The sequence below is a fragment of the Peromyscus californicus genome, unplaced genomic scaffold (genome assembly GCF_007827085.1).
Source record: "Peromyscus californicus insignis strain IS unplaced genomic scaffold, ASM782708v3 Scaffold_9__1_contigs__length_137607984, whole genome shotgun sequence".
Lineage (NCBI taxonomy): Eukaryota > Metazoa > Chordata > Mammalia > Rodentia > Cricetidae > Peromyscus > Peromyscus californicus.
This window is the reverse complement of record NW_026294617.1, coordinates 108,396,169-108,684,526: the sequence shown is the minus strand read 5'-3', so window position 1 is coordinate 108,684,526 and position 288,358 is coordinate 108,396,169. Positions and strand designations below refer to the sequence as shown.

Genomic DNA, 288,358 nt, shown 5'->3' with positions numbered 1-288,358 from the left:
CTCCTGAGTGCTGGGATTATAACCATTCGCCACTGTATACGGCTAGCCTCACCTTTTTTCAAAGGTTTATGTGTCCCAATATACTCTTAAGTATCTTGAGTCTGAGAAGGTCTGTGATTTGCTGCCTGGGGAGGAGGTGACCACAGCATGTCACAAGCTTCTATTTGGAAAGCCCCCTGTTTTTATTTTCTCTTTTGGGTGTTACTTTTCTCACCACTGATGTGTGGTATATTTGTTTTGTTTTTTGTTTTTTTCCTTTCTGCCCAATCACCTTGTTTTTCTCTTCATTATCCTCCTTTGCAGCACCCCAATTATACTAGTTGCTATGGAGACAGTAAATGTACTCTAAGTGGATATTCCTTTAGGTAGAGAGATGGGGCAGGGAGGGGGGAACCTTGTTTTTCTGCAAATGTTTCCTAGTAACAGAAACAATTAACTTTACTTCAGACTAAGATATAGAAACAGCTGTGTGAGATTTACTTACTTTTTATAAAAGATTGGCTTTTTTGTTGTTGTTTTGTTTTGTTTTTTGAGACAGAGTTTCTCTGTGTTAGCCTTGGCTGTCCTGGAACTCACTGTAGACCAGGCTAGCCTCAAACTCACAGAGACCCGTCTGCCTTTGCTTACAGAGTGCTGAGATTAAAGGCGTGCGCCAGGATGCCAGACTTGAATTTTATTTTTCAAATGATACACTTGAGAACCACCATGGACTACTGTCCTCTCCCATACCCCACCCATCTCCATTTGCATGCTTTAATTTTTATTAAAGCCTGTTCTTAGTAACCTCCAATTTTCCTCCATAAACGAAAGGACCTTGCTTTCACTAAAGTGTTGCTTGTGGATGGATGGTCTAAGGGTTGAGCACATACTCGTGGTTATAGCCGTGTTTGTGTCCTAAGACACGTTTAATCGTTTCAACGTGGAGTTTAAAAGGAAGAAATTCCCTTTAAAAGTCATTTGTCCCCCCAAAATTTTTAATTTAAGAGTATCCGCAAAGAGAGCCCAGCCCAGTCCTTTATTACGTCCAGGATTTAGCACACAGAGCCGTGGGGTGTGCCTTCCCCATTCGTACAAGCTCTTCAGTGTTGCCCATCATCGCTCAGCCCTGGATTTGGAAGCAGAAGTGGAAAGTGTGGTGTCGGTTTCGAGTTGCCATAGACACACTTGTCAACAGGAGCTGTTAGCCCAGGATGTCATGGCAACAGGAGATTGGACGTGCAGCCCTGAGACCAGTCCTCAGGTTAGCCTCCCTCTGAGGTTGCCTTGTGCCTGAGAAGGCTCCATGGTCTCCCGTCCTGTGGGCTAGGATTGAAGAGTAAATTCACTGTGCCCCGAATGCTGCTTTCTAAAGGGCATTCAGGATAGCCGACTACATTCCGTGTGTAATTTGTTGCTGTGAATGTGGTTCCTAGAAGCCACAAGAAAGGTCTTTCAAGATGAATTGTTTGTATTTGAAATTATAGTGTAGGGCTTGCATGGAATTTTGAAAACTGCTGAGAAATAGCTTCGGGTACATAGCTGTAGCTGTCATTTCTGTAGATACGTTTCTGTCTGATAGTTGAGTACAAGATGTGGACTATTGTCAGGAGGTGGTGGCGCATGCCTTTAATCCCAGCACTCGGGAGGCAGAGCCAGGTGGATCTCCAGGGGTTCGAGGCCAGCTTGGGCTACAGAGTGGGTTCCAGGAAAGGCGCAAAGCTACACAGAGAAACCCTGTCTCGGAAAAAAACAAACAAACAAACAAACAAACAAACAAACCAAAAAAAAAACCCAAAACAAAACAAAAAAAAACCCATGATTCTTCAATACCAAAAAGAGCAAAAACAAAAAAACAAAATGCAGTCTGTCATTTGAAATAGCACATGTTTAAATGGAATCTAGCTGTCTCAGATGCAGATTAAGTACTCATACTTACTTTGGCTGATTTGTATACGATTGGTCTGCTTTGTTACCTGAGTTGTTGTTATGGTCGGAGTTTAAGCCCTTGTGCCCTGACTTACTGGGCTCTGCCAGGCATTCTCCCTCAGTATGCCGGTCAGACAGACAAGTAATGGTGAAGAGCCGAGGAAGGGGTATTCTGTGTTGCCACCTTGCGGAGAAGAACAAATTAAGAGGTCCAGTGGCTACCTCGCCTCCCCCGGACTCCTTGCTCTGGGCCTTGACTTGAAGCTGAGATTGAAATAGAAGACAGGGAGTGTCCATAACTAAGCTGTCCAGCTGCAGCCCAGCCCTGGTCACCCTTGTCCCAGAGTCGGTCTCTCCTGCAAGGTCCTCAGGCCACTGGTCAGAACTCTTTCCAGGAGGCAGGTTCCTGCTCTGGCTGGCACCAGCCTTCAGCCTTTTCTTCCTCTCAGCATGAGATTCCCGAGGAAATTCCAGTTTCTGGGAGACCATTGTGTCAATAGTCTGACAGCCGATGGGAGGGGCACAGTGTCTCTTGACCCTCCTTACCCCTGCCAGGGTCACCGCCGCCGTCTGATTTCTGATGGAGGCGGGTATCTGTAAGGATCAATGGCGGGTCGTCAGCCTTGGTGGCAAGCACCTTCACCCGATGAGCCATATCGCCAGCCTTACAAGAACGTTCTTACTAGAGGCTGGGGGAATGTAGCCCAGCAACAGAGTACTCGCCTCACGTGCACAAGGCGCTGGGTTCAGTACCCGGCGCGCCCCACACAAACACATACCCACACACACCCAAGCAACCCGACAAAAAACTAAAATGAGCAAACAGAAACAATGTTCTTTCCAGATAGCCTAAGGTGCTGTTTTGGAAGCAAAGCGAGTCTTCTGAGGGTTGGTTTCATCCAGTTATTGTTAGGGCCCCCTTATAGGTTCATTGCTAAACCCCCACCCCACCCCTACCCCCGTACCCCACCCCACCCCACCCCTGTCCACTTACGTTGTTTACTGACTGAAGCTGCTCACTTCAGCAGGACTGACACAGACCGACCCTGCCACTGGGACCCGAAGCATCCTGCATGGGTAGGTGTGTGTTGAATATGAAAACCTGCAGAAGGCAGCATTGACGATACAGATATAAAGTTGTCACGTCACAAGCTATAACTTGGCCTTGACCACGGTGGCGATTTTATTAATGTTGGGCTATATTTAGAAAGTGTGGATAGAAGCTTTGGATTAGAGTGCTTTGGATTATAAGGGAAACTTGCATCTGGTAGTACTTGAGTGAATTGCCATTGTTCTTCAAGGATGTAACTGGGGGCTGTTTTCCTTACTATTAAAGTATTGCTTTAATTCAGCTTAAGTCAGTATTTATACTGTTTTGGTTTTGTAAAAAATTACAGTCATAAGTATTTGCTGAGTTTATGGTCAATTCTGAATACATTAAGCGTGTTTATGGACTTTAATTTTAGGAGCAGTGTGGTTCCTTCTCTAGGTGCTGTGATAAACTGCCTTTCAGATAGAACTTAAGGAAGGAAGGGAGGAAGAAAGGAAGCAAAGAAGGAAGGAAGGAAGCAAGGCTGGTTTTATTCAGGCTCATGGTTTAATGGTAGCTGGTTATTGTAGCTACAGTCAGGAGGCATCTAGAGCTGAACTCTAATGCCAAGGAGTTCTCTGGGTTTGTCCAATATGACAAGTGTATGTAGCTTTGTAAGAATTTGTCCAAAATGTCACCTAATGAGGATATATGGTTTTGTATGTTCAGCATCATTGTGTGAGAGAGCCAGGAACTTCTCATCCTCCCCAGAGTTTGGTGATGTTGGTTTTAGATGTTGGCTGGTCTGTTTCGTTGTTTTAAATGGCAGCCCCCAATGACATACAGTTATTGAACATCGTTTACACTGCTTGGGTGCTATCTGGGTGTGTTCTCTGATGAAATATCTGTTCCGATGTTGTTTGGTGGTTGGTTTTGGTTCTTCAGACATAGCCTTGCTCCATAGCCCAGGCTGAGCTCAAACTTGCATGCATCCTTGAGTTTCAGCTTCCTGCGTGCTTAGATAACAGATTTGTACCACCACACCCAGTGATGTTCAGATCTTCTACACTTTTTTTTTTTTTTTTTTTTTGGTTTTTCAAGACAGGGTTTCTCTGTGTAGCTTTGCGCCTTTCCTGGAACTCACTTGGTAGTCCAGGCTGGCCTTGAACTCACAGAGATCCACCTGCCTCTGCCTCCCGAGTGCTGGGATTAAAGGTGTGCGCCACCACCGCCCGGCAAGATCTTCTGTACTTTTTAACTGGGCTCTTTGTTTTCTTAAGTTGTAAGAATTCTGTGAGTATTGCTAATTTTTTTTATTAGATTTATTTATTTTATATGTGAATGTTTTGGCTGCATGTATGTATATATCCCATGTGTGTGCTTGGTGCCAGTGGAGGTCAGAAGAAGGCATTGGGTGCCAGTGGAGGTCAGAAGAAGGCATTGGGTCCCCCAAAGCTAGAGTTACTGATGGTTGTAAACCACCATGTGGGTGCTGGGAATCGAATCTGGATCCTCTGCAATAGCAACACGTGCTCTTAATCATTGAGCTGTCTTTCCAGCATCTGTATTGGAGGTTTAAGTCCTCTGCTAGTTATGTCTTGAAAGGAAGAATTCCCCTCGCCTGTGAATTGTCCTAATTCTCTTAACTATCTTTCTGCAGACAGAAGTTAATTAAATCCAGCTTACCACCATTTTCTTTAATTGTTTATGCTTTTGAAGTTGTATCTAAAATCTACAATGTATCCCATCGCCAGATACACGGTCACATAAATCTTCTCCGTCAGCACCTATATGCTTCTGCAACGTGATGCCCAGCGGCTGAAGCGGTTGGTTGGAGACTCTGCAGAATAAGAAATAAGGCTTTCACGATAGACTCATTCTCAGAGGGAGTGCTTCATTTCTGCAGATTTCCTTGAGTTCCCCCGACAGATGTTTCTAGACTACCGGGCTGTGTTTTCATGGGCACAGTGTGCTGCCGTCACTCTCCGATGTGCCCAGATGTGCCCAGAACTTTGCGGTGATGAGGGTTCCATTGTCCTGCACCATCCATCACAGCAGCCATAGTGACCAGGGCACTTGAAACATGGCCAGTGGGACCAAGGACATGAAGTAAGTTTCCGTTAATTCAGCAGCCTCGTGCAGCTTATGGTGTCGCAGAAAGCAGCATGGCAGCAGAAAGTTAGGACAGGTTACAAAGGCTGGCTTTCTGAAGGTGACAGAGAACAGCGTCAGAGTCTAGGTCTTCTGATGGTAATAAAATATTCTCTGCCCATACTGTTTCCCTTAGGAACCCCCTTTGGTCCTACCCCAACCCTCAGCATTCACCATTAGAACATGGCTCACCAATTAGTATGTTATTCCACGTCACCAAAGTGTGATGACAGAAAATAAAGACCGGGAGGCCAGAGGTAGAGAGTTTGCATGTGTGAGCTTCTCGTCCCATCCTTAGCACCACAGAAAGAGAGATGGGGAGGGGGGTGTGAACAAATGGTCTACCTTTGCTGGAAAGAGCGCACATGCACACATTTCTTTGCTCATTTGGAACTATGATCGTTTACTGTCTGCAAACTTTAAACAAAGATGAATACAGATCTTCTTTACTTTGTCCTAAGTCGAGTGTTAGACACTTTAGAGAGGCGAGATGAAGCCGCCCGCGGGGCATTTTCCATGGGCAAAATCTCATGCCTGTCCTAATGGAGTCTTTATTATCAGATAAAGATTGTTGGAAATTAATATTCTTGAGGATTGTTGGAAAATGATATTCTTGGCATCACACAAAGAAACACCGAACTAAAGCAAAAGTAACCCAGCAAGGCAATTTCATTTTGTAAAAAGGGTACACCACAGCCCTGTTTGGGTTAGCGAGCACATGGGAGTTGGCAGAGGGGAATTCACTTAATTCTAATGTAGGTGGAGGCTGCATCTCTGATGCTGAGGGCCCATTCATAATTATGCAAAGGAGGTGAAGGAGGGGGGAAGGGTCAGGCTGCTCTGGGGCATCAAGTTCCTGGGAATAAAGCAGAGGGCCTTTATGCAAATGCAGGTTTAACCAGGTGGGTGGGGGGTGAAAGATACACACACACACACACACACACACACAGCAAGGTGGGGAAGATGTATGGAGTATTGATCTTTGGTGGATTCGCCATATTTGATTAGCTCTTTCTCATAAGATAGCATCCAAGATGACTGAAGTCCATTCACTGATCATGACAGTCGTTTAATGGGTCTGGCAGGAATGAAGTCAAGAGACCACGTATCTCAAACTGACAACCAGACTACTGAAACAATGGACCCAAAGAAATGGGATTTCTCCAGGAAGCTCAGTGCTGGGAGAAGGAAAAGGCCCAGCCAAAGGGGAACGCTATCCCCCTGAAAGACATTTCCCCCAGCCCTACCGACTTCTCAGACCGCATTATAGAACGAGCCTGCAGTTCAAACAATGAGAGGTCATGAGTAGGTGGGAGCACACCTTGACTGGGACATCTTAGATTTGCAAGTCCTCTGTTTAAACTGCAACCTCACTTCAGGAGTCTAAAGACAAAATTGGGGGGTGGGGGGAGATGGTTCACTGGTTCTCTTTGTCCCTCCTCCCAATGTGGCCTTATTGAGGAAATCTCCTTTTTCTGCTTTCTACTGTTTTGTAGATGATGATTTTTTTAAAAACTAATCTATTATCTGTGTGCACGTGTGTGTGCCTGCATGAGTTTATGTGCACCATGTGCGTGCAGGATCCCCCAGAGGGTGGTGCAGCTTTCCTGGCACTGGAGTTGCTGTCAGTTGTGAGCTGCCTGATGGAGATGCTGGGAACAGCCCAGGTACTCTACAAGAGCAGTAAGCTTTAACAGCTGAGCCGTCGCTCCAGCCCCTCTCTGCTTTCCTGATTATTTTAATTGGCTTCCTGAGGGCAGATTACAAGTTGTAACCCCCAGTTAAATCACAGTCTCAACCTTACCTCCTTTCACTGGCCCTTCTCAGATCTAAGGGGTAGGGCCTGGCTGTGTGTGAATGACTTGGGGGCTCAGGGCAAAAGCAGCGGTCTGATTTATGCCATCTTTGTGACAGCTAAGTTATGTCCAGTCACCATTGGGACAGCCCGTTGGAACTTGAGGGTACCTCATCTCCACCAGCGGGTCTTCTTCACATCCTGATGAGCCTGCCCACCCCTAAGCATTCATAGCGCCAGGCTGCTGAGTGCATTACGCTGTCTTCCTTTTTTATCTTACTCAAGATTCCGTTGCAAGAACTTCAGCTACCCCTAACTCAACTTCTGTTTTTCTTCTTCCCTTTTCCCCCAGTTATTCCTGGTATTCGAATTCTTATTTCCTGGTGGACAGCAAATAACTCTGAGGTCCGTCCGGGGAGCTCAATTTCTTGACTTGCATTTTGTTCTCTGACACACATCCTTCCTTCAGAACTTAGGATGTGGAAGAGTTTTCTGGGTGAAGTAAGTTTGTATAAATCTGCCATGACGCAGTTTGTTCTGGGATGCCTCTGAAGGAATGTTGGAGCCTTGCAGGGCATAGATGTCTGAGATGGATGTTGCTAAAGCTCTGTTAACGCTGTCATTTACAAGACAGGCTACAAGAACAAAGACCAAACTAAAGCAGTTTCTCCAGAAGCAGCAAACTGCTGTAAAGTACCGAGAAGGCCAGAGCAGGGAACACCTCAGAAACCCCGCAAGCCTAAACAACAGGACAGGGCTGGGACTCTGATGAGGGTGTGAGTAACTACAGGAAATGGATTGCTCACGAGTCACTGCTGCAGATACAGTTGGGGAGCGGGACTCCAGCTCGTATCTTCCTGAAGGACTGGATTCAGTCAAGAGGCAGTTTGACAGAAGTTTGTGTAGCGAAGGAGAGGTTAAGAAGAGAAGCAGAGCACTCCAAAGAGAGCGAGCTGTGGACTACCCAAGAGAGCAACCCAGTGGGTTCTTCCTGAGGGTCTGAAGGTTTTATGAATGTGCATGAGGTGAGTGTTAGAGCATCCAGGCCCTTTAGGCCCTAAGCACACAAGCTACTGGGAAGTCCTGCCAAGTCCTGCTGTCACGCACGGGTCAAGGCCACTTGAATTATAGCCACACGTTAGTCTTTCCTCTTATCTGCTCAGCTCAGCTATCGTACCCAGCTGCTAGCCCTTTTATTTACCTTCCTCTGTTTTAACATTTAATACCCTCCCCGTTTTAACATTTGTTTTTACTGTAGTTTGATTACCAGGGAGAGAGACAGACCTCCATAATGAGTGGGAATCTAGAGCCCTCTTTCCTGGCGAGGACAGTGTTAACCCTGCTGAGATACTTAGCAGCTGTGCACCACGCGTGATCATCCCGTGATCCTCCATTCCAGATTCACTGGCATCACTCCGTCCCCCACCAAAGGTCTCCTCTACCTGAGCAGAGGGGACCTTCACACAGCTCCACCCACAGACTGAATTTGTTTCTCTCTTCATAGTTAGTAATTCTTTCTTGATTCATTTTTACTCTGAGCTTCATTTCTCTTTTCTGTTTTGATTTTAAAAGGCAGGATTATGTAGCCCAGGCTAGCCTTAAGTTTACTGTGTAGCAGAGGTTGGCCTTTTAACTTTGAACTCCTGGTCCTTCCGCCTTTACCTTCCAAGTGCTAAGATGACAGGCGTGTGCCACTGTGCCCAGTTTCACCTCTGTTTTCAAAGATGGGATTTATTTTTATTCAAGTAAGAGTAGTAATCGTTGTAAATATGTGAGTTGTACTTTCAATCTATCAACTATATAATTAAGCTATATTTAATCAGAGATGTAGGCCACCTTGATACTTGGTGGTATGACCACAAGTGGCATCTTGCTTTAAAGTAAACTTTTAATAAACTATGACTGAATAATTTTATTTCTTCAACACCCATCCCCTAATATATGACGAACACAAGGAAAAATGAGGCTTACTGTTTCTGTCCTCAGTGTATGATGATAATTAGGTAGGCTTATCATAATATACTTCTTGTTATAGAAACTGATATTTGGAAATCTGGGAAAATTTTGGCCAATCTTCTTTTTTTTTGGTTTTCAAGACAAGGAGCCTTTCCTGGAACTTACTCTATAGACCAGGCTGGGTTTGAACTCACAGAGATCCACCTGTCTCTGCTTCCCATGTGCTGGGATTAAAGGCATGCGCCACCACTGCCTGGCCCATCTTTCTTATTCTTTTTTTTTTCTTATTTTTCTTCTTCTGTGGATGTGTTGAGTATTTTTTCTTTGTTTTCTTTTTTTTTTAATTATGTATTTTTATTTTATGTGCATCAGTGTTTAGCCTGCATGTGTGTCTGTGTGAAGGTGTCAGATCTTGGAGTTGGAGACAGTGGTGAGCTGCCATGTGGTTAAAAAGCACTTGTTGCTCTTACAGAGGACCCAGGTTCAGTTTCCAGCATCCACATCATGGCTCATAACCATCCAGTTCATAATAATCCCAGTTCCAGGGACTCTGAAGTCCGCTTCTGATCAGCACATGCATGCATGCAGGCAGAACACTCAAATCCACAAAATAATAAAATAACTAAATCTAAAACCAGGAAAGGGAGCAGGGTGAGGGAAACACCTACCACTGTTCTGTGGCCATGAATATGCCATGAACCTCTTACACCTTGCAGTGATACATGGTAAAGGAGTATTTAATTATTCCATTCTACTTACCACACAGCAGTGTCTTAACTATTACACACTGAAGTTTTTGGATTTTCATTGTTTTTAACAATGTCCTGGTTAATATGTTCAAGTATATTTTGTTCATATTTGTAAAATCTGAGACTTGTTTTATTTTGCAGCTGTATAGCAGTTTGATAAGTTTGGTTGGTTTTTTTTTTTTAGGCTAATTAATAAGTGAAAAAATAGTAATTTTTAAAATTTGAATTTCTTGGCTCACTAGTCAGGTTAAATACTTTTTTCAGTTCCAGTGTTGAAATGTGAAGGTTTTTTTTTCCTGTCTTTTATGAACACTTACAGGCATTTGTTAAAATTAAAAGTGGTTTAATTTTCACTGTTATACTGTGGGACATTTTTGCGGCTTCATTTTAGAAGTTTGGATGTAGCAACAGTGAGACAACTCTGTGTCGCGGAGGGGAGAGCCAGATTGAGCAGGGAAGAGGCACAGACACTGAATACAGGGGTTGTAAGGCATGGGCTTGCAGTCCCTCCGAAAACCTCTCCCTGGGCTTTAAAAATGAAGAGATGAGCCGCCTCCTGTTCCTGGGATGGTCCAGATGCAGTCTGAAGGGGGGGAGTACGGGGTGGCCTTTCAAGATATTTTAAATTCCAGAGTCTGTAAGTAGGAAACACTCTGAGTTCTTTATACAGTTTTGCCCCGATCACACCTGTCTCTATTAGTGGCTCATCCTTCCTCTTCTTTCCTTTTTTCTTATCTTTTCTTAACAACAACAAAAAAAAAAAAAAAAGAAAAAAAAGAAAGAAATCCAGGTCTCATTATGGAGCCCTGCCTACAATTCACTATGTAGACCAGGCTGGCCTTGCACTCAGGAGGCAGAGGCAGGCGGATCTCTGAGTTCAAGGCCAACCTGGTCTACAGAGTGAGTTCCAGGACAAAAAAAGTGTGCGCCACCGTGCCCAGCTCTGCCCTTCTTCGACGTCTACCTATAGGCACATCCCTATACTCTGCCCTGGAGGTGCGCAGTGTCGCTCTTACCCTGTCACACTTCTCAACAGTAAAATGCTGTCACCTCTCCTTTTCTACTCTTTTTTTTCCTTTTGGTTTTTCGAGACAGGGTTTCCATGTGTAGTTTTGGTGCCTGTTCTGGAGCTTGATCTGTAGACCAGGCTGGCCTCGAACTCACAGAGATCCGCCTGGCTCTGCCTCCCGAGTGCTGGGATTAAAGAAGGCGTGCGCCACCGCTGCCTGGCTTCCTTTCCTACTCTTACCTCAGTGACTTCTGATCTCTTTTGCAAGGAACTGACATTATTTCTTCGTTTTACTGAGACAGGGTCTCCCTTTGTGGCCAACTCTTGCGAGTGACACCCTTGCCTCGTGTCTCAAGTGCTGGGGTTACAAGCATTTGCCACCAAGCCCGTGTTTAAACATGTGACACCTAGCATGAGTTAGTGAACAAATATTTAGATATAACCATCAACTCAACCAGGCCTTGCATCTAAAAGGCAGTTAAAAAACCTAACGGTGGCTCTTCCCTCATGGCGCTTACAGCCTCACAGAAAGGAATTAAGTCAATCTCGTCTACCAGTTGACTAAATAATTGCTATTCGAGAACTACGCCGATGGAGAAGAAAATGCAGGGTAGGGTAGAGCCAGTGCAAGGGGCTCCCAGAAGGCCGCTTTAAGGAAGGCGATTTGTCCAGGGATGTGCAGGGTTAATTTTGAATGTCATCCCCAGTGCAGACTGCCATACATTGTACTTGCGAACTGCAAGTAAAATACTCTGTCTGCTTTCTATAGCAATGTACAACATGGACTCAAATGAAGTGAGCTGTCCATTGACACCCTCAGCAGTGTTTACCATCAACACTTTCAATATAACTAGGAGAGAGTTGGGATGTTTCTGAAAACACACAGGGGGGGGGGGGGGAGGGAGAGAAAGGGAGAAGGGGACAGGGATCCTGGCTAACCTGATTTGATCATTACACACTATCCACGTATCATGTTAAAAAGAAATCATTTTACCTTAAGAAAAAAAATCTTAAATAGCCTCCAGAGCTGAGATACCTAAACTGGGAAAGGTTGACAGACTGGGAGGTGGGCTTACTCCCAACTCTGTGAAGTAGTCATGGGGTTTTGTTATGTCCTTATCTCAGGGACCCCCAAAAGACCACCACAGAGACTGAATCCCATATGTGAAAGCAAAGAGCCTTTATTATCTTCAAGCTCCGAGTTTGGTCTCTCTGTCTGTCCAATGCAGAGAGCTCAGGTGGGATAGAGTTTTTATCATAGCAGAGGTTGGGGTGAGGGAATTTCCAGGGTTCAGGACCTTGATTGGCTGACATTTGTCTAGGGGTATCTGTAAAACAGAAATAGGTGTGTGCTAGACTCAAGGATATCTAGCCATCTTATCTAACCTTATCTAATGATTGGAATGTTTGGGATGTCAGGTACTTCCCCTTAAATGTAGGGCCTTACCTGGGTGGGGTCAGCTTATGGCTTTTCCTGGGTCTGGGTGTTAACCTGCCAGTAAGAAGCTGTCTGGGCCTCTAAGCCTGTCATGGCAGCTGTGTGGTCAAGCTGTTTTGGGCCCCCCACAGTTTCAACATGTCATGGTGTCCATACACATACAGTTTGGGGGTGTCTGAGGGAAGACATTCCCTGTCTTAGTTAGGGTTCTGTTGCTGAAAGGATTTATTTCGTTTATAACTCTTAGGTCACTCTCCATTGCTGAGGGAAGTCAGGGCAGGAACTTGGAGACAGGAACTGATGCAGAGGCCATGGAGGAGTGCTGCTTACTGGCTTGCTCCCCATGGCCTGCTTTCTTATAGAACCCAGGACCACCACCCCAGATGTGGCACTGCCCACATCAATCATCACTTTTAAAATACGTACCCCAGACCTGCCCACAGGCCAGCCTGGTGGACACATTTCCTCATACCAAAATAACTACTCTAGCTTGTATCAAATTGATGTAAAATTAGCCAGCACAGATCCCTTTTTAAAGGCTGAGATTTTTTTTCTCTAAGGATTACAGGAAGACATTTACAAAAAACTCACCTGTTGTCTGATTTACATTAAAGTATGTTTTAACCATAAGAGCTTAGAGCCCAAGTGACCATGACAAGTAGGAATATGCTTCTGAGTCCTTCGATCCCGAGATGCTTCTTTCCCAGAGGGTGCCTCTCCAGTCCATTAGATGTGGATCTAGAGCACTCCACTGCATCGAGGCCCGGAGTGTTTTCCCACGGCTGTGCTTCCACCATCTCCCTGTCTTCGGGGACTTGTCTCTCTAATGTAGTACCGTCTGCTTCTGCTCTGGCTGTGCAGGAACACAGCTGTGGGAATGGAGGTGCGGCTGGGCCGGATTCCCTGTGTAGTGCCGAGTATGACGTGCCCTTGGCTTCTCCTTCATCAAAATGAAAACTACAATGGTGTCTTAACAATGGCCACGTGGTCTTCACTGTTGCTTGTACCTCTTGTGTTGAGATCTGCAGGAACGTGTTCAACCCAAGTGTAGACAGGGCTCCTCTGAAGTGTATAGAGATAGTCACACAGCTCAACTGGATCTGTCTGTCTCTATCTGTGTTTGAAAAACTGTTTTGGTTTGGGGTTTTGCCAATAGAAACAGAAGAGCAAGAGTCCAAATTGTAGCCATTTTGTAAGGCTTTAGGAGTAAACTGTCTTGGGACTCTTTATATTTGATTTTATCCATTTGCCGGATACATATGATCCTTACAACATGCTCAATGCTATCCCCTTAATATGAGTTTCTCCCCTTAAAAGAAATCATTTAAGGACCTTGTCAAGTGTTGATGGAGGAGGACACTAAAATCCAGGGAGGCCCATGGCCGTGGCTTTGCCTTCTTCAGACCCTGTTCCCCCTGCACTGCCTGTGTGAGCCACACTCCTGTTCTCTGTCCGACCAGCTCAGTTTCTACATTCCTACTGGGTAAAAGTTCTTTACTGATTTAAGGTCTAGAACCTACCTTACTCCTATGTGAAGTTGACCGTGGCACATCGTCTTCAAAAGAAAATAAGTCTCCAAGTTCTGTGACACTGTGTCTTTTCTCACTGTGACAGTGTACATTGGGATGGACAAAATTTTGGTCCGGATACACACACCCAGTGTGACTAGACAGTGTTGTGCTTAGCTATGTTGTTGAACAGAATCTGATAATAATCTGTTGAACTAGCTGATAATGTTACTAGTAGCAAATACTGTATTATACACACTTTTAATTTTGGACTGACTGTTTTGTCCACAGCACAAAAACAATCACTCACTTTTGTTTGACTTACCTTTGCTGTCTAAGAAATAAAATGCACCATGTATTATATCGGCACCCTAGAAATCTCTGTGAAGTGTGAGGAACCTCTGAAGGGTTGAAAGTGGAAACCTGAATTTTTAGAAAGATCAGTGTGGACTTGGGAGTCAAGAAGGCCCAGTGTAACTGTGGTGATATCCTGGTGTAACTGTGTGGAAGTCCTGGCGTAGCTCTGCTGAGGGTCTGGTATAAGTGTGGTGATGGCCTGGTGTAGCTATGTAGGTACCCGAACTCTGTAAGGTCTTACTTTACCCTCAAGTGAATCTTGACTCTTCAGCTCTTTCAGGTAAGTGGCCGATCCCTGACTCACTGATGTTTCAAATGACAGAAAGGGACAGAGCAGCTAACACCTGAACTTCTTTGTGTTACTTCTCCAGTGGAGCACCAGGTTGTCTGCCCCAGCTGAGCCTTAGGAACAGCTTGTGGCTAAGACCCTCTGGTCTCAGCCAGCTCTGCACACAAGGCCCTGCAAGGCCTCGAAGCTCAGCTCCCTGCCTGGACATCTTTGAAATTAGGGGTAATTCTATTCTTGAAAGTAAAAATTGGTACAGAAATCTTTCTGTTTGCTGTCTGGAACTTTGGGCACAGATCCCCCAGCCTCTGCCTCTGCCTCTGCCTCTGCCTCTGCCTCCTCAGGGCTGGGATGAAAGGCATGTACCACCTGTGTGGTTTTTATTGCTACAAATATGTAGTGTTGACCTGGGGGGGCGGGTGGTGGGAATTCAGCCCTCACTGGGCCATGTAATCAGAAGGTAATGTAACACTATTTTCTTGGGGCTAGAGCGATGTCTCAGTGGTTAAGAGCACTGGCTGCTCTTCCAGAGGACCTGGGTTGGATTCCCAGCACCCACCTTGTGGCTCACAACCTTCTATAACTCTAGTTCCAGAGGACTAGTCCTCTTCTGGCCTCCACAGTCACTACCTACACACAGTGCACAGACATACAAACAGGCCAAACACCCACACATTAAAAACAAATAAATTAGCAACAAGAAAAGTCATTAAAGGTTTTTTTTTTCCTCATCAGTTAAGGTTCCCTGTCCTACACAACATTCTGTAGGCTGGTTTGTCTTCTGTAAAATTCAGAATCATTCTAGGAATGTTGCTAGGGTTAGACTACCCATACTGCTCTGAGATTAGGAATGTAAGTATTTCTGAATACTGGCTGCAGTGCTGCTTCTCCATCTGAATGCTAGCGTCTGTCCCATGGAAGCTGGGTAAAGAAAAGAATCCATCTATTCTACAGACCCTTCCTGAGCAGCGTCTGTTTGCCAGGCGGTGAATAAGGCAGGGAACAAACCAAAAGCTGCCGTGTTGCCTCCACCCCCAGCTGGGAGCAGGGAGGCACAGAGAGTTGGTGCTGCCTCAGGTGTCCTGGGAACAGTCCCTTCAATATGGCAGATGAGCCGGATGGAGAAGGAAGGGGTCGGCATCCATCCGCTTTGGAAAATAATGCATTCCTGTGCTCTCAACACTGCAAGATTTCAGAAGTTCATTAAACAACAGGCAGAAAGACGGGGCTGCACCGAAACAACCCGGGCTGAAAAAAGAAAGGTTACTTTTCAAGTACACTCTTTTCATTCCTTTTTTTTTTCTTTTTTTGGATCCACAGAATTTGCCTAAAGTTTGCCTCTACCTCGGCCTCTGTTGTCAGTGTCAATAACATCCTTTCTAGAATGCCTGAACAAGCAAATGAATTTAAATTTACCTCCTTCATAACATAAAAAAATGTGTAGTAGAGCTTACTATACTGTAACTTTCTCCTAACTCTATGTGGAGGGAGTTTGACAAATTCTGATGGAACTTCCTAAAAGCAGCCACAGAATCATCGTTGTACAGATGTACCACAATGTAGTGACCTTTTGATGGACATGTAGGTTGTGACCAGTTGGCTTTAAACAGTGCTGGAATAAATAACTGTACATAAGTTACTTTTCATATGTGCAATTATATCTATATAAACTTACAAAGGTATGTGTGTGCAGTGTGACTAGGTCTCTTTAACCTGACCCTGGGGTGTGTGTATATGTGTTTTACCTTATCTCTACTAGGGATTTGTGAGAGTATCTGGTAGTACAATCAATTAGTGATTTCTCAAACTTACTTCCATTTAGGAGTACTGTTTATTCAGTTTCCAGTGGCATTTTTTTTTTTGGTTTTTCGAGACAGGGTTTCTCTGTGTAGCTTTGCGCCTTTCCTGGGACTCACTTGGTAGCCCAGGCTGGCCTCGAACTCACAGAGATCCGCCTGGCTCTGCCTCCCGAGTGCTGGGATTAAAGGCGTGCGCCACCACCGCCCAGCTCCAGTGGCATTTTAAAAAGAAAATGCTTGGATAAGGAAGCAAGACTAGAACTGTGCTTTTAAAACCATGCATGCTGCCGGAGGGTAATTTTTAAAAAGAGAAGAGTAATATATACAGACTGAGTAGGTTGTGTTTATATATTTAATTGTGTGTGTGTGTGTGTGTGTGTGTGTGTGTGTGTGTGTGTGTGTGTGTGTACATGAGTGCCATATGGGTGTGGGTACCTTTGGTGTCAGATCCCTTGGAGTGGAGGTATAGGGAGTTGTGGTCTATCTGTCATGGATGCTGGGAACCCAACTTGGCTCCTCTCCAGCCCATTGGGGGGTTTGGTTTTTTTGTTTGCTTCTTTGTGTTTTAGATTTTTAAATTTTATTTTATATATATATATATGAGTGTTAGGAGTGTTTTGCACCATATGTGGGCCTAGTACCCATGGAGGTCAGAAAAGGACATTGGCGTCCCTGGAACTATAGTTACAAATGGTTATGAGCAGCTACATGGGTGCTGGGAACCGAATCTTGGTATTCTACAGGAACAGCAAGTGCTTTTAACAGCTGAACCATCTCTCCCTCCCATTCCCACCCTCGCCCCCATTGCGGTTTTTTGATGAAGGCTCTCACTGTTGATCCCATGCTGATGTTAAACTCCCTGTGTTACACAGACTGACATGGACTCTTCTCTCCTTGGCCTCTTGAGTGCTCAGATTGTTGCACCACAGCCCAGCCTTTCAAAGTGCTATATTTCTTTGTTGTTTTGGGGTTTTGATTTTATTGCTCTTGTTGTTGCAGCTAACTGAAATAAGTCAGTGTACGAACCTGAGTTAACACAAAGGGCCTGAGACTCCTCCTATCCTTAGACAGTCCGTTGGCTGGTGTACTAGTTACTTTTCTGTTGCTGTGATAGAACGCCATGCCCGGCATGCTCCCATGCCGGGCACAATCACAAGGAAGAGTTACAGAAGGAAGAGTTTCTTTGACTTACGGTTCCAGAGAGATGAGTCCATTGTGATAGAGGCATGGCAGCAGGAAGCTGAGGCTTCCACTGACAGGACAAAGCAGAGACAGCAGACTGGGAATTGAGGAAGGCTTTAAACATTCCAAGCACACCTCTGTGATGTACTTCCGTAGCAAGACTGCACCTCATAAACCCCCAAACAGCACCACCAACTGATGCCCAAGTGTTTCAATGCCCGAGCCTATGGGGCATTTAGCATCCAAACAACCACAGCTGTTAGCAGTGTAGAACTTGGACTTGGGGGAGGTTTCCACCACACCCTGACAAGTGTGGTTCTCTGTGTCTACACTGTCTGCTCCAAGAAAAAGGTTGATATTGGACACCTGCTTTCCTGATAGGAGTGTGGGACTCGCGTTTGTGCCTGGAGAAAGTGTGTAACTGACCAGCTGGGTCTCCCCTGGCTGATAGCATCTCTCATCTGTGGCTCAAGGATTGACATGTGTGCTTGATGAGGCCACTTGGAGAGGCCCCCTCTGTCTTAGCCTTTGCTGATTTTCCTTCATATCCTTACTGCTGTAGTCAATCAAAGGTGTGAATATTACTGATGACTGAGTTCCGCCAGGCCTCCCTGTGAGTCAGTGGACTGAGGCTGCTTGTGAAGGCTCAGGACGGTCAACGTTGCTAAGATAATCTATCTGCCCACTGTGTTACTGGCAAGTGACACACATGTTTTATCATAAGCTATTGACTTTAGCACCATGTCTTGACTTGCAGTCTGGTTTATTATAGAGTATGTCCCTTTGCAGATTCTTGAATGGTGGTTTAGCCTTTACACCTGAGAAATGGAGAGAAGAGTCTGCCCAGGTGTTGGATGGTTTTAGTTCGGCGACATCCACAGCTGGGTGTTTGGCCATCAGTGTTTGCACTGGGGCTTATAACTTGCCTTAGTTTTCTATAATTTTATTGCTAAGCAAATGGATTTACATAATTCCTTTTGTACCCCTTGCCTTGGAATTTAGTTAAATAATCTGATTTTTCTAGTTATGCTTTGATTCTGAAGCTTATCTGCAATGCATAGTTCTAGAAACTTCACATCTTGGTCCTCTGCGCTCTGTGCAGACCCATTTTCAAGGCAGCCGAGTTTTGCCTTGATTGTAAGGCCCAAAGCCTGACATAAGATTATTGTGTAGTCCATGTTGTGTTAGCATCCTATTTAACACGTTTAAATTATGAACTAGGAAGTCAATAAACGCGTTAAGCATCTATTTCTTTAAGCTGCTTCTCCTATAGGAATTGAGATAGTTCTAAAGAGTTTGAGGACTGGAGAGATGGCTCAGTGATTAAGAACACTGGCTGCCGTCCCAGAGGGTTTAGGTTTGATTCCTACCACCCCCAGGGTGGCTTATAACCATCTGTAATTACAGTTCCATCCAGTATCCTCTTCTGGCCTCCACAGACACTACATGCACCTAATGCACAGACATATATGCAGGCAGAATACCCATAAACAACAACAAAAAAATAAAGATTAAAAACCACAACAAAAAGTTATCTTTTTTAAAGTTTATTTTTATTTATGTATCCTGAGGATTGAACATCAGGCCCCACACATGCTAAACATTACTTTACCACTAAACTGCATTCGTAATCCCAAGAATTTATATGTTTTATCATTTCTCAGCCTTTTGGCTAAGATCAAACAAAGAATTTATGTTTCCTGTAGTCAAGAGCAATGGTTTTGAATGCTCGGCATTCATTATCATGTTTTTGCAGATGATTGGCTGCTTTTCTTGTTGCTGAGAGCAAATGCCAGACAAGAAGCTCATTAACGAAAGGGTTGATTTTAGTTTGAGAAGATCTAGCCCAGGGAAGGCGCAGGTGCAGGAGGTGACTGGTCATATTGTGTCTGCAGTCAGAAGGCAGAGAGAGAGAGAGAGGGAGAGAGAGAGAGAGAACTTTTGATGCCCAACTGACTTTTTCCTTTTTCTTCAGTCTGGGGACCCCAGTTCTTGTGGTGGCGTCCTCAGAGTGGGCCTTCCCTCCCCAGTTCTGGAAATAATTGTCATAGACACCCTCAGAGTCTTGTTTCCAATGCCATTCAAAATGCAGTCAAGCTGACCGTGGAGATTAATCACAGCAGCTGACATCAAATGGTATTCGGCTATCGCTCATTCCGAGGATGAACCTGAACACTGCGTAGCATGGCTGGCAGCCACCGTTCCCAGTGTCTCTCTCACACGTGTCTCCCCATAGTGTTCATGCCAGCCTTGTTGTGAAGCCATTCTACTATTGGTTCCACTTCAGAGCTAGAGGCCTATATTACTTTACCTAATATTAAGTGATTTGCTTGAATATGACAGGATAGAATTTAAATTCAACTCTTCCTTATTTACCAGCTGAACCATTAGCCAGCAGCCTCCCCTGAGCTACACATGGTAGCATCTCCCTGGTATCTCAGGAAACTGGTTAAACATAAACATACGTGTTCATTCTTTCATTTGGCAACGATCTAATTACTTGCCACTGAGTGTCCAGAATCATATATGGGATTTTTGAAAAATACAAAATGGAGAACATCACTCCCAGATCCCATTATTCTTTGGGCAAAATCCACATGTGTTAGTGTGGCCTGACTGGGTTACCTAAAGTCCAGACTTACTCATTACAGCCAAGCTAACTTGTCTACTGCTTGTAGACATAATAACCTCTCCTTATACATACCATCCCTTCTCTCACGACCCCACTCTAGCTAACATGACTCCTCTTTATCCTTCAGCTCTGAGTTGAGAAAGCCTTTCTTCCCAGAAGCCTTCCCTGAACTTTCCAGACAAGGTTGTGTCCTTGGCTTTGTGGTGCTATAGCTTTGAACTTTTGATTACCCAAACATTTATCTCACTGTGTGATAGGGAATTGTTTAGTTTCTCAACTATTCTGCAGGCTCTCTGAAACCGGGAGCAAAGGCTATCTTGTTCACCTGGCCATAAATGAAGGTTAAATACCTTTTCAAAATATGAGACAGTCAGTGGTCATTTAGATCCCAAGGTGCACACACAATAAACTGCTTACTGTCTTAGATCACTGTGTACAAGTGATGATCAGGGATCCTCAGTCAATCAGAGGAATGAAATCCTTTTAGAGATTTTATGAAACAGGTACCAACACATTCTTGAGTTTAAATTCTCAGGCAGACTCATTTCTCAAGGTCTCAGACAATCTGAAGACCTGATCTTTCAATAATACATGAGCCTAAACATTATTTTTAGGGTGGCAAGGAATCCACCTATCAACTGTGAACCTTATTTAAAGAAAATTTGCTTTATACGTGATTAAGGACTTTAAAATATTTGGGAAGTAATTCACACCCTTGCCAGTAATTATAAACATAGCCAGTTTGGGATCATGGCGCTACCTTTTTCTTAAATATTCTATGAAATTTTTGATTTTTTTTCTTTTAAATAGTCTTTTGAAGGAACACTGTTTCGGAGACGATGAAGATTGCATATGATGTTTAAGATGGTCAGGCCTAAAAACATATGCTTACAAGCCATGCTAAACAAACTTAGCAGTCTGTATTTACATACCTATTGATAGACAGGTTTATGTGTAACAATAATAATTCAAAAGAGACCATGATTAGAGGGGGAGGGGGCATGGGGGGTGTTAGAGGGGGAATTTATGTGATTAATATTTTAATTAAAAATAAATTAAGAAAAATTACAAAGTAAGCCTACAGTGTCAAAAATAAAAAAATTCCCATTCTCCTTAGATTGTCTGTTAGTACCCATGGGTATAAGGCATACTGAAAACATAGTATCGGGATGACTGTTATGTGGCAAGAAGAAAGAAGAAACGTTTCTAAAATGAGTTTTTCATTCTTCAATCTAAAAATGTTAAATAAATGCAGGAGAGGTCCTTCCCACATAGATGGAGCTCATGGCTGCTCTGTTGTTATCTGTAGTTGATATGTTCACTGAAATGAAACAAAACCCAGAATACTCAACAGCAGCTTTAAAATAGAGAGAACAAACAAACCCCATCCATGTATCTGATACATTTGTATGTTTTCAGCCAAGAAAAAAATTACCTTTTTTTCCTTTGAATATTTTTTTTTTTTTTTTTTTTTTTGGTTTTTCGAGACAGGGTTTCTCTGTGTAGCTTTGCGCCTTTCCTGGAACTTGCTTTGGAGACCAGGCTGGCCTCGAACTCACAGAGATCCACCTGCCTCTGCCTCCCGAGTGCTGGGATTAAAGGCGTGCGCCACCACCGCCCGGCTGAATATTTAATATATAGAAATAACCCAGAAAATGGAGAATCCAGGGGGAAAAAAAAGAGGCAGAATGGATGTGGTATTTATGTATTATCATATTTCATGGTATTTATGTATGGAATTCTCAAAGAATAAAGAAAAAGAAATTTACAGAAAAAGGCTAATATTGCTGGAGCCTTATGGGATTCCAGCTCAGAGTGTTTGGGGGACGGGGAGCTGAAGATTCATCCCAGGACTTTGTGTGCTAGGCAAGCATTCTGCTCTGTCCGCAGCTAACATCGTTCACTTTTGATGTTTAGCTTCTGCAGGAACCCAAGTGTATACACTATCCTGAATTTGAAGGGAAAAAATAGTAAAATGCCATTGGCCAGCTGTGCCTTCTAAACAGTATTTGCAGGTGAATTCTCTCTATTCTGAAGCTGCTTCTTTTTGTAGCCCACAATTCTTTGATATAAGAAAAAAAAAAGTGAAGTAGTTTTTCTGCTCTGGAATATATTCCGCCAAATGAGTCAATCTTCTTGCAAACAAACAAACAAAAAGCTCTTTTGATTATGAGGTCAGACTCAATGACTCAGTGCTGTTTGGGAGTGTGTTACATTAACTGAGTTCAGAGGAGAAACTCACTGGTAAGGGATGACACATAAGTAACTTCCTGACTTCATAGCATTCCACCGCCCTTGGATGAGCGAGAGTCCAGTAGTGGCCTTCCAGTCTTGCCTTCCCTCCAGCTACAGAGGAATGGGTGTGTGGTCTGTACGCCATATACCCTTTGGATTCTCTTGACTTCAGAAAGTGCCAGGGTTAAGCATTAAACCAACAGTGAGTGTGGAGCCGGGAGAAGGTCACACTGAGTAAATAATCAGCCCACGTTCAACTGTACCTGGCCTGAGCTGCCTTTTCCACTGCCAAACACAAACCAGTAACTAGGCAACATCAGTGACTCGCACACTCTGAATGCTTCACTACAATGAAATGTCCAACCCCCACATTTCCAGGAAATGCCCTTCTTTTAAGTCACCGGGGACCGGGGTGAACACTCACACTGCACTCGGGGCTGTCAGGTGACCCGTAGCTTGTCGATGGTCAGTGTTTGAGAGATGTAACCTTAGGACAAACACAGATGTGGTAACCATGAGAAGGAAGAGTTGAGGTGTGGAAAGGTGTGCAGTGAACCAGTCTTTCCACAGAATGACTCACAGGGAACGAAATCCATTGCCTTGAGGGAGGGAAAAATAACACATTCCTAATTACTAAAATAGCCTGAGTAAGACCCCAGAAACTCACACCGTAACTTAGTGGCTGAGAGAGGTTCTGGATCCAGATTGCCTGTTACTCTGCTTGATTTCTGGCTTTAGCTTGTTGTTCCTCTGATGTGGAATAATGGTGCCTCCCACGCGACGTGTCTGTGCATGTTGGCATCACTATTTAGGAAGTGCTGGGACAATCAAGCAGCTTTTATTGTGCTTGCTCTGGGGAAGGGGCAGCTGGCCCCCAGGGAGGCCCGACTGAATTAGGAAGAAAGACAGGGAAAGAAGACACAAGGTATGTTGAGCTTCTGAGAACTCTGATGACAGAAATTGTAACTAAATCACGTCAAACTTTCTAAGGCTCTCCAGAATTCCATACTTTGGAAATTGGATGTTGAAAAGCTACATGCGTGTTGCACCATGAGAAGTCACGTGTTTTGTGACTCCTAAGATTGCCTTAACATGCTGAAGGAAGAAATTGGCTTTTGTTCTTACTGGGGTTTTTTTTGTTTTTTTTTTTTTTTTTTTTTGGTTTTTTTTTTTGGTTTTTCGAGACAGGGTTTCTCTGTGTAGCTTTGCGCCTTTCCTGGGACTCACTTGGTAGCCCAGGCTGGCCTCGAACTCACAGAGATCCGCCTGGCTCTGCCTCCCGAGTGCTGGGATTAAAGGCGTGCGCCACCATCGCCCGGCAGTTCTTACTGTTTTTATACCTTATGCTCTGTCACACTTTTTTTTCTAGAATTTATGATGAAAAATGTAATGGCACAAAGTAGCCACAGTAAATCATGTGAAGTTCCGGGAGCTTCTATCTGACAGAGATACGCAAATATAAACACAGGTGACTGACTGAAGGTACTTCAGGGTTTTGGCAAAATGTAGCAGCCATTGTAGGTCCAGAATGGAGGTGTTTGGCTTGAGGCCAGTGACAGCATGGTGATATAATGTGGGCTTTACCCTCTCAGCTTGGACCTGGTAGAAGAGAGAACCCTGAGTAAGTAGTGAACTGAAACATTTTGTGTGACTATGGACAGGTCTGTAGGATCATGGATAAGGCTAGGAAGCCAGTGGCTGTACAGTCCCACCTGACCTCTTTAGAAGTTGATCCGACTTCCTGAATTTCGCTTTTAGAGGGAGGTCAGATGTTAGGAAATCCTGTGGGGACAGTGACTCACCTTGGGCCAGGAGTTCAACTGGACTAGAGGGTGTTGTGTGTCTGCAGACCCGTGGGAGCTGTGACATTTAAACGCAGAATGAGGAAGGAGCTTTCTTCCCACTGAACTTGCAGTCAGGTTCTATTAGGTCTGGGCAGGGATGATAAGTTTCTTAAGGTAAAAGTTTCTTAAGGAAGTGGTAGGACCCAAAAGTCCATCAAGGAACCAGCTTCTGGGAGCTGCCCCAAGCCAGTCTTTATTAGTCAGATTAACCAAAAACCTTGTTCAACTGTACAAACAGAAGCACATACCTTTCCGTTCAGTAACTATGCAGACATTTTCTTTCTGTTTTGTTTTGAGACAGGATCTCATCTAGCCCGGGATAGCCCTGAGCACCTCATTTTCCTACCACCATTTCCTGAGTGCTGGGATTACAGACAAATGAATGAAGAGACAAATTAGCCAGAATCAGACAATATCACACGTTTTCTCTCATGTGGATTCTAGATTTTATACACATGCATACATAGATGGATGTTATTTTGCTGATAAATCTTTATATTATGCTGCATATGTAGGTGTGTGTTCATGTATATAATATATAATACACATTGTATTTACATTAACTGCTGCACTATGTAGCTCAGGTGTGTGTGTGTATACACATGCACATGCATGCACACATGGATGTGATGTCTAGGTTGACACTGGAATGGTGTGCTATCCATAGGGGGTAAAATCAAATACAGGATTGAAAGTTCATTACCAGAGAGTTCTATTCTAGTTTGGTAAAGCAGCTACCACTAAACATTAGTGCTAGTGGATGGACTCTGTATATCAAGGCTCACAGTGTCAGCAGCCAGGATTTAGCAGTAGTGCAGCACACGTCTGCTGTGTGCAGGCCCCGACTTGGCTCCCCAATGTAAAAGGTACTTGACAGATTTCATTATCCAATTTTAAATACTTCGTGTTACATTTTATACGTTCATACGCTACATATGCGGTGGTCCGAGAACACATAGCGGGAGGCTGCTCTCTGTGTCGTGGGATGAAACTCAGGTCGCTGACTGAACCTGGCAGCAGGTGTCTCCCCTGTGGAGCCATCTTGCTTGCCTTCATTTGTTAGTATTTTAAAAATCTGATTTTCGGGCCGGGAGGTGGTGGCGCACGCCTTTAATCCCAGCACTCGGGAGGCAGAGCCAGGCGGATCTCTGTGAGTTTGAGGCCAGCCTGGTCTACAGAGCAGATTCCAAGACAGGCTCCAAAGCTCCACAGAGAAACCCTGTCTCGGGAAAAAAAAAGAAAAGAGAAAGAAAAAAAAATCTTATTTTCCTTTGATGTATATGTGTGTCTTGTCTGCATGTATGTGTATGTGTTCAGTGTGTGCTGGTGCCTGGAGAAGAGGGTGCCAGATCCTCTGGAACTCAAATTAATGACAGTTGTAAACTGCCTTATAGGCGCTATGAACTGAACGTGAAGCCTGTGCTCTAAACCACTGAGCTGTTTCTCCAACCTCGATTTTCAGTACTTTAGGAAAGGCTTCTTAACTATCAACTGCGTTAAACTTATGCTAATTAGCACTGTTTACTGGGACTGTGGCTGCAGCCATATGATGCTCACTTGGCAGCACAATGCTTACTTTGCTTCCTTGGGGCTGGCCTCTGAGCTCACCCATTAACTCCGCACTGTTGAACTTGCTTGTTAACCCTGCCTTGTTTGGGAAAATATTCAGCCGTTAGCTTCCACTTAAAGTAACGTTGTTTGGTATTAATGATTAACTCTTTTCACTGACGAGCCTGAATCAAGAAGTCTTTATTAAAATCTTAATTAGAAGCAGGTGTGGGAGAACATGCTCTAGAAGGGGGAGGGATTTTTGGGGCTAGCCTGGGCAACCACAACTGATAATAATATCTGATTTAATCAGATCATTCCCAGTATGATAGGATATTCCACATCAGGTCTCCCACAAAGCTTCCACCCCCCACCCCACCCCACCCCACCCCTCGCCCCCGGTCTTGTTCCATTCAGATACCTAAGTAGTAATAAATGGAACTCAGTGGGTGATTTTTTTTTCATAGTTCTGTGGCTTATTCTGTGTGATTACCTGAAGAATACGGATAAAAGGCAAATTGTGTTTTAAATCGAGAGGAATTTATCACTTAACATCATCCACTCTTTAGAGTAGGGCAGAAGAAATTCAAGATCTAGGGAGATGGTTTAGTTCTATCAAAGGGCAAAGTCTGGGCTGGAAACCAGATAATAGAGTTCTAATGTGCTACCATGCAAATAGGCTTGTTTTCTGTACTTCTGAGTGTAATAAACCCATTTGAACCTGTTGTCCATATATGCTGATAGCAAGCTAAATAATTCCACCATTAAAAAACTCTTTGGGGGCTCTCAATGTCTCCTATCACACCAAGACCCTACCTGGAGCATCTAATTGTTAGCTGACCTTATTGCCCTATCCTGCTTCTTTTCTCTCCATGAGAAATGAGGTTTTCATTGCCCTCTTTAGCTGTCTTTATGTGATCATTACCATACCTTTCCTTTTAGAGTGGAACTTTACACATTCGCTAATCTGTGAGCATGGCTTGGAGTCCAGGAAAACTGTTAAGTCATGAAGCAGTGCTGAATGAGAAAACTGAAACCCAAAGCGTTTAGATGACCTAGCCTGACTTGGTCATGGTTTGCCCCTGTCAACTGAGATCAGGATGCTGGTGTGTATCTTCTGATCCTTCAGTGACACTGTTAGTTCTTAAATATCTTTAGCCACAAAAGGCCTATGTCAGATGAGATTTCGGATACCTCTTCCGAAACGGAAATGACAGACTTACCTACAAGTTCTTGCAGGATGGGAGCTGAAGGCATACCAATGTGGTCCCCCTAAGACAGTTTTGTCCCATTAACTTCTTAACACCCGGCACAAGATCCCTGTCTGGCCTATCCCTCCTGCCTTCCTTCACCTCCTTAGCACGGCGACCTCAACATTGTCTAGTTCTGCTTTTGTGGAACACGTCTGCTTTGTCATTGGAAAACGGAAGTGGAGAAGTTAGGGGAGGTAAATTGCCCCAGCCTGGGGACTCCTGTCATCAGGGGAATGCCACAAACCTGTTCCCCACTGAGTCGGGGACAAGTGGCCCTGCAATCCTACTCACTGATTCTTCCAGCATAGCTAGGACAAGGTACCTCTTTTCCTTATCTTTACTGTGGAACTCAGCCCGATTTGCACGTACGCATTTGTAGGTACTTTTGTCAGAATTGTAGCAGTAGGAACTCTATGCAAAACTCAGGGAGTAAGAAAATACATACCAGGCCAGGAAGCTGGCTCAGTATGTAAAGTGTGTGTCACCAAGTCTGACGACCCGAGTTGGATCCATGGCAGCACAAGTTGTTCTCAGACACCCACACGTGTACTGTAGTGCACGCACACCCAAACATTCATACACACAGATGCACATAAATGTAATTGAAAAATTAAAAAACAATACGTATTTCAGGTTTGTGGTAAAGATCAAACCAGTAATTGCATTTGGAAGAGTCTTTGAAAGGTTGTAAGCACCACGAATGTGTTAGTAGTGATTAGGAAGTTGTGTTATATAAATCGTTAATAAGTTACGAAGTTGAAAATTAGAAATAAATATATTCCAATGTAGCCAGGTAATCTGAGCACTTGGAGGTAGAGGCAAGGAGATCCGGAGCTCAAGGTCACTCTCCAGCTATGTAGCAAGTTCAAGGCCAGGGCTCCCTGAGCCCTGGTCTCAAAAAGACACAAGACACCCCAAGACCAAATTCTCAGCACAAAGGAGACTGATTTGCCCCAGAGGGACAGAGGGCAGGGATAAGGGACAAAGACGGAGCTAGAGGGAGAAGGAGAAAGGAACAGGGCGAGGGGGGAGGGATATTTGCCCTGGAGAGACAAAGGACGGTCTCTGGATACCAGAGAGGAGGCAGATGTGGCCCATAGGCAAATGACAGTTTATAAAGGAAGAAGGGAACCCCATGTTAGGATGAGATGTTTAATTTTGATTGGGCAGGTTAATTAGGGTAGTCAAAAGGGGCTTTTGATTGATAGATTTCAATACTTTGATAGCTGGACCTTGGTGGTCAGCCTTAGGGGAAGTGGCCGAATAAGGGAATGGAGCTTGGTGGCTAGCTTCAGGAATGCAATGTAACGATTTAGTATGGCAGAGGGCATGGGGAAGGGCACGGCCTGCCAGAGCCATTTTGCCGTGCTTGGGCTGGCTAGAGCCCTTTGCACACATATTCCAGCCTAGTTTTGTTAAACTAAAAGTAGTTTAAGCTTGGTGCAGTGACTTATACCTATAGGTTCAACTACTTGGGAGACTGAGGTAGGAGAATTGCTTGAGGCCAGGAATGTGAGCTCATCTTGGCAATCTAGTGAGATTTCCCAATTTAAAAAAAAAAAAAAAAAAAAAAAGGTTTGGTGGAGAGAATAGAACATATGATTTAGAAATTTCAGGAGCTAGAGAGATACCTCAGTGGGTTAGAACACATGCTGTGCAACCGTAAGGACCTGAGCAAATGCAGCACCAGGTAACAAGCTGGGCCTTGTCTTGTGCACAGCTCTAACCCCAGCACTGTAGGAGACAGATGTGAGGTTTGCAGAGGCATGCTGGCTGCTAGCCTAGCAGAAAAATGTGCATTCCAGGTTTGGGGAGAGATCCTGCCTCAAAGAAATAAGATAGAGTGCTAAAAAAGGAGACAACACTTTCCTCAGGCTTCTATTAATCCACACACAGGTATATGCAACACACACACACACACACACACACACACACACACACACACAAGCGTGTGCACACTTAAAAGATCCATTATTTTAAAAAACAAAATATTTATAAAAAGTAATAAATTCCAGGTGGTTTTGCATGACCACAATGGTGATAAAAATCATCTACTGTACAAGTAGCATGGTTTTACAACCTAAATTAGACTTGTTGGCGTAGGGAATTCTTTTTCTTCCACCTAGTGAGTAATGCCTGCACTTGTTGTAAAGGAGGGAGCCTTCAGAGTGTTCCACCAGCATTTCCTCTAAAGCTTTCTCACAGTCAATCTGCAAATACAGGTTCAGACTGTGTGTCAGGGAGAGACATACAGAGACAGCCCATGTGGGAGGCCACCTCCTGGAAAGTTCGGGTGCCCTTGAATGCAGTTTGGTTTGCTGTGTTTTTTTGTTTTGTTTTGCAAGGTGATGCCTCTTTCAGATCAACACTTTTTTTTTTTTTTTTTTTTTTAGGATATTTTATGAATTCCCTGCAGTTAGGAATGGCGTGCATGAAACAAATGAATTTGTGCTTAGGTTTGGGTCTCATCTTTAAGATACCACTTTGTATATATGAAAATGTTCCAAAAATTTCAAAAGAACAATAGAAATTTGAAGTACTTCTGGCCATTTCCTAAGCCTTTCAGATAGTGTGTATTTAACCATGTTGACAAATAATCTTTGAACCTTCTTTCCACCCACAGAACACCTGGGGTTTTGTTTGTTTGTTGTGGTATCTTTGAGACAGGGCTTCCTGTGTAGCCCAGGCTGCCCTCCAGCTCCCCATCTTCCTACCTCATCCTCCTGAGTACCGGGATTATACATGTATACACCCCATCACACCCTGCTGGGACTTTTCTAACACAGCCGTGGGGCAGTTACACATACACACATGAGCAGGAGTCATGCTGAGGAATGGTAACCCCATCACTAAAACTTGAACACTGTGCCCAAGAGGGGAGGCCAGTTTCTAACAGGAAGAAAGCTGTAAACCAGTGCTTGTTTTCAAGCTGGAACACTAAGGAGGGGTGGACCTTCTTGAAGCCCGCCGAGATACCTGTGCTGTGTTTCGGGGTCTCAGAACATTCCTCATGGGGTGTGATGGAGGTGTTCCTTGGAGGTTGTGGCCTGTATCTGCTGAGACCTGAGGCAGGACAGGCCATGTGTAAGAAAGAAGGCCTGGGAAGAGGGGACCGTGCTGGTGAGGTGAACAAAAATACCAAGGAAACAGGGCAGGGAGAATAGAATTTAGGGAAAAGGAAGAATTAAATCTTAAAATCAAAGACTGGAAAGGAAGGTAGAGGTCAGATCATGAAGAGCCTTGTGCACAATTCTAGGAAATGATGGAAGTCAGACAAAACACTATCCTCCAAAGAAGCAAGCTTGAGAAAAATGATTACCTGGCTGGGGCTTATTATTAAGGACATGATGTCCACTGTGGTGAGATTAACATAGATAAAAGCTTCCAGCTGGTGTAAGAGATTGCTTTAAAAGAAACGAGGGTAGAGACTAAGTGAAGACTTTCCATAATTTTCATAGCTAATGGAGCATAAGATGTTGAACTCTGTTTTCTGTATGTTTACATTATTTTTTATTTTTTCCTGTAGTCAAAATAAGCAATGAACTCTTGGGCCATAGGAAGCCATTAGAGGGATTTAGAGAGGGCCAGAAAGCAGGAGATGGGCTGTGAGCTCCAGAGCAAGCTGCCTTTGACGTCTTGCTCAAGGGCATCTGTGTTTTCTGTCGCCATGAACTGCTCTCTGTTGTCTGTCCCCTATCAATACTTTGACTGTACAAAGAACCCATGGTGCCAGTGCCCGGTGCTCAAGGACCATAGCAGCTTGTTCCAAGTGTCCTTTCAGTATGTGCTATGTGTGCACCTCTGGCCCTCTGGGAGCGGGAAACTGTTTCTGAACTCAACCCAGCTTGAGAGAGAAGCAGTGCCTGGATAGTGGGGAGATGAAAATGCAGAGGTTCAGAGGGAGTGTCGGGGAGCAAGGGAGAGGCATGAAGCTGAGGCAGTAGCCACGGTTTTACTGACTCTGAGTAGTTAGGTAGATGGTGGTAAATTTTACTGTGAAGTAAAACGAGGAAGATACTTTTCTGTTGGGCAGAAATGGCAGTGTGGTTTGGGGCAGAAGTTGTAAGCATTTGCCTTCTCCATTCTCAGTGCTCTGAGCTATTGAATGGGCTTCACATTTCTCAGCCCTCTAAGCATGATATCCAACGTTAGAGAAAATGCTTTTTAGCCATGCTATGCATCCTCAAACCTGCTGTATGCCTACAGCCGTGTCCGGTGCTTAGTCAGTGCTCACTAAATACGAATTGAACTGATTTCATCAGTTTAGGTAGTGATTTAAAACATGCTTGTAGACAGATGTTTCTTTCCCATGCACCAATTCCCAAATAACCAACACAGAGACTTAATATGATTTATAAATGCTCAGCCAATAGCTCAGGCTTGTTACTAGCTAACTCTTACATTTAAATTAACCCATATTTCTTATCTATGCTTTGCTATGTGACTTGCTACCTTTTCTCAGTATGGCATGCCCATCTTGCTTCTCTGTGTCTGCTGGGGACTTTTCAGATTCCACCCTTCTTCCCCCCTCACCCCGGCATTCTCAGTTTGGCTCTCCTGCCTAAACTTATTCTGTTCAGCTGTTGGCCAGTCAGCTTCTTTCTTAAACCAATCACAGTGACATATTCACACAGTGTAAAGGAATATTTCACACATGCTGTTTATTTCTTCAGTGCAAAAAGATTCAAAAGTAGATGTTCCATATTGTGTCACTTTAGTCCCTTTTGCCGTTGCTAAGATGCCCTGAAATATGCATACACACAATCTGAATGTCCTCCCTTTGTCTGGGGCATAAGCTCGGGCAGTGGACTTCTAGTATCTGGAGCAAGCTTTCTTATAGGACTATGATTGGATCACCAGCCCCCAAATGTCGGCTGACTTATTATTAATTATGAAAGCTTGGCTTCAGCTTAGGCTTGTTCCTAACTAGCTCTTATTACTTAAATTAACCTGCTTCTATTTAATCCATGTTTTACCATGTGGCTTTTTATCTTTCGTTCATTCTGTGTGTACAATTTCCTTTGTGTCTCATTGGTGTCTCCCAAGCTTAGATTCCTTCTCCTCCTCCTCCTCTCTGTCCCTGGAAGTCCTGCCTCTCCTCTCCTGCCTAGCTATTGGCCATTCAGCTTGTTATTAAACCAATCACAGCAACACATCTTCACACTGTGTACAAATATCCCACAGGTATCTGATAAGGTGCTTGTTACAAATGTTTCTTAAACATTTCATGTGTTTTAAGAGATGTTTTCAGAACAAATGCATAAAAACCAAAAGCTCATTTTTCTGGGCTCTTAGTTCCACAGAGAGGAATGAGGCAGAGTTTCATTGAAACATCTTCAAGTGGTTATTTATAGTCAAGCACTTTTATTTATGTAGCATCATCAATGAAAATTAGATTTCATGGAAATAAGATTAAATATGAAATTACATCTTTTAGCTTCCTGATGTTAATTGAGCATTAGCTCTGTATTATCTCTTGGCCCCCTCTGAGCATTATGTCCAGGTGAGAGATGCTGCTTTTAGCCATCCTGTGCATTCCCGAACTTGCTGTATGCCCACAACAGTACTGAGCACTTGGTGTCTTTTATATTGTATGATTTTTCTAGTAACCATATACTTACTTATACATAACATAATCATTTCTGCCTATACATACATCACTTTGTAAGATAATAGTCCTGTCTTTGTGCTTTTGTTTTTATCAGGACGCACTGTGTAGCACAGGTTGACCTCACGGAGGAGCCCCCTAATTGGTTATCCAATACACAGTGGTCAGCCCTGGAATCATATATGTGCAATAATAAACGAACTAAAAAAATCTATTAAAAGGGAGAATATTAAAATATCCACAGTCATTTCCATAGTAAAAAAAAAAATCATTTGGTAAGGTTGTCTAATCTGTGGCTGTAGGAGAAACATTTTTTATGCTTGTGTGAGTACCTTTAAGATAAAGTCCTAGAATGATCTGAAGTCAAATATGGCTTTGAATTATGGAAAAATATTTTTAAACAACATAAATATTAAACCATAATTGTCTTAGTTAAGGTTACTATTGCTGTGATGAAACACCATGACCAGAAGCAACTTGAAGAGGAATGGGCTTGTTTGGCTTACATTTCCACATCACTGTTTAGCACTCAAGGAAGTCAGGACAGGAACTCAAACAGGACAGGAACCCTGGAGGCAGGAGCTGATGCAGGGGCCATAGAGGGGTGCTGCTTACTGGCTTGTTCCCCATGGTTTGCTTAGCTTGCTTTCTTAGAGAACCCAGGACCACCAGCCTAGGGATGGCAAGACCCACAATGGGCTGGGCCCTCCCTTATCAATCACTAATTAAGAAAATAACTTACAGGCTTGCCTGCAGCTTGACCTTATGGAGGCAGTTTCTTAATTGAGGTTCCCTCCTCTCCGATGACTCTAGCTTGTGTCAAGTTGACATAAGACTATCCAGTACAATAATATATACAAAAAGCAAAATTCACCAAATAGAGAAAGGCTTTCCAAAATACTTAATATTGAACAGAGTGGGATGGTACATGCTTTTAATAATCCCAGTGAGTTTGAAGCCAGCCAATCTACTACATAGCAAGTTTCAGGCCAAGTAGGTCAGCATAGTGAAAGCTTGTCTTAAAAACAAACAAAAATTTCATAAAATTGGGCCTGACCACCTTGAGTGAGCCTGAGTGAGTTCCATCCCTGGAATATACATGGTATGAAGGACAGAAGCCATTCCTGAAAATTATCCTTTGCTCTCCACAAGCACACGTCATACATGCATCTACATCATAATAAATAAACACATGTAAAATGCTTATTTATAATCTTATGGAAAACTCACATGCGGTATCTCAAAAGTTACATACACACAAGAGGGCTGGGAAGTTCTGGTTTGGGCATATCTGTCTGCTCCATCACACTGCGTTCTGCCCAGCTCTGTGCTGTCTGGCTCGTACATCCTGACATCGAATCAGCACTTTTTCCAGACTTTCTCAAGCAGCAGGGGAACTGTAGACTTTCCTCTAATGTTACATTCTGAATGTACTTTTGGTTCCCATTGGAACTGTGAGAAGACATGAGGTAAATAAATGAAGATTCAGTCAGATGATCCCATATAAGCAGCAGCAGCAACTGTACATTACTCAGAATACATTTCAATATAATAGGCTTATAAATGAAAAAATGTTTATTATATATAATATGTGTATATTTGTATTTCATGTGTTTTGATCATATTCATGTTCCTTCCCCCAACTCTTCCCAGATCCACCCTCCCTTCCATTCCCACTCAACTTTGTGTACACCTCCGCCACCCTACCCCCCACCCCTGGTGTCAAGACCAATCTGTGCTGCCCTTGGATGTATAGCCTTACACTAGAGTGTGCTCAGCATCCCAGGCCTGACACTCTTAGAGAAAACTCACCCTTCCTCTCCCAGCAGCTAAGACTTGGCAGTAGCTGCAAGGCTAGGGGTAGAATTCTCCTGTCCGTGCTGGGATTTGATCTGGCTTGGGCTTGAACTGGCCGTGTGCACTCTGTCACAACTGCTGTTGAGTGCCTATGTGCTGCCGCCCAGCTGTGTCCAGAGGCATGCCTTTCTGTAGTCTCCCACCACCTCTGGCTCTTCCATACTCTTTATGCCTGCCTCCCTTTCCCAGCCCGCCCCCCCTTCCCAATGATCCCTGAGCCTTGGGAGGAAGGGGTGCAAATGAAACTAATTTTTCAAGATAGACTAGTCAAAACTGTTGGAACAAAAACATCTCATACTCCTATCACTTAAACAACTGTTCTTAAACTTTTAGAGATTTTATCTTCTTTTTGTACATTTTTACATATTTAAAATGTACAGAGTGCCTTTTAAAAGCAGAAACATTTTATATTTCTTGACTTTTTCTGTATACATGCAGTGTAAATTCTTTACATTATTAAAATTTCCTCATCATTAGCATCTTTGAATACTTTTGTATTTAGATATACTTTTTAAAAATGAGACTATGGTCCTATTTTGAAGCAAAATGCGTCTCATAGATGCTTTTCTCCATAGCTGTAAACATGAGTTCCTTTGCGTTATTTCACAAAATTTCTCTTGTGGTTCTTGTTTCTGGAATTTGCTGTGAGATAAATTCTCAGCAGTGGAGTTGCTATTTCGAGAGATACAAGCATTTTCAGTATTTGTTAAATGAATAGAGAGAGATATTTTTAAAGGAGTTGTACCAGTTTCTGTTGCTACTAAAATTCACTGGTGTCTTTTCCTGTTACGTTCTTTAGTGATTGTTTGGTTTAGTTGAGGTTTTTGTTGCTGTTGAGTTGGCTGGCTGGCTGGTTAATTGGTTGCTAGTTAGCTGGCTGGCTGGTTGGTTAGTTGGTTGGCTGGTTGGTTAGTTGGTTGCTGGTTAGCTGGCTGGTTGGAGGGTTAGTTAGTTGATTGACTAGTTGATTGGATGGCTGAGTGGGTGAGTGAGTGAGTGAGTGAGTGGGTGGTTTTGAGACAGTCTCCCTGTATAGCTGGCCTGGGATTCTCCATATTCTTCCTTCTGTATCCAGACTCCCAAGATTAAAGGCACAAACAACCATGCCTGGTTCAAGGTGGTTTATATGCTCCTTTTGAGTTACAGCTTAATTGCACTGATGTATGGCTATCACCTTATCCTATCTTCTACCACCCTTTCTCAATGGCAGTTAGGGGTGGACTTCTAAGGTTAATAGCCCCAGAAGACAATGAAAAGCCACCTTAATGGGCAAAGATAAATGGGGGGGGAGGAGCCCCGAAGTGAAAACCTCCATCAAGCAAATGTTCACAGTTGTATTTTATAGGCTATTTATAGGGAGTGTCTGTGTTGATGGCTAAAGATGTTTATTTACATATATAATAACATCCCTGCTCATTAAAGCACCTAGCATTTCCCATGTACATCTGTGGTTCTGTTTCCTTTTGCTACAGCAGAAAGAAAGACCTCAATTTAGATAGTCTCTAGACTGTCTGTTGTTATGATAGATGGTCTCTACACTTTCTGCTTCATGTGGCTGTTTGACATCTCCCCACAATCCCTAGTATGGCTTGATTTCCCGTTCACCTTCCATAGCAGCCTCAGCTGTAAGGTGTATGCAGTATCCCTGTCTTGTTTGGGCCCCTAGAGCTATTTCATCACAGCCCCAATGCTTGTCTGTACTTTTCCGTATTAGCAAACTCCTAAGCTTCCATTGCCCAACCGTTTATTCTCATTCTGTTCCCTGGTTTCCTTCACAAATTCATTTCCCTTTTTTTTTTTTTAATGTCTAATTACCCCATAAAGGGACCTCTTGAGTATATTAGAACTGAAAGTCTCATGTTGTGATATTTCTAAAAGAAATACCAAATAAGGGCCATGTTTTCTGTTCTAGGTTTAGAAAAGATTTAGTTCATTATTCTGTTTGTGTATGTGCCTGAACATGTGTATGTGCTCCACATGTGTGCATGAGCCCTTGGAATTCAGATCGGATTCCCTTGGAACTGGAGTTACAAAGGGTTGTGAGTTGCCAAGTGGGTGCTGAGAACTGAAACCCAGTCCTCTCTCTGCAAGATCAGTAAGTGCCCTTAACTGCCAAGCCGTCTCTTCAGCCCATAAAGGCTCTGTTTTGGTGAACATCTTCCCCTAAGGGACATATGTCTGTTGGCAGTGATTCGGAATACTGTACTTAACCACTAAAACAACATTTAGATTCTGAGTTTTCTTCATTTAGCAAAAAAAATCAGTAGAAAAGTATTTTGTGACTACATTTCAAATACCAATGTAACTAACACTTGTATTCGTTAAAATTGTTTAAATAGCATTCTGCTAGACTTGAGATTTAATCTCTTGACTAAAATTTATTTCTAATGTTATTTTCTGTTCTTTTCCTTTTATGTGCCATTCCTTTAGGGACCCAAATTTGAGGAACACAGATAAATTAGTCATTATTAGGTCACTCAAAGAAACCAATGTCTGAACCAAGATTGGTCAAAGTAGTGTTTCTGAGAGAGAACTATTTATTGCGGTGGGATAATTGAAATTCTAGGGGAAACTAGGGCTTAGAGAAGCTGGTCCTTTTTAGAACCCAGACAGACCATTGCAAAGGCAGAGCTCACCTAACCAGCCATGCAAACACGTCTCTAGATAATCACAGTCCTGCATCTTCTAGAGGACATTGAAACTAGCACAGACTGTGTGAGTGGTCTGCATTTGTTACTGATTCATTTGTGGAAGATGTTTTTAGTTGACACACATGAAAACGGAAGCTCTCCCATCCTTCCTGAGTCTCCCGTGGTCTCTTTTGTTTCCAAAGTATTCTTTCCCTTGTCATGAAAACCATTCCTTACTGTTGTGTGACTTTTCCTGGGGAAACATAAGCAGACATCCGTTTTTACTCCATATTTACACCCATGTTTACTCCAGACCAGGCACCAATGACAGCCTGAAGAAACCTTTCCCTCCAAGTCTTGGGGAACCAATGGGTTTCTTGGTTCCTTATGGCAGCATGGCTGACTCAAAGGCAGCCGTGTCACCACAGAGCCCACCCTAGTGTGGTGATACATCAAGAAAGCTGCATCTCTGGGCTCCACCATCTTCTCTCCCAAGCATCAGTTGCTGTTTGTATCACCTTGAGGAAGGCCTCATGAATCGTTTAACTTTATGAGGTAACCAAGCCTTATAATTTATATTAGCTTCCTAAGTCTGAGTTTCCTTTTTCCCATTAGGAGGGAATGTTTCAATTTATAGAAAGTAGCTAGAGGTCTCTTCGCTGAGGAGCCCAGGTGGGCAGAGGCATAGACCTTACCATGTGCAGAGCTGTTGAGCCTATGTATTTCTTACTGGATGTGGCCTATATCCTCTCCTAATAAGGCCCAGACAACATCACAAATAAATCACAAAGTGATAGGACTAACCTGATGATGAGAGCAGATTCTGGGACCTTCCATCACCATAACATTCCAGTGTTTAGTTAATCCTTGCCACTATGGAGGACATCCCTATAGCTATAAAGCTGTATGTTAAACTATCCCTTGAACCCATTTTGTTGGCCATAGTGTTAAGCACAAATATAGCCACCAGTAGCCCATTGCATTTTCGATGAGCATCCATCCATATGTCTAATTCTGGGCTTTAGGCCTCCACGAAGAAATGATGCTAGGGTGTGTCCATGTAGCCCCTCTGCGTCAGTGTGATGGGTGATCAGTTCCCTGTGGCTAAGCATGTGCCTCCTGCTGGCTCCAGACATCCTAACGATGGGCCTGGTTCAGTGTGCTTGCTCCTCAGATCTCAGCCTTCAGCCCCAGGAGTGTGCGATTGTCAAACTCCTTTCTGTAGATTCTTGCTTAAAGGTAATTTTTGCCTCCCTTGTAAAAGAAGCACAGTAGTAGTACAACACAAGGCTTCAGGAAGTTATTTTAACACTCACTTCACTAGCATTCGTAAACTCTCCTGTGCAGACATTTTGTACACTACCATTTTGCAGCAGTTTGACAAATACACACTGTTTGATCACCGTGTGGTGGAGAGAGAAATCGGTAATGGGCTTTTTTTTTTTTTTTTTTTTTTTTTTTTTTTTTTTTTTTTTGGTTTTTTCGAGACAGGGTTTCTCTATGTAGCTTTGCGCCTTTCCTGGGACTCACTTGGTAGCCCAGGCTGGCCTTGAACTCGCAGAGATCCGCCTGGCTCTGCCTCCCGAGTGCTGGGATTAAAGGCGTGCGCCACCACCGCCCGGCAAATAATTGCATTTTTTTTTTTTTTTTTTTTTTTTTGGTTTTTCGAGACAGGGTTTCTCTGTGTAGCTTTGCACCTTTCCTGGAACTCACTTGGTAGCCCAGGCTGGCCTCGAACTCACAGAGATCTGCTTGCCTCTGCCTCCCGAGTGCTGGGATTAAAGGCGTGCGCCACCACCGCCCGGCCGGTAATGGGCTTCTAAAGTGCTCTGAAGGGCATAAGATAAAGGGGTTGTATTAGAGAATTATAAAGGTAGTTGAAAGGCACTGATCCTTTTGCCTCTCTCTCTCATTTTCTTCTGCTAATTTTCTTGCAATAAGATGATGTTTCCAATTGTAACAGTTTGTGTTGTTGCCCAGGAAATGTTCCTTTGATTGTGACCCTGACTCCCCTCGACTGTCACGCAGAAAGAACGGTTTGCATCACAGCATGTTTCAGCATCTGCTTCACTTTCTCTCTCGGACCAGCCACTTTCTTAGGAAAAAACATTAGCCCTAATATTTGATTTAAATAAGATTTTAAAACATACTTTGCATGTACCTCCCACTTTAACAGGTAGATTTTCATAGCCTCTTCTTACAGAGTATTAAATATTAAAGCCCGAAGGAATCAATTCCTAGGTATGTAAATTCTGGTGTATAAGAGAACTTGGATCGTATGAGCAGATAACTATCACTGTTGTTCAGTTAGACTGTCGGAACTAACCTTTCTGGGATGGCCCCACCCCTACCCCAGTATTTCTAACTAATGTGCTGAGTACTAGTTTGACCATTGCATGTGAAGCAAGAAACACTAGCCAAAGGGGGTGAATCTATTGAACAAATATCTGTACCATATAGTATTTTATACATTGACAAAATTATACTTTAAATTACTGGAACACCACAGCAGTCTCATGCACAATTATAACTCAGGTTATTGAAAATACAAACACATTTTTTATTGTAGAAAGGCTGCTTCCTTGGGCTAAAGCAGGAAAGTACCTTAGCCTAAAGACACACCGTCAACCCTGTTTATCGCCTGCCTCGGTGGGTGTGTAGTTCTTCTCTTGCTGTAGAGGCAGAGAAGGTAGACAGTAGCCAATTAGGCAGTTCTTCATAGTACTGCTAAAACCATGTTGATGTTGGATGAAAATACCATCTGCAGTCTTCCCATCTCACCCTCCAAAATTCTACTGATGTGGGAGAATGGGAAAAAGTGTTTAAGCCAAACAGAAGCCAGGATTTCCCACCATTTTCAAAAAGTTCCTTGAATGTGTTATATTCCTCCTTTAAGAACTTTAAGAGCCTCTGATTTAGACTGAATGGAAACTTAAAGGAGTGTTTGGACTATTCTGTTCCATCTATCCATCACTCACTTCTTTATTCACCTTACTCCCTGCTGTACCAGGGCTTGTTAAATTGTCCTTCTCTGTGTCTTCCCTTCCCTTCAAGAGTCTTCTCCTAGGGCTGAAGAGCTTGGTTCTCTTCTCACAACTTCCTGTAACTCCAGCTCCAGGAGATTTGGCCACATACCCACATGTTGTTTTTCCATCAGCTTTGCGGCTGACCTGAATCTACTGATATTTTAACTACCATCGGCCCTCAGTCAAGCAGCAGCATGGTGGGATTTTTGGTCCCATAGGCACTGACTCTGCCACTGCCACCAAATGTAGTTGTTAACTAAGGCTCTATTGTTCTATTTACCAATAAAGACTTGGGAGTCAGATGTTGAGGTGGAAACCTGCTAGCTCAGAGAGGCTGAGAAGCATCCAGCTGACCTTCCTTTTTGGCCAGAGACCCAGCAAGAGAGCATCTCTCCAGCCTCCCAAACCAAAAAAGACCATGAAACTCCAAGTCCTTTCCTACTTCTTCCTGTGAGTCTCTCATCTGTCTTCCTGGCTTCTCTATACTGTCTATGGCTAATGCTTGTCAACTAGTTGCTGGCGCCTCCCCCTGATTCAAGGTTGATTTTATTAACACAGTTTTGGAGTTTCACAGTGCAATCAAATAACCTACAACACACATACACACACACAAACTCACTCTCTCTCTCTCTTTCTCTCTCTCTCTCTCTCTCTCTCTCTCTCTCTCTCTCTCTCTCTCTCTATCTCTATCTCACTCTCACTCTCTCTCACTAATTTCTTCTCTTGCTACAGTGTCACCCTCACAATTCCAAGTACAGTTAGTCTCTTTACACCACAGAATGGAACCAGAGCCAGTAGGCAGAATTCTCGAGTTACCAGTAGCAATATAAAGCCAGGAAATAGTCTACAAAAAGACATCAAACTTTAAACTATCCCATGGAATGCTCTGCAAGTGAGCATTTCCTAAGTGCAATGCTCTGCCAGTGAGCATTGCAAGTGTCGTTTCCTAAGCAGAGAACAGTTGCTGCCAGTCTCCTTCACAGCACCCTGAACTGTAGATGATCCCGTCCTATGAAACACTCCTCCTAACTAGGATTTATTGTTTTCAAATCTGCACAGCAAATATTTGCTCTGGGTAAGTACTCATTTCAGCCACTAAAGTGACCAGTTTTCAGTGGGAACAGCCTTTACTTGTCCCTAATCTTACTGGTGGTGCTTGGGGTGTGCCTCGGTGGTAGAGTGCTCTGCCGGTGTAGAAAGGTTCCCCCTTGATTACTGCAGAAATTTTTAAAAAGCTCAGTTACACAGAGTGACTTTTGGTCAATTCTGTTGGGAAGCTCATCTTTCCTGAATCACTTCATATTGTTTAGTTACACTTTGTGGGGGGTGAGGGAGCATAGACTACATAATTTTAGTTAAAAGGTTTGTTTATCATTGGCTAGTTTTTTGCTTTGGTCTGTGGAAAACTTAGAAATGTGTGACAGTTCCGAATCACTGCTAACAAAATTCCCAGCTGCACGGTCCAGCACTGTAAAAGGATGCAGCAACCTAGAAGGTAGAGTGTGGAATATTCCTGATTTTCTAGTTATTTAGAAAACGTTTAGTTGGGGGAGAGGGGGATGTGTTAGAACAGGTTTTTTTTGTTTTTGTTTTTTTTTTTGTTGTTTTTTTTTTTGGTTTTTTGAGACAGGGTTTCTCTGTGTAGCTTTGCGCCTTTCCTGGGACTCACTTGGTAGTCCAGGCTGGCCTCGAACTCACAGAGATCCGCCTGGCTCTGCCTCCCGAGTGCTGGGATTAAAGGCGTGCGCCACCACCGCCCGGCAGTTTTGTTTTTTTTTTAAGATTTATTTATTTATTATGTATACAGCATGTATGACTGCAGGCCAGAAGAGGGCACCAGATCTCATTACAGATGGTTGTGAGCCACCATGTGGTTGCTGGGAATTGAACTCAGGACCTCTGGAAGAGTAGTCAGTGCTCTTAACCTCTGAGCCATCTCTCCAGCCCGTTAGATCAGTTTTTAACAGGTAAATTGTGTTGTAGCTTAATACCACAAGATTCATTTAAGCATAAGTTAAATGATTTTTAGCAAATTAGCAAATTGTTAGTCTGGTGGGTTAGATCAGTTTTTGACAGGTGAATTTTGTTGTTGCTCAATACCATAGAATCCATTGTTTTAAGTATAAGTTAAAAGATTTTTAGCAAATGAACAAATTGTGTGAACATCATCAATATCTAGTTTTAGAACATGTCAACTGCCCGGAGAGAAGCACCAGCCTATTTGCAGCCTTTCTCCAGGCTTGCCTGTGGCCCTAGATAAACAGATTACCTCCTGTCCCCGCTGAATGCCTTTCTCTTTCTCTCGTACAACTAGATCCAGAAATGAAACAGCCCATTTACCTTAAGATGTATGTACTAAAAAGTAAAAACTTTAATCTCTGCCAAGAATTTTACCTCAAGTTAATATGGACAGATAGAATTGATTGAAGTTGGCTTTTCAGTAATTTTTTATATTAAAAACTTTTTGCAAATCACCAAGATACTTTATGAACCTACTTCCCTAATTGGAACTCTGTTCTATTGAAAAAATGTGGGACCTTGTGGCTGTCCAAAATTTATGATCCAAGCTGGAAGTGGTGGTACAGGCCTGTAATTCCAGCACTCAGGAGTCTAAGCCAAGAAGACCACTACTTCAAGGCCAGCTTGGACTACATATGGAGTTCCAGGCTAGTGTGGGAAATATGGGGAGACTGTGTTTCAAAACACAAAAAAAAACTAAGATAATCTTAGATCTGGCAGGGATATTCACCAGGTTATTTTTGTTGGTAAAGCATTCTAATACATGGTAGTTTTTGATAAGCAATTGGTTGGTCATCTTTAGAATTTTCAAGAACTTGTTGATAAAATACCAAACTTTTATTTTGAGATAGTGTCTCATGCATCCCAGGCTGGCTTTGAACTTGCTGTGTAGTTGGGGGTGACCTTGAACTCCCAATTCTCCTGTCTCCATCTCCCAAGTTCTGGGATTATAGGTATGTGTCACTAAATCCAGGCTGTGAAGTGCTGGAGAATCCAACCCATGGCATCATGCATACAAGACAAGCACTCTAGTAACTGAGCCACACACAGACCACACAGCCTTAAAACCACAAAACTTAGTGGTTGCTTCTGAAGTGGAATACACCCTCACAAGGCACCCTTGCATCTGTGAGCATTGAAGAAGTTGTTATGTTTGAAGAAGGAAGAGTTTTACAGGAAAATGAAGTTCAAGGTCAAGATGTCCTAGTCTTTAAGAAAAGCTTCAAGGCAGACGATCGTCTGTCTAGCTGAATCCTGTTAACATAGAGTAATAGACCCGTGTTACAAATTTAACATGATGATTTAGTAGTGATTCTAACTTTAATTAATATGATGAATGTAGATGATAGATAAGTTGTTAGCTGGCTCCTTTTGTTCTGTCAAGATGAAGGACAATTTATATACTAAAATTTACCTTCTTCGGTATATCGTGTGTGTGTGTGTGTGTGTGTGTGTGTGTGTGTGTGTGTGTGTGTATGTGTGTGTGTGTGTGTGTGTGTGTGTGTGTACACACCAGATTGCCTGTGAGTGTATGTGTGTTTTGTTTGTTTTGTTTTTCTGATGCTGAAGTTGATCCCAGGGTCTCCCACATTCTGGCAAGAGTTCTAGTTTTACGCCTCAGTTCCATGCCCAGCCCTCTAAGTGTATATTGCTATTTGCTATATAAAAGACTTCCTTATGTATTTATGTCTCTTTCTATTTAAAAGAAACTGCTAATTTTCTCTTGGTCTTTGCATCGACTGTATTGTTCACCTATCAAAATGTCATATCCTGGAGTCAGCAGTGTGTCATTTAAAAACAGAAACCTCTTGAGGTCAGAGTCCTGATTTAAATGTAAGCTTTGCTGTTTCCTATCTGACGACCTTGGGCAGCTTGCTTTACCTTGGTGTTTCTTATCTGACCTTGGACAACTAACTAGCTGTGTCTTTTTTTTTTTAATTGAGCTGACAATATTTTCTAGGGTTGTCATGAGTGGTTAAATCAGGCACTAATGAAGTACCTGATGGGTAAGTGACATTTACTGCAAACCATTGCATTTTGTTGCCATTTTATTCTACTTGCTTTTTTCATGGCTTTATGGTGCATGATTGGTTTTCAGGTTTGACAAACCGTTGGGATCTGTTAACAAACTCATCAGGTTTTTCTTTCAGCTCCCTAACAGTCTGTCTTACAACCTAATGTTAAGCTGCATCTTTTCCTGAATCATAAAAGCTCAGTGTGCAGGCCAGGCAGCAGTGGCACATGCCTTTAATCCCAGCACTCAGAGGCTGGCAGATCTCTGAGTTCAAGGCTAGCCTGGTCTACAGAGCAAGACCCAGGACAGGCACCAAAACTATACAGAAAAACCCTGTCTCAAAAAAAACAAACAAAAATAAAACAAACAAACAAACAAACAAAAAACCCCAACAACGAAAACCACCTCAGTGTGCACATCTCCTTGGTTTCTAATCCCAATTTGTACAAGTAGGATAATATTTTCTTTGATTAGGGTTTAGCTTCTATCTTGAATAGATTAAATTCTTCTAAACATTAAAACTCACACATAAACTTAAGTAAGTTCTTTTCTTTTTTAAGCTGTATTTACACACTTATTGTATCTTATCATAGTCAAGGAGTCACATGCGTAGCAGGGCAGACTTGAAGGTCTAATAAAGCTTTTCTGAGCCTTGGACTTTATACCCCATCGCCTCTGTAAAGGTGTTTATCTAGCTTCCCATCAGCCCTGCAGAGGGAGGCTTCTTGGGAGTGAGTGGCCCTTCAAACTCCTACCTTAGCTTGTAACCTTTTGACTCCGGATCCTATGACCCTTTTTCCATTTTGTTTACTGTAACCTCTGCTAGGCATTGTTGATGCTCTACGGCCTGTCCAGGTTGAATTGCCCTTAGCTGTAGACTGTATTGTTTAGTAGTTATGTATCTCTTTTGTAGCCTTACAGTTATGAAACACGTTTGATATCCTTTATCCTAAGTGCCTGGAGTCAGGAAGGTTTCTTATGGGGGTAAGGGGTAGAGGGACAGATGGTTCAGCCCTTAAGAATGCTTGCTGCCCTTGAGGACGATTCATACTGTGTTACTCACAACTGCTTCTAACTCCAGCTGCAGGGGATCTGATGCCCTCTTCTGGCCTTTACAGGCACCTACACACATGTGGCATACACATACACAGTAATCAAAACAAATCAAAAAAATGTTTTGGATTTGGGAACTTCTTTTATTTTGGAATATTAGCGTATACATGATGATATTTCTCAGGGATAGAATCCCAGCCTAACTAAAATTTATTTACCTTTCATATATACCTTATATATGCAACTGGGGGTAATTTCATACAGTATTTTAAACATGAACCAAATTTGCGTGTATTGAACCATGAGAATTATGGAATCCTGTGAATGCTGAAAAAAATTTAGATTTTTCAGCATTTCAGATTAGGAACAGGCAGCCCATCTACATCACTACACAGAATTTCTTAACAGTGAGGGATCCACAGTTCTCTGAATCAGTGCCCTATATTGGACATTGAGGGTTTTTTTTTTTTTTTACAAATTTTTCTTAGAAGTAGAAATTGAAAACATGCTTAAATATTTTGTATGCTTCTTATTTCACTGGGGAGTACACCTACAAAATGGGAATCCAGGTGAAAGCGCCATCATGATGGCAACAGCGTCATGTGGTGTGATGGCACAGATCCATTGCCACTTCCATTGTTCAATTCCTGTGTTAAAGCCCTTGTCAGATTACAGGAGAAGTCCTACTGGGCTTGTTAAAATTCAGCGACAAATTATATATGGGTATGATAGTGTCAAACCCTTGGTGACATATGGTCTCACCCTTCTTCCTAGGAGGGTGTGTATCTTTGTGTTTTCTTTTCTCCCCATCAATGTTGTTGTTGTTGTTGTTGTTTCATAGTTTTCTTCACACAAATCCCAACTAGTCTCCTTTAATTAATTATTAGAATTTGAGGACATTTTGTCCTTTGTTACGGGGAGTACATTAATCCAGTAGCTTGTGGTCGGGTAGGAAGCATAGATTAGGTTCTGTCATACAGATGCATGTGTGTTTAATTTGTAAGTAGACCGTCCAATGGTATGCATGAGAAAGCTGGTTTATTTGACTGTTCACTCATCTTGGAGTGCTGGCTAATTTTATGTCAACTTGATACAAGCTAAAGTCATCTAAGAGGAGGGAACCTCAACTGAGAAAATGCCTCCAAAAGATCAGGCTGTAGCCAAGCCTGTAGGTCATTTTTTAAATTAGTGATTAATGTGCAGGTCCAGCCTATGGTGGGCAATGCCATCCCTGGGCTGGTGGTCCTGGGTTCTGTAAGAAAGCAGACTGAGCAAGCCATGGGAAGCAAGCCAGTAAGCAGCACCCCTCCATGGCCTCTGCATCAGCTCCTGCCTCCAGGCTCCTGTCCTGCTTGAGTTCCTCCTGTCTTGACTCCCTTCAATGATGAACAGTGCTATGGACGTGTAAGCTAAAGAAACCCTTACCTCTCCAGCGTGCTTTTTGGTCATGGTATTTTATCACAGCGATAGAAACCGTATTGAAGACAGTTGGTTTACTGAGTAGAAGACTCAGGAGTAAAGATGAGAGACATAAAATGCAGGAACACAATACACGATCTCCTGTAGTTCAACAAAGGACTCTAAACTTAAGAGTGCAAAGGGACGCACGCAGCAGTGGGAATGTTTCACACAAGACATCAGCGCACGTAATAACACAACTAAACGTGATATAGACACCCATGGAGCAAAGCAATGCTTTTCCCGTTCCTAGCCCTGGATACTTGATCTGCAAAATAGAAACTGAAATTTATCAAATGTCCCTTTTACTTCACTCAAGATAATTACTTTTTTTTAAAAAAAGTTGATATATTTTTGTTTGTGTGTATATGTGTGGAAGTGTGTGTCTGTATATGCACCATATGTGTGCAGGTGCCCAGACAAGGGTTCTGGATCTCCTGGAACTGGAGTTACATGCAAGAGGTTTTGAGTCACTCATTATGGGTGCTGGGAAACAAACCCAGGTCCTCTGCAAGAGCAGCTGATATTCTCAACTGCAGAGCTGGATCTCCAGACTAATAATCACTTCTTAAAAGTGCACTTCTGGCATATTTTCCTATTATCACTTCCTAAAATTATAAAAAGTACTTAAATTTCTGTAATATGTCCCACTTTGTAGTTAAAAAAACTAAAAGAATCATACCCGTGTACCAAAACCAAGTCTCAGTATTTTGCATTTGCTTTCACAAGGAAGGTGAGTTTGTAAAGACTTAGGCTGTCTTGATGTTCTCTAGGTTAACACATGGCAGGTACGTGGATAGCTTGGCACTGGTTTATGCTCTGGTGTGGTAACCCACACAGGTGAACTAATGGAATTGCCACCCAAAGAGGCACCGCTGTGGTTTTTGTCATTTTCTAGGCAGTGAGAGGAAGGAATAATTATAAGAATGAATATGGCATAGTCATCATCTTCACAACATTGAGGCTGGTGGTTGGATGACACAGATGAATGTATTTAACCTTAATGAAATTCCAAGGAAAATATCAGCTCTGCTAATGACAATCCGTGGGTACTGCACTCACAGAGTGGCTCCTCTGGTTCCTCCCAAGGGCTCACACTCAGCATGATCATTATTTCAGTCAAGTTCATAGTAGTCCCCTGAGGTAGGTGCCGGAGTTCTTTCTCTTGGGGGAGAAGAGTGATTGGATTTTCTTCTCCACATTCTATGTTCTAGAACTAGATGACCACCTTACAAAGGCCGCCTGTGTGTCCACTGATGAAGCTTCTTGTATGCATGAACACCAGGCTAGGATGTAGAATGTTGAATATGTTAGTCAGCTAGGCTGGAGTGGGCAGACACCAGCCGTCGCTGCTTGAGGGCCCGGATGTCTTCCTGGGAAGGAGGTGTCCATGGTGGAGAGAGCTGCTGTTGGAGTCGTCTCGCTGAGGCTCCTCTTTGAGAGAGACATTTATGCTTCCCTCAGCATTTCCACAGGCACTGCAGAGGACACTGGTCAGGCTGGAGGAACACGGGCCTGCTCACCCTCTCTAGTGCCTCAGTAGCCGGGTTGATTTTTCACAGGGACAAGAGAAGGTGAGCTGTGGGAAGTGGATGACCCCTCATGGCTACTCATCCTCCAGTGATCCTTTTTTCTACCAGGTCAACTCCCCTGATGGCTTTTCTTTCTCAAGAGTGGGCTGTGTCTGCAAGTAGATGCCACTCGCCAGAGGAGAGGGATACATAACAAATAAATCTGACGTTTTATCTTGTGGCCAGCTCATCTCGGGGCTTTCTTTCACAATATGAATATTCCCTTGCCTTGCACAGCTATGTTCTTGCTCCAGCTCTTCAACTAAACTAGGTGCTATAGGCTGAGTGTGTGTGTGTGTGTGTGTGTGTGTGTGTGTGTGTGTGTGTGTGTGTGTGTGTAGGCCAAAGGTCAACATCAGATGGCTTCCTTAGACATTCTGCACCTTATTTTTTGAGATAGGGCTGTCAATCTGCATCTTCCTAATAGTTCCTATGCTGTGTTGTCTTAAACAAACAAACAAACAAACAACCCTTTCATCTGCCCCTGCGTTCCTCAGTGTTGAGATAGTAAGTGTACAATAAACTCTTGTAGTTGATCTCTTCGCCACCTTGGTGTTGAGGAAATACCTGGATGTATTCACTGTACCACTTAACGATTTCCTCTTTTTACGTGCATTGAAGGCCTAGCTGTCACTGCACCGAATCTATATTTACCCTGAGAAGGAGGCCTTTAAAATTGGAAGAAGTGTGCTAAAGTTGTGCGGTGTCCTCAGGGTGGAGACTAATTACAGGGTTTCAGAACCCCTCAGGTGGCTGGGCTGGTGGCCTGACTGAATTGCGACTTTCCTAAATTGGGACCAGCTGGCCCATAGTGCAGCTACTATAAGAGTGGCCGCCGGCGGCGCCGGCTTTTCTCAGTGTGGTGAGAAGTCTCTGCTCCTCGGAGCCTGTGGCCCTTGAGCCAAAGGTGCCTTTCCTCAGCCACGGTAGGTGAGAGACCCAAGGAGGGCCGCTTGAATGCTGTGTCTATTGCTTGGTAGAAATTGTGAGTGTAGCAAAATATTGTTAATCAGTTTTTGTGGTACCTGCTACCCGCTTTCCAAATGAGACACAGCACAGGCTTTGTACAGCTTTCCACTTTGTTAAAGGTTGTTGACTTTGTATGTAGCGTGTGTCTCGGTTTCACACTTTAGCTCATGCTAACCTGGAACTTACTGTGTCGCCCAGGGTGACTTCAAAGTCACAGTCGTCCCCCAGCTTCAGCTCCTTGAATGCTGTCATTAGACGTGTGAGCCGCCATGCCCTGCTGTTTGATCTGTTTTTTTCTTAGAGAGGATCCGTTCTATATCTGTCTTCCATATCAGGAAGGAGTGGTGTGGTCTTTGGACAGGTTCTAGCGTATTATGACTTCATGGTTAGCAACTTGTGAAGTGTTTGAAATATTGGGTCCTGGCTTTATTGGAAGAAATTAACAGGGAATTGATTGTTAAAACATTCTTATCTATGCTGACATCAGCCCAAGGAGAGCCCAGCGTCCCAAGATTAAACAATCCAGCACTGGATAAATAAATCCAGTCTCAGTGGCACTGACTTTGTCCTGATGAGAGCTCTGTAGATCAGGTGCTTTGGTATTGGTTTCCTTGTTTTTGAGAATGTTTACATTTCGAATGGTTGGTAATTAGAAGCGCCACCTCTGACCTCCTCTTCTTTTGTTCTTAGGAGGGACAGCAACATCTTCTGTGGGAACGAGAATCAGCTTCCTTGTGTGAATACCCAGCAGATTGTTGTATGAGAGTACTAAGAACCAGAAAGCCACCACCGTCCACGTTTCATATCAGCACATACCATCAATTCTAAGAGTCCATGTGGATCTTGGAAGTAGAAGGATTTAAAAGAGTTAAGTTTCCCCAGAGAACAAGAACCTTACCATCTCCTTTAGCTCTGAAGGCTGGCAGACAATGGATATCATAGAGACAGCAAAACTTGAAGGTCATTTGGAAAATCAAACCAATAACTCCACCAACACTTACACAAGCCCTGGTGAAGCTGTAGACGACGGAAACAAAAATGGCAATGGTAAACCCAAGAGCTTATCCAATGGGCTACGAAAGGGTGCCAAAAAGTACCCGGACTACATCCAGATTTCTATGCCCACTGACTCCAGGAACAAGTTTCCCCTGGAGTGGTGGAAAACGGGCATTGCCTTCGTGTATGCCCTCTTCAACCTTGTCCTCACAACAGTCATGATCACAGTCGTGCACGAGAGGGTCCCTCCCAAGGAGCTCAGCCCTCCACTCCCAGACAAGTTCTTTGATTATGTCGACCGGGTCAAATGGGCATTTTCTGTATCAGAAATAAATGGGATCGTATTAGTTGGGTTATGGATCACCCAGTGGCTTTTTCTGAGATACAAGTAAGTATGGACTACTCATGTGTTTGGGTTTTGGTTCGGTGTGTTTTGAAAAGAGATGATGTGTGTCATTGAAATTATCTTTCTCAGGTTCTTCTAATGCATTTAGTTTTACCTAGACATTTGTAGAAAGAAGTTGTAGATAGACATACTTGAATAAATTCAGCCACTGTTCCACAAGTGTCCATTGAGTGATCACATATGAAAGTAGGAAGTTGCATTAGTCTTGTGTGTGGAGGGTGACTTAGTTTATCAGCAGTACAGTGCCTGGTTTCCAGTGGTGTGGTGCCATGTTCCTACCCTAAATTAAGATGCTTGGAAATGCCTCTAATCCCAGCACTCGGGAGGCAAAAGCAGAAGGATATGTATGAGTTTGAGGCCAACGTGGTCTACCTAGAGAGCTCAGGCCAGCCAGGACTACATAGGAAGACCCTGTCTCCAAAAAAGAAAAAAGATGCTAGGAAAGGACTAATGGGTATTTGGGCTCTCTGCAGGTGCAGTAGGGAGGAGGCCAGGGCACTTCAATTTCCTAGGGGATGATGGGTCTGCCGTCAGCAGCTTGCTTTGACTTTACATCTATTCAGAAGTTCTTAAGCGTTCCTTCCTTTCTTGTCCTTTTCCTGCCAGGCACAAAGTAACCGGTGTTTGTTTAAGAAGCTGGATTTGGAACCGGGTCTCAGTGGTTTGGGTTTTAGATTTCCAAAGTAAACTTGTCCTCCTTGCCTTTCCCTTGGCATTGTGAGGGAGGACATGGCTCGGTAGTTCAGGCCCTGCGTTCCTCACTCCATCTCAGAACTGTACCAGCCCGGAAGCAGTGAGCTAGTCTTCTCCCCTTGAAGATATGTGAAAAACTGGACATAGCTCTGACATGGTTATTTCTGCTTCTCTGTGTGAATTCTGACTTCTGGTCCACAAAATGGGAGGCTGCTCAATTCCTTGCCATTGGGATGTTTGCTTTCTACTGGATCCCAGGAATTAAGTCCCTAAAATTACAAGTTTGAGCAAAATACCCACCATCTAGGGTTTAAAAAAAAAATGTGAAGCAGGTTGAATTCTTCTAATTACAAAGCAGTAGTCAACTTGAGTCTCTGTTCTCAAAGGGATCTTGTGGCACTACCACTGAACTCTTATTTAGCATTGAACCAGGGAAAGCCAGCTCGCCCTGTTGACTGTTCCTGTTCAGTACTGAGACAACAAAGCTAGGTTGCCGAGTCTGAGGTAACTCAGCTCTTCCATCAGCTATCTTGGAAGTACTTGTTTAATCTCCCCTCACCTGAAACCCTAGAATGTTCTTGAAATAGCTATCAGTGGCAGGTGCCTAAAATAGATATTTACACATATTTTTTTAAACTAGAAGTCCCAACAGTTGCCTGAATTTGACCTTGGTCCATGTGAGAACCAGTGTCTTAGAGGAAACCTAAAATATGCCTCATCTCTGAGGCTGCCTGTTGCTCTAGAGAGTCTTTTGGTCAGTGGTGGTTTGGAAAGTTTGAGAGCTGTGAGGGTGTGAAACCCAGTGGAATGAATACACTATATGTTCTAGAGAATTTAAAACACGCACCTGGAGGCGGGTAGTGCGTCTCCACTCACTCCCAAGTTCAGAGCCAGCGCTTCCAGACATAACATCACCATGAGCTGGAACTGAGAGCGTACAGGCCCTTTCTACCCATGCTGGTGCCCACAAGATAGTCGTGCCATGGGCAAAGCCCTGGGGTCTGGAGGTCGGTGATCTCAGTCAGCTTCTAGAACAGCGAACGGGCTTAGGCTGAAGACTCCAAAGAGCTCACAGCTGCAGTCAAGACACCATCCACATAAAAGCTGAACAGGGAGGCCGGCCGGGCGGTGGTGGCGCATGCCTTTAATCCCAGCACTGGGGAGGCAGAGCCAGGCGGATCTCTGTGAGTTCGAGGCCAGCCTGGACTACCAAGTGAGTTCCAGGAAAGGCGCAAAGCTACACAGATAAAAACCCTGTCTCAAAAAACAAAACAAAACAAAACAAAAAAGCTGAACAGGGAAAAGAACTTTTTGCCTTTATTTCTTGACCCATCTCTCTCTCTCTTTTCATTTTAATTTTATTAATTTTTTTAAAATCTTTGAGATAGAGACTGTCCTTAAATTCATTATGTAGCTAGTGTTGACCTTAAACTATTGATCCCCCTGCTGCTGGCTCCCAAATGCAAGGTATTGGTTTGTGCAGTATTATAAATCGAATCAAGGACTTTGTGTGCATGGCAAATATTCTAACATCTAAGCCACATTGCCCCAGGCCTTTTAATTTTTAACTGGTACATAAAAACATACAAAATTGGATTTCATAATGAGATATTACGTATAAATTTATATGAGTGTGTACTATGTGATGTTTAAGTTAAGCATGCCTCTCTTTTAAACACTCCTTTTAAAGACATTTTTTAAATTTATTTTATTTTATGTATGTGGGTGTTTTGATGCATGTATTCTCTGCACCATGTGCAAGCCCGGGGCCCACAAAGGCCATCGGATCCTTTGGAGCTGGAGTTACACATGATTGTGAACTGCAGCGTGGGTGCTGAGAATCGAACCTGTGTTCCCAGTAAGAGCAGCCAGTACCATTAGCCACTGAGCTGCCTCTCCAGCCTACTTATGACTTCTTTATGGCAAAATATCCCAAGTCCTTCCAACTTGTTTTTGAAATGCAGGGCACATTGTTAACAGTAGCCATCTTGCTATATGGAACATCTCAGCACGTCTTGTTCCTAACTGTAACTTAGTACACATGATCAACCTTCCCACATGACCCCTCCCAAATACACAGAGTCGCCCCATTCTCTGGTAAACTCTAGTCTATGCTCAACTTCTCTGAGACCAATTTCTTTCAATTTGGCATAGGGGTGAAATTATTCTGTGTTCATTTTTTCTATGCCTGGCTCACTAAATGTGATGATCTCTAGTTCCATCCAAGTTGTCACATGGCAGGATTGAACTCTTTTTTTTTTTTTTTTTCTTTTTTTGGTTTTTCGAGACAGGGTTTCTTTGTGTAGCTTTGGACACTTTCCTGGAACTCGCTCTGTAGCCCAGACTGGCTTCGAACTCACAGAGATCCACCTGCCTCTGCCTCCCGAGTGCTGGAATTAAAGGCGTGCGCCACCATTGCCGCCCAGCTGAAGTCTTTTATTTCATGTCCGAATAGTACAATACTGTACATACACATGGCCTCTTCTCTATCTGTTCATCAGCTGGTGGGCACTTAGACTGTTTCCATTTTGTGGTTGTCGTAAATAATGCTTTAATAATGCTTCAGTAAATGATAGGGCAATCTTGTTCAGAAAAAGGCAAACAGTTCTAACCCTTGTACCCCTTTTTATTTTCTTTTGCCATTTAAAAATCAATAGTGAATAAGATCATAGCGAATCAATCCAATAGTTACTTTGGACATGCTCAAAATACAATTCTCTGAAAACCTATGCAGTCAGAGAAACCAATTCATGCCGAAATTGTCAGTCTAGCTCTGGATGGTCCCAATTAAAATCTTCCTTCCCTAACTAGGCTGTAATGAGTTGTCACATTTCCCTGAGTATCCAATTATGTAATGTCACCTGATCCATTAGATTATTCCTCTATGGCCACAGCTCACTTACATCTCTGGTGTGTTCCCTAGAGGGTTTTGTTAATCGGCGAGTTGACTGAAAACAGAGAGAGGCTTATTGAATTTCCTGGCAAAGGAAGACATTTTTTAGGAAAGGAAACTGTATAGATTTTTCGTGTTCTTAAGTTTCCCCTGTTCCCACATTTTTGGTCCCTTCAGGTTCCAAATCACTTAGATATACTTCAGTGTATAAATCTTTCTTTATGGAGATGGGATCAGTCTCACTATGGAATTATGGGATGGGTGGCTCACAGGCCTTAAAATTCTGTGAAACTGAGGTTTCTTTGTTAATTCCATTGTGTCTATTATTTTTAGTCAATTAAACATTGAATCACATTGCATTAGAAATACAGGGAGCCAGGGATTGTTGCTTGCACCTGTGATCCCCACACTCAGGAGCCTGAGGCCAGAGGATCATGAATTTGAGGCAAGACTAGGCATATAGTATGGTCCAGGCTAGCGTGGACTAGGGTGCGACCCTGCCTACCCACACCCCACCCCAATAAAATAAAAACAACAAGACGGACTACTGGTAAACCTATTTCTCCCATCCCTGTGTTCTCTTTAGGTCCATAGTGGGCCGCAGATTCTTCTTCATCATCGGAACATTGTACCTGTATCGCTGCATAACTATGTACGTCACTACGTTACCTGTGCCCGGAATGCACTTCCAGTGTGCTCCGAAGGTAAGCCTCCGGGTCCCACGGAGAGGACTCTGTAGAGCCACCCCAGAGCACTCACTCATGCTTTCCCACAGTCCTCCATGTACTTTCTTTGGTGTCAGCTGCAATCTGCTTTAGATGGGGAAACATGCTCATTAAGAACTTTCCATTTTCACATACAAAGAATCGGCTTTCTGCTAACTAAAAATTCACCAGTGTTTGACTCTGCTTTGTTCGCTTATTTCTCTATCTCAGGCATTCATTCTGTAAGGATAGTACTTAGGGTCCCAGGCACTGTAGTGTGACCAAAGCACAGGCCCTCCCCTGGAGCTTATACTCTTTCAAGGAACAATAAATGATCAATAAATTCATAATGTATCACATGATGCCAAGTCAGGTGATCATCACAGGAAAACAATAGGAACTTTTTTTTACAGCAAGGTTAGGAAAAGATGTTTTTAAAAAAAACTTGGCAGGAAGCAAGGGAGAACTAGCCACATGGGTCGGGTGAGAGCCACAGGCCAGGAGAGGAGTTTAGCTGCCTTGGGTTCAAGGAACAGCAGGCAGTGAGAGCGTCAGCAGTACTGGCGACAGACTGCAAAAGTTCTCACTGCTGTTGTGACGTCTCTTAATCCAGGACACATCTTGCCAGGAAGATTGACAGACCACACTAATGGTGTGGATACGGTTTGAGAGAGGAAAGTCAGGGACCACTCTAGATGATTAACCAGTGGAAAGACGGAGTAGGCTTCGCTGTTGTGGAAGCTGTCCGAAGGGAAGTTACAGTTTCTTCACGTAGCGTTCAGGCACAGGCTGGCTGTTCCTCGTCATAGACCCCTGTGCACTCTGGCTCGTGAAATGGAAACTTACAGAGCACGTGCTTTCTGGACAAGGGGACGAAGGCTAACATTAGCCTTCACTGAACACTAAGCAGATGTCAGGAGGGAACGGGACAGGGTTGCTCTGGAGAAGCCAGCCATCTCCCTTACCAAATATAGGTGTGGTTTGGAGAAACAGTAATTTCCTAAAGCCATCAAAGCAGAATGTGTCTGTAATTAAAACAGTGTACACATTGAATTTAAACACTGCCTGGGTTTGACTGAAACTAATTTAAGACGTGAGAGTTCAGAAGCCAAACAAGAATGTCCGAGACTTCGAGGTGGCCACCCACCGCAGAGTAAGGCAAACCCTTCCTGGGAATGGAAGGGTCACTGATTAGAAAAAGACAGATTAAAGGTCTCCCTTCATGGAAGAACTGCAGTTTTCCAAAGCCACATCAGTAAATATGCTGAGGGAGAGCCAAGCTGCAGACCCGCCTGGTGGAGGTTCCCTGGCTAATCATCCGCCACGTTCAGTGAACGTGCCCTCCTCCTGGGTAGTAGGCTGAAGTTGCCTGTGACTCAGTTCTGTAAACGGACACATGCATCTCCCCGTCCGGCTGAAGGAGATGTGGTGAATAGAGAGCAGGAGTCAAAATTGCATTCTAAATTTGGCCCAGCTGCTGCTTCCTAGCGCTGCCTCGATGCTTGTGGCCACAAGACTCTTCGATACCTACCTGTTTCCTGTGTTGGCAAGGCTGGTGAATGTCCTTCAGAGTGAGCAATGACAGATCCGCACATGCCCAAGCCTCCCTCTCTCTGTGAGAAGGCGCCTCTGTCTAGAAACCAACAGCTCACACAACTCATCACTCCCAGAGTTCTCACAGTGGCATCCCGGACTCTTCCAGTTTGACCGTCAGCTTCGGCCTCATCTATCCTGTGGCTTCTTTACGTCCTTTGCGTCCAGCTTGCTTCCTGCACCCACCCAAGCTCTGGCTTACAGCCAGAGTCTCCATTTTCTTCAGTGTGTGTCTAGGTAAAACTTGGCTTAGTTGTGAAATGTTTTCATTTTTCTAAGTCATTCTCTTTAGCGACAGTGACATGTTCCTTTCCCATGGAATCCTTTTAGGGCTAGCTTCCCCTCACCATGGCTAGAGCTGGCCAAGGGGCTTTTCTTTTTCTTTCTTTTTTTTTCTTTCCTTTTATTTTTTTTTAATCTTTTTTCCTTTTTATTATTTGAAATTTTTTTTTTTTTTTTTTTTTGGTCTTTCGAGATAGGGTTTCTCTGTGTAGCATTGCGCCTTTCCTGGAACTCACTTGGTAGCCCAGGCTCGAACTCACAGAGATCCGCCTGCCTCTGCCTCCTGAGTGCTGGAATTAAAGGCGTGCGCCACCACCGCCCGGCTATTTGAAAATTTTATACATGGATATTTTGTAAGTTTTTTCTTTTATTGAAAATAGTTTTTTTTTTCACATAACCCCCTCCTTCTCCCCTTCCCAGTCCCTCCCCATGTCCCCTCCCATCCAGATCCATGCCCTTTCCATCTCTCATTAGAAAACAAACAGGTTCCTGAGGAAATATAAGATGATAGATATAATATGATAAAACAAAAATAAATACATCAGAACGGGACAAAACAAACAGAAGGAGAAAAGCCCAAGGAAGAGCCCAAGAAACAGATATAGACACAGAGACCTGGTCTACAGAGCTAGTTCCAGGACAGCTGGGGCTACACAGAGAAACCTCGTCTTGAAAAACAAACAAACAAACAAACAAACAAACCAAAATAAAAAAAACCCAACACATTACAGTTAAAACTTAAAAACTGATTTTGGGGGGTGGGGTGAGGGGGGAGCTTTCCTCTTACTGTTTCCAGGCTGTGGTTGATTGTGAGACCTCTGAAAGCAAGCTGTCGATGGGTTGGGGGCTATCATGTACCAACACTGCTGAAGAGAAGAGAGGACACCATGTGTGGTCCAGGAGGAACTGCTTTGTTTACCCCTCAGGGCGTCTGACCCCAAGTAGAGACACAAACGACCTTAAGTGCTCCTACCCTCAGAGTATGAAAGTTGCGGGGTGAATGGAGGGCAGTGGAGGTGACGTGTCCTTGCAGTCTCGGGCTGCGGTACTTGGGCATCGTGTGTGCTCCTTTCTGTTGGAGCTCATCGTGGGTAGTTTTCCGCACCAGTCTCATGACAGGAAAAGGATGGTGGCTGCTGAGAGCACCAGTGCTGTGCTGTATCTTCCATGTCAAGGGCATGCTGCTTCACCCGATACGTTTCATCCGAATGCCTTTGAGGGGTTCCGGAAGTCAGCCGTGGGGTTTGTCAACAGCCTCTTGCCTTCCTCAAGTGCGTGCACTCCTGTCCTCTCCACAAGCCTTTGGGCCTTTGAGAAGGCAGCCTATGAGCTATTGACAGAGCACCTGCTCACACTGTGAGCCGGGAAGACGAGACGGTGGGAAAAGAGAGGGGTGGGCCCCACACCCCTAAGAGGTTCACCACCGCTAGCCTAAGACCTCCCAGAAGGTTCCATAGCTTAGCATGTGCTCCCTCCCTCCCTCCCTCCCTCCCTCCCTCCCTCCCTCCCTCCCTCCCTCCCTCTTAGTCCCCCTACCCCCAACCTGGTGGTCTCAGGCTCCCAGAGATCTGCCTGCCTCTGCCTCCAGGAGTGTGAGTACTGGGATCGAAGACATGTGCCACCCTGCCTGGCAGTTAATAGCTGTCTCCTAATAGCATCACCTTGCTACCCTGGAACTAATCCTTAAGCATGTAAGAGACTCTTACCCAGATCTTAGTAAGGACTGGCCACTGCTGGGAACTCTTTGGTTTTGCCAGCTGGACGTGCTTGTAGCAAACTTCAAGGTAAAATGTCTTAGAAGCCTCAGCCCCTGGACACACTAATTCTGCTCTGCGTCATTTCTATATAGCAGTGTATTACAAGCCGAGCAGCTGCGTGTGTTTGCCTTTTCACACAGGTTTCTTGGTAACCAGGTGACTTCCTGCAAGAGCAGTGTGCTCTAAACCAGGTCATTTTCTGGTCCCCTAAAGGCAGATGTTTTAGCCAAAGATTCTGAATGTGGTTCCTTATTGTCCTGGGCGGGGTTGTATTCCACCTGCTTTGAGGCTCTCCGCATCCATCTGTACACACTCTCCTTCACAATCCTTCACAGTGTCCACTCAGGCAAGACATGATAGTGTTTGCTCCGCCTGCCAGCCTAACCACTGGTGTGGCTGGGCTGCCGTGCTTCAGGGACCAGTGTCCAGAGGCAGAAGTACTGAGTACCAAGAAGGCAGGCATGCCACCAACCTGTCCCCAAGATCCCAAGTGACTAGTCAGTACCAGTCCTTCTGCGTTTCTCCCGCTTGCAGACTGTCATGCTCCGCTTCCTGAGTGCCGTTCTTAGATCCCCAACACTGACTCTCTCCACATTAGGCTTCCCTGCACCTGTCCACCCAGCCCCAGCCTGTCTCTTCTAAGTTGTCCTGCCTCATATTCCGATGTACTCTTTCTTGTATGCTTACGTTCTAATAGGATGTACAGTTTTCAACTACTGCTGGACGTTCCTGCCCTAGCCTGTCATTGTTTCTTTTTCTTTTTCTTTTTTTTTTTTTGGTTTTTCGAGACAGGGTTTCTCTGTGTAGCTTTGCGCCTTTCCTGGGACTCACTCGGTAGTCCAGGCTAGCCTGGAACTCACAGAGATCCGCCTGGCTCTGCCTCCCGAGTGCTGGGATTAAAGGCGTGCGCCACCACCACCCGGCCCGTCATTGTTTCTTATGACGTCATTGTGGTTTAGAGAGGCTTCTGTACCCTTGACCCCAGTAGAGAGCGTAGATTCCTTGTGATATGCTTTCCTGACCAAAGCTTTGACAGCTCGATGGTACAGTCCCTAATGTGTCCTTTAAATTGTGAGCTGGGTTTCTTGTAACCATGTTTCCAGCATACACCAATGAGGCTGTATGCCCGCTCGATGCCGCCCACTTAACACAAGGTGCCAGCAGATGCGGTGTACAGCTTAGTCGGACGGTAATGACCCCAAATCCTCACTTCTCCTGCCAAGAGGAAACAAAGGAGCTCCAATCTGCCTTTTAGCACATAGTGATGAAGTCATTGGTTATTAATATTTTTAAAAGCTTTGCCCAAGGACACAACACCACTAAAACATATTATTAGTAACATACTGAATAATTTAAAACATGTCAATAAACCCTACCAACATAACGAGGAGAACCTACTTGGAGGAGTTTCCTCTTGGAATATTTTTGACTTTTTATGTTAAAAGGAAAAATTTGAAATGAGGATAAAAACCACAACCTGATGACTTTTCTAGCTGAAACATGACTTTGAGCAGTTTGTAAACTTTCCTCTTTGTGTTTTGTGTCACTCAGCTCAATGGAGACTCTCAAGCAAAAATACAACGGATTCTCCGGTTGATTTCTGGCGGTGGGTTGTCCATAACGGGATCACACATCCTGTGTGGAGACTTCCTCTTCAGTGGTCATACGGTTGTGCTGACACTTACTTACTTGTTCATCAAAGAATGTAAGTCATAGTTCATTCCTCACTGAACGGATGGCTGTGGTGGGCGGGGTCCCAGGGCTAGGATGACCGTTGGGAGAGAGATGTCAACTCTCTGTGCACACGTGCACTTTGTCACCCCACCTAGTCATTTGTGACCCTGAAGGGTAAAGCCCTGGCTGTGGTTTCTTCTAGCATTCAGTATGCCTCTAAATATCCCCCTTCTTCCTTAGTGCGTCTCAAGGCAGGAAGTTCTTAATATCAAGACTCAGAACAGGTCGAGCATGGTAGTGCATACCTTTTATCCTAGAACTTGGGAGGCAGAGGCAGGTGGTGGATTTTATGAGCTCAAGGCCAGCTTGGTCTACATAGTGAGTTCTTGGCTAGCCAGAGCTATAAATTTTTTCCAAAAAGGGAGATGCAGTGAAAAACAAATGAAATGATAAATGTGTTGTAAGAAGACCATTCTAAAGACAAAGCCAAGTGACCTTTGACTTATTCACCAGACACTTCTGTTCTGTGTGATGCCCAATAATTCATGCGTATTTCCTCGATTTTGTCCGCATCCTTGTCCTATTTTATTCCAATGTCATCATTTATCATTTCCCAGCTGCTTCTCTGTAGTACTGGGTATTTTGTGGAACATCTTGTCCTTAAGAAATGCACAGGCAAGAAATTGAAATCTCTTTCCATATCAATACACCAGGTTCCCATTATGTAAAGCCCTAATGTTTTGTAGTAGTGTGTTGTCTTAATGTTTCTAGTAGTTTACTTTTCAACTCGATTGATTGGTATTTATTTGCTTGCTTGATGAGGTTCTGCTATACAGTCGGAGCTGGCCTAGAACTCACAGCCCTTCTGTCCTAAGTGCTTCCCAGTGGCTCTTACTGATGAGGCGGTGCTTTGCGCACTAAGGGGCTGTGACTGGTTCTCGCTGCCTAGCAGGCCCCCTTTGTGTCGCTTTATGACCGTTGCTCATTCCCTCCATCCTTCTGAATGGAATGCCTCCAGATTTGCATCGCTGTTGTGTGTTCCAGAATGCCCTATGCCCCGTGTTTCCAGAAGCTTCTCTCAGTTCTCTTGGCTTGGCATGGACAAAAGAGCTTTGGGCATTGTCTTCATTACTTTTCTGTTATTGTAAAGAGACACTATGACCAAAGTCATTTATAAAAGAAAGTTTAATTTGGGACTTGCTTACAGGTCCAGAGAGTGAGTAGAATCCATGACCATCATGGTTGGGAACATGGCAGCAGGCAGGCATGGAGCAGTAGCTGAGAGCTCACGTATTGAGACAACAGCCATGAAGGGGGGTGGGGGGGTGGGGGGTGGGAGAGCACATTAACTGGGAATGGCATAGGCTTTTGAAACCTCGGAGCCTACCCGCAGTAACTAACATACCTCCTCCCCTAATCCTTCCCAAACAGTTCCATCAACTTTGGGTCAAGCATTCAAACACATGAGCCTATGAGGGCTGTTCTGATTCAGATAACCACAGGCACGGACCTGTATTCAGGGGCTCCCCATCTCTTGCTTTCCTCTCCTCTTTTGGCCTTTCATTACCCCAGACAGGTTGAGCTACATGTGGGGTTCTTATCACCTTTGCCTTAAAAGCCCAGGCGTTTCTGTGTCTATCGCTTGTATCCATACGCAGTACGTGTTGGGGGGACGGCCTCCTTCATCTCTACACAAACCCCAGGGAATCCCCATTAAATGGAATTGCCACATTTCTAATACATAGTTATTATTTGGTTATGACAGTATGGTCTTTATGGTTTTACTTCTGGCTTTTGCCCAAGGAAGTTCCATCCATAGAAGGTCCATCATTTTCTGGTCCAGAGGTGTGCTCTCCAATCTGTGGCTCAAAGGACACTTAGAGAAGATGGGCGGGTGGTCGTGGCATGTCTCAGTAAAGGCGTGGCATGTCGCAGTAAAGGCGCTCTGCTCAAACACTTGAAGTGGTGAAAAGAAAGCACCCATGTCAGTTTATTCAATATCTAAAGAGCACGTGATATGACCCCCAGCTCACAGATAGTACTGGTTCTATGCCTAGCACTAATCTGAGCCCTTGGCACACTAACTCCGTCCTCTGCTATCCCTCCAGAGGTGCTGTTTCCCTCCACTTTACATGTGAGTGCAGGAAGTGACCTGGCTATTATATACAACTCCAGTGTTTGAGGATTGGGTGTTCAAACTCAATCTGACTCCAGAGATTGTGGTCTTAATTTCTTGGTTCTGTTAGAAATTTTAGAGATTTTTAAGCTGGGGCAATGGCTCAGACAGTAAATTATTTGTTACTGCAAAACATGGGGACCTGAGGTTGAGTCTCTGACGCTCCTGTTAAAAACCGGATATAACAGCCCATGCCTATAATCCCAGCATTGGGACTATAGAGACAGTGCGGAAGGGGCCGGGGAGGTGTCCCTGGGGCTTGCTGGCAGCTGACCTTGTTGGATCTGTGAGATTCGGGTTCAGTGAGAGACCCTGTCTCAAATTCAAACAATAAGACAAAGATCAACTGAGGAAGACATTTGACATTGACCTCTCTAGCCAGCCTACACACACACACACACACACACACACACACACACACACACAGAGCACACACACGAAGAAGGAAGAAACAAAGAAAGAGGTCAGTTCAAGTTCTCTCTCTCTCTCTCTCTCTCTCTCTCTCTCTCTCTCTCTCTTTTTTTTTTTTTTTTTTTTTTTTTTTTTTTGGTTTTTCGAGACAGGGTTTCCCTGTGTAGCTTTGCGCCTTTCTTAGAACTCACTTGATAGCCCAGGCTGGGCTCGAACTCACAGAGATCCGCCTGGCTCTGCCTCCCGAGTGCTGGGATTAAAGGCGTGCGCCACCCCCGCCTGGTCTCAAGTTGTCTGATCTCATAGGATTGTCTAAGAATATCCACTTATTGATAAACAGGGCATGGTTTTCTTTCTTCTTCCCCTTCAGAGCAAGAAGAAAGACAAATTGTGATTAATTCTGTATATGACCTATAGAGGCATAGTTCCCTATGGCAAAATAAAGTATCAGATCTACTACCTAATGTAAATTGGCCTGCGTCCCTGGCCCTCTGTGTACACAGGACAGTCTGTGTGTGTACCTGTCCTGTGGTCACTGTCTAGTCATACCTGTCTTGTTTCCCTGAGTAAGCCGTGGCTCCAGTGGTTTGGAAAGTCTCCTGCTAGCAGAGCTACTGTTTATATGTGATTACTCCTCTGCCTTTTGATCATTTCCTTGCTAGCACTCTTGTTGAGAGTGGATTAAAATTCAGTTGGGAGAGCATACTGGGTCAGGACCATTTCATTAGTTAACATGAAAGAGTTTAATTGCACCAATATGCTCGCTGGAGCCTGGATTCTTTAAAACCTGTGCCTGCAGAAGACAGTGTGGCTGTTAATACTGACTGCCTGGCCTCCTCATCAATGGATTGTCATAGTACTTGCCACCATGCTGGGTCCATTGTATCTGTTTAATGCCAACTCGGCTGGAGAACCCCCCCAGACGGCGAAGTCCATTCCTTGTCATCTTTTCACTTGATGCTATCCCTGTGGCTAGAAGGAGCTGAACAAACAGGATTCTCATTTGCCATTTTGATTTCAAAATAGCTTCTACCAGCTAGGTATGTGAGATCTCAGCACTAAGGAGGCTGAAGCTGGAGGATTGTTGGTTTAACCTGGGTTACGTAGTGAGACACTTTCTCACCACAATAAATAGCAACAAAACAAGTCATCTTATTCTTGGGGGTGTGGGGAGGAGAGCGGGTCGTGATCTCAGTGTGGTAGCATCATAGAAAATGCATTTTCATAGGACACGCGGGGTTTCCCAGAATTCCTAAAAACCCTAATTTCAATACCACCAGTAGTAAAATAGCCATTCCAGCCACATCATTACTCTTTACTCATTTCAGCTTCTGGTGATTAATGATACAGAATAGTTCTAATGTGCCCAAACATGTTAAGCTGTTAGTAAGTCCCCATGACCTATGTGAGAAAAGTGGGTCAGAAACAGAACTTCAGGAGGGCTGGAGACCAGTGGAACTGGAGAATGCATTTAATGAGACCTTCAGCATCATCAGGGTTACCTCAATTTTCAGGGTTCTAATGCAATAGCCACTGGACTGGATCTAGGCCCCCCTAAGGCCTCTCCTGGTATTTCAGTCCTAGGATTCTGTAAACTATCTTGGAGATTTTAGCATCAGGATGAAGTAATTAAATGATGAGGAAGAAATTGAAATGAGAGAATCATTTATAGGGCTATGGTTCCACTTGGGAATCCACAGAACTGTAGCTGATTTACCAAGAATCACTTTGTGTGCGAATGATAACTGATAACCATCTAGGCCATTGTCTGAAGTTTCGGGTATTGAGCCTTTTACTCTTCAACCATTCTTTTACAAAAAATTGAGCACGTGTGATGCTATGAATGTAAACAAAGTTTAACATGAAATTGATTTCAGTTTATTAGATCATTAAACTTTTATTGTGAATCAGTAAAGCTTTAAAAATAGAAAGAAAAAAAAAAGGAAGGGTACCAGATGGCCAGATAATAGGAATAGTCTGTTTCAGCCATGTCTGTCATGAGCATTTACATGAGAAGGACTTGGGGTTGTGACTGCCACAGTTCTCTCCCAGCTGGTCAGCCTCACGAACTTCTCAGTAGCCTCAGCAGGAGGTTAAAGGTCAGCACATGGAGGGCCAAGAAGCCAGAGCTTTGCACTGGAGAGCTGCCCCACTGCTTTTGGCAATGGTGATATAAAATTGCTGAGAGTCAAATCTTGCTTGCCACACTGACATTCCCCACCACAGATACACACCTGAAGAAATAAAAGTAAACTTAAGACCTCAAAATACCCCTGCTTTCTCACTTTGCCCCCCTTATTTTCATAGAGCTTTTCTTTAGGCCCTGTTTCTCTTTCAATAGGGTCATGTATGTGAGCCAGTATGAGCCAGTTCTAGCCAACATAAATAACAATTCTATTGTCTTCTGTTCTTAATAGATTGTTGAAGGTGGGCAAGGCTTGTTACCCACCAACCTCCTGAGAATGACTGCCATACCTGCTAACGTGATTCCCTCTGCCCTCTCTCTGGGTAAACTGAGGCAGTTCATAGCATCAGTCTTAATGGTCCTGCTCGAGGTTATTGGGACAATATTAAGATACAGCTTGGTGGGAGAACATTTCCTTAGCATGTATAAAACCCTGGGTTGCCTCCCCAGCCAGTCAGTCGGCCCATGAGTCCATCTCTGGGAATCTTACTGCCTCTGTTTTCCCGCGGTCCAGATTCACCTCGTCACTTCTGGTGGTATCATCTGGTCTGCTGGCTGCTGAGTGCTGCTGGGATCATCTGCATTCTTGTGGCACATGAACACTATACCGTCGATGTGATCATTGCCTACTACATCACAACACGGCTGTTTTGGTGGTACCATTCCATGGCCAATGAAAAGGTGAGAGCAGTGAAGACCTTTGGGTGGGGAGTGCCCGCCGTGTACCGGGGACCCACTTCCATAGATGGGGGTTTTAGAGCAGTGAAGACCCTTGGGTGAGGAGTGTCCGCCGTGTGCCGGGGACCCACTTCTGTAGATGGGGGTTTTAGAGCAGTGAAGACCCTTGGGTGAGGAGTGCCCGCCGTGTGCCGGGGACCCACTTCCGTAGATGGGGGTTTTAGAGCAGTGAAGACCCTTGGGTGAGGAGTGTCCGCCGTGTGCCGGGGACCCACTTCCGTAGATGGGGGTTTTAGATAACTGCATGGGAAGGACTGTTGTTATCACCCAGATACAATCAGTCTAGCTAAACTTACTGTCACAGCTGCTTATTTTAAAAAGTAACCATGAAAGAACTTCACAAATGTACATGCTATCTGAGGATTAAGAACACTGTAAAATCGTTGACAGCCTGTTTTGCCAATTCAGCTGATTTATACTAGGTTTGAAGGACTTGTTGATTATATTTTGGGGTGATCAGCACCTCTATCTTCCTTTCTTCCTGTTCCAGGATGACCCGCATTCGTTTTTTTGTTTTGTTTTGTTTGTTTGTTTTTATTTTTTTGGTTTTTCGAGACAGGGTTTCTCTGTGTAGCTTTGGAGCCATCCTGGAACTCACTCTGTAGACCAGGCGGCTGGCTTTGAACTCACGGAGATCTGCCTGCCTCTGCCTCCCAAGTGCTGGAATTAAAGGCGTGCGCCACCACTGCCTGGCATGATGACCCCCATTCTTATCCCATTCATTCTTTTAGTGCTTGCTCAAATGCCACCTCTTACCTCCATCCTGGGAAGCTTCCTATTTCTCTTGTTCTCTCCCTTTGGGCCCAAGATTGCCTCACCTCCACCACCCACCCAGGTTTTTCCAGCCTTGGTAATGTTCTTGCTGTAATACGGTTGGTCTGTGTATCATTACTGATTTATCTTGGAATAGATTACCCCATGTTGCTGTGCTGTGTGTGTGTGTGTGTGGTGTACATGTGTATAAAATCTACAAGCAACTGGCTTGTCATTACTGAAAGATCTATTCAGAGCTCTTGGTGTCCACAAATCATTGTTTTCTATGGTTCCATTTATTTGGCTCTGCTGCTCAGTCGCTAGCTACTCTGTAGTCTTCTGCTGGAGGATGTCTTTCTGCATTCTGTGAATACGTGTTGCTCTGGTTGGTTGATAAATAAAGCTGTTTGGCTTATGGCAAGGCAGCTTAGAGGCAGGCGGAAAATCCAAGAGAGAGACAGGAAAAAGAAAGAGGCGGAAGAGACGCCATCCTGTTGTCTAGGGAGCAGAATGTAATGATACATAGGTAAAGCCACAGAACACATGGCGACATGTAGATTAATAGAAATTGGCTGAGTTTAGTTATAAAAGCTAGCTAGCTAGAAAAATTGAGCCACAGGCCATGCAATTCATAATTGGTATAAAAGCCCTTGTTGTTTATTTGGGTCTGAACAGCTGCAGGACCAGACAGGACACAGGAAAACTTCCAGCTACATTTGGTGCCCAACATGGGGCACGAACCCACAACCCTGGGATTCAGAGTCCCATGCTTTACTGACTGAGCCAGTGCCGTCCTCTGCTGTCTTTACCTTCTTACATGCTGATCTAGATGTTTCCAGATACCTAATCTAGATGCTTCCAGACACCTAAACCAAAACCTCCGTTTTTCTTCTTGAGTATGTTCAGCCTTCCAAGTTTTCCTTTCACTCCTCCTTGGCCCTTTTATCTGACCACAACACATCCTGAAAATACTTCTCTTGAATGCCCTCCACATCTATTCCTGAGCCTCGTTCTTAGAGAACTGCAAGCAGAGGCCACATGGGGACCATGTCATGAGCCACAGAGGGCAGGACATGGGGACCAAGGTCAAAGCAGAGCTGGGAAAAAGGCAGGACAGCAGTTCGTGCTGTGGGTTTTCACTTCTGTTACGAAATAAATAAAGTAATGAATGCCATTTAATTGAAAAGTCTCAACTGCAGTCATAAACAGTGCCTCCTTTTATTTTCCCCACCCTTAACAGAACTTGAAGGTCTCTTCCCAGACAAATTTCTTGTCTCGGGCTTGGTGGTTCCCCATCTTCTATTTTTTTGAGAAGAACGTACAAGGCTCCATTCCCTGCTGCTTCTCCTGGCCGCTGTCCTGGCCCCCTGGCTGCTTCAAGTCATCATGCAAAAAGTACTCACGGGTCCAGAAGATCGGGGAGGATAATGAAAAGTCTACGTGAGCAGCTGACCCGGCAGTAGCTTTTCTACCAGAAGAGTCCATGCTATAACCAAAGACGCAGCTTCATGTTTATTTTCAGAGTACTGACTGGTGAATGACGTGGACCAAATTTTGTGCAAAAGATCGGAACAACGAATGAAGTATTACCTTTTGGCTTTTTTTTTTTTTTTAATTCATCCCAAGAAACGTATATTTTCCTGCAGCTCTTCACTCGTGGGTGACAGAGTCCCCCAAACTGGGATTTTAAAGAGGTGGCTAAGAACACACTGTGCCTCTCCTCATTCTTCCTCCACTTCCACATTCTTTCCAGATTTTGTTTTTCCCTTCAAGGTCAGAAGAGTTTGCTAATGTTTTGAATAAAATGTCTGGATGTGTAGAGCCACGGTGTGAATACGGGCAGTGATGGTGGGAACGGGTTTCCACCACGCAGGTCACTGAGGGCATGCCACAGGTGGGTCCGGGTCAAGTGCACTTTGTATCTGCCCCGTCTGGGGGAAGTTGGGGTGCTGTCTGGGCTTTGCTTTGCTGCTACCCCACCCCCATGCACTATGTATGACTTTTCCTTTTTTTTTTTTTTAACTTTTACCCGATAATTTTATTTTTAAAGAAGGGGTGTTCCAAGGGGCGTGAGAGTGACACACTCATGGGTTTTTCTGGCGTGTGGATTTTTCACTTTCAAGTCTCTGTGACAGATCCACAGGAAGCATGGGGCATTTCTGCTCTCCACGTTAGAGGCTGCCTGCCTGGAGCCCAGGGCTGTTAACTGCACTAGCACAGGCTGCAGACACATATGTGAAGTGATGTTCACACTCGTGGGGGACACGAGCATGCTCCCCTTCTAGCTTGGACCCTGTTGTGATGTGCTTCTAATTGGAACCTAGAGAAAGGTTTGGGCACATTCCATTTAAACAATTCCTTCTTAGTTAATACTGTGCTTTGCAGGAAATGCAAGATGGATCCCAAAGGTTTACTGTGTCCCTGCCTTTAAGCAGGGCACTCTGCTCTCTAAGTGCTCCCGAGGGCACACACCACCACTGAGCAGTTTGACTTCCACCCTGTGAACATGACACATGGTGCTGCACTTAAACATGCCGTTGGCATCCACCCTCAACTACATAGGAGCAGGGAGCTAAGCATGGGGGCCGCACGCCTTTAATGCCAGCACTCAGGAGGCAGAGGCAGGCTGATCTCTCTGAGTTCGAGTCCAGCCTGGTCTACAAAGTAAGTTCCAAGACAGCCAATGCTGTTACACAGAGAAATCCTGTCTCCAAATAACCCACCACCACCACTCCCCAAAAAAGAACAGGGGACAGCTATGTCTAATATTGAACAGATTTTAAAAATCTGGTAGGTTTAAGAATATCTGGTTTAATATGTCACTCAGTGCTAGTGCTTCTTTGCATAATCCTGCCTTGATTTCTTAACTACTGGAAGATTAGCCTGTGAAACTTACAGTTAACGGTGGAAACCGTTCTCCGGTTACACACTTGTCAGCATGGGAGCCAAGGGAGGTGAAGCAGGGTGGAAGGAGGCGGTCACATTCACAGTGATGAAATGGGTGGAGAACATCCTCGGGTTTATCCTTATAAGCTAGTTGGCCTTGAGTAGTCAGAATTAAACTTTAAATTGCTTGGGAAAAAAAGCACAATGCAGATTTGTTCAGAAGGGCCATTGCCCTCTGGTGCTAAAATTCTGTGTATGTGTCCAGAATGTCTGTCTTTCTGTGCTACTGGGGAGGTAAAGAAAAGGGCTCTGGATTCAAAGGCAAGAGAGTAAGATTCTCAAATCTGGCTATCTTCACTAGAGTGGGAACCCTAAAGATCTTCAGCAGACTTTGAAATGCAAGGGTTTTTTCAAGTATTTTTATTGAAAAAACCAATAACAAATGCATACCCAGTTTATCTTGTATTAGACACAATTCTCTACAGTTTTCACATGTCCATTTCCTCAACTCTGACCCTTAAGTTAGAACAAAATGTTTTACTTCGAAACACTAATTTAACTTCTGCATCTGATTGTGAGGGATTCATTTGGCACTGAAGCCTTTGGTCTGTGAGTCCCTCATTGAAAAAAAACACCCGAGAGCCTTCTCCAGCTGTGGCTAAGATTTCCCGTGTTTCTTCAATTGAGGAAACGCTTAAGCATTATTACATTGCATGCTGATTGTTGGGGACCCTTGAAACCGTAAACCTTGCCATTTAGTCAAATAATCCAGGCTGGAAAAAACAATACCATCACTTTCTAAAGGACTTTGAAAATACCCGTGAGTCTTGTGTGGACACTACTTTTCCCATGCTCTCTGTATATTCACTATGGCTCTCTCATAGATGCTGATGAGGAAGCATGTGGCTTGAAAATAAGAGAGGGATGCCAGGCGGTGGTGGTGCACGCCTTTAATCCCAGAACTCAGGAGGCAGAGCCAGGTGGCTGGTGTCTGAGTTCGAGGCCAGCCTGGTATACAGAGCAAGATCCAGGACAGGCACCAAAACTACACAGAGAAACCCTGTCTCGAGAAAAACAAAAAAGAAACAAAGAAAATAAGAGAGGGAGATGTCCAAGTTTCAAGATGTGAAAGATGATCAAAATTCATTTCAATGTAGGAAAGCAAATTGGAGACTCAATTTAACATGCCATTTGGGATATAAAATGTAGACAATTACGATGCTGCCTTTGAAACAGTAATTTTATGTTTGAGATGGTCTCATCTCACCGTGTAGCCCAGATGGACTTCCCATTTCAATCCTCCTGCTTCAACCTCCAGAGTGCTGGGACCATGCCTACCCAGCCAAAGTGATGAATTATCGCAGCACCTTTTCTTTGCCAATTAAGATGCAGATCTTGCCAGGTGGTGGTGGCACATGCCTTTAATCCCGGCACTCAGGAGGTAGAGGCAGGTGGATCTCTGTGAGTTCAAGGCCAGCCAAGTCTACAAAGCAAGTTCCAAGACAGGCTACAAAACTACACAGAGAAAGAAACCTTGTCTCGAAAAAACAAAAAACAAACAAACAAAAAAGATGCAGATCTTACCTATTACCTGTGTTTTTGTGAGCCCATGCTTTTGGCTTTCCTGTAACATAGCACTTCTGGAAAATGCCAATAATACATAACACACATGCAACATGCTACATGTTTTTCCTGAAGCTTACCAATGGAAAGGGAGTTCTTTGAAACTTCATTTTTTGAGCTCCTCCACTAGATCCGAAAAAGGAAGCATCCTTCCCCCAGTCCCTCCTGAGCTAATTGTGGCTGTCCTTTGAGTTACTGGCAGCTCGTGAAGCAGGCTTTACTGAGGACAGAGGGCTGGCTGAGAGTCAGCTCATGACATCTCTGGGCAGGTTTGTGGCCATGGAGTCTTCGCTGTGTTACCAGTGCCTCCTAGTGGCAATATGTCATGTCTGGAATACAAATGCTACTTTAAAAATAGTTTTTCAAGGTTTCTGCAAAGTTGCTTTGTTTTTTTGCTTTTCGTTGTTCAATATTTTTTTTGCCAAAAATTCAAAATTCTCATGGAAAAGAAGGTATTTTAAAAACATTGTAAATCCTTCTTAATGGGAAAGCACTCAGAATCTGATCAAAGAGAATTTCTGGTTGTTTTTACCTCTTATATCACAATCATTAATGTCTAGTCTATAACTACCGGACTGTGTTTACTTCAAAACCCGAAGTCAACTGTCTTTATTTATGTTGGAACTCACTTCAATTTTAATTAAAAGTTCATATCTTGTTCCATAAATATTTTAAACTTTTTTTGTATTGTTTTGGTTTTATACTATAAAACCGATTAAAAATTTAAGCTGGTCTTAACACATTCACCACTGTAGTGTAAGGAAGTGTGAGAAGGAATCTTTTAATAAATGAGTTTACATGTCTTAATCAAGTATAAGTTATATGTATTGTGTTGGAGCCTTTTCTATGTTTATGTAAGGATTTCTGATATTGTTTTTAATGCCATTGTTGCAATAATTTAGCCCCTTTGACTCATATGACAAAATGCATCTTATGAAGAAGTGCTCTTGAATTCGATATCCATATACTGAAAATCATGTCAGAGGTACCCAAAGATAAGTTTTTATACAGGTAGACGCCTCATAAGCGCTGGTTTATTACTCACTAATATTACTGTACTGTGTTCCTAGGGAATCATGAATGGCAAGGGTGGGTCACTGTAGAATTATTTTAAACTATCTTTTAAAAGAAAGAGGAGAAACTATAAGCTAATCTAGTTGCCAAGTTGGAATTCATTATTTAATTTACCTCCTATGCAATTAATGCTGCGAACTGTCTGGTTAGTGAGTTACAGTGTATCACACAAGGAATATCTTTACAAGGTTTGAGAGGCAGCCAGTTGCATTCTTTTGGATATTTACTATCCTGTTTCCATGTGTTAAGTGCCTTGTTGTAAAGTAAAATTTAAGTCTAGAATTCATTATTTTCCTGACCTCTATTTTTCATTATGATTATCTACTGTGTGCTGTTGTAATCATTTTATTAAATGCTTACATTTTAATCAAATATATGTATTTCAGTCTCTTCTATCCACTACTGTCTTTTACATTTTAAAAAGTTACTGTAATGTGAGTGAGCGTGGGGCGGGGGGGTGTATGTGTATGAGTGAGTGGGGTGGTGGTGAGTGTTTTGGGGGTGAGTGTGTGTATGAGTGAGTGGGTGGATGGGTGTGAGTGTGTGTGTATGTGGGTGGGTGAGTGTGTGTTCGAGTGAGTATGTGTGTGGGGGGGAGTGAGTGAGTGTGTGTAGGTCAGAGGACAACTTTGTGGAGTCCGCTCTGTCCTCCCACCTCTCTGTGATTCTTGGGATCAAGCCCAGGCCAGCAGGCTTGCATAACACGCACCTTTAACTGCGAAGCCGGCTCCTGGGCTCTTAATCACTCACCTGTCACGTGGGATTTAAGCTGAAGTTCTGTATTCATTGTCGGTTTATTTTAAGAGAGTTCTTTCTGTTTGGAAATATACTTTCTATGTTTGTGAAAACATTCTGGAGGGATGTAGGAATATGACTTCAGTTGATATTTACATTTTAAGTGCCTGATTGGCAGGGAAAACTAATTTTTGTTTCTGCTCAGAAGAGGAGGTGTGTACTTGGTTTCTGACCTACAGATGCCTAAAGCTGTATTTGCCTAATAAATACAGTGACATCAACAGCCTCTCAAAAGACTTAACAGTGTGCCTTTCCATTCAGAAGACTTGTTCTTCACTTTTTAAAATGAGTTACTTAAAGGAACTTAAGTAAACTAAATCTTATTATTTTTCTACCCATAGATTTTTTTTTTTTTTTTTTTTTTTTTTTTTGGTTTTTTTCGAGACAGGGTTTCTCTGTGTAGCTTTGCGCCTTTCCTGGAACTCGCTTTGGAGACCGGGCTGGCCTCGAACTCACAGAGATCCACCTGCCTCTGCCTCCCGAGTGCTGGGATTAAAGGTGTGCACCACCACCGCCTGGCCCCGTAGATATTTTTAAATTTTTTGTTTGTTTGTTTTTTCGAGACAGGGTTTCTCTGCGTAGCTTTGCGCCTTTCCTGGAATTCACTTTGTAGACCAGGCTGGCCTCGAACTCACAGAGATCCATCTGCCTCTGCCTCCCGAGTGCTGGGATTAAAGGCGTGCGCCTCCACTGCCTGGCTAAAATTTTTTTTAACTTTATATAATGTGCATCGGTGTTTTGCCTGCATGCATGTGTAAGGATGTCAGATCCCCTGGAACTGGAGTTACAGACAGTTGTGAGCTGCCATGTGGTTGCTGGAAATTGAACCTGGGTCTGGAAGGATTCAGTGCTCTTAACCCCTGAGCCATCTCTCCAGCTCCTCCTACCCATAGATTTAAAGTTAAAAAAAAAAAAAAGATCTGTAGATGTATCCAACCTTCTTATTAAATAATAAACACAGAACCAATGCAAAGAAGAAAGCCAAGAGGTCAGAGCTAAGAGCTAAAACCTTACCCTTCCTCCTGCGGTGGTCCTACCTCTCCGAACCAGAGAGAGCTACCCCTCTGTTAAAGTCTTTATATAGAGTTCCTGTCCTGCCTTCTCATTGGTTGTAAACCCAACCACATGACCGCCTCCTCACAGCCTGTCTGTATAGGCCTCCAGGTTTTCCATGATTGGTATTAAGATTAAAAGCATGTGTATCCAATAATGGCTGTATCCCTGAACACACAGAGACTTACCCAGCTCTGCCTACCAAGTGCTGGAATTACAAGCGTACGCTACCACTGCCCTGCTTTCCTATGGCTTGCTAATAGCTCTGACCCCCGGGCAACTTTATTTATTAACATACAAATAATATTTTAATACAAATAAAATATCACCATAAAGATCAGTCATGAGTGAAAAAAAAAATCAGTCATACACTCCAAGATTCACCGAAACAAACTCACTAGTCTCCAAAGACAAGGAGAGTCCTTTCTGTCCCCCGGTTCTGATGGGAATGTCACATGGGGGCTCCAGGGTAATGACCTCAACTGGACTGCCTAGCCATTTCCAAGGCAGGTTTCAGAAGGTTGTTTCTGGACTCTCTGATGAAGATGAAAGCAAAGTTAGTAAAAACAGTCCAGTGGAAGAGGTGGGGCTCGGTAAGACAATAGTCTCAGAGATGGAGTTGTTGGGTGTAGTGCAGGCTTTCTCCCTGGGCTGCCTGGAAGTGATGATGAACAACGGTCCACAGAGGTGGTGTGCCACATCTGCCAGGGTGGCTGGAAAGCTCATCCCAGTGATGACCACCCTGTTTGGAACACTGGCAAGATGCTGTGGCAGCCTCAGCTGCAGTCTGTGCTTATCTAGAATGTGTGACACGAGAAGCTGATGAGAATTTTTGTCCATTGCACTGGACGAGACAGGAGCTCCCACTTACAGGCTGATTGGTTCTTTTGTTTTCTTTGTAGGGAGCTCCTGGTGGGCTTCCTGTGGGGGCATCAAGGTCTCCCAGCGCTTTCAGAAGTGCTCATGGAAGTGAACCCACAGTTCTCTTCTTAAGCTGCCTCCGCTAAGGTGCTAAAAGGCAGTTCACATGTCAGAACTGTGTGCAAGGCTCCTGAGCAATAGCACAAACTTAAAACAAGATGAGAGTGGTCGTAGGAAAATTGGTTGTCATCCGTGCTGGGTGAGTGGCTTGTATTTCAGCTACTGATTTTAGAGTCGGGGTGTAGTATTATGCCTAATAGTCCTAGCTTTAGGACTACACCCAACCAAGAATGAAAGGCTCAGCTAGTGTCCCTGGCAGGCTGGTACAACCCAGGCCCACCACATTGGGAAATAGGGCAGTATCATCTCTGTAGTCAGGTTTCTCTGGTCCCGCCAGGCCCCACAGTCCCGTGGCATACTTACAAAATAATCACTCAGAAGCTTATATTAACTGCCTGGCCATTAGCTCAGGCTTATTACTGACTAGCTCTTACACTTAAATTAACTCAAAATTCTTACCTATGTTTAGCCACATGGCTTGGTACCTTTTCTCAGTTCTGCCTTGACATCTTGCTTCCTCTGTGTCTGGCTGGTGACTCCTGACTCAGCCCTTCCTTTTCCCAGAATTTTCTTCGTCTGATCGCCCCACCTATACTTTCTGCCTGGCTACTGGCCAATCAGCATTTTATTTATCAACCAATCAGAGCAACACATTCACAGCATACAGAACGACATCCCATAGCACATCTCTATGCCTATTTTGTTTTTTTATTTTTTTTAAAACAGTGTTTCTCTGTAGCCCTGGCCATCTTGGAACTCACTTTGTAGACCAGGCTAGCCTTGAACTCAGAGATGCACCTGCCTCTGCCTACAGAGTGCTGAGATTAAAGGCATGCGCCACCACTGCCCGGCTTTCTCTATACCTATTTTAACAATGGGCTCAGCTCCATGGTGTTCTCTTCAGAGATCATAGTCTTGCAAAGAGCCTTCATTTGCTCCAGATGATAATGCCATTCTGTTTGGAGGCGACTAAAAGTTGTGATGACATTCAACTTTGAAATTTTTATCTCTGGAGAGACATGAAAACAGCAAAGTAAGCTTTGTTCACTAGGTTCCCATGTGCCATACACCAGAGCTGCTGATAGATAAAGCTCTGCCGTCAAGGTGCACTGCCAAACTGACCCATAACTGCTCTGGTGGTTTGGATGAGATCTTGGGCATTTGAATACATGGCCCCCAGTTGGTGAGGATTAAGAGGGGTGGCCTTGTCGGAGGAAGCATGGCACTGGGGGTGGGCGTTGAGAGTTTAAAATGTACCATTTCTACTTTACTCTCTTTGCTTCACACTTGTGGTTCAAGATGAGCCCTCCGCCTCCTGTTCCTGCTACCAGGCCTTCCACTTGCTACCATATATCCCTCTAATGGCAGACTCTTACCTCTCTGGAACCAGAAACCCAAACAAATCCTTTCTTCTCTAAGCTGCCTTGGTCATGGTATTTTATCACAGCAACAGAAAAGAACTAATACAGCTGCTAAGTCATATATTGAGAAGTTCAGATCACTAACTGGGGTCCAGTTAACACTAAGTAGGGTCCAGGAAACAGGGAGGCAATCACTTCCTTGGGTAGATTGTCACTTGATTTTACTATTGCTTCCTTTTTAACATTTTAGTAGAACTACAGTTTCATCCAAATGCATCCCACCATGGGCCCTCAGCATCCCTCTTAGTTTGTGTTTACTGGGCATATCGGAGATGCAAGGCCAAAGTTCAGAGTTACTCAGTGGAGATGCACACAATGCCTATGTGGCATCCATCTTGACTTCCTCATTGTCCTCCACCATGAGGTTGGGACACCAGGGAGTCCAAAGCAGCCATGCTGTGACTTTGGCTGCTGCAGTGCTCATGTACTATAAAGCCCTTGGTCTCTGACCCGGGAGTCCACACTAGCTTGTTGGCTTTTTACACAGTCTTAGCTGCTTCACCAACATGACAGTTAGCCCTTCCTTTACTTCTAATAAAGCACATAAAAAAATAAGCATAAAACTTGCATTGCTACCTGGGAAGGATAATGGATTACACACTGTAAGACGAATGGCCAAACGGTCTTATAAATGAAATAACCGGAGCCAGGTATTGGGGTAAACGCTGAAAGATCAGAGAAGCAGAACAAGCCACAGCCAACCTCACCTTGCCAGTTCCTCAGCCGATCTCGTTTCCTCAAACTGGAAGCCTCTGAGTCCTCATCCAAATGGATCTCAGCTGAACTGCTGCTAAAAGCCTATAAGCTTAAAAAGCCTAAAAGCTTAAAAGGACTCTTTAGTTCCGGTCCTCATGCCTTATATACCTTTCTGCTTCCTGCCATCACTTCCTGAAATTAAAGGCGTGAGTCACCATGCCTGGCTGTTTCCAGTGTGGACTTGAACTCACAGAGATCCGAATGGATCTCTGCCTCCAGAATGCTAGGATTAAAGGTGTGTGCTACCACTGCCTAACCTCTATGTTTAATATAGTGGCTGTTCTGTTTTATGACCCCCAGATAAGTTTATTGGGGTACACAATATATCAACCACAACACACCACTCTGCATACCTATAAAGTGAACATTTAATACAAATGTGGCATGTAGTAAGGCATAGCACTTTATATACAGTCTTTGATATACAATCTTTAGGTTCCCCAAAACCGTGATGTAAGAAAGTCAAGGAAGAGGTGGGTAACCAAGTTTCATGAGGTGAGAAGGTTCATAAGTGTTACAGATAGTCCTGGAGTTTTGATTCCACTGACTGACCTTTGCTACCTTTCTGTCATAATTCCAAGACTTCAGTCACAGCTTGTTTATTAAAGTCACATCTGGCTCCATTTCAAAGAGAGAGACTTGGCTTCTTGTGCAAAATGACCTTAAACTCAAGAGAACCCTCACATATTCGAGCTCACAGGGCTGTTAAGAATAAAGCAGTTGTCAGCTCAGCATCAGAAATTCAAAGTGTAAAGGCTCCTCTGCCTGCTGTTTCCACATTTTTTAGACGCCAATCTGATACATGGGTTGTTTCCACTATACCTTTCCAGAAACTTTTAGAAAAGTGAGAAATTCCTAGAGTGGATTTTTTTCCTAATAAAATGAGAACTGTTCATTCAGTAAAGTAATCTGTGTTTTACCCTAGCCCCATTGCATCTGATGGTGGAAGAATGGCCATTTTATCCTGCTCTCTGGTACTTGAAGCTGTCTGGTGTTATGCTAGAAGCCGAGTTACTGTATCCTACTGCTGATCAGTGAGCTGACATGAAAGGCCTGCTTACATATATTGAGACAAACACTAGAGACTTCAACCATTCTCCACTTGTCTAGAGGTTCAATTATATCAAAGACAGTAAGCCCGAAGGTAGATGTAGATGTTAGAGGTCATACTGCACCACAACAGCTTTCCTAAATGAGGTAGTGAGAAGCCTGCTGCTGGAGCTGCTTATGTCACAACTGCCCTGGCTGGGGGCCTTGTTCAGTGTAACATGCTTGTCAATATGTTTTAGGCCCTTGGTCCCTTCCCCTGCACTTCACCCCAAAACTGCCTAAATTGAAAAGGATAAATGTAGGCACACACTTACCCAATGGAGAAAGATAAAGTCACAGGAGAAAACTGAAAATGTCTTTAGACAGACAATAATGAAAACCTGTAGGAAGCAACAAAAACAACCGAGATTCACTTTGGGGGCCAGCAAGATGGCCCAGCAGGTAAAGGGGATTACTACCAAGGCTGATGATCTGAGCTGGAGTCCTAGGACCCATGTGATGTAGAGAGAGAACTGACTCCCAGCTGGTGTCCTCTGACCTCCCATGTGTACCACACACAGCATGAACAAGCAAGCACACACACAAACTGTCAATCAGGACCCTCTGACAATCAACTGGAAAGACACCAAACAGGCTGACCATCCACATTCAAATTAATAACGTTAGACTCTTCTGCCAAATATAAAAATTAATTAAATTAAGAGTTTACATCTTGAGCCACAGGTGACAGGAAGTGAACTGTGTGCCACACTGTGTATAACTTGAGCATAGGATACCTCAAAGCTCACCCACACAGTGACACACTTCCTCCTACAAAGCCACACCTATTCCAACAAAGCCACATCTCCTAATGGTGCCACTCCCTTTGACTTTATGGGGGCCAGTTACATTCAAACTACCATATATATTTAAGCACAGTATATCTTTGGAAAAGGATTTTCTCATGACAATTATCACAATAAAGCTTTAGGCATGACTACTTTGAAACTTTTTTGCAAAGCACATCTCTTTTGCAAAGTATCTGTGACCTCTTCCATAAGAATGGTTTTAATGACTGAGAAACAATGCTCAGGATAAGGGTCTAGGGAGGAAGAGTTTGGAATAAGTATAATAGCCAACTCTTGCAAAGTATATGGGTCCTCTTTCATAAGAATGGGTGATTCAGGTGAGGCCTGGCTTTGCAGATAATAAAAGATCACCCAGGCTATTTAAACAACAGTCACTCCTGTCTTCTGGATGGAAAACAGGTGTAAATTCTTTCCCTTGAAAAGTATGGGAGTTTAATGTTCCTGGTTTCTCTAGTACTATCTGTAAACAGGTGGACCTCATGCCCTATGCATCAAATGTTTCATTTATGTGTCAACAAACATACCAGTATTGTAAACAGTAATGTTTCTAATGACAATATATATAATGTAATTAAAATCACTTCCAAGTAGAAGAATAAAAAGATGAGAAATATTTCCCACTTTACAATGTCCTGTATTTTCAATTTTTCTATAGAAACTATTTTTTTTAAATCTTTTAAAAACCCTTTTGATATCCTTGGTCCTTATTGACAGAAGTGAGCTTAATTCTTGGGCTCAGGGCACAGTACAATCACTTGAATCAAGGAAGTAACATGTTTTATTGGAGGAATAGCTTGGACTTTACCTTGTAAACATACTTTATTCTTTGGGGTTTGGTTAAGTTTGTTGTTCTGATAGGTCAGGTTCAACACTCAAAGTCCACTTGGGAAGGGCCACATAGAGCTGGAGGCATCCTGGAGTGTTTGCGTTCAGCTCACTCATGTTATCCAGTATAAAGCACTCAGTCAGGTTTGGACTGAGGGTCTGCAGTTTCCATATAATAGGAAGGAAAAAAGGTGTGGGAGACAACAGAGATTTCAACAATAAAAACCAACCACCATGAATCAGTAACAATAAAGCTGGCTAACAGGTTATTTCTTAAGGGAATTTTACTTTTTAATCGCCTTATTTTCTACCTCTGTGGGGACATCTCAGACATCAAAGTTACTGTGTCTTCTAACCTCCCTCACTGTGCCTTTTTTCCAGATACTGGTTTCTATTAAGTTTTATGTTTTTACTCACATTATGGAGATGCAACTATACTATAGTGAAATGCTTCCATTCACATTTAGTAAAATGCATATACCAAATAACTAATGAGCCTATCAAGTTCTAGAACATTCCTAATGACTCGAGAATGGTGTTCTTCCTTCCATGCCTTTTCCATTGCTTGTTTTGATCCAGATCACCTGGGTTAGTGTAGTGGGTAGCCATTCCAGCTTTGATCTGGAAGTTCCAACCCCCATTGAGGCTTCGGTAACTGTCACGCCTACAAGGCGGGGCCAAGAGAGGACCTTGAAGACCTGAGATCCAGATGCGCCGGCTCTCTTGGTTCCTGGACCCTGGACGCTGGAGGTAGACCGAGCAGAGTTCTCCAGAGAACACTGCGCCACGCTTTACCCAGACTCTGTAAACTATCCATTCACTTGTAAGTTACCCCACAAAATAAACCTCCCTTTTAACTACGTGGAGTGGCCTTAATAATTTCACCAATAGGTTAGTTCTGCCAGATCTGGAACTTCAAACACATGAAAGTCCGCAGAACACCCCACAAAACAAATACCACCACTCACAAATGTAGTCAGCAAGAGTGTTGTTTATTCCAGCATGGAGGGGTCTGCCAGCCAGACAACAAAATGGCTGTGACCCCAAATGGAGCTCTCAGGCTCCTTTTGTAAGCAGCTAGGAGGGGGATGAGTTCATCCTGAACAAGATTGGCTGGGGCTCCTCTTCCTGCTTTAACAGGGTGCTGAAACTAAATTAAAACTCAGGCCTAGTGGAGACTGGGGCCTGGAGAAGCCTAGTCCTGGTGCTGCTGTGGCCCCTCAAAAGTATGCAATATACTGTTTTGTTGAGATGGGGTTTCACTGTGTTATATAGTCCTGGCTGTCCTGGATCTCACTCTGTAGACCAGTCTGGCCTTGAACTCACAGAGATCTCCTTGCCATTGCCTCCCAAGTGCTGGGATTTAAGGGCTGTGCCACCACTGCCTGGCACAATATACTATTTTTGACTGGGCTTCTTCACTCAGCATGACAGTTTTGTTAAAATTTACCCATGCTGTGGGGTGTATCATGATTCCTTTTTTTTTTTTTTTTTTTTTTGGTTTTTCGAGACAGGGTTTCTCTGTGTAGCTTTGCACCTTTCCTGGAACTCGCTTTGGAGACCAGGCTGGCCTCGAACTCACAGAGATCCGCCTGGCTCTGCCTCCCGAGTGCTGGGATTAAAGGCGTGTGCCACCACCGCCCGGCTTTTTTTTTTTTTTTTTTTTTTTAACTGGAGAGTAGGAACATGTTCTTTCCTGACCTCACTGCCCTGGTTGTAGGGCAACTGACTTGTTTCAATTTTGAAATCAAACAAGATACTTGTCCCAATTCTGGCACAACTCTGTCTAAATAAAACTTGACTCTGTTACCTTTGAAATTCTGCTTTTATTTAGGTCTTTCAAGGGGGTGCCTCCATCACCTCAAGATAAATCATAGTACAAAACGTGCAACCAAGAAGTGTGAGATGGATAAAAGTGGTACCCAGTAGAAGATGGGCAGGTCTATTTAGCCATCATTCAAAGCAATAAAGGCTACATTCAGCAAGTAGTACCTTGGCCAGGTTTAGCATCCAACCTTGAAAGTGTTGGCAGAGTTGCCCATGGTCAATATCAGGCAGCACATTGAACTCAAGGTATTATAAGGGTATCAATAACTTAATGAGCAGCAACAAAGCAGTAGACATTTTGCTGATTGTTTGATTTAATCCTTATATTTGATGTAGGTAATATATAAATATATATATATATATATATATATATTTATATATATACTCTCAACTTCAGAGTACAGCCTAGGGAGGCATAGGATGTTATGCACCTAAAGAATTATGCAGCTGGTCATGGTGGCACACACCTTTAGTCCCAACTCTTGGGAAACAGAGGCAGGTGGAATTCTCTGAGATTAAGGCCAGCCTGATCTACACACCTCATTTCAGGTCAGCCGGAGCTACACAGGAAGACAAAAAAAAAAAAGTATGTAATTCATACAAAGTCAGTATTCTAAGGAGTGTACGCAAAGCAAAACAATAAGAACATGAAGCAGAGCAGGTGTGGAGTTAAAGTCCAGTGGCACTGTACAGCTAAGTATTAACAGTGTTTCTACTTTCTCTTTCCACTGGTATTTTACAAAACCTTCCTAATCCCTGAATCCTCTCTGTCTGTGCTTACTGACTCAGAAAGAGTGTGATGTGTGGCACATACTTCTCTGAGACCTCACAGACCAGTTCCACAATTGTGGTTTTACAAGTTGAGTAATTTAACACTGCCCTTGATAACAAGCTTATTTAGATATTTTGCCTATATGATTACCGACAGCTTCAGCCAAAATCCATGTAAAATCAGAAGGATTTCAGGAGGCAAGGGACTGGTTTAAAATTGTATTCGGAGCACCAATAAAAACAGTCATCTTCCTGAATGTTGTTGCCATTTTTCTTTCCTACCCAAAAGACCCTTCTGTGTCCTCCTCCTGTACTGCTCCTGGTTGTAACTTTATTGATTTGTTTAAAGGGAAAGATGTAGCAGTGTTGTATAACAGTTTCCTCTGTGATTAAAACATTCTATCCTGCAGGAAGCTCCTCAAGCAGGAAGATAAACAAGTCAAAGTAACTTCAGGAAGTCCCTGAAACTGACCAGACTCATTAGACCCCCCTCCCTGCCAGAGTGAGCAACAAAAGCTCCAAGTCCCCCTAAGATGCTGCAGGGTCAAGCTTCAAAGAAGACTCCTAGATCAGACCAGGTTCCTGGAAGAAGTAGAAACCAGACAAGCTGCCTGGAAGAAGTTTAGACCAACTGAGGCACTGGGAAAGGACATTTTCCAATCTGTCGAGCTGCCTCCAAGCTGTGCAGTAGGCTCCAGGTTCCCAGCTTTTGCGAGCTGTCACCCATGATGGGGTGGGCTTGGTGATGCAGGTGATCTTTTAGTCATTTCTGCTTCTGTAAGTAACCCCTCCCCCATATTGCTGAATAACCCAAATAAAACTTACTAGTTCATCAAGTTGAACTTTGGTGCTATCTATACTTTGGTCTGTCATAGGTTCTATCTGGAGTGAGAAGATAAGTGTGTTTTATCTTCCCAGGGAAAGTTTTGTCACACAACAAGCAGAACGTGTCCCTTTACCTGGCAAGAATACCCTGCATTTAATTGGGAAAGAAGCTGGATGAGTTATACTTGAGGTTTTAAATGGTACCCAGTGTTAGGAAGAACACTGTGGTCTTTTATATGAGTTTATAAGATTGCCACCAAGGGCTATAGATAGGGTAGCTCGACAGCAGGAATTTACTTACCATGGTTCTAGAGACCAGAATTCAAGATCAAAGTATTTCCAGGGCCAGCTTCTGAGGCTGATGCTGCCTTCTTGCTGGGTCAGCCCATGGCCTTTCTTCTGGGCCCTCATCCTGTCGTAGTCTCCAGTATGACTATGGAGACTATGACCACTTGACCTTAGGTCCACTCACATAGCCTCATTTTAATTTAATTATATCCGACACAATCCCTCCTAGACATGAGGGCCATATTCTGAGGAATTGGGGCATACAGTTATAACTTGGCACATAACACAGCTATTAATGGAAGTAAGAGGATATTTAGGAAATGTCATGAGTGCAGTTGTGTCTTACACAAGAAGGAGGCTGTTGGTTGTTGAATCGGGTCAGTCTTCAGTCACCCTCCAGATCTAGGCGCATGTATGCACCGTGATGGTTCTAGGGACAGTGAAGGGGAGAACTCCCTGCAGAGACTTAAATCTCTGTGGAAGGCAGAATTTCAAAAGCAAGAGGGTCCAGTTTTATGTGCACAAAGTTGTGCAAGGATTGGAGGGGTTATCTTAACTCCAAAATCAAAGCAATCCACGTGTTTGGTAGCAGGGCAGTGGCAGAAGATAAGGCAAACAAATGTGTCTAATAGATTCCCTGCTCTGCCATTAAAAATAGGACTGAACTGTGTAAAGTAATTTGTGAATTGAACTTTCCTATAAGGAAAGATGGAAGCGGCGTGTATTCGGAGAGAAAGGCATCAAGGGAGGAAATGACATGCTGAAGACAGTCCCTGCCGACCAGCAGTTGAAAAGTTAAAATGCTCTTCTAGGTGTAGTCTTGCATTCCTGCAATCCCAGCTTTTGGGAGGCCAAAATAGGAAGACTACCAAATTTAAGGCTGGATTGATTTTGAGTTACAAGTCCATCACAAAGTCCACACACACACACACACACACACACACACACACACACACACACACACACACAAATAATAATAATAATAATTAAGGTTTTAATGTCTTTAACTTAACTAAGAAATCTTTTTTTTTTTAAAGCTACAAAAAAAAAAAAAAAAAAGGAATCTTGCTTCGGCCCAGCTTGGCGAAGGACGCCGAGGTTAAACAGCACTCTAGACACCCAGTTTCAGTTGTCAGGGAAGCAGCTCTCTTTATTCGTCCCAACATGGGCTTATACACCCCTCCAACAGCAGGGGTGAAGGAATGGTTACTCTGTATCCGGAGGCAAGCCGGATACTGTTTTCCAAACAGGAAAAACCACAGGGGAACTGATCCCCAGCACCCTCCGGAACCGAACTGCACATTTTTCACACAAACAACTGGGACAGGACAAAAAAAGGGCATTTAAAATTAAGGCAGCAAACTTACTACTGCCGACAGAATCTGCTAACGGTTAATTACAGGAAATGTGAGGTGGGCTTTTTTTAGTTTGGGGAGAAGGAAGAAAGTATCTGTATACTTTACAAAATATGTCAAAAATAGTATGAGAACAGTAAGTTTGAACTTTAGCTTACCCCACTTGTTGGTAGAAAAAAAAACATGTTATAAAAAGAAGTTGCTATGTTTTGGTCATTTTATAAAGCACTGTAGTGTTCAAATTGTGTGTGGGGGGGGGTGCGGGGGGACGATCAAAATTGAATTGGTCTAACACAGGAACCAGAGACGTGGATCAGAGATGGAGCACTTCCCTAGCATGAACAAGGCCCAGGATTTGATCCCCAGCATCGCAAAATCAAGAGCTAGAAAAATTGGTTCAACTTCGGCCAGGCATGGTAGCATAAGCCTTTAATACCCCAATTCTGGAGGCAGAGGCAGGTGGATCTCTGCATTCTAGGCCAAGCTGGTTACACAGCAAGTTTTAGAGTCAAGCTAACCAAGAGAAACCACAGCATCGGGCCTGTAAAAAACAGGAAGGTAAAGGACTCAGGAGCCATCACCAGAGCAGATTCACGGGCCGTGTTGTTGGAATATCCGCAAATCACATTTTTTTTTAAATTGTAATCAGCATCTCAGGTCTGCTCCAATGCCAATGATAAAGTTGTCAGCCTTCCCAGCCTGTGTGTGTTTTGATATAATAAAGTCACACGCAGAAACCCACAGAAAGTTCTCACTCTATGGAGAAGCCTGCTACTGCTAGCGCACTACAGTGACAAAACAAAAACAAACAACAACAAACGTTCGGGACAGCTACGCTCTGTTGCCCCAGGCCTCCATCCGCCACCCTCTTCCAGCTGTCTGGTAAGACGGCCCCGCCCCTAACGTAGGAGCAGCTGATTGGAGAATGCGGAGAGGGGCACGCGGCTTAGCCAATCCGGAGAGCACAACTTGCCCTACTCCGCCCCCGACCTTCGAGCCATGCTGCCGGCGACCGGCTCCGGCGTCGGCGCCTTTGCTGCTGAGCCGGACGCCGACACCTAGAGCATGTCCTCTCCCGGGGATCCGCATCCCGCGGCTGGGGAGCAGCCGGGAGCTGGGCTGCACTGGCGGGCGGCGGGCGGCGCGCTGCTGCTTTGCGGGCTGGCGGTCCTGCTGGGCTGGGTCTGGCTGCGGTGGCAGCGCGCCTGCGGCATCCCTCCGGGGCCCGCACCCCGGCCGCTCGTGGGTAACGTGGGACACTTGCTGGTGCCGCGCTTCCTGCGGCGGCAGTTCTGGCTGGGCCCGGGCGGCCAGACAGACACCGTGGCCTTCCACTTGCGCCTGGCCAAGCTGGCCAGTGTCTACGGCAACGTCTTCAGTTTATTCATCGGCCACAGTCTGTTGGTGGTCCTCAGCGACTTCCGCAGCGTGCGCGAGGCGCTGGTGCAGCAGGCTGAAGTGTTCAGTGACCGCCCGCGGTTGCCACTCATCTCCATCATGACCAAGGAGAAGGGTGAGCACACCGCGGGCTCCCGACCAGGGATGGCTGGGGCGGGCAGGTGGCCACCTGCGTCCTGCACTGCGCCGCGTGTGTGCGCCTGTGTGTGTGTGTGTGTGTGTGTGTGTGTGTGTGTGTGCGTGTGCGCACGCGCGCGCGTGGTTTCTAGTGCAAGATCAAAGTGGGAGACCCATGGGAAAGTTAGGAGTCGGGGTGAGGGAGGGGATACCAAAGTGTGAAATCAGGGGCCACCCTCCCGGGAGCCTTCCTCTCTCTGTCCTCCACGAGACCACCTCATTCATAGATAGGTCTGTGACTCCAACATTTCTAAACTTTGGCCCTGTTAGAAAAAGAAAAAGAAAATTCTTTTCACCCAGTGAAGGGACTCTAGCCAACCCGAACATGGCAAATATGGCTCCTAGAAGCCTAGCCTAGAAGCTAAAGTTAGCCTAATGACATTCCCTGATTTGGCCACTTCCTCCTCCAGAGGCTGACTACCAAAGTCCAGATATCAAAGTACTGAAGTTCAGCAATCAAAAGCCACCTTGATTAATATGCCCAGAATTAACCAACTCATTCTTTTTTTTTTTTTTTTTTTGTTTTTTGTTTTCCGAGACAGGGTTTCTCTGTGTAGCTTTGCGCCTTTCCTGGAACTCACTTGGTAGTCCAGGCTGGCCTCGAACTCACAGAGATCTGCCTGGCTCTGCCTTCCGAGTGCTGGGATTAAAGGCGTGCGCCACCACGGCCCGGCAACCAACTCATTCTTAACACCAGGTTTCCCCCTTTATCTTTATAAACTGCCATTTGCCTGTGGGTCACATCTGCCTCTTCTCTATCCAGAGACAGTCCTTTGTCATCGCTCCCCCACAAATATCCCGTCCCCTTCTCCCTTGTCCTCTGTCTCCGTCTTAGTCTTTTTTCCCTGCCCTCTGTCCCTCTGGGGCAAATCAATCTCCTTTGTTCTGAGGACTTGGTCTTGGGGTGTCTTGAACGGACTTCGAGACCCCTCCACCCCCGTGACTTTCCGTTGCAAAAGTATAAGAAGATATTTTTCCTTAAGAAAGTCCAGAAGCCAAGCTAGGGCCTGTTGAACTGGATGTGTTGGTTCATAGCCTCTCTAAATATTTTCACAGAGAACATGGCTGCTGTCTGCCCATGTCTTAAGAACTTGCCTGAGATGAAAAGAATATTGGGCGAGGGGCAGGGAGTATGTCAAGATAGCCTATTTACTGTGCTCCGTGGTTTCTACTCTGTTCCCATGCTCCTTGTGTGTCTCCCTCTGCAGACACTGAGGTGTTGTTCTCCACTCTTCAGCCAGCTGCCAGTCCTCTATTCTGTCTTGAGACACTGAAGTACAAGACTGGAGCCGTCACTTCATTCGTTGTGGATGGCGTGTACACTTCCATGCAGGAGGGTGGCCCATGAGTTCACACTTTGACATCCCCTCCCTCACCCCAATTCCTCACTTTCCTGTGGAAACTCCCCTGCAGGGCCTCAGAAAGGCTCTGGAGTTGGAGGCACCTGTAATCCAAGGAGGCAGAATTTGAATGCTATATGAAGTGCGGTTAGTTCTTGCTCCTAAGACCGCTCCTGCCTCTGCAGGAGATAGAAAATGAATGCTCTGGGTTACACTGCGTCTTGTTGGCCTCTTGGCTAGAGATGGGATAAAGACAGAGGACATATGACAGCCGCTGTGCGATGCTTCTAGAGTAAGACAGGAGTCTTCAGAAGTTTACTCTGGATGAAATGTAGACCAAGAACACCCAACTAATCTGGCTTCTAGTGAAGGAAGATAAGGAAAGTATGTTAACTTGAACCTCCAATCCCTACACCCCTCATCCAGTTTAAGTGGCAGCTCCTTGACTTCATAGCCATGGGCCACAGTGAACAGAACTAGTTTCTGAATTGTGTTCCAGATGCTGAGACAGGAGAATCGCTTTGGCTTTCTGGCTACTGTAGTTGAAACTTTCTTTGAACTGCCAGTTCTCAAATGACATGGAGACTTCTTATTAGTTACGAAAGGTTGGTTTTAGCTTAGCCTTGTTCCCAACTAGCTCTTACAACTTAAATTAACCCTTTTATATTAATCTATGTTCTGCTACATGGCTCGTAACCTCTCCTCCATACTGTACATCCAACTCCTCTGCTTCTCTCTGGCAATTTCCCTGCGCCTTAGATTCCTCCCAGAGTTCCTGTGTCTCTCCAGAAGTCCCACCTATTGTCTTTGGCCTAGCTATTGGCCATTCAGCTCTTTATTAAACCAATCAAAAGGTGCATTTCACACAGTGTGTTCAAATATCCTGCAACAGGCTACCAGCTTAGTGATAAGTTCCAGATGTAATAAGAGATAGTCAATGGACTAAGGCAGAAAGTAACAGAACAGGACACCGAGGCCGTCCTCCGGCCTCCTCATGCACCTGCCCACACGTTACCGCCCCCCACATCTGTACAGAAAAAAAAAACACTTGTATTTATACCTCATGTATAGGAATTGTCGGTAAATTATAGAGAATTAAACATGAAGACAATCAAAATCTAGGCGCTGGAGAAATGGCTCAGTGATTAAGAGTGCTTGCTATTCTTCCAGAGGGCCTGGTTCAGTTCCCAGCACCCATGGCAGCTCATAGCCATCTGTAGCTTTTAACACCCTCTTCTGGTCTGGGTAGACACCCAGCACACACATGGTGCACAAACATACATTCAGGCAAAGCATACATAAACATAAAATAAAAATAAATCTTTAAAACACAGACATCTGTTGCTAAACAGACACAGTGACACACACCTATAGTCTTGAAGTTGGGAGGCTGAGGCAGGAGGATTGTAACAACTTCAAGGCTGTAGTGTAGACTTCAAAGTGACACCCTATCTTTAAAAAAGAAATGTATACATGTGGACTGGACAGATGGCTCAGTGGTTAGGAGCCCATAATACTCTTTCAAAGAACCTGAGTTCAGATCTAGCACCCATGTCAGGAAGTTCACAACCACCTATGACTTCAGCTGCCCGGAATCCATGTGCCCTCTCTGGCTTCCACAGTTATCTGCGCACGCACACACACACACACACACACACACACACACACACAACTGTAGATAGATAGAAATTTTAAAAAATCTACACATGAGGGGCTGGAGTGATGGCTCAGCAGTTAAGAGCACTGGCTGCTCCTCCAGAGGTCCCGTGTTCAATTCTCAGCAACCACATGGTGGCTTACACAACCATCTGCAATGAGATCTGGTGCCCTCTTCTGGCCTGCAGGGATACATGGGGGAAGAACACTGTATACATAATAAATAAACTTTAAAAAAAAGTCTACACATGATGTCTTTAAATTTAAAACTTATGCTTATCAAAAACATCAGATGATGAAAGGGGTTAGCTATGTATTTAAAATATATAGGAGGAAAATATCCACACAGGTGTGAATTGTGAAATAAGAAACTCATCAGTGACCCACACTGATAATCACAGAAATGTGAATAAAAATCACATGAAGTACATTTCAGCCCTCTAGTGGCAAAAATAAAAAAATTACAAGTATCCAGTGATGGCCGCTACTTGAAACCAATGATATTCATATACCTGTGAATGTACTTTTGTTCCGCTCTTAATCTACCGAACAGTAACTTGACAGTGTCTATTCATGTGCAGATATCCATATTTTATGCCTCATCAATTTGCCCTTAGAGATGTCTGTAAAATTTGGAGGTTGTCCCAATTCAGGCATGCATTTGTCTACATAGATGTTTATGTTGAGATGCTTCTCTTTTCCCATTGCTGGGAATTGAACCCAGGGCTTTGTGCATGGCAGTTGTGCATTGTACTACTGAGCTGAACCGCCACTCTTGAAAGACACTTTGTAGAGGTACTTAAAATGTAAAAGAACTCAACAACTAACCGGGTCAGCATTTCATTTGCACTTGGATCCTGCACACCACGTGCTAAGGATTCAGAACATGGTGTTGGTGGTTTGAATGTGGACTGCCCCCCCCTCCCCCTGCACAGGCACATGTCAGCAACACACACTTGTTCAGGACTTCACCCGCTCCCCACAGGAAGGAGAATTGGCTGAGATGATAAAGGACATTATGGAAACTAGAGGATGAAGTGGGTACCCGGAAGTTAAGAAACATTTGATAATAGTTGGTCCATCTAGGAACAGGTCTGTTGGGTTCATAATAGTAGGTACCATGTTAGTACATGTTAGGATCAAATAGGATACAGCTCTTTTTCTTTCTTTCTTTTTTCTTCTTCTTTTTTTTTTTTTTTTGAGACAGGGTTTCTCTGTGTAACAGTTCTGGCTGTCCTGGAACTCGCTTTGTAGACCAGGCTGCCCTCGAACTCACCGAGATCCACCTGCCTCTGCCTCCCAAGTGCTGGGATTAAAGGTGTGTGCCACCACTGTCTGGCAGGATGCAGCTCTTGATGAGTTCAGGTGCTTCCGGTTTTTTGTGGTTTTTTTTTTTTTTTTTTTTTTTTTTTTTTTTTTTTTTTTTTTTGCCATCAGGCTACATTTTGATTATTTAACATTTACTAGATCCCGATTTTCCACGCCCATGTTTCAGTCCCAGGTGGGGTGTTCATTTCTTCAGCTACCACTTTAGCAGGCATCTGCTGTGTGCTCAGCACTGTGCAGAGGCTGGAGTTTGCATGGAGAGCAGAAGTGTGCTTTCTGCTTTTGAGTCAGGCTGGTATTGTAGTTATACTTCTGTTCAGTGTTTAGAATATGGCATTTTGAGTATGAGTTGTGGAATATTACTTTAACTAGGCAAAGCCGTATTCCATTTGTTTATGCTGCGTTTGTTCAACAATGTAAAGATGTGTTGCTTTGCCTGCCTAAGGCACCTGATTGGTCTAACAAAAAGCTGAACAGCTGGTAGCTAGGCAGTGGAGGGATAGGCAGGGCTGTCAGGCAGAGAGAGAGAGAGAGAGAACAAGGGAGAAAGAGAGGGAGACGCCTGGGGCCAGCCAGCGAGGCAGCCGCCAGCCGTCCAAACACGGAGTAGGACACACAGAATGAAAGAAAGGTAAAAAAGGCCCGCAGCAAAACGGAGGTGAAGAGAAACAGGTTAAGATAAGTTGAAAGAGCTAGTGAGACAAGCATAAGACGAGGCTGAGCATTTATAATTAGTAAGAAGTCTCCGTGTCACGATTTGGCAGCTGGTTGGCGGCACAAAAGAAAGCCTGCTACAACATGGGGGCTTTTTGTTGGAAAGGTTTTCTAAGCTGAATCTGCTGTTGTGGCACATAAAGATACTTAAGTGCACAATAATTTTAGGCATCAAAACTCGTTGCTTTTCATTTTACCAGAAGTTACAATAAATAATAACTTTGTAGCAAGTGATCCTAATTTAGACTCAGCATTTATTGGAAACACATGTCTTTATAATGACACTTCACCGGTTGTCTTTATCTGCATAGGAACTTTGGCCTGGAGACTTAAAAATATAGACTATACCTCACAGTCAGTCCAGTTTGCTGTTCCCAGGCCTTGATCTCCCCTTCCTCTCTGTCGTTACAGGAATTGTGTTTGCACACTATGGTCCAGTCTGGAAACAGCAGAGGAAATTCTCCCATTCGACCCTTCGTCATTTTGGTTTGGGAAAGCTTAGCCTGGAGCCCAAGATTATTGAGGAGTTCCAGTACGTAAAAGAAGAAATGGAAAAACACGGAGACGCCCCCTTCAATCCCTTCCCGGTCATCAGCAATGCCGTCTCTAACATCATCTGTTCCCTGTGCTTCGGCCAACGCTTCGATTACACAAACAAGGAGTTCAAGAAGGTGCTGGATTTCATGTCCCGAGGCTTAGAAATCTGCTTGCACAGCCAGCTCTTCCTGATCAACATATGCCCCTGGTTTTACTACCTCCCCTTTGGACCATGTAAGGAACTAAGGCAGATTGAGAGGGACATAACCTGCTTCCTGAAAAACATCATCAAAGCGCATCAGGAGTCCCTGGATGCCGGCAACCCTCAGGACTTCATCGACATGTACCTGCTGCACGTGGAGGAGGAGAGGAGGAACGGCAGCAGCACCAGCTTCGATGAGGACTACCTCTTCTACATCATCGGGGACCTCTTCATTGCCGGCACCGACACCACGACCAACTCTTTGCTCTGGTGCCTGCTGTATATGGCACTGAACCCTGACGTGCAGGGTAATTGGGAGATTTGTCCTTCCCTCAGGGTCAAGGCAGGGTATTTCTTTAAACCAGGTAGCAACCTCTGTGATCTGCTAACGCACTATCAGTGGATATGATTTGAAGGTGTCCCCCAAAGGTTCATGTGCTAGAAGTTTGGTCCTCAATGCTGTCATATTGAGGAGGTAGAACCTTGAGATACCTAGAGCAAGGTAGTTAGTCACAGGAGCTTGAGAGAGCTTAATCTGGAGACAAGATTTTTGAGGAGTTCAAGTATATGAAGGAAGAACTAGAAAAGCATGGCTGAATCCCTTTCCCATGACATCTCTGACCTCCAATAGGATACTGTCATTCTTACTGGCCCTAGTTAGTTCCCATGAGATGGGTTATTGCAAAAGGAGCAGCCTTGGCCCCTGAGTCCCCCTGAATTCCTGTTTGCCCTGTGACCTCTCCCTCTCACATGCCCTCGCTGTACTATCTGCCATGCTTTGATGTAACTGAATAGAGGCTGCTGTTCTTGGACTTGGGTCTTCCAAAACTGGGGGCTAAGTGTTTCTTTATAAATCAGCACCCAGCTTCAAGTTTTCTGTAAAGAGACTAAAAACAGACAAAGACACCATGGAAAGTTTCACATTTATAAAGCACCAAGGGACAGAGTTGTGAACTTTTTCAAGGGTCCATTTTGGGTTTTTTTCTTACCATAGTCGTTGTTGTGGCTACCTATTTTAACTAGCTTTTACTAAGCAACAGATTATCCCCAAACTTAGTTGCTTAAAACAGTAGCTTTATTATTACATAAAGTTTTTAAGTATCAGAGCTCCAGGTCGATGAGGAGCACACGTATATAGCCAGCTTTTCAATGCTGGAACAGAGTGATTGATTGCTAATCAGCTGACAAGAGAGAAGTGTTTTGGAGAGTGGTTTCTGAGGATTCGGTCTGTGGCCTGTGTCCATGGGGCCTGTGGTAAGGCAGTGCATTGTGGAGGGGGGTTTCCTCTGGGCAGATGTAGAAGACAAGGAAGGAAGTTCTAGGGTTGCATCATTCTCTTCAAGGGCACCCCTCACCCCCCTACCCCCCACCGCCACCCCGGCCTAAATCCTCCCACAAGGCCTCCCTCTTAATGACACCACTGTGGGAACAGACCTGCAACCCCAGGCTTTGGGGGGATGTCCTCCACTACAGCAACCCCAAAGGTGGGGTTCGTGGGGTATTTTAGACTGTCACATGATACTACAGCTTAGAGAGTCACATGAGAGTGTAATGCTGGGTGCCCTGAGTCCAGCATGCTGTTTCTTTGGCCCGATCTGTTCTTGCAGCGCCCCACCCCCAATGGCTTCCTGTCTCTACCAGTCCTGAATGAGGCCACCATGGGCCACTGCTCCCTTGCTGGGTAAAGTTTGCAGAACAATGCTGACTCAACTCTCCCAGGCTCATCTGCGCTTCATTCTTTCCTTTTTGCATAGAAAAGGTTCATGAAGAAATTGAGAGGGTCATTGGTTGTGACCGAGTTCCTTCCCTCACGGACAAGGCCCAGATGCCGTACACAGAAGCCACCATCATGGAGGTGCAGAGGCTTTCCATGGCGGTGCCACTGGCCATCCCTCATATGACTTCAGAGAAAACAGGCAAGTCGGGAGCCTGGCATCTCCGTGTGCCCCCGAGGGCATGCGTAGTGTGGGAAGGGGTGTGGCCACAGCAGAACTAGCTCTGTGTCCCAGCCAGCTCTGTGTCCCAGGTGGAAGGGTCCAGGATTGTTATCTTTGGTACTGGCACCGCAGTCATTCCCAGGAGTCCTCTGGCCTCCGGTGTGTGCACACTTACACTAGCAAAACATGATGTTAACCCCCAAGTCAGCTATTTGGGCAGAAGCCATTCTGGAGTTGATAGTGGCCCCTCTAGTCTTCCCCAAATTAACCCACTTTGGTTTTTAAAATTCTGCAACCAAAGTGTAATTTAAAAATTGGAACGTTCCAGCCTGATTCGAGGGTAGCCAACTTTAACCTATCACATGGCAGAGTCCAGCATGTCTTTAACCCTCCGTTTATAATGAAGGGTGCCACACACCTGTAATCCCAGGGAGGCTGAAGCAGGAGAATTGTGACTTCAGGGTCAGCTGTTTCCAGGAGACAGAGAGAGGTTGATGGGGAGGGCAAAGTTTAAGGCTTCTAGAGTCAGCCCAGAATGCAGGTTCGACCCACTGTGAAGTGCCCGGCACCTGTAGGGTGTTAGCCTGCAGCTGGTAACAGTGGGAGTTGAGTTCCCTGCAGATCGTTTTCCTTAGCGTGCTCTCCCCATCATATTGTGTGGACAGAAAAGCCTGTAAACTGTTCCATTCTGTGCTGGCAGTTTTATGTCAACTTGACACAAGCTAAAGTCATCTGAGAGGAGGGAACCTCAACTGAGAAAATGCCTCCATAAGATCGGGCTGTAGGCAAGCCTGTAGGGCAGTGGTTCTCACCCTTCCTAGTGCTTTGATCCTTTATTACAGTTCCTCATGTTGTAGTGACCTCAGCCATGAAACTATTTTAATTGCTGCGCCATAACTAATTTTGCTACTGTTATGAATCATAATGTAAATGTCTGATATTTCTGATGGGCTTAGGCAAACCCCGTGAAAGGGTGTTTGACACCCAAAGGGGTCTTGACCCGCAGGTTGAGAACTGCTGTTGTAGGGCATTTTCTTAATTAGTGATTGATGGGGGAAGGCCCAGTCTATTTTGGGCGGTGAGCAAGCCATGTGAAGCAAGCCAGTAAGCAGCACCCCTCCATGGCCTCTGCATCAGCTCCTGCCTCCAGGATCCTGCCCTGTTTGAGTTCCTGTCCTGACTTCCTTCAATGACGAACAGTGATATGGAAGTGTGAGACAAATGAACCCTTTTCCTCCCCAAGTTGGCTTTGGCCATGCTACTTCATTACAATAATAGTAACCCTAAATAAGACACACTCTGTATAAATTTTAAGAGCATATAAATCTTGGAGAAAGCTTCCCTGTGTTCTACTTCTGTTTCAGTGTTTTCTTGATGGTCAGTTTTTGTGGCCTGACTTGGCTCACAGAGCCTGATCTGATTCAACACTAGCCCTGCCCCTCCTATCTCAGGCTGGGTCTGGGCTAGAGCAGGGAGAAAGTGCTGGTTGATAAGATCTTCCCCTTCCCCTCAGGAACCTCAGAATGTGGTCTCGGCCAGTGACAGAGTTAAGTGGGTGAATCACTTTGCTCCTGAAACAGTGATGTTGGAAGGAAGCTAATAGTGAAAGCAAGTGTGGCACTGACTTCCTGTTTGTTGTCTGCAGTCCTCCAAGGCTACACTATTCCCAAAGGCACGGTGGTCATCCCCAACTTGTGGTCACTACACAGAGACCCAGCCGTTTGGGAGAAACCAGATGACTTCTGTCCTGATCGATTTCTGGATGACCAGGGACAACTTTTGAAAAGAGAAACTTTTATTCCTTTTGGGATAGGTCAGTGAAACCTTGGTTTTTAACTTCATTGGTGTGTGTGTGTGTGTGTGTGTGTGTGTGTGTGTGTGTACACGTGCATGTTTGAGGTGTGAATATGTAAGTATAGGTGTCTCCATCAGAAGACAGCTTTGCAGGAGTCGGTTCTGGTCTGAGTTGCTTTGCTGGCTCAGCTTTTTTTTCTTCTTCGGAAAATAAACATAAAGTAGCACTGTGGACAGAGGTGACTCATAGTGGCGTGCACTGTGTGCCTTGCATGTTTGAGCCCTCCGTTCCATCCCCAAGAGAGACAGAAGAAAGGAGGAGCCAGTTGGGCTTAATCTTTACGACTGGAAATCTCCCTTCCTCTTTGGGGCCTGAGAAGCAGGGGAGATTAAGGAACTATTGGAGTTGAGCACAACTTTTTAAAATTACATTTTATTTAGTGTGTGTCTGTGGCGGGGAGCGAGACAGATGCCCCTGCACACACCAGAGGACAACTTGAAACACTTAACTGTCTCCTTCCACGTGGGTCCCAGGCATTGAACTCTGGGTGTCATGGCTCCATGTCAGCAACTGCCTCTACCATGTCACAGGCAGAGAACAAACAGGTCCTGGTCTGCTAGGCTGGTGGGTGAGGGCTTCTCTACCCTCAGTCTCTCTTTAGGCTCCTAGATTGAGGCACACAAAGCCCTTTCTGTGGAAATGGAAGGTTCCAGAAACTTTCAGCTGACTCTTCCCCTTAGTCCTCCAGGTGACGGGGAAGGCAAGGGGCAAGGTGGCTGTGGCTTGGGCTCTTGCACAGTGGTGAACTGGTTGTGCGGACAGATAAACCGGAGGAGGCTGTGGTTTTTGTGGCGGTTTTACTCTGGAACCCTCCTCCCCAGACTCAAGTGAGACACTTGCTACAAAGGGACAGGGCTGCGTTGTAATTCTCCCTCTTCTCACTCAGGAAAGCGGGTGTGTATGGGAGAGCAGCTGGCGAAGATGGAATTGTTCCTGATGTTTGTGAGCCTGATGCAGACTTTCACCTTTGCCTTACCCGAGGGTTCTGAGAAGCCCATCATGACTGGGAGATTTGGTCTAACCTTAGCCCCACATCCATTTAACGTCACCGTCTCAAAGAGATGAAGATGTCCCCGAGAGGAGAGGAGTGACCGCAGGCAAGCATGTGTCCTAGACACTCTCCATGCTGTCGAGCACGGGCCCAGCAACCCAGCGCAGCCAAGAGAGGCTCCAGACGAGAGACTGGAGGGAAAGGATCCCACTCCATGGACGCCTCCTGCCCGCTGGGAAGCATGGATGCGGGATTGAGTTGTGTGGATTCCACCGGGAGCAGACCGCATCTCTCAGCCTCCATCATCCCGTGGTAAAATGAGGGTAGTGAAATTTCTCATGGCCTCTCTGCTGTTAGCGAATGTTGGGCAATTCAGTAGTAGATATCCGCCTTCAGACCTTTCAGGGCCCCTGAGAGCATGGAAGTGCGTTCAGCACGGACCCTTGGTCGGAAAGGGATGCAGGTCCAGGTTATATTGAGGAAGACATTTTTTCTCGTTAATTTTTTTTTTTAAGCATAGGTTCTATATCAGTTTCTTTGAGCTTGTCTTATGAGTATCTTTTGTGTTTAGGACTGGGTTCTCAACTTTCTATAAAGCTAGAGTGAAATTTCCCCTTGCCCCGGACACTGAGGAAAAAGAAAAGCATTCTCTTGAGGTCATTGTCTACCTGTGTGGCTACTGTCTGTAACCACGTGAGAAGTGGGTCTGGTGCCCAGCCCAGGTCCGTCCGCTCTGCTCGGCTGTGTGCAGAAGTCAGCTCTGCCTTGACTTGGGCCCCAGATGCTGGGCTGGGCAACTTAATAATGGAATTATGGAACTGGTCAATCATTCAAATGATTTTGAACTTCCTCTCCTGTGTGTCACCAGCCATAGTGTGACTGACTTGAACAGTCTCCAAGACAAAGAGCCATTTCTTGATAAGTGGGCCTCTAGTGGCCTTTCCAGGGGCCGCATGGAAATGTGGGAAAGGATTTATCATAATGGTGGATTACTGTGGGCCTTCTGCTGCTGGGATCCTTGACAGTCAAGTGTCAGCTTAGTGTGCCCAAGTCTGGCCCTTCCCTTGGTTCTCCCACAGTACTGTGGAAGGAACCATGGTTATACTGAGCCTTTCTTCGGGAGGCACTGTACAGGTGTTTTATTGTGTGTGTATGCAACCCTCACACTGAGGGAGCTTTGCAATGCTAAGGCCCATAATTAAAAGATACCATCACTGGGTCTCTAAGATGCTTGGCCTTGTGACTGGAAAGCGCTTTCTGAGCCCCTTCTCAGTGTTGACCCCACATGGTCCTGAAGCTGTGTCCTCCGTTACCTGTGTCCCTCTCTATCCCAGTGGACCCTTTGGGGCCTGGCTCCATACTGCTGCCTCCTCCTCACTATGCCTTATTCTTAGTAGGTGCCCAGGCAACTTGGGAGTGAGTTAGGGAAGGTGCCTAAGAGGAAAGTCCGTCTATGTGTTTATTGCTGTCACTTTAGGATAATTTTAAAACACAGTATAATTTGCCCTACCTGTTTAAGCCAGTGTTTAACAACACACTAAACTCTTTTCTTAGCATTTAAAGAACCATTTTAGGCAAATATAGAATGATGCCTTGTGGGAGCCCGTTCTCGGGTTCCTCGTGGCTTTACCCAGCAGGTCCGCATAGAGGATGATTAGGACCACGGGCCTGAGTGCAGGTGTCTGAGATGGTCTGCACTTGGCTGTGCTGGGGGAGGAGGTCTTTTGCTCCACCCCTTGGTGTCTCTATAAATACCCTGGGGCAGAGACAATCGGGGCCCGTTGGAATAGGTTCCAGGCCCTCTCGAGGCTATCCTTTATTTTCTATCTGTTTATCTCCGCGATATTCTCCACAATAAATCCTTCTATCTAATATTTCCTGCTGCTCGCACTCAAGAAAACTCTGGGGAACTGTGGGGGTGGTTGGGTAAACGCCCCACAATGCCTTAGCTGCTAAAACATGATACAGAGTGAAAGCTTCCAGCATCTTCCCACAGACTTCTTGCCCAGGTACCCAGGCTGACTTCCAAATGCTTACTAAGGGGGAAATAACAGCTGCTGAATAGAAATCTAATATGACTAAAAAGGAAAATGTGGAATAGTTTATAACCAAGTGTTGATTACGTTTTGATTTTACAACCTTTATATCACCCACCATAATGTTTTCATAAGTTACAAGCACTTTCAAAATAGATGCACGAAATACAGGCTCATCTCTAGGTACCCTGAAGATTGTTTTAGACCAGCACACTGAATGTAGAGGGACTGAGTGAGGCTGTACACGTTGTGGATAAGATGGCACGTGGATGGACATGCTGCTCTTTGAGCAGGATAGTCTGTCCTGATCTGAAATCCCTGTGATTTTAAACCTCAGCGTTTGCAAGCTCCTTCCTTCCTCCTTGACTCACACATGGATTTCTGGGCCTCCTAACCAAAGACTTCACACCATACTTGAAAAGGACTTCTGCCTTCTAGGAGATGACATCAGAGTCCCAAGTTTATCCAGCAGTTTAATACCGTGCCTCAAGCTGTAGCACTTTGAAAATCCCTTTACGTGCTTTGCCATAGACGGACTGTGCTTTTCCCAAATACTCTGATATTTTACACATCATGCTTCATCTGATATGTGAAAATGATTTTAGTTGGTTTTGAGTCTAACGAGGTCTAGACCTCGTCTTCAATGGCGCTCTTATTAAACCTTTAATTTCAATGGAGACGGTGTTATGTCTGGGTTATGTCTGTTTGCTTTTAGTTGCTTAGCAATTTTTGTTGTTTTTAGAAAATTTAGTCAAAAAGAAAGAGGAAGCAGACCTCCAGAGAAAGGGGTTCACACTGTAGTGCAGGTGTAGAGAGAGGGGGGTTCACACTGTAGTGCAGGTGTAGAGAGAGGGGGGTTCACACTGTAGTGCAGGTGTAGAGAGAGGGGTTCACACTGTAGTGCAGGTGTGGAGAGAGGGGTTCACACTGTAGTGCAGGTGTAGAGAGAGGGGTTCACACTGTAGTGCAGGTGTAGAGTGAGGGGTTCACACTGTAGTGCAGGTGTAGAGAGAGGGGTTCACACTGTAGTGCAGGTGTAGAGAGAGGGGTTCACACTGTAGTGCAGGTCCAGAGAGAGGGGTTCACACTGTAGTGCAGGTGTAGAGTGAGGGGTTCACACTGTAGTGCAGGTGTAGAGAGGGGTTCACACTGTAGTGCAGGTGTAGAGAGAGGAGTTCACACAGTAGTGCAGGTGTAGAGAGAGGAGTTCACACTGTAGTGCAGGTGTAGAGAGAGGGGTTCACACTGTAGTGCAGGTGTAGAGAGAGGGATTCACACTGTAGTGCAGGTCCAGAGAGGGGTTCACACTGTAGTGCAGGTGTAGAGAGAGGGGTTCACACTATAGTGCAGGTGTACAGTGAGGGGTTCACACTGTAGTGCAGGTGTAGAGAGAGGGGTTCACACTGTAGTGCAGGTGTAGAGAGAGGAGTTCACACTACTGCAGGTGTAGAGAGAGGGGTTCACACTGTAGTGCAGGTGTAGAGAGGGGTTCACACTGTAGTGCAGGTGTAGAGAGGGGTTCACACTGTAGTGCAGGTCCAGAGAGAGAGGGGTTCACACTGTAGTGCAGGTGTAGAGAGAGGGGTTCACACTGTAGTGCAGGTCCAGAGAGAGGGGTTCACACTGTAGTGCAGGTGTAGAGAGAGGGGTTCACACTGTAGTGCAGGTGTAGAGAGAGGGGTTCACACTGTAGTGCAGGTGTAGAGAGAGGAGTTCACACTGTACTGCAGGTGTACAGTGAGGGGTTCACACTGTAGTGCAGGTGTAGAGAGAGGGGTTCACACTGTAGTGCAGGTGTGTAGAGAGGGGTTCACACTGTAGTGCAGGTGTAGAGAGAGGGGTTCACACTGTAGTGCAGGTGTAGAGTGAGGGGTTCACACTGTAGTGCAGGTGTAGAGAGAGGAGTTCACACTGTAGTGCAGGTGTAGAGAGAGGGGTTCACACTGTAGTGCAGGTGTAGAGTGAGGGGTTCACACTGTAGTGCAGGTGTAGAGTGAGGGGTTCACACTGTAGTGCAGGTGTAGAGAGGGGTTCACACTGTAGTGCAGGTGTAGAGAGAGGAGTTCACACTGTAGTGCAGGTGTAGAGAGGGGTTCACACTGTAGTGCAGGTGTAGAGAGGGGTTCACACTGTAGTGCAAGTGTAGAGAGAGGGGTTCACACTGTAGTGCAGGTGTAGAGAGGGGTTCACACTGTAGTGCAGGTGTAGAGAGGGGTTCACATTGTAGTGCAGGTGTAGAGAGGGGTTCATACTGTAGTGCAGGTGTAGAGAGAGGGGTTCACACTGTAGTGCAGGTGTAGAGAGAGGGGTTCACACTGTAGTGCAGGTCCAGAGAGAGGGGGGTTCACACTGTAGTGCAGGTGTAGAGAGAGGGATTCACACTGTAGTGCAGGTGTAGAGAGAGGGGTTCACACTGTAGTGCAGGTCCAGAGAGAGGGGGGTTCACACTGTAGTGCAGGTGTAGAGAGAGGGATTCACACTGTAGTGCAGGTGTAGAGAGAGGGGTTCACACTGTAGTGCAGGTCCAGAGAGAGGGGTTCACACTGTAGTGCAGGTCCAGAGAGAGATGGGTTCACACTGTAGTGCAGGTGTAGAGAGAGGGGTTCACACTGTAGTGCAGGTGTAGAGAGAGAGGTTCACACTGTAGTGCAGGTGTAGAGAGAGGGGTTCACACTGTAGTGCAGGTCCAGAGAGAGGGGTTCACACTGTAGTGCAGGTCCAGAGAGAGAGGGGTTCACACTGTAGTGCAGGTCTAGCCTTTTGACGGGAGGGTAACTCTTTTTAAAATATGCCCTCAGAGGACCTGGTACAGAGATGTCCAAGCAAGCCAGATTTTCTTATAGTTTATTTGATGTGTGTGAAGGTTTTGCCTGGTGTACATCTCTGCACTACACACATGCTTATTAGCATCCACAGGGGCCAGAAGATACCACCCCCTGGGACTGGAGTTACAGCTGTTTGTGAGCTGCCGTGGGGGTGCTGGGAACTGAACCTGGGTCCCTTGTGAGAGTTAAAAGTACTTCTAACTGCTGTGCTCAGTTTTCTTATAGCTCACAGCAAACCTCCCTGCACAGTTAGGAGAAGGCTGTGTCTGGTGTAAGCCCGTTGTGGCACATTACTGAGTACCTGTCTCTAGAGATTAGCCAGGGATCTCACCAAGATTATTATGTCTGTTGATTGAGACGGATGGTGTGTGTGTATCTGCAATGCTGCCTGATGCATTCTTTGACGTACCCTTATCTATTTGAAGACTAGAGCCAGAAAAATGGAGGATATTTGCCTTCTTTTCATGCTGAAATGCCATTAACCAAGGAAAATGAAGCTCATATCAGAGGGAGAGACTGAAAATGAAACACTACATGTAGAGCCCAATGGTGGTTTGAAAGAAAATGGCCCCCACAGGGAGTGGCACTATTAGGAGGTGTGGCCTTGTTGAAGTAGGTGGGGCCTTATTGGAGGAAGTGTGTCACTGTGGGGGCGGGCTTTGAGGTCTCCTGTGCTCAAGCTATACCCAGTTCAGACCACTTCCTGTTGCCTGCTGGTCAAGGTGTAGGACTCTTAGCTCCTTCTCCAGCACCATGTCTGCCTACATGCCACCATGTCCCACCATGATGATAATGGACTGAGCTTCTGAAACTGTAAGCCAGCCCCAATTAAATGTTTCACCTTTATAAGAGTTGCTGTGGTCATGGTGTCTCTTCACAGCAATAGAAATCCTAAGACAAGTCTAGAGGAAATTCGTTCAAGGACATTGTCTGACCCTCTCTGTAAAGTCATGTATGCTCAAGATGCCTACAACCCCATCTCCCTCTTGAAAGAATAGGATATAATTTCTTTTAACCCCTCTGGGGTCTTTTGTACCAGACTTCCTATGATGCGCCTTTCAGGTCCTTCCTGTGGGGTGTCTACCCACCAACCCCACAGTTCCCCAGAGTTTTCTTGAGTGTGAGCAGCAGGAAATATTAGAAGGATTTAGAGTGTGGAGATAAACACATAGAAAATAATTGACAGCCTTGAGAGGGCCTGGAACCTATTCCAATAGGCCCCGACTGTCTCTGCCCCAGGGTATTTATAGAAATGCCAAGGGGTGGAGCAAAAGACGCCCCCCCCCCCCAACACAGCCAAGTGCATACCATCTCAGACACCTGCACTCAGGCCCGTGGTCCTAATCATCCTCTCTACGCAGACCTGCTAGGTAAAGCCACTAGGAACCTGAAAATGGGCTCCCAGGCCTTCCTAGATCAGAAAAAGGAGCTTTTAAGTACCTGGAGCACCTTTGCCAGTGGATGATGAGCTAGCCCTGCCGGCTTTCCCAGAACCACTTTTCCTCCTGCCCAAAGACCAGCACCACAGAGAGGCCTCATCCCACATTCCTGGTAAAACTGATGGCCAAGAACTCCTTTCCCTCTCATCTTCTGTGTCCCATCTCCCCCCTCCCCCCTTCCCCTCCCCATTGCCTTCACTTCCCACCTCCCCCCTCCCCCTCCCCCTCCCCATTGCCTTCACTTCCCACCTCCCACCTTCCCCTCCCCATTGCTTTCACTTCCTATCTCCACCTCCCACCTTCCCCTCCCCATTGCCTTCACTTCCCATCTCCACCTCCCCCCTTCCCCTCCCCATTGCCTTCACTTCCCATCTCCACCTCCCCCCTTCCCCTCCCCATTGCCTTCACTTCCCATTCCCCACCTCCTCTATCCTCCCTCTCCTCTCTCCCACCTCCAGCCCACGGAATACAAAGTACAGACTGTACCCCGTGCCTCACTGGAGCAAGTGCCTCCCTCATACTGTGCACGTGCTGGTGAATCGGCTGAGCAAATGGAGATCGAAGTGAATCTGAGGGACGGTGATGATTTCCCCTGGTCTAACCTTCCACCACAGCTGTCTCCCATGGCAGGGATTGGGGCGGTGCCCCAAGTAGGCGGTTCAGTTGAACCAGCAATCACAGCGTGAGGACACACAGGAAATTCAATTGGTTGACACCCTCAAGTCCGCTTTTGTTCTGTTGTGTTGCTTTTAAGAAGCAAATTTATTGAGAAGGTATTTGTTCAGCAGTAAATAATTCATTAGCTGTCTTAGTCACTGTTCTGTTGCTCTGAAGAGACACCATGATCAAGTCAACACTTACTTTAAAAAAAACCATTTTTGCGGGGGACTTGTTTATAGTTCAGAGGTTTAGTCCGTTTTCACCTTGGTGGCACATGTGGCATTGGAAAAGTAGCCGAGAACTACATCCTGATCCACAGGCCAAGAGAAAGACATGGCTTGGCATGGACTTTTGAAACCTCAAAGTCTCCCCCCCCCCCCCCACTGCCCAGTGACATACTTCCTCCAACAAGGCCATACTTCCGAGTCCTTCTAATTAATCCTTTCCAGTAGTGCCACTCCCTTGTGACTAAGCCGTCCAATATATGAGCCTATGGGGGCCATTCTTATTAAAACCACCACATTTGCTAAGTGTTTTTTTTTATTTTTGTTTTTTGAGACAGAGTCTCACAGTGTAACCAAGGCTGGGTTGGAATTCACTGTGTAGTCCAGACTGGCCTTGAATTCATGGCAGCCCTCCTGCCTCAGTCTCCTGAGTGTTGGGCTTACAGGTGTGCATCATCTTGCCTGCTAAAATGGTAGCTCTCATGGAGGACTCGCTCAGTTTTCCTTTAGGGGCACAGCTAATGCAGCAAGCAGGGTGATCACCAAGCATTGCCTCTTTCGGTCTAGGGCTTCACACCCAGATTCCTCCCCAGACAGCATTGTTTCCAGGACTGGCCAGGTGTTTTATGCCAGTGCCTGCCATGAGCTTATGTTTGCTCGTAATTCCCACACTCATTTTCCAGTGTTTTGGAATCACTGAAGCTTGCTTTGCCCCCTTCCCACTGCAGAAGCAGAGCCCAGTGAAATAGGACTTCAGGTTCTCAAGGAGTCAGGCGTGCCGCTCTGTGCACTGGGACTTGTGTCCTGACACCGTGCACTCAGTCCCAGGACACTCGTGAGACAGAGCTTTACGCTATGAGAGGCAGGCTTTTCTCTGAGGAAATATTGGCATTTATTCACACACAACCTATATCTGGATAGAATTCCACAAAACAAGTCAAACTCACGTTGCCAATTATTAGATGAAAAAAAAAATGTCATGATCACAGCCCCAGAAGCCACCTCACTGTCATGACCCTCCAAACCAGTACATCTTCCCAAGGCTCCCCCTGAGCGGATTATTTGGGACTTTGCAGCAAGCCCTTTACCTGCTGAGCCATCTGGCTGGCCTGCTAGTGGCCAGAGCTTGAGTAGAAACCTCAGTCTGCTTCAGGAGCATAGAACACAGAGAGAGTTCCTGTCTGAGGGTGAGTTCAAGTCCACACAGCTTAAACCTAGGCTCCTTTCTCCAAGGTTCCCAGCGTCAGAAAGTACTGAAGATGATTTCCTCTGCAAAAATCACCGGAGCTCTTCTCAATTTTTGGCCCCATTTTAAAGCTGATTATGAGGCGTAATACTGTTGGCGACCAGTCTCTGCAGAAATAACAAGGAAAATGATAAGCCACTAAATAGTATAGCTTGAGAATATTCACATCAGCCAACAACACAAAACAGCATAGAGCCCACCCTCTGAGATTTTTAAGAATGGCATCATTCCTGTGTGTGTGTGTGTGTGTGTGTGTGTGTGTGTGTGTGTGTGTGATGTGTGTGATGCATGTGTGTGTGTGATGCATGTGTAGGTGTTACACACCCAGGGGTCAGAGGGAGGTTCAAGCACCCGTGTGACTACGTGAAGCCAAAGCAGGATGTTGGATTTCCTCCTCCATGATGCTCCATCCCTGTGATTCTCAACCTGTGGGTCACACCACCTTTGGAGATTGAATGACCCTTCCACAGGGGTCACCGAAGATCACTGAAAAACGTCGATATTTACATTGCAATTCATAACAGTAGCAAAATTACAGTTATGAAGTACCAAGGAAAGTAATTTTAAGGTTGAGGGTCACCACAACATGAGGAACTATATCAAAGGGTCGCAGCATTAGGAAGGTTGAGAACCACTGCTCTATCCTGTTTTTAGAACCAGAGTTTCTCACTGAAGCTGCATCTTACTACTTCAGCTGTGCTTGCTGGCCAGCAAGCTCTCGAGATCCTCTCATTTCCACCCCCCCTCCCCGTGCCGGGGTTCCCTGCCCTGCTCAGCTTTATATGATGCTGGACATTCCAGCTGAGGTCTTCTTGCAAACATTCCCACAGGACTGGCATCAGTCTTGATGAGGCAGGGATTTTAACTGTGCTGGGACCATTGGTTGTTTTAGAAATTAAAATAACTATTCCCACTTCATACCAAAATCAATTTCAACATATCTAAAAAGTAAAAAGTGTGTGTGTGTGTGTGTGTGTGTGTGTGTGTGTGTGTGTGTGTGTGTAATACCTGGTAAGAGAACAGGGAAGTACCTTTCAAAGCATGAAAAGGTAATGGAATCAGGAGTGATAACTGCAAGATCCCCCAAACAGAAACACAAGGCCTCTTCACTGGTGACAGGATCAGGCTGTAGCTACTAAGTGGCAGCAGTCTGTTGGAACAGCAGTGGCCGATCTGAGCAGTGTCAGAGCAGAGGTTTGGAAGAGCAGTTCACCCATTTCCCTCCTCTAGGCTTTCACGTTCTGGTACCTAGTGGGACTCTCTCAGCATGTTTCCGTGCAGGAAAAACAAGGCCAGAGAAGCCCCGTGGTCCTCACCACTGAGGACCACTGAGGATGGATGGCCAAGGACTTCCACAGTGCTTGACTGCAGATGCCAGCAGCTGCTGCTGACCTTCATCCCATGCCACCACAGATCCCTAGAACTGCAAAAAACCCAAACCAAAACAAAACGGAAAAAAAAAAAACCCTCTGGGGCCACTATCACCGAGAGACAGACAAAATATATATAATAAGATATTAGCAAAACAAATTCAACACTATATTCAAACTATTATATGCCATGACCAAGTGGAATGGGTCCCTGGTTCGCTACATTGTTGTAGAATATTATTTGAAGGTGTGTTACTTCTGTTCGTGTTGCATTTGTTTAAATCTGTGAAGCTGTGTTCCTGTGCCTGTGTGTGGTGGTATTTTACTTATACTGAAATGTGATTTTAATTGTATGTTAATAAATAAAGTTGTCTGGGGGTCAGAGCTATTAGAGTCATAGCAAGTGCATGGCGGTGGTGGCGCACGCCTTTAAGGACCTGGAGGGCGGTACATTCAGGCAGTGACGAGGCAGTCACATGTTTGGGTTTACAACCAATGACAAGGCAGAACAGGAAGACTTTAAAGACAGACACACAGGAAGTAGGTCCTTTTCGGAGAGCTCTCTTGGCTGGAGAGGATCCCTGAATCAGGAAGGGTGAGGCTCTTAGCTCTGACCTCTTGGTTTTCTTCTCTGAATTGGCTCTGTGTTTCTTATTTTATAAGACCGTTGGTTACATCTACACCTGTGTAAAACACCTGATGGTCTAATAAAGAGCTGAATGGCCAATCGTGAGGCAGGAGAGAGAAATAGGCAGGGCTGGCAGGCAGAGAGGATAAATAGAAGGAGAAATGTGGGAAGAGGGGACTGAAAAGGAGGAGCCAGAGAAGGAGAAGGACATTAGGGGTGTTGGGGTTTCCTAGTGAGATCTGAGCTTGCTTTACCCAGCAGGGCTGCATAAGGGGATGGATTGACCACATGCATGGTTACCAGGTACTTGGAAGGGTCTACATTTGGCTCTGCTAGGGGGAGGTCTTTTGCTCCATACCTTGGCATTTCTATAAATAGTCCTTTAGAAGAGACAGAAGGGGCTGGTAGGTTTTGACCCAGGCCCTCCCAAGGCCACCCTGTGTTTCTATCCGTCTCTCTCCTCTATATTTCTATCTAGATATTTCCCACTTCTCCCTGCTCAAGAGTATCCTGGGGAAACAAGTGGGGGGCAGGTCCCCCACACAGGAGCCAGCCACCAGCTACACAGCCACAGAGTAAAAGTAAGATTTACAGAAGTAAGAGAACAGGAAAAGCCCAGAGGCAAAAGATAAATGGGATAATTTAAGTTAAAGAAAGCTGGCAAGAAAAAAGCCAAGCTAAGGCCAGGCATTTATAATTAAGCATAAGCCTCTGTGTGTGGATTTATTTGGAAGCTGGCGGGCCCCCCAAAAGAGTAAAAACAATAACACTACATGCAAATCAATCAGAATGATACAATATGCCACACTATCATAATAAAATATAAATATTTGCAGAAGTAGTGCTTGACAATTTTTCACATTTATGATAAACAAATTTTAAAAATTTGTATCCATGTTTTGCTAAATGTGTAGTTACACGACATTCAAGTACTTATTTTTACCTGTACACTGGTCTATATAATGCCATCTAGTGCTTCTCAGTAGTTAGAGAAGCCTCATTTAGCCATGAATGATGGCCAAAGCAGAGACTCAATTCATCGAAGGTCTGGGATCCAGAACCTACGTGTTCTGACCCTTGCTCTAGTTACACCAAATAATCAAGACTCCAAGCAAGCAACCTTAGCAGAAGCAACACAGTGTGGTTCTTATTACCTATGATTTCGTGTTTAAATATCCATCGATTCCAATCTATGCATTTATTCAAGAGATTATTTTGAGTAAGAAACGAGGCTCAGAGCTGGAGAGATGGCTCAATGGTTTGACCTCAGAGGATGAAGGTTTGGTTCCCAGCACCCACTCGATGGCACAACCATCCATGACTCTATTTCCGGGGACTCTACTGCCCTCCTCTGACCTCTGAGGCCACCAGGCACACCACAGGCGGTGCATGTACATACACACAGACACATACACACAGGCGAACACTCATACACATAATAAATAAAAACAAAAAAGAAACATGGCGGCGGGATACTGCAGAGGAGAGGGTGCAGTGGATGCAGGCGCCTGAACTGGCACACCCGCTGCAGTCGTGGACTCACAGCAGCTGCAGTTACTTGCACTAGGCCCGCTTGCACCCTGCTTACAATCAGGCATGGGGAGGGGAAGGGCTCATGGGCCCATACTCCTGACTGCTGAACCTTTGAACCCACTGCTGATCCCAACAGGCTCAAAACTCCTGGTCACATAGATGGTCCTCGGGAAACTCAGTGCTCTGCAAAACAAAGCAAATAGAAATGTGAGAAAGATGCGTAAGGAAGTGGGATAGACCGGTGGAGGGTGTGTGTGTGTGTGTGTGTGTGTGTGTGTGTGTGTGTGTGTGTGTGTGTGTGTGTGTGAGTGTGATCGGTATGCATTATACGGTTGTCAAAGAAAATTCTGATTAATAAGAATACGCATATAATACCGGCCGGCAAGATGGCTTGTGGGCAAAGGTGCTTGCTGTCAAGCCAGACCACCCGAATTTCATCTCTGGCACTCAGCATGGTGGAAGGAGTGAACTAAATCCCACAAGTTGTCCTTTGACTACCCACATAAAGCATGTGAACATGTGTCTCCTATGTACAGTTAAAGTAAACAAACCCCCACCCCCTCCGCACCCCCGCCCCTAAGGAAATCTAAATTGTTTTACCCCCTTGGCAGAAGTGTGTTGAAGGAGCTCTTGGCTGCCCTCTTGTGAACAAAAAAAAAACTGCATCGGAAATGAAAGAATTTCTGGGATTGGTTCAGAGCTACTACGCTGCCTTCTCTGTGTTCTCTGCCTTGTTGAGAGGTGGAGTAGCAAGGAAAACACCAGCATGGTAAACAAAGGTAAAAGCACACACGCTGGAACACAAGGGAGGCCAGAGGTGACCTGCAGCGCGAGGCAGGTAAAGCCCGGTGGAAATGGCGCAGAGCAGCATGGGGAGGCTGATGAGAGCCGCTTCAGACCCGAGGCCTGCTCGCTTTAGGCCCTGAGTCCCTCATCTGTCACAGGCTAGGAAAGACACCTTTCAGGTGTTCTGTCTCTCACAGATTCCCGCAGAACATCTGGGCTGTACCTGCGGACAGATATCCTCTCACCCCCGCTACTATAACTACCTCTCCGCAGTTCCTAGATGTAGGGAGTTGAGAAGTTTCTGCATTGACATATTCAGGGACACGGAGGGTGGGAGGAAGGCCAAACTGGTACAGAGGGTGTCTGGGTGGAGCACCTCTGTTGTCTTTCTGTGTAACTTTAGCACGCATGCCCTTCCTCTGGGACTGGATTCCCTATATACCACAGACTAGAGTTCACCTAGATCAGGGTTCTCAACCCCAAAAGGGTGTTAGAACCGTGTGGGGCATTTGGTAGAGATATAGATGCTGATGGTCCACTTAAGACCAATAAAACCGGAACCTCAGTGGCACCAGGCCTGAGTGGCAATCAGTGCATTTAGCCAAGGCACAGTCAGAAATCAAAATAGTCACACACAAGTAATCATGTTGGGTACCCAAACTCAAGATACAGTTGTGTGAGCAAGACGGTGTGGAGTTACTCAGAGAAAAAGACTCATTCGTAGACCCAGCACCTAAGGACCCTTGATGTGTGGCAAAGGGACACTGCAACACTGCAAAGTGAACAGTGAGTCTTGTAAAGAGATTTCTAGGACCTCGGGAGAGTGCCGGAATGGATGGCCCTGATGATCCTTCGAGCGATTCCCTCCCACGCTGGTCCATATGAACCAGTGTAAACACTGGGCTGCTGTGGAAATGATGATGTGGAACTTTTGAAGCTAGGTCACACAAACACTGTGACTTCTGCCTGTTGTCCTCTGGGACCTCTTCCAACAAGGCGAGCTAGCTGGCATGCTGTGAGAGAAAAACGAAATGCAACACCTGACCCCGAATTCACTAAAAACAAGAGAGAATCTATAAAGGACATTATTGATTTAATTAGGTAAAATGGAGAGCACATGATAGATTAGAAAGAAAATCAAATTTAAATTTGTTAAAGTCGACGGCTGCACTGTGGTTACATAACCAAATCACTGTATTTGTAAGAAAGATATACTGAAGCATTATAAGAAAAACAACATTATGTGTGCTACCCACCCTCAGATAGTTCGGAGAGTAGATGACTACTTACAGATAGGAGCCGAAAGACGCCCATGAGATGATCACGGTGGCATACAGCTGCAATCTCAGGACCTGGGAGGCTGAAGCAGGAGGATTCCAACTTCAAGACTGACCTGAACCACAGTGAGACCTTGTCTCAAAACACAAAACAGCACAGTAAATGCTTAATGATGGTGCATCTGAATTAAAGGTGTATGTCTGTGCGTGCACTTCTACTTTTTTTTGTTATTGTTTTTTGGGTTTGTTTTTTTTTTTTTTTTTTTTTTTTTTTGGTTTTTCAAGACAGGGTTTCTCTGTGTAGCTTTGGTGCTTGTCCTGGATCTCACTCTGTAGTCCAGGCTGGCCTTGAACTCACAGAGATCTGCCTGCCTCTGCCTCTCGAGTGCTGGGATTAAAGGCGTGCGCCACCACCGCCCAGCCCTTTATTCCCCTCTTAATCTGTTTATCTCCTTGAACACTGGACTTAGCTCCATTCCACTTCCTGGTGCCCCTTTTGTCCACAATCTGTACATTGTGTATTTTTACTTGCTTAGCTTGCTCCTTTACATTATAAATTTGTATAAGAGTGACCACTAATAACCACATAAAAGAGTCTATACTATGCTGTTTTGAGAGTTCCTCTGCCAATGGAATTAATTCAAAACTCTTCACTTCAGCCTCAGGCAGACTTTTCAAACAAGGGCAAAGAGCAGCCACATTCTTCACCAAAATATCACAAGACCAGTTTCTAGGCCGCATACAGACATCCTTCTCTGAAACCTCTTGAGCCAGCCCCCCCCCCCCCCCCCCCCCCCCCCAGTTCATCACCCTCAGCTCCACTGTCTTCCCTCTTTCCAGTAGGATGGCCCATTAAGCAGCACTTAAAACATCTCACTGCTTTCCTAACTCAAAGTCCAAATTCCTCCAAATAAAAACATAGTCAGGCCTATCACAGCAATATCCCAGTCCCTGTACCAACTTCTATCTTAGGGTTTCTATTGCTGTGAAGAGACGCCATGACCATGGCAACTCTTATAAAGGAAAACATTTCATTGAGGTGGCAGCTGGCAGTTTTAGAGGTTCAGTCCTTTACCATTTTGATGGGGTATGGCGGCATGTATGCAGACATGGTGCTGGAGAGGTAGCTGAGATTTCTGCATCTTGCAGGCAACAGGAAGCGAACTGTCTCACTGGGCATGGCTTGAGCATATGTAAGATTTCAAAGCCTGCCTCCACAGTGACACACTTCCTCCAACAAAGTTAGACCTGCTTCAACAAGGCCATACCTCCTAATAATGCCGCTCCCTGTGGGAGCCATTTTCTTTCAAACCACAAACCACAACATGTAAAATGCTTTTCACATATATGCTGCTCTCACATGTATCATGCTCTCTACATGTATATTGCGCTCCACATATATGATCTTGACATGTAGAACACTCTATACATGAATAATGCCTTCCACATGTGTAGCTATCTCCACATGCATGATGCTTTCCACATGTATAACACTCTTCACATATATGATGCTCTCCATATATATATATAATGTTCACTGTTGTCTGCCCATTTTCTACTGAGAAGCAAGGGTGCTTTCTAAGGAGTAGAGGTTATGGGACTTTGACTCGGAACAGGTTCAACTCTGAGCCTGGCTTGTGTTATGTGAGTTTGTAATTGGCTTTAGTGCTTAAAATCTTGGTTTCTTCACCTTTAGCGGATAACATAAAAGCCCTGAGGACAGTCATTGCTTGTCACTGATTGCTCTCAGCACAGTGGTCCAGAGCATGAGCCCTGAAAGCAGACTATCCGGGGTTTCAATTCTGCTGCTTTCTCTTCAGTCGTGGCTAAATTTCTTTATCTGGGTTTCTGGGTTTCAGCTTCCTTGCGTATAAAAGAGTGGGATTATCATGAGGCTTTAATAAATTAACTCACCTGAAGCACCTAGAATAATGGCAAACATTAAAGGGCTGACTATGTTGGCTGCTTCCATGTGCAACCATTTAACATAAAGGAGTATATAGAAATTGCTCAAGGGCCAGCCAGAGGGCTGAGAGGGTAAAGGTTCCTGTTATCAAACCTGACACCTTGGGTTTGATCCTGGGAGCCTACATGGTAAAAGGCAGAAAACTAACTTCTGTAAGTTGTCACATGATCTCCACATGTGAGCCATGGTATGGACGAACACACAAAATAAATGTTGAAAAATAAAAGTCAATAAAAATCGCTTAGAAAGATGACTGTTGTTATTGCTGTATTTCAGAGGCCGAGTAAATGATTCACTTCAGAGGCATAAAACTTTGTCCATGGAAATCCTAAGAAAACAAACTCAGAGTTTCATTCGTAAAGACATAGTCCACAAGTCCTTTCCCCCTTGGGTGGTAAGGAATTCACATTGCACCGTACTCATGGGCCTCCTCGGTGATTCTTATCATCTCAAGAAACTATGCTAGAGAAAGCTGGCTGAGAGCAGTCCATTCCCAGCAACTCAGATGTCCCCCTTGCCATAGAATAAGAAAATCCTGCTGTACAAATCCCACAGCCAGGCGTGCACAGCTGAGATACACAAGGGCTTGAAACTCTGAATCTGGACTGTACCAGCCTTACCACACATCATTTTATTTTCCTGGTTCAGCATTTTCTGTAAATATTCATTTTAAGTGTTTTTTTTTTTTAAATTAAATCACTTTGTTCCCAAAAGATCTGTTTTAGACTTTCTAGACTTTAATTTTAATTCGTAAATTGGAAATGCCACCGTGCTTTGGGATGGAGAGAAAGGTTTTCCCAGTGGCTGCCTTGAGGATAACAGCTGGCGTAAGAAAACCTGAGACACGTATTGGAAGTCAGTCATGTTGATAAAATTATTTGTAAAAACATCCAGTAGTGTTGTTGGAAATCTTGGCTTGCCTGTCATATAGAGGATGTTGGCAGTGGGATGAGCAAAGGACTATGACCTCAAAGTGATTACATCCCTTAACCATGCAAATCATTAATTTATTTCCTTGAAATCTCGGGCAGTGTCAATCATCGTGGATTCTCCAGTCAGTGAACCTTTGGTAGGACGTCCTGGGTATTGCTGTTGTAGCACTCCAAGGAGCCACAACTTTTGTTTTCTGGTACAGGAAACCTACAACCCATTCAACAAAACAAGAAAGCCAATGTAATTCCCACCCACTCCCCAGAAGCCAGAGGACATTAACTTTCCATAAACAGAAAGAAAATTACAACTAGTTCAGTCAGTCTCCCCCACCCCCACCACCACCAATGCTCACGGTTGTTACCAAATCCTGCCCCTCTGTGTGTGTGCCAAGGGAAGGCTGTCTGCCCAGCTCTCCCTGACCACACTACCACCTTGGTAGGGCACAGGGCCTGCTACTACCTACTTTTGCTGTTCTCAGAGCCCACTGGGTATGTCGCCAAATAATGCTGCCTTTGTGTGCGTAGGGGTATATGGTGTATGCCCGCGTGGTGTGTGGGAAGGCACATCCGTGTGCGCACGTGAGCGGGGCACAGGCGGATGCAAAATGGTGTTTCCTATCGCTCGCTCTCTCTCTCCCCGCTGGAGCTCACCAGTTGGCCAGACTGGCTGTCCATCGAGTTTCTGGGATCCTCCTATCTCTCTGCCTTCCCTGGGCTAGGATCAGAGGCACATGCTGTCACACCTAGATCTTTACATAGGTGCTAGGGATCCCATGTGGGATGAACTCAGGTCCTCGTGCTTCCATAGCGAACAATTCCCCTAGAGCCATGCTGCTTTGCTATCTGTGTTTGAAGTATCGCAATTATCCATCTATGGGACCAACATAGTAGCCATTGTTACCCATTTCTTGGTGCCAGGCCCTTCCTTTGGCGAAACCCGAGTCCCGTTTGTGTGACAGTGTCTCACTCTTTCTGCAGAGAGAAAGGCAGGACAGTCCCACCACCATCCGGATGACGGTGCAAGTGAAGGTCCACAGGAATTGCTATCAGGCTCTCAAATGCTCAAGGCCACGCTTGAGAAAAGGCTGACTGTTCTAGCAAAAGAATGATTCCATTGTAACTGTCATCTGGCTGGCACCGAGGAGAAGGAGGGCCAAGGTGATCTTGCTTCTCAAGACTAAACTGGATGAAGTTCAGTGTGAAATCAATAAAAGATTTTGTTTTTTTTTTCTCTCGGACCATTTCTCTTGACAGATGAAAATCAAAACAAAGGGAGAGTGGGTGATTGCAGGTCATGTGGCCCTCTGGTGCCAGCTGCAGGACTCCAGGATTAGCCCTGCAGCTGTCCTTTCCTTTGTTTTATTGGGGGGCGGGGTTCATTGAGATGGCTCTTGCCATGTAGCCCAGGCTGGCCTTGCACTCAGCCCTCTTGCCTCTTTTCTCTACACAGCACTTTCGTTTAGGGTAGATGGCCTTGGCTTTGAGAATCACTAGGGATATTGCAGTAGTGTTTGCCTCCTCTTCAAATTCACACACTGAAACCTAAGGGAGCAGCATTTGGACCTGGTCTTTGGGAGGTGGCTGGGTTAGTGGCTTAGGAAAGAGCCCCAGAGAGCTCCCTGTAGAGCAGTGGTCCTCAACCTCCCTAATGCTGGGACCCTTTAATTCCTTATGTTTTGACCCCCCCAACCATAAATTTTCATTGCTACTTCTTAACTACAATTTTGCTACTGTTATGAATCGTAATGTAAATATTTTGGGAGATTGAGGTTTGCTGAAGGCGTAGTGACCCACAGGTTGAGAACCACTCCTCTGGAGGCCCAGACTGGCAGTAATACTTGCTATGTGATGGGATTTATTAGACTGGCTTACACAATTGGAGCCTGAGAGTACCTCAGTGGTTCTGACGGGAGGGAAGGATGCCCACAGTAGCTATTCTGGAATAGAAGTATTCACCAGCAGGAAAAGGCAGGCAGGCAGGCAAGCATTCTATTTTTTTTCTCAGATCTCTTTATGTCTAGGGTGCACCTTACCCCCAACCCTGTCAAAGGTGCTGGACTTCACAAAGACTCCAGGAGGATGTCTCCCTCAGCTAACCCTTCTTGGGAATGGCTCCACAGACCCTTCCGGAGGCATTTCTCTTAGTGGCTTCCGGAGTCATTCAACTTGACAAGATTCACCATCACTCCCCTCAACCATCTGAGGTTACAAGGAACCATCCTTGAGCCCAAAGTGGGTCCTCATTCCATATAGAATCTGATAGTACCCTGACTTGGAGTTTTATTGGTCCCAGGAGAAATCTGGGGATTTTGTTGCGGCAGCACAAATAGACTAAGACACATTTCTCTTTCTTTCCCAAGGAAAAGCAAGCAGAGATCTGAAATGTGCCATATGTCAGGCACGAGGTACACATGATATTATAACACAAATATCATCTGTGAATGTGTTGTAGGATTGGACAGGTGGCTCAGTGGTTAAGAGCACTGGCTGCTCTTCCAGAGGACCCGAGTCTGATTCATAGCACCCACATGGTGGCTCACAACAGCCTGTAACTCTGATCTAGGGGATCTGATGCCCTCTTTGGCCTCCTTGCATACAGGATGCATACAGAACACAGGCATTGAAGAGTAGAAAGAGGGAGGGAGGCAAAGAGAGAAAACTATTGTCACAGCACCAAACTTGGATTATAATTAGCCTTTCATTAGATATGACTTCTAAATGAAAACTAAACGTTGAACCCCACCTCAAGCTTCCTCCCAATACTTCTAGCCATAGAGCGCCCCCTTCCGTTTTGCATCCTTTCTCACACTGCCGCTTCCCATTTCTTTCTTCCTTAGTAAATTTACTCATTTTTCAAGCTTTTAAGTTTCTGAGGATAACCTTGCACTTCTGTTTCAAGTCTCATAATTTTTTATTTTAGCTGGAATGTAGCACTCAATGGGCTTTGCTTATTTTGAAGAATTAAATAAGATTCAAAGGACCAATGCACAGCCCTTGCTCCAAAGGGCATGCTGGAGAGATTCTTTGTAGCTATGTGTAAGAGCCCTCGGCAGGGAACATGCATGGAAGCAGTTCTGAAGGATAAGCTTCACTGCAAAAAAGGTTACATAAACTTTTATAGCTACAAAACGAATAAGGTCCTAAGTCCATATGTTTACCAAGAACATTGGTGAAGACGCCGGGCAGACAGGTTGTGGCAGAGCAACAGACTCTTTCTGGGTGTTTATGCTTAAAAAAAAAAAAATTCTTAGTGTTGGACTGGTGGGAGTGAGTGGCCTTCTGAGCAACACATTCCTAAAGTTTTACCTAACTTAAAAGATGGGCCGGGCGGTGGTGGCGCACGCCTTTAATCCCAGCACTCGGGAGGCAGAGCCAGGCGGATCTCTGTGAGTTCGAGGCCAGCCTGGTCTCCAAAGCGAGTTCCAGGAAAGGCGCAAAGCTACACAGAGAAACCCTGTCTCGAAAAACCAAAAAAAAAAAAAAAAAAAAAAAAAAAAAAAAAAAAAAAAAAAAAAAAAAGATGGTAACTTAGATACAGAGGTCGGTAACTAGAAACAGCTGGAGCGAACTTTGACTCCATCCCCAACATTCCATCTCTCCACAGAGAGGAAGTCAGTTCTATTCTGCAGAATGTAAGACACAGAGGAGGTTTTTTCCAGGGAGCTTCAGTTCACACAGGATTAACTATCATTTTCTTCCAGTGGGGGGCGGATGGCTTTTCTCTGGATGGGGAGTGTCGGGGCCCGGAAGAACATTTAGAAGTCAGGATTAACTATCATTTCTTCCAGTGGGCGGCGGATGGCTTTTCTCTGGATGGGGAGTGTCGGGGCCCGGATGAACATTTAGAAGTCAAGTCAACAGCAATTCCGTATCACTAGCGCAGTGATTGGCAGGCGAAGGTTGGCCGAGTCCCAGGCGTTCCTTTCCTGTGTTCTCTCCGGTGTTACCTTTCTCACCCTAAACAATGCTCGGGATCACAATTCCTCCAGCCCACAAGGTTGCGCCGGCATTTGGCCTCTTGCTCCGCCTGTGCCGTGCAGGAATCCATCCTTGCCGGGGTTCCTGGCTCCGCCCTCCAGCGAGGACCTGCAGCCTGTCAAACTGGTGGGTGGGGCGTGCACCAGGCCCCGCCCCCGACGTCACCGGCCCCGCCCACGAAGCTCTGGGCCCTCCCGCGCTGTCCCCTCTGCTCTGTTTCGGCTGCTCCGCTGCGCCATGGCGTTCGTGACCAGGCAATTCGTGCGCTCCATGTCCTCCTCCGCGTCTGCCGCCGCCAAGAAGATCCTGATCAAGCATGTGACGGTCATCGGCGGCGGGCTGATGGGCGCCGGCATCGCGCAGGTGAGGGGGTCGCGTGCCCAGGGTATCGTGGAAGTAGTTCGAAACCGGCCGAGAAGGGAGCAGCATGCTCCACGGTCCCAGATCCAGAGCTTTTGGCCCAGTCCTTATGTGCATGCTTCTGAACCAGCTGCCCCGGGCCGGGGAAGGCTCGGTGGAGAGCGCTGGTGCACGCGTGCACGCTGGAGTAGGCTGTGCTAAGTTCTGTGTGCAGAGTTGCTGAGTGTGTTTGCTCACTCCCGGGGGCAGATAGGAATCTGCTTGCCAAGACCTGGGCTGCTATTTCTTTTAATTTTCCTTATCAGTTTGATTAAAAAAAAACAATTATCCGGTTGTTATCTAGGCAGTTTTCTTTCCAAATGTCCTGCCTCTTCCCCCATATTTCCTTCGTTGGCCTTCACTTTTGAAACATTTTGGAAAGTCACCTAGTGGGAGTTTGTGGAGTTGCTGGGACTCCGCCCCAGGCTGTGCCAAGCAACTTTGACCTTTGACCTAGTGCCCTGGGTGCAGAAATCTGTGTGCATGCCCAGCTCTCAACCCCATGAGAGTGGGAGACAGAGATAAACGCAGAGGGCCCTGAGAAGTCTCTAATCTCTAATCAGCTTCTGTAGGACTTTGCCAGCTGAGGCACACACAGTTCAGGATCAACTGTGCAGTTTGGATACTATAACCCATGTAGTACTCTTTTCTGTTAATAGTTCCTTTCTACGTCCATTGAAGAACTATGATGTCCTCGCTGTTACATTCTTATCATTTTAGGCCTTTGCAACTTGAGTTTTGTGGCAGTGGAGAGCAGTAGGCTTATCATATTTAATTAGGGAGAGTATCTTCAGGTCGGTGTCTTTTCCCAACCAAATGCATACTTCACGTTTGCTTTAAACATGTTAGCAGTTAACTTGATTGCATTTTCTTCTAAAATCTGTTTGTGTGTTAAAAAAGAAATACATAGCTAAACTGGAGAAAGTATATAGCTAGCACCTATATCCCTGTGAACCTCCAAAACTTCTCAAGGCCCTGAGGAGGAGATTGGCTCTTCAGGTCCAATAAAACAATGTATCCCTTAAGAAATGTTTGAGCAGGATTGGAGAGATGGCTCAGTGGTTAAGAGCACTGGCTGCTCTTCCAGAGGACCTGGGTTCAATTCCCAGCACTCACGTGGCAGCTCACAACTGTCTGTAACTTCAGTTCCAGGGAATCTAGCACCTTCATACAGACATACATGCAAGCAAAACACCAATGCACATAAAATAAAAATAAATACATCTTTAAAAATGTATTTTAAAAAAGAAATGTTTACGCAACATCTCAGTAATGAGATAATAGGGTTTTATGCCTCCAGTAACAATATAGGAAAGGATCCAGAAACGGTTGTGGATTATAAACTAATTAGAAAGCATCATACAGTTTGTGTACAAATGCAGGTTGCTGTGTTCTGTGGATGCTGCGTCCATCATTGACCAAAAAATAGTGTGTTGTACTGCCTGAGGACCCACACAGGAAGCACTTAAACTTCAGTGGATAAGGTGCTAGAACTTTGAGGATAGGAAGGAAAGTGAGTGACAAGAATAGGGATCGTAGATTTGTGGATTAAATACTTGAGTAACTGGACCAGGAGTAGCGGGACCATATGGAAATTTTTTGAATAAAAAAGTAACAAAGACCCAAAGTCTACACAGTGGGCATTCATAAGGAACAGCAGTTCCTCCAGGTCATTTTAGGTGACAGCTCTAGTCCTTCAGGGGAGACTGCTTTCCTGTGTAATGTCTCCACTATGTTGCCAGTGGTTTAGCTGGTCCATTTCTCACACTTGGCCTTGTAGCGAGCTGTTTCTAGGTAGTGCCATCCCCTTCTATTTGAAAAAAAAAAAATCCATAACAGACAGTTTTCTGGTACAGGGTAATAAATCTTTTTTTTGCCTCCAGCACCAGTGGTTAATTATTAATTAATGTGTTGAGCACAAGGAGTTGGATGGTCTGCATGGTGGTGCTAACACAAGGAAGCTGCTTTTTCTCTTCACTTCCGTTTCTCCAGAGTAGGCCAAGTGTTGGCTTTGTAGGAATATGGGAAAGGAATAAGTGAATTAGCACCCATGTGGCCGTAGAGCCCTAAGAGAAGTCACACTGTCTTTGTGATTATTGCCGTTGTTACATTCAATCCTGTCCTGCTGTCCTTTTAGCCTGATGTCATGTCCACTTGTGAGCCTCATCCTTGACGTGGAGGTAGGTGTGTTGGGCTTAGGTGGAGAGCACTGATCCCTGCTTCCTGGGCCATCTTATTATCCCTGACGCAGAGACCAGCTGATACTGCGGTTTGCTCGGGGACTGCTGAGCAGGACAGTGCCTTTTATTTCATTATTCCGCCTGAACGAGGCCATAAAAGTACAAACACAAATTAGCATCTGGGTTATCATCATCCATCACATTTAGCTCCCATTTCTCTCAAATTCTGTAGGAAGTAGTCTAAGTCAGGTGGCAGTTTTAACAAATTGATGTGTTCCAGTTTGTGCTGAATGATATGGAAAAAAAGGTGTGAATAGGTTTTATATGCACCCAATGAATTTATCAAACAGTTAAGTAATTTTAGACAAACGAGGTCCAGGCTGAGTCACATTTGGCCAGAGCATAGGCTGTTAGTTCATGTGTACTTTCTAAGAGCATCTACATTGCCTGTCATTTTTTTGTTTATTTTAAATTAAGATAAAAAGGACCCTCTTAGACTGCAGGTTAATGTTTAAGTACATTGACTTGTTTTACGTGTTTGCCTGTTAGGTACTTCTCACTTGGTTCTGACTGTCGATTTATCCTCAGCCAGCTGCTCAGGCCGGCAAAGAGGCCTGTGGCATTAAGTGAACTTTGAGTGGAGACAGATTGCTTTCTGCTTTGTAAAGAAGGAAGGAGGAAGCCGAAGCCTCTGCGTTTCTCAGGTTGATGGAGGAGTCCTTCCTAAGCTTTGCTTACGCTGTTCTCATATGAAGAGTCCGGAACGCTCACACCCGCCATTAAATGACTGCGCTGCCAGCGAATGGTGTTTGGGAGACTTCCTGGCTCAATGTGTTTAGTATCTTACACTTTGGTGGGGGGCGGAGTTTGAGCTTGTGAAGATTAGGAATTCATCTTACCAAAGCCCTCAAACTGGTGTGTTTTGTGTGCTTGTGTGTGTGTGTGTGTGTGTATATATGCTTGAGCATGTGTGTCTTTTTCAAAAACTCCAAGATGAGCTGGCTGGTAGCTCAGTGATGGAGCTGTGTGACTGTGATCTCAGCACTCTTCCATGTGAGATGGGAAGTGAGGCCCAGCTGTCTCACTTACCTGTCTCGAGGCCCAGCTAGCCTGGAGTGTGTATCATGGCAGAGGCAGCAGGTAGGAGAGAACCAACTCGCAGAAATTATCCTCTGATCTTTTCATGCACACTATAGCACACGTATACACACACACACACACACACACACACACACACACTAAAACCAGCAACGTACATTTATTTAGAGTTCTTTAAACTATTGAACTGGTTGCAGGGGGAGCGTTCTAAGCTACGGATGAACGTTTGTTGGATTCTTTTGTCCTTGCACAATGCTCAGTAAGTGGGCAGTGCTCGGACAGACTGGAAAGCTTCTCCCTAGCCGCTGAATTCGTCCCCACCTCCCCTCGCTGTCCTCACTGAATTTTCTGGTGTTTCACGGAATGGTAATCAGAGCTCTGTGTATTTGTTAGCCTTAGTAACTTCTGTTGTTACAGTGAGTTACAAGTTTTCTTGAAAAAAATAAATGGAGAAACTTATACATGTTAGCATCATAGGAGACTAGCATAGTTCCCGGACTGTGAGCTCTCCTTTCAAATGTGCCTTGTGGAGGCCATATTTTTATTCCCAGCTCTCTGTCCTTTCTTCCTTCCTGGTTCCCCTATGTAGCTCTAGCTGGCCTAGAACGGACCATATACACCAGACTGGCCTTGAACTGACAGAAATCTACTTCCCTCTCCAGACAAATGCTGCGATTGAAGAAATGCACCATCATGCTCAGCACACCAGCAGTTTTTTCTGCTCAAGGGCACGCCATTTGTTTGCCATAAACTTCTCCCTGCTTTCCTGGGTTCCTTAGCTCTTTATTGGGTGGTCCTCTGGTAGACGCTGAAGCACAGCCCTATGGCATATTCATCTTCTGACCTGGAGGGGATTTGGAAGTGCCGCCATTCTTAGAGGGCGTAAAAGTTGAGCTGCCAGATTTTTCTTTGTGATGATGACATTCTACTTTGCCTGTCACTTGTCCCTTTCTTGGGTTTTCCATTTTCTCCTCTCCCTTCCAGTCTCCCCCGCTGATGTACCTAAGGCACACATGCTTACCTCGGTCCCGCTCTACTAGAACCACATGGAGCTGATACTGCTGCTAAAGACACATGGTGGCTGGCGAGTGGCGCCCTAAGTGTGAAAGAGCAGGCACTGAGGTCCCTGCAGGAGTTGGTTTTATTTTTTTACACACACACACACACACACACACACACACACACACACACACGCCACAGTGAACCTGTGGCAGTCAGAGAACAGTGCCTGCCTTTGAATATTGGTGCTAGGATTGGGAAGAAGTCAGATGTGAGGATAGTTTCATGACATTGGGAGTTTGGGGATAGACTGTGATGTTGATGAAGTACAGTCCTCCTGGTGGAGGGTCCTAAGACATTCGCCAGCGATGTGCTGAGGGTGCGGGGAGACCAGGGATGATTGCAGCAGTTGATGCTACTCTCTTGGATTTACCATGTAAGTTATTTATGCTCCAGAAAACCTGATTCAAACTTTATGATGCATTTGCAAAAATGCATAAACCCAGTGTGCTTCTGCCTGGCACGGTTGCTTGGTCCTTTGGCCAGAGTACTGGGGGCTTTGACAAGCGTGCTATTCACTGGGCCTATTTTTACAGCTCTGAAGCACCCTTGTCTAAAAATATTTCCTCTTTGGCTGAACCTGCCTTCCACCAGGCCCAGGAAAGTCATGGAGCTGAGGACATAGTCTTCAAATGTGTGTGTGTGCGCGTGTGTGTGCACGTACATATGTACATGTGCATTTGCCAGGGAATGCATACTGAGGTCAGAGAAAACCTGTAGCAGGAGTCAGCTCTCTCTTTTCACCATATGGGTCCTGGAGAGTTGAACTCAGATTATCAGGTCTGGCAACAAGCTCCACTACCTGCTGACCATCTTGCCTGCTACCTGAAATTTTTTTCTAAATACCACCCCTCATTAATGTAATTATTCTTGAACTGTCAGGAGAAGCCTTAAGCTACCTCCCGAGGAAGATCTGGTTGTTTTATTTGTTTTTAATCCCAAAGCATATACCCCAAAATGAAATTGCTGATTATACAGTAATACTGTTCAAGTTCTTGAGGGATTTCTATGGAATTATTTTGCATTCCATCAACAATACATAAAAATTCTTCTCCATTTCCTTGCCTACAGTTTTGTTGAATGCATAGCTATTATTTTTAATTTTCATTTATTATTTGATAATGTCATACATGTACACAATATGTTTTGGTCCTCTCTACCCCAGTTCCATGGCCTCCTTTCACAGCCTCTTCTCTTTGAATAGCCTCTAAATACATTCAGTGCCGCTCGTGTGCACACGGGTGTGAGACCATCCTACCAAGCTTGGGCAACCTCCCATCAACCACACTCCTGAAGAAAAATGCCTCTCACTTCCCCAGTGGCCATCAGTTGCCAATAGCTCCTCAGCCGGGGGTACGGAGCCTCGTGAGTTCATCACTCAGCTATGCTGGAATATTTTCTGGCTTGATCTTGTGCAGGTAATCATAGCTGATGTAAGCTCATGAATGCAGTGGCCGAGCCATGTCCAGAAAACACCATTCCTCCCTTTCCTCCGGCTCTCACATTCTTTCCCCACCCCCACCATGTTCCCTAAGTATGTGTGTATGTGTGTGGGGGGTTAATATAAATGTCCTATTTAGGGTTGAATCTTAACAGTACTTACACTTAGCACCAGTTATCAGTCTGTATTAACTGAGAGGGGAAAGTTGAGAGCAGCACTAATCTGTGTGCATGAACATCACATTTAGAAGGACGTTGACGACATGTCCATTTAGCAGAGCAATAGTAGATGCTCCCCTAGGGCCTGTGACCTGCCATAGGCTTTTGACCAAGTGTACAGTACCAGGCATGAGGTCCCTCATGCAGAGCAGGCCTCAGATCAAATCATAAAGCAGTTGTTTATCCCCATAATGGTCATTCCACAATTGGACCGGGCGACACACCTTGTCAGGTGGGTCTGTATTGTAGCTTGTAGGTCTACCACTGAGGAAGTCCACTGATGACATTCCTCCCCTAGAAGCCTGCACAGCACCTTCTGGTCCTGTGAAAATTAGCCAACAGGTAGGAAGATTTCAGGTCACTTGAGCTTGACCTCTCCATGTCTTACAACCAAAGTATGCTGTGTGCTCAGCAACCAGTAGCAGTGACAGTAGCCTGTGGTGTTTGGGGAGCCTCTGTGGCCTCTCTGACCATAGCTTGTAAGGCAGTACCCCACACCTGGCACAGAGTTTCATGTAATAACCAGTGTCTTTTGGGGGAAGTATTGTCCACCCACGCAGGAGACCTCTGTTCAAAATTCTCCTTTAAGAATTTTTTTTAAGTAGTTTACAAAATAGTGTATTTCCATAAGGCTTTTTCATACATCTTTAGTTTTTTGGTCAACCCTCCTCCTACCTCTCCTTTCTGTCTTCTCCCTGCCCCCATCCCCACCTGAACTACCAAACCCCAGTATTTCCCCCACCTCTACTTTTTTTTTCTTTTTGTTTTTCGAGACAGGGTTTCTCTGTGTAGCTTTGCGCCTTTCCTGGAACTCGCTCTGTAGACCAGATTGGCCTCGAACTCACAGAGATCCGCCTGCCTCTGCCTCCCGAGTGCTGGGATTAAAGGCATGCGCCACCACCGCCCGGCCACCTCTACTTTTACATCACATGTCTTCCTTTCCTTAAGGCCTCTTTCCCTCTCTTCTCTCACGGACCCCCTCTAGCGTCCTGTCCTCTGTGGACACTCTAAATTAGACACACGAGTTTAAAAATGTGAGTCAGCCGTGCACTTAGCAATAGCTGTTCTAATGGATGTGACGGTTCGGGATTTTTACCGTGTGCTCTCGGATGGACTTCAGCAGGTCCACGAGCCTCCGAGTGGACTCTCCTCTTCCTGACCTTTGTTTCGTTTACTGGTCCGTTGCATGCTTTTCTGTGGAGAAGGGCTCGTGGCTCAAAACCTTTGAGAGGCCCTGCTGTCGTCGGCCACCGTGCCAGGTGAGCTGTGACTAATACCCTGACAGTCAGAGCTTTGCTGGTCTCTAACCGTATGGTGGTGAAGAAACTCGGAGGCTTAGTCCTCTGGGTGATGGAAGGAATCGCTGGGTCTGTGTCCCAGACAGACAGGCACAAACGGCAGGGTCCCTTTGATAAACATGGCACATTGACCGGCTGCACTAGAGTGAACTGAACACACACGGCCCACTTGGGAATCGCAGGCGTGGCGGTCAAAGGGCGGAAAACATGGGTTTCTCTTTAGGCAGCACATGCTGCTTGCCCCACTGTTCACCTTTCGACCGACGACGTTCCAGCCACTGGTCGGGGGAAGACCACCCTCTGCCCACCAAAGAAGCTTCGGCTCCTACCTCGTTTCTCGTTTCTTCTTCTTCTCAAGCTAATGATGTGATTTCTCACAACTCTAAAACACTTGAAAGTTTCGTAAGGATTGAGGTAAAGGGTTTCTAATAACAAAAAGCAGTTATGGTTTCTTAAACATCATTTCTACAATAATTTACAAATTGAGGCTTTTGAAGAGCAGATGTGTCGCCCCTGTGTTGCTGTGATTTTTAGGAGGTGTCTCCGTGTTGGGTGGGCCCAGGCTGGGTGGCAGGTGAGGTATGGCTGTTGCTCTGGAGGAACCCATTGTCTGCTGAGGAAGAAATACAGGTAGGAATGCCTAATCCTAAGAAGGCGACCGACTGCCTGCCCACGCTGTCCAGGATGCGCCGACACAAGGGAGTTTCGATAGCTTAGTGTTACGTTACAGTTCTTTTTCAATTTTGTTTTGGGGGGGCTAAGAGAACTTGGTACCAGCACCCACCTCCAGTGGTTCATAACCATCTATAACCTAGTGCCCACTTCTGGCCTCTGCAGGCACCTGAGTGCATGTGGTGCTCATACAGACAAGCAGGCAGACACACACATAAATACAAATAATAAAAATAATTGTTTTGCTTTTCTTTTTGATGGAAAGTGAGACAGGGTTCTGAGTTTGAATTCAACGTCTTCCAACATGCTGAGCATGGGCTCTACTGCTGGCTGTATCCTGAGCCCAAGGAAATTTCTATTTTTATTCTTTGGAACAGAGTTTTAGTGTATGAAGACATTTAAATACAGATTTTAAATGCAAGGGTCAAGAGACAGAGGCATTGAGAAAGAAAGTCGGCAGCACTGGGAGCATGGTGGTTACTTCTCAAAGAAGACTCTCCAAGAAAGAACTTTTAGACGCTTAAAGTATAATATGACATAGACTGTACCTTCTAATGATAAAGAAAAGGGACATTAAAGTGTGTGTGTGTGTGTGTGTGTGTGTGTGTGTGTGTGTGTGTGTGTGTGTGTGTGTGAAGACAGATGGGACTTGTAGTTCTACATAGATACAGTTTATAATGACTGGGAATTCCAGTTGTCCTGTGGATAGGGGTGTGCCCATTCTTCCTTAGGGGTTGCATTTGTAGTGACAATAACTTCAGAACTTGAAGTAGATGATGCAATAACCCTCAAATAATCCCCACAACATTATCTTGAGTTCATAATTGAAAAGTATTATTGACCAACTCCTCAAATTTTAACTTATCACTCATCTTTGACAGCTGAAATTTCTCCTGACTTTGGCTGTTTATTGACCAAATTTTGAAAGTTTGAGTGAAAAAACAACAAACAACCCCCCCCCCCCCCGAAACAACCTACAATCTATTCCTTGCCGTTTCCTGTTCAAATTCTGGGGTTGGTGGTACCATCATGTAACAGAGTGGCTACCAAGAGATGTTGGCTCATGGGCTCAGTGCTCTGCTCCGATTCTTCTCCCACTGTGGGTCCCATAGATGATCTGTTGCTTCTATACATCAGAAGAGGCACAATGAAGTGACTTCCTCCACTAGGCATAGGGAGAGGCTCCATTAAAGGAGGGGCAGCCTCTGTGTTGGGCTATGAAGGATGAGCCGGAGTTCCTTCCAGCAGTAGCGATGGGAAAGAACATGTCTGGCAGTGAAAACATGGGTGTGGATTTGTGAATGGGGGAAGGAGGAAGTGACTGGGAAAGAGTGTGGGCTCAGGTTACTCTGCTCTGAAGTATTTGAGCTTGAATAGTTTGCCTCAAGTAAAAGATCGTGTTGATTTCTGTCACTGAGAGATTTTTAAATATGAAAGCAGACAGATTAAAAACCCATCTGAAATAGCTTGCTTTCGTGTAAAGTAGTGTAAGATGAGCAGTAAAAACCTTACTGTCAGATTTTAAAACAAAAGATATTGGGGAGAGACTTCCAAACGGTGAGCTCCAGGTTCAGCAAGAGACCCAGGTTCAGTATAAAAAGTAGAGAGCAGTCAACGAATACACTCATGACAGCCTGGGGCCTTTGCATGTATGCACAGCACACACACACACACACACACACACACACACACACACACACACACACACTTCAAAATGCAATACACTGTATGTATGCATATACACTTTTTTAAAGGGGGGCAAATTAAAGATGGGGTCAAGGGAGAAGTATTGTCAGAAAGTTCTGCTCCGCAGAACAGTGACACCAATAATGTCAAAGAGAGCCGGTTTGAGGATTGAGACGGTGACAGCTTAGGACAGAAGATGTTGGTTCCGGGTATGGTTGGAATTATAGGAATAATTGACATTTCAGAAGGAAGGGATGTAGAGCCAGGAGAATATTGGAAGCAGGTCCTTGAAGGAAACCTTTGTTTAATTGTCAATTCACAGGGCCAAAAGGAGACACACGAGACAATTGCAGCTTCGGAGTGGACACTCTAGTTGTCCATTTCATCTATACAGACATTGATATTGGTAGATGTTGGAGTCAATGGCACTTCTGGAAAGTTCTTGTGTCCTAGGACAAGCAAAGTAAGAAAATATGTTAATAAGAACATACTTACTTCCAAGGAAGCAGTCTTTCCAGAGCAAATAAAAAGCTTAGCAGCTCCAGTGGCTGCACTGTGGGGACCTTTGTGTCACACAGCCTGGGCTTCTGGGGTCATTTGCATAGCACGGACTATTTGGGCCACTTACACTGTGCAGTCTTTCTCATGCATGCTCCAATGTATGTAGTTCTACATGTGGTTTTATGCATTGCATGTCTCATTAGCATCTCAAATCTCCACCCATGGATGTGCCTTTTAGTACCGTAGTGAGCTGGAGTAGGCCATCTTCAGATATGAGCGCCTGTGAACCTGCACCAGGGGCCACATTTTGTTGGGCTCATGTAGGGTTTTTTAGCTTTCTATTTTACCAGTAGACTTTTCCTTGTGTACTGGCTATGCAGCCATTGTGTAAGGCCCACCCTGTCCCACCTCCACATGAAATATGACAGTAAAGAATGAGCACGGATCAGCTACCAGGAGGCCAGTGTCTCAATACGTTTTCCGTTGTTGTAATAATGCCTGCCACTATTTTTGAAGAAAACTGGTTTGCGTAACTCGTGATTCTCTCTGTTGGAATGTCCCAGGTGAGGCAGCCAGATCTGGGGAAGGTTTTGTGCTGCTTCAACCCGTAGTAGAGAGTGGGAGAGAAGGATTCATGCAGGAGAGAAGCAAGAGAGAGCCACACTCACTTCATAGCTGCCTCTTCTATGGCGATGGACCCCCCCTGCAGAAGACGTTTGTCTAATGCATCCATTTCCATAACCCTCTAGTCTTCCCCTTCCTATGCCACCTCACTTGGACCAGAGCTGAACACAAAGTTTGGTAGGAAAACTATATGTAGACTACAGTAGCCCCTGGTAAATGGTCTGTAATTTGTCTGGCAGTAATGGTGGAGACAGTTGGGAACCAAATCAGGTCCTTTGCAAGAACAAGCACTCTTAACCACGGAGCCATCTCGCAAGGCCCTGGTCTCATCACTTTATAAAAATAATCATAACACACACACACACACACACACACACACACACACACACACACACACACACACACTTTTGGTCCTGAAGATTCAATCCAGGGCCACATGCATACTAAGTACATCCATTACCACTGAGTTACACTCCCAGCTCCTGGTGTATTTGAGTCTTGCAAAGCTTAACTCATAGCCTGCTGGTTGCCAGAAGCCTTACTAATAACAGAAATCCACACAGATCTTGTGTGTTACTCGTGTTGTACACAGTGAACAGGCAAGAGCCCAAGAAATCCCTGAGAACTGTAGGAGTGAATTCACACCATCAGATGATGATGTGGCACTCCCACCATGGGAACCGCCTGAGGGCGGGCTCAGAAGTGCAGGGTGCACTTGGGTAACCTCCTGAAGTTATGATTTGATACTTCATCTTTATTTCCATTTCTCTCTGTTGCAAATGGAACCATGTATGGGCAGAGCTTATGAGTGTAAGTTTGGATAACTTTTAACTTCCTGGGTCATACTTTCCCTAGGCAGTCTATTTCTTCATTGTTTAATTAAGTTTGTTCTTTGACAGTTTCATACATGTATATAATGCACTCGGTTACCCTCACCTTCCCTACTCTCTCTTATCTCTTTCCCACCCATTTCCAATGCCCCCACTCCCCCTCCAGTTCCCTCTCCCATGTTCATGTCTTTTCACTTGCTTTTGTGACCCGCTGAGTTAAACCAGGACCCTCTGAGTGCCCATGGACAAGGAATTACGCAGTGGAACCTGGTGGTCTCACCAGTGAATACACGCTGACCATAATGACTCCTTGTCTTCCACAGTCCATCAGTAGCCAGTAGTTCAGCACAGATGGGTAGGGCCCCATCAGCCCCTCCCCGGTCCATGACTTGCTGTTGACTTGTCCAGTCTTGTGCATGAACGCTCTAAGTTCACGATTGCAATGGGAGTCTCATGCCTAGAGGATGGCATTCCTAATGAGTCTCTCCGTTTACCCCAGATGGAAAGCAATGGCAGATCAAAGAACTGATCCCATCCAAATTCAGCTTGACCAACCAGTGAGTTTAATGGGTTTTCTTTCTCCCAGGAGCAAGCATTGCTCTTCTCATCAGAGCATGGGTGACTTTAAACAACTGCATCACCCAAAAGCCCCATCCTAGTGTGGATGATGGACGCTGCGTCACCGTCCCTGTGCAGACGGCTGCTGCTGCTTCATGAAAGCGTCTCCTCTCCCCAGCCAGTTGTTTACTGCTGGTGTAACTTCAGAGAGAAAGGCCCTGCGAGTCTAACAGGGGTTTTGAGCCTCGGAGTCTTGTAAGTTTTTGTGAGTTTCAGGAGCCCCAGCTTCTCTCTTTCCAGGAAGGAATGTTTCCATTCAGAGGAAACAGATACACATTTCTTATAACAAATCGGTTTGTTGGTAGTAAATGATAAAACAGACAGTCATATACATATGTTTTCTGCATTTATGGCATGCCAACTCTTCTCTCGGTTCTTTGGGTATTTGTAGGTTAAGAGGTTTAGCTGTGTGCTTGTTCAAATGGCTGCAAGTCTCCAAAAGGAATGTGTGTGTGAGCGGCCAGTCAGTTGGAAGCTGCGCGGCTTCACGGTCAGATGTGGCGTTCCTCGGTGGGCTGTGCCTGGTCCAGTGCCTTTGGCCCTGACAGAAGGAGGAAGGGGGAGTCTACAACAAACAGGCGGTATTGGTTTGGGATACACCACCATGCTGTAAGGACTTACATTCACTTGTATACCCCTCCCAACACGTCTGTCGCCCCAGTTCTGCAGAGGAGGAGATGGGTGGGGGAGGTTAAGAAATAACTTTCAGCTTCCAGTTGGCTCGCGGGCACCAGAGTTTGGCCGTTGCCCAGCGCAGTGTCATTTCAGACTGTTGCCCCAGACTCTGTCATACCATACCTTCCTGGGTTAAGGTCATGTGAGTGAGTCGTTCCAGTTTCAAGTCCCATGTCAGCTTTCAGTGTACTTACTGCTGGAATTAGGACAGCACACTTGCCCACAGCGGCCGTTGGCATCAGACGGGATGCTCTGTGAGATGGGCACGGCTTTTGATAACAGATTTGTTTGTTCACTGTGCTGTCCTAAGGCTTGGAACTAGGTACAAAGTTGAGTCAACCGCAGGCAGTAGTCCGTGAGGAATGGTGCCCTGCATGGTGCCCTCGAGGGTAGTTGCAGTCCATGACAGGAGTGCAGAGGCATGGGGGGGGGCAGGGTCCAGAGTCACTCACCCTAGAAGCCAAGTATTGTGTCTGTGACCTTTGGTCACTGATGGAGGGCATTTCTGGTAGCCTCTGCGTTTTATCCAAACGGTGGAGAATTCTGCGTCCCCACTCTACAGGTTGTTTGTATACTCCCCTGCAGTTGCTTGGCTCCCAAGAAAACACAGCACTTCAGATTTCATATTCTCTCCTTGGCTGTAAACCATCACGGAGCTGAACACTGTGGAATAATCCTCTTGTACACTGAAGATTTGTCACTTGAATTGTTTAATAAAATGCTGATTGGCCAGTAATCAGGCAGCAAGTATAGTTAGGACGACCAAACTAAGGATGATGGGAAGGAGAAGGGCAGAGTCAGGAATCGCCAGTCAGACACAGAGGGAATAGGAGATGAACAAATAACCACTCAGAGGCTTAATATTACTTATAAATGCTCAGCTGATAGCTCAGGCTTATTACTAACTAGCTCTTACACTTAAATTAACCCATATTCCCTATTTACGCTCTGCCACATGGTTTCTCTCATAGAACCTGGAGCTTGCCAAGCAGGCTAGACTAGCTAGCCAGTGAGTCCACTCCTGTCTCCACCTCCCCAGGCAGGTGCTGGGGATCCGAACTCAGCTCCTCACGCTTGCATGGTGAGCACTTTGCCAACAGAGCCATCTCCCTAGCCCTGATAAGTATTTTGACAATTACCAAAATGATGTTTGATTGAAGCCATATGATTGTAGACCTGTTATCCTAATTAATTTCTGTGTTGTGTGACAAAACGTTTCCTGGGGAGGTGCAACACACACGTCTACTCATCCCAGATAGGGACGCCATGACAGATTAAAGTACAGATAACACCAAAGTCCAACTTGGTGAACCCATGCGTTTTATTGGAATTACTTATAGGGTGAGGGGTTACCTACAGGAGCAGAAATGACTCAAAGACAGCTGTATCACCAAAGCCCACCCCAGCATGCGTGACAGCTCACAAAGCTGGGAACCTGGAGCACACATCACAGCCAGCAGACAGTTCAACAGGCGGAGAGTGCCTTTCCAGGTTCCAACTGTGGTCTGAACCTCTACCAGGCAGCTCAGCTGGTCTGGTCTCAGAGTCTTCTTTTGCAGCTCAGCTTGTCAGGGAGGGAGTCTCACTAGCAGCTTGACTTTGCTGCAACTGAGGAGGGACTCTTGGCTTTTACTGCTCACTCTGGCAGGGAGGGAGTCTAGAGAATCTGGTCAGTTTCAGGGATTTCCTGAAGCTCTTTTGACTTGTTTACCTTCCTGCTTAAGGAGCCTCCTGCAGGATGGAATGTTTTAATCTCAGAGGAAACTGTTACACAACACTCCGGAAGTTTCAGTTTTCTTTCTGTATCAACTGGAACAGTAAGGTTAATTTCATAGGGACTGTTAATGCGTATCAGAACGTCAGTGGGGACATTGGTAAGACTTCTTAGTGATATTGTTACCAAGTCTACAATAGTTACAATTTTCCTTCTTGGGTTGAAAGAGAATATAAATTTAGTTTATAGTCTATAAATGCTATTTTATTATAATTGTATCTTGAAAGCTGATTATTTTACCAGATAGTCAAAATGCCATGTGTGCCTCAGACTGGATTACAGGAAGACAAGTCCTGGAGGCAAACAGGCTCAGAACTTAGTCCTGGCGTCATGGCTTACCTGAGTAGTCAAGTGGCTCAGCCTCTTTTGTAGTGATGACATATTTTGTGAAACAGATGCTGTTTGCTTCACCAGACTTGCTGGGTTAGTCAGAAATGGCCTCGGGAAAATGCAGCCTTGATCCTGGCACTCAGTAGGTTCTCAGTACCTCTCCCAGTTCTTGTTAATTTTTTTTCTCTGTTTTAAAGGGTTTGTGTTTTTCTGTTGGTTGAGAGTAGATGTAGAACGTTACTTCCATTGGCGCATATATATAAAGAAAAAAAAGACAAATACACCAGTAATTCAGGAAGAAGCATGCTGGCTCTCAGGAGGCCTTGGCTGCCTAACCATACTTACAGTTGCCTAAGTGGGTCAGGCTAGTCTGCCATGAGAATCATGCAGCTTTTCTGGATTTTACTGGGGCAGGAGCCAGCCCTCCTGCTCCAGCATCCAGCTCTGTGGTAATCCATGTAGACTGACCCCCCAGTGAGAGGACTATGAGGCCCATGTGGAGGGGAATGGTAGAAGTAAGGATCACTGGTCTCGTCATCCCATGGATATCATATGAAGCATGTGAAGTGTACCGGGCCATAAGTTGTTTGTGGGCCTGGCTTGGAGCTTTGCACAGGTCATGATGTTGCCCTCCAGTAGTTGCTGGCCTGTGTGTCTAGGGCACATCTGTTGGAAGTGACTGTATGGAACCTGAGCGTCTAGATGGTGTTGGTCTTGGTATCAGTCAGTGCCTCCCATGTCTTCAGGATAGGTGGGAAATAAGCCAGTGACTTACACAGAGTCACTCTGGCATGATCGTGTACCGTGCATTTCACTCTCCTGGAACAATGCCGGAGATTTAGTTGCCCTGTGGTTGAGCAGCTGTGTTTGGCCAATTGTCTGCACATCTGAGTACCCGAAGGTTTCCTCTGCGCTGCTTAAAGATGTGAGACTAGCATGGTTCCTCAGTCTGAAACCCAACAAAAAGGGCTTGGTGACGTCAGCCAGAGGCGGTTATAGTAACCGGAAGATGTTTTTCTCGAAATATCACCTGCGGTCTCACCTCAAGGGAGACCCACTTCCTTAAGGATGAGTGCTTGGTCCCTGGGTGCTGGCCATTGTGGGTGCTTGGTCCCTGGGTGCTGGCCATTGTGGGTGCACAGGTAGACTGGAGGCTTCATCGGGGGTGGTTTGCCGCTTTCACAGAGGAGATTAGAAACTCCCATGTAGGAAGGCTTTTACCATTATTGCTCTTTGTTACTGACTCCCGCTTGGCACTATCTTGTGCCATGAGTATTTAAATCTTGTCAACTCTAAGAGCTGAACAGACCTGAGCAGTTTCCTGATGGAGATGAAGAGGGGGAAATCTGGGTTGGGACCAGGTGGGTAAGGAACCGCTTGTTTCAAATGCCATCGGGATCGTATTTCAGAGATCCCAAGACAAGAGCAAACGTCCCCACGGCAGCCCCTTACTTGTCCCTGCTCTGCAGGTCACGAGCCTCCATTGGTGGCCATCACTCCTGCCTGTCAAGTGACTCCTCACAACTGTCAAACACAGAGCAGTTCAGTTACCTGCCTGGCCCGACCAGGCACTTGAGATTTATTCCTTTCTGGTCAAACGTCCCTATAAGTCCCCCCCTCCCCCGATCAGCTTTGGTGATGCTCTAGAAGGGCCCACTGGACCCACATACACTCATCCTCCTGGTGGCAGTTTACCACTGCCAAGGGTATAAAGTGCTAGCGGGAAAGAGGAAGGGCCGCTGGGGTATATCACATGTCAGGCAGGAGATTGCAAGGCCCTTCCCTCCCCCATCACAGTCACATTGGACACGTGCAGTTCCCTCAGCAGCAAGATGTGACCAAACGTGTAAAGGTCGTCCATAGAGGCACTAGCTAGAGATTCGCTATCCAGGATTTTCCTGGGCAGTGCGCGTGATATCACCCGCTACCTGGTACATTCCAAAATCGCCCTGTCTCACGAGAGCCTGCAGGGGCGTAAGCTGCCTTGTCAGAGAGTGGTGGCAGTCCTCTCCGTAGCCAAGCTCCAGATGTGAGCCCACGCTCAGCTTGACAAGCAGCCTTCCGGAAGGCGACAGACCGGGGCCCGCTGTGTCAGCTCCTTCTGTACTGTTTCTAAATTTGCTCTGCCCATTCACCTTGAACCTACCTGAATTGGAGATTCATGCAACTCGAATTGGATCTGTGCATGATTCGAGTTGCTGGCTGGCCTGGGTTCCTGGGTGTTCTGCTTTGGAAAATAGTGTGACCTTATGCTGACAGCTGAGCTCACTGCGTACGTCTGTCTTTTATCAAGATGATGCATCCTTCTTGCCCCGGTCGCCCTGATCTGTCCGTCCTTGAGTCTCTGCAGCTTTTCCTTTCTGTGTTTCTCAGGTGCCGAAGCAGGCCACAGGCCGCACGGGCTCTGACCTGCACCGCGCGGGCTCTGACCTGCACCGCTGTGTGCGATGAAGCCTGCATTTCAAACTTGACTCGGCACTGGAAATCTTGCTTTGGGATTCGAACCTGCTTACCTTTACACGCTGCTCATTTGCTTCTGTGTCTTCCCTCTCTGGTTTGAGTGGCTTGGCTTCAAGAATCTTACATGGCGACGGTGTTTTAAGACTTGCCACCTTTGCCTTCTGATGAGCTCTTGGGCAGATCTCCGGCTAGCCTGCCCTTCTGGCCACACCGCCAGTGTGGGTCCTAAGGCAGTGGCGCTAGGGCGTGCTTTGAGTCCCTGGGGCCTCTCATGGGCGCTGGCTGTCACAGCATGTCTGCGGTAGGTCGGGTGTGTCGCTCTGCTCCTGCGCTGACTTGGTGGACTTACACTTGTGTGTAGGTGAGTCAGTGGATGATTTTTTTTTTTTTAGACAAATTCCCTGCTCTGTGGTCCTCACCAGAGCTTTTGGCAGATTGGTGAAAGACCGGTCGATTTGACACTGACACTGTCTAAACCAAGCTTTGTGACAGTCTGTTTGTGAACTTGGGACATAGCTTTGCTCGTTATACCTGTGTCTCAGGGCCATCACCCACCCCAGGGGCAATGGAGAAGGTGGACATCTGGAGTTGCCCCCTAAACTGGTTGTCAGTGACCTTGCTCTCCGTTGAGTTTTGTCATTAAATAGCTCTTGGGGACAGGGTCTTTTGTGGCTCAGTGATTAGAATTTTAAGTTTCACCGACTTCTGATTTAAGGGCTGCAGAAGCAGGGGACAGAGGGGACAGAGGGGTGAGACTGTACCCATTCTCTGGCTCTAAGGAGAAAATGCAAGCTCCTTTCTGGAACAGTGGGTAGTCGGGTTCTACAGGGAAGGGCCTTCTGTGCCCTTCATATCCTGTGGGAGGCTTCCGTGCTTCTTGGCATGTGAGAATCTGTTGTATGACCTAGGACAGTGCCAGGAAAGAAGTACATGTCTAATGTTGGCTTGTACTTACGTTCATGCGCTATTTGGAGTGGAATAGTGGTAGAAGTCATGTGGCATAGGAAACTGGTTCTTCTTTTTTCTTAAAACTCTTTATTTATTTTTTTCCATTAGGTGGCTGCAGCAACTGGCCACACAGTTGTATTGGTGGACCAAACAGAGGACATCCTGGCAAAATCCAAGAAGGGAATTGAGGACAGCCTGAGGAGGATGGCAAAGAAGAAGTTCACAGAAAACCCTAAGGTAAGGTCTTATCGGTGCCCTTAAGGCCGGTCCCCTGATGGCTCCTCCTTTGTGGGGGCAGGGGCGGGGCTTCTCATTTGTGCTTGTGTCTAATTGCTTGTATAAAACTCATGACTGTTTAGACCTGTGTACATGCCACTAAACATCCCACTGGGCTGATTAGAAAGCAGTCAGCCATTTTGCTGGTGGGGAGGCTCTAACGCACTGGTTCTCAACACGTGGAGCATGATCCCCAAGCAGGGGTCAAATGACCCTTTTGCAGGGGTCACCCAAGACCATCGGAAAACACATATTTACATTACAATTCATAACAGTAGCAAAATTATAGTGATTTAAGTGGCAACAAAAGTAATATAGTTGGAGGTCACCACAACATGAGGGACTGTATTAAAGGGTCGCAGCATCAGGACCTTTGAGAACCGCTGCTCTAACATCAAGAGAAGGTTTGTGCAGCTGTTGAGCTCAGTGTAAGACACAGGATCATAAATCGGAGCATTTATTTTGCAAAAAGAGAGGGAAGAATGACACAGGAAGTTGCTTCTGGGATTTGTAAGGTAAAACCTGAATGTTATAATAAACATTGTATTTAGATAGATGCTTTTGATGGTTTCGGCACTTATTCTTACTAAAATATTAGGGAATTGGAGGGCCAATTTTCCTCATTTTCCTGAGCAGAAAAAACCAGAAGATCATGAGAGATGGGGACTTTTGCCTGCTGGCTCTTCTTGTTGGAACTTCCTGTATTTCCAGCACTTTCACTGGCCATTCACATTAATTCAAAATACTTCACAGGCCACTCAATTGAATTTTGATTTCTGTTATCACCTTGTTAAAAGTTTCCTAAGATTTTCTAGGAGCTTGAATGGAATGTCTTTCCATATGCAGGGAGAATCCAACGAGGATATTTGCCTTTTTTCACCTTAATTTAAATTTAATTTTTAATTATTTTTAAAGTTAAACACATTAGTTATTTTTCTTGATTCTGTAATAAAATAACTGGATAAATATGATGTCAGAGAGAAAGTATTCTCCCTTCGAGTGTTAATCTTGCTGGGCAAGAATAAGACAACTACTACAATTTTTTGAGCCAAATTGGAAGCAAGCTTTATTAAATACTGGCCAGGACCATGGATACTGGCCAGGTCCATGCCCAGGACTACCAGAATATGGGCCAAGTTACATTAGTCAGGAGCTTATAAAGGCCAAACCCACAAGGCTATGTACTTCCTGCCTTCATTCAATCCGGGGCGAGCATAAAGCATACATCCTGACATACTTCCTGCCTATGTGTGATTAAGCACATCTTGTGCAGTTTGGGGCAACCAACCTTGTTTACAGAAGCAAAATCACAGGGCTTGTTAGCTTACATGAACCACAGCAGGCAGCATTCCAGGAAGTTATCTGTCCTTGCGTAAGTGGGGCTTACAGGTGAGAGGTATTTTTGTTTTCTAGATCTCTTAGGCACTGTAATGTCAACCTAAAACGTAACGTTAGCCCTCACAGTAGTTCAGGGGGACCCCTCCATGATGGTAGAGAGGACATGGCAGCAGATAGAGAAGGCAGGACGGCAGGAGACTAGATGGTCACACCGGTTCACAGTCAAGCAGCAGAGAACCACAAAACTCACGCGGAGCTTGCTGTCTTATTTAGTCAGGGACCCTAGCGCAGAGAAGGGTACCACCCGTGAGGGTGGGCTTTCTCAGCTCATTAACCTAGTCTAGGTAGTCCCTCAAGGCATGCCCAGAGGCTTGCCTCCTAAGTAATCCTAGGTCCTGTTAAGTTGGCAAGATAACCATCACAGTTAGCCAATGAAGTCATGGATTTCATCATGGCATTTTCATACTCATATATCATTTCTCCCCCACACTCCCACTTTCTGGTTCCCTACCCGCTCCCAAAGAGTGCCGCCTCCTGCTTTGACACTACATGTATTCATTTGCTCTCTTTTCCTCCTTCCTCTCCCTTAGGTCTCTCTACCATCCCACCGTGCCCTTTCTACTTTCATCATACACACACACACACACACACACACACACACACTCATATCTTGAGTTCACGTATGAGAGAAAGCATGGAATTTATTTTTCTGAGTCTGGTTTATTTCACTTAACGTAATGATCTTCAGTTGCATCCATTTTTCCTCTAAGTGTTGTGATTTCATTTTCCTTTATGGCTGAACACAGTTCCATTGTGTATATATGTACCACATTTTCCCTTGTCCGTTCATCTGTTGTTGGGCATCTAGGCTGGTTGCCTTTTGTAGCTACTATGACTAATGCAGCGATGTTGGATGTGCATGGATCTCTGTGATGTGTTGACTTAGAGTCATTCATTATGGTTCTTCCATAGTCAGTATTTGTGAGCAGCCTCCATACTGTCTCCCAACAACTTATCATTGTGCCCCTTTCCCACATCCTTGCCAGCATTTGCTATCATTTGTTTTCTTAATGATGGCCGTTCTGATTGGGATAAGGTGGACTCTTAAAACAGTTTTAAAAAGCATGTATCGGCAATTTGTGTGTCTTTTGAAAACCGTCATTCATTAACCCATCTGTTGACTGGATGACTCTTGGCTGTTTTCTTACTTGAGACACCTACAGTAATAACGTAGTTGCCTGAGGGGGTCCCTGCAGGCGTCCAGGCAGGAAAGTGAGTCACTTGAAGAGACTGACTGAACCAGACTTCGAGGAGTCTCATGCCAGGCTGTTCATTGTCAGCACATTTAAAACACAGTACAATTTGGGGAAAGGTCTCCAGGCAACAGTCAGTCCAATCAGTGCAATTCCAGGTGCACACTAAAGCTTAAGGTGTGACTACATAGTGACTCTTTTACAAAGTACAAGTGACCATGTGGGTGGGTTCCGTAGCTAAATGGCCTAGAATCTAGTGTGGTCTCTGACCAATAGCATAGAGGTCAGCAGGCCATAAAGCACATGTGACATCTCCCCTAAGGATGTGGGGAGGCTACCCACCACCCCCACATTTCCCCAGAGTGCTCTTGAGTAGGAGCAGCAGGAAATATTAGATAGAAGGATTTAGAGTGTGGAGATAAACAGATAGAAAATACAGGACAGCCTCGAGAGGGCCTGGAACCTATTCCAATGGGCCCTGACTGTCTCTGCCCCAGGGTATTTATAGAAACGCCAAGGGGTGGAGCAGAAGACCTCCTCCCAGCATGGCCAAGTGCAGACCATCTCAGACACCTGCACTCAGACCCGTGGTCCAATCATCCTCTCTATGCGGACCTGCTGGGTAAAGCCACGAGGAAACCTGAAAATGGGCTCCCACAGGATGGGTAGTGGTCTCGGGAGGGGAGAGTCTGGGATGATCATTCTGGGGAATTTAGGTGAAGTCTGTCTCTATAGGAAAAGGTGGGTGGGTCTACCTCCACAGATAGCAAAAAGGACACCAGATCATTAACAAAAATCCACTCCTAGCTTTCTGGATGGTATGCAGGTATTTGATTTTTGTCTCCTCCATTGAGGAGACATCCCCGTGTGATTAACATTCCTGGTTCTCTTAGTGCTTCTCTGTGAGTACAAAGACCTCTGTACCCCCAACAACTGCCCTACATGTTTTTACTGTGGTATGTATTATATATACAATATAAAGTTCACCAGTTTAGCCATTTAATGTTTTAGTAGCGTGTATGATGATATCTACGTGATGAGTTCTACATTATGTTATGACGTTTCCATACACAGACACAGCACATTTTGGTCCTGTTCAATCTGTTACACTCTCTTGTCTCCCGCTTGAAGCACTTTATAAATCCGGTGGCATCGGTTATATTTGTGTGTGTAATAGTCTAAAATTGTCTCATGATTTTGAACAGACACCATGTTCCTTTAGCAGCAATTACTTATTCCCTCTGTCCCCTGCCTCCAGTAAATGGTAATTACTTCCTGTGGACAGTTAGGTTCGTTCACAGGCTGACTCTCGCCCTGGTGTCTGGAAGCACACGGATGCTCTGTCCCTCCACAGAGGAGGGTGGCAGTTTGCCATCTCAGAGTTCCAAGTGGCTTCTGTTGGGTCCGGGCGTGTTGGTCTCTCCGGCCTGCCTCCCACCCTCCTCCTGCCCCCGGCAGCAGGACCCGTCCCCTGGCCTGCGGGGCCCAGTGAATGAATGCTCTCTCCTCCTTCTTGTCTACACAGGCTGGTGACGAGTTTGTGGCGAAGACCCTCAGCTGCCTCTCCACCAGCACTGACGCAGCCTCGGTGGTGCACAGCACGGACCTGGTGGTGGAGGCCATCGTGGAGAATCTGAAGTTGAAGAACGAGCTGTTTCAGCGGCTGGACAAATTCGCTGCAGAGTACGTGCCTGAACTTCCTGCTTGGATTCTCAAAGCTCCTTCTGTGCCTCTGAGCTTCCCTCTCTGACAGCGGGTCCGCTGTCTGCTACCCAACACCTCTGCAGAGCGGCTGGGTTCCCGCCTCCGATCCTTGTCCACTCGAGGGGTGTAGTGAGCAGTGGTTGAGTGGAAGATCCGCCCAGGGTCATGCCTGAGTGTTTCCTGCAGCCACCAGGGGCACAGTGTGCTTGAGAGGAGAGGATGCTGAGGCGAATCTTTTTTTTTTTTTTTTTGGTTTTTCGAGACAGGGTTTCTCTGTGTAGTATTGGCGCCTTTCCTGGAACTCACTCTGTAGCCCAGGCTGGCCTTGAACTCACAGAGATCCGCCTGGCTCTGCCTCCCGTGTGCTGGGATTAAAGGCGTGCACCACCACCGCTGAGGCGAACCTTTAAAGGTCTGCCGGGAGTCTAGAGTGCACCAGACCTAATGGTTGAGTGTGGCAATGTGCCTTTGTACAGTCTTCCACACCCGCCGTTTTCAGTTTTACCTGGGGTTCGTTTCAACCCTCTTGGGGGCATTAAGTGAACACTGAATCTTCACCAGGTTTCCTGGGAGGATCTCGGAAAAGACAGCCACGTCTGGGTCACGGAGGAGTTTCCAGGCTTGTGGTGGCCTCTGGCGTCAATAAGATTGTGCCTAGGTGACACTCCAGGGTCACCATCGAGGGCCTCCAGTCAGGTTTGACTCTTAGCTTTCGGCGATTGTGACAGCTGACCAGTTAATTGACACGTGCTGGGCCACAGGTCTCCCTCCCTTCTTCGTTAGCCCTGAAAGGTGGAGTAGGGTTATATGCAAAAGTGACTCTCCGGGAAACACCGGTGCGCTGTGGCTGAAGGGAAACTCTTGCACATCGGCCTGCCGGGCCGGAAACACTCCTCTGCTGTCTTCTGTCCAGCATTCCGCTGTTATGTGCGTTTAGCACTACAGAAACATGCCTGCAAGGACCCTTCTGGGCCTGGGGTCGGCTCTCCAGTCAGCACGGAGCCTGACCTGGCAGTCACACCCTGCTGGTCCACCCTGGGCTGTCTGGCCTTGCTGCAAGGTTGCTCCCAGGCAGTGAAAGGCCCCGCTGCCCCCCTGGTGCCAGTGCAGGGGAGTGAGAGGTGGGCAAGGTCACTGCCTCCTTCTCCTCCTGACCTTGGGATGGCCTAAGGTTTACAGCCTGTGCTTTAAGGGTCTCGGGGTGGAAAGTTTCAAAGACCTTCCCAGCGCTACCCTGGGTTCTAAACAGCCTGCCGTGGAGGTTGAGAAGGGTACCTCTGCTAGTGCCTTGAAAGCAGGCTCTCCTGACCCGAGACCTCAGAGATCTTCATCCCTTACTGGCCGACCCACGTCAGCCGTCTACCCACGCTCACCAAAGACAGTGTCTTCTTCTCGGGTCCAAGATGACAGCCTCCAACTCACAATCCTCCTGCCTCAGCCACCCACGTACTAGGGTTACAGGTATATATGACCATTCCCAGGCCGGCCTCTCCTTTCACCTCACCCTTCTTTCTCAAAATACTGATTTCTTTTTCCCCCAGCTGCCTTCTTCTTGCCTGCCCCTGAATTTGGACAGACTGTATCATTGGCTTTAGATAAGCATGAACCCTGAGAGAATCTGGTCGGTAAGGGCCACGGTCCTTGGGTACTGTAAGACCAGATCCAACTGGGCTAAAGGGCATCCTGCTGCTTTGCGAGTTATCCACAAGGTGGCGCTGCAGGAAAGCCGAGCCGTCCAGCCTGAGGATTTGCCCTGGTGCACTTGGCTGCCCCACTTTATTCTGGTTTTAACAAATTAAATCTGAGAGGGAAAAAGAAGAAAAGAATCGAATTGAATCTTAAGGCCATATGGAATTTGTAAGCTGATATTTATAAGTTAAGATTCTATACCTATTGAATAAACAGAAGTGCTTTTTTAGGATGGCCTGTAAGCACAGTACTGTGACCGTGTGTCTTGTGTGTGCACCCCCCCCCCCCCCCCCCCCGGTTCTGTGTGGTTAAACTTCCCCTTTGAGCATGTTCAAAGCAGTGTGTTTTCACTGTCATTCTTGTCTAATGACGAGGTGAAGGGTTCCCACTAGAGGGGGACTCTCCTGTGCACTGTGAGCTCAGCACTTTTCCCTGAGGATTGTTGACCGTTTTTGTGGTCGGGTCTAAGTGTCTGGTCTGTCCTTCCATTTTTCATGAATCTGATCACTTCTGTGTTAGGTTGGGTAGGTCTCCCCACTAACTGCTTCTGCCTCTGTCTCTCACATATCGTGAAAACTAATACATGTAGACAAGAGAACTTTAGTTTCTGAAAATTCAGGAAAGCCTGGTGAGGATCATGTGTATGGAGCGCGTAGCTTAATTTAAAATGCAGGGGTCTTGTTTGTTTGTTTTGGTTTTTTGAGACAGGGTTTCTCTGTGTAACAGTCCTGTCTGTCCTGGAACTCACTCTGTAGCCCAGGCTGGCCTTGAACTCACAGAGATCCACCTGCCTCTGCCTCCTGAGTGCAGGGATCAAAGGCATGCACCGCCACTGCGGGGGCTTTTTAAAATGCAGGAATTAAATAAAAATGGAACCACTTGCTTTCAGCCACTCCAGTGAAGTTGTGCCTTTTGACTGACTTCTCAGCGGGGCAGTACAGCAGATCTGCAGTGCCAAGCGGTCTCGTGCACTGGGGTCATGTAATGCCATGGTTTTGACCGTGGGCACACGTGGGACTCATTCTGATCTGTTTTTTTCTCTCCACAGACATACGATCTTTGCCAGCAACACCTCTTCTCTGCAGATCACAAGCATAGCCAACGCCACCACCAGACAAGACCGATTTGCTGGCCTCCATTTTTTCAACCCAGTCCCCATGATGAAGCTTGTGGAGGTCAGTGGGCACCTGGTCCTCTGTGTTTCGCTCTCTAGCTTTTGCAATCCTGCTTTGAGTCGCACCTGCCCTCCCGCTGGGCATTAGGCTGTATGAAACTTAACAGGAACCTGGAAGGTCCCTCTTGGTATTTCTGTTGTCGGAATGTGTCCTCGTTAGGACCAAAGAAAGAAAAAGCACCCACTGTCCTGGGAGGCTCCTCTGCTTGGTGGATGCTCCTGTTTGAGTCACTTATGTTGACAGATGGCGGTGCTGACAGGGGCACCAGACAGGGAGGGACACTAAGGGTCCCTGACATGGTGAGAGAGGCGAGACCCATGCACCTTCGTACTGTCTTGCTGAGGTCAGCTTGCTCCATGCTGGAGATGCAGTTCTTGTCCGACATGATGTCACTGCTGGCATGTCACCCCTGGCGTGAATTCTGGTCCATGCAACCGTCCTTTAGGTGAGGCACGTCTCCACGCTGTGCGCTCCAGAGCTGTGGAGAGCAGCTTCCCGCAGCCTTGCGCCTGCTGACCTCGAAGGCGAGAGCAGAGGGGAAGGGCCAGGCAGGGCTTGCCAGCGTTCCTGTTTGGAATGCTTCTGCTCACTTGCTGGGAAACTCGACTGAGGGAGATGGAGTCACGATGGACAATTTGCACTTGAAATGTGGCAGCTTGCCCTTTATAGGGGTTAATTACAGGGTCTCCGGGGAGCGGCTGCCATTAAAGCAGCCTTTGGTCTGGGGTTGTGGAGTTATTGCCGTGCGAAGTGTGGGGGACGCTGCAATGTGGAGCCAGGCGAACCTCCAGACACTGGCGGGGGCCTCTCTGGGAGTTGTTCCCGGCTGCCTTCTCTCTCAGCCCTTTACCTTCTGTCTACCCCACTGCCAATCCCCGACCAAAGCATGTTTTATCAGTTCTGGCTTCTTCGCATCCACTGTTTTTTTTCAAGTGGTGGGTCCAGTCTTTCTGCAGCGAGAACTTTCCTGTCTCGTTGATATTGTTCCTCTATTCTTCTAGGCTGATATTAAAGAAATAAGGGCTGGAGAGATGGCTCAGTGGTTATGAGTTCTGGCTGCTCTTCCAAAGGACCTGGGTTCAATTCCCAGCACCCACAAGGCAGCACACAGCTGTCTGTAATCCCAGTCCCACGGGATCAGAAACTGTCTTTGACCGTTGTGGCACCAGGGATAGGCCCAGGGTGCACAGGCCTCTCTGCAGGCAAAACACCTATACACATAAAAATAGATGAAACTTTTGGAAAAGGAAGTGAGCAGTGAAAAGAGGCGTGGGAAACCATGGGAAGTAGAAGATGCAGTCTGCCCTTCTGCGGAAAGCAGCAAAGAAGCGGGGGTGGGGGGGGGAGTTCATTTCACACTTAGTGAGTCATTCATTGCGGTTCCAGGGTTCCATGTGTTTGCAGTCTGCAGACGGCACACGTTCCGTCGTCTTTGCTGTCAAGAGCAAGGATCTTTCCCACTGCATCTTCTTGAGAGCTGTAGTGTTTGGTTAACAGAGAATGCTTAGCAGCTGTGATCATTTTCTAGGAAGAATCCTATGAAAGGTCCATTCTATTGCGTATTTATTAGTTTTTTATTTTTTATTAGTTCTCTGAGAATTTCATATGATGCATTTTGATCATAGTCACCTCCACCCAACCCCCTACAACTCCTTCCAGGCCCAGCTCCCCTTCCCTATCCTCCCAATTTTGTGTCCTCTTTTTTTTTGTTGTTGATGTTATTTTGTTGGGTTTTTTTTTTTTTTTTTTTTGGTTTTTCGAGACAGGGTTTCTCTGTGTAGCTTTGCGCCTCTCCTGGAACTCACTTGGTAGCCCAGGCTGGCCTCGAACTCACAGAGATCCGCCTGGCTCTGCCTCCCGAGTGCTGGGATTAAAGGCGTGCGCCACCACCGCCCGGCTTTTTTTTTTTTTTTTTGTAAATGAAACCCATCAAGCACATATACTCTTGGGTGTATGGCTTCCCACTGGAACATAATTAACTTACCAGGGGCCACACCCTTAAAGAAAACCTACTCCCCAGCTCCCAGCAGCTCTCAGTTGCCACTAGTTCTTCAGCTAGGGGTGGGACTTCCTGCCCAATCCCTGTCCCCACCCGCCAGGCTAGGATTTTTGTGTGCTGTTGGTGAGCACACAAAACAGGGCAGCAGTGAGCCAAGGAGTCCTTCCCTTCCCTTGGGGCGGGACTTGTGTTGGGGCTGTATGTTATCTGTCACATGTTGCCCTTTGTTGAAGGACCGATCCTGCATCCTCCTATTTACAAAACTCCCAGACTCAGCCACTGACTCCTTAAAGCCAACAACTTACCTTGAAGGTCCAGGGCTGGTAGCCTTTATCCTAGCTGTTTGTGAATCTGATACAGGACTCTTCAGCTCCCTCAGAATAGTTTGGAGATCACTGTTCACAGGAGTTTCTGGTCCTTTCTGTCTTCATCTCCATCTTTGTGCTTGTTTCTGTTTGCTGCAGCGTGGGTCTCCTCTGCCTCCTGCTGTTACACCCTCCACCACTGCAGTGTGGGTTCCCCCATGCCTCCTGCAGTGTTACACCCTCGCCCGCTGCAGCGTGGGTTTCCTCTGCCTCCTGCGGTGTTACACCCGCCACCGCTGCAGCGTGGGTTCCCCCATGCCTTCTGCAGTGTTACACCCTCGGCCCGCTGCAGCGTAGGTCTCCTCTGCCTCCTGCGGTGTTACACCCTCTGCCCGCTGCAGCGTGGGTCTCCTCTGCCTCCTGCAGTGTTACACCCTCGCCCGCTGCAGCGTGGGTTTCCTCTGCCTCCTGCGGTGTTACACCCGCCACCGCTGCAGCGTGGGTTCCCCATGCCTTCTGCAGTGTTACACCCTCGGCCGCTGCAGGGTGGGTTCTCCTCTGCCTCCTGCAGTGTTACACCCTCCACCACTGCAGCGTGGGTTCTCCTATGCTTCTCATGTAGCTCCTTTCATCCCCGCACAGACCTAGCTCATTTAGCCAGATCAGCTTCTTACATGGGACACTTGTATCCTGATCCTTATTTCACAGAAGGGATGGAGGCACCTGCAAGGGAGGGTCTCCTGTAGACGCTCAGCCTCCTCGTTATGACTCTAGTTGAAGTTCTTAACTGCCATTTAAAATATTTGTGTACGTATGTGGTGTATGTAATTCACCCTGGGCTCTCCATTTACCCAAATCTAATTCCCCACAAGTGACTCCGAAAGCTATAATTTGGGGCGTTACGCTTGGTGCCACCTCTTCTGGATTCCGGTGGGGTAGCAGCTGTGCCCTGTGCGCACTGAAGGGAAGGTCAGGAGGTCTGTCAGCACCAGTGCCAGCCCCCAGTTGGGGTCCTAGTGGTTAAAATGAAAGCGCGCCTCTCTGATGAACCCTCCTGAAGGGCAAGGGCCTGTGAGCCGGGCATCTGTGTGGGAGCGGGTCGCACAGCGAGACGGTCACTCATCTAGGCGTCCAGATGGCTGTGAGTTGGGTACATCACACGCCATCTGCAGCATAGGTGGGTCCCATGCAGAGAACCTTAAGGACAGCCCCCCCACCCCGCTCTGCACCAGTTTCCACCCTGTAGCCGTTAACGATGACAGGAAGCAGAGCTGACGTTTCCTGGGTCTTTCTTCTACTAGACACCATGCTTGACACTTTACCCTGTCCCTGCGGCGGCACTTTACCCTACCCCTACTCTGTCTTTCTTACCTCAGCAACTTGATGTGGACAGAGTGGTTTTAAGGTCACTTCAATTTCAAGAAAAAGTGTCATGCCAATAAGTTCAGTAAAGGGATGCAGCTGGGGTTTGACGCTAAGACACCTGGATCACAATGCCTAAAGGACTCCTTCCCCCTCTCCCAGCCACATATACTTGAATTTTAAACCCTGGGTTTGTGCATTCTGCAAACTCCAGTGTATAGTTGGACATTTCTCTGTCTCGACCGCTGCCTCCAAAATAAATGTACAGAGACTTAATTTTAATAGAAATGCTCAGCCAATAGCTCAGGCTTGTTACTAACTAACGCCTACATTTTAAATTAGCCCGTATTCCTTATTTATGCTCTGCCACATGGTGGTACCTTTATTAGCATGGCATGTTCATCTCCTGCTCCCTCTGCGTCTGCTGGTGAGTCCTCAGACTCTTCTCTTCCTCACCCCATTTCTCAGTGTGGCTTCCTTGCCTAAATGTATCCTGGTCAGCTATTGGCCAGTCAGCTTGTTTATTAAACCAGTCACAGTGACATATATTCACACAGTGTAAGGGAATATTCCACAGCAAAGTGTCTTGCACGGACATTTGGGTCAACATTTTGCTTCTGGCTTGAGATGCCAACTGTGCTAAAACTAAAGATGTTTTCGTCTCCTGTGTAGATAGAGCCTTTGGTTCAGTTTCCTTGAATCATTCAGCTGCTTCTCCGTCCTCTCTGGTCATAATTCCCTGCTTTGCATTTCCAGGTCATTAAAACACCAATGACTAGCCAGAAGACGTTTGAATCTCTGGTCGACTTTTGCAAAACCTTAGGAAAGCATCCTGTTTCTTGCAAGGTAAAGTGAGCGTAATGTTTTTGTCTGTTTTCTGTTATTGTAGTAAAATCCCCGAGGCAGGTAACTATGAAGGAGGAGGGGAGCTTTGAGGGCATGATGCCAATATCAGTTGAGCTCTCGTAAAGACCTCAGGGCTGAGTAGCGTCACAGTGGCCAGAGATCGTTCAAGAGGAAGGAATACATCTTTGTATAGCAAGTCAGAGAGATGCTGGGGCCAGGTCACTGGGAAGAACTCCATCCAGGAAAGGAGTGGTCCCTTCTGAGACCCAAGTCTTCAGCCATCCAAGCATCTGTCTCTGGGGTGCATCTCTTAGATGTTTTACTCCATCTTTCCAGGGACCAGACTCCTAACATGTGAACCCCTGGGGACAGACTGCAGGTCGCCTGGGAGGGAGGTGATTTTATGTGGCCATGTTACTAGGAGAATACTTCTAATCGTGTGAGCCATGGGCACCGTTGACACAGGCCTCTCCATGTCCTGGAAGGGCGAGTTTGTAAGCTGAGACACCTGACCGCTAAGCCAAACCCCATGCCACCTATGTGTAGTCTGAGAGAGGGGAGCCCAGGTTTCAGTTATAAAACAACACGGTGTCATTAGTACAACTGGAACTGTTGGGCAACCCCGCCCTGTGGAAACAGCCCAGGCCTTGCTGTCGGTGTGCTGAAGTGAAAAGGGCATTTGGACCCGATTGCCGTGATGGTCGGTTTGTGCAGTGTGCAGACGGGTTAGCTCTGAAACACACCGAGCTGACCCAGGGAAGGCTCCAGGAACCTGGGGAATGCTACTCTTTGGAGGAATGTGTAAGAAGGGAGTGATTTCTGAGAGGGAAGTGGAGGGTAGAAGAGGGGATGTCGCCGCCGTACGAGATAGAGTAAGGAACTTCACAGCGCGTTTTGAAAAACGTGAATGGCAGGAGTGTGGGCAGCGGCATCCAGGGTAAGGAGTGGTCTGTACTAAGCAGAAAGTCAAGTTTCATGAGGTCACCGTCTTCTCTTCCCTGCCACAGGACACTCCTGGATTCATCGTGAACCGTCTCTTGGTGCCGTACCTCATAGAGGCCATCAGGCTACACGAGCGAGGTACTTGTCTGAGGCCAGGCTAAGGCCCTCAGGTCTCGGTCTGTGTGCAGGAAGGCTTGGGCTGTGCGGAGCCTGGGGAGGGAGTGTCTGCTTTCTCGTTCTGCTGGACTGAGCTCAGCTTTGCCCTGGCCCTAGTACCTTAGTCACTGGGTTCCCTGGGTCCCAGACCTCCCTGTGAGCCTCTGTGATGGTCCAGGCTGCAGCAGCGGCATCGATGGCGCAGATCTAGACCCTGGATCTCCACTTTTATTTAAAAGTTTACGACTTGCGGGGAGAGATGGAGAGATGACTCAGCTGTTAAGACTGTGTACTGCTCTTCCAAAGGGCCCAAGCTCGATTCCCAGCGTTGGTGTCGGGCAGCTCACAACCACCCATAACTCCAGCTCCAGGGGATCTGAAATCCTGTTCTGAGCCTGTGCACGCATGCATGCGTGATGCATGTCACACACACTTACACACACACACGTATGTATGCATGTACGCACATACACACAGCACATGCATGCGTGATGCATGTCACACACACTTATACACACACACGTATGTATGCATGTACGCACATACACACAGCACATGCATGCATGATGCATGTAACACACTCGAGCATACAAACATGCATACACGCATGCATACATGCACACTTGCACACATGCATGTATGATGCATGTTCTGCACACAAAGACACACACACACTCTAAATAGTACAAATAATAAGAGTTTATTGCTTTCAAAAAGATAGTAATGGAAAAATAACCAGACTAGGAGTTGTTTAAAGTTGTTTAACGTAGAAAACCTGTGACTGTGACAGGAGATGGGAAATGAGTGACATGCGTGTGGTAGGGACATTATCCTTATTGAAAAAAGTCACAGAGCACTGCTTTACACCTCCTGAATGACCTGAAATGTTCCCTTCTCTTAAAAAATGTATTTATTTGTGTGTGTGTGTGTGTGTGTGTGTGTGTGTGTGTGTGTGTGCATGCGGTGCGTGCACACCTATGTATCATGTCATGGTGTATGTGTGGAGGCTAGAAGACAACTTTGTGGGTCAGTTCTCTCCTATCTTTATGCAGATTCTGGGGATCAAACTCAGATCTCCAGGCTTGCGTGCCAAGCACTTTTGTGTGTGATGTTTTTTGAGACAGGTTTCTCTGTGAAACAGCCCTGGCTGTCCTGGATCTCACTCTGTAGCCCTGGCTGTCCTGGATCTCACTCTGTAGCCCAGGCTGGCCTCAAACTCACAGAGATGCCTCCCGAGTGCTGGGATTAAAGGCGTGCGGCACCATGCCTGGCATTGTGGAAACACTTTTACTGGCTGAGCATCTCCTGGGCCTAAAATGTCCCCCTTCTAGTTGACAAGGAATGACTTGGCCTGCTGTGGAAACATAAGCCCCAGGACGTGGTCTGTGGCTAGACTGGATGCAACCCCCCAACCCCCACCTGACTTCTTCCCGGTTTCTGAGAAGGAAAGTGTGTGATGTCTACTCTCCAGACCAACAAGTTGTAGGGACCGGGTAAAACGCAAGTGCGATCGTTTATTTGAGTGACTTCATTTACAAATACTCTCAAGAATGCCATTTCCCAAACAAAGCATTTACACCAGCTCTTTCCAGCAGATGAAAGCACATTTGCCTCCTCAAAATTGGCTTTAAATATTAAAGTTGCCTCCGTGCTTTATGGAAGCAGTTGCCTACTTTTACTCCAAGATCAAACCAACACTTCTGTGTTTATCTTCAACAAATGTGCGTAATTACACCTCAAAGAAAGTATGTGGCATTTTGGCCTACCTTGAAAGACATTTGAGGGTTTTTCTTTCCCTAATAAATGTAATGTTTCCGAATGTAGCACCTTTTCATGGTGTTTTTTTCCCTCTGAAACACACTATCCTGTGGTACCACTCCCATATGCCCAGTGTCTGATGCTAAGTTGAAAACTTTTTCTTCACCTTGTTGCCCCTCGCCATGACTAGGCACCTCTGTGTGGCACCCGCGAAGGCAGGACCTGGCTCCGGGGCATGCTTTCAGTTTGCTTTTGGTGTTTCTCTGGGTGGACTGCCATTGCTGGCCCTGTGGCCTCTCTCTTTGTAGCTGGATCCTGTGTCAGGACATCTGTCCGTCCTGAAGTTGCTAAGCGTCATGTGGGCGCAGGTTTGCAGCATTTCACACTGTGGTCCGGACTCCAGGCCCCTTATAATGTCCCTTTGGCCGCTCACCTGGACGACACCTATGAGTGCTTAGACCCCGGACTTTATCCACAGCTCTGCGTGTTCACTGACGCCTCTAGACCCTCCCACCCATACTTGCCATTTGTCACCTTGGATGCCTCCCTGTCACCACTGTCCCCTTTCTCTCCCAGCCCTGTCTCCTCCTGCCTGGCCACTGCAGTGAGGCTCAGCCAGGCAGCTACCCTGGTCACCATGTCTTTCTTAGGCCTGTCTCCTCCACTGTGCTTGCTGAGAAAGCGTTCTGTCGCCAAGGAAGTGTAGGAGACACTGGTCCCTGTTTCTGTCCATGCTCCCTGTTTCTGTCCGTGCTCCCTGCTGGGGCCTGGCCTCTCTCTGCCTGTGCTCTGGCTTTGTTTCCTAGGTCCTTTGGGGAGAATTTTTATGCCTCATGCTATTGACACACCGTGTATGTGTGTATGTGTGTGTGTGTGTTTTTGTGTGTGTGTTTGTGTTTGTGTGTGTGTGTGTGTGTGTGTGTGTGTGTGTGTGTGTGTGTGTGTCCGTGTCCTTGCAGGTTGGTAAATGCTGTTTTGATGGGAGAGCTTGTAGAGGAATGTTTGGGAGAGGGTTCCAGCTGAGGCTTCAGAGAGCTGAGCAGCTGCCAGGAGTGCCCACCATGCTTTTCACACCCCGGGTAGAAAGACCCTCATGGAGGCTCATTGTATTTCTGACCCCTGACCTCTGACCTCTGACCTGTGACAGCCTCCTGTGGTAGGCCTTCACCATGTCTTTCACAGCTGTGTGTTGTCCATTGCCTCATTCCTTCAGACCAGTGGAGGCCAGGTGGTTGCGATGTCCCAACTCTGAGGGTCAGAGCGGTGTAGACCTGGGAACCCACAGTCCCTGTCATGTGATCACTCAGCTCCAGCAGGGTGGCGAGGGCACGTGCTTAGCTTCTCTGAGGAGAGTTGTGCTGTAATAGCCTGGGGATGTCATGAACTTCCCCTCAGGTCACTGTAGGGCGTCCTCATCAGTCATTAAAAAGTCCCCACCACCTCATTCCCTCGCTCACCATGGCTCAAGGACAGCGGTTCTGTGGTAACCTGTATACAAGCCATGACTGCAAAGTCTTCCCCCGACCCTCAGACTCCGCCATCATCTCCTCAGACCGCACTCTATCTTGCTCACACAGCCCTACCTGGTGTCCCTGAGGTCCAAACTGGGTGTAATGTGTCCTTCCCTCCGCCTTGGCCCTCCCTTCCCTGTGGCATGATGCATCTGACCCCATCAGCTGTCCTCTTCCCTGGGGCATGGACAGAGTCTTCATCTTCCTGTCCCTAACAGCTCCCTCCAGACAGGGAGCGAGGATCCAGCCAGCGGTCAAGGAGGAGGGTCCCTCTGTCTGCCTCTCCTTGGAGGAAGAGCTTCAGCTGGTGATGTTGAGACTGGCCGGCAGGTGGTGACAGAGAGCCAGAGAACGACTCAGTGGCAGCAGGACCTAGTCTCCAGCCCCAGACCTCCAGACACCCAGGTTTGGGGGCGTCTCTGAGCAAGCGTCTCCTCATTATCCTGAGTAGAGTTAAGGGCCCCATCTTCACGGGAGCCAGAAAGAGTGAAGCAGAGTTTTGTGTGGCTCCGTGTGTGTGTGTGTGTGTGTGTGTGTGCGTGCGCGCGCGTCTGTGTGTGTCTGTGTGTCTGTGTGTAGGGAGCATCAGGTTCTCATTCAAGTACTGGACACTACTAGAGTTTAGGAATTATTGATCTAAAGTACGCCATGTGTGACTCCCTCTTGGCCAACATATTGTACATGTTGCTTTTCTTCTCTTTGCCTATTTACTCTGATTTACATAAGATGGATTTTTTTAGAGTTGTGCTAATTTTGTAGATGTGTACTGATTTTTTAACAGTGCTTTGTACTTTCAGTAATTTTGGAAACACAGTAATATTCCTCACGTGAGGGTCTGAATTGGGAACTGTAGCCTTGTCTTTAGGGCCCATAGTCTTTGACTTGAATTTGATTAAATGGCTTTAGGTTGAATTAGACGCCATTAGATGTCTGTCCCCAGTGCGTGTGCATTCTTCTGAAGGGACAGTGCCTATGTACAGAGCATTGATAAGGCTCTGACGGACAGCTGTGCAGGCATGCAGGGGTGGAGGTGCCCTGGCTCCCGGTCCTGGCCGCTGCTGTTTCATGCACTACAGGGGGAGGCGCTGATTGGTGCTGTCTGAACAGAGGCCTGAAGGAAGGAGGAGGCTGAGGCCTGAAGGTGTAGGAGGGCTTTTTGGCCCAGGGCCAGGGCCCAGCACGCAGGAAGGAGTCCTGAGGCAGGAGCTTGTGGGGGTGTTACTTCTGGCATCTGCAGGCAGCTGTAGCGTCATAGAAGCCTCAGCGTCCACATCCTGAACCGTGAGTGTGTGAGCTGTGGAGTCGGATCCCTGCTACCTGTGCATCTCGTGTCCTCTGTGCGTGCGCTGCAGCATCTGTCTACGGTGCCGTTCCAGCTCTCCTTCGAGAATCTCTGCATCCTTCAGAACCTGGGCCTCAGGGGTAGAGGGGTGGCTGTGGAGCTGGTTCAGACGCTGCGATGTGGAATTGGCTCCTTCTCCTCCTCCATTACGGCACCGTGCTCTGGGCTGTCTCACTCAAAGTGTCCAGTGCCCGGTCGGTAATGGATACAAATACGGAGCAAAGCAGGGCTGAGGATTAGAGCTCACTGGTAGAAGGATCGCTTGGCATACTTGAGACCCTGGGTTTGATTCCCCACCCTGCCATGGGATCCATGGGAGAATGGACTGTGTGAGACCACCTGATGAGACTCATATGTGTAGGACTATTTTTGCTTTTTTTTTTTTAAAAGATTTATTTATTTATTTATTATGTATACAGTGTTCTGCCTGCATGTATCCCTGTAGGCTCAAAGAGGGAACCAGATCTCATTACAGATGGTTTTCAGCCACCATGTGGTTGCTGGGAATTGAACTCAGGACCTTTGGAAGAACAGCCAGTGCTCTTAACCTCTGAGCCATCTCTCCAGCCCCTATTTTTGCTTTTTTACTACATAAAATTCAAAGCATGATTTCTCAGAGGCCTCTAATTCTAATTAAAGTTTTTTCTAAGTGTTCGAGTGTTTTGCCTGCGTGTGTGCCTGTACACCACGTGTGTGCCTATTGCCCACAGAGGTCAGACGAAGGTGTCAGATCCCTTGGGACTGGAGTTACAGATGCTTTTGAACTGTCATGTGGGTTCTGGGAATTGAACCTGGGTCCTGGGCAAGAGCAAGGATTTCTCTTAACCGTTGAGCCAACTCCTCAGCAGCCCCTCTAATCCTTATTAGGATTATACTAGTACTAGAGTTACACTAAGTACTTAATATCACTCAAAGAAAATAATTGGGTTTTTTTTTTTTTTTTTTTTTTTTTTTTTTTGCATGCTTGCGAGTGTGTGTCTGTATATATCTCTGTGTATGTTTATAGGATCCCACTATGTGGTCCAGGCTGGCCTGGACCTCACTATTCTCTTTTCTCAACTTCCCAACTGCTGGGATTACAGGCATGTGCCATCGTGCCTGGTATTATAATCACCTTAATTTGCACTGATACCCTCTGGCATTATTTTTGTGCTTTATGTGTTTTTGAAAAACGTGGTGTGATGACTTGGAAGTATTTACTGTTGAGGAAGAGGGTCCCAGTAGAGGTATCCGACATTTTTAGGTATGGAATACACTTTTTAGCACTTCATTCAGTGTGGGAGCCCGTTTTCAGGTTCCTTGTGGCTTTATCCAGCAGGTCTGCATAGAGAGGATGCATAGACTTGGACCACGGGCCTGAGTGCAGGTGTCTGAGATGGTCTGCACTTGGCTGTGCTGGGGGAGGAGGTCTTTTGCTCCACTCCTTGGTGTCTCTATAAATACCCTGGGGCAGAGACAGTCGGGGCCCAATGGAATAAGTTCCAGGCCCTTTTGAGGCTATTCTTTATTTTCTATCTGTTTATCTCCGCGATATTCTCCGCAATAAATCCTTCTATCTAATATTTCCTGCTGCTCACACTCAAGAAAACTCTGGGGAACTGTGTGGGTAGTGGGTAAATGCCTCGCAATTCAGCTCTGCTATTATTGGCCACTACTTTATGCTTTGAAACAAACTTCTAGATAGATAGCCATGTAGTGCAGGTGGTTCCCAGTTCTGATTTGGGAGGCAGGATGCACGGTTGTTCTCTGTAGAGGCATCTTCTGGCCCATCGGCAGGACAGTATAGGGAGAATTCTAAAGGAAAAGCCCAGAACCCTCATCCTCTGCTACCCAACACAGCTCAGTGGTTCTACCTTACCTGAAGTTATTAAATCAACCCATATCGGAGGACAGACCACTGAACTCTAGACACAGACCAGTTCCAGATTCAGAGACCCACTGGGGAGCTGTCATGTCTCTTAGAATAACAGGGAGGAACTTGTCATTGTAGATAAGCGCCTACATACTTCTACCAACTTAACATGATTTTGAAAACTGCTCTCAATGATGCAGAACAAGTAGTGTGTCATGGTTCTAGCTGTCTGGGCTTTCTTGAAGCAGTTACCTTGACTGTGTGAACACAGGCCCAGCAGAATGCTTATTTGTAAAACAAAGTTTAAAAAAATACATATGTTAACACATAAATAGAAAGCTAAGCATTTGTGCATATGTGTATATATGTTTGTATGTATGTACAGGCATGCATTTGTGTATGTGCAAAGCACATTTATAAAAGAAAACTCTAGTATCAAATGACATTTTTGTGAATGACTCTGGACTTGGGAAATCCCACGCTGTTAGGGAGCCAGTGTTCCCAGGGTGGGGCTGCTCACTCTGTGACCTGGGCAGCAGGGTCTAGAGGTCTCCTCATTGGCTGCAGTTGGTTTGAAAAGCTTGTGGCCTGTGTGGCACGTGATCTGAGACAGAAATCTTACCCACCCCGGGAGCCTGAACTTCTCTAGACGTTTTCTGAACGTGCGTGTCAGTTGTTGACACAATTCTAGTGATGCTGGAACTGACCCGGGGTGGGAGAGCTGAGGATGGTGGCGGTGACTCAGGGTTGTCCTTTGCTCTGCAGGGGATGCGTCCAAGGAGGACATTGATACCGCCATGAAGTTGGGAGCTGGGTACCCCATGGGTCCTTTTGAGCTTCTTGACTACGTTGGGCTGGATACTACGAAGTTCATCTTGGATGGTAGGAATTAAAACCTTTTCTTCCTTTTTAAAAACTGGCTTGAACTGGTCTCTTAGGACCATAAATTATAATGTCAATTAAGAAAAAACGATAAGGAATCTTAAGATGTTCAACGTCCTGCCTTACCCGGTCTGTTTGGTGTTGCTATAACCAAGTGCCCGAGGTAGGAGATTTTTAAAGGAAAAAAAAGAGTCGTGTGGCTCCTGTTCCTGACAGCTTGAAATGCTCCAGGTGACAAGATAGTCCTGGATGTGTCACAACATGGCGGAGCTAAAAAGCAGAACAGCTGTGTGCAGAAAGGTCTACGGTGAGGGTATGGGATGGCCCTGGTTTGTAACTGTCCACTCAAGAAGTAATCTATCCCCAGATTTGACCCACTCCTGAGAAAATTATAAGTCCACTTGTGTGGGTGGAGTCCCGGGTACCTTCTCAGGCCCCACCTCTAGAAGAAGGTTCCACCATTTTCCACACTGCCACCCTGGGAATCCTCAGCCTTTGGGGGAACAAAGCGAGTTCAGCCAGAGCGGCGTGCTAGAGATCCACACAGATGGCCTGTTGTCGCTTAGCAGGGCAACTGTTTTTAATCTTTCCTTTGGATATAATTGTCGATCACGGGCGTTTCTAGTATACCTCAGGTCCTATGCGCCCTTCAGTTTCCCCCCAACGGGGGTATCTTAAGTAACCACAGTGCAGAGTGGAAGTCGGGACGTTGACAGTGGTACACCGTGCCAGGCTGTCCTGAGCTGGTTTGTGTTACCTCCACTGAGATCAAGCTATTCGACAGTTTTTCAAGGGGAGTGGTTTTGAAGACAGCATAAAGATTATCATTGAACTGGATGAACTTCTGAAGTCGAATGTAGCATACTACTCCAGCATTTCACCAAAACCTTTTAAATCCTGGGGAGGAGAAGGGTCGTAGTTGACACAGGAAATTTGAAATTGTATGAGACGGCAGAACACCAGTGGGAGCAATCCAGGATTTAATATGGATCTGGAAAGGCAACTGTCCCACTTGGGAATCCAGCCGGTTAGTGGGAGATTCTATTTGTGCTGTTGGGCATTTGCCTCGGTTTGCACGAAGTCCTGGGTACCCAGGCGCCCTGCCTGGAGCTAGGCTTCTAGCAGCCCAGGCAAATAGTGGCATGCCCACTTTAGGGTCAGTGTTGGCTGCACCAGCGAAGCTGGCCTTATGTCTCTGCCATGGTGGCCTGCGTGGGTCCTGTGCCCCAGGCATGCCCTGAGGATACCCAAACCAAAGAGAGCCCTTGTCCTTCCTCTCAACAGGGTGGCATGAAATGGACCCAGCGAATCCCCTATTTCAGCCCAGTCCTTCCATGAATAATCTGGTGGCCCAGAAGAAGCTGGGCAAGAAGACCGGAGAAGGATTTTACAAGTACAAGTGATGCTTCAAGAGTCCCTCCACAGCACCCCGAGCCAGCCCTGGGGCAAGAATGAGGGAACTGTGGGTGATGGCTGCAAGGCTTGCCATGGCTGCCTGCCCTTGCAGTCTCTCCGAAGTAATCGTTTGACTCGTTGCAGTAATAAGGTTCCTCCACTGAGATCTAATTCTCTGCCTTAGTATGTTCTCTTCTGTGTGTTTTTCTGTGCCTTGGAGCAAGCATCTCTTTTCTGAACCTTGCTGGGTTTTTTTGTAAAAGCATTACTTAGACTCATTCACTCAGGTCTTCTGAAAATGAGTACGCCATGTTTATCGGTGTTGAACCCGGCGGGTAGGAGCTGTCGTGCCCACAGGTGCATCTAAGGGCCTGCCTGCCTGGGAACATCTGCAGCCCGCAGCCTCAAGCCTTAGCCTACATTCTGGGCATCTGCCTTTGTTTACTTCTCATCAGGACAGGGCTCCTGGAGTGGTGGGCGAGTCCCTGGGAACTTGGTGTCTGGGAAAAGGCCCGTCTTCGTGGCCATTCAGATCTTAACCATCACTGTCCATCTCTCTAGTTTTTTTCTCATGAGAAATCAATGCTGCCAAGTGCCTATGAATTGACTCTCCTAAAATGCAATCTTTTACTCTGTAAAAATGGGAATGGAAATAAATAAACTCATCTAACTTAAAATCATAAAATGCTTAAGTAATTATAAAAACGGGCCCACCTTCTCTGACCTCTGGCTGGGATGGAAGTGACGGCGTGGGAGGGATGGGGGGAGGGTATTTGTGTGAATCTGGCCCGGGTCTGGCCCTTCCACGTTTCCTACCAGAAAACAGAAGTAAGGGCACCAAGAGTGGTTTTTAAGAGCATCTGTTTCTCCTTTGCCAGCAAAGTAAAATAACATAAGTCTTTTAATCATTGGGTTGACAGAGTGTCTTCCATGATAGAGTGTGGGCTGGAAAGACATCAGAAGCCCCGAGGTCCGGTGGTTTCATTAGCACAGAGCTTAAGTGATGTGTCCAAGGTCACCAGATATTTAGTAGCAGATTCCAGATGAGATCTAGATTTTTGATGATAAATACAAAAGAATAAATCTGGAACTCTCACATGTAAACTTTCAGACAGTACGTGCCCCCAAACAGGTGGAGGTGCTTGTGATCTCAGATCATAGTTCTATCAGGATATTTTTGGCTTAGTTTTTTCTGTTTTGTGATTGATAAGAGGGAATTTATTAGTTAAAAAATGCTCTGAGTATGTCATAAAGTGAGAAAATGTAAACATATATGCATTTGTGCATACCAACACACTAGAACCTGGTTGATGCTGTTCTTACCATCCCCTCCTGTTTCTAGGTCACCTGTGACCTCACCGCCCTGCTTCTTCTCAGGCTAGCTCTTGACCGTTGCTGTGACCCCTGGCCACAGGCTTCAGTTTGTCACCCTCTAACCAGAGTCTACAGAGGATGTGGGCACTCATCCTGAAATGGCCCAGCTCTTTCTTAACCACTAAGTTTCAGGAAAGACAGAGAACTCAGTGATGCAATCGTCTGGGGGGAGGGGGGCACACAACACTGCTTCTGGATGGCATTTTCAAATGCCCTTTGATCTTGCCAGATGTTCAGAAGGCTCAGCCTCTACAATCCTTTGCCATTCTATAGTATCTTTGCTATGTATTATGTTCCAGGGGACTGCCTAGGGAGGGATCTGGAACCTTCTCTTCTTCAAGTTGGCACTTGAGCAATGGTCTCCTGTCCCCGTTCATGGCTCTGTGACCCCAGGTGGGAAGGAAGGTCCCATAGTCAGGATTTCTGCAGTCTGCTTGAAAGTCAGGCCTTCGTAAGAGTCCCATCCCTTGTGCTTTCCTACCTAGCTTTTGGCTACCCTTGTGGGGGATGAGCCTGGTCCTCAAACTTCTAAAGTTGCTGCCTAATGGCAGCAGAACCTTTTAGAGCAGGGTTTAAGTTAAAAAAAAGAAAAGTTCCTCCCACTGCTCCTTCATGTTGTTAATTCCTCTTATAGAAGTGAAGCTTTCAAAGGAAATTCTTTGATTATTTTGAAAACAAGTTACAGAACAAAAACCTATGGCCCTTTAATGTCCGTGAGATTTATTGTTATTGTTAATAACAGCGACTGAAGGGGAAACATTGCTTCACTTGCCGACACCGAGTTGGAGGTCTGTTTCTAGGGAACCGTTGATTGATGTGGCAGGAGGTCACGTGGAAGCAAGAGTTGACACTGAGAAATGCTGGTGTTAGTCAAGTGTGGGGTGGCACACGCCCGTAATCCCTGCACTTGGGAGGTAGAGGCAGGAGGATTGTGAGTTTGAGTCGGGATGGACCACATAGCCAGATCCTATGCCCTACAAAGCCACTCAAAACATGTTATAAAGGGATTTGTCATTGAATTCTGCCAGGTAGTTGAGTTTGGCTAATACCAGCTTTCAGACACTCATTTGCAATCGAGCTGTTCATCACCTGAGCAAGTAAAACCAGTGTGTGAGCAATGGCTTACACAATAGCTCACACTGGTCATGCGTTCCTTCTTGGTGCGTTAAGCGGTTCATACACGTGACTTGGGCTTTTGTCTTGTCCCACCTTAATTTTAATCCCTTTAACGTTTCAACCTAAGTAACAGCATCTATTAAAAAATACAAGGTGTGGCTATCATTCCTGAGACTAATTTTCTTGTTAACAACATAAATAGTAATCTGAAAATGCCTGGACAGTGGAATCATTGCTGTGCTCTCTCCCATCCCCCAACCAGGAGACAGGACCTCACGTGTCCCATGCCAGTCTCACACTTGCTATGGAGCCCGGATGACTTTGAACAGCTGATCCAGCTGCCTCCACCTTTGAGTGCTGGGGATCAAACCCAGGACGTGCTGTGTGCCAGGCAGGCACTCTGCCAACTGAACTATATCCTCAGACCTCGTCACCTTGTCACCCGACTCTCAAATCCACACTTGGAAAGAATCCATTTGGTTGTGGTCTGTTTTTTTTTTCAGTTGGTCTCAAAGTTTCGTAATCACAGGGATTTGTTTCCCTCCATCCGCTTTGTCTCTTTTTTCCTTACTACCTTGTTGAGATGACCAGACGAGGTTTAACCACTGAAGACAGAACGTGGTCGGGGGCACTAGCTTTTCTTTCTACCCACCAGGTGCAGCTGCTGAGGGATCGGCAGTTCTCTTCATGCCTTGGGCTTTGAAAGGTAGGCCAGCTGGGTTGTGGTCTTCAGCACCTTTCTTTGCCTGAGTAGCCTGGAGAGGTTCTTGTCTGGATATATTGGAGATATATATATATGTATATACATTTATATATATATATATATATATATATATATATATTGTGTGTGTGTGTGTGTGTGTAAAATGGACACAGTGTTGGAACCTGTCCTTGGGGATACTGATGCTCAGATCTCAAGCTGAAGGATGACGCATGTCTTGTGGAGTGTAGCGAGGCTAACTGGAGAGGAAGCCATGGGGCTACCACAGCCTTGAGTACTGTATAGTTAGAGAAATGAGCTGCGGTCTGGGAACAGGCCTGAGTGTCAGCTACTGGCCCACGTCCCACTCTCACAGGTACCAGGGAGGGCTTTCCAAGTCGTCCGAGAGCTGGTGGATCAGTGATGTGGCAGTCTGCTGTGCTGCAGGGGTGGCTGTCGTTTAGGTTTGTTACATTTTTTTTATATAAGCAGTAGACTAGATGATTTAAGACCCCGAAGAAAGGCTGAGGCTTTCTCAAAGGTCTAGACATGCATGGAAATGAGGTAGTGCGTGAACTTTATGCTCTTGTGCTGTGGTTTTATTTCTTTTAAAAAGATGTCAACGTATTTGGGTGTTTTGCCTGCATGTGTCTCCGCACTGCCTGCGTGCTGTGCCTGCGGAGGCAGGAAGAGGGCGTTATTACCTGCATCTGGATTTACAGATGGCTGTGAACCACCATGTTGGTGCTCAGAATCAAACCCGGGTCTTTTGCAAGAAAAGCCATTGCTCCTAACACCGAATGATCTCTTCACCCCCAACTCCCATATTGTATTTTCAAATAACACTGGACGAGCTGCTAAGGGCTTTGTGGGGTCAGAAGTATGGGGAATGAGTCCCCAGCAGGCAAGGGAGGGACGGAGGATTGCCCTGGGTGTCTGTTCTAACACGGGCTGATGTTGGCTCATCTTAGGGGGATTTGACACTGCGACTCCTGAAATGGAAGCCTACTATGGAAGGAATACCCTGTTAGGTCAGGGGGTAGTGCAGGCCTTTAGGGTCCTCGGCAATTGTGGGGATGCTGTCTTCAGTCTTCACAAGATGTCTCAACCTCATTTCTGTAGGTGCCATACTGGAACGTCCTACCAAAAGCATGTCTGTTCTCAGGTGAACAGGCATTATTGGGGAAAAACTCCACTAACTGCCTCGTGGGCCTCTCAGAAACGGCCATTGACTCAGAATTACCAGGTAGAGAAGTTAAGCCAAACTGGGAGTCTCTAAAACCAGAAGGCACTTTTCGAAATGGAGTTTTCTACCTAAGGGAGGTTTGGGTGAATGAACTGTTCTGCCTCATGGGGGATCCATCGGTTTCCAGAGCCTTCAACTTCCATCTTAAGCCGTGGGGAGGCAGGCTGCAGAGCAACTCTTCCCTCGACCAGCCGACTTGCAGTAGGACCAAAGAAGACAGAGAAGGGAAGCTGTTGCCCAGCGTCACGGTCTCCGCTGCAGGTAGAGACTTTAGTTGATGGGCACAGCCACCTCCTTGGAAGGCCAGCTGCTCTTTGGCACATGGCCTCACAGTGGCTCACTGAAGTGATGTCTGCAAGGGTCACAGGCCTTAGGGAAGTTTGTTAGTACTTACAATGTTTACTTATTTCTGAGATGGGGTTTCCTGTGTAGCCCTGGCTGACCTCGACCCCACTGTGTAGATAAGGACAGCCTTGAACTTTGGTGGTCTTGCTGCCTTTGCCTCTTGAGTTGCTGGGACTGCTGAGAACCAGCACCTCTGGTTTGTGTGCCCATTCTTTTTTTTTTTTTTTTTTTTTTTTTTTTTTTGGTTTTTCGAGACAGGGTTTCTCTGTGTAGCTTTGCGCCTCTCCTGGAACTCACTTGGTAGCCCAGGCTGGCCTCGAACTCACAGAGATCCACCTGGCTCTGCCTCCCGAGTGCTGGGATTAAAGGCGTGCGCCACCACCGTGTGTGCCCATTCTTAACTCTTGGTTGTTTTTTACTCTTTTTGGGGGGCAGGGGGCCGCCACCCAGCTCCCAAATAAATCATACACAGAGGCTTATATTTAATTATGATTGCCTGGCCTTAGCTTGTCTTAATTTCTTGCCAGCTTTCCTTAACTTAAATTATCTTGTCTACCTTTTTCCTCTGGGCTTTTCCTGTTCTCTTACTTCTGTAAATCTTACTCTTACTCTGTGGCTTGCTGTGTAGCTAGGTGGCTGGCCCCTGGAGTCCTCCTCCTCCTCTGGCTCCTAGCTCTCCCCTCCCTCTTCCCAGATTTCTCCTTCTATATATCCTCTCTGCCTGCCAGCCCCGCCTATCTTTTCTCCTGACTTGCTATTGGCCAGTTCTTTATCAGACCATCAGATGTTTTACACAGGTACAGTAACACAGCTTCACAGAGTTAAAACAAATGCAACATAATCAAAAGTAACACACCTTCAAATAATATTCTGCTGCATCTTGGGTGGGTACAGTTGTGCTGGAGATGGTTTTGCTGGAAAAGCAATGCTTGGCACCCCTGCATTAAAATCAAAGGAATCCCAGATGTGGAGGTCAGAGGGGGCAACACTGCTCACAGATGGGATCTGCAATTAGTGGCTGCCTCCTCTCCTGAGACTCTGTGTACCACACAGTTTCTGGTAACACCTGACATCCCACACCTCTACTGGCTGAAGATCTCATCATCCAATCTGAGATGCTATTCTATGAAAGGGAGGGAGAGAGAGAGGGAGGGGGAGGGAGAGAGAGAGAGAGAGAGAGACAGAGAGAGAGACAGAGAGAGAGACAGAGAGAGAGAGAGAGAATATGAGAATATGAATTAAGAGAGTTATTGTGAGAAATTCTGTTTGAGGTTAAAAGTGAGGGGCTGGAGAGATGGCTCAGTAGTTTAAGAGCATGTACTCTTGCAGAGGACCCATGTTGGTTCCCAGCACCCATGTCAGGCTACTCACAACTGCCTGTAACTCAGGCTCCAGGGGATGCTATCTACTGGCCTCCACTGGCCATGCATAGGTACAAATTCACACATATTCATGATTAATTTAAAAAAAATCTTTAAATATAGTTGCAGCTGCCAAGTGCCTCATGGAGAGTAAGAGCAAAGTGGTTTTTGCAAGGGCCATCTAATAAGTGCAAATTCTCTAGGCTAGAAACTGAGGGAGAGACAGCCCCAGCTAACTGGAACCGGAGGAAAGCCGCAGGTGTAGCTCGTGTGTGCCAGATGCCAGCCAGCAAGTGTCAAGAAAAACAAGTTCATCTACAAGTTATCCCTGGACCTTGTTAAGCTCCCCAAATGAACTCCACACAGGCCTTGTCTTATGAGGTATACAAGTTGGGCAAGACCTGGGAACCTGTGGTGGTTTGAAAGAAAATAGCCCCCAAGGGGAGTGGCACTGTTAGGAGGTGTGGCCTTGTTGGAGTAGGTGTGGCCTTGCTGGAGGAAGTGTGTCACTGCAGAGGCGGGCTTTGAGGTCTCATATATGCTCAAGCCATGTCCAGTGTCTCAGAACACTTCCTGTTACCTGCAAGATCTAGAACTCTCAGCTACCTCTCCAGCACCATGTCTGCCTGCACGCTGCCATGTCCCCCCATGATGATAATGGACTGAACCTCTGAAACTGTAAGCTGCCCCCTCAATGAAATGTTTTCCTTTATAAGAGTTGCCATGGTCATGGTGTCTCTTCACAGCAACAGAAACCCTCAGTAAGACAGAAGTCTTTTTAAACAGAGAAAACTTGAAGGGAAAGCCTATAGTGCTGGAGAGATGGAGCAGTGGTTGAGAGTGTTGGTTCTCGGCACCGACACGGTGGCTCACAGCCATCTGTAACTCCAGTTCCAGGAGCTCTGATCCCCCGTTCTGACTTTTGAGGGTACCAGGCACACACATGGTGCATATATACATACATACGTGCAGGCAAAACACACTCATATTTTCAAAAACTTATAACATAATAATAATACTAAAAACCTTAAAGGCCTATGACAGCAGTAACTAGGCCCATTTGTGGGGCTTTATTTCAGTTGCCTTATATACCTTTTTCATGGAGAAAACATCATAGCATAAAATATGGATCAGCAATGCCACTGACTCCAGATTCTGTGACAAAGGTAGAAAATATGTCTACTGCACTAATTCTGCTGTGACTGCAAAGAGACGCTCAAGAGGACATGTGGCCACATCTGTTATTCATATGTACCGTTCTTATTTCCATCTGGACCATATGTTTTCTGCCAATTTCTCCCACACATCTAATATGGAGATAAATTAATTTAGCTATTAACATTTCAAGCTAGACTCAGCAAAATATTTCATCTGTAATTGGGGAAGTGGAGGCAGGAGGATCATGAGTTTGAGGCCAGCTTGGGGGTACAGAGTAAGATCCTGCCTAAAAAAAATCTGCGAGGCCCTACAAGATGGCTCCGTGGGTAAAGGCTGCCAAACCTGGTGACCTTTCAATCCCCAGGATCCACACGATGGCAGGCGAAAGCTTTTACAAGTTGTCCTCTGGCCTCTCTGGTCTGGTGGCACACACACACCCATGCTCACACATGCGAAATAAATTTTTAATTGAGAGACAGAAGATGCTGAGATTTAATGAACACACACACACACACACACACACACACCAGTGAAAATATACCAACTCCACCCTCTGCCCTCCCCCGCCATCTAAGTTCTTTACTGATCTTGAGTTCAAAACAGCCCCCGTCAACACTTCCCTGAACATGACTGCACATCAGTGTTTTATGGCCACAGGCTATACACAGGACTTTTTTTTTTTTTTTTTACAATGTACCAAAACATTTTTTAATGAATTATAATTCAAGGGGAAGTCCATTCATGACCTGTTTCGTAGCTACTGGGGGTCAGCCACCACTCTGTGCTCTGCTCTAAGTGCTGAGATTTGCAGGTATGAGTCAACATGCCTGGTTGATTAATTAATACACCTTCACCGTGACCCACAACACTTGACAATGAATACGGAGCATCGTTTCTTCAGTAAAGAAAAGTAAGTAGCCTTTTTTTCACTTGGGCTCTTGAGCTTATAAAGTTTTGTATTATTGTTTTATATCATTGTACACATGGTTATACCCTCTTTTCCTCCATTCTCTCTGAGGAGAATGAAGTTTTTCCGTTAAACATGGGCATGAGTTAAAACAGCAGCTTCTCAAATGATACCCAGGAAAACCAACGACATCATTATCATATCTCTGCAGAAATTTAGAACGCCGTTCTTCTAGTGGTACTAAGAAATCCAGCTACTCACAATTCCTACTTGAAAGCAGTTCCTGTTCACATGTGGGAGGTTGCATGGGGCAGTTTTTAAAACTCCCTGGCATCTGGAATGGTGGTGTCCACTGGAGGTCCCATGTTTAACTATCACTCACTAATTTCATATTAGCTCTTTTGTACAGTCTCTTCCTGTGGTAGAAATGGCGTGGGAAGCATGTTACAGCACTGTTATGTGCTGTGAAATTCAGATTCCCCCCTCCTGTTGGGATGATCCACCATTCCTTCTCCTAAGGAAAGCCACACGTCTTGTTCCTGCTGCTCAGCATGAGCTTCTATATTGTCGCAGCCTTAGACCGACCACAGGAGAAAATGAATCAGTTGGAAGGCCCCTCCCAACTGGACAGGTAAGTATTGCCAGTAGCCCTGACAACCAAACCAACCAAAACAGGAAGGAAACGCCCCTTTGGAAGGCTAAGTGTGCTAACCGTGACCTCAGGTGAGGCGAGGCTCCCAGAAAGGCTGAGCTTTGTGCTAGTCGCCGGTCAGGGAGCCACATCACTTTCTGAACACCCAGGAGGGACCACAAGGGTCTCTGAGCCATAGGCATCCTTTTTGATCTCTCTCTTGGAGCAGGGGAATGCCTGGTTCTCCTTCCCTAGTGCAAATGCCTCCAGAAAGCAGTTTGGCAGAATGGCTGGGACCGAGCCTAGATCTGCTGTGTCCTTGCTCTGCTGTGTCCCAGCCAGGGGTGAGATTCCATCCTCTACCCGCAGAAGAGTCTAGTTCTCTTTCCTAGCTCACTCCCCAAGTATCATGGTGGCAGTGTCCAAGGGAGTGCCTTGACTCATGTATGGTAAGGAGATGATCCCGGAATGAAGGGCCGAATATGAAACCTCTCTAACAAGTAGGACCCCAGAACATAATACTTTTTTTCCTGGTTCAAGTTTAGGATTAAATGAAGAGAAATTGGAAGGGTTCCAGAGCATAGTAATGAAAATGATTAAAGGGCTGATGATGAAAGCCTCGAGGACTTGGGATTACTTAGCCCGGAGAAGAGAAATCGGAGGGGTGGTTTAATGGTGATCTTCAAGTGCAGTACGTGGAGGGTTATTACAAGCATGGGAGCCAGCTGTTCCCCAGCTGTACCCACGGCTGAAAAAAAGAACTAGAGTTTCAGGGAGGGATTTCAGTTCGCCAGTGACAACCAGGGGATCTCAAGCAAACTCAAAAGGTGGAAAGGCATGAATGGGCGACATTTTAATGTCTGGAGTTTCTGCTAAGTCAGGTAGCAAGGGCTGATGGGGGAAACTGTGGGCGATCACTAAACACTGAGAAAATTTGGACTCTGAGGGGATGGATGCTGCTGCTGACCTTCACCTCGTGGGCCCCAGGATTTGGGGAGCTCAGGTTGAAATCCAGTGAGCTCTGACAGCACTCACTGGCTATGAGCCTCACTCCACCAAGGCTGGAGTCCTCGTGGGGCCTTGGGTGAGCAAGGAGAATCCCACCGCCACACGGCTCTGGTGACTCCCTTTCTGACCCTGTTTCCTGTCCGTGCCTGGCAAAGGAGATGAGACTCCGGGGTCTTCAGGCATGGGAGGCAGGGATTGTCCTGTGCCCCCGCGGGCTTCAGTTCATCGCCAACTCTCAGTTATCAGCAACTTTATTCTTAATAAAAGGACGCTTTTAAAAAAATGTTTTATTACAAAGCTTCTTTTAAAAAATGCTCAGCACGTTAACTCAAACTGGAGAGACAGACGTTAAGATGACAACTGGGGGCAAAGGCTGTGCCTTGCCATTTCAAAGTAACAGATACATCAACGCTCATTTTAACAACTGGCATAAATCCCCGCTAATTGGCTAATAAAAACAGATACAAATACAGAACATTGAAAGTAATAACCATTCAAGTGCTGGGCTTTTTACAAGACTGAAAAGAAAGAAAAGAAAATCCACTGCAAAGGGGTTTGCTCAAAGTATGTGTTAAAGTTTGTCATTATAAAAAAAAAAAATCAGAAAATTAAGTGAGATGGGCTGCCGATCACTAACAACCAGAGTGGGTTTGGCTAATGTTCAGCTCTATCAGACACTTCACAGGACAGAGGCCACCGTGTGTCACAGAGAAGCCACTCACTGGACAAGACAGCTTGGAAGAGCAGAAGGCTTCTTTTCATCTTGTTTTTATTCCAGACTCTTTCAGACCCATGAATTTCATTTAAAAGCTCAGAGCTAGCAAAATATACAAGGAAAATAAAAATTAAAAAAAAAAGTAAATTTAAAAATTCGAGTTAAAAAAAAAAGAAGCAAACACAAGCTTGATCCTTTTGTACTGTTAAATAAAAACTTGAAGAAGGTAGGCAAATGAAGACAGAAACGGGAGTCTTCCACAATTCTCACGCCGGGATGCTGATGCCTGCTCCGGTCCCTGACTCGAGTCGCGCACGCCAAGGTACTGTCCTTGCTGAAGGGTGACAGGTCTGCACAGAGAAGTGCACACAGAGACCAGAAGCGACGCCGCGCAGTGGGCAGGGCCTGCTAGCATTCTCGTGGGCTTTTTTTTTTTTTCTTTTTTCTTTTTCAGAAACAACCGTTTTCGGCTTGCTTTTGGAAGTCGGCGCTTGCAGGAGACAGGAGGGAGGGCTGGCAGTGACTGTCTCTGTGGGTCAGCGTCTCTAGCAGTGACCTCAGGGTAAAGATGCTGTCAGTGCTCCTTGGGGTCAGCCGGGCAAGCTGTGGAGACAGTGTGGGTTTTCAACAAGCTTCCATCTCCAGAAGAGGGCCTGGGGTCGCCGCCTTGGCTTTGCACGTTGGGAATGAGTTTCTTTTGCCACCTCAAGAAGGAACAAATGAAACGCTATTAATATGAATTTGCCACGGGCCTTTCAAGACTGTACCTTCTGTTACAGGCACCATGTCTGACCTATGCATTTAAAGGATCCATTTTCTCAAGGTCACGTGGGCCAAGATGGATTGCCGGATACTAGCCAAACGACCCTCAAATACATCCCAGGGTAGGTACAGAAAGCTGAATTTCTACTCGGCTCTCTGTATATGTATGTGCAGAGTTATGACAGGATGTGTTTTTAAAGTGTTGGGTCTTGGTTAAACAAACTGACAAACAAAGCCATGTCTGAGAAAAACATCAGTAAGAGGAATGATCTAGACACGTAAGTTGGAGAGGTGAGCAAGAGCCAGACCGGGGAGGGCCTGTCATGCTGAAGTATTAGCTGGTTTTAGTTCACAGTAGGGAGTCACTGCGGGGTTCTACACAGGACTAGAACATTCCAAACCGCCAGCATGCTGCTAACTCCCATAGGACCAGCCCAACACACCCAGCATGTGCTGTCCACTCTTACAGTCCAAGGGGTGGAAGCGGCTCCACTTCCACTCAAGATTTTAAGGTAGTCCCCTCCACAGCAAGGAAGGCATTTAATGTTAGCCTACAACGAACACTCTGCAAGTCATTTAAAATAACTGCTTTTCAAAACAAAGAACCCCTAGTCCCCAAAGTTTTAATGACCTGAGATTTCACAGTGATTAAAAGTTAAAATGAAACACTGTAACAAGAGGAGACAGAGGCAAGCAAGGGCTTGATGGTTGCTCCGTCCTTCACCCGGGAGAGTACCAGTCTCCATCCTTTTGAACTTGAGGCAGAGGGGCAGAGTTCTGTGTCCCATCTGGAGCCTGTGACAGCTTCAGACAAACCCAGCCCTCTGAGCTTCTGGTTGGTATATCCCCCTTACAAGGAGAGTGTTCCCCCAAAGATTAATTCTACGTGGTGGGCTCCCTCACACTTCCACCGAAGAGGAAAGGACTCAGAGCCATCAGGTGACAGAAAGAAAGCTGTGGCCATTTGAAAAGTAAAAGCACAGCCTGGGTGACCAAGTGCTTTCCATAGGAGTGCGCGGTTCGGAGCAGGAGAGGGCACCTGCCACAAGCTGTGCTGAGGTGGGCTGGTGGGAAGCAGTCTTCTGTGCCTGGGGGAGGGCGAGGCCGTGTGTGCACGGGGGAGGGCAAGCTGTCCCCACAGACACCTGATCCAAACTGTGACGCAACTGTATCCCCGAGTAGCTACTGAGAAGTAAAACAACCCAAGAAAATGATAAGAAAGCAGCGTGACACTTTAACTGTGAAATCTCCAAAGAAGATTTAAAATTCCTGCTCTGAGAAGCTAACCTTTCCCTATTTAGCAGAAGAATACCCCGTTTGGTTGCAAACCTTTGTTATCAACTGAGCACGAGCACGGTTCAGTCCTTCACACAAGGGGATCAAAGAGCTTCGAAAGGCCTTGCCTTTCCAATGAGAGAGGAAGAGGACTGAAGTCTGGGTGGGCACGGACCCTGCAGGTCCTCCGTTTACCCTGTGCTTCCGCATGAAGGATGCTCAAAGGCTCGGTCCAAGCTGCTCTTCCTGGGCAGTTTTCCTCAGTCTGTGACAGGAAACTATTATTTCTTAAGAACATAAGGCCCTCAAGTCCTATGCTGCTGGCCATAGGGAGCTGGGAATGTCTTCTACTGTGGGAGACAACCTGTCTCTCTGTCCCCAGCCCCAGGTGCAGGGGACTCAAAAACTCATGCAATAGAAACAGCTTCTGTGGCCTTGCTAATGACCCCTATTCTAGAGCAGAGCCGGACCCCTACTCCTGCCTGCCTGCCTACAAGCTCCCCCTTAGACCCCGGTTCCTCCCTTATTGAGTTGGGCTCAGTAATAATATAATAGTCAAGACAAGCATGGCTGCCTAGAGCATCATTTTCTTCAAGGACAAGACATAACTTACCAGGACAGAATCTCCCTGTCTCCTCACAGTCATTTTTTTCCTGCATGCTCATGCTTTGGCTCTATTTCACCAATCTGTTGCCTTACAACGCTCCCCCCCTTCAGAGGTCCCCTGCATGGCATCCTATCCCCCCAGGTTGCATTCTGTTGGGGAACTGTCATTTAAAGGGGCGAGGAGGGTCCTCGACTGTCCCGGGGCCACCCTGTTGAAATCCACAGGCACCAGGGCAGACCAACTCTTACACCCCATGGGAGAAATGGGGTCCTGAGTGTGGCGTTTTACATATATCAAATGGGTCAAGTCAAGATTCTTTTGAAGAAACCACTGGCACCAAACTCCAGAGATGGGAGACTTGCCACAGTTTGCAGTGGGGTTGGGCTGCTTGCTGGCAAGGGACGGGGCTCCACCCACCGAAGCCTTCCCGCACAATCAAAGCAGCAATTACCCAGCCCTCGGCTTCAGAGGGAGCCAGCAAGTCTCTCTTACAGATGTGAAGGCCAGTGCCCTGCCATGTGGCCATTAGTGCAGAGGGCTGACAGCAGCAGAGCCTACAACACCCCGAGCACTACGTCGGCTGGCTCTCCAATCCTACTCGACACGCCTCTACTCAGGTGGAACCCAGACCCCTTTCTGGCTTATGAAGAGCCGGATGGAAAGGGCAGCACTGAAGATCCCTGGCAGGTGAACTGCACCGACCCTGAGAAATTGGGCCTCTGGCCTTGGCACAAAACTGAGGAAGATGGAGGGAGTGGGTACGAGGCCCCTCCTCTATGAAAACAAATGTAGAGTTCTATGAAAGGCCTGGAGGCTTGGGCAGCCCAGCCCCTTCCCCGGCTATGGTCTGATGGAGGAGGCTGGCACCCCTGGCCACCTGGGCTTGGCAGCTAAACATGCTAAGGCAGGGATAGCAAGGCGGGTCTCCACAGACAAAATGCAAACTCTCCTACCCTTTACAGCATGCTCAGAACTGGTGAGCACACAAAAGCACTGGACCGGGACAAGATTCACCTCCCTCCCCCACGTCCCCACCTCCCTCCACTTTGGCCTAAATGCCACCAGCAGGAAGTAGGGGCCTGAATGTGTTTTCAGTCAATGACATCATCTTTGGGGAGAGAGTATCAGAAATGAGTTTTGTGAGAGGTGCAAAGAGGTTTTAATGGCAAGAACTGCCTTGTGGCAACACACCCCAGCCCTCCTGCCAGCAGCCCGCTGCTGTTCTCTCTCGGCCTGTTACGGCGGCCGGCGGGGCGTGAACTCCCGCGTTGCACACTCTGATGTGTGTGGAGGGTAGCTGTGCAGGATTCCGGGGCAGGAAGCAAGCACGGCCCAGCGGTCTAGCCCTGTCTTCCTGCAGGGGAGACTGAGGCAGACGATGACCTGACTGGCCCAAGGTGACCCCTGTAAGGGCAGCTGGGCCACTTCTCCAAGCATTCTACTTCTGCTGGGCCATCTCCTTATTGCCTTCAAGGTGACTGTGACTGCCAGGAGCCTGGCACTGGGTCAAACTTTACACAAACAGTTTCACACCGCGGGGGACCGTGCCGTGTGTTCTCACTTATTTCTAGAGGAGGGAACCATGGCCCAGGAGGTGACGAACTTGCCCCATGTCACCCAACCCATGGTGCAGAAAACGCTTCTGGGCCCGCAACACACTTTTACCACCATACTTCGCAACTAAACGATCCTTCATTTTCTTTACCCCTCCGACCTTGCCTGTCCATCTGTCTGCCTATCACTAGGCGACATCACCTTTATCCTGGCAGTGTGTTCTACATCTAGAATATCGTAGCTTGGCCCAACCCAAGATGCCATGCTGTTGGAAAGCAAACCAGTAAAGAGACCCGAGATCATCAGTCCACGATGAAACTTCAATCCCCCGAGACTGTGTGCTGACCCATGGAGCCAGGCTGTGGCTCCGTGGCAGTGAGACAACCTGGGGTTTGGGAAAAGGAAAACTGGAAATGTGTAGTCAGGGAGCTTGACACTGAATCAGCCCTCAGTTGCGCATTCAAGACTGGTCCATCACTAACCACAGAGCTGTGTGTGTGTGTGTGTGGGGGGGGGGTCAGGAAGGGGTCCGTAGCCCTGGCTTTGGACTCAGGTTAGATCGAGGCCGAGTCCCAGTGTGCAGCTTTCCCTTTGTGCTGTCACCAGGGACTGCGACCAGTTAAACTGTGATGGGTATCAAGGTGACTTGGGGCAGGCCTGGGACCTACTGCCAAAGACTGCAGGGGAGTTTCTGTCTTCAATGTATACAATACGGACCAGCCTGACCTGTGAGGACGTGTGTGGGGAGGCTGCAGCCCCAGTGACTCCTGGATCCTCAATCTACAGACACATTTAGGGCATGCTCCAAAGCAGTGCTTCCCAACCTTCCTAGTGCTGCGACACAACCCTTTAATACAGTCCCTCATGTGGTGGTGACCCGAAACCATAAAATTATTTTCATTGCTACGACACTTTGAGTTTTCTACTGTTATGAATCATAATGTAACTAACTGATATGTGGGATATTTGATATGCGACCCCTGTGAAAGGGTTATCTGACGCCCAAAGGGGTCACAAACCCACAGGTTAAGAGCTGCTGCTCTAGAGAAAGGCTCTGGATTAAGATGACATCAAGGGCCCACTTTATTGCTGTGGACTGGAAGCCCCACTTGTAAGGGCTGTACCTCGTCCACACTTCTCTCCTCTTGACAGAAGTTCACGGAGAGAGGGCAGAGGGTACTCAGGCTCTTATAAAAACACGGCAGCAGATCCATGGACACTTGTGTTTCCTTCTCAGACCAGGAGCCTTTTGCTTCTTCACGGCCTTGTGACAGGGATAAGACCCTGAGAACAGACAGTCGTCAGTCGGGCTGCCACCCAGGCTCTGCAATCATGACCTTGGTTTACTCAGGAAGTCCTTGCTGCGTGCCAAGCCCTGGTTCCTCATGAGTAAGAAGCAGGTGGCAACCTGCCCTTGCTCCCAGTGTGTGGACGGATGAAGGCAGAAACAAGGGAATTACTGGTGCCTGGTACTCTCAAAGGGACAGTGAGCCTCAGTTACTGCCTTGGGATTAAAAATGCATGCGTAAACTCCATTCCACTGCTCAGTGGGCACTGCGGTAGGGCAACAACCTTGGGTTCCTCAGCTCCCCAAAAGGCTGAGGATGTGGGGTACACAGGCTGAGAACAAGAGGGTCGAGAATACTCTGGCTGAGAGTGTGAGGATGGGGATACTCAGGCTGAGAGTGTGAGGATGGGGGTACTCAGGCTGAGAGTGTGAGGATGAGAACACTCAGGCTGAGAGTGTGAGGATGGGGATACTCAGGCTGAGAGTGTGAGGATACTCTGACTGAGAGTATGAGGATGGGGGTACTCAGGCTGAGAATGTGAGGATGAGGACACTCAGGCTGAGAGTGTGAGGATGGGGACACTCAGGCTGAGAGTGTGAGGATGAGGACACTCAGGCTGAGAGTGTGAGGATGAGGATACTCAGGCTGAGAGTGTGAGGATACTCAGGCTGAGAGTGTGGGGATACTTAGGCTGAGAGTGTGGGGATACTCAGGCTGAGAGTGTGGGGATACTCAGGCTGAGAGTGTGGGGATACTCAGGCTGAGAGTGTGGGGATACTCAGGCTGAGAGTGTGAGGATGGGGATACTCAGGCTGAGAGTGTGAGGATACTCAGGCTGAGAGTGTGGGGATACTCAGGCTGACCAACAGAGAACCAACATAGAGGAATCAAGATGATACCATTTACAGATTTTCTGGTATAAAATAAAGAGCAACAGGAAATTTCTGGGTACAGAATGTCTTCTAAAACAGTGGTCTCGGGCATGCAGAGTATACTGAAGAACTCAGTGGCTATCAAGCCGGAGCTGATTTAAAACCAAAACTGTGAGCAATTTTGCTTTGGGCTTTTCTGTCACGTGGTGTATGAAGGCATGAAGTCTCCCTGCTACAGCTCCAGGTGCCTAGGCAGGAGAGCAGTGACAGTACACCTCAGGCACAGAGGACAGGGGAGGGGTCAGGACATCACAAGAAGACACAGTGATGCCATAAAATTCATGCAGAAACCCAACACATTTTGCTTCTACACAGCACCTGTGTACCTCTAAGTCCAGGGCCTTCACTTTCGACTTTTTTTTTTTTTTTTTTTTTTTTTTTTTGGTTTTTCGAGACAGGGTTTCTCTGTGTAGCTTTGCGCCTTTCCTGGAACTCACTTGGTAGTCCAGGCTGGCCTCGAACTCACAGAGATCCGCCTGGCTCTGCCTCCCGAGTGCTGGGATTAAAGGCGTGCGCCACCACCGCCCGGCTCACTTTCGACTTTTAGTATTCAGATAAATTCATTTTTTTAATGTCCCAATCTCCGCAGCATGACAAAAGGCACATATTCCTGGTAGAGGAGAATCATTCCATATTGCAAAGAAAGTTACAGAAAAATTAGAGACAGCAATTAAAAATGGTCCTGCATTACTTGGAGTCCTTGACAGTAACGCTAAACTACCACACTACATAACTTTCAGTGCACCGTGTGGAAGGCAGAATTATACTTACAGCCGTGTGTGTGTGTGTGTGTGTGTGTGTGTGTGTGTGTGTGTGTAAGTGTTGGCTTACATGCATGTGTCCTCATCACCCATGTTCTTGGTGCCCGACAGAGGCCAGAAGAGGGTGCTGGGTCCCTGTAACTGGAGTTACAGGTGGTTGTGAGCTGCTATGTGGATGATGAATATCAAACGCAGATCCTCTGGGTGAGCATCCAGTGCTCTTACCTGCTGAGCTCTCTCTCCGGCCCCCGTTAGTCCTTCATAAAAAGTCCACATTTGGAACTGTGGGTATTGTACAGTGGTAGAGTCTATTGTCTTAGAGTTTCTGTTGCTGTGATAAAATAATGTAGGAGTAAGGGGTTTATTTCATCTTACACTTCCTAAGTGCAGTCCATCCTCAAAGGCAGTGACGGGAGGGACCGATGCAGAAGTGCCGCTTAGCAGCTTGCTCCTCCTGGCTTGCTCAGCCACCTGTCCAGGGGAGGCACCACTCACCATGTGTGGGCCCTCCCACACCATCACTACTTGGGAAAATGCTCCGTAGGCTTGCCTACAAGCCACTCTTATGGAAACATTTTCTCAGTTCCGATTCCTTTTTCTCAGACATTTCTAGCTTGTGTCAAGTTGACAGAAAAACCTAACCAGGATGCCTACTGTGTACAAGGTCCTGGGTTCTACCCTGAGTACCACACACATACAAACTCCTACATTCTCATATTTAAAGAGAGAGAACTCCAGGTTTCTGAAAACTCTGTTACTCAGAAGGTGGCATTTTCCAAAGTTCTAGAAAAGGATTCTATTAAAATTTGTCTAAAACAGCCCTTTATCATAAGTTATTTTAGTGCATAGATGGGACTGCAATTCATAGGTTTTAGGACAATTCTAGAGGTTATGTTATCTCAAGGGAGTTTTAGTGAGCGTCTTGTGCATCTCTTCATCCCCAGTAAAAGATTTTCAATATTTATTTCTTGTATATGGGTGCTTCGTCTGCATGAATGTGTGTGCCTGGTACCTCAGAGGCCAGAAAGGAGCTTTGGCTGCTCAGGGACAGGAGTTGCAGCTGGCCGTGAACTGTCATGTTGGTTCTGGGACTTGATCTCGGGTCCTCTGGAAGGGTAGCCAGTGCTCTTAACCACTGAGCTGTCAGTTAAGTTTTAGTGGCAGCTGATCAGTGGACCCGGCTGTGATCTGAGTTCTACTTTCCTATTTCTGCTTCTCTGGCCCAACAGTGTGATTATCCTTGGTTCCACAAGATGGTCCTGTAAGCCAAATACCGGCTGTTCTGGTACAGTTGTCCCTTGGTATCCATACAGGATCCTTTCCAGTCATATGTGAGGTGACACACAGCTGCACATAATGTAATATCCTTCCTGCACTTTAAACCACCTCCAGATCGCTTCTAATACCTAACACGATGCAAGTGCCACGAGATGGCTTTTTTCTGCGTTGTTATGGGATAGTATGGCAAGGAAAAAAAAAGTGATGTGCAACATGTTGGCACAAGTGTTGGAGGTTCGACTACCCTGGACACAAGTGAGAAGGAGGAATGATGCTCACAAGAGCGTCAGAGAGGCCGACAGCGGGGCAGCCCTACCTGACGCCATGCTCACAGAGCGAGCACAGGGCTAAACCCGTCTCAAAACCAAGTTCTGCTTTTTTGGAACTTTCTGAAAAATCACCCCCAGAGTTTTTAACCTACAGCTGTTTTTACCCACAGCTGTGGATGCGAAGACTTGGGGTTCTGCCTGTGCCTGTCCATCTGCAAACCCCCTATCATGGGAATGACTGTGGTGGGTTCAGTGAGAAGTCTTCCACAGTCTCAGGCGTTTAGATGTCAGTCCCCAGTTACTGGGGCTGTTTGGGGGAGGCGTAGGAGGCGTGGCCTTGTTGGAGAAAGCGTGTCACTGGAGGTGGGCTTTGAGAGTTCGCAGGTTCTAGTTCACTCTCTGCTTCATGCTGTGGCTCAAACTGCGAGCCTTCAGCTTCCTGCTCCTGCCCCTGTGCCTGCTGCTTGCTGCCCTGTGTCCCTGCCGCGGTGGAACCATAGCCCAAACAAACTCTTTTATATGCCTTGAGCAGAATGATTTTTTTCTTTTTCGTTTTACATGCCAACCACAGTTCCCACCACCCCCCAATCATGTTTTATCACGGCAACAAACAGTAGTTAAAACAATGACCACAGGAATCCTGGACACGGGGTCAGAATTTGAAAACTTACAGTTCATGTGGCAGCGGCTTTAACCACGTTGTCCTTATGTGAGCATGGCTATGTTAAAGCAGTGTGAGCAAGCCTGACCCTCCCTGTCGGGGGCCCGAACTTCTAAGCCACATTACAGTCCAGAGTGCTTCCTGCCTTACAGGTTCTCTGCAAGGTTTCTACTCATTTGTGGCAGACGTGGCAGCCACGTGTAGCCACACAGCACACCAAGAGGAGCGAAGATGTAGGGAGGCCATTCCTTCAGAATGGACAAGCCGGGGACAGAAGCTGTGGAAAAGCCCCTTCAGGACACCAAGATCTCCCGCTTCAAGCAGAGTGAGCCAGGAATCTCAGGCAAGACAGATGCAGCCAGCAGCCTCTTGGCCTAGGAAGCAGACACTGCATTGTGAAGGGAGGCAGGGGGCAGCCTCCACTAGGGGGCGGTGCTGAGCACAGAACAACTGTTTGCTTGGGCGACCTAACTCCAGCTGGGGCGAGCGAACACTGCAGCCGGGAACTGAGACACTGCCTGTGACCCCTGGCCCCTCTAACCTGACAGACACTCATCTCCAGAGATAGGAGTGCTTCCCACAGTCTTTAACTCCTGCTAGTCACCTTCTGCTTGGAACCATTGGAACTGCTTCCTGTGTGTTAAAGACGAAGGAGGGGACAGCAGATGACATGTTGTCTCTTTCTAGGTGCAGGCACCTTCATTTTTACTCTGAGACTCTGGACAAGAGATAGAATTTCTCCAGCTGCCTCCAATTTCCCTTTAATTTCACCATTTCAAAAAAAGAAAAAAAAAAAAAAAGCCTGGCTTGGCTTGGTTTTCTAACTGAAAGCCAACCCAGAGGCAGAGACCGAGAGGATCAGACACGTAATGAGGTTGGTTGCATGTGCATACACTTGTGAGGTAGAATTAAGAACACAGATTAGGGAAAAGGCTCAAATGTGCCAGGGTGAGCTCCAAACTAGATAGGAAATAAACATCTTTTAAAGACCACAGAGAATGTTTGACCACTTCCCAACTCTCAGAGGACAGGGCTGAAGCTGGGGTGGCCGTACAGGCTCCCCCCAGACCCTCGGGGTTCTGCCTTCTTGCTGTCCTTACATCTCAGTTCTTGCTCTGCAGCTGGGAGGTCCTGTGGGAGGAATCACAGGACCCAGGAGCCTTGAGCCTTTCAAACGCCATCATCAAACAGAAGCCAGAAACAATTTTTTTTTTCTCAACATAAATCCAAGCACTGCACAATTAGCTCCTGTAGCCTGTACAGCACATGCAATTACCTCTCCCACACAGCTCCTGGCCCCAGGGCAGTGAAGGCTGAAGGTTCTACTTAGCGATAAACACTTCTTCATTTAGTTAGCAAACTCTGAGATAAAGATTATGCCAAAGCCGAAGTGAGGAAGGGGTGGGTAGGGTGGGTGAGAGTGAGGGTGAGGGGATTCTGTGTGCATCTGCGTCTCCAGGTGCAGTCCTCTGCCTTTAGCCAGGGGAGTCTCCTACCTTCTTAAAGTATCTTGTTTCTCCTTTGAAACTAGTCTGTGGATACTACATAATCAGAGGCTACACTGAAACTGTATCTCTGTATAATTTCAGCTTTGGGGTTTGCTGTACTACAGTCAATATCAATAAACTTGTTTACAGAGTTGGTTTTTAATTAATAAACTGGAGTGATCAATTCTCCTGTCTCCGCATCCTGACTAAAGTCAGGAAGAAAGACAAGTTGAGTCTTTGATAATGATCTGACTCCTTACAAGCTGCAGGTTCCAAATCAAACTCCTGGTGACGTCATCGCTGTGCTGTGGACTCTAGGGACCCCCTTGCCAATCCACAGTCCAAACTCCAGCCACCCAGGACACTGCCTCTTTCTAGTCAGATTTACTTATTTATGTAACTTACAGCACAAATCATATATATTACACACATTTTCAGACAGGGTCTCTCTGTTCAAGAGCCCTGGCTGTCCTGGAACTTGCTTTGTGGACCAGGCTGGCTTCGAACTCACAGAGATCCGCCTGCCTCTGCCTCCCGAGTGCTGGGATTAAAGGCGTGCGCCACCACCACCCGGCAGATCATATTAATCTTATAGTTACAGGTGGGAGGAGGGAGGAGGGGAGATCTGTGGATAGTATGTGGAGTAGAAAATTTCTTAATAAAGAAAAATGAAAGAAAAAAGTTTTCTCTTATCCCTGACATTTTATATTTAATTCCATATAAAGGATACATATAACTCTAAAAGTATTTAAATAAATATAAATAGCATATAGAAAAAAATTTATAGTTACCCATCTTACGCCTACAGCCTCTCCGACTGAAAGGTCCTCTAGGAAGGGGAAGGATCCCATTGAACAAGCAGCCCCTCCCCAAGGTAGTTCTCACCCTGCGGGAGTCACCCTCATGGGGGTCTGCAGGGTGAATGAGCCACTGTGTCTACAGCACTGGCCTTCCAGCGGACACAGAAGGGGGGGTGCACTTCCACTTCCCAAGTTTGTGGGCTCTTAGCTCTCCAACAAACGACAGGCTCGCCCCAAACCAGCAAAGGATGCCTTTGGCTTGCTCAGCAGAGCCCGCGGGAACGGCTTTTACCGATCCTGTCTCCAGCTGGAGCAAAGGTGTCCTGCCGCTGAGAGCGGGTCAACAGTAACTGCAGAGTGAACCTGCGTATGAAATTTTCATACACTTTGGCGGATTCACGCCCCTCCTCCTCAACTTCCCCATGGGGCTTCAAGACGCCACCCGGGGTACCCGCCCCCAAGCATAGAACCATAAAGTATAATTCATGCATTTCGAGGAGTGGAAACGCAAGTGGTATGAGAGCCTTTCAGCATTTGAGCTGCATAGTTGGGGTGTGAGCTCGAAGATCTTTCTCATTTCATAGTCTTTAATGACACAAAGTTAGTGTCGGCGTGGACAGATGGAACAGAGAGAGGACAGAAACAAACCTACGACTCCACAGACAACTGATTCCTGACAAAGAGTTCGTAAATATGTATTAAGAAATGACAAGTGTTTGAAGAGGTGGGAGAGGGGAACTGATGATCCACCTCCAGAAGGTTGAAACTAGACCCCTGTGTCTGACTCTATGTGGATCGAAAAGCTTACTGTAAGACCTGAAACTTTGAAACTGCTAAGGGAAAACATAGAACGCGTCAAGATATTTTCACAAACACTGACTCCAATACACAGAACGAAAAGAATTATATAAGGAATTTCACTGCATTAAAAAGTTTCAGCAAAGGAGATAACCTACAGGACAGGAGAAAAATCCTTTCCAACTACCAACCTGACGGGCTAACATCCACAACATATTAAGAACAAAGACAAGACCTCTGGGGACTGAAGAGGTGGCACAGTAGGCCAAGAGCCATGTACTGCTTTAGAGAGGCTCTGAGTTCGGGGCCTAGCACCCACATCAGGGGCTCACAACTGCCTGTAGCTCCGCCTCCAGGGGACTCTGCGCCCTCTTTTGGCCTCCACAGACACTGCGCTCACGCATACAACCTTCCTCACTGTTAAAAATTTTAAGTGACTTGAAGGCAAACAAAACCCTCCAAAACACAACTAAAAAAACCAAACACGTAATACAACCATACATGGCTAAATTCTCCAAACAGATACTTTTGAGAAAATAACATCTTTAGCCATCAGGGAAATGCAAATTTCAACTCTACAGAGTCTGCCTCACCCCAGTCAGGATGGCTACTGGTAAGCACACACACTCGTCATAACATAGCATGAAGAATAGAAACTCTTGCATATCGTTCATGGGAATGTAAGTCAGTATAACCACATGGAAATCAATAGATGGTGGTTGCTCAAAAAATTCAAAGTAGGCCTACAGTATAACCTGGCTCCTGGGTGTACATCCACAGTCAGCACACAGCAGATGCCCACACATGCGTGATCCCAGAGGATCTGTTCACAATGGCCAAGTTACAGGACCAGCCCAGGGGTTTGGAAACAAATGAATTAGAGAAAGACAATGTGGTAGACAGACACAGTGGAGTACTATTTAGCTAAAAAGAATAACAAATTCAGTCATTTGAAAATGGAGTAAGAGTAAGTCATTAGGAAAATGGAAGAAACCAGAGGTGATTATGTTCGGTGCAATAATCTAGACCTAGATGACCCAGTGTGTTTTCTGTCAAATGTGGAAGCTAGACATTTTAGATAGCATGAAAGTGGAGAGGAAAATTATCTGGGAGGAAGGGAACCAGCCGAGGGGGAAGGGGCATGGGAGAGAGGGGGGGGAGCAAATCAGAACGAAGCGTAATGACACACGTATGTAGAAAAGCCGTGCCGGCGATGGGGGAGGGCCAGCAAGCAGAATGAAATGTTAAAATTCCACAGGGAAACCTGATACTTTGTAAGCGAATTTAACAATAAAAATAAAACAACTTTAAAAGACAATTCCATAACAAAATTCATTGTTTTGTATACTAACCCAAAGAGTTAACTTAAAAAAAAATAATTTTTTTTCCAAGAAAAAGAAAGAAGATCCTGCAAATTCGGAGGGACTACTAGGGGACAAGAGAGGGGCGGGGTTCCAGGAAGTGGGGTTGAGGTGCGAGGCAGGGATGAGTGGTGGGAAGGTGGGTATGACTAAGCGAGGGGTGTGTGTGTGTGTGTGTGTGTGTGTGTGTGTGTGTGTGTGCGCGTGCGCGCGCGCTGGAGTGTCAGCGCCAAGTCTGTCAACGTGCAGTCAACTGTATTGAGCTGAGGAGTTTAAGAAGAAGCTTCCCTGAGTGCTCTGGAGGAGTGAGGCCTCCTGGTGTGGAGTCTCTGCCCTCTCCCGGCAGGCCCTGGCTTTCAAGCTCTGAAGTGTACTTGGCATTGCTCTCTCAGAACAGAAAAATGGCGGTGGGACTTCACTTCATTCTCCCGCAGCGGTTCTCAACCTTTTCTAATGCTGCGACCCTTTAGTACAGTTCCTCATGTTGTGCTGATCATTACCCATAAAATTATTTCGTTGCTACTTCATAAACTATCATTTTGCTACCCTTATAAATCATAATGTAACTCTTTTGGGAGACAGTGGTTTGTCAGAGGGGTTGCGACCCACACGTTGAGAACCGCTGCTCTACAGAAAGAGTTGGTCCCACTCCAGCCCTTCATCTCTCCTGGGCTGGCTTCTGAGGTGAGGTCAGCACAGGCAAGCCAGGGCCTTCCCACCCCATGGGAGAACCCAAACCCACATAACCAGAAGTGCTTCTCGGCACCATGGGGCACCAGAAAGCCACTCTGGCAAGGGGAAGACGCCTGGAAGGTGATCTGCACAGGAAGCCAAGAACCGCACGGGCACACGTCACTGTCAAAGTCACACAAGCACTTAACTGTTACACAGAAACCCTCTGGGTATGGCAAGTTAGGGAAGGGGTACAAGGAGTCCCTGGTGAGTCCCTCAACAGTGAAGACCGGAAGTTAGATAAAGGAGTCACAGCTTAGAGTCCCCCTTCTCTCTGCAGCCTGAAGTCCAGAGACTGTGAGGGGCTATCCTATGCCACACAGCTCCCACAGGACCTGTTCTGAGAGCTGGGTAGCCCAGTCCCTGGCTTTTTATTTCTCTGGAGCAGCTCTTCCAGAAGGGAAGGTCTTCCCACATCTCGGGACAAGCAATGACCGTTAGAGCCCTCCCCAGGAGAGTTCTCCTTGTGCCGAGAACACTTTATCCTCATGACATCATCATATTTCCCCGCTAGACCGGGATGCCAAACACCCGCAGAGCCACACAGGTGGCCCACGATGGCAGGGACCTTCTCTGTCCCTTGCAACGCAGCATCTCTGGGTCTTGCAAAACCTGGCTCAGTCATCAAGCATTGGTGACCAGCAAGTCGGTCACCACGTGCAGGGAAGTTTCTGGAGTCCTACAGCAAAGGGAGGGATGGAGGACATCGAGAACGCAGCGGTCGTAATTCACTGGACTCATTCTGGTCGGTAGCCTGGGCTCCCCTCTGCTCTCTACTCAGGGCTGCCAAGACCGCGGGGGTGGGGGTGGGGGTGGGGGGTGTGTGACTTCAAAGACCACACAGCCGTCCAGGGAGCGAGAAGGACTAAAACAGTAGATGCAACAACCCAGGCTTCATCCAGCAGTGGGGGGCTTGAGGAGAATTGGGGAGCAGAGACAAGGCTTTGTCTTGCTTTTCTTGAATATTCAACAAGGACCCCTTAACCTTCAGAGAAAAAGAGGTGATGGAAGACCCGAGGGTCGCTGTGACTCAGCTCTAGCATTTGTATCAAAAGAGCACTAATCGCGAAGGACAGTAAATCCAGTTCCAGCTCTTAAGCGCTACAGTGCACTTTGCATGAAGTAGGCGGCCCTCAAATTGTTGGCGCAAAAGTACTATTTGGTACGTCCCTGAGTGCCAGCCCTCGGCACCCCGTCCTTCTGAGGGCCTCCTGCACCAGGGCAGGAGGGGGAAAGGGCGGCAAACCATGCCTAAGAGATCAGCAATGAAAAGGTCACATTCATAAAACAAGATAGAGCTGGCGATACCTCGGTTGGCAGAGTGCCTGTCTGGCATGCATGAGGTCCAGGTTTGATCTCCAGGGCCAGGTAAACCAGGCATGGTGGTGCAAGCCTGTAACCCCAGCACTCGGATGGTGGAGGCTGGAGGGTCAAAGTTCAAGCTCAGCCTTGGCTATACAAGAGAGGTGGAGGTCTCCCTGGGCTACCTGAGGCCTGTCTTAGAAAGACAAAACACAGAAGCAACACAAAGTGTGTACGCATACTTTTTTCTAGGTTGTCGTCTAGGAAGTCACATGCATCTTGGGGCTGAGACTATGACTGAATTGTCCCTGGGCACTGAAGGACAAATCGAGGTGGCTGGCTCGGGAGACCCTGGTTAACAGTCAGTCACTCAGTTCATTGTATGCAGCCACCATCTGTGACGGCATTACATTCGGAAATGATGGGAGTGTCCCCCGTGTGAAGAAATGGGTCTTTCACTGGGGGAGAAGCCACTCAGAGGTGGCTAAAATCGGTGAGGTGAGCTCAGGCCGGAACAACTGTGACAGCGGATGGGAGTCAGAATTGAAGACCAAGAGAGTTCCTCAGGACAGCAAGTGACAGGGCTGGGAGAGGTGGGGGGACTTCTGATTCCTACTGTGCCAAAGACAAGGTGTGCATTACACACGTACACACGCGGGCATCATTCCCACTGCGAGGCGAGGTAAACAAGACTAAGAAGCTGCTATGGAGAGTCCAGGCGGCCGACTGACTGGAAATTTAAATCTACCTGGTGCCCGAGACGCTACAGGGAGATTTCCGTAGGGAAAAATCACTTGAATGTGCAGGACCCAAAGTAAATTCTGAAGCGTGGATGAGGTCACCTGGCTTAGTCAAGAGCATCCACACTGCAGGCCAAGGCTCCTTCCTCTAAGGACTGCTGCCCAGATTGGCCTAGACACCAGTCAAGTGAGCAGGCTTTCCAAGCACAGGGCAGCATAGGCTGTGCCCTCTGCCTACTTGGGGAACTGCTAAATTTGTTTGGCTAGAGCACGGGTCTCACACGGGCCAGTCTGGAGGTGAGGAGACACTGAGAGCAAATGACCTGAGGCTCTGGCACCAGGCTGGGGCACTCCACCAGGTGACGGGACCATATACTTCAGGCAGTAAGAGCTGGCTGGTTTTGAGTAGAGAAGGGGACATCACCCACTTGTGTTTCAGAAAATCCCTCTGAGCAATATGGACGACCCGTGGAAGGAAAGTCTCTGGCCACAACAACTCCCCAGAGGCTAGGATAATAGCAGCAGAATAAGGAACGGGGCTGGGCAGTCTTGAAAGGCAAGGCGGTAAAGAGGACCGTCAGGGAACCCAACGGGACCGGTGACTACCTGCACAGGTTCTAGAGAAAGAATACCGTAGAAACTAAGGCACCCGTTGTGGAGAAGGGTCACACCCTGTCAATTCAAACTTAAGACCCAGCTTCACTTACGAAGCCAGCTTCCCCGGGGTCACGTGGTAGAAATCAAAGCCTTATCCTAAAGAGAAGTGAATTCAGCTTTACTCACAAGTCCTAGGGTGACGTCTAACAGCGGTTACCAACAAAGAAAAACCTCAACAGAAGACATAAACCAATCACTTAAGTGCCCACAGGATATTTTAAAATAGAAAAATAAATAAATAAAGCCCATGACTCTTCCTCACTAGAAACACACTGTCCACAAGTCATTTCAACTGAGTCTTTCCCATGTAGCCGGGCTGAGTGGGCTACGGCAGTGTTCCTCAGACCCATCCCTGCGGGCTGAGGAGGGGGACATGCTGCTTCCTACTTTTTTTTTTTTTCAGGGCAGATTTTCTGCTGGTCAGTAAGAAACAGCCGAGAAGAAATGGTTGAGGGCGAGAGAACAGAGAAGCAGGTGGGCAGAGGAGAAGCACACTGTATCGCAAACACAGGGCTGGGATAAGGGCCACAAGAGCTTCAACAGCACTAGACTGGTTTGGGGGACGGCTTCCTCTTTCGGGAACAATGCTGGATGGAGCTGGTGAGCACGGGAAGACCCACAAGCAAGAGCCTCTTGTTAGAGCTAGATCAGCAGGAGGGCCCGAGAGTTGATCTTACCATGTTTCAGATGTAGGCAGCTGTCATTCTGGGACCTGTACCTGCAGAAAATTGTGTCTTTAACAATTTTTTTACGGAGAGGTTTCTGTACATTCCAAATACGTAGTAGTAGCTACAACACCGCGTGGGCTTGTTGGCTTTGCTTTTTACGGTTCTCTCTCCTGGCAGCTCTTCTGTCTGTGCGGCCCCTGTGGCGGCCTTCTCCCAGAAAGACAAAGGAGCTCACGTGAGACCTCACTGACTCCAGTCATCAGCACAAGCTCCGCCATTGGGATGTCTGGTATTAAGATCTCAAGAGGCATGGAAGACTCTCAAGGGAACACAAGGCGGCACGTCGTACCGTCATCACAAAAGCTCTGTCTTTAAGGACCACGCAAACAGAGCGGAGGCGGAAGCAGAGGATACAGACAGCAGAAGGGGGCAGGGACTCGACCACAGCTCCTAACTAGGACTCCGGGGTTCAGGGATGGGAAAGGAGTTTTTACAGGCACCTTCACGTTTCAAAGTCTTCCTGAAATGTTCAGGAGGTTCAGGAAAGAAAGCCGAGTGAGGGCATCCCAGGTGACAGTCCCGGAATGAGGCATCGTCTAGGAGGATGCGGACTATTCACAGGGATTCTGGCAGAAGCAGCCGTGCCAACACAAAGCCCCGTGGTACCTACCTGAAGTAGATTCCTGTAGCTTCTCTCTCTTCCTCTTCTTCTTCTTGCCCTGAAGGACAGAGGCACAGTGTTAGGACAGAGTGGAAGGTAGCCGTGCAGGTGTGCTCTGTACAAAAGAAGGTGGCCAGCCAGGGAGACACAGAGAGGGACTGACTGCCTGCACCGGCTGTGTGCATACGTCTGATTCCTACATTCCTGCCTCTGTGGGTACCCCTCTTACTGACTGCCGTGCTCAGAACGCACCTCAGGGAGTGCCCACGGTGAACCCTGCTGTGAAGTGTACTATATGTTTTATGTCCACGGTGTCAACTGAGTGCCCAGATTCCCGCCGCAGAAGCATGATGTAACCAGGGAGAAAAGGTAGAGGAGGAAGTGGAACCTGGGAACTGAGGCCTCTGCTTCTCCAGACAGACGTGACTCCGATACAGGAGCAATTTTAAATACATTTCAAACACATCTCAATGACAAACTAAAAAAAATCTGGTCACATTTTAAGTGGCTTAACATTTTCACTTCTCGTGGAAACACGGCCACAGCCCGCTTACACGGTTCGTAACTGGTCAACCTGCGACAGGTATTTTCAGCTGGCCAGTGCACTTCCACCATAGCCAGCACCTCTGGAATGATGGCAGCAATGAGTGACAGTGACAATATAAGCCTGTCGATTCACAGCTGAGCATGTCTTGTCACTCTCTAGAAGTGTGCACGGATTTATGCACCTCAAAGCGGTTTTTCTTCCTGTCACATGGTTACTGAGCGAGGTCTTCAAGTGTTATGAAGTTGACTGAAACTCTCTCCCTAAACACTTAAGGTGGACAGCCTGGGTCAGGTACCCAGAAAAACGGCCCATCAAAGAGAACATCATCTTCGGTGTGACCAGAGGTGCCCCAGGGGAAGGGAGCACGCTTCCTGCGGCCACCACCATCCTCCATTCAAACAGAGGTCTCCAAGTTCTGGAGTGTTCCTGGGAGGCTGTGTTAGAACCCTTCTGCACTTTCCTCTCCTGCTCACACCCGCGTGGGTCTCAAGTGTCGTCTCTTTCAAGAACTTTCTCTGTTCCATGCCTCATCTCTCTTTCTGAGACAGAGCCAGGGCTGTTCTGCTGAGCAGACTCCCCCAGGACCCCGAGCTCAGGGCCACAGTTCATCTACTCACCAGTGGTGCCGTCAGCCTCTCTCCACCCTCCGAGTGCAGGCAGCCAGTGTGTAACGCTCTGAGCATCACTGTACCTACCGCTTGTGTGGTAGGGTAGGTGTAAACGCGTGAGGTGAGAGACCCTACCTGGAATTTGTGGCAGGCAAAGAGGGGCCGGTTTGGACATATTAACTAATTCATGCACGATAAAATACTTTTTGTCAAAATTACAGACTATGTGATTCTCGGAGGCAGGATAACCTCACTCGAGAAAAATCTATGTGCTGTTGATTCACAAAAACTTCATTTATTATCCTAAATTATGGAAGTTCAATTGTGGTAGTTCAATTGTAAAAATCACTGATGCCACTGAGAGGGCCGTTTTACACTAGACCCAGATATACGTTTCATGATCTCAAGAGGACCAGGAGGCATCCTCACTGTACAGGCTGCTCCTGATGTTATACTCCTGCATATTACATATGTTATATATTGTATATGTCACATTATATATATAATATATATATTCCTGTGTAATATATATAATGTATTGTTTGTGAGGGTGCTTTCACACGACTCTGCTTTGCCTTAGCCATTGACGGGACTGTTAAACAAATAGTATGAATGAAGCTGGGTTGTTTTCCCTTCATTCAAGCAAGGCACATGAAAACAATTTCCTTTAACAGTCATGGAGGGTAAAATCTTTAAAGACGAACTCATAACCCAGCAGCTTTCTTCAAAACTACTCTCTTTTCCTGTGAAGGGGGAGCAAAGGAAACAGCAGGATGGAGGAGAAGGGGAGCACATGTGTATGTTCTCTACCTATTTCTAAATGCTAAAACTTATCACTCTAAGAGAAAGTTTTTCAAGACATTCAGCAAGCAATGCTAAGTATGTGCAAACTTCCAGCTCGGTAAAGCTCTTGTAATGGGGTCAGAGGGTAAAGGTCAGTGGTCCCCTCCCAGGCAAGCCACAGCCAAAGGGCATGCAGGACAGGGTGAGAAGAAGGCACGCATGTGCCCCTTTGTGGCCACTTATCTTCCCCCTCACAGGGCACAGCAAAGGCTCCATGCAGGCAGATGCTAATTACTGCTCAGGGACAGAGCAGGGAGCTAGTCCTCAGGAGGGAAGCTATGCAGATCCTCCAGTCAAGCCCATGTGGGTTTAAATTGCAGTTCAGCCACCTACTCCACTGCTGTGGACAAATTACCTAACCTCTCTGACTTCACAGCCCTGAGAAGTAATGATGCTGATGCCATTGGACGGTTGTTAAGGACTGGAAAGTAGCAGAAGGAATGTAAGACATTCCCTACAATCAGCACATGGTAGTTATTAAAACAACCAAACAACAACCTGGGAGATGACTGTGCCCTTGCTTCCAAGTAGTTGCCCACAGGACCCTTATTTCCTGTGTCAAAGTTATTTCTGATGTATACACTCAGAATTCTGAACAGTAAAGCAGCATTGTCGTGAAGCAAATTGGGGGGGGGAGTTCAACCCATTCTTAGAAAGATACATATGTTTCAAATGCTGCAATGTCTAATATGGGACACGTGACTTTAGACACACACTGTTGTCACTGTCTCTATGGGAACTGGAGCTTCTACAGCAAAGGCCATTATCGTTAAACTGTACACCGATTCATGGCTTCCCACGTGTGGTTGAAGAGACAATTCTATATGAAGACTGCCCTGAATGGCATTCCTGCTGCTGGTCTCCTGTTATACACTAATCTGTCCCCTCAAACTCCCACATTGAAATCTTAATACCTCCTGACCCCTGAGAATGTGATGGAAGAAGGTGGAGCCTTTGGGAGTGCTGACTGGGGCACAGACATTAGAATAGGACTAGTCCTCTGGGAAAAGGCACAGCCAAGTGCTTGGGGGTGGCCCTTGGACACCCAACCTACTGGTGCCCTTGGTCTCAGACATTTCAGCCTCCAGAGGAGTGAGCAATATATTCTTGCTTTTATGAGCCACCTAGGCTATGGTGTTCTGTTGTAGCTGTCTGAGCTGAGCTAAAAATGATTTTCAAAATATTCTCTTATTTCAAGAATCTAAACCATCAAAATTGTTACTTAATATAAAAATGACAAAATTTCAAATATATCATTCATAATATACTTTCTATGTAATAGTCTTCACTATAGCAAGAAAACGTCAGTAAGATGTCCAAACTCTTCAGCAGTAAGAGCTGGCAGTATAAGTGAGGTAGTTCTTGACAATAAAATTATAGATTTTGGTATAATTTTATATAATAAAAAAACCTAGAACATGCCAATCCCCACAGTCTTTATTCAAGTCCATAGAAGATGTCAGGGTACATTAACAGGAGATTCAAAAAAATTACGTAGTTCTAATCTTGTGTCAAAACAGTCACTAAAATATGGTGTAAGATTTATAAAATAATCATCACCTGGAAGGAAATCTGACAACATTCGTTAAGTACTTTAAAATGTTTATATCCTCTTTCTCAAAACCCTGCCACTATGAATCTAGCCTGCAAAAATAATGGTCCTGTGCACAGGAAAAAACACCCTCTTATGCACGGGCAGATCCACAGCAGGGTGGATTGTGTAACTCAGAAAGGAGAGAAAAAAAGGAAGAAAGAAAGAAAAGAAAATATAAAATAAAAAAAAAACCCAGGAAATGGAGACGTTTACTTAATGGAATATGGACATAAACATGATTTCATAAAAGAAAGATGCATTTTTATATAAGAACAGGAAACATGTCATAAAATATATGTATATACACACTTACATTTACCTATGTGTGAAACTAAAGACACACAGAAAACACACCAGAAGGAATATAGTTATCACTAATCTTGCCTTTACATGGTGAAATTATAGGGTTTTTTGTTTGTTTGTTTGTTTGACATCTCTTTCTGGTATTTTGATGATAAGGGGTTTTAGGTTTTGATCTTTAAAAGAGCTTTATTTTACAAATAAATTAGTACTCACAGGAACAAAAGAAAAGCTTAAAGTTTTCAGAACCCAACGTACTCATGAAATCTTTATTACACAGTTCGTTAATTTCCCAAAACAAGAAACAGTGCCAACACCATGCATCCTCCAGACATCCCCCTTGAGAGAGAGAGAGCAAGGCAGGGTGGGGGTGGGGGGCGGAAAGCCACGGGGACAGACAAAGGGCTTACATAATTGTCTCTTGCTGACCAGCCTGGATAAAGCTGCATATGTAGCTGTCTCTCTTTCCGTGCTAATTCATAATATTTGGCCTGCTCTTCCCGGGAGAGGGCGTGCCACTAAAACCAAAAAGGAAGGGGGAAGAGAGGAAAGGTAAGTGAGGCCGCAACAGTCCAGCTCATGATTCACACTCTGACCAATGCATTGAATGTAAGCATTTCAACTCCGTTTCCCTTCTAAAGGGGAGCAGCCCTGACGCTGCACAAACCCCGCTCTCGGAGTCTGGCGGCTGGAGTAACACTCACACTCCGGTTTCTTTGCCCTGTGGTCCTGTATCACGGGCAACACATCAACGCACTCAGTTAAGACCTATCACCCACTCGTTCCTTTTGCCAATACAAATTAAAAAGAACCCTCTCGGGTGAACCCCGAGACTCCGCTTTGCCCTTCTTCGTCTGGAGCTTACACTGGTAACTGAGCCCAAGGAGCACTTATTGATGCAAAATGTGATAATTTCCAGATGCCTTTTAGGACGAGCACACCCCCTTCCCACCCAGCCTCTCCCCTAGCTCTTGTTATATCAAGTCTGGAACCCGAGTCACATGATACCATCAGGCAAGACATTAGGCCTGTCCCTATCACCTCACACTCACACATGCGCACATCTCCAGAACACTGCTACCACTACTCACACAGCACACTTCTGACTGTGTTTAGCTTCCGTCCAGTGGAAAGCAAGAAACCATGTCGAAACTTGCTTGCCATCTATGAGACTGGAGTTTCTGATACAGAACATACTGTGGCTGACAATCTTTGAGCACCCCCCCATACACACACAATGTAACTAATAAGTAACAAAACTGTTACTCTGAAAGCAAGGTGTTTATACGGGATTTTGAAGACTTTACATGCATACCTTTTTGCAAGTATTTGTGAACCACTTGTCTGGGTCCCCAGTAGAGAGTTTTCTAATATTTTTCCCACTTCTCCAGTGCCAGGATCTGCCAGAAAAACCTTCCATGGAGAAGTGGGGTACCCACTAACTGCAAGATGATTGCACTACGTGATGTAGCTGCTGGAAGAAGAAGGGTTCCTCCCTGAAAATGTCACTTAGGTAGCTGGGACCCTCTGCCTCCTCCTGTTCTGTACCAGGCAGTCTCGCACACTGCTTCTAATTCCATTATTTGGGTCTTTTTTTTGGGGGGTGGGGGGTTGTTTTTGGCTTTTGTTGTTTTTCAAACGACTTGAACAGAAAAGAAAGAAGTGGGGAGGTGTGGTTGGTTGGGGAGGGGAAGGAAGAAGAAAGCAGAAGCTCATGAGAGAAGAGGCTCTCATCAGTGCGGCTTGGACCTGAAGGTGTGGCTGAGCATCTTCTCTCCAGAAAGCAGGAGCACCGGCTGCTCTCATGGGACAAGAGAACAGGGAAGCCATCTCACAGCAGCTCACAGGACTCCCGGCACCTTCCCGCCATGCAAGCAGGGCAGCCACAGCAGAGTCGCCACAGGGGAGCCCACAGGCCAGGCAGCCACTTCCATGCCTTTTGAAATCCCCTTGAAGGCAGTCCTCTGTGGCGGATTGGGCAGCTGGTTTATTTTTTAAATTGCATTAGAAGTGCAGAATGTGAAGTTAAAAAGCATGACCCACAGGTGACTCTGCCTTTATGCAAATCAGGTGATACACTTTAAAAAAATCCTTTTATTATATTTATGTGTGTGTGTGTGTGTGTGTGTGTGTGTGTAGGCACACGTATCATAGCACACATGTAGCAATTTAAAGATAAGTTATGTGAATTGATTCTTTTCTTCCATCACGTGGGTCCCAGGGATCACACTCAGGTCATCAGGCCTGGAGCCAAACACCTTTACCTGCTAAGGCATTTCGCTGGCCCACTGTAATATACTTTTGCTACAAAACAACAACAAGTAGGGGAAAGGTGGCAGAAAGCTCTTAACACAAGAAGTTACGTGAAACACAGTTCTTTGTACTAGCAGAATAACTAAAACAGGACAAAGGGAACCAAAGGAGAAGGCATGTATGGACACACTGACTATTCTGTCCAGAAAGCCACTCTGCTCTCATCCAACTGGACACTATATACATGTATGCATATATGTGTATGTGTGTACATATATATGTGTGTGTGTGTGTGTATGTATGTATGCATAACAAAACATCTATCATTGATATTTATTAACTCTCATGATAAATAAATGCGATTAACAAAAGGCAAAAATGCCCCTCAGCTGGGTGAAGAGAAGAAAATGTGGAAAGACAAGAAGCCTGGCACTTTTAAATCTGTCCCTCTACTCATCTGGCACATCCTGGCTCTACACCACCTTTCACAACAGGGGACATTGGCAGAATTGGGAGCCTTGTAACCTGAGAAAATTCTAGAATGGTGAATTAAAGTTAATTCCCCAAAATGCAAATCAAAGTTGGATCTTCTACTCAAACTACTAGGTATTTATCATTCAGGGCAAAACAGTAAGAGAAGAAGATGTGAGCTCTTAGTGCTCCGTGCGATTTGAGTTCCCGGGTGACTCCTAATGCACCCAGGATCAACACGTGGTCAAGAACCAAAGGGCATTTAGCAGACTGTGCAGTAGGTTCCACAGCAGGACTGGAGGGTAAAGAAAAAAACTGTAAAAATCTGGAGAGAAACCCTTCCTTTCAGGGGTTTCAGAAATTCAACGAAGAAAACATTTTACTAACTCATTGATTACTGAAAAATACACATTTTTATAAAAAAAAAATTGCCAAGTCATAGGGGGAAACGGTAGTTTAATTTTAAGCAACTGCTAAGACAGTCTAATAATCAAGTTGTAGTAAATCTGTTAAAAGCAGACTTTGAGCAAAGCTGGGCAAGTCAGTTTATTTCAAATAAGATTTGGGCCATTGGTACTTATGATATATATTAAGATAACTTTGATTCATTCATAGGAATGGGCATTTCTATTTTAGAGACAGTAAAGATGAATTTTTTTTAAAAATCAAAGATAAAATGTTCCAGGATGGATTTAAGATCCACTTTCAAGCAGTCTAACCGCGCTAGGGTAACTTCATGATTTTTAAAGGCAGAACTTTAAAGAGTTGGGAAGCGCGGCCCCGCCAGAGGGAGTGCTCAAAGGACAGAAAACCTGATCCTAATCAAAGATCCAGAGGCTATAAATAGAAACAGGTGTCCAAATCAAAGACAGAGAGAGACCCCAAATGAGAACCAGCCTTTGAGACACACATGCTTGGGTCTGGGGACCGTTCAGGGAGCTGGGAAAGTAGCAATTGTTGGAAACGTGCATTAAAAAGAGGAAACATACCTCCAAGATCATATCCTCACCCTCTTGAGCAGGAAAATAATTCCTGCTGCAGGGCCAGGGGGCATCTGACTCAAAGACGAAAAAAGGAAAAAGCGAAGAGAGGTCTGCGAGCTGAAATAAAAAAACGTCAACCCTTCTTTGCCTCTGTTTGCTTCATTTAGAAAGTCAGAGAAAGTGGTTACCAGCCTTTAGGCTTTTAAGGTGGAGCCCTTGGAAGCTGATGGAATCACTCCTCTGCTGAGATCTGGCTTGGTAATCACTGTAATTATCATTATTAAGTGTTTAAGAATCCATAGGCAGATAGGACATTGCACTCGGAACACCAAAGACTACAATCTGCCACTGTGTCCAGTCTCGAGAGCTCTGTGTCTCACAGATGGGAGCTGGCAACGGGCTGAGGCTCTCCAGTGGGAATCCCTAACTCAAGGCCTGCTTCTGTAGTCTGTGTTGGCTGCCAGCCTCCTGACTGTCTTTATGAATGTTCCAATGGATTGAACTGAGAGCACAGGGAAGTGTCATCAATGGCAGCTAACACACAATCCCCTCTATGCTTCCCAGGGGTGGTTAGAGCCTCATTACCTCATCTGAACTTTGAAAAGAAAAGCCCAAACACATATACAGGGGCCATAAACTAAAAAGCTACCACACACACATGGTGAGCACTGGTGCATAAAAACGAAGCATTCCTAATGAATTGTAACGTGTGTCAGTAAAAATGTGGCTTTTGGATAAGATGAATTTGAGTTTGTCCTACCGCTCTACAGATATCAAGCTAAGACCTTTTCAATCCTACGGGAAAGCACTAGACGGCAGGGCTAGTCTTTTGGACAGCTGTTGGAGAAGGAATTTTAAGACTTCCCATAACCTGGTTATAGTCTAGGACCTCCGTGTATGACAAGAGCTAAGGAAAAAACAAGAGCAGGGGCTAGAGGAGGGACGCCAGGGAGAAGGACGACCCAGAAACACAGCACGTGGGGGCTTTGAGCTGTAGAACGCCTCTCTAGAAACATGACTTCTCCGGCCCCTAAGGTCTTGGCATCTCAAAGCACAGCAGCTCTGCTTCTGCTGGGGAAGGTGTGGCTTCCTCTCTCCTCTGGGCTAGTCTCCCAGAAGCCCTATGGTAGCTCCTTCTGTGGGTTTAGAGACCGCGCTGCCAACCCTCACCCCTCTCCCCACACTACTCCAGTTAGGGAAATCTCCCCCTAGTGGCTAGGTCCCTCAGGTCTCATCGTAAGGGCAACATCCTCAGAAGGGTGTTTGCTGGCCCCTGACGTTCTCTTATATAATCTTGCTAATTACACCCACAGAATTTACTACAAATTCTAGTTTCATTATTATTATTTATTTTTTTTATTTTTGGCTACTCTCTATATCTGGTCATAAAACACCATACTTCAAGAAGGCAGGGGCTGTGGCTGCTTTGTTCATCGACTGTTACCAAGCATCACCACAGACAAATAAAGACACTTGATAAATATTGGTTAAAGAATTGTGCTAAAAGCAGTTATCAGTTCCAGGAAGTTTCCTACGTTCCAGGTATTGTCAAAATTGTTTAACACACACCCTATCACTGTACCTTGTGCCCTACTTCCCAGAAACACGCGTGCACACACACACCACCTGACATGGAACTAAATCTCAGCAGGTTTTAATGAGGCCACGCTCATTGCAGCCATAAACATTATCCACACCCCGTTACTCACCCTTCTGCCCAGGATCTGGTTGATGGCCGCACTCTCCTTTAGCGTGCACTCGGCTACGACGTTCGCTCTCATCTCTTTCATGTATAACATGAAAGCGTTCAGAGGTTTCTTAATGTGAGGTCTTTTTGGCTCCTGCTCCTTTCTCTGTTCATGCTGAGGCTTCCTAAAGGTGGCGGTGGGTAGGGAAGGGGCAAGAGGAGTTGGAAGAGACGGGAGAGAAGGTCTGTTCGCACTAGTGTGAGGAGGACCCTCCCAGTTCTCTGCAAGCCGTCCAGGGACACCATCAACATGAAAGACCAGCATGGAGCTCACAGGAGGAAAACCCAAGTGGCATACAACCAAGCCACAGGATCTCTTCATTGACACAGTGACAGTGAATAAGGTTCCTTCCCTCTGAGAAAGCTCCAACCGGGGCCCCAGAGTTGAGGCCCTTGGTCACCTCCAAAGAAGCTGGACACAAACTACCTCTGCAATGGGTGTTCACTTTGGGGGAACAGGGATTGAAGGACACTTTGAAAAGCAAGTGGTCACCCCCCAACCCCTCCCCCCGAGGGTGTGTGTGTGTGCGCGTGCGTGTGTGTGTGTGTGTGTGTGTGTGTCAGAGGTCAGCCTTGGGTGTTGACCCTCGGTTGACAGCCATCTTGGTGGTTGGTTTGTTTAGAAAGGGTCTTTCACTGGCCTGGGGCCACACCAGCCTCACGGTTCCTTTTGTCTCTGCCTCCCCAGTGCTGGGATTATAGATAGGCATGTGACATCACAGCTGGCTTTTTGACACGGCTACTGGGAACAAACTCAAGTAGTCCTCTTTCATGCAAGACAAGCTCTTTACAACTGACCTGGCTCCCTAGCCCCAGTGAGGTTCTGACTCTTCTGACTATATATCTCCTTTGAATATATTTTCAGGATCTTTATGGGCTACCATATATTGCTTGCCCTACCCTTCTCATCCACAGACTATAGAGGCATCATTTCTTATTCCTCCAGGACAAGGTAATACAGCCTGACTCAGAAAGTTTGAACCAAGGCTGGCCCAACAGGGAATCTGATGCCAATGACCACTTTTTCTTGAATTCTGTGCTGCTGAGGACTCTAACCTGGGTAATTGCATTTCCAGAATGATGTGCACTGAGCCTGCCACTCTGTTTCACTTCATTAAAGGAAAGTCTGGTGTGGGAAGAGGTCTACAGCTCATGATCCCTGCCAACTACATCCAGAACACTGTTTGGTAGTCACAGGATGGTGAGTATCCATGAACTGTCAATCGTGTGGTCCTTTCCGGAGTCAGAGTCAAGTCCCTGTCCTCAGGGACAGAGCCTTCCAAGCCGAGCTGCATGGAACTTCACAACCGAAGAGGGGGCTCAGAAACCCGAGGCGCGCGGGGTTGGGGGTGGGGGTGATGTGGGGGGTGGGGTGCCCTACTTACACGTGCATTAGGTCGCTGTCAGTGTGGGGGTGCTCCTGTTTGACCTGAGGCGTTACAATAGCTGGGTGAGGGATGCCGGTTGTGTGGGGGCCAGGAGGACCAGGAATCATATGATGGGAAAACCTATGTGGAGAGAGGAGAAGAGTGCGCACTGCTGCCGTTACGGCCAAACCGAGGCAGAATCAGAAGACCACTCACCAACTGCCATCGGCGGTGAGTGACGATGTATGTGCACACACCTGAGTATTAACTATAAGGCAGAAAAACAACTGTTTTCTTTCTGTATTCAGCTGGAAAATATAATTATTCCCTGGAGTTTTTCAAACTGGCATTCTTTCTCAGGAGGGCAGCAGGCACAAGATCAGGGGAAGCTGAATCTGTTTTCTTGCAAAGCAACTTTCCAACAAAAATTTCAATGAGAGGAATTAATGGAAACATGACCCTCTATTAAGATTCAACCAGTCATCACATTTCAAAATGGCACAGGAAGTGTTCCTGTATTGCTGACTGTTATGTTAACGTCAGAAGGGAACAACTGAGAGACGGGCAGGGAGAGCCCTCTCAGCCCCTCACTTATCAGGTTTTCATTCCCATTGTCCAAAATGACCTTCTACACAGTGATGAAGTTTGGGAGACAAGGCCTTAGGAAGAGCTGGTTCTGGAGTTAAGGGCAATGCCTTTCTCCAGGGCAATAATATGTAGCATTCAAAACGTTAACCTGTCTACCACCAGCCGTGGCAAAGGAAGGAACCTCCCTTGCTAGAAAAAAAATAATGTTCCAGATGTTTGCTGACATAGCTCAGTAAATACTGAGTAAAATTGGATATGCCTTAGAAGTTTTTTTCTTTCTGATCAGCTTTATAGTAAAAGCTAAATTTCACAAGAAAAACATTCTTTGGTTTTTACCAAAGCCTGTACAATCAACCTCTCATTGGGAAAGGAGAAAAGGATGTCCACTAGGGTGTCTAGTACTTCAGAAACAAACTTCTTCATTATTAAGGAGACAAAAATACAAATATTTGACCAAATAATGATGCCTTGCTAAATGTAAAGACAGCTGACGCTTGATGTTTGTGTGTCCCTGTGAGGCGATCTTTGTCTTCAGTTCTCAGTGTTGAAGACCATAAAAAGGAAGACAACTAACCAACCTAGCCATCTAGATTTATATTTCACTGAACAAAGAATATATATATTTTGAAGCTGAAATTTACCACACAAACTATAAACATCAAACCCACATTAAAAAAAAAGACAGATTGACAACCAGTTAATAGCTCACCATTAGACTTCCAGCACAGTAACACTAGCTTCCTCAGGAAAGGCACGTGGGACACACAGATGATACAGCACAAAGCTGTGTGTGCATCAGGTATATCAAACACACAGAAGGCATCCCTTCCAGAAGCAGAAGCGCCACACAGAGCAGCCCCAGAGGGCTTCACTTGCAGAAACATGTCCACACAGGGCCTGATTCACACACTAGGATGCACATCCTGCCACCATAGCTGGGCAGCTTGTGCCTACTGTCCTCTCTCCCCTCAAAAGCCAAGGGCCCGTTGAGGAAGGGTCTTGACTACGGGGTGTTTTCAAGTACTGCCGCATGAAACTGATTTATGTTTCCACAGAGGAAGCAGTGGTAGAACCCAGACCCAACTCCTTTCACGGTCCTCTCTCAGACCCCCCCTCCCCCGCCCCCAGTGCTCTGAATCAAACAAGCTCTTCTAACATCTACTTTGGGGATACATGTCATCCCACAGGCAGGTGGCCACCAATCCTGGAGGTGCAATGTTTCCTAGTGCGGCTGGTGCCTCGGAGTCATTTTGACACCTAGTGTGGGAGCCAGGCACACTGCAGGGACACACGCAGGGGGCTGGGTTAGGCACTCCTAGCCAGCCAGCCCAGAGGCAAGCGGGGCGGGGTGCGCACAGCGCGAGCAGGGGAGCAACCTGGCCGGTCCACCTCCACCTACCTGGACATGGAAGTGTCGCCTGACAGTGAGGATGGGTAGGGTTGCCTGAATCCACCCGTGATGGGATATACAGGCTGACCTTGCCTGAGGTCACAGAAGAGAGGAACCCATCAATGACACAACACCAGTTACCAACTAGCAGTAGGAGTTTGGTGACAGGAGAGAGGGGCTTCGGAAGGCAGTGGGGGGTGGGGGTGAGGGGTGGGGGCAGCACTTTTACATACGATCATCTTCCTCCCTTACCCTCCCACATTTCCCCCATCAAAGCGTGTGCCTTGAAGAAAACTCTCCCTCCCTCGGCTCTGAACACAAGCTAGCCCATCAATGATTCTTTATCCCTTTTCCTCACCCAGCACCTTTAATGCAGAGTAGGACTTAAAAGATGCTTATTGAATATAATGCAGCCCACAGAATAGTAAGCTATGCCTTCGGAGAAGCAGCTTAACCAACTCTTCATCCAAACCTTTGAGAATTTAGAAATAGAAAGGGCGCCAACTGTTCTATTTACACACAAATAAATAACATTTCGGAGACCCCTGTTAGAGTGAAGAAATCAAAGACTGATTCACTGCCATTACTGTCCTCCCCAAGAGGTCCTTCTTCCTCTCTCTCCTCTCAAGCCCCACTTTTTCTTTTCCAGGGGTTATTTCCAGCCACCAGCGATGGCCTAGGCATATTGCTCCTGAGTGGCTGAGTTCAGGCAGTCAAACTGAGCTAGGGCTGGACGGATACACATAATCAATCAAACTCATGGATTGAGAGACGTAACGCTAAAGGGGGAGGGAGCGAGAGACCTGGTCTTGCTGGAGAAAATGTCAGAATGTCTGGGTGTGCAGGCAAGGCCATGGTCTGGGGGCTGTGGGGGCAGCAGGCTGACTAGAAAACGGGGAGAGGGGTCTGCTCAGCTGCAGCACCATCGAGGGAAGGAGGGACCCGCACTGAGCTGGAGGAGAAAGCTGTGTACGAACAGCCACACTCTTCTCACCAGCTACTTCCTTTATCTTCACAATTTAAAAAAAAGTGAACAGGCAGCAGCATTTGGAGTGTTTCCGGAAATAACCGTCACAAAGAGAAACACTGGCATTTGAAGTCTGAAGAAAACCAAAGCACCTAGGTCCTTTCTTGGCCCCCTGAGGTGAGCTTGGGTGCTTGCTTATTGACATTGAGAAGACGCTAGTGTCCTGTTCATCTCTCTTTAGCCAGTGTCATTTGCCTGGTCACTTAGAAACAAAAGGAGATGTCCAGCGAGTCTAAGTTCACGGTTCAAAACTATGAGTTGTTAAAGAGAACCTGGGAGAGGAAAGCCACTGAGCCCTCCTCAGCGTCACAGGGCACAGCAAATGCCCAAAGCCACAAACGGAATCCATAAAACTATAAGCTTCAAAGCGAATGCTATGAAGTCATTTTCTACACAAATTAGCGGACAGATTCAATCCATTTCAAAGTCCCTCTGTGTGTGTGTGTTTTTTTTATCTTTCAAATTGAAATGAAATAAAGTTAGCACCTTGCCTGTTGCTGTAAGATCTCTCATCCCCCAAGTGCAACCACACACGGAGCTCACTCCCACGAATGGAAAGGGGGAGGACACGTGTGCCAACACTCAACCCAAGGTTGCAGGAGTGCTCTTACCAGCCGAGGGGTGGGGTGATCTGCCCGACGGCACCCGGAGAGAGGGGGTAGAAGGTGGGGATTTCAGGAGCTGGAGGGTGTCTGGACATGCCTGTTAAAAGGAACGGAAATGCATGGTGTTTACATTCGGGGACCATCATTCGGAAGAGCCGGAGAAAGGCTCTAAAATGCTGCATGCCATTTACGGGACAGAAACTGCCCATCAGGCCTGGGGAACGGAAGTGAGGCTTTCTTAGGACTTCAACACCTGGGAAACAGGGTCTTCAGACAGGCAGTTGTAGCTGAGGAAATCCACGCAGGAATGAATATGCTGCCAGGAAAACAGCCCTCTGAGCAGTCTTTTGATAATCTAGTCTGCCTTCATTATTTCACTTGAAGAAAATGGTAGACCAGTGTTTTCATGGAGGATGGAAAATGACAGCCCTTCATAAGAAGACGGCCTGCCATGGGGCTCAAAGATTAGGGAAATTGCCATTTTCATTGGTTCCCTTATGGACACATAGATTTGGGAAATGTGATACCTCAGAGGATCAAAGATTAATTAGGAATCCTCTTCAGCCTCGTAGTGGTCACACTTGATATGATTCATTTGTTCTCCACTGCCATTTCAGCTGCCTGTAAGCTCCTTCCTCATCAGCTCCTGTCCTCTGGGCTCCAAGGTCACACTGTTCTGGATTAGCTGTATTCTCCAGCGAAGGAGAATGCCACCAAATTGTCTCTCATGCTTGAGCTCTCCTGGGAGCTGAGTGTCCTGTAACTGTGACACCCACCTAATGCTAGTCCCAGATGACATCCCTTCTTAGACCTTACCTTAGGTAGAAGGGCAAACAGAATTGGCAAGAGAAATACACAATACGTAAAATATGAGATTAGATTCAATGTCCTGGGAGAGGTGTGTCTGAGACGCCCTAGGGAACTTACTACATACATATCGATGTCCACAGCTTCAAAAGACCATTTCCATCTAGGGCATAAGGACTTACCAAGAGTCACCAGTCAGTGACTAAATACATTGTCAATATGTGGAAATAGATGAGCACACGAGAGGGGCTCTTTAAATACTTGACATGCCCATGGACTTGACGTGGATCTTAAGATACTGGAAGACTTGAGCACGAGAGAAGGACTCGAGTGCTACCTCCAATGTTGATATTACTTGTGTATTTAAGACAAACCACCGCTCAGTTCCTTCACAAAGCAGCAGCAGAGAGGAAAATTGTCTTCAGGTCGCAAGCAATAGGGCTTTTGCCTTAGGTCAATATACATTTTGCTGTTTTCAGAATCACTTTAAATCTCCTTTAATTCCTCCCCCAGTTTTGTTGGGCATGCTAATTTCCTTTGATCCCATCCCAGTGGCTCCCCAAATTTGTTCCCTAGGATGTTTTTCTTGTTCTCAGAAAGGGCAGGGGTAGTCTGAAGTTCATGCCTCAGGATCTTTGGAAAGTTTTTCCACTTGTTGCTGGCTCCCTTACCCGAAGACCCCCAAATCCTCAAGTCTCTGGGTCTTCTGGGAAGTTCAAATTACAAACAAACTATCCCTCACCCCACAAAGACAGCCAGACCAGCTTAGAACATTAGCAATGTGGATTTTACTCCTTATGAATGAGAAGGGTTTCCAAAGACAGTTTCTGTTTTCTGGGTATTTCTGCCTAGGGCTCCTGTATTGACATGATGTTGTTATTTCCGCCCCCCCCCCAACCCAGATAAAGCTGACCAGCCTATGGGAACATCGACATCAGTGACTCTGGTCTCTAGTTGGGGTACATGATATACCACTGAGGAAGCCCAAAGAATAAAGCAATAGATGAGTTAGTTCAGGTTTGGGGGGCAAAGTATGCAAATGGCATCATATAAACTCAATAGTATGTAAATGAGCACCTTCCAGCCACAGTTTACATATCCCCTGAGGTACCTGAATGGGTACATGGTGCATGTATGCCCAGGACAAACATGTAATTAAAACCAGGATACCCACATTAAAACAACTAGAAAGCGTGTATGGAATACACTATAATAATCACAAATTTTAAAAAGGGAAACAAAGACTAAAGAAAGCAGAGAACTAGCTGCTCACGCCACTGGGCCCTTCTTTAAACATGCCTAGAGAAGTGATAAATTAGTGTTATGCAAAGCAAGGGGGTAGGTAAACAACCAGGGAGTCATAAATATATTCAGCAGGTTATAAACTGTTGTCCCAAACTCACCTGTCCTAGAATTTTTTCAGAGAAAAACCACTCAGAAGCAATGTGCTGTGGTTTTTTATTTTGATTTGTTTTTTTTCAAAACAGGGTTTCTCTGTGTAGCCCTAGCTGTCTTGGAACTTGCTCTTGTAGACCAGGCCGGGCTTGAACTCACAGAGATTCACCTGCCTCTGCCTTCCAAGTGCTGGGATTAAAGGTGTGTGCCACCATGCCTAGCTCGTGTGTGTGTGTGTGTGTGTGTGTGTGTGTGTGTGTGTGTGTGTGTGTGTGTGTTTTCTCATCATAAGATTAAACAAATGATAGCCAAGACTTCTAAACCTCCAATCTTTTTTCACTCATATGGGTAGAGTCCACAGATGTGTGTTTCAGCTAGGACCTGTTGTGAGATTGTGAGCCACACTAGACAGCTTACATGCTGACTCTCTGGAGTGAACCAAAGATACTCAGACTCACCACGCACAACAGTATGCTGGCTTTGTGATTATTAAGTGGGAAACTCCAGAGACGAATAATTCTATACATTTTCTTTTTTGGTTTTTTTGAGACAGGGTTTGTCTGTGTAGCTTTGCGCCTTTCCTGGAACTCACTTGGTAGCCCAGGCTGGCCTCCAACTCACAGAGATCCGCCTGGCTCTGCCTCCCGAGTGCTGGGATTAAAGGCATGCGCCACCACCGTCCGGCAATTCTATACATTTTCAACTGAGTGCACGATGAGATTTTTGGTTTCATGTTCCCCTGCCTAGGATACATGTATACACACACACACACACACACACACACACACACACACACACACACACACACACTCCTAGACCCCATGTCCATCTGTGAAGTAGGAAAGAGAAATCCTGGCTAGCTGTGCTGTTCCTTCTAGAACTGCAAGGGTTATGGCCACACTTTATGATAAACGATAAATGATAGAGAAAACTGATTAAGTTTGGGGCTCGAATATTCAGTGGGCATGAGGAGGAGGGCTTGAAAAAATACCCCTGTGGATACTTCAGTGAACGCATGGCAGCCAATGGCGCTTTCGTCTGTTTGTACCCCTACTGGTTTGTACTGTGGATCAGAGGCTTTCCAGATCTGTCACCGGGAACATGATGGTGTTCCACTTCTGGTTTTTTTTGTTTTTGATTTGGGTTGTTTTCTTTTAGTGAAAAATCAAAGCAACAACACATTTTCATGGATTTCTGAAGAACTGCCAACCAGCTGCATGCGTCTTCAAGTGCATTTCTGACTCACACTGGGCAGAGACACCTGAATACCTGGAATGAGCACCAGGGCTCAGGAGACACGGTTGCTTCATCAGCAAGAGGCCTGGGCAGGCCGGACGTGCTTACCTTGCTTGGGGTTGACGTCTGATGGGATGTGTGACGGGTGTGATCCTGGAGAAAAGTGCTCGTCACTGTAGGTGATAAGGGGGGTGAGGGGGTGGACGGCATGAGATGGTTGCACCACCGGCACTTTATTGGACTGCAAAGGAACCACAAGGCCAATCGTTAGTACGGCCTCCCGACTTGCGTCTCCTCTCCCCAAGAGAAAAGGTCACACGGGAGCAGTTGGCAGTTATTAAGGGAGCACAAGAGCCATGTAGTCCTGACCAGCTGCCAGCATTTCTATGGCAAACAGTCTTAAGTACAAGAATATGCCACAAAGAGGCTGATGGTGATGGTGACCTCGCCAGTGGCCTGCAGAGGTTATCTGACTTCACCGTGCCTCGCACGACCCGAACCTCTGGACACACACGTTTACACTTCCTTTTCCTGCCCTCCTTACTTTCTGTTTGATAACGAGCTGCTAGAGCAGAGTCGTGATCTACAAGCTCTCCACGCATTGCCTATGTCTAGCTGTAAAAGACCATTCAATAAAAAACTGTCCTTTGAACAAATTAGCAATTAAATATTGCCGACTTAAACGGCTTCGTCGGCAGAGACTTGCAATTTACAAGTCGGTGACGCCTTAGCACATCTTTCAGAACCAAGCTCCCACAACGTTTGTTTTCACGTCTTGCAGCTTTGTCTGATATGACCATTTGCTTTAGCTGCTACACAGTCGTCTGATGCTCCTCTGGCTTCCACGAGCATCCACATTCTCGTGTTTAATTCCGCAACATAAAAGTAACAGTCTGAAAGAACACTTTAAATTGCTAACATTGCACATTTTCACATACTTCAGCAGGGCGCTAAGGCTCGTGCCTGTAACCCTAGCACTCAAAAGGAAGGAACGAGTGTAGGAGGCTAGCCTGGGCTACAGAGAAGACCTCATTTTAAAAACAAACAAATGAACAATATCAGGGCTGGGGAGACGGCTCAGTGGGCCAAGCTGCTTGCTGGGTAAGCATGACGTCCTCCTGAGTTTGGCTCGTCATAAAAACCCCAGTGTGGTAGAGCGCGCCTGCTATTCTGGCATTGGGGGAAAGGAGACAACCAGATTGAAGGGCCGCTAGCCAGCCAGTCCAGCCAAAAATGATGAGCTCCATGTTCACTGAAAAGCTTTGTCTCAAAGATGAGATTGGGAGTGACAGAAGACCCCCCAACATTGACCCAGTGTGCGCCTGTGGAGGCAAGTGCACCTGCACAGGCATGCAGACAAACCAACCAACTATACTGTGCGTACCGTGTGTGAGTGTGTGTGTGTGTGTGTGTGTGTGTGTGTGTGTGTGTGTGTGTGTTCTACAAGGAAACTTTGTTCTTTTGTACTGGGGATCCAACTAGGGCTTTGCACATGCTGGCCAACAGCTGTTTAAATTCTGAGACAGGGCTTCAGAAAGTTACCCTGTCTGGGTTTGAACTCATGACAATCTTCCTGTTTCAGTCTCCCAGGTAGCTTACATCACCAGATCCAACTTACAAACAAGTTTTATTGAATTTGTAAGCCACAAACAATATAACAGTACATTTTTTTAAAAAGGATTCAGATTTGCATGGCATTTATAAAATCTGTGATCATTTTGATTGTGGCAAACTTAAAAGTCATCCGTCCCCCCTAGCCAGGTGTCCTGGGTCATGTCTTTTATCCCAGCCTTGGGGAGGCAGAGGCAGGTGGGTCTCTGTGAGTTTAAACCAGTCTGGTCTACAGAGCAACTTCCAGGCCAGCCAGGGTTACATAGTAAGATGCATCTCAAAAACAAACAAACGAAGTTTGCTGTGTTCAAGAAAGTGCTTACTAAATAAATCAGTAGGGTAATGACTTCAAACAGGCTGAACATTAGGATGACCATTTTAAAAGAAACTTTAGCTAGTTAATAATATAATGTATTTGTGCGTGCGCACGTGTGTGTGTGTGTGTGTGTGTGTGTGTGTGTGTGTGTGTGTGTGTGTGTGTACACGAAGAGGAAGAAGGGGAGGACAGACGGAGGATAGGAGAGGAGGGAAGGAAGGACTGACTATGTGGAGTCTCTTGCATCAGGCTCCCCAGTGTCAGAGTTAGCAGTATGTGCCACCATGTCCCTTACCTAATACACTGTCTTCTTGAAAACCTGGTGAGTTAACCTTCATAAAGTAATTCATATGTTAATTAACTGGATTTACCCATTCCACTTCAAACCATGTTACATATGGTAAGCGTGTACAATTTTATTCACAAATACCAACAATGAAAGTAAAAAAAAAAAAAAAACAAACAAAAAACCCCTCCCCATTCCCCTAAAGAAAGGGACTGTAACACAATCACACACATGTAAAAGGTAGCTCTAATTTTTAAGCATCTACTAATTAAAGCATCCCCAGGAGGATGTGCGGCTAGAAACTGTACAATGATGAGCAACACAAGAGTTCAGAGGAAGAGAGCATAACGAACTCACTAGCTCAGGCATGCCTTCACCGTAATTAGTTTGAACTAGTGACATTTTACTGTGCTATGCCAGGCTAAGATTAATGTCAAATGAGTTTCTCAAGACGTAAATAATCATATTAAAGAGAAATCGAGGAAGTGGGCTGACGTGTGTCCCGATGTGAACTGTTCAAATGTACGGCCACATCCCTATGGCCGAGGGATTCCACAACACACTTTCATATGGGGCTACACTTACGGTACACACTTTGAATTTGATGCCTTTTACCAATTAAGCACCAGAAGTATCTGACTGAACGCAAAATTACCAACAATAAGCCTGGTGATGCTTCATGCTCTTTACATTGTCATTATACAACTACCACCCAAACGAAACTCATGTGGCCAAGAACAGAAAAGGCAAAAAGTCACACTTTTTTTTGGACAATGATAGGATTTCTACAGTGCTTACCATAACAACCCTTAAGAAAAGTATCTCTGTAGATTGCTGGGCAATTATGCTTCTGCTTGATAATTACCAGGTCCTCTCTAATGGCCACCTTCGCATGGCTCATCTAGCCCTTGGCATGTATTAAATAGAGCACCATTATCAAAGCCACACAATTTTTCTCTACATATATTAACACAAACATCTATGCATATAAATGTGCAAAAGGCTTAAAAAGACTTTAATGCTGTTCAAGTGTTAATGATGTTATTTACTAAACATGTAAGAGGGTCTCTGAAATACAAGGAATTCAGAATGCTAGAGAAGGCAGGCTGGGTAGGGACAAAAATCAAACTATTTTTTAAAGCAGTATAACAAAAAAACCTCTTTGCTTCCCAAACTTGAAAACGAACACATTTCAACTCTAGTTTGGAATGACTACTCTGACTCTCAGATGGAAAAGTCTCAAAAGAAGTGTAATTGCCAACTAATCAACAAAGATATTTTCTTAGGGTTGTTATCGCCAGCGCTGCAGAGATCTTCGGGAAGGATCTCTCTACTTTGCATGCCTTTCTTGTCTCCAGAGCACCACCCTTAGGAACTTGCATTGGCAGGCGGCGTTCCTTAATGTCTGACCTGTCCCTCCAGCCATACAGCTCAGGCTCTGGTGCCATGAATTTTTGCTAAATTATGCTATCCTTGCTCTCCTCTTAATTTTACGGTTTTCAACACAGATTTGCTTTCCTGTGGGAAGGAGATAAGAGGCTAAGGATTTTAATTTAAGCTCTGGCCTTGTCTTATATTTTGCGAGATGGATAGCACAAGCGGCCCCCGGTAGGAGCGTTAACGGCAGCGTGGATTACGTCCCTTTTTGTGGCCAAAAATAAAAGTCACATGAAATCTCAATACTATGTGTGAGCAGAATTCTAAGGCCTCCCGAGGACCGTTTCCACGATGTGTACAAACGAAGCGATGTGGATTCGAGCTATGCAGAAGCTGCCTGCCATTGGCCTGCTGTGCTCGGTCCTAAATGTGTGACATAATGAACACCAACACTGTCAGGATGTGGGCCCTGCCACTTGGGTTAAATTCTGAGACAGAAAACGAATTTAACCATTCTGAAGTCTGCTCTTCTCATCTCCAAAGGGCCCGGTGTATTTTCTGGGAAGATTTATAATACCACTACCTAAGTCTATCTCACAGGAACATTATAGGCGTGACACATGTATGTGGGTGCAGGTGTGCCCACTTATTAAGTGTCTGAAAATTTCCCAAGTACCATTATAGCACTGATAACGCAGATGTGGTCTCTACTATCGTACAACTTATGTTGTAGGGGCCTGGAGGTGGGGACAGCCACTATCATGGGGAGTGTGTGCTGGAGACGAACCACACGTTTAAAAAACAGAAATAAGCTAGATCTGAAACGCAAGCATCACATGATGTGGAGTGGACAATGGTGGAGGCAGCGTAGGTCTAGTCCTGGGCCTTTGCATCATGGTAAAGTTGCAAGAAAGCTAAAGAACAATTACAGTCCTGGCCTCTTAAGAGGCGGGAAAGAGAAGCAGAGGTCACCAGAGGGTGGGCAGTGAAGCCAGGACCACTGGCAATACCGAGGGGACAGCCCAGCCAGCCCAGCCAGCCCAGCGCTCAGCTCCAGCAAACACAGTGGCAGTAGGCCCCGGGGACGCCTCCTACACAGGCTCCAAGCTGCAGGGAAATCAAATGACCCTTCAGCACCCTCTCTTTGTTGGGTACTGTGCACACAGTACTTTACCCCATGTAAGTCCGCTGTGAGGGAGGGCAAGGGTGGCGGTTGCTTCTTCTTCATTCATGGGCACAGTTAGGTGAACCTTACTTTCCAGTAGAGACTCAGCAGATATTCCCAATATGTGCTCCTAACTTTGTTATCCCTGATGGCCGGGATGCACAATCACTCCATCTTTCTGAGACACTCTGGAAGCTCCCCGTCATCCCAGTCTATTGCTTGGAGATGTTTAGTAACCTCCTTAAGCCCACAAGGCAGGAGGTGGCAGAGTGAGGCCAAAAACTGATCCTAAATACACCCAGTGGGGGAGCAAAGGGAAAGGAATGGGACGGGACAGCGGGTACTAGAAGAAGGACAGAAACACACAGGGGAGGGGGCTGCGAAACAGCTGTCCTGCCCGTGCTCAGCGCTTGCACATGGCTGTTTAGAAAAATGGCGGGAAGCATTGCCCCGAGCTTGAAAGGCCCGCCGCTGGGCCATTCTGGCATGTGGAGCCTAACGGTAGCGGCAACTAATGCTGCTCAAGTGCTTACTGTCCACTGGCTAGCTCTCTGTCCGCAAGCCCTTCTGAGGCAGGTGAGATTAGTCCCCCCCCCACCTTACAGATTAGGCAACTACATGGAGGCACTCAACAACTCTCCCGTGGGCATGTAGCCAGTGCGGCAAAGTGCACGAAGTCTGGCTCTGGAAGCCAAGTTGTGTTTCCAGCATATGACGTGGCCTTGGACTCTGAGCTGACCATCCTGGTCATAGCTGACGGCGTGTGACATCTCTGTGATGACTCTGTGGTCTCTGTCCCGGGCCCAGGAATTGCCTCAGACAAAGAGGCACCTCAGCAGAGGTGGTCAGAGCGGCAGAGGCTCAACAGCCACCTTTCTCTCCACAGCTGGAAAACATCCCAAGGCAGGGTGGCTGGCTGCCGCCCAGGCGGGACCCTGCAGGTAGGAACCGCGCTGGCATCACAGCCAATAAAACCCACACCTCCTGTGGATATGAAGTGGGTGCCACTTAGGGATCTGAGAGCCATCTCCAAAGCCGGGTTCCCAGAAGTGACCCACTCACCACTGGCTGGCACTGGGGTGCCCTGAAAGTCGTCATCCCCTGATGATGTGGTTCTGGGAAGGACTGACTGTGGTTCACCTCCCTCCCGGCTGAGGCCCTGGGCCTGCTGGGAAGTGGGAGGACTGGGTGAGTGGCGGGTCCACCTGGTAGTCCATTTCCAGATTTCAGCTTGGGATCTAACCTTGCTCAAAGCGGGTGCATGTTATTACAATAGCCTGTGCATTTTATCAGTGGTGTTCTCAATTATGATTCGAATGCAGGGAAACGTGAATAAACACTCTACCAGCTTACCAAGGTGAGAAATGGCACCTGGCCCCAACCCTCATGGTGGGATTTTACTTTTGATTACACTCCAAAGAAGTCTGGTACTCCCTAAATGCAGCTGTGTGACTTCACTGTCTTCTCGTCCCTTCTGACACTAACCCATGAGCAGGACACACTGAGTTCCTCGTCAACTAGTTTGTGTTCTGTCCAAAATACTCTTGACCCTCCTCCAAAGCTAGGCACTGGGCCCAGGTCCGGTGTGGCTTTCACATCCGAGAGCATCATCACCATGAGACAGCAGCTTCTTTCAGGTGAGGAGGGAGCCCCAGACCTCACCACTCCTCACACCTAGGTCTGGAGCAAAGCGGTCTTCTAGAGACCTTCACCATCAAGCTATGGAGGCTTTTTCGGAGAGGAAGCAAGGAACATGGACCGGGTGCCCTGAAAGCGCCTGTCGTTACAGGAATGCTTTCGGATGTGCTCTGGCACGTCTCCGCCCAAGTGGCTATCATTACCCCGAGTTTACAGATGAAGGGCCCGAGTCCTTTTGAACACAGAGCTAAGTAGTAATTAGTGGACAGATGAGCTGCACTGGGGTTGGTTTGATACCCAAACCCTTGGTCTTCCTACCCCAGACTGCGGGTTTTCGGCTCCTTCCCCCACCTCTGTTCCAAGCTGCCAGCCAGGTGAGAGCAGCCCGCCGTACATCATGCAAGCATCGGATTTTAATAACAACACCCCCCGACAGGAACAAATGGCGGCCTGGAGAAGGCTGCTGCTACCAGCAGATCTCCAACAGACTAGTGGGTAAGCTGCTTTAAGACAAAGAAAAACCAAAAACCAAAAACCAAAAAAACGGAGTACTCATGATTCTCCAAGCCATCATCGGGTGGTGACAGCACACAGTCTATTACTTGATCCCAAGCCAGCCTCATACTAGATGCTAAGATTCTGTTTCACAGAGAATACCAAAGTTCTGAGAAGACAATTTATGTGAGATTACACTGAAAGTTAAGTTGAGAGACAGAATCTGAGTCCAAATTGGTGTGACTCCAAAGTCTACAGCTTGTATACCAAAGAATCAAAACCAGGTAGTCCTGGCACCCTCTGGTTGTCAACTGTCAGCCACCAGTATCAATACAGTTTAATATTCAGACATGCAGGCACTGGGGCAGAATTCAAATCCTGGCGGGCAAGTGTGAGTCGGTTCTTATACTTGGTAATCCACTTAGTTTCCCAGAATCTGTTTCCTCATTTGCAAAACGGATGGATATCAGCTCACGGGGTTGCACTGAGGATTAACAAGCAACACAAATAAAGCATTGAGCTCAGGTCCTGCCACATCTGTTCAGAGGGTGCTCTGTGGAGTGGATATGAAAAAAGGGCCTGTAAATGAATCTAGATGCTCCAAACTTCACCCACACATCCCTGAGGCACCCTGCTCTGACCAATGCTTTTTTTTTTTTTTTCTTCCAGGTGAATTGTCACAACAGATTCTCCTTTCCTGCTCTAAAATACTTTTAATTTGTACCTAAGTTTCAAGAATTTTCCTCTGGTTACTGCTTGTTGAAGTACCTCCCGATCCTTCAGGACCAATGGCGCCCTGTGCCTGCAACCTGAAACAATCCTATCATTCTGGTCTCAGTCTCACTGCTGTTGCACGCAGGCACGCGCAGCTGGTCACTGCATTTGCTGTAATTTCTCTATCAGAGCAGCAGCTAACACAGAAGATCCCATCTATATTTAGTTTACAGCCAGTTTCAAACTGTTTTACTCCAGGTAACCTTTACATTCTTAAAAAACCACAAGATGCTAACAAATCTTTGTTTATGCAGATTTATCAAGAAACATTCATCACGTTAAAAATTACAATAAAAACCTAAAAAATTTTAACTCATCTTAAGATGGCAAACCTATCAGATAAAGCATTTTATATAAAAAACTTCCTTTAAGTAAGAATTCGAAGAGTGGCATTGTTTACATATTTTGTCCCTCTCTTTAGTGTCTGCCTTAATAGAAGACATGAATTTTCATCCTTGTGTTTTTACACGCAAATCTCCACTGTGATATGCCACATTTCAGTCCAACCTCACAGGTACACTCCTGCAAAAGAAATTATTCTAGACCTTTTTTTTTCCCAGACAATCGTGGATTTCTTTCTCTGATACTAGATCAAAACCTGACAGGTGGCAGAGACTTTCTTGGTGGTTAGTCACAATGTCCATCACTACCTGTGACAATGTAGCGTCTTCCTCTTACACACGTTCTGAACTTACCCACGTGTGACTTTGTAATATGGTGCAATGGTCATTTGGAAAGTGAAAACATCTGAAGAGTTCACTGGGCTGAAACATTTCTTTACATAGTGTTGTGGAATATTAATTTAACTATGTAGAGATGCATTACATTTGTTTATGTTGCAGAATATTACTTAACTATGTAAAGGTATAATGCATCTGTTTATGCTGCAATTGCTTAACTATGTAAAGATGCGTTACATTTGTTTATGTTGCATTTAATTATGTAAAGATGTGTTGCTGTTTCACCTTGCCTGCTTAAGGCACCTGATTGGTCTAATAAAAAGCTGAATGGCCAATAGCTAGACAGTAGAAGGATAGGCGGGGCTGGTGAGCAAAGAGAGAGAAGAGAGAAGAGAATGAGAGAGAAAGAGAGGGAGATGCCCATGGCCAGTCAGCCAAGCAGCAGACAGACAGTCAGACATGGAGTAAGACATACCGAATGAAAGAAAGGTAAAAAGCCCCGAGGCAAAACACAGATGAAGAGAAACAGGTTAAAATAAGTTGTAAGAGCTAGCAAGAAACGAGCATAAGATAAGGCTGAGCATTCATAACTAACAATAAGTCTCCATGTCATGATCCGGGAGCTGGTCGGTGGCCCCAAAGAAAGCCTATTACAACAGTGTGAAAACCCCATTCATTCATGATCCCATCAAAAGCTTTAAGGACTGAGAAGAGACACCAAGCTCACAGTAGTGTGCAACAATTTTCAAAAATTCTAGTTTTTCTTTGAAAGCTTGAGTTTTTTTTTTTCTTAATCACTGGCAGTAAATTATGTCAACTATTTTTGCATCACATGACAGATGCAGTCTGCTCATTTGTGAGACAACATCTGTCAGACACCAGTGTTGGAAGAACCACAGCTGCCTTTCAATTACATGCTTGGAGGTCAAAGGTTAATCAAGTTGATCATTTTAAATGACTTTCGAAGGATATCAGTGACAATCGACCTTTCTGGCAGCACAGTGCCGAATGCAGCGACTAGCCATGTCATCACCAGCTGTTTTATCCAACCTTGCTTTTGCAGCACGAGTGTCGTGCAAATGCCCACACGGCAATGGAGACAAAGAAGGTTTCCTGTTGCCCTGAGAACTGTTTTGACCCATGGATCCTTGAGTTTAGAGCACACTTTGGGAACTGACGTCTGTAGTGAAGAAACGTGTGCAGGCGATGCACGCCAGCTGGGTGCCAGGCATTACTCAGGTGACTTCGGGAAGCAATCACTTCATGGCTTCCATCTCTGGGATAGTTTTGGATAGGGAAATGACACTTTGTACCTCTGCTCCCTTGTGCTGTTGCTATGTGTCTGTGTAGCTGTTTTCTCTCACCAGAAAGAGGTTGTAACTCTGTGGTTTTATCCTTAGCGTTGAACTCAGGACCCGGCAAGCCCAGCACTGTCCATATCGATATCACGTGGTTGTCTGAACAGGCCTTCAACACTGTCAAGTCAACCCCTTCTAAGGAAGAGTTAATTCATACCTTTATATTACAGACAAGGACTTCTGCCTTTATTCTTTTTCTGTTGTGGCATGAAATATTACAACACCATCATCCATCTGCAGTTTCCAAGGAGCAGGGCTTTGGGCCAGTCTGATCAGGTTCTCAGCTCAGGGAAGCACAAGGTCAACAGCTCCCTGTCGATATTCCCATTTCTTTCCCATCCCACCTTCTTGGGGATGTTTGCAGAGAAACACCCACATTTCTTGACAAGTGGTCCTCTCCATCATAAAGCCGGCAATGGTGTGTCAAAATCACTCAGGTTTTTCAGTCTCTTAACTTCCTTTTCCATGACCAGCCGAGAAACCTCCATGCTTTTCCAAAGGGCTCACGTGACTCTCCCAGGTCACTCTGGTCACTTGTTTTCTGGTGTCAGGTAGAGGAGGATGAAGGAAAGGGCAGCCACACTAAGACCAATGCAAAGCCCGCCAGGGAGCCTGCTCAGTGGATAGAGCACCTGCTCTCAAGCATGGGGACTCCAGCTCGGATCCCCCCACAAGCAAGCAGGTAAATGCTGGTGGGTGTGGTGGCCTGCCTGTAATCCAGCAAGCAGAAGACAGAGACAGGATCCTCGGAGCAAGCCAGCTAGCTAGCCAGATCTGGGGGCTCTGCCTTAGTACATACATACATAATACATACATACATAATACATACATAGGTGGAGAGCAGTCAAGGAGACCACGCACGTGCACACATGTACACCCACACACGCAAACACACGTAGAGGGAACATCAGTTTCCCACTTTCCCCTGGTGCCTTTGCAGATAAAAACGAAGAGCCGTCACACCCCATTCGCTGCTGTGATTATTCTGATTATAAAGTTCGGAGGTCACCTCATTTTTGTGTTTCTTTGTTCACACAGAGGCTGTAGCTTCAAGTGTGAGCTACTCATCCTCACCAGAGCCATACCTCAGAAAGAGGGAACAAGAGGTAGGATGTGCATGCCCGTCCTTCCTCCCACATCCGGGAAATCAGGCAGAACTGTGGGGGAGGGTGCCTTCCACACAAACTGCAAGGTCAGAGCTGAAGGAACACGCAAGGAGGAGGGCATATTGGCATGGGTGTACAAACCGCCTTTTAGGAAAGGTTAGGTCGGAGCTGAAGCTTTAACTTACATGGTCTGACTCCTGGGGTGATTGGAAAGACACACAAGTGTGCTGCCACTTCAAGAGAGGGGGTGGAGAGAGAGGAGGAGGAGGGGCAGGGGAAGGGGGAGGGGAGAGGACAGGAAAGAGGAGGGGGGGAGGGGGAGGAGAGAGGGGAGGGGAGGGGAGGGGAGGGGAGGGGAGGGGAGGGGAGGGGAGGGGAGGGGAGGGGAGAGGAGGAGTTAAAAGGCTGCTGGATGAGTGAGACAAGGTTTAAGTTTTCCTTACTTTTCCTTAGGGAGTATTGTGTTTAGTGGGTGTGACCTCACACTTCATTCTACCATTGGATTTCCGCCTTAAACTAGTTCTTTATTGCGTCTTGCTCCATCCTTACTGTATTACAGTAATCATATAGCAGTCTAAGAACTGACCCCTCCTTACAAGCTACCAAAGGCTGCCTTTCCTGGACCAAGCATGGCCGTGGCTTTCCTGCCTCTTCCCTTCTTGGGCTCGGTGGTTGATGTAATCATGTTACTCTTGCTTAGACCTTGTATTTTCAAGCCTGTAAAATTTAGTCTTCAAGGATGTGTAAAGATTTCAGACCAAATGCCTCATGATGCTGCCAAATCCCATTACAGGTAATCCAAAGCCAAAGACTTCTCTCGGACCAATAAAGGAGGAAAAGCGTCTTGCGGTCCCTCTCAGGCAGGGAGCATGTTGTCTCCATCACCAGCGTCAACCTTCAGCTTCCCCAAAGGATTTCTGTGAGTTAGGGTCTCAGTGGGGTCAGTGGCGGGAGCACAGAGATGCACAGAGAGAGGGGCATCAAGATTAACACAGGAGAGAAGTCAGCTGACAGAGAGAGACTGGGAACCCGTCCTCGACTGGGCCACAGCCAGCAGAGCATGTGTGAGAAAAGCCCATGACACACAGACTCTGGAGAGGACGGGCTATGCACATGACCTGGAGAGGATCAGAACTCATGCTGAGGTGTTCCTCTGCCTGTCTGTCCCCCCAGCTCCCTAGTCCACTTCCACTCTTGGGAGTGCCTTCATTGACTTTTTTTTCTTAACGAAGTGTCCCTATCTCTATTATAAGTGCCCCCACAAATACAAAGTGGAAGGCCATTCACCCCAGTTATTTGTCATGTCACAGATAAGGAAACCCAGGCTCAGGAGGACTAAGCTTTGCTGGGATCACATCTGCTCTAGTCCACTCCCACGAACCAGTCACTGGGGAAAGTGGGAGATCACCAAGGGGGAAAAACACTCATGCTGGGAGCCCAAAAGGGGAGCCACTGTTCTCAGTCACTGGAGTCTGTAAACAGAGAGACTGGGGTGAAGCCTAGTAACAGGGAAGACCAGGGAGGCATGAGAATGGCGTTTAATGGTGTGACACTGTGACGTCATCATCTGACTGCTTGCACAGCCTTTGACACACCCCTAGTGATCTGAGTGCACCACTATTTTTCATGAAGGGAACCAGAGTCAGTCAAGATAAGCAGCCAAAGAACCCAAAACAGACCTGAGATTTCCTGTGTTAGAGGCAATGCACTATAACTAAGGTGATACAGTGGCTAATTCTGAGGCCAGAAAAGGGAGGAAGCGTCATGGGTGAAAGGCTGGCTGGCGTCTTAGGAGGCAAGATCAACAGGACCAGCAGCTGGAAGAGGCCTGGGGACCTAGAGGTGCCTGTGTGTAGAGACCTGTCCACCGTGGATGTTCAGAGTACAGAAAGATATCAAATGGTCACTGCACTTTCTGGATCGTGGACACTAGAAACCACATTTAATCACAGATCTATGGATTGGAATGGGGGGGGCACGGTTTAATTAGGGGTTAGTGGGGGGACAGAATGTGCCGTGGTCCCGATTAAAAAACGCTCTCATATCCCAGGAGCAAAGTGCTTAGCTCTTCACTGCACAGTAACTAATTAGTACCGGCACGCTCCAATCTAGTCAGCTTGGTGACAGCAGTATTTGGAGGAGCACTGGTTAGTTTCTGTCAACGTGACACAAACCAGAGTCACCTAGGCTAGACACTCAGTTGAGGAATTGCCTCCATCAGACTAGCCTGCGGGGCATTTTCCTGATTAACGAGTGATGTGGGAAGGCCCAGTCACCGTGAGTCCCAGCCAGCAGTCCTGGGCAGTACAAGGGAGCAAGCTGAACAGGTCTCCACTGCCTCTCCTTCAGCTTCTCGGCTTTCCACGGTGACCCACTGTAATGTGTAAGCCAAATAAGTCCTTTCCTCGCCAAGTTGATACTGGGTATGGTGTTTCGTCACAGCAACAGAAAGGAATGAATACAGCAGACCGGGGGTGGGGAGGAAATGATAAGATAAACTAGTCAGAGATGGGTTGGGGGCGCAATCTGGATCAAGAACTCCTCTGGGTCCCATGCAGCGCTCAGTGAGCAAAGGCAGTGAGTGAGTGGGCTGTGTTTTCCCTTGCAATCCACCGATCACACCGCATAATGATGCTGGGCAACGGGGGAAGGGCAGGATGCCGGACCTAAAGGGCACTGCTCCAGGGTAGAGGGGGCATGATTACAGCAAATTATGTCAAGTTCTCTGAGGCTCATCAGTCCTGAGGAGATCAGCCAGTTTTCCTGTTCCCAGTTTAAAAATCTCTCCCTCTACCATCCAAGGATGGCTGACCCAGACAGAGTCTACAGTCCTCTTCCCTGAGTCTCACTTTTAGAGGGTGGAAGACCTCTGTATGGCATTCGGGATATCCACAGGGAAAGAAAGAATGCTCCAAGCCTGAGCGAGAACTATAGAACCCCTGGGGCGAGGCGGCCAGCTGGAGCTGGCACATGGTCAAGGCCAGAGAAATCCCACAGCTCCCAGATGGACTGCAGATGCGTGGTGCGAAATTCCACAGGGGCGAAGCCAGCAGACTTACACCTAGTTATGTCACAGTGAAAAGGATCCTTCCCACTTGAGGTAACTAGAAAAAGTACTTGCTTTACTTTAATTGGCTTATGTCGTAAAGTCAGGTGTGAGCCCTCGACAGGAGCGATGCTTATGGAAGAAAGTGTAATGGAGCCTCCAGGACTGCTCAATGCTCTGCCTCTCAAGCCGCCCCTGCTTATACCTAGGTGCCCACACGTAGCAAGAGTCCAGTCAAAGTCTGAGGGGGTCCTTATTTTTTGCAGAGAAGTTGCTGAAGAGGCTTTTGGCAATCAAAAGGGGGGAAAAACACACAAATTATTTTTATTAGAAGGTCTAGCACAAAAAAAGTGTTATCTATGAGCTGACACAGGGAAACATAAGACATTTTCTACGACCATTCAGATGTGTTGCTGACCTTGGAAGGCCAGCATGGAGGCATTCCTACAGACCTGTGCTACCGTTAAATCACTGGCTAGGGCTTGAGGCCTGCAGCCAGTACAAGGTGAGAGGGTCTGCTTGTGTAAAATACACACTGGATTTCAAACAGCATTGATGTTACAATTTTCTTCTTCTCTTAAAAAAAAAATCTTTTCGGGGTAGCAGTGCTGAGATTAAACAGAGACTCACCCATGCCAGGCAAATGCTCCGTCACTGAGCCACGCACTCAGCCGCACTTTTTAATATACTGTATTAAATAATATCATGATTAAAATCAGTTTTTACTTGTTTGCTGTTACTCTTTTGGTCTGGTTATGGGACAATTAAAAATGACAAATACACTGTGTAACTTGCATTTTCGTTCCATGAGACAGGAAAGGGTCTAAGTCTGTGTGTCTCATGATCTCCAGTTACGTTATGGTTGTGTAGTTCGGTGTCCTGGTGGGACTCCTCACAGTGGGAGTGGGGGCTGGCTCTGGCTCTCTTGCCTGCTCTTGAGACTCCTTTCCTCCCACTGGGTGGCCTTGCCCAGCCTTACTACCAGGGGAGGTGCCTAGTCCTACTGCAACTCCTAGACCATGTTCGGTTGATATCCTCAGGAGGCCTGCTCTTTTCTGAAGGGAATCAGAGGAGGAGTGGATCTGGGGGAGAGGGGAGGTGAGGGGAGGGCCTGGGAGGAGAGGGAGGCAGGGGAAACTACAGTTGGGATGTAATATGTGAGAGAAGAATAAAAAATAATAAGAATAAAGTAGTAATATGGGGGCTGGAGAGACGGCTCTGTGGTTAAGAGCACTTGCTGCTCTTACAGAGGACCTGGGTTCGCTTCTCAGGATTCGCTTCTCAGCCCTCACATGGCAGCTCACAACCGTGTATAACTTCAGTTCCAGATTAGCTACCCCTTCTTCTGGCCTCTGGGCACTGAATGCACATGGTACACATACGTCCATGCAGGCAAAGCGCTCATACACAAAAAATAAATTAATTAATAGCATTTAAAGTAGTTACATAACTATTTTCTAGGTTCTTTTTTTTTTTTTTAAGATTTATTTATTTATTATGTATACAGAAGAGGGCGCCAGATCTCATTACAGATGGTTGTGAGTCACCATGTGGTTGCTGGGAATTGAACTCAGGACCTCTGGAAGAGCAGTCAGTGCTCTTAACCTCTGAGCCATCTCTCCAGCCCTCTAGGTTCCTTTTTTATGGAAAAGGAAAATTATGGATAAGGAACTGAAAATCAGCAGGACCTGGCATCACATGCCTGTGACCCAAACACTTGGCGGCTGAGGAGGAAGGCCTGAGAGTTTGAGGCCACGCTGGGCTTCACAGGATGATTTTTGTCTCAAAACACACACACAAACAACAAAAGAAAAATCTACAAAATTGAAAAGGTAAGGAAGGAGAGGCTGTTCGGAGATGGGGAGAGAGGGGGGAGGGAGCCTGGCGACGTCAATCTAAACTTGGATTTCAAGTCCTCTTCTAAGAGCCAGTTCAGAAAAAAAAAAAGTTAATTATGTAACAAGCAGCATAAAGCTAGATAACATCCACTACGCATTATGAAAGCAACCTACCACACGGAAGCAGTCTTGCATCGTTCTGAACGATCCCCATGAACGAATGTTACATCCTGTGGAGCCTCCTCAGCTAGGCTGAAACACACTTCAGGGAAAGATTGAAAGCTCCTTCCCATTCACACCACCCACTCTACCTGGGAAAAAAGGCAGTTTACCTTGAATGAAAACGATGCTGTGACGTCACTACTTTCAGGGTGCGCTTATGAGTCAAGGGAAAAGCACCTTTGGTTTTGGATTTAAAAAACAAAATCGTGAAATGAGTAAGAAATTGAGGCTGAAAACTTCAAACGGACAAAGTAGACTCCAATGCTGGGGTTCTACATAATTCTGCACATTCTGAGTCATTTTAAATGCCCAAAGAAGTCAAGCCAAGACACTCTCCTAAAAAAATATGTATACACATATATATGCATATACTATATATACACCTCTAAAAAGACTTCCAATTCTATTTCGATATTTTCAGGAAACAGGATCTTTCTATTTTCTACACACAAAATCCTACAGCAGTAAAGGTGACAAGATTTACTAATTGTGTGCTGTTAAAAAGGATACCACACTTCTGTGACTACAGAATCAGTCAAGCTCCATCTTCTGTCACTTAGCGTCAATGGGAAACGTCCTTCCTTGGTCCCTTTGAATTGCCATCATTTTTAGGCGTGCATGTGGGGAACTCAGAGCAACATTTGAGGCCTGGTCGGTGGACCTTTCTTCAGGGCAATCTACACAGCCCTGAATATACAGTGGTGTCCTGGAGACACTGTTGGCTTGTTCTAGTGCAAGGCAGCTGACTGCTGGACTTCCAGGATTTTAAGAGCCTGTTATTGTGCAGGATGGAACCGGTCACAGCAGGATTATCTGCACTCTGGGAATTGGAGAACATGGAAAATGCCCTTCCCAGGAGCTGATCGCTTGGTGAACACCAAATCCTTCACTATGGCACTTATGTAACAACTCTTTTTCAATACTTGTTTCTCTTGGTGACAAGTAACAGGAATAAAATTGTGACCTTTGTCTAAACTATTCAAGAACAGAGAATCACAAAAAATGGTCATTTGCCAAGACCTAGAATGCCCACTCTCAGCTGCAGGGGATGTGGTCTCCGGTCACTCGTTCCTCTGCCAAGGCTCACCCCTGCTGCTGGGCCTACCAGCACTGAGGCTGAGGTACTGGACAGGTGGAGGCTCCCACGCACCACAATGAGAAGAGCGTAGACCACACACAGTGAAAAGCATGTGATGTATGGTAGAGGGCCCGGAAGACAGCTCAGAGGTTGAAAAAGCCTGTGCAGTCCAAGGTAGATCCCAGAACCATGGAGGAAGAACAGACTCCTGAGGGTTGCCCTTTGACCTTCATGAGCACGCTGTGCCATGTGTGTGCCCTTCTCCCCTACACACACACACTACCACCATACACACGTACATGTGCCCTCCCACATACATCATACACATATGAATGTGTGCACACACATGGAAATTTTGTCTGTATGTATATCTGTGTACCACACAGAGGCCAGAAGTGAGTGTCATAGACCCTTGGAACTTGAGTTACAGACACTTGTGACCTGCCATGTGAGTGCTGAAACAGAACCTGGATCCTCTGGAAGAGTGGCCAGTGCCCTTAACCACTGAGTAACAGCTGAGCCTGATCTCCAGCTCAGTAAAATATATATATGTTATTCATAGAAATAAGGGTTGTTGGAACTTTGGAGATGAATCGGTTGGTTAAGTGCTCACCAGGGTGTCAGGGGCCTGAGTACAATGCACAGCACGCACGAAGAAAGCAGTATCTGCAGGTGCTGGAGGGATGGAGACACATGGGTGGCTCATTGGCCAGCTAGCCTGGCCACGTCAGTGAGTTCCAGGTCCAGTGAGAGACCTTCTGTCAAAAGGCGAGGTGGAGAACAACCGAGAGAGACCCTTGATATCAACTCTGACCGCCACATGTGTATCTACACACACATGCACTCATATGCATGCAAACACACACACACACACACACACACACACACACACACACACACACATACTCGTATATGCTACATATGAAGAGAAGGAAATGAGTTTTACACAAAAATGCAAAACTGAGGGCTGGAGAGATGGCTCAGAGGTTAAGAGCACTGGCTGCTCTTCCAGAGGTCCTGAGTTCAATTCCCAGCAACCACATGGTGGCTCACTTCCATCTGTAATGAGATCTGGCGCCCTCTTCTGGCTGCAGGGATATGTGCAGGCAGAACACTGTGTACATAATACAGAAAGAAATGTTTCAGAAAATGCAAAACTGAGACTATTTCGCTTGGGTACTGAACTGATGGCTGGGACGTTAAGCCTGGGGGCAGTGCATCAGAGCAGCTGCCCAGGCCAAAGGCTTGTAGGCTGGCCTTGGCTAGAGAATGCGAGCGAGGAAGCGAGAGCTGAAAGGCTGCTGCTTCGCTGCACGCTGACCCAAAGAGTAAGTGCTCTCTCCAGGCTTAGGGAGCTTTGAAACTCTCCAGGCCTGTATTCTGGAGACAGAGACAGAAGAGCAAATCCATCTGTGGCCAGGACTGGAGGTTCCGGGGCCACTAACTGGATTTGAAGGTCAAGAACCGGGGTGTCGCTCTTGGTCCTGCCTGCTACTGTGTGCAGTCTCCAGCAAGGGCGTCCTACTCTCCTGCGCTTCAGCTTCTCTGCTGAGTGAGGGGAATGCTTTCCCTGCGCTGGGTTTGTGTTAGGATCAGGTGAGATCACACACAGAAAGCACATTGCAAGAGTGCGAAAGCACCACGCCAATATGGTATCCACTCCACTTAAGGCCTACCGGAAGCCATTGCGGTCCCTTCCCACATTGAGAACATTTAACTAGAGTCAACGTGTATGGCTTCAGTGAATACCAAGTGAATTTAACGTCTTTGTGGGCTCCCGTCAGTCACCGTGCCTTACTGCCGACTGTCGGCCTACAGGAGATCTCTGCTTTCTCATCAAGACAACTTTGTGGGAGAACGGGTTTTCTATGGCACAATGGGGTCTGTCTATACACCTCAAGCTGTGCCATTACTACGTGTCAGCTGGTCCATCTGAATGCCAGTATTTTAAAGGTGCTTGAAGGGATGACCAGCCACATAAGTTTAAGCAGAATGTAGAAACATTTTAAATACTGGGAGAGCAACAAACACGAGATAACCCAAGAATACACCAGCTTGCAGAACAGAAATGCACTGAGAAAAAGCAGATAGGCAAGACCTTGAGTGCAACAATGTCATGTTTGTGGCTACAGCTGGTGAAGGCTGAAATCCTGGGGTCAACAGACGGTAACATGGATGCCCCTGTCCTGTCTCCCATGCTCTCCCTGTCCTGTCTCCCGTGCTCGCCCTGTCCTGTCTCCCGTGCTCGCCCTGTCCTGTCTCCCGTGCTCGCCCTGTCCTGTCTCCCGTGCTCGCCCTGTCCTGTCTCCCGTGCTCGCCCTGTCCTGTCTCCCGTGCTCGCCCTGTCCTGTCTCCCGTGCCCTTTCTAGCTCCAGCGGCCCGGTGATCATCAGCTGAAAAGCTCTGAGTTCCAATTCTCTAATATTCTGTAGTTTGTCCCCACACCCAGAAGCGGCCCGGAAAGGGAGAAAGCATGCTTTTGGTGAGGAATGGCTTTAGAACTGGGAACATTAAGAAAGTGCTTTTAAGAGATCAGTGCCACCAGGTGGGCCATGACTTGATGGCAGTGAGTTCCGGTAATCTAAAGGAGCCTAATGGAGTTTACAGAGCAACATAAGACACTGGGAGCCATGTTTCAATTATCGTCAAATTATTTCCATTGTCATTAAAATGAAAAACCCCATTTCTTCCGGTAGACAAACCAGTAAGGTTCTGTTTATCTTGAAGGTTGAGGGACCATCGAGGGATGGGAACGACAGATGAGATGTCTCCATCCTGTCAGAATTCCAACAAGGGCCACGCCTCAGACAGGGCTCCCCGAGCACTCCTGTACCCCGAGTCTACTCAGATCCCTGCCAAACCTAACCTCCCACAGACCCAGCTGACAGGTCTGTGGCTCAGGGGAGCTGAACTTCCCAGACCCAGGCGAGGGGCTGGGAGCTGGCACCCATCAGGGCTCAGACGGTGGAGCCGAGGTGCAGGCTATAAACTCCATGACTTGAATGCTTGCAGAGCATGAGGCTTCTAGAAGTAACTGTGGAGGAGGAGTCCCCCATCACATTCTGGAAATCTAGTCTGGAGGTTTGATTTGAGTCCTTCATTTTTAAGGGCTAAGAGTGAGATCCTGTCCCAGAAATCTAAAACCACAGTCAACAAAATAGCCATTCCAAGGAAAGGCTGCACAAAAACTTGGACCAAAAACTAGAAAGGAACTACAACACCTTCAGATGTACAACCTTCAGAAATATGCGCATGCCATCCCAGAAGGAGACACTAGACTCTGGAAATACACAACTTACAAGTCTCAGAAATCCCGGTGATTACAGGACTCATAAGCCCCTCCCTTCCCAATTTTATATAAACAATAAAGACAGCTACAGAACTGATACTCCCACCCTCTTTGCAACCTCCAAGTTGTGCAGAGAGCCACAGGGAGCAGGGATGCTGCTTTTGTGAGCCTCAGCCAGGTTGGGGTCACTTTTGGTGCTGCAGCTTTGAGTCATTCATGTTCCTGTAAGTGACCTCTCACCCACACTCCTATAAGTAGCCCCAACACACTCTTTTTGGCAAGTTGCACTCTGTTGGGAATCATTACTTTGGTCTGTCGTTGGTTCCCTGTCTGGGATAAAAAGATAAAAAATCTCGCCGGGCGGTGGTGGCGCACGCCTTTAATCCCAGCACTTGGGAGGCAGAGCCAGGCGGATCTCTGTGAGTTCGAGGCCAGCCTGGGCTACAAAGCGAGTTCCAGGAAAGGCGCAAAGCTACACAGAGAAACCCTGTCTCGAAAAACCAAAAAAAAAAAAAAAAAGATAAAAAAATCTCATTTGGATTTCACAATTTCTCAGTAAAGAAGGTGTTAGTAGCCCCATGTTTTAGAGAAGAAAGCTCTGAATCTAAAATCCCACAGAGAGCATGGGGCTGGACTAACCCTGCTTCTGTCTCACCAATCCATGGCAGAGCCTGCTGCCTGTCATCCAGGGACAGCAGCCCCTCTCAAGCACAAGGGTCTCCCTAGGACAGCTGCAGGGGCACAGAGCCTCAGAGGCCTCTGACGCGCCACTACCATCTGTGTCTATGGCCCAGAAGTGGCCGTGCAGGGTCATCTGAACATACTAGCCACTAGGGTCACCATTCAACAAATCACTCACAAGTCCCATGCTTGAGCCAAGCTCGCCAGTAACATCAAGGACTGTTCTGTTCAGAAAAGTCCTACCCATCAAACAAAGCAGCACCATTGAGGAACTCTCTGCCTTCCCTGATTGTCCAGTTCATGCTAAGAATGACCGCTGTTGAGGCTTTCAACTGAAGCGGTGCTCAAGGTTCCTGGTCAACTTTGTAACCGTTAGTTTTTAAAAACGATTCAACCTTTCTGTCACCAGAATCGGAATGTGTCTTCAAAACATTTATATCCAGTCTCAGTCTTTAAATGTAAACATGCTGTAAGCCAACGGTAAAGATTCTCCTCTTTAACATGACTTGTTTTTCCTTCCGCTAATGGTCCGTTTAATTGTGCTTTCTCTAAAGAAACATGCTTGCTCAATCCCTCCCTCGCTTTATTTTTTTAATTGGCTTATGTTTAAAGCTTTAAAAGTATCCAAAACAGACAGAAAACTGTTTCACAGTTCCTCAAAAAGTTAAACATGAACTGCATTGCCCAACAATTTTATTCCTAAGATCCAAGAGAGCCGAAAGCATTTATTCACACAAATAGTTATGCATAAATATTCATATGCAGCACTACATATAAAAGCCAAAAAGTGGAAACAACCCTAAAGACCTACAGACTGATACATAAACCAACTGTGGGATACACACGCAAAGGAATATTATTCAGCCATAAAAATAAGTGCTGACATACAGTTGATGAACTTGAAAACATGTTAAGTGAAATAGACCAGATTTTAAAAGGCACATATTGTACAACCTCCTTTATGTAAATGCACAGAACTAGCTAATCCGTGGAAAAACAATGAAAGGCCATCACCACCTGAGAGGAGGCAGGCACTGGGGCTGGCTGACGGAAATGTTCTGAAATTAGATGGTTTTGACAAATGCCCAACCGTGCACATGGTAATGACTGACACCCACTGAATTGTAAGCTGTAAGTGGATTTTAAGTTTATACAAATTAGAGCTGAATCTAAAAAAAACTAAAAGGATAAAAATGGAATTGGACTAAAAAGAAGGCTTGTTTTCTTGCATTTGTAGGCAGAAATGCAAGATTATGAACACATATTGACTCTCTGAACCTTGTAATTTTACAAGCCTTGATAACAAGGGAACCTGAGCAGGCTGCAATTGGAATTACACATAACCAAAACACAACCCACAGATGGCAGGCACACCGTGTGTCAGGGGCACGGTGGCCCCCACATGACCACGCAGAGGACCTGTCAAGAAGTTCCTCCTTGTTCTTCCTTCCTGGGCCTATGTCTCAGGGACGGCACAGAAGCTTCTTGCTTGTCTGGTTGCTAACACAGACAATTGGGAAGGGCAGGGAGAGGATGTCACTTCAGACACCTGCCCGTCCACTGCAGGACAGCATGTTGCACACCCCTGGGACCCAGCACAGCCCTTGTTCTGGCTGCCAGGTGGCTAGATGGGCACACACTGTGGGAGCTGAAGGGAGTGCGAGTTACAGGTTCGAATACCCAGGCTACAGGAAGGTCCTACTCATGGGCCAGGTGCACGTAGCCTTCATCAATACCCTGAAACCATGCACGTTCAACTGAGGGCTTAGATCCACGATTTACATTCCCCATATTTAGTAAGAAGAGCACTTTTTAAACGGAAAAGAGCACAGACTCCACACTGATGCAGCGTTTGCCCCCTAAGACAGCTACGGACTTGGGATCAAAGGTTAGAAGTTGCTGGTGGGCTGGTGGATGGTTCAGTGGGTAAGGGCAGGAGGGGGAGCCGAGAACTGACTCTTACAAGTTGCTCTCTGACCTTCACACATACTGCTGCACACACCTCCTCTGCCACTACACACAGATAACGAAATAAAATGTGATACAATTTTGCTGGGCAGTGGTGGTGCACCTCTTTGGTCCCAGCACTCGGGAGGCAGAGGCAGGCGGGTCTCTGTGAGTTCAAGGCCAGCCTGGTCTACAGAGCGAGATCCAGGACAGTCAGGACCACACAGAGAAACCCTGCCTAGAAGTAAAAAAGTAGCTCTTTGGGAACTTTAAATAAATAATCTTGACTATTTACCCTTTCCCTAAAAGTTTCAAAATTAACTTCAATACTGTTTCAAATCATACTTTCCATCCTCTCGGACATGAATGAGATTTAAAGTCTTTGTCTCATTTTTCTAGAGGCTCTGGCCGAAGGGCTGAGATCGAATCTTCTCTGATCTGAAATCTCTCAAGGCCCTCCTTAGCTGCGTGTCAGGATATACACAAAGGGACCTGTGAGCCTGGGATAAACCCAGTATTTGCTATGAAGGGTCCACACTGCCACTTCAAATGGAAGAGGTATAAGGCAGTTTATTGATGGAGGATTCTAGACTTTGAGAGGGCTGCAGCTTCCATTGTACCATCCTCCATCACCCAAACAGTAGGAGAGGATGCTCACCTGCGGGGGCAGCTGAGTCCACAGCTGGAATCCAGTACTGCAGCTGGGACTCCAAGCCACCGCCTGACTCTGTTGTAACTGTGCAAAGGTGAACCCACTCCTGTCAGCCCGGCTCGGTTCTACCCAACTCAATGAAGGTTGAACCAGCTTCTGTGTTAAAGGGCTGTGCCAGGGAACTACAGAAGGGACAAAGATAAACAGAGTCTCCACTATTCCCAAGAACTGACTCTCTACTTGGAGAGGGGCAATGTATCTGCAAATAAAACCGATCTGGAAGAGCAAAAGCAGGTAACCAGGAAACAAATGTCCAGGCAGGAAAAGGCAGTGACTGGAGAAATGTCCCCAAGCCTGAGCGGGGTACAGAGAAGGCTGGGGGATGGCAAGGATGCTTATGGACCAACAAGGGCTGGCAGAAGGTAAGGGCAGAAGAGAGAACCCAGCACCAATACATTCATGTACTGAGTATCGGATTTTTCATCGATGCTTCCTGCAACCAAATGAACAAAGAGACTTGAATGAGCCACTAGGCTACCAAGTAGCAGAAACGACAGCCAGATGCCTTCCTGGCCACTCCAAGCCTCCATGATGATGTCTAAGACACGTTTCAAAGATCAGTTGCAGAAATGCAGATTAGGTTTGTAAACCCAGTGGAGCTGGTAAAGATGTGTAAGACCAAGGGATGGTGGCAGGGCCTGGTGCTGCAGGCCTGTAATCCCAGCGACTCTGGAGGTTGAGGAGGGAGGATCACAAATTCAAGGTTGGCCTGCGCAACCCAGACAAACTATCTCAAAGTAAAAAGGTGTGTGGGTGCATTTCAGTGGTAGCGCCTTACGAGGGTGCAGAGCCCTTCAGTTCAATGAAAACATTTGTTTTAAAGACTAGATGACATTGCATGGTCATCTTAGTTCCTCACTGTGCTGGTGAAGGAGTGTTCACATGTACACCTGTTCCTCTCTGTTCTCTGTGAGCACCGAGAGAGGAGCCCCACAGCAGGGGAGTCGGCAGTCGGGCCAAACAGAGGCACGCTCTCAGAACCCAACAGCTGGCTGCTCACCTGAGCCTGCCCGGAAGGTGCAGAAAGCCTTTCCCTTCCCAAGAGCCCACTGGCCTTGGTAGGATCCTGCTGCCCCTCTGGCAAGCCCATGGCCGCTGTTCACTGTGGCTGCTGTCTGTGCTCCACAGGAAGGCAGATCCACGCCTAGGGGTGGGGGCACTGACCGCTATCACAACTACAATGGAGAGCGGGCACCTGGGGAGGGTTAAGGGCCTTTCTAGCAGACCATACAGCTTTATCGGCCTTGGCTGGAGGGAAAATGAGTTTCTGGATAAAGGGGACCAAGAGGAAAAGGTCTAGAAATAGAGGCACTGAAATGCTCAGCCACTGTCATCATGTAAGGTTATAGGCAAAGCTTATATATATATATATATCACAACTTGATGTGTTATTCCTGTAATGGAAGAAGATCTATTTATTAAAAACAAACAAAACTGTTGTCCTATATAAGCTGGCTTGCTAGAAAAGAACACTTTCCATTTAATCTTGGTTATACTATTGTCATAGCTAAGTAAGTAAACGCCTGTTTACCCCCACAGGTGCACACTGAGATTTGGGGCGGGGCGGGGTCACAGGTCTATGTGCTTTAAGAGGGGTCTCACTACATAGCCCAAGCTGGTCTTGAACTTACAATCCTCCTGCCTCAGCCTGCTGAGACCATAGGCAAGTGCCACCATACCCAACTATGACGTACTTCAGGTTCAGTGACTGGAGAAGGTGGACTAGCACTGACTCCAACCACCCAGCGCCACCCAGCTCCTGCCCTGCTGCTGCTGCTGCTGCTGCTGCTGCTGCTGCTGCTGCTACCGCTGTGTCCTTGACTGAGACAGAAACCAGGCTGGGCACCCAACTCTAGGGACAGTTGCCACATGAAGTTCCTTGAGGTGGGATCCAGGAAGCACCACAGAGACCAGGCACCACAGGGTTACAGCTGTCAACACTGTCAGGTATCCGGAAAGGGAAGGGAGAGGGTGGTGTGGTGGTATTGTGTTCCCCCAAATATTTGGTACCCTAATAAACTTATCTGGGGTCAGAGACAGAACAGCCACAATATTAAACATAGAGGTAAGGCAGTGGTAGCACGCGCCTTTAATCCTAGCATTCCAGAGGCAGAAATCCATCTGTTCAAGGATACAGCCAAGCATGTTGACTCACGCCTTTAATCCCAGAAAGAGAGCCTTTAATCCCAGGGAGTGATGGCAGAAAGCAGAAAGGTATATAAGGCGTGAGGACCAGAAACTAGAAGCTTTTGGCTGGTTAAGCTTCAGGCCTTTGAGCAGCACAGTTCAGCTGAAAGCCATTGGGATGAGGACACAGAAGCTTCCAGTCTGAGGAAACAGGATCAGCTGAGGAACTAACTGGCGAGGTGAGGTGGCTGTGGCTTGTTCTGCTTCTCTGATCTTCGAGCGTTCACCCCAATAACTGGCCTCAGGTTTGATTTTATTAATAAGACCTTCTAAGATTCCTGCTACAAGGGTGGGGAGTGTGCGTGTGTGTGTGTGTGTGTGTGTGTGTGTGTGTGCGCGCGTGTGTGCGCGTGTGTGCGCGTGTGTGTGTGTGTGTGTGCGTGTGCGTGTGTGCGCGCGTGTGCGCGCGTGTGTGTGTGTGCGTGTGCGTGTGCGTGTGCGTGTGTGTGTGAAGTGTCCTCCAGATGCACATCACCTCCAGCTGCAACCACCCGCTCTGGCTTTGGAAAGAGCACAGTAGCAATGGCCCCTGACTTCCTTCCACACAGGCTCCGTGGGGGTGTGCTGATGCCCTGACCATCCCCTCCATGGCTCAGGTTATCCACATCAGCCATCAGGAGCTTTGCAAGGAATGGCAGTACTGAGCACAGCATGTCACCTTATCTGCAATCAGTTCGTCACAGTGCTTCTTTCTCTCAGATTCTTCTAGGTTTGACTCATTTGCTGTAAACTCTTTCCTCCCGGTAGCCCAGCCTGGGGTGGAAAGGCACAGCTTTTTTTCTGGCCTTAGTTCCTTCTGTCCAAATGAAAGAGTGATAGACTCCTGTTTCCCTTCTGTGTGTGTATAAGGGATGGTATGAAAACAGCCTTGGGTCTGGGGGCACTTGTGCCAGAGCAAGCCCAAGCACACTCAGGAGGGAGCTCTGGGCTGCCAGGCAGACGGCCCGGCCAGCCCACCTGACAGATCCTTCCCACGTGGCAGACAGGATGTCGAGCAAGACCAATACAAAGGCCAACCTTCTCAGGTCCCTTGCTTGTAAGAACACCCACCTTGACTTGGGATGCACAGTTAAACACGAGGCTTTAAAAATCAACTGAAAAAAGGCAAATGCCCTATGCACCCCCCCCCCCCCCCACGGCCGCTTCCACTCCAACCCGCCCTTCAGGTTTCTCTCTCCCTTCCACTCCTACCACTATTAACCCTCTTAATTACATTAAAAAGAATCTTCGGTGAGATCTTACACATAATTAGAGTTGACTGGTGTGTGTTTTTCATTTTCTATCTGCAACCAAGAATACAGGATGGGAACGAGGCCAGCTGTGGAATTCGGTAGGCCTCTCCCGGTCCCAAGCTTAATATGCGGACTTGGATGTCTAAAATCTTGACATTTCTATTTGGGCATTCTGTCTTGTTAACAGAGGCACTTGGAAGACAGAGGGGCAACTTGTTAAATCTGTTTATCTCCATCTAAGCAGCCTTTAGGTACATCTGCACCAGCACCTGTGTGGATGAACCAATTAAATACCAAGCAGGGGGAGAGACATGCTCCCAGGGACAGCATGCACGAGGCCTTGGCATCGGAGCCGTGGGCGACTCTTCTGGCTCCATTCGTCCCCATTGTTAACAGAAAAGGTGATTTGCCAAGGGCTGCAACGTCTACAAAGGCTTCCGAAACCCTAGAGGGACAGCTTGTCTTCCAAGACAGGACCCAGGAACTCCATGGCCACTCTGCTAAGAGTCTGGGTGTCACCACTGCCGCTTACCAGCAGTGGTCTCTGGCGGGTAATTCCATTATCATCTGGAAGACAGTGTGAACTGGGGCGCCCTGGAGAGCTGTGTGGAGGGCACATGCTAATTCGTACAAACCCCTCACCACACGGCTGCAGATGGTGCTGTGTCCGCATTAAAGTAAAGGTATGTGGAATGTCAAGGCCAGGGCCGGCAGGCACCAGACGTCCTAACTACGCTGGACCGATACACACTTTAGTCTAGAAAGCAACGCTCAAGCGTTCACGGTTTGAAGACATTCTCTGAGGTTCCAATCATGGCTTCCTGTTCTTACGTACATATCTGAAAAGCCAGGGAAGTCATTTTCCCCTCATCGAGTCCCCGGCCCTTGGCTTGGTTGGGGGGCAGCTGCCACAGTCCTCACACCCCCGTAATTAAACAGAAGCCACCAGTGGACAACACTACTCCTCTGAGATTCGCCGGAGCTCTACCAATACAAATTACCTTCCACCGCCTTTCAAGCAATTATCACTTTTAAAGGCTGGAGGGGGAGGGGTGTGAAAGGGAAGGTAATGAGGATTCCCACCGAAAAGGCTCTTCCTTTCTGATGCCTCTCCTCAGCAAGGGCCGGCAGCCCCCATTTGGTCGGGGAAAGAGGAGGAAGAGATGGCTCTGTTGGCTGAAGTTGTCCAGGGAGAAAATTAACATCCGCCAAACAATACTAAGTGCTAAGTTTGCATTCGTGTGTGTGTGTGTGTGTGTGTGTGTGTGTGTGTGTGTGTGTGTGTGTGTGTGTGTGTGGTGGTGGTGTTGTTACTATCCTTGTCCCTAGTGTAACGACAGAAGCCGCCTGATCAGCAGCCACGTCCTACACCTGCACACTTTCACTTTCTGCCAGTACTGCATCTCCTGACTTCGTTCTCATCCCTCCTTTTGAAGCAGCGGATACTGCAGGCATTCCCTGTCTTCACAATGTAACAGCATCCCTGTGTCCCCAGGGGCACAACTGACTGAAAGACTGCTGACCAGGTAAGTGTCTTTGAGATGGAACTTTTGTTAGGGACATGGGCAACACAAACACTGCTTCTTCACCCTCCTACAAACACATGTTGGTCAGTGTTTAATCACAGCCTTTGGCGACGGTCACCCCTTCCCCAGTGAGGCTCCTGCAGTGACTTTGTGACTGGCTCTCTTTAGAACCCTTGTCTACTTGCTTCTTCAGCTGTAAATGGAGAGGATAGTGTCTATGCTACTACAGTAAGTACTAAAGCAACAAACCTATGAGCCAGGGTGAGTGGCTCACACCTTTAATCCTGGCACTTGGGGGCAAAGACTGTGAGTTCAAGGCCAGCCTAGTCATCATCGTGAGTGAGAGTTTCAGGTCAGCCACTGCTATACAGTGAGACCTGTTTCTAAATAAATAAGCGTAAATAAGTCAATAAATGCAAAAATAATTACTCATAACATTCACAACCCTTGGTCAGTGCTCAGTAATGATATGGCTATCTGTATTCGTCAGTTTTTATTGCCAACTTGATAAAAACTACAGTCACCGGGGAAGAGTGACTCTCAATTATGGAACTGCCTCCGTCAGAGCGGTTGTGGGCATGTCTGTGAGGGCATTTTCTTGATTAGTGATTGATGTGGGAGGACCCAGCCCACCGTGGCTGGTGCCATCCCTGGGCAGCAGTGAGTGGTTCTGGGTTGTATAAGAAAGAAGGCTGAGCAAAGCACACAGAGCAAGCCAGTAAACCGTGTTCCTCCATGGTTTTTGTTTGGTTTCTTCCTTGAGTTTCTGGCTCCCCTCAATAATGGACTCCACCAGTAAAATGTAATAAGTCCATTCCTCTCCAAGCTGCTTTTTGGTCAGTGTTTTATCACAGCAACAGAGAAGCAAATGAGGACCATCTTTCGGATTATTGACAACTTGGGTGGGGCCTATTGCCAGAGCGTCCTTGAGATTTGTTTGGACTCTGGACAGCGATTTGCTTTATGATGCTTTGATGAATTTGAAAGGTGATTAACTTCATGAGAAAGATGGTAGCTCTTCATGGTGAAAGGCGGCCTAACAACCAGGTCAAATCAGGAACAGTGACCACCTTGAAGTACCTCACATCTAAGGGATAATCAACTCCCCTCCCCCAGCCCCAAAGCTCCAACAGAACTTGAGAACCAAAAGCGACAGTGACCTGTAAGAGCCAACAAGGAACTTCCTTCTGAGATGTGCCCAGGTGGATGAGATGTCCCACCTCTGCCTTCAATTCCTCCGTTTCCCCCCAACTCCCAACAACGAGTCTAAAGCTGTGTAACTTCCTAAGGGTTGCATTTATTATCTGGATTCCCACAGGTCGATATTTGAGAGCAGCATTTGCTGAGTATCCAGAGACCCCGCCACAGACTGCTCAAATGGCTTAGTCAACAAGTACCAAGCAGGCTGGCTGCAGTCTTCACAGACCCGTTGGGAGGAGAGGGATGGGATGGGGAGAGCACGAGGTGGCTGCAAAGGTTGGTTCTCCCACTTCCTCAGCTCCCACACAGACTCAGCCCCGACTGTTCTTCATTCTTGAATAATAAGACTGGAGAAGGTGGGGAGGGAGAGACACAGGACAAGCAAGAAAGATGCCACCAAACAAAGGAAAGTATAAAGTGGGCTTAGGCCTATGCCTCGCTAAGTTTTCAAAACCCGGAAACCTGCACGGTGATGTTTTGACAGAGACAGATGGGACCCACGTGGAGGCGGCAAGAGGTGTGGCTTTGAGCGTATGTTGGGGAGAAAAGCCACACAGTCCCATACACAAAGAAAACGGATTGGTGTGAAGGTGAGGGGAGTGAGGAGCCAAGTCGGGCAGCCATCCTGCCACAACCCCACAGCCTGCAGGCAGGCTCGCCCCAAACATCCTGTTTTGCTACACATCACAAGCACCCCAGACCCAAGACGGCTTTCAGGGTTGTGAAAATACCAAACATCAAGTAGGCTCTTGAGAACTTTCTGGTACTCTTTCAGAGCAAAGGATGGGTCAAGCGAAGTGGCTGTGACCTTGATGGGGTCACAGGTCCTGGTAAGGGCAGGACAGGGTCCTGGAAGGGCAAGAGGCCGGTCGTCAGGAGGCTCTCCCCAACCACACACAGTACCTGAATGTCACCAGGCTCAGAAGAATAGGGTCAAAAAAACCAAAGATCCAAGTTGAAAAGTCCGTTTGTTCTATTTTCAGCAGGTAAAAGCCCTGGACCCCAAACTCATTTTTTAAATCCCACTCAGAAACAAAGAACAAAAGGCAGTGTGTAGTCAAAAGATATCTGAAGTTCTTTCTTTTCCTCAGTGAAAGGTAAAGAGAAAGCTTAGCAGTGGTGGTTGCTGTGGGGACTGGGCTGGGACCTGAAGAGTGAAGAGGATGGGGGACCCAGGAAAGAGACCCAGCTGACAGAACACAGAACAAGTAAAGAGGGTCCCGAGAGGCCTGGGTCAGCTTATAGCCGTATTTGAGCTTGGTACCCCGATTAACCTCCACCATGGCTGCGCATTAAACAAACAAACAAAACCTGACTTGAAAACGTCCTGCTGCCTGTGACTAGAGTCTTAGCTCACTGTGCCCTGTGGAAGTCCGGGGTCGGGTGAGCCCGGGTCTGAGCCCCCGGCTCTGCCTCTCGCAGGCTGTGTGGCCCTGAGCTGTGATCACCTCTCTGTGGCTCAGTTTCCCAAGTGAGGACGGCCGCCTCACCACAAGGAGCTGTGCAGACCGTGAACCTAAGCACAGAGCCCGCAGGCCTCACAGGGAAGGGAGGGGCCACATACCACAGCTCCAAGCCCACAAACCCCCAAGGTAGGAGCCTGTGTGCACAGGTGCCCTCAATCTGAGGCACCCCTGCACGACTCACAGTCCTGCATCCTCTTTTCTCTGAAGAAGTGAAAATTTCCATCTGAGACAATTTGGTTTCTTTAAAAATGAAAATTCGGCTGTTTCTTAACTCTTGTAAAACACATTGAAAATCCAAATGAAAAAAAAGTGTATATATATGTATATATATATATATATATGTGTGTGTGTGTGTGTATATGTGTGTGTGTGTGTGTGTGTGTGTGTGTGTGTGTGTGTGTGTGTGTGTGTGTACTGCACTGAGGAAAAACAGCTTCAATAGAGATAAACACCTTTCTGATCCTTCTTCATTATAACTTCAGACAAGCAATCAAAATGTCAAAACTGTGAGGCTGGGTGGGGTGTACACTTGTAATCTCTGCTACCTGAGAGATTGGGGCTGAAGAACCCCAGCAAGATCTGACTTCAAAACCAAAATAAAACACTGCAATACTATTTTGTAACCTGGTATTGCATTATACATATTTTCCCTTGACTATGTATTTTATCATCTTTTTTTGCTGGCTGCACTGATAGGTTGTAAGGTGTTCTGCTTTTCATCATCTTTACAGTAAGACTTGATTGTCTTCTTTCCACCCATTGTATATGCCCCCAAAAGAAAACAAAAGCCTAGCAGAGGTCTCTTTTGAGGGCGACCCCAAGCGTGTCCCTCCTGCTCAGGTTTCCCCCCAGCTCAGCTCAACCCCAGAGCCTTTCCCTCAGAGCAGGAGCTGCCCGCCCAGAGCAAGGTGTGGCAGGGGCCAATGGAAACTCCCGCCCAGGGGTCACTCTAGGAACTCCAGGAAAGCCTGGCCCTCCTCAGGGCTTTGATCTAGCGACCTCCTGCAGAGCAGTAACTGGTGAGGGGAAGTTGCCCAGTCAAGAGAAGGAAGAGCAGGGAGGGGACCACAGTAGCATGAAGGACACTCCTCTAGGTAGCCACATAAGGTCCTGGGAGGTTGACTCAGTCTTACCAGAAAAAAAAAACACATTTAGCGCCCGCCTACCAGCTCCGCATTTTAGAGATCAGGGAATCAAGGCTTGGGAAGCCAGCAAGACCTAATCAGCATTTGTGAAACGCAACTTCATATTAGTGGACGGTAAGACCTACAATTACTGCCATTTGGGGTACCATGAGCCAAGCGCGGAGCAGCAAATGTTTAATTCCAGTGACAGCCTGGTGAGATGGCTATCACGGCCATCTCCCCGGTTTTTTTTGAGGGGGTAGTGGTGGAGTAAGGAGCTTTGCAAAAATGAAGCAGGTTGCCTCAGACCCAACCTGACTGTCACCGAAGCCCAGGCTCTGACCGAGCATAGGAATGGTCATTGTTACCCGATAAACTCACTGGGCTTTACTGCTGGTTTAGGTGGCAAGGAATGCATGCTTTCTTCTCTGGCCGTCATTTCACAGCTCTCCAGTTCTTGTTTTTGTTTTATCTGCTCAAGAGTGGCATCAGAATCCTCAACACGAATCTGCCTGTAGCCAGCCTCCTCGTGCTTTACAGGGTGGTGGTGCTGGGAACAGCCAGGGTGCCAACTGAGAGGGGACCGCCATGCCTGGTGCCCACAGCTGAACCGCCCAGCACAAAGACAACACAACCATCCATCCGGTGGGTGACTGTCCCCGGGAGGCCACTTCAGGTCTGCAGAGGCCTGGGGACTCCGTGTGTGTGTATAATTACAATGGCTGCTTCTAGGTGATGAGCAGGTAGATGAGGAAGATTTCAAGGAGTTTGTTTACTTGTTTTTTAAAGGCTCTTTCTCAGAATGACTCATGTGAACAGTTTAAGCAAACAGCTGTGACAGGCAAGGGAAGGCCATGGCCACGGGTAGGATGTGCTCAATCTGTGTAGTTAATTAGATCAATCTTGACTCATTTTCTTTAATGAGACGCTGCAAAGCGCAACACCCACCCGACCTGTTTTCTGGGCTGTGTTTCACCTGTTCCTGTTCGGTCTCATCCATTCGTGAGCTTTATTTTTGGTTGAAGCGAAAATCTGTAGTTATTTTATTTTTTTCAAACACAGATTTTCTGGGGAAACCATGACAGCTATACATGTTTGTGGAGGAGCCAGTGAGCCCCAGCATTGACTTTCTGATCAACTATACTCCAGTAACTCACACCAAAGGTGGGGACGGCCAACATTTACAGTGGGGGATTGCTTGCATTTCTTAGCCTTTCAAGCATGTCACCAACATAAAGTTTAAAGAGGCTTCAGATTATTAGTGGTTTCTTTTTCCTTCCTTTCTGGAGTGTAAGAATACGAGGTAAGATGATTGCTATATATTCCTCTAACCTCTGTAACAGTGTTTTGAAGGATTCTGAGGTCTGGCGGCCAAGAGGAAGGGTGTGATTGAAGTCTTGTCTAGCAGCAGGCAACTCCCCCGCATGGGACAGGGGCCCAAATGTCAGGCCACAGAGCGCCACACACTGCAGAGAAAAGCAAGTCTTTGTGTTAAAAGTCATTGGCTAAATTTGTGCTTTGTAGCTGCGATTTTACTCTTGGCCATAATTGCAGACTTTAAAGCGACAGGCCCCTTTCACTTAGTTTGGAAAAGAAAGTCTACCAAACAACTGAATACCCACAGTTGACCTGTCAATCACTTTACAAAACACCAAGTCAGGCCCAGGCCTGTGTTTTCCCTGAGACAATGAGGGCTATTTCTTACCTGCAATGGTACTTTACAGGGTGCTTCCCATTTCATCACCCAGACAATAGAAGGACATGTATTGAGGGGCCTAGACACGTTCACTGCTTTGTTAAGTGACACTACCTTTTTTTTTCCTTTTTCTTTTTTTTTTTAAAGCTGAGAGTCCACAGTGCAGAATTTACTAGTATTCACTAGTATTCTCACAGTTGGGGGCCCTGCTGTGATCTATTCTCAGATGCCAGCAGTTTGGCCAATCACTGCTTTTTGGTTTGTTTGCTTGGTTACGTTTGTTTTTTCAAGACGGGGTTTTTCTGTTGCCCTGGCCATCATGGAACTCTCTGTAGGCTAGGCTGGCCTCGAACTCACAGAGATCTGCTTGGCTCTGCCTCCCGAGTGCTGGGATGAAAGGTGTGAGCCAGGGCTGGGCTTCATTGCTTTCCAACACCAGCACAAATGTCAGCACCGAAGGGGGACGGGAAAGATGACATCTGATCACTGCTTTGATCTCATGGACCCCCTGAAACTGTCTCAGGGAACCCCACAGTTCAGAGAGCACACTCAGAGACTCTGTGTCCCAGAATGAACCTGCTCATACTGGTCAGGCTGAGGCCTGGGGGACAGTCTCACTGCTAAGAGCACTTGCTGAGTACACAAGAGGCACTGAGGGGCCCTGGATCTGATCCCTAGCAACAGACACACACCATACCACACACACACCACATACACACACCATGCGCATACCACACAAACACACACACCACAAACACACACGCCATAAAAACACACCACACACACCACACAAACCAAATACACAACACACACACACACACACACACACACACACACACACACATCTCATATACACACCACGCGCATACACACAAACACACACACCACATGCACACCACACACACATGAAAAGCAGAAGAATAGAAACTGACTTTGTTGGGGCTTTCCCCCCTCTTGACAAAAAGGATAGAGCTAGCAAAGCATAAGCCGATTGTGCTGTGGGTTCTGGGCAGAGCTCTGCATCCTTTCTCTTCTGGGCCAAGAACATGGATAACATTTTCTGGCCAAGATCTTGAAAGACCTCCAGCATGGTTATGAGTAGGGACCAGTAACTCCCAGCGGAAAGGATGCTGGCCTCAATCACTCCCTCAGTCTACCAGATTGGCACTTCTCAGTTGTCCTGGTTTGCCGTTAGAACGTAGAAGACTGTGAATTTCCCTGAGACCCCTCCTCCCCTTGGTTACCATTGGTTCTGATTCATAAATTTCTTATTATCATTCAGACCTCAATAGTTTCTTTGACATTTTGGACCCTCAGAAGAGTTTTCTCAGTTGAGAAAGGGTTTCTCTGGTTGCTTTCTCCATAAGCATTGACTGTGTAATCAGAGAATATGACTCCTTACATTTGACATGTAGCATGACATGTTCTTTGACATTTGTTAACACTTGAATTCTAGCCCAGTGTTTTATGTTCTGAACTGTTGGGACACAACAATCCATAGAATGTATGAGATTAGGCACACTAATTTTGACATTTATTTCATCAATAACATTTTACGAGGGAGGGAGGGCTTGTAATGTATCAGTTACTAGGAGTTAGAATTCCTTACTAGAAAGGAGATTTCTCTGTATTTCCTTGTGCTTCTGTCACTGACATGGAAGCTCTTGTCCCTTTGTATGATATCGTGGTTCTATTATGATTGTTTATCTTGGTTGCTAATACTTTTCATACTGTTGTTTTCATAATTTTCCTTTTTATCTCTCTTTAGGCTGTGATCTTCCAGTTTCTATTCCATTTCATGAATTCACCTAAATCTAATCTTCTATTAAACCTATCCATTTTAGTTTTACTTAATTTTTTTCCTGTATAAAATGGATTCTTTTTTTTTTAATTAGGTGGGCATTTTATAAAGCTACACCATCTAACATGTAGCCATTTACATTTCATCAGGGATCCATGTCTCTGTCACTACGTGCTTGTGATCACTTCCATACAGAGAGAAAACACGGAGTTGAGATTTGGGGGTCTGACCCAGCCTGATGTACCAACTGTGGCTTTTGTGTGCGGTGAACTTTACCATGTCTTTACTATGAGTGTCTACTTTTGATTAGTTTATCGGCAGGCACTCTGAGGCCTCCACTGAAGGTAAGTGTTTCTAGCAAGGATTTGTCATTTTTTTTTTCATCATCAAACTGGGTACTCCTTACAGTCGATTCCCAGGTTGAACTCCTCCATTGTGCCTCAGTAATACGTATGAAGTCAGGGTGCAAACCTCATCCAGAGTCAGCTGTAGTTGTGAGACTCAGGAACATATTCTTCCCCTTCAAGGCAGTGCAGATGTGTGTGACACGGGATCACAAACTGGCAAAGCATGTTTATATCTAAGTTCACCCCGACCTAATGGCTGCTGCATGCACAGCCTTGGGGATCCCCGATTTCTGCCGGAGTTCATGTCTCATTTTTCCTGTTAAGCATCTACTCCATCCCTGGACTATGCAAGACGCAAAATGAAGCTTGGCTCATCCCACTCAACAAACATCGGCGTCAGAGATGCTCAGTCACTTGTTCGCTGGTTTCTCAGTGTCCTTCTAGTCAGCCCCAGAGCGTTTGAAATGTGTATTCTGAGAAAAAAGTTGTCCTCTGGCTTCCATACATTGCAGTGGCACACATACCCAAGCAAGTGAGCACATATGCACACCCCCGCACACACCCCCCACCACACACCAATGTATTTTTGTGTGTAGACTTTTTTAATTGAAGAAAACTCTATTCCATCAGCAAAACCATCCAGTATTATCACTCTGATCTATATGAGGTAATTGATGTTCTGCGCAATGAGTGTTAAAAGAACCCTCAAGGGCAGAGACTTTCACTTCCTAATATTCACAAACATGAGGACAACAGACTGAGTGCCTCACATATCAGCAAAGTCTACAGGGTCACCCTTTATTCATTCAGCTACTTCAACTTTTTTGTAGTGAAACTCAATAGAAATCACACTCAGTAGGACTGATAAAGGACAGACACACACACACACACACACACACACACACACACACACACACACACACACCCCTCACATCCGTTTTTGGTCTGATTTTCGCCACCAAACACTTTTGAAGACAATTTTAGATATCTGAGTTTTGTACATTTGACATCCTTTTATCTGCAAGCAGCCTGTCCACAGTCAAGCCTGGAGCTAGGCCCACAACTTCCTTCTCCAGACACGGCTTTCCAGAGGAGCCAGACTTGTCCAACGCACTTGAATGACGCAAGGATGGCACTAAGCTGTGGGAGACATTGTCCTTGACCTGTTAAATCTGAAGTGAGCTGACTACACAGAAGATCTAGCTCCTTCTGACTGAGAACCTTAGCACATCAACGTAGACCAGGGACGATTTTTCTGTGCTCATGCACTGAATTTATTGGTGTTTGTTGTAGGTATCAGCTCAATATAATTCAGCCAACAAAACATCAGCATCACCGACAGTGATAGGACAACACTTGTTTGAAATGTTTCTTCACATGCTATTGTTTCTCCCCCTAATTTTCTACATTTGAACATAGCATGCTCACACATTTAACTGTTTTAGAATTCATTGTATAAGCTACCAGCCAGTTATGGAAGATCAGCAGGGATGTGCCAATTAGATCGACAGTTTATATATTAGTGGTATGGGGATGACTTTGAGATCTCACAGAAAAATAATCTGCTGGATAACATAACACCACCATATCAAGTTTTTAAGAACATTTTTTAAGTGGTTTATTAGTAAAATTTTGGGAACTGACACACAATATATATAGTATATATAGCATAAGTGCAATGTCTGGCTGTATAGTCTCACCATCATCAGGAGTTAAAGGCTATAATTTATCTGTGAACTTCAGTTAATAATGTAACCTATTAGAGATGGCCACTGTAATCTATGAATGAGCTAATCTGAAGTGTATCAGTCTATTTAAAAGTCTAAATTCAAAAAGTTACTGACCATAACTGTACTAGCATTCATCAGATTTTTCACCACCAAAGCTTACAAGAAAAATCTGTGCTTTGCAGTCAAGAACACGTACGTTCTCAGACTGCATGAGGAAGAAGTAGCTAGCTACTGTTAGTGCTTGTTCCTGTGGCTGGTCCTACTCTGAGTCCAGGGGCCTTCATTATGTTCACATGTATGCTTCTATTCCCTCTCAGGACTTAGAGGACAACTTTCAATACACAGACATATAAGAAGCCAACTCCAGATTTTTTTTTTTTATAATAATGAAAAAAAGCTAACATACGAACAAGCAGTAATGTTAGCAAGCATTTTAGCCAATTGTGTCAACACCAGTAATGAAAGCTGTTTCCGGGCAGTTGCTAACCAGGACCTAAATAAACTGCTGGATTGCAATAAGAACTTTTGAGATGTAACTCAGTGACAGTGTATTGTGTGGCCAATACCACAGAGACAGCATGACAGGGCTGAGATGCAGCAGCCATAATTATTGAAAGGATAGCCATAATCTTAATCCAGTAAGATCACGAATTATGTAGAACTGCTGCTTATTGGCAAAGACTAGAAAAGTTAGAACGATGAATGATCAGTTTGTTAGAATGGGGGGGCTGAGTACGAATGACTAATTGTATTTTCTGTTGTTTTCTTAGCACAGATTGAAAAACAAAAAGAGGAAAAGAAACTCACAAAATGCCTATCATAAAAGGTCGTTATAGCAATCAGATGAGTATAATGACATAAAATAAAAGAGTAGTTCCCAAATCATAGGCTATTTTGCTCCAGAAAATGGGGCCAAATAAATGCCCAACATGCCTACTGGGTGCCAGCTTCACTCTGCCTTTCTCTCACATGTCATGCTGAACCAGGACCTTCCTTCTGGCCTCTCTCTCTCAGCTTCCTCACACGGCCTGCTGCTTCAGAAGATGGAGCAAAAGCCCACAGAGAAGCTGTCTCCTTCGCCTTGTCCTTCTGATAACACCTCTCGTCAGTTCTGGGTATTTCTACTGTAAAATGTAGCAGTTAGTCTGGTGCCTAGTCTGGATCACATCTGTGTGTGCCAGCCAACCTATTAACCAGGAGCAGAAATCACAGACCCTTTCCATTCCCAAGCAGTGGCCAGTTTCCACGCTCTCCTTACCTCTAGTGCTCCAAGAAAACTGCAATTCCAAAGAACATTATAATTTTAGGAGGAAAAAAAAATGACCGCATCATAGTTTCTCTGGACCTGGAAGCCTTGTGGTTTCTAGGGAAGAGCAGTTACAAGCTCACACTACATAAGGATTGCATGGATTCTGCATGTTTTGCCCTAACAGAAAGTTTTTTTTTTTTTTTTTTTTTTTTTTTTTAGGTTTTTCGAGACAGGGTTTCTCTGTGCAGCTTTGCGCCTTTCCTGGATCTCGCTCATCTAGACCAGGCTGGCCTTGAACTCACAAAGATCCGCCTGCCTCTGCCTCCCAAGTGCTGGGATTAAAGGTGTGCGCCACCACCGCCCGGCTCTAACAGAAAGTTTTAAAAATAAAAAAGCACAGTAGTTCATGAATAATAGAAAAACAAGAGACAACTCCAGATCAGACATCAATTCTTTGTAATTCTGAGAAAATTCTCAACAGAAAACAAACACCCACCAGGATGTTCCACTTACCAAAACAACAAACAACAAACATCCTGTGGTTGTTTCCTCAAAATTTCCAACAACAAAATGCTTCTAATTAATGAGGTCGGACCTTCTCATCGTAATTGTTTGGTAAAATGAGAACATGCTTATAGTTATCTGTTAGCAAAAGCTGGCTAGACGAACAAAACTGCATCGCTTCTGTTGACTCACTAGTGGGTAGACACATCAATCACACTGCATGTTCTTTGAACAATTTACCTACTGCATCTGGAGCACAAACGCCAACTGATGTCTGTTTAGGAAAGAAACATGACCCTCTTACGCCACATTATGGGTAGCGTTGCTGTGTCTAGAATGAACAGCAATCCATTTTTCCCTCCTTTTCTCCCATAACATCCTCAGTGCTGATGATCACATCTCAAAGATATTACTTCATAATACTTCTCTTTGAATTTCAGAATGTGCTGGCATAACCCATTGAATTTCTCCCTTCTGATGAGGACATTTTAGAAGCACGGGTCAGAATTATCCCATGAAAGAGGAAAGGGCTGGTACATGCTTTTAATCTCAGCACTGACAGGGCCGTGGCAGGAAGATGCTTGTCAGCCAGCGAAGATGGCTTAATCAAAGGACCTGCTCAAAGGAGGTGGACACCGAGGTTGTCCTCTGACAGCAACACACAGCACATGTGTACACACACACACACACACACACACACACACACACACACACACACACAGAGGCTGATCACCACCTGACTGAGTAACTTTGCCGTCAAGTCCAAAGAAGCTTTTGTACGGTGTTAGTCTGTCCCACAGCATGGAGTGTGATCAGCTCATAATCATGTTATCAGGTCTTTGCAGCACACTGCAACAAGACTCTCCCATCAGTTGGCTAAGTGCAAACAAGTCCCTGGATTTTTCCTTTAGGACTTAAGGCTTTCCTAAATCAGAGAAGAGTGAAAACTGAAGTCTATGTATGAACACTACAAACTAGAGTAAGTCTATTTGTCTTGATCGATATTGAACCCTTCCCCGATGGTGGTGGTGAGTGGGAGGTGCTTTATAGACATATTTTAATTTATGCCACTCAAGAATGCCTCCATGATGCCTACAATAAATCACCAAAAGCCAGGCAGCGATGACGCACGCCTTTAATCCCAGCACTTGGGAGGTAGGGTCAGGTGGATCTCGGTGACAAGGCCAGCCTGGTCTATAGAGCAAGTTCAGGGACAGCCAGGGCCACACAGAGAGACCCTATCTCAAAAAACCAAAATCACCAGAAAACCGTCACACCATGCATCCCTAGACACAATCCTGGCTGCAGGAAAGACATTTGGAAACATCAAACTCCCAGGCCAACCAATCAAGCATCAAACTATCAAAGTCAGTCTCCACAAATTGCTCATGTGATCTAAACAGAAGGTTGCTAAAAAAAAAAAAAAATAAGACTGTTGCTAGCCTTTGCTATAGGTGAAAAGAGACCCGCTAACTGCAGGCTAGCTGGGGCTCTTTGGGAATATAAACTCTGAAAAGTTCTAACAGGTTTAAATCCAACAGAACCATGCCTTTCTGTTGTTTTATTATGATATAAAACAGACCATTAATAAGCAGGCTAGAATGTAAAATAGAAAGCCCCGGTAAGAAATTCAGAGGCAGCCTGGTGGTGGTGGCGCACGCCTTTAATCCCAGCACTCGGGAGGCAGAGCCATGCGGATCTCTGTGACTTCGAGGCCAGCCTGATCTACAGAGTGAGATCCAGGACAGGAACCAAAACTACACAGAGAAACCTTGTCTCGAAAAAACAAAATAACAAGAACAACAAAAGAAATTCAGAGGCAGCAGCTTTCACATAAACCAGTGTGTACAAACCATACAAGAGAAACTAGCAATGTAGCTAGGCTCGGAGAGTGCTTGCTTAGCGTACACAAAGCCTTGGGTTCATCACCCAGCATATTATAAAACCAGGCCTGTAATCCTTGTACAAAGGAGCTCTTCCTCTGGAGTAACCTTCCTTGGAGCTTACAGCCCTAAAAACAAATTGTTTTTCAGATTAATAATGCAGGGCTGGAAGGGGCCTTGGAGGTCTAGCTTCCTACACAATATGCTCCTCTGGTAGCATCCTTAAGGAAGTTTCATAGGACTCCCAACCCCCACTGTGAATGATCCGTGCCCGGACACCACCCCCTTGGGAAATCATCTCATTTTATTGTCAACCGTGTGGGGAAAGCCTTCCTTAAAGATACTGGTATACTGGTATTTGTCCTGTCAAGATGTCCACCTACCCAGTGCAGGCCTGTGACCTCTGACATTGGAAAACCATCTCATCTTACTGTCAAATGCATCGGGGGGGGGGGGGGGGGGGTCTTCCCTAAAGTCGAGGGCATCTGTCTTGTCAAGATGTCCATCTACCCAGTGCAGACCTACAACCTCTAATCTGATACCATCAGGGGACATTCATCACACAATTTTAAATTTCAAGATTTAGAAAAGCCACATGACAAGCATACTTTCTGATACATATTGCCCCTAGTGGGGGTCAGGGCATCACTCTATTATCAAACGCATTTGTATTTTTGGAGGGAAGTGTACGGGTCCTCACAAGCAGTGAGGACCATAAGTAAAGAACTTCAGATTAATTAGCATAGGATTTCACCACTAAATTTAAAATCCTGAATTTCCAGGGATCTGCCAACTGCAAGGCGACTCATAAAGGACCATGCCAGCTACTGTTTTATCCTCCATGAAAACTCCAATCACCCTACCTCCTTCTCCACATTGGGGGTCCGGCACCTAGCTGGGATGGCTGTCCCACTGTTCCCCCATACCACCATTCTTCTGATTTATCAACCGCTAAATTAGTCCACTGCAATGAAGAGAGCTAGGGAAACACTCAGCGCCTCACCCAACTCAGCCATCAAAAGAACGAGCCTTCCATTGGGAAAAGAGAAGCCTCTGACCCTGACGGACATACACTTATTTTAACACCTCTCGACACGTGCACACTAACGCTTTATGCTGTTACAAAATAGGAAAAGCAAAAGACAATACTTGGCTACTAGAATGTGCTAGGCAATTTGAGGATTTACATATGTCTCATCTTTACACTGCTCTACGAAGAAGACGGTGATGTCATTCTTTACATGAGAAAACTGGAGCCTGGGCAGTGAAGTTCCTCAAAGTCCTACCAAAAGCCAAAGGCAGACCCAGGATTCAGAAGCTGAGCTAGGATTCTCTCGTTTAATTGTCCCTGTATCTGCCTTCAGCCTTGCTGCTCCAGGCTTCAATTGATGGCTGCAGAGGATGCAGATGCTCCACATGACCAGAGGAGGAGATGAACTGACACTCGTCACTTGATGGGAAAAGACCCAAAATGGCAGAAGAATGGCCAGGTGACACGGAGAAGTGGGGGAGGGGAGCTTTAACATGGCTACTGTGACACTTTGCGGGGCAATGTGTTCAAATGCTGGAGTGTCGGGAGAAGAGAAGCCTTTTATAGTTGCCCGGTTGTTGGGAGACCACTAAGATTCTGCAGGCTGCAACTGCATCAACTCTACATTCCAGATGAAGGGTACCCTCCACCTGCTCTGCCCTGGAAGAAGTCAGAGCCACCCTCAGCGCTCAGCGTGGCCATAAGGGAGCCAAAAGAGAGGATGTGGTGAGAGGCTGGCCAGAGCAGCAAAGAGCTCGAAACCTCCAGGCTTAAAGACCTAGGTTTGTTCTGTCTCAAGAGCAAAGGACAGTAGCCTCCACCTCACACGGGGAGTGACTCTGAGTGCTTTCAGTCAGGGCTCCAAACAAGCAGCCGGTTCCCGGCCTGGGCTCTGGTGGCAGCGAACTGGCTTCCTTCACTGGGGGAAACGCTGCCTACCTACCAGGTAGGGTGTTAGGCTACATTGTGGCTGTCTTGCAGGCTTGAGCAGAGGCCTGTAGGCAACAATCCCCACTCTGTGGAGAGCCTGGCCCAGCGGAGTGACACTTCAATGGACTGCCAGCAGGAGGGAGGGTTTTAGGCAAGTGGAGACTAGTAGGCCTCCCCCGGCCAGCCAGTGTAGGTAATTATCCACTCCTTCAGTCCTTCGGGGGCTGACCTGCTTGGATTCTTGGATGGTGTTCCTTCCTCTGCTCTCCCCCTCACCCCACCCCCCACCCCTCAGTGGTCTGGCTCCAAGGAAGCTTTACATTTTGGCTCCACTCCCTTCTCGAACCTTGCCCAGATGGGAACAGTACATCAAACAGTGTAATTAAAAATCCTCGAAGCTGACTTCTTTTCACTCAGCCTAAAGAAAATCGTTCATGAAATGGCCAAACTGGTCAAACGAACACACATGCTCAGAGCAAGGTCAGGATGCCGTGTGGAAAGAGGCAAATCCTTCGGAGGCTGGGTTTCAAGTAGGAAAAGCAAGCCAAGCCCGGCAAACAAGAAGGACGGGGAAGACTCCAACATTTAAATGCTGAAGAATTTTGAGACTATCGTATTAAAAGTTTTAAGTTCTGAATCATGGTTCATCTTTTCTGATACAGAAGCCAACACGCATCTTCCACAGAGAAATCTCACCTATTAAATTTTTACTTGATATTGGCTTTTTTGATATCCAATTTTCTGACTAATTTCTACTTTGTCCTTCCACTGAATAGTCTCCCAAACCTTTAAAATTAAGTCCCACTGGCTTTTCAAGATGGTATTCTAAAATCAAAGGATGAGTTTCTTTTGAAAGAATGTATGTTCTGCATAGCATGATGCCAGCTCAAATACTTCTCATGAGACAGCATCTACCTCCTGAAATGTCCTTTCCATAAAACAGCGTTAGAGCCTTTGCTGTAGTGCAACAATTCCAGATTTGAATGCGCGGCCTACATCTGGAAAGCTCTGCAATACATATGACCCGGCACCGGAAGTCAGCTTCTTCCAGGTCTTGTAGTAGTAATGAGTCCAGGGTTGGGGTTTTCATGTTGTAGAAAGAAAGCAACTTCATTCTTAGAGTTCATGAATAATAAATTTTTAAAAAATGTAAGATCATTTGCCCTCATAAAATTTGAATTTTTTGTTTAGAAAACATCAGCATTTGTGATTATTTATTATACAATTTATTATTAACCATTCTATGTTTGTAAAATTCTAAAAGTAATGATGTGGCTTCATGTCACGGGCAAAGGGGAATTAACTTCCAGTGACTTCTCTGAAGTTGTTACAGAGGTACACAGTCGCTGAAAAAATTGTTACCAATGAAAACTCTGACTCTTCCTCTAAAATGATGCGTTTTTCATCATTTTAACGCTTGCTATGAATAAAGGTGCTTAATTTATACTAAGCTCATTTTGATGAAAAAAAAACTCAGTTTTTTATCAATTTTAAATACTTCAAAGTTGACTTCAACAGTAATCAAACTACATGCTGGGGCCCCTCCCCTGAATAATTACAATTATTCTCCAACCAGGACAGAATTTACCCCTGAAAAGGGAAAGAAAGGTTTTCAGAATAGTTGTTTTTTAACAATTCGCATCTTCAAAGCTGGTGATCTCTCATTAAAACAGAGGGTCCAGGTCATAGCTGAAACATCACCAGGCTATGTTTACACTGCAGGAGTTTGAATTTGGAGTCTGCTGTGACAAAGGAACAGAGAGAAAGAGGTGAGGCTCCTGAGCCAAGACTGAGCTCCTAGCAGACCCACAGCTGACCCACAGGGCGGAGCTTGTGGGGTCTGAGGGGAGCCCTCCACAGGCAAGGAGGGGAGGCAGCTTACACTGAGCTTCAGGCCCAGGACGGGGTTTCATCGCAGAGGACTGTGAAAATCTACGGACCTCCCTTTTGCTTGTGACATCTGCCAGATCCCTGACTAGGGTATGTGTGTTTTAGACCCTAAACTCATATTTTATTTGTGGTTTAAAAACCCAAAGGCAGCTTTCCTTTTAACTGTTACAAAGACCAGTCAACCACGCATGTGTAGACTCCGTATAAAAACTTCACCTCGGGCTGGAGAGATGGCTCAGAGGTTAAGAGCACTGACTGCTCTTCCAGAGGTCCTGAGTTCAATTCCCAGCACTCACATGGTGGCTCACAACCATCTGTAATGAGATCTGGCACCCTTTCCTGTCTACATAATAAATAAATCTTTAAAAAAAAAAAAAAACAAACTTCACCTTGTATTATAGAATGTATCCCAATACACATAACATGCAAAAGTAGAATACCTCTGTAACTTTAAAACTGTTTTCCCCTGAAATATATAGCTCATTCCCCTTGGTGTATTAAAAAGCGCTAGAGGAAAGTATAAGGGATGGTTATGCGTCCCTAAATCCAAATTTCTGAATCTTTAGAGTTTAACACATTTTAGGATCCACATTTTCTCCCATGACCATGCAGCCCCCTGGAACACAAAACCAAAGTCTGACCTTTCTTCTTCAATAGACGGCACATGCTGGACCCCACACCTGCCTCCTCACCCTGGGCTCTACTCTGGGAACAGGTCAAATGTGGAAATTCAAATATCAAGCATGCATGGTAATATATCTCAAGACAAGAAAAAAAGGAAAGGAAAAAGCCAGTAACGGAACTGGAGAGTATGTGAGCTCATTGGTTAAGAGCGCCTGATGCTCCTGCAGAGGACCCTGGCTTCGTTCCCAGCCCCCAACCTGAGTGGCTCACAGACACCAGTCACTCTAGTTCCACAGGTCCAACGCCCTCTTCTGGTCTCTGTGGGCACTGCAAACACATGGTGTACATAATGACACACACATAAAGGCACACACACACACACACACACACACACACACATATACACACACATACATACACATAAGTAATTTTTTAAAGGAATGAAATTAAAAAAAACCCCAGGCATGTAACACAAGCCAAAACATTTTTAATTGCATGGCAAACAGCCTTGTGTTTTCCAGCAAGGATAACTAGCACTTGCTAAGATCTAAGTACCAAGGACGTTTGCATTTTTCTCACCTTACTAGCCTGTGGGAAGCTGCTACTATTATTCCCATTATGCAGATAAGGAAACAGGAGCAGAACTAGTTTATGTAAGCTTCCAAGGCTGCTTAGGAGTAGAGCTGGGATTTGAGTGCAGCTTTAAATACTGCATTTATATATGAAAGCGCGCGCGCACACGCACGCACATGCACACGCACACACACGCACACATACACAGAGGTGAGCATGTATGACAGTGTACCTATCCTATACATTTTAAGGGGGCTTAAGAACAGCAGTTTGGCTGGAACAAGGAGTTGGGTGTTGCACCTTGAAGACTGCTTTTAGTAAGTGGTCATTGGAGGTGGTACGGGACCTCTCTGGAGATGACGGAAGCTGTCCACTCTCTTCCCAACCCCTTTGGAGAGGCCACTGAATATTTAGGGCTGAGACTGTGAGGAATTTGAAGGCGCTTCCAAGCAAGGCCAGGAGGGAGCTTGCTGCACTGAGGCACCTATGCACCAGACACACCACCTTGCCTCACTTCCTTCCTCACATGTCAACATGAAGCCACTTATAACAACATCCTGTAAGCAGCCTGGAAGGAGAACAAGAAGGGATTAAGCATAGGAAACGGGACAGAGACTGGCGTGGAAATGCCGGCTGAAGCCAGCCTGAAGGAGAGTCAGAGGACAAAGACCTAAAAATACAGCCCGGGATTGCCCTATCACAGCTTCATTTGAAGAAAGCAGAAATAATCGCACCTCTTCTCTCCAGGCCTGCAGCACATACAGCTAAGCTTCAATGTTTACTGTAAAGTACGTTCATTAATGCCTTTTTTTTTTCAGCCTCAGACGTATGGAAATGGCGCTGTCACTTTTCTGCTCATTAACTCCACAGTAGGAAATAAAAGTTGCAGCAGACTGTGTGTGGTTGTTTTCCATTTGAGTTTATTTAGTTTTCAAAACAGTGAGTCATCTGAGCTATGCAAATGAAAGTTATGATGGCTTTACTCAAATGATTAACTATGGTTATATATAGAACCCAGTTCCTTAAATAGCAACCTCCAGCTCCACAGTGCCAAGTTGACTTCCTTTTGTCCTGTAAAACCTGAAACCAAAATCCTGAAGGGCCGTGACACACCACCACTCCCCTCTGCTCACTCGGGGCGGGCTGGGCACTAGCTGAAGAGGTAGATGCGGGGCCAGAGCTCCACCCTGCTCACGCCCATAGTAACTCAGACCACTGCTCTTCACTGAGGAGAATGAAGCCTGGGGACCATCTGTGACCCCTTCGGGAGGCAAATAAATGCATTGTATCTTAGCTAAGGAGTTATTGGGTAAATGGTTGCTACTTTAGAAGACTATACTCAAAATATGCCTTTTGAAGGTTTTTGTGTGTGTGTGTGTGTGTGTGTGTATGTGTGTGTGTGTGTGTATGTGTGTGTCTTGGACTCATCAAAATATATACATACTGGCTCATGTATCAAAATGCCGGCCAAAGTGCTTCAGATGGTTACTTTCCAGATATATCTGATATTGCCTTTTTCTAAAGGGCAAACACAGATGTGTTACCTCCAAAAAAAAAAAAAAAAAAATGCCTGGGGCTTTCTAGTATTAGAAACACTACTGAGATTTGCCCAACTTTTTATGTAAACCTCAGCTTTCAATAAACACACACACATACACACACACACACACACACACACACACACACACACACACACACAGAGAGAGAGAGAGAGAGAGAGAGAGATACTCCTCTCAATTTATATTCAAAATACCAAGGGATTATCAAAACCTCTAATTTGCTGCTGAAGTCAGTGGCAAGTTTCACACATTGGGTGAAACGCAATCTAATTCTGAGTTGATTATATTTAAGACAGAGAAAGCAACTTTATTGAAGCCACGGCTCCAGGCAGCCTGGGATTGGACTGGATCCAGTTTGAAGGGACCTAGCAACCAACCCTCCAACTTTGCGATAAGATAAAAATCCATTGATGTTGGCTCACAGGAGGCCTGCTTCAACTCTGACTTGTCCTCCATGTTCTCCTGGCGAATCTGCCCCTCTCCTCTTGTATCTACTTTAGCATAACTTTACTTTTCTCTTTTATCTTTCCATAACTGCACCCAGGGACCGGAGGGGATTGATTTTTTTTTTTGTTGTTTTGACTTATTGTTTGAAGATCTGTAACTCAAAGCAGCTCTCACGCCTCTGATGTCTAAGCTGGAGCAGCATAAAAGGTAAACCCAGGGCCTGGGTATCAAACTGCGCAGCAGCAATACCGAGCTTTATAATCAGCCATCTAGGTTTTCATCTGATTTTGTGCTGCCCGCACCCCCCATCCCCCCACCCCACCCCCAGCTCCAGCCAGCTAGCAAAGTGTGAGGTGACTCCTACGCCTTTGTTAGGTGTCAAGAACAAGTTAAAATAAAAATAAATACCTCGACGGCTTTGCGTGCCAGGGCTGTGAGATTAAGTACACCTCTATCGAAGGCAAAAAGTTATTTCCTAAGTAGAAAAACGGCCTTGTTTTTGTTCACAATGAAAGGAAATTTGGGGGCTTTTCAGAAGGTTGTTTTATAAAACCAACAATTGGAAACAAGGGAAGACAAAAAACCGACAAAACTCACTTTCCCAAAGAGCTCACACCGGTGAGCAAATGTAATGCCTTTATGAGACAGATGAGCAGATTCAAAACAAAATGTTATTATTCCAGAGCCAGATGTCTAAAGACAGACCCATACATTAGGTTAGAAATTGTGCTTTCAGAGTCCTGCCTCGGCACAGCGCACTCCAAATTAGCAAATATAATAACCCAAAGTTAAAGTTTCTTTCTTCTCATCTGGCACACTCCTAAATTATTTGGATTATTTTGACTTTAATTGTGCTGATATTAAAGTCACATGCTAGTACACATACAGATACACACAGATATTCTCAAGAGTTTTTAAGGGTCTATTCCCTGAAGTTGTTCAGCTTGCTGAAATATGGTTACATATGCAAACATTATCTCCCAATTGTAACCTCATTTTCTGCTCTGCTGGACAGCGTGACCAGCATTTGTCATCCTGCCTCCCCCGCCCGCCACATCATTCATATGTCTATAATTGTCATCGAGATGTGGCATGTCAGCAGGACGCCAGTGTTCTCTGCTCGCCATCTCCACACAGTCACTCAGGTAACAAACCCGTAATCTCGTCCTGTTTTCATGATGGTTGAATTACACATAATTGTTTCTGCACAGTGATTGATTTCTGCCTGAATAGAGACCTCTGCCTTTTTTCAATGTAAGCGAGTGGCAGCCAAGTCTCTCCATCTAGGAGGAGGCAGCAGCCTTTGAAGAGATCAAAGCCAAGGCCGCGAGCAGTTGTGCGCCCTGGGAATATGGAAAGCCTTTATGCTCTCAACCCCATTTCCAGCATCATGTTGGACTGCAGCTGCACTGCATTCTGCCAGCATTCTTAATGCTTTTAGTATTGACTCTGACATCACCGATAGCTGTTTTAAAGTAACAAAAGCCGAAAGATGACTTATTTTCACAACTCTGTAATTGGAACATGCAAAGGTGGGGGGTGGGGAAGTCAGAATGAAGGGGAGGGGAATACATTTGCTTTTAATTTAAAGCAGCACAAAAGAGAGACCAGGGGAAAAAATTATATAAGTTTCCACAAATGAAAAACATGTTTTTCATATGGAAAAACCAGCGGGGGCATTTTATAACTCAGACCACACAAAATGAACTGATGGCTAAATACACACTTTTTCAAGCCAAAAGGGTAAAATGAAAATGATGGGGTAAGTGATTCCAATTGGGGAGGGGACCCTCACATGCACTGGGGCTGAAGACTCTGCAGACGCTGATGCAAGGTGGAAACCGCGCCCGCGCCCCCCCCCACTCCCCCTCCCCCGCCCCAGCTGCTTACGACCTGTCTCTCCCTCTAGCCTGTTCCCTTTTCAATCAAGGAAGCATTGTGGAGATCAGCATTCTGAATACATCAGGCCGGGGCTTCTCTGGGAAATTGCAAACGCATGATTCCTGATTAACGGGAGGAGGAACCAAGCAAAAAGTTGTTCCTGGCTCCAGATGCACAGGCACTCATCAGTCTGCCAGGATCACACCTACCCACTGCAATCGGAAGCTTACGTACGGCACAGAACCTCCAAAGATCATAGGGACCAAAACACATCAACACCAACATCCCACTATTTCTTAAAATAGAAAACAATGATGGACCTATTTCTTATTTTTAAGCACATTGTGAACTCTATTAAAAGTAAGTCTATGACGTACTTAACCCTTTATTACATTTGAAATCAACACAGACAAGCAGGTCAAACACTTTATTTCTAGTGCTATGTATAGCACTGTTCATATGTCCAAAAATTGCCACTCTCTAGTAAGAGGTTCCTATTTATTTTTTGAGAGTTCCATGCAATATATTTTGTTCATATTCTCTTCTCTTCCCAAACAGGATCCTCTCAGATCCCCCTTCCCTACTCTCCCAACTTCATGGTTCTTTTCTCCTACTTAAAAAGAAAGATACCCCCCCCCACCCCAGCAAAAGGAGCACACACACACACACAAAAACCAGAAACACACGGAGTCTTCCTGTCATCGGCCAATCACAAGACAACCTATCGACACTGTACTTCCAACATTGAACACACATGTGTAGCTCAATTCAGAGACTTCACATGTAAGGAAATGACATGACTTTTCCATGAAGAGAGTGGGAAAACAGAAGCTGGAAGGGATTTTTGAAATTAGATGGATCTCATTTGTAAGTCCTCTCTTAACACGGGGTATGTAGACAGTAGGCAACGGGCCCCTCGTGTTTGAACTTTTCCTAGCCTGTGGAGTTCTAAAACTCACTGACACTGAAGCCATGGCTGCAGTTAGTGCCTCCTTTCATTCTGCACAACACCTCTTAGTTCTGAAACACCAAGTAATTGGTGAACAAAAGCTGCCTTTGTGTGGCAGGACTCTGAAGCAACGGACCTGTGTGTAAGGTAACCAACTGTAAATTTCTTTGACAACTCTGCCTGAAATTGTGCTGAGCTGGTGTGAATGCCCGGTGTGAACGGGCTGCTTACCTCAAGTTTACCAGGTTACAGTTTCACAGGACACTTGTGTTTTGTTTTGCTTTGGACTCTGAACTCTAGAGGAAAGGGATAGCCTGCATGAACTGGGAGTTGCCAAAGCAAAATTCAGCAAGAATCATGCTTTTTTGAAGTCTAGATCCTTTTCTTTTGGAAAAACGACAACATTTCTTGATTTATTATCAGGCAAACTGCTGGAAGTCAGACCCAGTGCTCTTAACTATTTTCCTCTGGGTTGTATTCCTCAAAATCTTATTAGATTGTCAGCAAGCCAGGTTCCAATCTAACCTCAGGTTGTCAACCAAAAGATCATCTATTTTATGATTCTTTCGTTAGCCTCATGCAGCAAAATGGCAACCAGAACAGCCAAAGGAGTCACCTCAGGCTTCCCACTGACACCTGAGGAAAAGTCATCATCCGGCTGCTGACAGACATGCATTTGGCTTCCCCTAAATTCTTTCCTGTGTGCTTACCACTCTTCAGGGCTCACCTCAGGGAAATCTGCACTTAGGATTTTTGTCACCTAACCATGTGGCGGAAGGCAGCACCATTTGCTCAACTAGCAATCTTGAGATACCACAGAGCTGGGCAAAGACGAAGTGAAAGTACCCAGGATCAGGAGCCTCGGTGGCTGTGGGCACCGCACGTTCCTAAGATTGCCCCTCAGCAGAAATTGCCATAATTGAGAACGGGGGTGACAGTTCTGTCATAATGCACGGGAGACTCGTTATACAGCATAATCTCTATGCTGGCCTAGTTATTTTCCCCTTCAGGGAGGAATATAATCTCTTCAGGGCCCTGGAGGGTTAGAGTGCGCTGCTCATGAAGGTGAGCAGTGAGGAGGAGGGGGGGGGCACGGGCAGCAGATACACTGCAGGCCTGAGGTCCCTCCAGGTGAGGTGTTTCAATCACTTCAGACAAACACTGAGTCTTAAAACCCTTTGGATAATCAGGTTCTATGCTTGCCTTTCATAAACCACTCCAATGCTTATTAATCCCGCCCTCTGAAGTAATTCTCCCAACCTGAATTCTTGAAACAACTGAAGAAGCCCCATGTCCCTTGGCTGTTTCTTCAGTGACGAACAAAGATCCTCACAGACAGAAACAATCTGTCTGTCTAGTGGGGATTTTCTCCTGCGTTCCCACCTTCTCCAGGGCAAGAGGCAAGCTGCTTAATAAGGCAACCCCTGGGGACTAGCTTCTACCATCAGGACCCACAAGACTAGGTCCAAAATTGAAAAACTAAAAACAGAATTACATATAACCCAGCCATGCCACTTCTGGGTGTATTCCCAAAGGAATCAAAGGCAGAGCCCGGAGCTATCTGCACAGCCATGTTGGGAAGCGATTCACGACGGCTGCATTACGGAATTAAGACAGGTACTATCAAGGGCTGAAGGAAATGTGGCCTCTATACACAAAGGAGTATCATTCAGTCATAAAGAATGAAATTGCATCATTTGCAGGAAAACCAGACGAAGCCAGAGACCATCTTAGGAAATGAAGTAAGCCAGACTCTGAAAGGCAAATAGCACATTTTTCCTTACATATGGGATATAGATGTTCTTTTGAAAGACATGAAAACAGAACATGAAATATGTGGAGGGAGCAAGGGAGTGATGGAGTGCGTGTGTTTGAAGTATATTGTCTACATGTATGAAAACATCACGAGACATTGTTTTATATATGCAATAAACACTAATAAAAAATTATGTGAGTCTGGCATTTAAAACAGGGTTATAGCCGGGCGGTGGTGGCGCACGCCTTTAATCCCAGCACTCGGGAGGCAGAGCCAGGCGGATCTCTGTGAGTTCGAGGCCAGCCTGGACTACAGAGCGAGATCCAGGAAAGGCGCAAAGCTACACAGAGAAACCCTGTCTCGAAAAACCAAAAAAAAAAAAAAAAAAAAAAAAACAGGGTTATTTAGGCATTGAAAATAAGTAGCTGGCTCCCAGTTCCTCAACCAGCTTGGGAAAACCTGAGGACTGCCTCCTCATCAGTGGCTTCATCAGCTGCACAGAGCATCTCTGGTTTAAAATGAGAAGCACCCTAGAGCTGATACCTAATCCAGAGGGAAGGCAGGCAGCAGAGTTCCCACACAGCCGCTGGAGGGTAGGGCCATGAGAAGGGTGGACCACAGACACCCTGAGGTCAGTGTGAAGCTGACTCGCAAATGATGGAATTCAGCTGGACTCCACCAGCATGGAGGAGCCATTGCCCACAGCCAGCTGGAACCAACCCACATGACCCCAGACAATCTTTAAAAAAGAAAACAAGGGGCTGGAGAGATGGCTCAGAGGTTAAGAGCACTGACTGCTCTTCCAGAGGTCCTGAGTTCAATTCCCAGCAACCACATGGTGGCTCACAGCCATCTGTAATGAGATCTGGTGCCCTCTTCTGGCCTGCAGTCACATATGCTGTATACATAATAAATAAATAAATAAATCTTTAAAAAAAAAAAAAAAAAAGAAAACAAAACAACAACAACAACAAAAAAAAAAAAAAAACTGAGCCGGCCGAACCACTGACCCAACCAGACCAAGGAAGAGAAGGGCAGTCTCCCAAAGACTGTAATTTGCTGGACTCAGATAAAAAGTTCCTTCACCTCAAATACAATGCTCCAAGACTGCCAGAAGTGTCTCACTTGAACAAGTCTTAGCACAGTTCTCTGGTCACCGATCTGGAGCGGTGTGAAGGAAGACAACACGGCACTGTCCGTTGAGACACAGGGAGAAGAGGGTACAATTCCAGCCTTCCATATGAAAAGAGTGTAAGCGTTATCAACTGTGTGATATGTAGATGCTCACTGCCTCCACGCCTCTCCCACTATGTCGCAGAGGACCAAGCAAGGGCTGAAGGTGACAGGAGCCTCAGACAAGAAAGAGGCAGAGCTGGCGGCCCTTCTGATATCAACTCTTTAACAGTGTGCATTCACATAAATAGTGAGACTGGACGAGGAGGCACACAAACTGGAAATGATCAAGTTTACGGAAAATAGGAATGTTCACCTTCCAGCACTGACTCGGCCATAAGTGTAGACTGTAATTTGAGTTAAAAAGATAATTATGCAGTCAAGGTATATTCATCATAAACAAGAACACAGTATCCAATTTTTAAAATTCATAAAGATCTGCCGTCAAAAATATTCCCACCACAGATTTAAGCATCTGAAATAGCAGCTAGCTTTGTCTTCCTTTTCTCCCCACACAATCGAAATGAGCTCCCCTCATGGCACACTAATGCACATCTCCGGCACACTAATGCACATCTCGGCCTCACAGGACACCTCTCCCCTCACAGGACACCTTTCCTTCAGGAGGGAGGTGCAGCCCGGAGAAGCCAGACGGGAAAGAAAATGTAGGCTGTTAGAACACACCCGGCCTCCATACAACAGGTTGAGTGACCAGGGTCAGTCACAGTCTAGAATCCCAGTGCCTGGAAGGCTGAGGCAGGAGGATTCAAAGTTTGAAAACAGCCTGGACTACATAGCAAGGCCCTGGTTTGGAAGGAAAAAAAAAGAAATGAAAGAAGAAAGGAAGAAAATCACAAAAGACCTGCACACTACGTGTGTATATAAGTCTATTTTGTGAAATATCAAAGCAGGGAAGTCTTTGGACAAAAGACAGACCAGAGCTCAGGCCTGGGGTGAGTGTTGAGGGAATCAGAGTTGGGGGTGGGGGGTTGAAGGGCACAGGTTACTTTCTGAGGTGATGTTATATATAACTGACTGTGTTGATGATTTTGAAACCCCGAATACACTAACACCAACGAACTGTGTACTTTACACAGGTGAAACCTTTGTTATGTGAACAATTAAGTAAAAGTAAAGCTATTAAAAAAAAAAAAGAAACATTAAAAACAACTACTGATCTGACCACCTAAGGAAAGAAATTCCTCCTCTTCTCATGAAAAAAAAAAAAAAAAGCCACAAGGGACAATTCTCCTGGATGTGTTCTCCAAGAGGAAAACTACTGTGTGGCTCACTCCTGTGATGGAGACAGCCGAAACAACAAAACACCAAAGTCGTTTGTTTCTGCAGAAAACGGAGCCAGGTGCAGGAACTCCAGCGCATGCCTGGGACAGGTGGGAAGACCGTACAGGGAGGGGACCTTTCCACCGAGCAGTTCGACAGAATCAAGTCAGATGCAGGTGTCTCGCCCGGTGTGGCTGACTGCATTTCTCCCCTGAGACTGTCTCTAACCAGGTGGTCTGGACCCCATGCCACGTACCCCGCTCTACCCCTCCCAGCAGACTCTGGATTTCCCCTCGACAGCACAGAAAACCTCCATCTCTCAAAGCACCGATGAAATAACTTGAGGTGGAAAAAAAGAAAAGATGGGTTTCCTTCCTTCCGTGAGTTGGTTCAAAGTCTGGTACCCAAGAGGCCAGCGGGGCTTTTAAGCAAATGCACATGCGGGCTTGACTGTGCCTCCCATAGTCTGTGCAGCAGCCCCTTGCTGTGACCGGCTTCCAGAAAAGAAAACAGCTCAAAGAAAGCAGTGGTTCAAGACACCAAGGGGGCCAGTGTCCTGCCCAACTCCACACCAGTCTTTCCCACCATGAGTTAGCAAAACTGAAAGTTTAAAGAGCCTTTGGAAGGACTTTCTCAAGCAACCATGTATTTTCAATTTCCATACAGCATAGACATCACCGAGTTCATTTAAGGACTATTAAAATAACAAATAAGAATGGAAACCAACAGCTCATGTACGCCTGAATGATGACCTGTCTCCTCAGCAGCAACTTGAATTTCCTAAAGAGCTCCAGGGGCATCTGATGTTTCCAGGTCCCCAGACAGGTTGGCAGAGAAAATTGACCCTTGAAACGCAGAATCCCTAGTTACTACAACTGGATATATAAGTCCCTCATCAAGCCTAATTAATTTAAACTTACATTGTTCAACTTTGGTTGTGTTTTTAATTTTACTAATTTTCATTTTGAGTGTTTTTGCCTGCATGTATGTCTGTGTACCGTGTGCATGCCTGCTGCCTATGGGGGCCAGAAGAGGGCATCAGATCCCTGAGAACTGTAGTCCCAGAGAGTTGTTAAGCTGCATGTGGTGCTAGGAACCAAACCAGGTCCTCTGCAAGAGCACCAAGTGCTCTTAACTATCGATCCATCAATACATCCCAACTTCATGTTATTCATTGAACAATATGGAAAACACCAAATCAAACATCTCAGACTCTAGTACACAGACCAAGGCTGACACTTTATTCCCAGACACATTATGATTTATTATCATGGATCCTGACCAAGTTTTTTTTTAATCAACAGTAACTAAATTGTATCATTTAAGAAGTCAGTGCTTCCTATATTTCTAACTACCTTTAGGATACCAAGTATTCCTGAGCAAGAAATGGAAACAAACAGCTTATATGCTCATACGACTGACAAGTGGTTTGAGCTGGTTTGGGATCCGGTACCTAAGAGGCATAACCCGAATCCCCTGGCACGCCACAAGATAAGAAGCCTTTTCATGGGAGAGCCTTGCTGTGCGTATTCTGTAACCGCATTTTAAGATGTGGTGCCCAACCTGACTGCAGTCAGACCTGGGCATTCAGAACCTCAGGAGGGAAAAAGGGGCCACAGCGTCTCTGTTCCCTGCCGCCTCTCTGGATCCAACCGTGATGCATGGTAACTCCTGTCTTCTCTATACTAAACTGTGAGCCCTTGAGGGTGTTCGTGTTGGAACCCATTCCACTGTCAAAAAAAGCACCATCAATGAGTATCATGGGGTGAAAAATAAGAGTGTCTTTGGTATCTGTCTTCACGACGCCAGGAAACCTGCCTAACCCTAAACTGTTGGGTTGATTCAGACATCACTGTAACAATAAGAATTTTCTTCTCCTGAGTGAATTGGAATTACAATGTATTTCTGGTTACCAAGGTCAAAGGACCTTTCATAGCCCTGCTCTTCTGAGATAAAATGTAAATAGTACCAAACTCATGATGGGAAGCATTTTCTCTTGTATAATACATAATAACTTACAGGAGACCTCAACTGTGCAAGCGTAAAGAAATGGAGAAATATCATACATTTTGTGTGAAGTCGTTTTCAATCATTTATTAAGAACACTTGAAGGTACCAGATGTGGGAGTCTATATCCTATAGACTATCTATGCCTATAATCCCAGTATCTCAAGAAACTGAGGCAGGAGGATTGTAAGTCTAGGCCAGCCTGGGTTATATACATGAAAAGACCCTGTCTTAAAATGAAAACAAAAATAATAAAACCAGTTGATTTAAATTAATAGATACTAAGTCAAGAAAAATAAGAAACAGCAACTGATGTGGACAAAAATAGGTACTAATTTATTTCAACATGGCTTCATTGAGGCATTAGTTAAAACAAAGCCCTTAACAGCCAAAACTGAAGATAAAAATATTTGTAACGCGGTATCATTTGGCATCTAGAGCTAAAGATATAGGTCTATATTTACTTACATAGAAAATTAAGCACATGGGATTTTTAATGAAAAGAAAATGATTACCAGAGAATAATTTTATAAAGTTTATGAGTATCCACTAAGACACAGGTAGACGTAAGTGAAACTGTAATGTCTGAATGACAAAAATCTAGGTGCTTTTTCTATATTTTTCTGTTCTTTCATGGGTTTCCCCTGACTTACATTTACATTGTATACATATTCATATATATGACAAATAGGAAGAAAGGGGGAAGGGAGAAGTGGAGCAGGAGGAGGAAGCAATTTCCTCTTGGGAGAGAAAAGACTGATCCTAATAAACACTTCCCTTAAGAAGTTTTCTTCATTCTTTAAGGAAAAGCCAAGGCTTCCATGCTCCAGGACCAACCAGGACTCCCACTGTTACTAAACTAAGTTCTCTTATTTACCTTAACATGAGGACACCAGAGAAACCAGCCCATCCTACAACATAACCGCTTGTCGTACAAGGAACACCCTTCGGAAGAGTTGTATGTGTAAATGCCTGGCTCCTATAGAAAATACAGGTTATGCTGTTTGCCAGAGTGCAGGCACCGCAAAAATCTCTGGGCATACAGCTATTTGATTAACCTACTCAACCCTAGCAGAGAATAACCGGGGCCACTGAGTCCCTTGGAAGTGAACATGCAAAAAAAAAAGACGTGTGATGCCCGTAAGCAATAACTATTCCCTGGGGATTTTCAAAACCATATTGAGCAATGACAGAGTTATGTGTTGAATGAACCAGCTGATAATTTTCAAATGTTCTTGGCATCTACTACGTAAGCCTTCTATGAAGCCTCGTTACCTACATCGTTCTGAAGCGTAACTGTCATTCTCGAGTCTCAAAGTGGTTTACTGGCTGTGGGAATTACTCTCAGGGCCCTTTTGTGCCGAGTGTTGCCTAAGGGGTTGAGTACTGTCTCTTGAATCAGACACACCTGTCCCGATCCAAGCTTTACCACTCGCTGAACTGTAACTCTACAAACAACCAAGTGACCTCTCTGCGGTCAAGTGACCTCTCTGCGGTCAGGTCCCCCACGGGAAACAAGAGAGTATCAGGACAAGCTCCATGGCTTTGTAGTGAGAATTAACACAGAGCATGTGCCAAGCACACACATTAACTAGTATACTCATTCTTTAATTAATCCTACTTTTTTCTTCATCGGTGGGCAGCGTGTTTATTTCTCATGATCATATACAAGATTCTGGTCAAGCCCTGGGAAGCTTCACAGGTAAGGATTTTGTGGAGCATCACTGGTTTATTGTCAAGGACAGACCAAAAGGATGTTCATAACACAGATGACTTGGTTCCAGATCTCAGCTGTGTGTTTGCTTGACATAAAAGTGAAGACATAGACAGAGTGGGAGAGCAAGGAAAGAGAGACCATGATAAATGAAGACCCCATGGGAATAGGAAGAAGCCGAGTGCTAGAGAGGTCCCCAAAGATACCTCCACTATAGACTACTGGCAATGGTCGAGAGGGTGCCTGAGCTGACCTACTCTGGTGATGGGATGGCCGAACACCCTAACTGTCATGATAGAACCCTCATCCAGTGACTGGTGGAAGCAGATGCAGAGATCCATGGCCAAGCCCCAGGCAGAGCTCCAGGAGCCCCATCGACCAGAGAGAGGAGGGATTATATGAGCAAGAGATATTGAGACCGTGATTGGAAAAAGTAGAGACAACTAGCCAAACTAGTGGAAACACATGAATTGTGAACCAATAGCTGAGAAGCCCCCATGGTACTGGACTAGGCCCTCTAGGTAAGTGAGACGGTTGATTAGCTTGAACTGTTTAGGGGGCCCCCAGGCAGTGGGATCAGGACCCATCCCTAGAGCATGAACCAGTTTTTTGGAACCTAGTACCTATGGTGAGACACTTTCCAGAGCCTTGGTGCAGGGAGGAGGGGCTTGGACCTGCCTCAACTGCATGTACCAGGCTCTGCTGACTCCCCAGGGAAGACCTTGCCTTGGAGGAAGTAGGAATGGGGGATGGATTGGGGGGAAGGCTGGGGGGTGGGAGGACAGAGGAATCCGTGGTTGGTATGTAAAATGAATAGAAAATCTCTTAATAAAAAAAAAAGTGAAGACAGAAAAATGCCTAAGAAAAACTCATGAGTATGTGTCCTAAACCTCCTCTTCCTTTTAAATCCACGATTTAGTTAACACCCCCCTTGGCCTTCGAGCTAGAACACTCCAAAACACTCCCCAACATCTTCTGCCTCCTTTCTTCGACTGCTTGCCCCCTCATGTTTTAACAGCTCTCACCACCAAAGACAGCGTGGGAAAGTTCACACTTTCACACGGGGTCTCACTGGTCACCACACTCTTCTCTATGAATTACTGCTAGTGATAAACCCACTGATTAGAACTCCTCCAGCATCTTCTGGGTAACAGGAAAGAAAGGCTGAAGTTAGAGAAAGCAGCCTGCAATCAGAGTCAAGATTTAGGTCCCCTTCATAGTTCATCTGTGGGCCAGCCGTGACCAGAGCAAACTGTCTTCTCCATATGATCTTCCATTTCTCGACGTTTTTCACACTCTGTGCCTCAGTTCCCTCATCCACTGCCTGGGCCGGGGTGGGGGTGGGGTGTTAGGGCCAGCACTGCTTGCCTTGCTTACTAAATGACCTCATTTATGGACGTGGAATGTAGGAAAGTTCTGGCACGGACTACATACTCAAAACCGAAGCTTAATATCAAGTTCACTAACAGTATTTAAAAGTATGAAAATTTCTAAACTCAATCTTAGCTCTGGGAGTCAGCATAAACCTATACATTTTTAAGAGTTCTCATATAAATATGGACTGGTATCTGACATTGTCAGCCTTTACTCTTGAAGTTTAAAAATTCCTAACCTATTTCATTAAACATCTGGTGAATGACCTGCATCATGACATGCAGTATAAAAATTTGTGGGTAACAGAAGATTAAAACTTAATCCCTGTGCTCAAAGGAATTGACAGTAAGAAATCGACATGGAGATACCTAACTAATACAAAACGTATATACAGGGGCTGGAGAGATGGTTCAGAGGTTAAGAGCACTTACTGCATTTGCAGAGGACCTGAGTTCGGTTCCCAGCACCCATGTTGGGTGGCTCACTATAATACTTGTAGCACACTCCAGAAGGTTCCAATACCTCTGGCCTCTTTAGATACACATACATACACACACACTTGCACATACCCATACACCCATACACACACACACACTCTCACAGACATTCATTCAAACATGCATAAAGTTTTTTAAAAATGAATCTATCTGTAAAATGTATAAAGAACCATAAAGATCCAGTAGAAATGCACAGGCCAGCACGGCCACCCCTAGTTGGAAGAGAAACTGTCAAATGCTTCAAGGAGGTGACACCTTCCACCCTGGGCCTCAAGTGAGGACAAGAAGATGAATGGGGTATTTCAGGGACACTGAGCCACAGAATCCAGACACAGATTCAGAGCAAGGTTTAAGACACATGTCTGGAGCCACGCATGGGGGCACTGTGCCTTTAATCCCAGCACTCGGGAGGCAGAGGCAGGTGGATCTCTGAGTTCCAGGCTAGCCTGGTCTACAGAGCAAGTTCCAGGACAGCCAGTGCAGTTACAAAGAGACACCCTGTCTTGAAAAACAAAACAAAAAAGACACATGTCTGGGATAACAGCTGTAGGTGAAGTGAGGAGGTAAGATCTGCAACTGTTCCAGAGTGTGGGAAGCTTTCCAAATGATGCTGAACAGTGTGGGTTCTCTCTGGGGTCAGCAGGGCAAGGCACTAGGAGAGAACCCCATACAGTGTGACCGCAGGTAAACAACTTCAGCATCCTCCGCCTGGACTCGACCAGGGCTGGGTGCTGAGAACTCATGTTTGGAGGCCAAGGGGCCTGCCCTGGCGCCCGACCCCACGGCTTTAATATATGTGCAAAGAAAGAAGTCTCAAAGGCTGCCGAGCAAGCCTTTGTAGTTAAAAAATAGTTCTTTTATCTTCATAAAAATATAGTTAAGGATTTTGAAAAGAAATTTCTAACCAAATCAAGCAGCTTGCCTGCTTTACATATCATGATTTTTTTTATCAATATTATGACTGATTTAATAACATTTTTTCTATTCGTGGAGGCAAATGTGACTATTTTTTAATGACAATAAACAAGTCTATACCTAAGGAAAGGGCCCTGACCGTACAGTCCCTTAACCTGGGGGAGGTTCCTGCCATCCTTAGCATGGGTTTGACTTCAACACAGTGATTTTTTTTTTTTTGGTTTTTCGAGACAGGGTTTCTCTGTGTAGCTTTGCGCCTTTCCTGGAACTCACTTGGTAGTCCAGGCTGGCCTCGAACTCACAGAGATCCGCCTGGCTCTGCCTCCCGAGTGCTGGGATTAAAGGCGTGCGCCACCACCGCCCGGCTGACACAGTGATTTTAACCCACACCCGGTTCATGTGATCTTTAAATTAAACTACTAGGTAGTATTTTTTTAAAAATACTTTGTTTTTCCATTTTCACTTCAAAATAAAAAAACAATGATACTGACTATTAATCTAAGAATTTTAGCATATTCATAAAAATGGGCAAAAAAAAAAAATACTGAACAATATTTGAGAGAGTTGATTCTCTTTACCCCGAGGGCAGGCTGACTCGTTAAATCCAGTAGTAGTAAAGTGGTCAACATTTCTTTGCTTTTAATACTTTTGGGTTTTGTCTCTGACTTTAATCATCTAAATTTAAAGTCTAACACATTGGAAATACAACGAAATTGGTGTCTTTTTCTTTTCTTTCCTTTTCCTCCAGTACTGGCTGGAAGTCAGGCTCTTCCCTTTGCTGTGTCTAGCATCAAGCCAAGCCCCTCATCTCACATAACATCTTTTCCTTGATCCAAGTCATTGGAGCTGGTCTACAAAGCACCTTATTGTAGGAGGGAGACATTATGGAAACCGGAATTTTTCCACAGACTGTTTTTTTCCCTCAATGCCCAGCTGACATGTCCTTTGGACCTGATCTTTTTTGGTGCCAAGACAGGAAGATTTCAGCCAGAAGAAAATGTCCCAGGAAAAATGTAACCAGCTCTTTGTCCTCAAGCTCCTCTCCAGGTAATTTTGCAATAGAGGAAGAAATCCAGATCCTAGAAGGTTAAGAGGAGAGCCCTTCTGACTAACTCCTATGCCAAACAGAGAGCATAGGTTATCTGATAACTTCCTATCAAATGCTGCGAGGATATGAGACTTTAGGGAGAATCTGGAAGCTATCCCCTTACATATCCCTTTCACTTAGAGGAGAGGCGGGTGTTAAAGGTGAGAGAGTAAGGCTCTCCTGACATTCAGGAGAGAAAAGGAGCCCAAGAAAAACATCACAAAGAGACAAGGATGCTGCTGAGTCCCTAAAACTTAAGACATGTAACACTTTCCCAAAGGTTAGGGTAAAGCCTTCACGGACCAGGGTCCAGATTCTGGGCCAGCATCATGGCACAGGAAGAATCACGTGTCCTTCCTTTCTCCAGAGCTTCATGGTCCAGCCACACACCAGTCACAGCTACAGGAACCCTCCCTCCCAGGAGGGACTCTAGACCCCGGTCCATACCATTCTAGACTCTAGTCTACCATCACACCTGGGAAACAACACTTTCACAGGCTTGCTTTGTGCCACCAGAACTCCATGTTGGCACAGCAAGGCAGGCCAGCCACACAGGAGAGGAAACAGAGGCTGGGGAAGGTTCCAGAAGAGGGCAACAGACTTCGGACTAGGCCTCAGGTCATCTGACATCTAACCCTGGACCTCCCTCCATCAACACTCCCTAAAAATCTCAAGGTTATGTTCTCGGTGTCACTGAATAGTGTAATCAATTTATGGCACACACTGGTTTAGAAGCCACCCCAGCCACACGTATCTGTGAAGATTATACAGACTTTCTAATATCTAAAAATGTCCCAATTGTTAGTGAAAACCTTGGCCTTTGCAGCTGAGAGAGAGTAGAAATAAATGGCAAAGCATTAGTGACATGATGCCAAAAAGCACTTAGGGGCGCTTTCTTAGGGGTGGCGCTTGGGGGGAAAAAGCCATCTGCATTTGTCCTAGGTGTCTAGGATCTACGCAAGAGACAAGAATCCTCCTGGGGCTCTGGTCCCATCCCTTTTTAGTCTCCCGATGAGCCATTTCAGATATTACCTGGAAACAGAACATTCCATGAGATACTGGCTTTCATTAAGCACGCCATGCAGCACAGTGGTCCAATGACCCTTCACAAGAAATCAGAGAATGAAAAAACCACTAAAAGACAAGGTTATTTAGCAGATACTTTCAGGTCTTGTATTTCATAAGGAATTTGGTTTGATAAAAGAGGGAACATATTAGAAATACAAAAACAGACACAAGGATGTGTACATTCCTGTCGGTGCTTTATTGGTCTAGCAAGATGACGGGGGTGGAGGTGGGGGTGAGGTGGGGGGGAATTGATGATGATCCCTTCTGATCTAGGTTGACATAACTATCTCAATCCTGGATGAACTCATGACTAAGGGATCAACTCCCATCATTTGTTGACAGTGTTTATGACAGAGCTATCAGCCTGGAGAGCTATCAGGATGGAGAGATGGCTGAGCAGTTGAGAGCAATTACTGTTCTAGAGGACCTAAGTTCTGTTCCTAGCATCTATATATCAGGTGGTTCAAAACCACCTGTAACTACAGTCCCAGGGGGTCTGATGCCTCTGGTCTCACATGTACATACCTGCATGCAGATACACATATCGACCCATAATACAAACAATAAATCTTTAAAGGTTTATCAGGATTACAATTTTTTTAAATTAAAAAATTTGAGCAGACTTAAAATTTGTAGGCAGGTGACTGGCAATACTGTTTTTTAAGTCAAGCTTTCCTCGAGGCCCCTCTCCTCTTTTCACGTCACAGTCTCTCTCCATCGGCCTCTTCACCCCACCTTCCTCAGTGGTGAGTAGCAACAGGCTCCTTCATTCACTCGTATTGCTGTACTGGGTACGGAGCCTAGGGTCTCAGGTAAGCTGCACAAGCATCTACCGTGGCCCTTTACTCCCAGCACTCTTTTCCTTTCCTTCCAAGACGGGATCTTACAAATTTTTCCAAGCCATCCTGAAACTTACAATCTTTCTGCCTCAACCTCCTGAGGAGCTGGGATGACAGGCCTTTGCCGCCAGGCCTGGTTAATCGCCTTTATTAAAGTGAACTTTATATCGTCGTGGGAGTAAATTACCCCAGTGAAGATCAAAATGTGATTTCTGCAAAACTGCCACCAGATGCCATATAGGATTATTAGCTGGTGGGTACAGGAAGTCACAAGGATCAGTAACAGAGCTTTGAAAGAGTCATTGCCGGTAGACAACGGCAAAAGTGTAAATGTCTATTTCTAGACCTACTGTGGCACAGCTTCTCTGCCTCTAACAGGGGGAGTGAGAGGGGCAACCTAAATTCTTCCCACTTGGTGATGCCCTGAAGCACCTCCCATACAGGCTCCCATTCCCTAGCGAGCTTTGGAATAATACACACAGGCAAGTTCATGATTTCAGTGAGCTTAGCTAGAGTTGACACAGCACATAAATGTCTTCTTTACAGACCCTGTGCTCCTCGCTATCACCTCTGTTAAGTGGGAAACACACACAGCTGGGGTGCCGGAGTTTCTGAACTTGCAGCCCCTACTTGCTCCACAGCCCTCTGATTAAGAGCCCTGGTTCTTCACCCCTACTCATTTCCATTCTTGGCTGCTGGATTATAACTCGTTTTGGGGCTTTAGGGCTCTAAGTTTTAGAGACTGGATCATTTACATCTTTAACATGATTTACAGAGTTATAAGGAAAGTTTACAATTACAAAATTGTGATTTCATTTTAAAAAAATCCTAACAGGGCCAGTGTGAGGTGGCTCAGCAAGCCTGAGGACCTGAGTTCCAATCCTGAGACCCACAGTGCAAGAAGAACTTCCCAAGTTGCCCTCTGACCTCTGCACACATGTCCATCTTGGCATGCTTGCAACAGTATTCATTGGTGTGCACTGCGTAGACCATATACACACGAATAAAGTTCAATTTAAAAAATTTTAAGTTGCAGTATTTAAAAAGCAGTTATGAGTTTATGTATGTACACACACACACACACACACACACACACACACACACACACACACACACATCTTGCTATGCTGGCTCAGTCTGGCCTTGAACTTTAAACTCAATCTTCCTGCTCCAGCCTTCCAAGCAGCTAGAAATATGTGTGTGCCACCAAATTTGGTCCCAAAAGTATATTTTAACAGTTATTTCAATAAAGCCTGTGGCTATTACTTTTTGTCCTTGTCCCCCGCCTTTTTAAATTCTATCTGTCTATCTATCTATCTATCTATCTATCTATCTATCTATCTATCTATCTATCTTTGATATGGGATTTCTTGTAGCCCATTCATTCATTCATTCATTCATTCATTTTTGATATGGGATTTCTTGTAGCCCAGGCTGTCCCTGAACTCACTAAGTAGCTGAGAATTAGCTTGGATTTCTGATCTTCCTGACTCCACCTCCCAAGTCCTGGGTTTACAGATGTCTGTACCACCACATCCACTTTGTGTGGTGCTGAGGCCTGAGCCTGGGGCTTTGTGTGTGCTAGGCAGACACCATGACAAATGAATGTAGGCTTGCTAGGATGGGCATGAACAGTACTCATTCTCGATTATCAGGGCACTGGCTCCCTACAGACTGGACCAGCTTGTCACAGGTGCTTATAAAGAGTACAACTTTAAAATGAACACCTTCTTTTAAAAACCAACCTTCAGTCCTTCGTCAACCACTCCTGTGGTATGGTAGCTGCTGGGTGCTACATACACCTGGAAATAATGCACACATGCTTTTTCTGCTGGCCACAGACAGCACTGGAATGTTTGATTTTTAAACTCCAAGTCTTTCTCCAAAATCAAAGGGAAGTGAATCCATAAAAATTCCAATCTTATCAATAATATGTAAATGGAGATAAAAGGAGTAAAAAAAAAAAAAAAAAGGAGTGATCTGACTGCTCAAAAAATTTCAGTCACATAAATCCAAATGGGTTTGCTCACAGAATTCACAGATTCATTTCTGAAAACTCAACAGCTGCGAATGTTCTCAGCTGGCATGCTCATGAGGCTCCACGTCCAAGGCCAAGTGGGCTTCCTAGTAAATTCCAGCTCTGCTGGTCATTCCAAAGTGTGCGGCTGCAGTGAAGACGGAATCGGAACAAGGAGACTGATGGGAATAAAGCAAAGATCTGTACCGGGATGTATGGATAATTCAAAACAGAAGGATCCAGCTGGCTCTCATGCCTTTACTCCCAGCATTGGGAAGCAAAGGTCCTTGTATTTCTCTGAGTTCAAGGCCCTATACCCTGTCTCAAAAAAAAAAAAAAAAATCAAAACCAACCAAACAGCAAACGGTTTGTTCCCAGTTTGATTTAGTGCTCTTGTGTTAGTGAAGTTACTATATTTTGAGCTGTTCTCATGTTTTTCTGAATAGACAAACAAAACTACTACGGTCATTTCAAAAGACATAACTGAATAAGGATCAGTGATCAGTAAATGCGGATCAGTCAATGTGCCTACTAAAGGGCCACGTGGAGTGCGGCTCCCGGGGACATTAGAGTAAGCAGCGTCATTAGAGATCTGGTCTATCTGGGGGAGCAATAGTAATCGCTCCAAATTCTTCTCAATTATGAGTCTTTCCCAACTTGGGAGCAGCGTAGTAAGGAAGGATCAAACAGAATAACCAGGGATTCGGAAGAGGAATTTTCCTACACCTTCCCCTGACAGCTACATACAAATATTACACAGAATTCACTTTGAAAATATAGCCTATGCTTGAGGGTAAAGAGGGAAAAACCCAGCTTACTTAGCTGTGAGAAATTAAACAGCTGGAGTCAGAAAATTTAAATTAATTTTTCAGGAAGTCAAATTAGGTAGCCCCTTGCAGGACAAAGAGCTCCCTCCTTCATAAGCCTCAGATGAGGCACAAGTCCAGTCACTGGCCCCTGAGTCTCTGTATCTTACAGTTTGTTTCAAGGCCACACAACATCGGCACAGTGGTATTCAGGGGCTTCATGGCTAGCCAAATCCACCTCAGTTCCTTTGTCCCAGATGTGAACACTGACCAAAATAAAATCTTAGTTGTTTGTAAACTAATACAACAAAATCAAGGACTGGAGCTGTAACAGACACAGATCTGTTCATCTGAAATATAAATGTGAATTCCTTGACAGAAAAGTCATCCAACAGCATTGAGTTATTCTAAATAATAAAAAATGAATCCCCATAACTTTTCCATAGCAATTCCTACTTTAAAATTAAAGTTTTAAAAGGTGGGTGAAATGGAGCCGTAAACACCTAATGTTCGAAGCTTTCATGCCTCAGAACTACTGAGGTCAGGGGCCATGGCCAGCTTCCTGGCTCTCTGGTACCACTCCCTCCCCAGGCATCAGAGGAGAAATGGAAGGTAAAGTGTTAACCATTTGGGCTGCAGGAGGGACAAATGGAAGTTTGACTCCCAAGAAGAATGACCACAGGCTAATCTTAGCCCAGGAGGGAACTTTCATATGTTAAAGAAGCTCAGCTCAGGGTTCATTCACACTGTGCTCAGACACCGAGCTCTACCACCGAGCGTGGGATGCAAAGAACTGGCGGTTGTTGTTGTGGTTGTTGTTGTTGTTGTTGTGGTTGTTGTAATACCTCGACATTGGCCTGATTTTCACAAATAAGCTTTAGAGAAAGAAAGGTTTGGAAATACGCTTTAATAAACTCTCTGTGGGTCCTGTCTCTGAAATATTTACAGGCTTGCACACCTTCTCATCGTCTGTGCTTGAAGAACCCACCAAGCGGGTGGCCACGGCTGCTTTCTCCTTGATTTTGCTCCATTTATCTGAACTAAAAATTTGTATTTAAAATTCTAGGAGAGACTCATTCATAAGATGTCTGATACAGATATACTCCCTTAAAAGTTCCAGTTTTAGAACGGGGGTCCCAACTAAAACATCCTTGCAGAAGGAGAAAAGATGGGTGGGTGAAGGCCGTTCTCCTGAATAGGTACCAGGACGCCCGGCCTGGCTTAAAACAGGACCAACGGCATATGGCTATAGTGAGATTTCAGAAGAGGCGCCCCTGTGTGTGCCACTTGGCCACAGCTGGAGCTCTCAGAACTGCAGTTAGACTCAGAAAGGAGAGGGGCTCAGTCGATGCGTCTCCCGCCCACAGATGTTTCTCTCCAGTTCTCACAGGCAGCAGATACAATAAACTAGGGGTTGTTTGTAATGCAAATCCAAGTCAGAGGGGTGCCCCCACCCTAAAACTCAAATGCAAATGGTCACCCCGCTCCGGACACCCCTAAGAAAGTCTACCCTTGCTGTAGTCAGTGACACAAACAATCCTGCTGAGGACAGGAGGAGGAGGAGGAAGAGAGCACAAGTGTGGTTAGGGCGAAGAAGAGAGGCTGCCTTCCGGTTAAAGTGTTTTTGATCTCAGAAACATTACAAACAGCTGTTAGGTATTAAAAACCAAAGATTGTAACTCACTTCAGTTGGACTCTGAAAAAATTGACATAGCCTTGTGGTTAAAACGGAAAGGCTTCTGGAATTGTGCAAACTGCAGGGTCTCTCAATAAGACATACCTAACACGAATGCGTTTTCACATGTAAGAGGATTCAGCACAGGCATCAGAAACGGAATAACGGTTCTCTGAACACAGGCTGCACCTAGTGACATTTACTCTGCCCACAAATCTTTCCTAAGCAATGACTGATTCATGGATGTCAACATTTTAATACATACATAACAGTAAATATCTTCCAATCTATTGACATTTCAAAATGGTGCTTGGCTATAAGGTAGGTCGGCAGGCGTACACACACCAAAAAGATACATCAGAGGAATCGGGAGAAAAGGCTACAGAGACCTAAGACAGAACACCACCTCAAAGGGGAAAGGAGAACTCACTATTTGTAGGAGTTACATATCAATACCAGGAAGTTTATTCTACTAATTTCCCCAAATTTCTTGTCTGGAGAGAGAAGCGGCTGTTCTCTCTATAGAATAAACTACAATTCAAAACAACTGTATTCACGGGTAAAATATAAACAGTTTTGGAAGCGAATTTCTATTACCTAAACCTAACTTGATTTGAAAAGATTACTTCTTGACCTTTTAGCCTTTCTACCAAATCTTCAACTGTTCCTTATCCAAAACGTCCCTCCCATTAAAAACAAACAAACAAACAAAAAACCCCACACCTGCAAAACTATTACAAAACAAAACTAAAAAAAAACCAGATATATTTGTCTTTCTGGCTCAACAAGCCCTCTATAAGTTTCAAAACCCAGAAGCATTTTCAGTGTGTGTTGGGGGATAATCTCTAAACAATAGACTACAATTGCTTTATTAGTTCATCCCCCTTTTTAGGTAGAAGATCCTACATACCACACAGACATTAAATATTTGAAATATCTTAAGATAATGTGAGGGAACATTCCCTGTAACAGGAACATCACAAAAATCTCCAAGATTTGATCCCCATGAGCTCAATTTCAGCTGCTTTATAAAAATGAGAAAAACTGTGTTCCCTACCTCAGTTTAAATATCCAGCTGGAATTTGCAGAAAAAATGATCACTTAAAGTTTAAAATCACAAGGCCCACAAACTCCACACACCTATCATTTTAACCATTGAGGGCTGAGACCATTCAGACCGCCACAAGCACTCCAGTTGATTACCAGCCACTTCCTCTCTGCTTCTTTAGTGACGCTCCCAGCTCTCAGATTCTGTCACTAATGCCTCAGTGACACCCCTCCCCCAAGCGGTTCTGACTGGCTCAAGTGTGTAGAAGCACTGAGTTCCAGGAGACTAGATTCACCCCAAGAAGTCAGAGACTCATTCCCGCCTGTTCTTCACTGAGTGGTGAAGGGATGGGGCTGGGCCCAAGTAGCTAATGGCCCCCTCAGCAGCTTCCCAAGAAGCACCGGTATATTCAGCATATTCACCAGGACAATCCCGCGCACACCCTCCACAAGTTACCATTGGGATGTTTTCTGGAGACACAGGTGCAGTCTCTACCCCTCTCTCCGATAAATGACGTGAAATCCTTAATATTGCTTAACACTGAACACATGTGACACTGCATTTTTACAACTTTAAGTTAATTGAACTAAAAGATTAAAAATAGCAATGACTTTTAGTACATGACCTTCAGATGATACTTTCCCCACTGACGATGACGATGAAGTGAAAATGGCTTATCCACCTTCCTTATAAACAATAGCTAATATAATAAAAGAAGACATTTTCATAAGCCGAAATAACGGTCTGCATGTCTAGGTCCAAATGAGCCTCTAAACGGTTTAGGGTTTTGAAAGCTACCTGATCCTTGTCAACTGAAAGATTAAATCCATTTTCTTCCCATCATCAGCATAGAAACACAGTACTTATAAAAAAAATCACAGACTTGTTGACTTGGCTCCATTTGGTTTCATAATTTGTGATCCTCTACTTATTCCTCTTAGTCCGTCAGCCTGAATCTAAAAACCCAAACGGGAGGCAGAAAGACAGTGCTGTTCTCAGGCTGCCCATCCTTACAGGGCTCTCACCGAGTGATGACTAGTCACATACAGTGAAGGCATTACCAATGTGCTTGAAGAAATAAGCATTCTGTTGAAACACAAATTAATTTGCACGTCTGAAAATAATTTTCAACATCAGCATGTTACTCACTGTCCTCGGGATGGGTGGAGAAAGAGATCCATTTGACATGTACGGGTCGCTGTTCATATTTGGCATCATTATGTAGCTAGAATAACTGGAGTAGGAGGGTCCCTTGTTGTACAGGCCTCCATCTGGATGCTTTCCTGGGAGAATCCAAAGGACAATCAAATTTGCATCGACTTTCCTTCTATATCACACTATTGTCATCAGGAAATCTTTTGCTCCTAAGACAAGCCAGGCTTTACATAAAATATTTGTTTATAAAATACTGTAACTGGATTATTATGCTCTATTTTGGATTGACAGTATTTATGCTCTCCAATGGCTTAACAGCAAACCAGATGTTTAAAAAACATGTGGTTCAATTTACTTCCACTACTGACTGATGTTTTTACAAAAATAAGTGTTATTCATCTAACTTAATTTGTACTAATGCTAACAAACTGGACTGAGCAATACGGAAACCCAAGGGAACACACACAAACTTAAAACCTGTTACATGTGAGGCCATCTACCCCCCCAACACACACACACACACACACACACACACACACACACACACACACACACACTTATACATTTGATGTCTCCTTCTTTTAGACAAACTCAAAAGTTCCACCTGTGCCTCTGGATTTTTTTTTTATCAAACGTTAGATTTTCCTGAAGGAGAAAACTGGATCTAGTGTACGGTTAAAATCCAAATTTGTAGTGAATTAACCTTTGGAAGACCTAATTTCATGGCTAAACTTATGTCAGTCTGCCAAAGAAATGTCCCTTTACTTTTAATCTGTATAACTATTTGTTGCCAAGAAGGAAGGCTGATATACAGCTTTCTCCCTGCCCCTTGGTCGACACACTGAATGTACAAACATTCCACTCTAGACAGGCCAATTGTTAAGTAATTGAAGGAGACCAGACATGCCAGCTGATTGACAACTGAACCCTACCGTGAGCTGATTAAACTCAGAGCAAAGAGGGAGCGTGCACGTATGTGTGTGGGATTTTTTTTTTCTGAGTATTGAAAAGAATCAGCAATGGGAGAAACGCCTATCAGTTGATAGGTGTAGCATTTAATATTTTTATATTTTAGAAGCTAGGTTCAGTTTTACTGAGCTCTGATCCCTCTGTCCGCACAGTGCCTTCCTCCTCCCCTGTACTGAGAAACTACACACAGCAATTTTGCAAATGAAAAATTCTAAATCGTTACTGTTGAAAAACATGCTTCAGAAACATTCCTTCTTCTCTGAGATTCTGGAAGCCAAGAGGAATCCAGAGGCCTAGGCTCATTCAAGGACTGGTTCTCAATGAAAGAGAAACTGAGTTTCTGGGCTTTCTTTCCTACTCTGTCAAAAAGGTCGTACATGGATGGGCACAGTCTTGCATATCTGGTCCCAGCCTACTGAACTCCAATGGAAGTATATCAAAACCAGATACTCAAACTGCACATGCCCTCCCTCTGGTAGAGTGGGGAGAGAGAGAATCTGGCCTCTTACCGTCATCGGGGTGTTCTCTGGCCTTGTCGTGGTAGGAATCCTGAGCAGGCTGTGCTTGTCTTACCACCTAATGGCGTGGAGAGCCACCCCCAAAAGAAAGAAGACAGTCTTAGTTTGTAACAGTAAGGGTGTGTCTGCTGGTCATCCCAAGGAAGAGGTTTAGGTAAAACTCCGTCTACCCATTTGATTAAAAGTAAGGACAGGGCAGGCTTGAGTACTGGAAAAATCTTCTTTTCAATGTGTGTGTTTGAGTGGTTATTAGGTACTCCGGATCAAAAGGTTAGAATGGTGGCAAAAAAAAAAAAAAAAAAAAAAGTGAATTTGGGGATGACGTGTCCTGCTCTAACAACCCATCCGTGCTTCCTGGGTGCCCCAACTTCTAAGATGTGTTAGCCTCTTCAGCCTTGGTTCACTTTGACAAGATCTGATTAAATGCCACCAGAAACACCATATTGTAACTGAAAACGAGATCCGGAAACATAAACAAAACAATCCCTTTGCTGAGGTCTTAGGGAAATTGTTTAAGAAGCAGTCCTAGCTGGAACTGCATTCAAGCACAACTTAAAGGCTGAATGCTAGCAGGCTATGAGAGGAGAGCTGGTCTGTGGTTAAAGGGAGGGAAAACTGAGAGTCGGGTTGTAGACATCTAAAAGGTAGCCCAGTTAATGTCAGTTTTGGTAAGCGCCACCGACCCGACTCAACCACGTGCAAATCAGCGGTATGACCCCTTCACCATCTTCCGTGAGGCTGAGGCTGCTTGCTCCACTTGCACCGCGGAAAGATGGTCCGTTCAAACTCCCAACCCAGTAGTTCTCGGTTTCCAAAGCACTGCTTTTCACCTCTGACCAGTAAACCGTGGAAATGTGAGGTGGATGGAAATCTGTGGACTACTCTAGTACAGAGAGGCCACTCTACCGTCTGGCAAAAAGCCCCGGAGTTTAGATGGTATTTGATTCTTTGAACCTCTGTCCTCCAGGCGACCTCATCCTTCAGGCGCACAGAAACCTTATTTACCTGATTTTGACTGCACCCTAGCCGCCCTCCTCTACCTTTTGCTGAACTTTGGGAATAGAGAGCCCCCTTATATTCTAGGAACCAGCACCCCCCCCCACACACACACACACACAGCCTTCTCAAACGTGTACTCACCCCTGCCATCGGGACAGAGAAGGTAACTCTGAGGTGTTCTTAAAAGAACTCTTTAAACCCAAAATGTCCCCGCCCCCGAAACCACCCTTTCTTTGGGGTGGGGGCAGAAGGCTGCCATTGAAGGAAAAGGGTATAGTCTCCACGTTTCTCTGGAAGGAAAAAACGTTGGGGACATCATTTGGGTATCAGAACTTTTCGACTGGATGTCCCCGTGAGGTTTCCCCAGCTGCTGAGCCGGAGTTGCCGGTGAGGTGTGGGCTTTGGGGTATCTACGCCCATCCGATGCTCGCGCGCGGCCCGGCTCTCGGCTCCCTCGCGCCGGCACCCACGTGTCTCTATTTACTCTACTCGGGTTACCAGCGCCGTCGCCTGCAGCTGGCCCCCAGATCTGATAAAGCGTGTCCCTCCTCCCCAGCCGCGGCCCGGCTTCCGCTGCCGCCGCCCCGCTCTCGGGCTCGCCTTTCTTCTGCAGAGATCCAAGGCCTGCCTAAGCCCAAATAAACGCCTTTCTTTCCACTTTAAATGCCGGGGTTGCGGGCGGAAGGACTGCGGTGTCTTATGCTGTTGGGTGGCTCGGGTCGGCTCGCCCACGGCTCCCCGCAGCAGCCTCGCCCGCTGTGGGGACCCGGCCCCGCAACGCCCCCGCAGTTGGGGCGCGCGCCCTACTCCGCGGCGGTTGGGAGGGCCCCTCCTGGCCGGCCCACGCCCGCCTCTCCTTCCTCCCGCCTGGGGCTCCGCTCCTTGGAACCTCGGTGGTTTAACGCACTTTTGCACACTGTACCGAGAGAGCTAGCGGATGCACTTTGTTTTCCGCCCCGGGATGGACTTCGCAGTCGTGCTTAGACATCCCTGCTTTTAATGCATCGCTCCCCGCAGCCCCGCCGAAACGACGGAGGGCGAAACGGGTCGGGCAAAGGCCACCGTTTCCTGCCCATTCACCGCCATTTAGCCACAGACCCACTTGGACTAAATTTCCTTGCCCGCCGCTCACACACGTGCGCGCCGTGGAGTAGGGGCCGTTATTCCCCGCCCAGCCCGCGAGGGACCACAGTGGCCGCGCGCTCCGCTGGCTTCCATCTCGGCGTCCCCGGGACCCGCCACGCCTCTCCGGACAGCGGCCCACTCACCTCATGCCCGTTGCTGGCTGGGATGATTTCGGACTCGTTAACCAAGGAGGACTTGATGTCGGCTAAGTCGCCCTCCTCTTCGGGGTGACTGATCTCGGCGAAGATCTTCTCCTTCTGAGGATCGCCCTCATCCTTGAAGGGGATCATCTCATCGGTGGCGCAGAGTTCCGGGTCCCCCCCGCCGCCGCCGCCTCCGGAGAGTTGGGGCATCCCGGCGGCTCTGTAATCTCCGCTCCGCTGCGGGAGCACTCGGCGACGGCAGGAAAGGGGGGTCGATGTGAGGTGTGTGTGTGTAGGTTGGGGTGGGGGGGTGAGAGTTGTGGGAGGACTGCGAATGGAAGCGGGGTGGGCAAGCGAAGGGTCCGAGGCCGGAACAGCTGCGGGAGCCGCCGCGATGGTCGCGCTTCCCCACTTCACTGAGAAGGACGCCGGCGCCCGGCCCCGGGGCGAAGGGCACCAGACTGCGCGGGCGGCAGCCGCCGGCGCCTCTGAGAGCGTCTGCGGCGCTCCGCGTGCGCTCGGCTAGGCTGCCAGGGCCGGGCGGCCGCCCCGCCTTGCTGGGGTCTGTGCACCGGGGACGCCGGTTCCGGAGAGGACACGACTTTCCAAAGTGCAAAGGAGGGCCCCGTGGCGCGTCGCCGTGCAAAACTTCTCCACCGTGGATTCTTCAGATGCCTTTTTCGGAGTTGGTTTTTCGAGGAGAGCTGGGCCAAAAGGCTCCGTTTGCCCCAACAGAGGTGCGAGGAGACTCAGAAAATACCGAAAAGTCCACTTCCTGGAGGGTAAACAATAAAGAGCAACCCGGGCTGCAGACGTCCGTGTTAGAGCCTCTTTCCTTCCCTTTCGCTTCGGTTTTCCTTCTGGAGGAGCATTTAATCTGCTGGGGGGAGGGGGGGGGCGGAGGAGGAGGGGAGAAAAAGAGAAGTTTGCCAAGAATAAAGTTTGTGCTGATGAGCGCTGGGAATCGGCAGTGGCTGGCACAGCGGAGTCTTGGGGAGTCACAGCAGGAGCCTCGGGCCCAAATGTTCCAGCCCGCAGCTCGGGCCGATACACACACACACACACACACACACACACACACACACACACACGCACGCACACACACAAGCCCGATCCCTCTTTGTTCCCGGCTCGAGTTTCTGCCTGGCTCGCTGGCGCTGTTACTCGCCTCTTTCCCCGCCTCCCCTCTGTCAAAGCAAAGAGCTGCCGGTGGCCCCTCGGCTCCTCCAGGCCGACGGGAGGGGAACACCCGGAGCGTGGCCGCCTGCAAGGCTCCGGGGGAGTCCGGATGCCCGGGCCCCCGAGAGCGCAGCCGGGTCCCTCCGGTGCGCGCTGCCCAGCAGGTGAGCGAGCGGTTGCGCCTTCCCACCGCTTCTCCTCGCCGCGCCTAGCCGGCGCTGCAAAGCTATTCACTTGCGTCGCTTCTCCTCCCCCGCCCCTCCCCCGCCTCCTGCTCTCCTTGGCTGCTGACTGGAGGGGTGGGGAGAAGGGAGTCTGCTAGGAGGAGGAGGAGGAGGAGGAGGAGGAGGAGGAGGAGGAGATCCAGGTTCTCCCCTAACTCTGTTCATTTCCCAGCACCTAGAGGACGAGTCATAGTTTGGGGGGGCGCCGTGGGTGTGCATGCATGCATGCGTGTGTGTGTGTGTGTGTGTGTGTGTGTGTGTGTGTGTGTGTGTGTGTGTGTGTGCGCGCGCATGCTTTCATGCCTGGAGGGGGGAAAAACGCAACATGGAGAAGGACCCGGTGCTGCTTGTAACCCACCCCAAAGCACGCTGTTGCCGGGGTGAAATAGACAAACTCCACCTGAATGGCTTAACTTCATCATCTAAGCATCCCTTCTCTTGCCCCCACTCACTCCTGTCCTTTGCCAGTCTCTCTCCCACCTCCTTTCCACCGCCCACTCTAGCCCCCTCACTCCGGCAAGGGGAGGAAGATGAAAGAGAAAGCCGCCGGCGCTGTGGTCGACACCACGTTGATAGATGCTCTGACAGAGGGAATGAGGCGAGAATTAGGGACTAGGAGAAGGAAAAGGAGAAAATGTAACACATTGCTCACCTAACCAGAGAAGAGACGCAGCAAGCACCAGGAAAAGAGTTGTGGCTGCACTAAACGTATACTACCACATGCTCTTCGGAGACAAGGGGAAATCAAATCTCCAGGCTTACCAGGGGGAACAGGACCGGGAAGAAGGGAGTGAATGAAGACTGGACCTTAATTATCGCTTTTAAAACACTACTGCTTTCATTGTGTCCTTACCACCGGATGGACGTGGGTTTTCGGATATGCAAGACTCAGTGTGTAGAGACCTTGTAGAAAATGAAAATACATCCCAAAATGAGGGAGAAGAAGGACCTAGGAAAAGGAGGCATGCCTGCGCAGTTGCTGACATCCTGGACAAGAACGCTGAAAGGGACCCTTGAGAACGTAAATCCGAATCCAACCTCAAAAATCCCCCAGTTCCCACCGTCTCTTTGAGGCATTTCGTAAAAAGATAGGACTTTTAAGGGAGACGCTTTGGGAAAGTTACTGTGTAAGTGAGGCTTGCGTTTAGAAACATTACATTTTGTTCCTTAGCTCTCAACCCCGCCCCCCAAGTCAAGTATTCAGGCAAAAATTATTACACCAATGCGGTAGCCATCTGTAAAACCTGGGAGCCATAAACAAGAGACGGAAAGAATTGTATCCCTATCTTCCTTAAATTGAAAATAAAACACACAATTATGTGTTAGTGCCATTACATAAGAACGCTTAGGCAAAGATCTCTCTTTTAAAGGTGAAATTGTGGACTATTGGACACTGTAGACCTTAACAGTTCTTTAAGTAGGCATTTAAAACTTTGCTTATTGCTAACTACCAGTTTGGGAGCATGCTAAGAAGTAGTTTTCAAAGCTATTTATCAGTTCAGTTGGTCCCATAGGTAATATGTAATTAATATGTAATATGTCCCAGTCGGTCATATGTAAGCTGATAGATTTAGGAAGAATTAAGAGGCTGGTGAAAGAAGTCAGAATAACGAAAACTTTTTTAAAAAATTAAATAATCGACAAAGCTATGCCTTACAGAAGAAAATCAAAAATGGCATTTTACTTCAGGGTGTCAGGGAGAATAATAAGGAGGGCTGGGAAAAAATCCATTTTTATAGTGATGGTATGCAGCCTCCATTGCTGTTAGTGTGGTAAACTAGGAGAGGAGGACACAGTTTGACATTTACAGTTCCTGCTAACGTAAATTTAACACAGAATTCCTCCTCCGAGTGCGCCAATTTGACAGAGCAAAAGAACCCTGGAAGATGCAGCTTCATCAAAGCAGCCTGAGTAGATCAGTCCTTTTCATCAAACCCAGAGAGGGAGGGGGCAAGAAGAATGGCCAGAGGGTAATTTTTGAAAGCCAAGAGGAGATTAAATGACGACTCTACATCTTCCCTGTTTTAAGTGTTGCGACTAATTCGAATTCCCATTTTCTCCTTCGCGTTAATTATCTGGACTCTTGTGAGTCATACGGGGCTCAGCTCCAGGTGTCCCGGAGATTAGGAGCTCAAGAAGATGGGAAATTTTGGAGCAACACCTAGTGAGAACGATTTACAAAAGACCTGGGATAGGGGGCTGCGTTCGGTCCCTTGCGGTAACCCTCTTTGGAAACATTGGTTCTAACGAAAACACCTAATGGCCTCTCTCGGTATGCTTGGCGGTGAGTGGTCTGCCCGGTGTGCTGTCTTTAGCAGTGTTGCGACTCTTCAACGAGGCCACCCTTAAAAACCACGCGCCCACATGTTTTAGAGCTTTGTCGGTAAAGGAGGTTGACTTTTCCCTGTGAAGCCTGTCTGTCTTAAGAGCGAAAAGCAAGGCGATACAGGAGGGGCGAAGTAACCCCAGGAAGTGGTGTCTCTGGACTTCGCCTTCCTGGCAAAGGCATTGCAGCCGCCTGGCAGTCTCTCCTAATTCCTGTGGGGCTGTTATTAGCATAAGCAGCCGCTTCTTCGCTCCTTCGGGTAGGGCGAGTGGGATCCTAGGTCTGGGATGTGGTGGGTGCGGTGCAGAAGCAGCCCCGCCGCCCCCTTTCCTCGGATGTAGAGGCAGGTTGTTCGTGTGAACTCTAGCGAACCACTGGAGGTTGACTGTAGTAGGTTTACTCCTTCAGGATGTGGGTTTCAGGGGGCGTTTTGATGTGATTTAATTCCGACCGTGAAACAATTGCTAGGGGCTGGCTGCGTTGCTGTTGGCTTCTCCCCTCCTGGTGGCTTTGGGTTTAGTTTGGGAGCGAACTTGTTTAATATCAACACTTCCTTTTGCATAAGGCGCTGTCGCGGGTTCTGTGCCTGCGGGTTGGAGTGGGGATGGGGGCGGGTAGAGTAGAGGGGCGAGGCAACCAACCCCAGTCGGGACCCAGGCTTAGGGGAGCAGAGTTGGCCGCGCTGCTGCCCCGAGGTGAGCGTAGCCCAGTGCGCCACGGGGGGTGGGGGGGGACACTCAGGAGGAATGACTCACACCCACACCAGAAGACCCCCCCCCCAGCGATTTTGCTGCCAAGTGGAGTCCGCTGCAGACGGTCCAGAGTCCTTAATTACAGGGATGAGAAGCTCAGTGCCCCCGCACAGCCCTCTCCGCCCCCTCGGTCCTAACCCCAGCTCAGGCTCCGGGTCTTCCCTTTGTGTGGCCTAGACTCTCTGCCAGCTGCAACCTAGGTGGGATCCCAAAGGAAGGAGGTGGCGGGCCCTACGGAAGAGGATGCTCCGAGAGACAGCCGAGAAGGGACTAGAAAAAAACGAATTCATGTGATTCCAGGGGCGGAACCGAGACCCCGGTTTCCCACCCCAGCTTCGGCAGGGGGCTCAATCTGCGGGCACCTTCGGTTTAACCGACGTCGCGGAGAAGGGGGACGAGGGAAGTGGCAGTTTGTGTCCCAGGGGCTCTTCCGCCTTAGACAAACAAACCCAAAGCCCCTTCCTCCAGGGCCAGGGAACTCGTGGGACCGTGAAAACCTCCTTCTCCAATCCGGCGCCTGCAGACGCCCGTTGGCGTCTGTAGCCCGGCGCGGCCTCCCGGGCGGGCGGGCAACTGGACTGCGGGATCCGCGGCGCGGTCAAGCCCTGTGCGCCCCCCGCGCAGGACGAAGGGAGTCCCATCCACTCTGCTCGGTGGGATGTCAACCCCAGGCCTGAGTGCCAGCCCCAGCGCCGCCACATTGAGGAACCGAGGGTGACCGAGGGCAGAGACCGTGGAGCGGACAAGGGGGTGGTCGCAGGGGAACATAATGAGTCAAAGGGGGTCCAGAGGTCCTGCTCTGCACCGGAATGTCGAGATCCGGCACCGAGGAGCCCGTGTGACACGGGGACAGGGGGAGAGGGGAGGATGCTGCACGTGGACTTCGGTTCTGGAATACACGTGTCAGCCGGGGGAACCGCTAGTCTAGGGGGCTCGAACATCACATTCTTTTCCTCCACGTCTCAGAACTTTTCTTAATGTGGCATGGGCAGCGGCTTCTGGAGAGCACGCCCCTTCGGTCCCTCTCCGCGGTCCCTCCTGTCCCCGCGATCCGCGCCGGAGCCGGGACACGCGCGGAAGGGCCGCCCGCGCGCGCCGGGCTCGCCTTATATCGGCGGAGGGCGGCGCCTGCGCAGGGCCCGGCGCGGCGGCGCGGCCTTTGAAGTCGCGGCGGCTGCGGCTTTCATCCTTTCTTTTTTCCCTCTCAGGCCCCTTTGTGTGACTAAATTTGGCAAGAATATGGATCCCAGCCAGTCTTTCCACGTGTGCTCCCAGCTCCCAGCTGAGAAGGCCAAGGGTTCTCTTCCGGGTAAGGAGACAGGGAGAAAGATCAAAGAGTTTGGGGAGCTGGATCTGAAATGTGAATTGAAAATAAAAATCAAGCCTGGACACATTCCAGTTTCTAAAGCAAAACCAACCGTCTGCAGAGGCCATCTCGCTCCGGCGCTCTTTCTCTCTGCTCCTTTTTTTTTTCTTCTCGAAATCACTCGAGCACATGGGATAAAATAAAGACAACATGGGGAAGCACTTAGATTCTCCAGATTTTGTTTTGCAGTAATTTTATTAGGGAAAATATCTTGTTCATAATTACCGTTATGTGAGGCCAAATTTCTTCAGCCATAAATATTGTCTTCTTCCAGCATGCTTCACACTTTCTTCTGTGACCACATTTTTTGAGAAAGAGCGCTGACACAACACGTGTGCACGTACTGTTTGTGCACCCCTTTTGAACCCCTCGACACACGGCTACGGTGCACTGCATACTTCTTCCACAGACATTAGATTCTGGAAGACTGATGTTAATACCATTTTTAATCGCTTTCGCAGTTGGTCTCTTATGATTTGAAATGGTCCTCGTTGGTGGGTCTGCCCACAGGTTTCATACAAGAGACTCCACAGAACCGTGTGTGTCTATGGTGAAAAGCCTGTACGTTTTCTTCTCTGACACACTGTTTGAAAGACATCTGTACAGAGACATTTCCCCCAGTAATGTGATGCAGAGGCAGATATCCCAAGTCCAAGACAGGCCCTGCCTCCTGAGCAATGGGTGAGGTTAGGTCGGGCATCTACCTCTCACAGGCCTCATTTTCTCAGCAAATGGTTGTGTAGTAGTCTACCTTTCAGCGAGATAATGCTTGTGAAAATGTGCAAGGATGCAAGATGCTTCTTTAAGGGGAAAATCTGTTAATTGTAAAACCAAAATTAATAAAGCATTGGGAACTTTCACTACAGAGGAGATAAGCGTGTGTGTGTGTGTGGATAATGAACACATGGGTAAAGTACCTGGAAGAACAGAAGAAAGAACTCTGCCACAGTGGTGGGAAGGGGTGCCGAAAGGTACGCAAGAGATGTTCTGAGAAACAGGGTGAACCTCCCCAGAATCTGCGTTTTAGAATACGGCATCACAGGCCGCGGTGTGCTAACTTCGTAGTGAAGACCATGACCCAAGACTTGATGTGAAATGAGAGCGCCAAGTGTAGAACTTAGGACAGTTAGTTCACGTATGATACCAACTAACCCCAAGTCAGCTCAAGTGTGATACTGACTAACCCCACCAATGGAGTCATTTTTCTGGGCTGACTCCCAGCATAAACTCTTCAAAGTAGCCTTGTCCAGACTGATGGCGTGTGGTCGTGTGGTCGGGATGAGAATGTCCTGTGTTTCTCCTGCCTTTGCCCTGGCTGGGGGCTTCCCGGGCAAAGGCAACAGAGTCCTGAGATACTCAGCTTGCTGCTGCCTCCTCCTAACAGTAACACCCAGCTTCCCGATTTGAGGGGACTCCAGAGCAGTTTGGGTTGGCTTGACCTTAGGAGGCACCTTCTATTTGTATAACCCACCTTCCCAAAGTCACAGGTTAGAGGTGGGTGCCAGTACCTGGTCAACAGCAATCTTTCCGTTCCTCTCTTTCTTTCTTTCTTTCTTTCTTTCTTTCTTTCTTTCTTTCTTTCTTTCTTTCTTTCTTTCTTTCTTTCTTCTTCTTCCTTCCTTCCTTCCTTTCTTTTTTCCTCTCTTTTCTTTTCTTTTGTTTTTGTTTTTTCTTGAGACAGGGTTTCTCTGTATAGCCTTTGCTGTCCCAGAACTCACTCTGTAGACCGGGCGGGCCTTGACCTCACAGAGATCTGACTGCCTCTGCCTCTGGTGTGCACCACCACTGCCTGATTCCTTTCATACTTCTTTACAAATACAAACTTTTTATAA

At 46.3% G+C, this 288,358-nt stretch overlaps 5 protein-coding genes across 10 annotated transcripts in view; 3 read left to right on the top strand and 2 right to left on the bottom strand.

Annotated features, from left to right (window-relative positions):
* Sgms2 (sphingomyelin synthase 2) overlaps nucleotides 1–70,115 on the top strand; it is an 84,461-nt gene extending 14,346 nt beyond the window's left edge. For all 3 annotated transcript variants that reach the window (XM_052731314.1, XM_052731315.1, XM_052731316.1), the window contains exons 2-6: nucleotides 49,573–50,266; nucleotides 54,457–54,574; nucleotides 59,758–59,911; nucleotides 65,167–65,333; nucleotides 67,384–70,115. In XM_052731314.1, coding sequence (XP_052587274.1) covers nucleotides 49,812–50,266; nucleotides 54,457–54,574; nucleotides 59,758–59,911; nucleotides 65,167–65,333; nucleotides 67,384–67,587 — 1,098 coding nt within the window. In that variant the 5' untranslated portion in view covers nucleotides 49,573–49,811 and the 3' untranslated portion in view covers nucleotides 67,588–70,115. The remainder of the gene's footprint in view (nucleotides 1–49,572; nucleotides 50,267–54,456; nucleotides 54,575–59,757; nucleotides 59,912–65,166; nucleotides 65,334–67,383) is intronic.
* A 14,222-nt stretch (nucleotides 70,116–84,337) lies between these two features.
* On the top strand, nucleotides 84,338–99,367 carry LOC128106103 (cytochrome P450 2U1). The gene is made up of 5 exons (XM_052731421.1): nucleotides 84,338–86,034; nucleotides 91,544–92,179; nucleotides 93,626–93,787; nucleotides 95,454–95,621; nucleotides 96,550–99,367. Exons 1-5 carry the CDS (start codon nucleotides 85,587–85,589, stop codon nucleotides 96,726–96,728), a joined length of 1,593 nt encoding a protein of 530 aa, XP_052587381.1. The 5' UTR covers nucleotides 84,338–85,586; the 3' UTR covers nucleotides 96,729–99,367.
* An 18,353-nt stretch (nucleotides 99,368–117,720) lies between these two features.
* On the top strand, nucleotides 117,721–158,428 carry Hadh (hydroxyacyl-CoA dehydrogenase). Its single transcript, XM_052731413.1, has 8 exons — nucleotides 117,721–117,917; nucleotides 136,474–136,602; nucleotides 140,758–140,915; nucleotides 143,674–143,800; nucleotides 148,223–148,312; nucleotides 149,320–149,392; nucleotides 156,639–156,755; nucleotides 158,040–158,428. The coding sequence occupies exons 1-8, from the start codon at nucleotides 117,792–117,794 to the stop codon at nucleotides 158,156–158,158; spliced, it is 939 nt and encodes a 312-aa protein (XP_052587373.1). The 5' UTR covers nucleotides 117,721–117,791; the 3' UTR covers nucleotides 158,159–158,428.
* A 9,835-nt stretch (nucleotides 158,429–168,263) lies between these two features.
* Lef1 (lymphoid enhancer binding factor 1) lies at nucleotides 168,264–280,901 on the bottom strand. Of its 4 annotated transcripts, XM_052731070.1 has the most exons (12): nucleotides 280,680–280,901; nucleotides 278,404–278,470; nucleotides 276,920–277,053; nucleotides 205,175–205,307; nucleotides 201,635–201,725; nucleotides 200,006–200,089; nucleotides 198,037–198,159; nucleotides 196,614–196,776; nucleotides 191,608–191,715; nucleotides 187,315–187,363; nucleotides 186,654–186,694; nucleotides 168,264–169,415 (listed from the first exon to the last, which is right to left on the bottom strand). In XM_052731070.1, exons 1-11 carry the CDS (start codon nucleotides 280,887–280,889, stop codon nucleotides 186,660–186,662), a joined length of 1,197 nt encoding a protein of 398 aa, XP_052587030.1. In that variant the 5' UTR covers nucleotides 280,890–280,901; the 3' UTR covers nucleotides 168,264–169,415; nucleotides 186,654–186,659. The 4 variants fall into 4 exon arrangements, with proteins under 4 accessions (XP_052587030.1, XP_052587029.1, XP_052587032.1 ...); XM_052731069.1 differs by lacking the exon at nucleotides 186,654–186,694; XM_052731072.1 differs by lacking the exon at nucleotides 200,006–200,089.
* Nucleotides 280,902–281,201: 300 nt separating this feature from the next.
* LOC128106688 (uncharacterized) lies at nucleotides 281,202–285,928 on the bottom strand. Its single transcript, XM_052732229.1, has 4 exons — nucleotides 285,610–285,928; nucleotides 282,563–282,663; nucleotides 281,848–282,149; nucleotides 281,202–281,556 (listed from the first exon to the last, which is right to left on the bottom strand). Exons 1-4 carry the CDS (start codon nucleotides 285,926–285,928, stop codon nucleotides 281,202–281,204), a joined length of 1,077 nt encoding a protein of 358 aa, XP_052588189.1.
* Between the last annotated feature and the right edge of the window lie 2,430 nt (nucleotides 285,929–288,358).

Excerpts from the sequence above, each read along its gene's own strand:
- LOC128106103 (XM_052731421.1), top strand. The coding sequence starts at position 85,587 with ATGTCCTCTCCCGGGGATCCGCATCCCGCGGCTGGGGAGCAGCCGGGA. Across the intron at positions 92,180-93,625 it reads ACTGAACCCTGACGTGCAGG|AAAAGGTTCATGAAGAAATT; the intron begins GTAATTGGGAGA and ends CTTTTTGCATAG. Across the intron at positions 95,622-96,549 it reads TTTTATTCCTTTTGGGATAG|GAAAGCGGGTGTGTATGGGA; the intron begins GTCAGTGAAACC and ends CTTCTCACTCAG.
- Hadh (XM_052731413.1), top strand. The coding sequence starts at position 117,792 with ATGGCGTTCGTGACCAGGCAATTCGTGCGCTCCATGTCCTCCTCCGCG. Across the intron at positions 140,916-143,673 it reads CTGGACAAATTCGCTGCAGA|ACATACGATCTTTGCCAGCA; the intron begins GTACGTGCCTGA and ends TTCTCTCCACAG. Across the intron at positions 148,313-149,319 it reads AGCATCCTGTTTCTTGCAAG|GACACTCCTGGATTCATCGT; the intron begins GTAAAGTGAGCG and ends TCCCTGCCACAG.
- Lef1 (XM_052731069.1), bottom strand. The coding sequence starts at position 280,889 with ATGCCCCAACTCTCCGGAGGCGGCGGCGGCGGGGGGGACCCGGAACTC. Across the intron at positions 278,471-280,679 it reads CAGCCAGCAACGGGCATGAG|GTGGTAAGACAAGCACAGCC; the intron begins GTGAGTGGGCCG and ends CCACGCCATTAG. Across the intron at positions 191,716-196,613 it reads ACCAGATCCTGGGCAGAAGG|TGGCACGCCCTCTCCCGGGA; the intron begins GTGAGTAACGGG and ends TTTTGGTTTTAG.
- LOC128106688 (XM_052732229.1), bottom strand. The coding sequence starts at position 285,928 with ATGTTCCCCTGCGACCACCCCCTTGTCCGCTCCACGGTCTCTGCCCTC. Across the intron at positions 282,150-282,562 it reads GAGTGGGCGGTGGAAAGGAG|TCAGCAGCCAAGGAGAGCAG; the intron begins GTGGGAGAGAGA and ends CCACCCCTCCAG. Across the intron at positions 281,557-281,847 it reads GAGGGGAGGCGGGGAAAGAG|ATTAAATGCTCCTCCAGAAG; the intron begins GCGAGTAACAGC and ends TCCCCCCAGCAG.